We start from the raw sequence: 217,733 nt of genomic DNA, 5'->3' as shown, positions 1-217,733 counted from the left end.
GTACGCGTGTACACACATGTACGGATACGTATACACAAACACACGTATGCACACGGATACATGTATTCACACCTACAGATACATGTGTATTCACACACCTCTACACACATACGCGCACCCGTACGCACGCATCTGCCCAGACGCACGTACACGTGTAGATTGGCAGGTACACACGTACACACAGGTGCCCAGTTGCACACGCAGCCGTGGGGGCCGGCGGGCAGCCCAGGGACTGGTGGCACAGCAAGGAGCCATCGCTGCTGTGGGCAAGGAGAGTGGCCGCCACCACCTCTGAGTCCCTCGGCAGGTCCCCTCTGAGCCCCACCAGAGTCCAGCCTGTCCGGCAGGCCCCATGGCAGCCCGCCCAGGGTTTATCGGGTTTAATCTGGGCAGGGAGCCATGGCTGGCTGGCAGGAGGGAGCAGTGTTAGGGGAGCGGCCGGTGACCTCTGGAGGGGAGCCCATGCTGGAGCCATGTGTCGGCCAAGGCCTGAGAGGACGGGCAGTGCCAGGCCTGGCCAGCCCTGCCGTGTGTGCCCCCTCCCTGGCAAGGGAGGAGAGGACGGGGAGACCGAGAGCTGGGTGACCCATAGGTGGCAAAGCATGGCGACAGCCTTGCTGTCCCAGCCTGCAGCGGTGGGCAGAGAGCCACTACAGTGTAAATTTAGGTCATCAAATGCCTGGTGTTATTCAAAACTAGCACCCTGGGGGGCACAGAGGGCAGAGCTGGCTGGTGGGGCTGGAAGAGTCGGGGACTGGGACTCGGGGATGCAGCCCGAAGGGTGGGCGAGAAACCCTCTGGTCCTGTGCAGCCCTGCCTGACACCTGGCTCTCTCCTCTGCCTCACGCATAATTTTTCCATTGCCTCTTGGGTCATTCCTTTCCTTCCCCTACCTACACCCAGCCTATGCATTGCAAGTATGCTTTTTGTGTGATGTTAAAAGCACGAGTAAAAGTTGTGTTTTGGCAGGTGAATGTTAAAAGCAGTTTGATAAAATAAATTTAAAACTGGGCAATGCATGCAAAATTTTTCTTTCTTTGGATACTGGCTTCTTAAAGCTTTAAATATGTGGAGCTACAAGCACAGAGCAGGGGAAGGAATAAGTAGAGAAAAAAAAAAGGAAAATAGATCTAACTCTTTTCTACATTATCCCTTAATAAAGGCAATTAAATAGAGGTGCTTCTATCCTGGCAGATAGTATGCTTTTGTTTTGTTTTGTTTTGTTTTGTTTTTAAAAGTATAAACTAGAAATATGAGTAGTTCTCAAATGTTAGAATAAGCTGTTAAAACCATAAACACAAGTTCTCAAAAATATGATACTAAAGCCAGGCTCTGGGCTAGGAAATAGGTGCTTAAGAGGACATGTTTTTTGGCATAGTTTTGGAAGACCTATTGTGTTTGTTGCAGGGTAATAGCTGGTAAGACCAGGGGACTCAAATGGCATTATTACAAACCAGTGCAGAGTCCTGCTACTTACAGAGGACATGGTGGGCAGATGTATAATTGAAATATTAAGACTGAATGGAGTATTCTGGTACTTCAGTGTAGTCTGAAAGCAGGGTACATTGCTGTGCTCAGATGGACATTTGTAATCATCTAAAAATAATCACTGGCATGAACACAGCCTTCTGCATCTGGAAGCTCTCTCCCACACAGTAGCAAAACCTGCCAACTTTTGTGTATTAAAATTTCAAATTCAGGCCAAAGTGTAGTGTGCCATGAGCTTTCCTGTTACCTCAGAAGTAGTAATATTGAAAAAACTGCATCTGGAAGATGAACTGTCTTGCTACTTTTCCCTTGCTCTGTTGCAGAGCTCACATGTTGAGTCCTTATCTCCTTCTTGACTGTAAGGATGCTATGGGGAAGCGTGTCACAAGCTGAGTCCAAGTAAACAACATCTTATTCTCTCCTTTCCTGCAGAGCCTTCTTGTCTCAGGCTGGTCAGGCATTATTTGCTTTTGGTATATCCATGCTGGCTGTTCCCAGTCTGGAAGTTCTTGCTCTTACTGTGTCTGGAAATAATCTCCCAGACTTTCAGGTGAAGCTGCTCAGCCATATCCTCCTTGATCCCCATACCTCAGATCCTCCTTGCCTGCAGCACTTGGGGACCTCTCACAAACACTGTGGTCATTGAGAGATGGCAGAAGGTGGCCTCACAGTGACATTGGCTAGCTCTCAGTTTGTGTCATCACTTGCCATCTGATCCCATGAGCTTATGTATGTCCTGTTTACCTAAGTAGTCTCTAACTTCATGCTCCTCATCCGAGAGCAGCATCTTTCTCCCTCAAGCTTGGCTAATCTCCTTAAGGATCTGGGAGCTCCAAGACCACGCCATACCAGCAGTCACGGCACTGATGTGCTCTTTTCTGTACCCTGTGCCACTGGTGCTCTGTCCCATTTAGGAGCAGTGCCACAATTTCCCTAGTCTTCTTTTTGCTGCTGATGTATCTACTGATGCTCTTAGTGTCCTTCACATCCCTCACCTGTTTCCAGTTTAACTCTGGCCTTTACAGTTTTATCCCTGCATGCTCAGATGATGGTCCTAAAGACTTTCCTGGAATTTATGGCAGTCAATCATTGCATGGAATCTGTCTCCATAACTTTTATCAGGACATTGGGTCATCATCTTGTTTCCTTATAGCAGAAAAGACCAGTATCCAAGATGGGAACACAACTGATTTATACGATGATGGGGTTTTTAAACCCTCTGTGTTTCCAAATAGTAGCTGACACTTGTTTGGGTTTTTTTAGCCTTTAGAGAGCATCAACTGCATCTTTTCCCATGGATTGCAATCTTGAGATCTTGTCCCATGTTAGTAATGAGCAGTTCATAACCCAGCACTGCTCTGAGGTAATACAGCTTAGATGTGTCACTGGTTTTCCTCTGAAGAAACCAGTGCAATTATGAGGAAGGGGCAGATGACAACAGATGGTGGAAATGTGCAGGGCAGATCGAGCTGATGTGAATGCTGGGTGTTTTTTATTGCACTGGCTAGATGCAGAGGTAGGGGAAGGAGTCTTCTCTGAATAGGACACAGGTGTGAAAAGACTCACTTTTCCTTCTGTTTTGAGGAGATGTGGGACAAATCACACTGGCAGTGGACAGGTGAAGAATGACACATTAAGGAATATACCCAGAACAAATTGCAGAATAGCAGTGTTGCACGGATGACCAAGCTGCATGATGGATTTCATTTTGATTCTGCCAGGGACAAGTTGCCATTTTGGGGGAAATACTAAATCACTTTTAGGTTTTGTAGCATGTGCTTGCAGCTTTTTTTTGACTTTGAGATAGCTTGACTAGCAGTAGACTAACTGTGGCCCTTGATGTGCCTAAGTGGCTTGTGTTACAGTGGGGATGATTGTACTTTCCTGCCTCATTTAGGTATGTTACATATTCTGAAGTAATGAGATACTAGAGTACAGAAATGCTTTTGCTGCCATGAGTGCTTTCAGCTACTTTACACTGGTATAGCCAGCTGCTGGAAAGCAACTGGATCTGCCCAGCTGAGCAGGCTTCGAATTTGGAGAAATCTGACTGGAATTCCCAGTGGAAAAGCCACCACTCCCTCCCTGCTTCCTTGCTAATCCCTGCAGCTCTAGGGCCTGGGTACAGACTATAGCTGAGGAGAACAAATGGTTTGACTGTCTTTTGCAGTGATCCCTTCCCAGAGCAGGCTTTGGTGAGATGCTTCAATTACATTATTGAAGCAATGGTTGGTAAAAAATTAAAAATCAACTATTATGGCTAATAACTTGGTCATGAAGTGGAAGTCCTGCAGAAAATCTAGTTTTAACATCTGAATATTTGGAAACAAAGAGGTTTTTTTAACTGCTGAAGGGAACAAATACAACTTGTCTCATTGACAAGTTGTATGGAACAGGCAGTAGTTCCCAGCAGGAGGAAAAGGACTTTAAAAATAGAATCCCAAGCCTCGTTCACAATTTACTTATGATGCTGGAGAAATGCCATCATGAACCAAGTCTGCTGCATATTAATTTCAGTAATGTTGATATCTCACTTCAGAACTTTGTGGCAAATAGTTTCCTCTGTCTTTGTAAACACACAGAGAGTGCTATGTGTGTCCTGTTCTCATTTAATTTGAGAACCCCAGTACAAATGGTTTGATGATACCTTTTTTGGTGTTTGTTTCAAATAGTTATGTGAGTGAAAATTAGTGAAGCTCTGTAAGTGTAACCCCTTAGGTGATAGGAGTACACTGAAGTGTACCGAGACTTTGTGAGTCAAGCCAAATGCTTCAGCATCCCTTTGCAGATAAAAAAATAAGGGATGGGAAAAGATCATCAGTGATGGAATGAAATACTGAAGTTTTGAGTTAGAGCTTAGTCTGGGCAGCTGGGAGATTCAAGAAATCCCCTTTATGTGGGCATTTCTGAAGGGTTATGCATACTTCTGAGCACTGGTTCTCCAAGCATACTTGTTCACCCTTTTCTCCACACAAATAGATGAACTGGCCTCTTGGTTAAGCTGTGATAGGGAGGTTCATGTAATCTTGAAGTGGCTCTCATTTCTGAAGACTTATCTGAATTGAGTGAGGTTTCAGTTCCTCCCTGCGAGCTGAGGGAGGTTTCACGATTCATTTTGCTGAAATAAGCTTGTCAGGGAGAGTCTTGTTTCCTGAATGCTTTTCCCAGCCCAGTGGCCTCTGGGAGGAAATAGGGTGAAAGGAGAAGCAGTTCACATGCACCTCTTTGTCTCCAAGTCTAATGTATCATCTTTCTTCAAGCCTTGCACTTAGGTCCTCCAGTCTTCTTGAAGATGGAGCAGAATATACGCATTTCAGTTCTTTCTCAGGGGGTGAGAGTTTGTGGTCTGCTGCAGGTCTTCATCATATTTTCTTCGGTCATCTGCTCACGTGAACTGGAAATGCTCTTTTTTTGGCCAGTCTGCATTCTTTCCAGTTCTGGGCTGTGAGGGTGCCAGCACTGCAGTGATTTTCAACATCCTCCCCCCGCTTTTCTTTTTTTCCCCCTGCCTTTTTACTTGCTGCTGTGCTGTATTACACACTTTTCTACATTCACAGTCTGGCCCTGGTTCCTGAAGTCTCTGTTTTCAGAAAGAATTCTTGAGCTGCTGTAGCTGTGAAAGATGCTTAGGAGCAATGCTTTTGTTTACTCAGAGATTTCATGGGGACATCTTGGTATGTTTTGCAGCACTCAGCACCTAGCCATGCAGGTTTGGGCTAGCCATTGTTTTGGTTGTAGAAGAGGAGCCTGACTGACAGCTGTTTTTCTGACCACATGCCTACATTTTTTTTCCAGGATATATATAGAAGTCTGATTTGCTGAGCAGAGCAAAATGGCTTTGTGCAATTAATGTGACATACTTAATAATGCTTGGAAGAATGCAGGCAACTGCATTTATAAACCTGCCATGTCTAAAAAAAAAAAAAAAAAAAGAAAAAATCTGACAAGCAATCCTGGTGCAAACACGTGTTTTTCTGAAGAAGGGACTGCATAGTGCTTAGTTGAAATGTTGCTTTTGAGACAAAACACTCTATTTTTCCAAGAGAACTTGTGTCATACCAGAATCCCACTTTGTCTTTGGGTTATCCTACACAGTGACAAATTCAATTTATGACTTTTTTTTCTTCTTTGGCATTTTAATGTCATAATTACTTTCCTATTTAAACAGCTCATTCCTTGAATACAGAGTATGGTTTGATTATTAGCACTGCAGTGGCACCTTGGTGAAATCAGGTTCAACCAGCTCTCCATATTTTTTCCAGTCAATAAATGATTTTTAAAAGGTCATCATGACATAATTGAAACGTTGAAGGCTCAGGTAATTAGCATCAATATGCAGCTTTCTCCACCCAGTATTTTATAAGCTGCTTTAATACTACTGTTGACTGGGGAGGTTTTAATTTGAAAAGGGCACTCCCAAGGGGTGTCTGTATGAAGATGAAACCTTATTTAGCTTGAGAAGAAAAGGCATCAGCCACAGCTCCCATGTCTCTTGTGTTAGATGCAAGAGGATGTTAGAAGTCCATCTCCCCTCCTTTCCTCAGCAGCAGTACTCATTTTACTGTAGGTGTTGCTGCTGCAGGTACAGCTACACCAAGTTCAACCTTCTGTAGCTATAAGGACCTACCCTGCAGTATGGTCTTAGTCTAAAGGTAGAGTATACAACTCACAACATTTCTTCATCAGTGTATAAACACCAGATGCTTGGCTGGCTTTCCCTTTCAGGAAAGCAAGAGGGATGGGGAAGAAGATGGAGAGCTGAAACTGCTTCACATGCCTTGTCACAGTGAATTGCCTGGGTTTAGTACCAGGTGGAAGTTTAATTAATGTATTTTGTGTCTTGCTTTCTGTCTTACTTCCAAGGAACATCAGAGGAGGAGGAAGAAGGACAAGGATCTATGAGGCATTGATCATTGAAGAGTATAGCTGAGGAGAAAAGGATGAAAATATTAATTTATTACCAAAGTGGCGATGAATTGTGTTTGAACCCAGAGGTTAAAAGTACTACAGTTTGTTTGTGTCCTGAGACAACCACTATCCCCGGTGCTGAGCTCTCCACAGTAGCATAGGATTGAGAGACACCATACAGATAAAATTTTATCCTTGGAGTCCTGCTAGAGTGTGTTGGAGGCTGAATCTGATGCATGTGACCTTGGCATGTGACCCTGTCACACCTCTTGACCCCAGAACTGAAACTTACTCTAGACTGGTAATACCCATATTGCAGAAGAGATCACCCAGGCTATTTTGTACCCAGAAAAAGCATTCAATAAATGTTTGATCTGGCAGAGCATTTAACATCTGCCCAAACATAGATTTACGGTAAGGGACCTTGTTTGCATTTGTTCTTCTGCTTTCGGTTTTGCTTTCTTGATTTTGCATTTTGTAAGATCAGAAAATAAAACTTTCTGTCTGGCATGCTAAAGCTGTTTTCACTGAGAAAGTGAAATCCTACATGACAGAGGAAAATCCACTTGAAATATGTGCGAGTTTTTCTCTGAATAAGCACTGAAATGTTTGGCCCTCGGGATGGAAATAGACTTTGGAGTTTTACCAAGGTGCTTCAGAGATCCCTGCTCCCACTGCTTTTCTCTTTCAAATATGATGATTGTAGCTGTCTGGATGCAGGACTCATTTGAACTAAAAATAAGTATCTTTTAAAACAGGATCCTCATTCTCTGGTCTTTCAGAAAGTCTGCTAAGGTATGATACAGTTTTTGGTGCTGATTTTCTAGGCTGGTTTTTAATCTGTGTAAACTGTGAAATGCTGATTTTACTTACAAGGAAAAGGCCAAGCTTGTGAGTAAATTATTGTGTTGCTAAAGATCTGATAAGCTTTTTAGTACTAGTTATTTCCTAACCTTCAGCACTCATTTATTGCAGGTACTTAAAAATACAACCAGCTACATCACTTTGTTTGGGGACATTGAAGAAGAAATATAGAGCTTTTCATGCACATGAGAATCAGATTCAAACAGATACTATGAATGTTAATTGTGACTTCTTGTAATGTTTTCCTTTGTAAGCCTAAAAGTTCCTTGACAGCTTTGCAATTGTGGAAAGAAATATATTTAAAAAGCCTCAGAGCAGATGTGATTCTGTGCCCAGGGATTATTCTGTAACCCTGAAAGGCTGAACTGACACCCCTTTTTCAGAAGGAAGCAGAGGGTGAGTGCTTCTCTGCTTTTTCACAAGTGACATCTGATTTAAGAAGTATCCTCACCATTCTAGAGAGGATATTGAAAATGAGTATAATCTCATGCTTCTAAATTGATCAAAATTGATGTCATTGCAGACTTAAAGCTGGATGAGCACTCACAAGGAGAGGTAGGGTAAGACCCTTAAACAATGTAGGTTCTGTAACAATGGTCATCGCAGCATGGTCTGCTAGGTTGCAGTTTCTTGCATTTGCTATATGAACAAGACTGGATGCTTATCTATTATTTCAGGCTTCTTATCTGTACTGACCATAAAGGAGGTGAAAAGGAAAAGTTAATTTTTAGCTGGTGTGCTGTTGGACCCAAAGCTGTAAGAACTGCATCTTTGAAACTTGATCACAATCTCCTGTGTTGGAATGGAAAATTTTCCTTCAAGGCACAAATTACCCTCTCCAGCTTGGAGTGAGCAGCTGAAAATTGCTGAAGAATCGGTCCCTCAGAATGAATGCAAATGTGGCAAGATGCATTGTGTAGAGTGGGAAGGTTATCTTTTACTAAAATACCCACAGTGAACTGATGTTACTAAGGCTTGCATGTTACACTCCAGAACGAGTATCTTTTGGTTTCCAATTTTGGTTAATTCCCTGCTTACAAATACTGTTATGCTTTTCACTCTTAAACTAAATTAATGAGCTCCTAAATGTACTAAGTAGCACCCCAGTACTTTTTTTTCCTTATCCATAAAAACACTCCTACAGAATTCAAAAGCAAGATTTGCACAAGAAAATATTTTCATTGAGAGTGAATACTGTGGTTTGATTTCCCTGTCAAGGCTGCACGTTTTTCAAAAGCTGGTTTATAAGTGATTAGGGTCCTCAGCTAAGAGTTATATAGCTCAATAAGTGCTTGCAATGATTTATGAACTGGAATTATAGTTGTAGAGTTATTTCTAATACTATATGCTTGTAATGCTGGAAATAGTATTTTCATACGGTTTGTCATATGCTTCATTACTAATTAAGATATAACTCTAGCTATCATGTCTAAGTGATTTTTTTTTCCTTTTTTATTGTCTTTCAGAAAAATTATGCCAAATCTGTGAACTAAAAATAGATGAAAATAATATTAAAATTAGTGTCAAGACACTCAGGGCTAGATATGAGCTCTGAAGTTTAACACTAAGTGAAGTTCTGATCCTCAATCTTACTGTGACTATATGCAAACATGGGATACATAAGGAACAATGGCTTTCTACTTCATGTTGAACTTTCCTTATGTACTGATTTTGTCTGGGTTAGAGTTAATTTTCTTCACAGTGGCTGGTATGGGGCTGTGTTTTCGATTTGTGCAAAACATGGAGTTGATAATGTAGAGATGTTTTTGTTATTGGTGAGCCGGGCTTACACAGACCCAAGGCCTTTTCTGCTTTTCCTACTGCCAGGCTGGTGTGAAGACCGGGAGTCTATGGGAAATTTAGGGAAGACACAGTTGTGACAGGTGACCCAAACTGACCAAAGGCATGTTCCACATCATACAACATCCTTCCCTGTATATAAAGTGGAGGGAAGAAGGAGGAACGGAAGGACATTTGGATTGATGGCATGTGTCTTCCCGAGTCACTATTAAGCATAACGGACCCCTGCTGTCCTGGAAATGGCTGAACACCTGCCTGCCTGTGGGAAGAAGTGAACTAATTTCTCATTTTGCTTGCATGCATGGCTTTTGCTTTCCCTGCTAAACTGTCTTTATCTTTACCTGTGAGTTTTCTGGCTTTTACTCTTCCGATTCTCTCTGCAGTCCTGCTGGTGGGGGAGTGAGTGAGTGGCTGCATAGGGCTTGGCTGCTGGCTGGGGTTAAACTGTGACACCTTAGAAGAAGAAAAGACCTCTCGTGCTGTCCCACAGAGGACATCGTGAGGTGTCATCAGAGACACAGAGGGCATGTGTCCCTTATCTTCCCTGCATAGACACACATTTATGGTGAGTGAGAACTGGAGAGGCAACCTCACAGACTGACACCCATTAACAATTCCTTTGTGCTCATATTTCAGTTTCCACTCCCTTAAATTATAAATAAATAAATATATATCTAGCACAAGAGAAGACTGCTTTTCATGGTGTTTATGCTACAGACTACATGTAAGTCATGTGAATGATGAAATATTTGAACTGCAAGGTCTTTTATATTACATTTACATTAAACAACATCCTAGATAAAGTCTTTCCTGACCTACTTGAGCAACTAATTCTCTTGTGTACAGAGATCATGACTTGTCTCATTTTCAAGTGTCTTTTGCTAGCAGTGGTTGGTCTACAAAGTATTTTGATTTCCTTAGATTTTCTGTTTGTATTTATGTGTGTGTGTGGGGGACAATGATGCAGGGAAAAAGAAGGCAAATGTATGATAAAGGCTAACATTTGGAAAGGTTGCTTTGGAGTATTATAACATACCTGTGTTGGGATATCATACGTCTAGGAAAAATACAATTTTTATTTTCCTGATGAGGAATTGGTGAGGAAAACAACAGTGGCTTACTTTTAATTAAAAAAAAAAAAAAGGCGTTTGAATGAATCCATATACTGTTAAAGTAAAATTAGGATAACTGGAATAAATTGCTAATTGTTTATATAGAGGTATTGTAAATCTAAATGAGTATTCATAAGGAATGACCATACTGATAAGACCCTTATATCATGTAGATTATACATCAGTGGTTATCACTGTCTAGTCTGCTGTTTTACAATTTCTTTTTTTTTTTTACCATTTGAGGATGACTTGATGTTTGAAAAGATGTGTGATATAGTTAGCTTTGTGGCTGTGAAAATGTTTTCAGTCAAGGCAGCATAGATAAAAGGGCTGCAGGGAAAGCATCAGGGAGGGATGTCATTGCTCCGCAGGTGCTAACAGAAGCTGATTATTGAAAGAGAGTTGTTCCCTGGACGTTTGTGCCAGGTTCTGGTAGCTGAAAATAGTGGTAATTGCTGTAGAGCTGTCTGTGAAGAACTAAATTTTATCTGTAGATAAAGCAATTATAAAGGTACTGTATGTACTGCTACCACAATACTAATTTCTTACCCACTTGGGAAAATAATGTGAGAGGCTTTCGACAGCCTCTGTTGACCTGTAAGCATCAGGATCCTCAAGATGATGAATTACTAGGCTGAAAATGCCTTGTACTGGATTTGGACCAGAGAACTGGATTTGGAAGCCAATGGAGTTTATGCAGCATCAGAGTCGTGTGGCCCCAGGGGACAAACTTGGGTGTGCAGCTGCTTGAGATCTGAGTTAAGCACAGAGTAGCAGCACTTGGAGAATTGTAGCAAAGTCTACACCTCCAAGAGGGGCTTCTAATTCCTTAGCCAACTGGACAGGCAGAAACATCCCTGGCTACTGCTGCTAGCAATCGCAACAATGTGGGATCCAAGCAGGAGATTTTACATTTGGGGGTCAGATTCTTAAGGGAATGTAAAAGGGCCCCCTCACATTTTCTGCACTGGGAAACAGGTGAGTCATCCTCCCTGCAGAGTTATGCACTGACTAGGGATGGAATTTTTCAGTACTGACCTAATAACTTTCTTATTGATGTTATGCAGAAGAGAAGTGGGCCAAAGCTAACCTTTCAGTGCAGCTATTTAAGTAAATGGCGCAACTAACACCTCAGGTGTGAAACTTGCAGGAAGTCCCAGGGTGTCTAGGTGGATGTCTGAGACATACTGAGGGCGTGTCACAGAAAAGGAGTTTCCTTCTCAGCTCTCCTGGCTTTTGTTCTCAAAGATTTATAATAGGTTTTACCGGGATAAATCAAGTGGCTTTTCCAACTGCATCCTGTAGGTCTGTGGTGCCCAAACTGAATGGCCTTTAACATTAGTCTTTAAATCTTTTAATGTAGTGATTAAACATGACAGGGATTAAGTCCCTGCCCAATAGCAGCTCACCTGGGTGCGTTGTTGGTTAGATGCGAAGAACAAAGCCAAATGCTCTTAAGCACCCAAGCATACGGCTGTTTGAAAACATAGCAAACCCCATCACGTCTTGTGATTAGGAAGCATTTCTTCTTTATTGAAGATGGAGTGGAATAGAAAGGTGGCAAAAAGAAAGCCTTTCAGAGCAAAAGGAATAGATTGTGAACAGAAATTCAAAGGTTTTATCCTGTTTTTAAATATATGTATATGGTATGGTTTAGATATATTTATGAGGTACCTGGTCTACTGGAATAACAACTTAAAATTTCATAATTTCCTCAAGTATCCAGGCAAGTGTCTAAATTACTCATATAAAGCAAATCAAACAGAGTTTGTCACACAAACCATTAACTAATAAAAATATTCTTCTGGTTGCCAAGTCACCTAAAAATCTCTCAGGAAATGTCAGAAAGGAGGTATATGTGTGAGCCATAGAGCCTTTAATTACGCCAACGCATGTTATATTTACTCTTGCAGGCTTTTTGCCTCAGTATGTTTTCTTCCTGTTGTTTTATGTGAGTTTTATGATTAATACACAGTTCATGCATGATTTAAACCTCTTTCTGGAGACAAAGTCCTTTGTTTCCTCATTGGCCTTTTCCTATGATGCTAATTACTATAGCAACTGAGTGCTTCCCATAGCTTTATTTCCTAACATCTCAAAATGATGGGAGGGGGTAGCATTACTGTGCTTTACAGATTAAAACCAGAAAGTTTGAGGTAAAAAAATGAAGTATGTTTTTGCATTTATGGAGGTAAAATGCCATTTCAAGAAAATGAAATTGTCCATTGATGGGTTTTGTTTTTAGCTGGAAACCACTCTGGGAAGTGTGATTGTGTCTCTGGAAGTGTGATGATTTTTTTTTCCTTCAGAAGAATAAAATCAAAATATTTTCCTTCCACGTGCTTGAATTTAAGAGGAACACATTTGGGTTGCACTGGCTCCAAGTATTTCATTTGAAATCTCTTCTCCTAAAACGAAGTGAACTCGTAAAGTGGAGCAGAATCCTTGGCAGATCATGTCTCCTAATGCCTAGTCTTTGTGCAGGGGTTACGTGATGCTATGTGCTGCAGCAGATGGAATCATGATTGTGAGCCTGGGTTTCTGAAAAGCAAAGAAAACACGTGGATTTACCATACTACTGATTTGTGTGGACATGCTAACAGCCAGGACAAAAATGTCAATTTTCCTGCAGAACTGGTGCCAGGTATGCAATGAAGAAGGTGGCAGAGAGCAGCTGTCAGCTGCCCTTTGTGGGTTGCCTAGGGCTTTTGGGAGATCTGGGATGCTTTGTCAGAAACTTTCATAGGCATTTCTGGACAGAAAATTTAAAAAAGGAGACCCTCAATGCCTCTCAGCTCCCAAAGCTATTGCTTTAATCCTTCTACTTTTTCTTTGCATGCTGCTTTGCACCTCTTACTCTCTCCTGGTGCCACATACTTGCCTTTCTCTGCATCCCTGGTTCTCCCCAGCCTTCTGTGCTTCTTGTGCCATGTTTTATTTATGCATCACTCTTCCTACTGCCTTGCTGAACACCAGCCCCTACTTTGCCCTTTCCTGCTCTCACTACTCAGCCAGTCCTAGTTTTCCAGTTCTACTCCCCCAAATGTTGTTTTCCTCATTGTCTTGACAGTGTCCAAAGCCATGTCCCCCATTTTGCCCTCCTGATATTCTTTGCCTTTTCCTGGTCCAGTTGCTGGTCCTCATCTGCCCCCTGCCTCCCCTAAACCCTGCAGACTGATGATCCCCATCAATTCCATGTCTGAATTCAGGTGCCTTCTACATGGTGCTTGGATGGCATATTGCTATTCAGTTTCAGCCTCTGCTCAGACTGAAGTGTCTGAGAGTCATGGAAGTGCACCTCCAGGCACAAGGGAGCAGATCGAGCATGTGACAACATCATCAGTCACTTTGAGGAGACCTTTCTGAGGCCAGAGGGGCTGTGGACATTGGAAAGGCTGCTCATGGACAAGCAAGATGTGTAAAACAGGATCCTTTGGCAGGTCTGGGGAGGATGTGGGGGGCAGAGGGTAGTGGGGAGAGGGCATGGGTGGCAGGAAGGGGCCCGATGTGGAGACTGCCTCATTCCTCCAAGGTGGCCTTTTGGACAGCCTTGTTATTGCCAGCTCAACTCTGGGGTTTGCTTTTCCCATCCCCTCTGAGGCAGCAAGAGTTAACGTAAAGGGAGGCAGCTGGACATGGCCAAAGGGCTTGGCATGCTTGCCTGATCTGTCCAGTGGCACCTGCCTCCTTCACTCTCTCTGGCCAGCACCCTCCATGCACAGGGCTGCCTCCTCTCTCAGGCAGAAGGGCACCGTGAAGCAGGTGCTGTTTCGACCCTGTTCTCTTTTTTTGATGCACAGTGGCATGATTCAGCTAGGATTTTGTGAGGAAAGCAAAGGATACTCTGACCCTTCACAAAATCCCTTTGCATGAACTGCTGCTAGAGGGAAGCTGCCCCCCCAATGGGGAGAGATTTTTCAGCAGAGGAGATTATTTGCAACAAGGTGTGCAGGGGTGGTCAGAGCAGTCTTCCACTTCAGCCGCTGCCTGACCCTAATTTTGAGATTGTTCAAGGAAGGCTGGAGAAATGGGGAAATGGTGCATAAACTGAGGACGAAGAATACTGAAACTGAAAAACTACATGAGGCAAGACATCATCCACATGGCAAAGAATCCACAGATTCCACAGAATCCACAGTGGTCTGTACTTGCTGCTGGACTTATCTGTACCTTGTTTCTGAAAACTGTTCATCTGTATGGGTAGCACAGCTGAGTTAAGTTTAAGGAAACAAAGGCTTTGCTCAAAGTTGTTCTCCGCTCCAGCAAATGAACTGAAAATATAAAACATATGGGGCAATCTGATTTTTAACAATGCTTAAAAAAAAAAAAAAAAGGGAAAACACTTTTACTGTGCATTTTAGAGTTTCAAGGATAGCAAAAAACCGCTGTCATGATTTAGCTGTATCTGGAGAGCTGATGCAATCCTTATCAGTAGGGAGTTATTTAACACATCTGGGCAGAGTTCCTGCTGGTGGCCTCTGTTGGACATCTTTGCAGTGTAATAGGCAATATGTGAATATTTTAGGGCCCCTGCTCTAGATTCCTCTGTTAGAGCCTGTCAGTTCTGTTTGCTGACAGTCACCAGCTGGGTCCTGACTTTGGAGCTGGGCTGTCCCATCAAATGAATGCACACGTTTGATCCAGTGTGCCTTGAACCCCCAGAAAGTACAAGTAGAAATGGTAGAGGCCTTTCTGATAGCTTAAATTGGGGTATTTTGGTATTATTTGTATTTCTTTTGATCTGAGAGGCTCACAAAAGAGGATTTAAGTACCCTTGCATTGAGTTTCACAGGCAAAATAATCGTGAGCGTTGACAATAAAAGTGCCTGTATTATACCCTTTGTGGAGAGAAGCAGGAGGTGAAGACAGCAGGTGCCTTGAACATTGCCATGATGATGGTCACTGCAGTAAGCAGAGGTCCCAGGAAGCCTATTTCAGCCAAAACGAACCACTGCAGCTTCTCTCTCACAACAGACCAGAGATTTACACATTTTACACTCAGTTTAGGATCCTCCCAAAGCTCTTGCAGCCTCTTCTGGACTCCTGAACACATACAATCCCCCGCTCCTGCTAAGTGTCCAGGCACCCCAAAAATAATTTATATCTTTATGCTTTCAAATTTCATTGTTGCTAAAGGGAAATCCCCACTGTTTCCTCCTCAGCTTTCTCTTTGCTTCTCTCCCCCTTGCCAGCGAGGGTTAGGCTTGACTGCAGCTGACTTTGCTGTCTCACTTCCTGCAATGGGGTGCCAAGCGTTCCACAGTGATGCAGCTGTTTTTTTCCTGTTCCCTCCATTTTCCCTGGCTGCCCCCACTCACTCAAAGCCACAGGGCTGATGATTTTGCCTGGTTCAGGGATGTGATAAGACTTTGAACTTTTGCTGGGGGCTAGTTTGCTGCAGTGGGTCTGAAAGGTGCAGCGAGGGAAAGGAGCAAGTGAGGGGCCACAGGATTTTCATGGACTTTACTAGGAATGAACCAATTCAGAGTTTACTAATATTCTGCATTGGTAAAACAACACAATGTCTTTTTAAATTTTTTTTTTTTGTGGGAGCAAGGAAACCATTATGAAAAAAGTTGTAAGTTGTATATCCATGCAGGCGTGTGTGCACACATGCTTGTTTGGATTCGGAAGTGGAATTGATGGCAACTAACACTGTAAAAACACAAGCACATTTCTTATATTTCTGTCAGACTTTTTGTGAGCTTAAAGCATTGTCACAGGACTCGACTGGTTGCTGATTTTCAAAAATTCAATGAATTTGTGATGTCACTGATATTTCTAAGAGTTTCAATAAATACAAGTAATTATGATATTGAATAAAACCTAAAAGACCTAGCTTTTCTCTTGATTTTGAAAGATGGTGATTTTTTATTATTGTTGTCATTCTTGCTGCCAGTCTGAGGTGTAGAGGCTAAATTTCAATATTCTTGAATACACTCCTGGAAGACAAATGAGAAAGAATTCTGCATTAGCATGGATGGTTCACATTCTACTCTACCTGGTACATTATAATTTTCTCTCTTCTTATTTTCCTTCTGATTGGCAAAAGTAATTTTAATTTCTTCAAATCACTCTGTAAATTTACATTCTAGCTTAGCTGGTCTATTTGTCTACTTTAGAAAAGTCAAATTGAGTTGGCTTGGCAAAGTAAATTACCTTCCTTCAGATGAGAGGGGTTTCACTGAAGTGCTCATTCACAAGACACACAGCTCCCTGACTGCTGAGCTGCATTAATTGACACATGCAAAGTTGTCCAGCTGGAGTTGTTGCTACTTGTAAAGGCATGAGTAGGAATGAAAGTTGTTCCCTTTCCTTCCTGTTCCCTTCCCTGTGTTACCTGTATATCCAAGGCCAAGGCCAACTCCAAGTCTTTGGGTGTGGTGCCTGCAGGGCAAGCCTAGGATGAGCAGAAGTGGAAGGGATCTTTCCTCTGCTTTTTGTGTCAGGTTTCATACTCTGCCACAATCACTTTGGTCTTCACTGGATTAAGTTTTTAACTCAAGCTGCCTGTCTCAACTGGATTTCAGTAAACCTAGGAAAGCACATTATCAGTTTACAGGGAGAAGGATGCAGAACCAGGCGATATGAGAGCACCTGGTGCCAGTGAAGAGGCTGAAGATATCAGACTTATTTTATTTTTTGGTTTTCTATTTATACTTAATCCCACTGTTGTCTTCAGAGGAGTTTGAGCTGTAGATGAGCATGTAGACAAGGTTTTCTTTTGTGTTTCATTGATGTTCATCATCTGTTCAAAAAGTTTTATACACTTTAAGCTGAGTAAAATCTTTTGACTTTAGTTTTTGGTTTTTTTTAACTGAAATCCTTGTACCTATCTCTGACTTGAAAAGTCTTATGCAAACTGAGAACCAGACTGTGAAAGGTCTGTGAATAAATAACTCTGGCCTGGTGCTGGAGAGCAAAATATCTCCGTCTGTGTTAAAATGCTAACCATTCTAAGCACTGTTTCAAAGCTTATATTGATTATTGCAAAACCTCATCAACTTTCTGATCATTATCTGTGTACTGGAACAGCCCCTCTACACAAAAATTAAAAATCAAAGCAGATCAGATTGATGGTGTTCTCAGTCATATTTCTTTCTGTCAGTATGTGTTGAGGGACTGAAGGAAAGAGGTGTGTGAATTTCTTCCCAGGCTGTACTTGGCTGTTTTTCCTTGCTGCTCTGCCTGGCTCTCCCCTCCGGCTGTGAGCAGAGGATGAACTCTTGTGTGGAAATGGGGAAAATCTCAGAGCGAGTGCATGGCCCTCAAAAAAAGCAGCTTTTCCTTTATAGAAGAAACAACTTCTAGCAAGTAATGTTTTATGTATCTTTAAGGGAAAGGAAAACTACTTGCAAATGACTGATTTTATATGTCACTGAATTTCAAGTCACTAAGCAAAAAGAAATACATATAATGCATGGATAGAGGTGTCAAGGGAATCTTTTCATCTGGACTTTTGGAAAATGGTACCTGTTAGTTGTGTAAGAGCCTATGCTCACCTCTTCAAGCAGGGTGGCTGCATAATTAACCATGCTGCCTGGAGAGGATGCTGCATTAGATCAGGTGAGAGAAGTGAGGATAGCACAACCAGAAAAACCATGGAGCAGAACTGATGCTTGAAACAGCCATCCACACACACAAAGGAGTAGCAGTTGCATTTCAGATTCAAGTCATAGCAGACTTCAGAACCTCTGCTGACTGGGAAGAGACAGAACATCTCTGAAAACACGCTGAAACAAGGAAGAGGGTGGCACATTTCTGAAATACCGAGTACTTGTGTGTGTATGTGTTACACCATCTCTTTCTGTTCCCAAATCTTTGTTTGTAGGCTAGGTGTTTGGGCCACTCTGAGTCTCTGAACAGGCAGCAGAAAGAGAGGTGTTCCTGGCTTGAATCTCCAGAAGTGGTAAAACATCCCTACTTGTTCATGAAATCCCTGAGAGCAACACAGTGGGTCTTACTGAAAATTTTAACACAGACCTGAAAGAAGTGGAGTATGGTAGCTATGCCAAAATTGGTCCTATTTTTCTATTTCATATCTTCAAAAAAAGCCAAAAAAGATTCAGTTTTAGCCAAGTCACTAAGAAAAAAAATGAAATTAATGTATCTGTTCTTACAGTGTGTTTCAATGATAGCAGAAACACAGGAAAGCTGTCAGTGAAAGCAGTACATTGAGTATGAGATGGTGTGTGTGGGTGTTGGGTGAAAGTGAGACCAGACAGCAAAATACAGGGTATCTTTGTTCCTCTCTAGAGCAAAGACACCATCTCCAGTCTTCTCATGACACAGTGACTTGTGTCAGTTTATTAATCTCTCCTGAAGACCAATGTGCCCAGAGCTTCTCTCTGTTTTCCCCTGCTGGTTTCCAAGTGGGAGCATTATTCTCTCAAAGTTTGGATGTTTGGGAGCTGAGCAGAATTGTGGGTTTGGTTTTCATTTTTACAATCCTTCAAACTCTGTCTCTTTTGGTCTCTCTGTGGCCACATTTAGTGTGTTCCAGATTTTTCCTCTTTGCTGGTGCAGTAGAACAGGACCTGTTGCTCCATAAGCAGCCACTCCTGTATCTGCTCCAGCATCCTCTCTGTGACAGTGGAAAGTGCCAGGTTTGGCAGTAAAGGTCTGAGAAATGTTAGAGCATGACAGTTAAATAGAATTTCCTTGGAGGGGAAAAAGTTTACTCTTGCCCCCCCTCAAAGATCCCTTTATGTCCTGCAGCCTGCACTGGAAGATAGCCTCCATTAAAATCAAGTCACCTCATTATTTTTAGCACTTGACATATTCTTATTTTTTTTCCACGAAAATTCCCATTCCCTTTTAATTCGCAAAAGTCCTGGTCTCAGTTGTCTCTGGTGGAGAGGAATAGCACCAGACAGTTGCTGTGGGAAAGGATTGTTCTTCATCCTTTGTCTTTCATTTTCAGCAGATGCCCTTCTTCTCTCATATGATGGGAAATGATGGGCAGAACACGCTTTCTTTGGTGCCATTCATTAATTTGAGCACCTTTATCTTTTTCCTTCTCTGAAGTGAACAGGTTTAATTTTATTATTCATCTAGAAGCTTTTTGTGCCTCTAATTATTTTAATTGTCATTTCTAAACTCATTTCATGTCTGTTTTGTCCTTCTCAAAGTGTCCAGAACTGATCATGATGTGCTCAGTTTGGGTAATCAAAAGTATTTGCAGTATTGCTTCTCTGTTCCATTCTTTTCCCTTCCTAACTGTTCCTCTTTTTAGCACTAGGAGACATCTCTGACAAAATGCCAGTGACACCCAAGCGTTTTTCTTACTCTTCACAGTTAAATTTAGAAGCCAGGAGATGTAGTTTATATTCTTCCTCTCAGAAAGCACCATCGTCTGTTTGAAAATGCTGCATTCATCTGCAATGGCATCTTGCTTTACTGGTATCTCACCCAAGTTCCTCTCTTGATTTACTTAAATTTTTTGCCTTCCACCATTTTCACTCTCCCATTTCTTTGTTCATTTTCAAACTTTCTCAGCAAAAAATCTTTTGTGCTTGACTGTCCAAGACTCTTTTGTATCTGCATTTTATTCCTCTCCATTCCTAGAGCCTGAGTTTATAACAAGATAACTTGAATAATCTTCTACATTTAGTGTTGCACATATTTAAAATACTTTTAATCCAGGTCAGATGAAGGCATTGCCATGGTTTAATATCAGGTCTAAAAAAGTTTGGCTTGACTGTTCTGTACTTATGGCAAAATCACTTAATCAACTAGGATAAGTCACTGAAGTTCACTCAGAAATAGAGGTGCTGATCATCTCATCAGTCAAACAGGCTGGCCATGGGGCAGCAAACAGTAAAAACTAATGGAAAATTTGTGGGCTTTTTTTTTTTTTTTTTTTTTTTTTTTTTTTTTTTTTTTTTTTTAACATGAGCCATACTGACCTACAAACAAGAAGAACAGCGTAGCTGGGTATTTCATTATTACATCAGCCATCAGAGAGGCATATTTGTGGGTCAGGAAAGAAGATTACAAACTTTATTTTTAAGTAAAAAAGCTTACTCAGGAATTGATAAATCTTTTTGCATGACTAAAAAATAGTATTGGTTCAGAAAATGTAATTATGTATTAAAAAAAAAAATCTAAAAACCTCCCCACAACCCCCAGTTTCTTCTTTCTCAATTGCCATTTTCTGACTTGGGGACTGTTTCCAGGGCGACATAACAAACACTGAAGGAGGTACATGAGAGAATTCCCTCTTCTATTTTAGGAGAGAGTTATGTCCCTCTGTTATTGCTAAGGAAATGAGGACTATTTTGCGTTGAAAAGTACTTATCTGCCTGAAGTACGCAGAGCCCGTGCAGTCTGTTTTGTACCTGATGTTTGCCAAGAGATGGAGCTGCAGAGTAAGGCACCTACCAAGACTGACCCTGTAAATCAGGAGAGATATAATAAAACCCTTGGCAGCAAAAACCTGTAGCCTCTCATACTGATGCCTGTTACTCTTCCCCAAGTGACGACGAGGCTTGTGTTGGGCTCTTAGCCAGCTCTGTTCAATCTATTTCAATTTATTTCATTAAGCTGTGGCTCAGAAAAGCCAAGAAACAAGCTGTATTAATCTTGCTGGGTATCCTGGCCCCTGCTCAGATAATGTTGTAGAAAATGCTCAGCAGCCCCACAGCTGAGCAGTTACAGGATGAAAACAGCCGCTCTTTTGGACTTGCCTTAAAGCCTCTGTTCCCTGCAAACACTCCGGTGAAATGTTGGTTGTGCTGTATTGTTGTTACTCAGCCGGTAATTTCCTGGGGCTGCCTTCACCATTTAGGCATTATGCAAAACATCGTTTCAGTTTCTAGGCACCTGTAGTGTGAGACAGAAGATAGCAAAAGGATTCCCAAAGTGCCAGAGACCTGAGTTTGTCAATCTATTAAGTGTCCCTCCCCATATGGATTTACAGGCTTAGCTCTGGAAGCTGTAAACCTGTGTTAGTACCGAGCAAAGCCAAGTATTTTTGGAGCAGAGCTCGGGTTCAGCTCTGGGTTAATGCAGTGATCTGGCATGACTGAGCCAGCTGCCATCCACAGCATGCTCCTGTCCTCCTGTCCCAGCACTCTGGCAGGTAGAACAAGTCCATGTTTGTCTGCACCTGCCCACAATATCCCAGGATTGCTCGGAGCTACTTCGGGATTAGGTACAGCATGGGGAGCCTGCTGAACTAATTGGGCTCCCACTCCTCTCTAAGCCCCAGGGGATTCTCAGGGTAGACATTCCTGCAAACCAAGTCACTCCAGTTTTTGGATCTCCCCAACATCTGTCACATCAGTTCTCATGCAAAAAAAAAAGAGCTGTGAAAGGGCAAGGACTGACTTACCCGAGTACCCTCTTGCGCCTGTGAGCAGTCAGTGCATTTCTTTGTTTTCAAATCTGTGTTCTGCTTCATTTGCTTAATTCAAAATCCTTGTGCCTACTGATTCTTTTGGTGAGAACCAGCAGATTAATATGGGATAAATTCTGCTTCAGTTGTGCTCCCAGGTGAGAGAGGAAGGGAGAGAGGGATGTGAGAGAAGAGAGGTGAGTCTGCCTCTGCCTTTGGATTGCAGTGCAAACCTTGGGGCTGTGCTAACCAGTTTTGAGCCTTTCTTCTAAAGAAGATTTCAAAGATTTCATCCTTTGTGTTATGTCAGTAAGACAGAGACTCAAAACTAAATAGATTAGAAGAAAAGACACTTGTGTATTTGCTAAACAGGATTGAGAACAGTCTTTTTTCCTCCCTGTTTCTTTCATGGGAAAAGGCTGACCTGGGTTATAAGCATAACTCCAGCAGGAGAATCGTGGCTGGGAATACTGATCAGACTGAGGGGTTCAAATACTTTTGGGGATAAGGATTCGGAAGCCTGTGTCTAGTTGGTATTTCCCTTTGGGTGTTCAATACAGCTCTTTGCTTGCTAATTTCTGTTCTTTTCCCAAATTTTGGGCTAAGATTGGCCCCAGCTGTCAGATACACGGAAAATTTAGCATGGCAGCCCCAAGGTTTCTTTGGAGTTTTAAACTGCACAGACTTGGTAAAATATTTTGTAATCTGATTTCCCAGGGAAAAGTTTGTTAGCCAATCAGTCTGTTGTTTTATAGTAGGGCAGGGAAGAAAATCCAAAAACAGTACAGGAGAGAAGTGGACTTTATCCATACTTGTAGGTGATGGGTGTCTGGTCAAAATACATATATGTTTTGGCCATATGTAAATTCAAAATATAACACACGTTGTGCCTTGCTCTAGTGTCAAAATAGAGAAGATTTTGAGTTGTGGGAAAAAAAATATACCTGACTTCAGATGATAACTTTTTGAAATACCTGTGGGGTTTTAATATGGTAAATAAATTATGGGGGTTTTTTTAGAACCAAAATAACCCTCTTAGACTTAAAGTCTTCTGATACAATGAATTCCAGTTCCACACACTCCTCTGGAACAGTGACTCCCAGTTTTCATAGCCATATCTCTGAGCCCAGCAAGTCCCTGTGGAGCCCACAATGGACTGGTGGAATTGCTACCTTGGGCACTGGGCATGGTTCAGGTAAAATACGTTTCTTCCTCACCTCTGAACACTCACCACATCGCTAGTTAGGAATTGTAGCTGTAGGTAAGCTCTGGTAACTCACTGAACCTCTATGCCTCAGTCTCTGTATTGATAAGTAGAAACATCAGTAATGGATAAATGTAGTATGTTCCGTCATAGCTTAGAGATATTCTGCTTTACACAGGTAAGCAACGCTTTCCTACTGTCTCCCACTGTCTCTGGTTTAGAGATATGGTTACTGACAGAGCAGTGGGAAAGCAACTCCACATGGAGCTCAACAAATTCACCAGGAAGCTCTTAAGAGGTTTCACTTGTTGTTGGAGAGACGCCAATATATTTATGTATGTATACCAGCTGGTTACAATACAGCTTGTTGGGAGATTTTGCTCTGTGAAAGACCTGAGGCAATTTGGTCCTGTCTCCTCTGCATATTTATCGCAGTTTTCAGGGATTAGTTTCATGCACTGGAGAGCAGACAAACCACATGCATGTAGCCAAGCTGTATTTTAAAAAAGCAATTGAGAGTAACATTTTTGCACTGCACAGGTAGTTGATATTTTAAATGATGTAATTTCATGCACATGTTTTGTTTATTAAAGTTAAAGCATCTCTTTTAAAGTGCTATAATTAAATAACCACCTCTTGTTGGGGCCGCTCTATTTTCTACACTGTAGAACCACTTCCCCCCAGCACAAAATTTATACCAGCACTCAGTTGCCCCCTGAGGCCATGAGGACATTGCTCTGGTCCACCTTAGCCAGGAACTGGTTGTGTCTGGTGCTCAAAACATGCCAACTCTCAACAGAGGAAGTAGGCTTTGGTGGTTACTTCTGGAGTTAATTCTTGAGACCAGACAAAGCCTTTAAACACTATTTAAACAACAGCTTTTTTCAGTCTCTAGCTGAAGTTCTATGCTAAGAGGATATTAGATACTTGAAGAGTGTGTCAGGTAAAGCAGACATCTCTTGGACATTCCAATTTTGCTCCTCTGGTAAGCTGTGGTGTAGTGTGACTCAGACTTTAGGACTTCTAAAAATCATGTGATACTGGGACTATTTGAGCTCTGCTCCCTTTCTGTGCTTGCCTGTTTGTAGAACAATGATTCAGTGCCAGTTATAATGGGATCATAGTGGGATGACTATACACCACATTATTTAAAAACTAATTTATATATCTATTGTTGGCTGATGCCATACATAAGATTGAAGAGTGGGAAAAGAAAAACATCACATTTGGGCTTTTTAGATGAAAATACTAATGGAGGAGCCTGGAGTGACTGGACAACAGACGGCATTGGTCCATGTGCTTCCCTTTGCTAGATAGGGGTTTGGTTTGGCTTTTTGGGCATTCCTTTGGGACTACATGAATAACATTTTCTAGGGTGTTGTGTGTAAGAATAGTTTGGCCTTTGAGAGGCTTGGGATGAACGTAACAGATGAGCAACTTCAAAGACCAGCGAGGATTGCTTTTCTCTCAGACCTTTTTCTCTGACTTTTCTTAACCCACTGCTATCAGGTTCAAGATTTATCATACTATATGGGTCCCACAGAATTCTCTTTATTCATGAGGGTGGGTGGGCTGTGCAACATATCTCCCAGTGTTACCAATGCCAGGTAGTGGAAAAGAGAGGTAAAGCCCTTTCACTTTTGGAGCTGTCAGTCCTGGTGCTTTTCACAAGCAGCACATTCAACCTTTCTTCTTTGCTGGCGGCTCAAGCTGTTCCCTCTGAGCCTCCTGTCCTGTTGACAGATTTTACATCAAGACCAGTGCTGCAGCACTTCGTCCTAACAATTTATGGTGGTCGATTCAGGATATCTGGAGAACTTTCTGTGCTCCTTCTCTTACCTCTCTGGACCTTCAAATTCAAACCTACTTTTCTTCCCACAGAGATATCAGATTATTTCCTTTCCTGTTGCATTCCCTTCTGGAGCACTCTCTCCATTGGAACATACAGTTCTGTGGAGAGGTATAGGCGATGCCTGGCTATTTTTGAAGTATACTTTAGCAATGCCAAATGCTTGCAATTCCTGGACTGTTAGACTGCTTGAAAGCCTAGTTCCAGAGGAAATCTGCTTAGTTTCCCACCAGCTCACAGGCTCAGACTTCTGGCCAGTGGTCCAGAGGCAGCCCTACCTTTCTGACAGCTTTTGATTTGTATACTCTTATAAGGTCAAAAAATGAGTCTGAGGCTCCCTGGCAGGAACTGGACTAGAGGACACTGCAGGATGTGCCTGTTAACTGGGCATCTGAACTAACTCTGTGGTTCATAAGGGTCAAGGCCTGTGTTTGAGCACTGCTCTGTGGTTCCCCACACTGCTTGGCTGGGTTACCCTGGCTGCTGGCATGGGTTTTTTTAGTACTGATTACCAGCTGCAGATACTGGGCACCATGAGGAGAGCTGCATGTGCCAAGGACCCTTCCTGCCAAGCACTCTGAACATGGTGACCCTAATTTTGGGAGGAGAGGAGTTTGCTACACACAAGGGAGAGATGAGTTCTGCCTTTTGTCCTCAGTGTCAGGGCGCAGCCCATTTTACTAGTCCGGACAAAACAGTAGGTGAGTGCCGAGAGATTAATTGTGCCCTGGCTACTCCAGGGCAGGATGCTCCCACAGCAGTATGAAGGGCTGTATAAAGCAATCCTGTTCAGATGGCTTGAGGCTGGCTGCCTGTAGGACAGGCTGGAGCCAGCCCGTGGCACAGCCGGGCATCATGTGCTGCCCTCTGCCTCTGTGACTGTTGTTGCTGCTGCTATTACTGTCATTGATATTGTGATGAGGTGTGACTTTCTGGGCTTCCTACCTTCAAAACGATTTGAAGGCACTTCTCTAGCCTGCCACAGCAACACTTTAATGTCAGGAAGTTGCAGGTGCAAGATTCATGCCTTGAGATGGGGCATAAAAGCGTGCAGGAGCCCATGGAGGTAAAGAATGGGCTGGGATCATGCTGGATGGTGGTGATGGGTAGACAAATGCAAAGCTGGTGTCATCACTTCCACACTGCTCCTGGAGCCTGCTGTCACCCAAAGCTGAGAGCAGAAAACCACTTATCCAGTGTAGAAGATAATCAAAGGCCAGGGCTTAACAAGGAGCATTTTGTTATTTGAAAGCAGACATACCCTAATAGTTTGAATTAGTAATTATGAAGCCCCAGCTGTGCAACTTCTTGTGGGCTGCCACCCTGGGGTGCATCACTGTGCTGTCTGTCCCCATGACTTGTCCCAAGCATGCTGGAGACTTCCTCAAAGACTGACATGCCTTTCAGTGGCTCCTCGGGAATGATGGGGCTGTGACTATCAATAAACAGGGACACAAGCAAGCAGGTATTTCCTAGTTTCCCCACCTAGACTAATGGGTGTCATGTATCTGAGTGTTTTCTCTTCCTGCGGGATGTCAAAAATGGGAGGCTGCACCCCAGCAGCATTTGTGAAAGCTCACAGTGAGTCCTTCTAATTCACTGTTCAAGAAACATGAAAATTCCTTTTCCCCCAAAAGAAAATAATTGTTTTAAAATAATTTGACAATATAAAGAAAAAATTTCTTTTACTTTAAGGGATGAGGAAACAAAGTTTGGGACTATAACAGAGTCATCTGGGTTCAGTGAACCAAAACTTCAGAGATGTTATTTTAGGATGACTAGTTTTACAGTCCTGGTGGAATTTCTCCTTTTAATTAAAACCAAAGAATTTTCAGAACATGTTATGTGCATCTTGCATAAGAACTATTCTGGGAGCCTGCAAAACTAAATCTGAAGTAGCTCTTAAGCTTAAATAACTGACCCATTCAAAAGAGGGATAAACCTTTCCACTGTGAATCTTAAGTGCAATATCCTTGCTAATCTTATTTTAATTGATGGCAAAGACAGTTCTTGTGTTTTACACATCAGCACTTTCCAGTTGGTGCCATGCTGAATGACTAGGCCTTAAGGTGGAAAAGGAATTCAGGCCTGAAAATGCTGCACTGCTTCCTAGGATATTGTAATCACTTTGATATTATTATAATTTAGAATAACAAAACTTCTTCCTTGCCATTGTGATCCCACATATATCCCGTGTTTTGTACCTGGGCTAACACATCATCTGAACATAGAAGGAGATAGCAACATATACTTTTATGAGTCACACTCTTGATGTTTTTGCTTGAGCCAGACCCATGAACTCTTTCATGGTTAGCTTCATTTCCACATTTGAAGAACTGGAGCTCATGGGAGCCAATTATGAATAACACTGCTGAATGTCCTACTATTCTTTTTTTGCTTTAGTGATATGCTTGTAGTTCTGGATTGTCTAAGAAGGGATAAAAATATGTTCTTAAAACATGTTGAATAGGTTAGCTAAGATGTTTTAATATTTAGACCAGGCAGGAATACCTGAACCTAGCATAAGTAATTGGTTGGCTTGGAGTCTGGTGTTAAAAATACTTCTCCAAGGAAAGACCAGGCTCTAAGTATTGTAATACTGATATATTTTTTCAAAGATATTAAAAGATTTTTTTTTTGTTTTTAAAGAGAAAATAACTTATTTTGTGATTCATAAAAGTAATGTTTCTTGAAAGACACAGTAAAACCATCCACACTGTCATTAAGAGAGACATATTAATTGCACTAGTTGCAAAACTGATAAGAAGTCATGGAGCTTGCAGTGAGTTATATATCCAAACAGGAATAGACATATCAAGGTAACTCCTGTTATGGAACTCCAGGGTAAAAAATGGAATGACAGGTGACATATTTTTGTTGTATGTTACTCAAAGATGAACTTTATTTTTCTACTGTCAGTGCATGGTTAACAGTTTTTAAAAAGGGTTTATTGCAGAATCAGCTGTAGTCAAAGAAACAGGAATTGCTTTACTGAAGGTGAAGTACTTGACTCAACTACCAAGAAGCATGATATAATGAATAGACTGAATTTTCCATCTCTGTCGCATTAAAAGTACACGTGAAATGTAATCTTCCTGCACTTTTATTTTTTTGGGTTTTTTTTTTTAGAAGTAATCACTGACGACTAACAAGAGACAAGCTTTTATCATGTATATTTCTAGTTATTGTGAGTTTGTATTTTATTAATTGAGTGTGAAAACAATAACAATATTCTTAAAGAATATCCACCTGTTGTTTCTCACTCCTGTCCCAACTATGGTAAGGATATGTATTGATTACATCCGGGTATGACACCTCCAGAGCTGGAAAGCTATGAGAATACCCAGACACAGCTGTGCTTGGACACCTGAGTGGGAGAGGAGGAAGAGAGAGGATAACACCCCATGTTGTTTCATTACATACAGATAGCCACAACTCACACTTATGCATATGCTCTTGCCTTTAGCTTGGTAGTCTTTTCCCCTGTGCAGCTCCGTGCCACTCTGCATCACATATTATGAAACTGTTGAAAAGCGTATAGGCTGTTACAACAGGAATGTTTCGCCACCTAAGTACCATCTGCTCACGAGCGCTGGAAGTTGAACCCACCAGTTGAACTGCTTGGAGGCAGCTGAAGCACAATGCAGAAACATGATCAGAGAGGACTGCTTGATGCTTTTGCTTCTTTCTGGTCCTTTGGTGAAACCATGCCATCCCCCTGGCCTAAGGAAAGCAGGAGTCTGTCTGTTCTTGGTTGTTTTAAAACATTTAAAAAATGTTTGGTCTTCTTAGAAGTTGCTTTAGTTTAAGGGGAAAAAAGGCAGAAGAACTTCACTTTGAAGAAGAGAAGAAAGCTGGCCCAGTCAGACCATTCCCTTATGAAAGGAGGCTGCACAAGAGAGGAGAGAGAGAAAATGAACTTGTTAGTGCAAAAGCCAGGCTTGGCTCCATGCCTTACCTTTACTTACCTTCTTTCACTTTTCCCAGTCTCTCAGGCAGGGTTAACATTCCTAGAAGCAGTCGTTGCAGTAGGAGCAAGTCACTGTAAATCATCTCATTTTCTAACCTCTCCTTGTGGGAAGCCTGTATTTCAAAAGACTGCATTGCCAAGTGCAGTACACCGAGAGGCAATGCTGAGGTAGATCGCAGAAATGCCATGCCTATGCTCTGTCTGTGATAGGTGGGTTTGCTGGGAAGCTTTTCTTTTGCTACCTTCAAGGCTGTTTTGCATTATTTATTGTGGTGATCTGGGAGAATGCAATCCCTTGGGAACAATGAAGGTGTCACAGCAGGACTCACGTTTAAGCTACTATTAAGGACAATACTCTAGGGACAAGGTATTCTTAGTGCCTTGAGCTATGGATAAGGAGACTTTGGGTCAATACAGATATTGCTCATGAATTTAAAACAAGCTTTGAGCCTCACTTCAACCAGGCAACTCAGTCTCCTGAGTGCATGTTAACAGTAGGGTAGCTCTGAGATTTTGAGTAGAGAGCAAGCCTGTTACAACCCCAGCACATTTACTTCTAGTCCTAGTTTCTGGACTTCAAACATACTGAAGCAATACTGAAAGTTAGATGTAATTGGGATTCTGCAGATAGCACAGCTGCCTCATATAAATCCTTAGGGGTTTCTTCCTTCACAACGTAGCCTGGAAAGGCTGGCCAGGGTGTCCTCTGCAGGAGCTGCTAATTAAGACAAAAGAGTGCAGAGACATTTAGTCCCTGTTTCACACTGTGTTTCAGAGATACAGCATTTTACCCTTCAACTTCTGGGTTTTCTGCTTGTCCCTGAACAGAGAAGGCTGTTTATTGCTTTTGTGTCTCTCTGGTCCTTTGCTGAATTTACTTGTGCATTAAGAAGGAGTAAAGGCCTTCCATTTCTTACTGTCTGGTCATCAGCTTACAGTTCTCAGTCTTTTTAAAGCTGCTAGAGTCAAAGAACACAGCAGAACATCTCTTGTTTCAGTGTAAGAAAGAGAGTTGACCCTGTCTAGTTTGGTGGGAAAAGCTTGAAAACAAGAAGCAGGTATAAACTCTATTGGCACAAAGAGAAGAAAGACTCCTCAGCCTATTTTTTGAACCTCACTCTTTTGGTGTTAACTTCAAGATTTTGACTGCTTTGCAGAAGTGCTGTTGCCGATATGCTAAATTTGAATGCACACCCAAACACATGCATACATGTGCAGATCTTTGGGGCTCAGTTACTCAGCCTCCTTCTTGGTGCAAGTTTGTTTAGCAATCATTCTGCTTGCTTTAAACTCCAGCTTTTGCCTTGCAGATGCATGTTGATTGCTTCACAGCGAGACAAGTTAGTCCTGCCTGTGCAAAAACATGTATTTTCTGGTGCTTTCTTAAGTGCTTTGTTCAGTTGTCTTTTGTTGGTGGGTTCCCATCAGATCTCCCCCTGTATCAGTGCATGAGTCTGAAAGGGCTTCCTGACACCCGCTGTGTCACCTCCAGCTCTGTGGTCTAAAACAAGCGAGGCTGTGGTTTTGTCTGTCCCAGCTTTCCTTCTCAGTGCTGTGAGCTGAGTGTTGACTCTTCTGAGTAAACTGGTGATTCATATGAAAATGCTCAGCTATGTGGGAAGAGTCACAGAGCAGTAAAATGAAAATGAAGGTTTCTTTTTCCAAAGAATCTTTTGCAAGGTTTTACTTCTGAATATCTTTTATTTCCTTCATCAGACCACAAAAAGAAAGTCAGATGTGTTTATTATTTTTTTCTTAGTTTAAAAATTATAGTTTCATGTGTAATTTCAGGTGAAAATGCCCCTGTCTCATTAATAAAATAGAAAAAGAGCTTTAAGACTGGCCCCTATTTCAGTATATTTCTTTCCTTCACAGTCTCTCTTCCCCAGTGTCTCTCTCCTCCATCTCTCTGCATCTCCCAAAGTTGGGGGAGAGTCTCCTAAGTTCTCCACTTGCTTCTCATCTGTTTCTTCCTGGCTCTGAATATTTCACCCCACCTCGTGGCATTTGCCTCACTGCAGATGTTTTCAGTAGCTTCTCTGAGGATATTTCTCACCTTTCTTGAGACATCTCTGTGTCTTTCTGTAGGTCAGGTTTTGATAAACAAAGCAAGAATGTAGGTTATGTGTTGATATCTTCAAGTCAGAAGGCTTTTTGGGCAGTCATTCAGAGCTACCTTCCCCAGGAAACTCCTATTTAAAATCTGTGCTTTGCCTGTATCCTCCACAACACCAGAGCCGCCCGTCTTTGGCTGGGGGTGCCGAGTTAAGGCATGTTCAGGTGTGGGAGGGACCTGCTGGGTGGTAATTACCTGTATGGTACACACATACAGTTTGCTATCACTTCCTCTTCTGTTCTGGTGATTTATGGACCAATGAGTGGCTCCAGCCTCATGCCCTGAGTTTTGTAAGGCATTATTCAATTTTGCTGAGGGACGTATATAAATTACTGAGTTATGCATTTGGTAAGACCTTGTCTTATCATTGAAAAATGTGTTTATTTCAGACCATGTTTCCTTGGACAGCAGGCACACGCAGAAGAGGAAAAGAAACATGAATCCTGGAAATACTGTAATGGAGTGACATTAGCAGGGTTCTCAGGGAGGAGAGGCTGAGGTGTAGGACCTTCAGAGCAGAAATCCCTGATGGGGTTGTGATGTGGGGTACCTGAACCTTGAGGTGGAAGGACAGGAAATGTGGGGACCTTCATAGAGGAAGGATTGGATGATGAGGTCTTTTTGGTGGAAGAAAGACAGCTTGAACTGAAGGCAAATTTGGGCTTAGCTACTGGTACCAGGCATGTTCCTGTAGTGAAACAAGCTCAGGTGCACTGCATTTTCCTCTTCCTTCAGCTGAAGGCGAGCACTTCTTGCACCGCTGTATTTCTAGGCCAGAAGAGCAGCCCAGTTTGGTGAGCTGGCATTTCCCTGCAGCAGGATGTGCCTTAGAGTCAAGATGTAAATTATTTTCTTTTTTAATGTTACATAATGATCATCATGAGCTGATAGTCTTTAATTGCAATACCTCTTGTGTACAATAACATGGGAAAAATGTGTCAGAAGAGTTAAATGTTATGTACAGGATATATTTCTGGTGCCTACTGCTGGGCTTGTAGCCACACACCTCTCTCCTTGGGCACTTTGGAAATGAAAGGGGAAACTGGAAGACAGAGCTCTTGCAAAATCACCTAACCACCACCATACAGTCAGAGGGCTGCTGACCATAATAAAGACCCTATATGGTGTCTGGATCCTGCATTTTAATGTCATAATAATATTTTTGAGAGGTATATTTCTAATGCCTTGAAGCCAAGAAAGTGCACAGCTTGCTGCATGGCAGGCCCAGTGCTTCACTTGGAGTGGCAGATTGTATTTTTCCTAATGTAAAGATTTTTTTTATGGGAGGGGAAAATGTAATATTGTGTCATTTATACAGGACATCATGCTGCACTCTGGCTGAAAAGACACCCCAGTGCCTGGAGCAACACAGTCCTTTCTGTCCATTACTGCTGGAAATTCTGCCAGGGAATTTCACTTTTAGGTAAGTCCTCTAGTAAATATAATAGAATAAAGGGGGAGGAAGTGGGGGAATCAGAGTAGCACAGGTGGGAGAGAGATGAAGGACCGCAATGCTCAGAGAGACACATGGATAGAAGCTCCTATCACTCAGCCACTGTGTGTCATGACCCCATGCCCCCCACACACATACAACCTCCAGCACTTGAAAAAGCTAGCTAACAAAATAGATTGGATCCTAGTGAATTTTATCAACTGCTCCTTAGTACAGTCAGACAGGTGTAGTACTGTACAGGCCTAATTGTTCCTATTGGGAATGAATGGTGTGCAGCTAATGAGCCCTGTGGGCAGTGGAAGTGCCCTGTCTGCCCCTAATGGCAGAGGGGAGGAGGGGAGGGAAGGATGCAGGAGGTACAGGGGATGGAGGTGTGCAGGGATGCTGGACACCTGAGAATACAGGCCACCTCCCGGGGATTTATCCCAGCAGATGTCACTGTTCACCCACCAAATAAAAACACTCCCAGGCAGTAAAGGGCCTTTGGAAAAAGCCACCGCAGGCTATTGCTTAAAAATGAAATACGCTGCCTCAGAAGAACATTTCCACTTGGGGATATGAGTGAGAGCAGTTTATTTTTATAAAGATGGCATGGGATGGAAATTTGCTGTAAACCTGGAGGAGGGCGTTATTGCGGGAGCTGTGCCTGCAGCAGCCCCCTGGCCCCACACTGCCATACCTGGCCCGCAGCTTTAAGGTGAGCATTGGGGGGTGGAGGAGGAGGAAAGCTTTAGCTGGTCTCACTAATGTTCCTGCACTGCAGGGTTTAGTAGGATTTAATCATGACTAACAATTTAGTGATTTAATCATGACATAATTTTGTGGTATTAAATCATGACTAGCCCTGCTCACGCTTTATTTATTCAATATATAGGTCCTTATGATGTTATATAGATACAAAATTCATATTCAGTATTGGAGGAGCTGAACTACCTTTCCCTCAGTACATAAATTAGCCATGAGCAATTTGAAAATAGGCAATTTCAACTAGAAGCAACTTACATTCTTATTCTCTTTTAAAGATTTTCAGGGATGCTCTTCAGTATTCTTCAGGAGAAAAGTGATAGGAGGGCTTTGTTTTCCATGCAGTATGACAGAGCTGTTCCTGGCATACACGCAAAGTATCACTGCAGAGATATGCAGATACACCGATAAAGAAGCTCAGACACCCGAGTGACAGACGAGCAGAAATGCTGCACTGCACACAGGAGACAAGGGTAGCTGGGATCTTGCTGGCCTAATGACGGGGCTGTAAATGGGATAATGGGCACATTCAACGTGGGACATCAGAAATGTCCACAATGGTATAGTTGCAGATTTCATCTTTGGTGATTTTGCATTTTAACACAGGAGGGAAGGCATGCATCAAGAGAAAAGCAATCATATTGCTGGGATATCATTAGCCTGTAACGTGCTGACACTAATAGGGGCAGCACAGAGCAGCAAAGGGCAAGACTGTGTGCTACACACTGCTTATCTCAGGTCCCCTGAGTGCAGAGCACTCCTGACGCTGCAAAATGCCTTGAAGAAGGGCTTCTCCACCTGAAAACATGTTCATTTTTTCCCGTTTCAAAATCCTATCTTTTCCTGCCAGCCTAACCTCCCTTGTCTGCTCACCCCACTGACACACTTGTGCTTTCGTAAGCACAGCAGGCTCCAGCTGGGAAGAAGTTTAGACTCTTTTCCCCATTGTCCTACACAAAATCTGATGCTGAATCCCTCCTCTCATCTGAATTTCCAGAGTGAATTATTCATAGTCATTTAAACTTGTGCCAGCATTGTCTTTTGAGGTGAGGAGCTCCTCTGCCCTCCAGCAGGCATTTCTAGGAAAGCAATTGTATCCCACTCTGTCTCTCCTCCACAGGATCAACAACCCAGGCTCTCTGGGTCTCTGCTTGGATTGGCTCTGCAGCCCTGGTCCTCCTAGCAGGCCCACATAGGGTCTGGGCATTTAATGTTCCTCCTTGTGAGGAGGATGCGCATAAGCGGACTGTTGTGCTGTGTGAGGCTCACTTGCACCCTCTACATTTGTTTTACCAGACATTTTTTATTTCTCTAAAGAGCTCATGATGGAAAAGTTTGAGCTGTCAATGATGTCAGAAAGCAAGTGTCTGTATTCAGACTGAAAGCTATTGCTAAGACACTCCCCAAGATTGCTCCAAACATGATTTCTTTGAGGAACCTCACCAGTGATTTCCTGTTAGCTCAAGAGCACTCCATATGGGGCTGCTTCAGTCTCATCTCCAAATAGTGCTTCATCTACTTGGCATGTCCTGGCAGTAAACTTGATTTCCAGCATTATGAAACAGCAGTGAAGGTGACTCTGCGTGGAAGATGAGATATGCAAAACATACCATGGGTAGGCTCAACCACTGCTATTGTTTTCATTGTTCATGAAGCCTCAATAGAAAAATAATTGATTTAAGCAAAAGAGTCATTAAGTGCCCAAACCCTGTAATGACTGTTCACTCATGGGGCTGGGTTCCTGGCTTGGGCTCTGACCTCTCCTCTAACTCATGAGGGGTTTCCGTCAACTTTAGCAGGAATGGGAAGAGTTTGTTACAGAAAACATTGCATGCAGATCATTTTGGGGTCAGGGAGGAGACGCCTGTGAGATACTGATGAAAGGGAAGAAGCCAAAGCAGGGCAGGAGGCCAGAGCTGGATCCCTGCAAGGTGGCAGAAAGAGGAGCTGATTATGCCTCAGATGCTTTTGCGGTCCAGGGTGACTCCCCTCCTGCATGTGCCTGTCTAGATTGTGGGACCAGCCATGTCTGGGAGTGAAGAGTCCAAGTCAGCTGCCAGGGTGAACCACTTCAAAGCTCTTTTTCTCAGACAGTGGGTGAATATTTTCCTAAGGCTGTAGAGTGATAAGGCATCCGAGTCTTTCCCTGCTTGAAACCAGATTGCCACACTTGCCGGCTCTCGGCTCAGCCAAGAACCATTATAAATTGTCCCTCATGAAATGCAAAATGCTCGTCTGGCAGAGTTAGAGAAGACATATTCCATTCCTTGGGTTTTGCTGTGACTGAATTACACTGCAGTGAATGGATCAGCCCCTGGAGAGCACCTTGTTTGGGAGAGGAATTTATCAGTGTCGGAGGTGTAAATTAAATGCAGTGCAGACCTGGAGTCAGAGAAGAGGGGAAGCTCAGTATCTGCACATCATGCTGGTGCAGTGTGTGCTCCTCTGACAGCACCAGGAAGAGTTTGGCTCACCCAAAATAGAGCATTGCAAGCATGGGCATGAGCAGATTTGGTCTAAATAACATCAGACTAAAGACGTAGTTTGGACTTCAGTTCTAGAGCTCAACGATTTGTAGTTAGATGTGTGCATGTGGACTCCCAGCCATAAACCAGGTATCCAGGCCTTCTTCTGCTCAGTTCAAGAGCTTGATTCAGGCCTCTCAACACAGGTATCAGGACCAGTGGGAAACCCAGGTCCTTCTGGAGTGGCAGCTGAAGACATCTTAAGTGGCCCTGGCTGGCAGTGGCACTAACCCCTAACTCACATTTAGGCACCTGGGTAGGAAACTCTCACTCACACTGTAATCTAAATACAAGGAAAAAAGGCTAGTACTGCATCTTAAAAAACCACTTTGTGGATACCAACTCAGTTAAAGCAAGTGGTGGTGGGCTGACTTGCTGCAGGCTCTGTTGATGGGTTAAGCTGGAGACAGTCTGTCAGTACATGCCTGGGGCTCCTGTGTGTCCTGAGGATGACCCCAGGAAAAGGTTGTGGAACTAACAAACTGTAAAAATGTTATCTAAGCTGTTCTTGATGGAAAGTTTGTGCTTTGCTAAATTATACTATTTAGTGAAAAATACCACCTCCTCACAGTAAAATGCAGATTTTTGTTGTCAAAAGGCAGGTTATAGAAAATGAGCACAGAGCCAGGGTACAAGGATTTCTTCATGTGGGATGCTGGGTTGTCCTGTGGGATGGATCATCTTAGCTAGCTGCTCACACCATAGCAGCTGCAGGAAAATGAGTCTCCTGAATCAGTGCTGTTGTGAAACACAGCAATACTCATGGCCAAACTTTCAGAGAAAAGCTCATATTTAATCTGAAAGTTGATAATTTCCATGGAAATACCCATAAAATCTCTTCACTTATGCAACAACTTATTTACATTTTGGTTGAGAAAATAGTATGCTTTCTGGCCAGGCCTAGGGAGGACCATCCTGGGAGAGGCAGGGACTGCAGCTCAGCAGTGTTCAGCAAGGCAGAAGGCAGAAGCAGCAGTGCGTTTCAGATGGCAGCAGTCATCAGCATCCAGCCTGGAGTTACAGGAGGGGTTTATAAAATCCAGGCAGAAGGCGAAGCCCAGAGATTGGCCTCACAGGCAGGCAAGATAGCATTTTTTAATAGGTGGCTCCAAGCAGAGCTAAAACATACTAATGGTGAGAGAAATGACCTTTGTGAGAGAGGCTTGGAAAAGTGAATTACAGGGTTCACAAAGAAACCTTCTTCCAGAATACACACATTTTTTTAAAAGCTGGAGATGTGAAGAAGACTGAGAAAAATCAAGGCAAAGCTACCAGGTGAAACAAAAACCAGCTGTAGTCCTCCTGCCATTTCTCTGTAGGCTCATTAATAGGACTTCTCTCCTGTTTTTTACCACCCATCTTGATGAAATATCTATGAAGCATGGCAGAGACTGCTACTGCCTCAGTCAAGAGAAAATTCACCAATATGTTCAGAAGTTGCTAAGAAGAAATGGACATCCAGGAAAATGCTCTGATCACATTAGGCTTGTTTCCTTCAATGCACAGGCTAATAGCAAACCTGTAATGTACACATGAATTGATGGCCCTGCTGAGCCTCCCACTGGACTTAGATGGACCATACCTTGCGTGGTCGATGCTAAGAAGTCAAACAAGGCCACAGCTTCTCAAGGTAGTAGTTTAAAAGTGTCTTTTACAAAGAATGTGGGGAGGCACAGAAAGGTCAGGCATTGTTCAGTGGCAGATTGAGGGAGCTAATGTCTCTTGTTCTCCTGCTGTGACGATGGCATCACAGTACAAGAAGTATTTTCAGTGTGTGATACTCAGTTTCACAAACATGTGAATCCATAACTGGACCAAAATAATCAGAAACAGAAGCTTACCTAAAATACTTCAAAATGCACAGGGTTGTTACTAAAAATTTGCTTTTTAAAATTTTCAAAGTGACACAAAAGTCTTGCCCAGCACTTAACACCTGCAGATAGTAACAGCTGCATAATCTCAGTAATTATGCAAACAACGTTCTCTGAACTCAATTTAACTTCCCCCATCCTTTCCCTCAGCTAGAAACTTGGTGCTAATAAAAAGGCCTATGTGTGTTTATTTAAAGAAAAGGAAAATGTTGGCAACACCATTTCAACCAAATGAAGAAAATAGAACTGAAGACAGAGCTCTACTGCCTTATATTCTTCCTTGATGCTGTTAAATGACTGTGCAGTGAAAATCTGGGTTGATTTACTAAAAATGTGGGATTTGTTAGTTTTCCCATCCTGGGGAATCCACACTCATACAGTTCTCCACCACTCTGTGGGAATAATTTGATTTCGAAACACAAAAGCTCTTTAATTCAATGAATGGCAGTAGAAAAAGTGGGAGTATGACCCTTTCACAAGTGCAAGAAATTTGCCTGGAATCCACCTTCTTCCACAGAGTGGAGCAAACCTTCCTTTTCACTCTAGGCTCTAGGAATTAATATGTGTATCAAGATGCACATATGATTAAATAAGAACATTTATGGCAGAAAACCTAGCCTTAGTCTAATGCTTATGGGACTGTTGAATTAAAAGCTGTTCTAGGTGACTCCTCTTCCATAAGAGGCTCACTGATGGTCCTGCTAGTGAGAAGCCTCTTCCTTGATGTGAGAAGTACCAGACCTGAGAACAAACTTTGATAGAAAAACTTAATATTTCAAATTAGTTTCTTAACATCTCAAATAGTCCATATGGCAAAGATGTTCACGAAATTACTTCTGCAGCTTGGATAAGCCCCAGCAGAACTCCGTGCTGTATAAGAAACTGTAAATCCAACTGCACATGGTCCAAAAAAGCTGCCCTGCATCTCTTTAGAGCAAAAATTGCTGTCTTCCTTTCTAGGTTTTGACTGCACGCTGACTATAACCACTCCTCCTGCGGTCACATGGGCAGATGGAGAGATGGTAGGAACGTGTGGTTTGTGTCTTCCTCTCCCAACAGCCCCATGCCCTGGGAGGAGCTGTGTCAGAGAGGGCCTGCAGAGGGGAGTCTCTCAGCATTTAACACCAGCACCAGAAAGAGAAGGGAGGTTCGAGATGGTCACCTTTGGGCACCTTGTCCCTGGGCTGTTACATCACAGTTTGCAACACGTGCAAAAGAGGCACAGCTCATCCCGAGGGTTGTGTATGGGGAGTGCTATCTGTATTTTACTGGTAGGAGGGGAAATTCCACATTAGGTAATTCTCACCCTGCACACCCAAAAATCATGTAGGCACTACTCAGTGAGAGTGGCAAATTGCAGCTTCTTGTTATTTGTGTCCACAGCTTGAGCCCGGTGCTTTCCAGCCAGAATATCCCCAGCTTGGTTTTCATTTGCTTTGTTTTCTTTTGTTCACACAAGGGTAAGATTTCTCCTTTTGCTTAGACTCTAAGCTCTCTGAATGGGTCTGTCTTATCCCATCCCTCCAAACCACTTTGTGCTTTGTCCTCCAGACTCTTCCTCAATTGAGTAGAGCGGATGTTGATACACACTGTGGGCCAGATTCTTCCATTCTTCTCAGTTGGAGACGGTCATAATTCAAGTTTTGGTGACAGGGTGTTGCCTTAGAAATGCAGGGTCATAATGTGGACTTCCACTATTTCTTGTTTCCCATTTAGACCTCTTAAAAAAAAAAAAAAAAAAAAAAAAAAAAATCAATCAGAGGCCCTTGTTGTCAAGAACTCTCTAAATCTATGTGATGATATTTTCATTTACTTTTTATTTACTAGTTTAAAATGCCACCCTCTGTGATTTGTGTCTTGCAGTGTTCACCAGCAGCCTTTAAATATATCATAGCAATGATTTATCAACAATTTTCAACAATTCCCTATTGGAAGCGAGGTTTTGTGTGAAAAATTAGGAATTACAGCACTCTCTCTCACATCAGGCAATAGCTTTTGACTAATAAATTTTGCACCCAGACATTTACCACTTCTTTAGTTTGCAAATGGTGATCATGATTCTTAATGGTGCAGTGTTAATAATAATTAGAAAAAAAAAAAAAGAAGATGGCTTTCCAGAATATGACTAAATAGGACTGAATGCTTTGTTCCAGTATCCAGTATCAGCTATTACCAGGCAGTGAATGAACATTTATTCAGCTTTGAGAGGACCACAAAAGATACATGATTAAGACGAATTTTAATTATTAGCTTCCAGTGTGCAAGTGTTGTAGCAATGCAGTGTGCCCTCGGTGCAGTGCCCTCAATTTGAGCGACTGCTTCACCTCTGCCCATCCACATGTAATTTCCTTGCTCCATACAGAGCCCGATATTAGTCAAGTTCAAAGGAGAGTAGCGATAATTTAAGACTCTTATGCTTTCACTTGTTTGCCATCAAGATGAAATTAGGTCCGAGAAAAAAATGCTCAGAGGACTGGCTCCAGCTCTGCATGCCTTAAAATTAGATGCCGGAGTGAGACAGACTCCATGGCAGCTCTGCTGCCCTGCTGGGCCATTTCCATCATCAATGGAGAGTGACAGGCTAACCCAAAGGGAAATCAGCCAACGTGATGTTTGAATGGATTTCAGAAGTGCCTCTCTGGTGGCTGCAGTGGGACCTGGGCATGCTGTGTGCTCAGCATGATGGTGCTAAGTGAGGTGAAATCATGCCTTGCTCACCCTGCTCATCCTTTTTTTCCCCTTGTTGTTGGTACTCCACCTGGCTTCAGTTAGGCATTGCTATTTAGAAACTAGAGCCAGTCTTTGCTAAGTTTATACTAAGACCAAACTCCTCAGTGCTTACTATATCTAAGAGGGGATTTTCTCTCTTTTCAGGGAAAAGTGCTGGATTTTGTCCCACCTACAGCTTCCCAGTACAAAATTACATCTGAGCATGCAGAGCAGAGTTAGCGCTCCTGAGGTCGCATTGAGACTACAGCCAATGCCCAGCATCCAATTGCCTTTAGAGCTCATCCAGCTCTGCAGGGACTCATGGTTCCAGAGTGAAAAAGGCATCAGAGACAGTCTGTAGGGTTTAAGCCTTTTCATATCCTTTCTCCGACTGAACATCCTTTCCAAAATGAAAGAACTGTCATCTCATAATTCTTGTTGCATAAGGAAATGACACAAAAATGATCCACCTGTTTTTTGAGCGTATTATATGAACCTAGAAGAACCATCATCCTAAAGACAAATAAAAGATCTTTTTGAACTTCCATGCATGCATGACAGAGGATGTATAAATCCAAGTTATGGAGCTTGTCCCTCTTTACTACAAGTGAACTACTTGGTGCTGGAAGTGTAGCCACCTATGAAGTTGGATTAGTTGTAAAACTATATTTGTTTGTAGTAGACTTTTTTACAGAAGAAGCAGGATTTGGTTTGTTTGGTTGGGTTGTTTTTTTTTCCTTTTTATTTCATAATATAGACATTTAGATTCTTTCAGCTCTTACTTACTGGGTCTGGCTGGGATGCAGTTAAATTTTTTCACAACAGCCTCTAGGGTGCTGGGCTTTGCGTTTGTGGCTAAAACAGTACTGAGAAGACACCAGTGTTTTGGCCACTGCAGAGCCGTGACTGCACAGCATCAAGGCTATCTTGCCAATTGTCTCACCCTGAAAAAGGCCAGGCTGGGAGTGGGCAGGAGGCTGGGAGAGAGAAGTGACCACAGGGATATCATATATGATGTTGTACTCTGTGATAAAAGCAGAGATAAAGGGGAGAATGAGGAGACAGCATGGTTGTGAAGTTTGTATTCCCCAGCAATTTCTGTATGTACTGAGGCCCTGCTTCCTAGGAAGTGCCTGCTGATGGGAAGTAGGGAATAAATTTCTCTTTTTGTTTTGCTTCTGTGCACAGCTTTTGGTTTTCTTACTCAACCCATGAGCTTTTCCATCTTATTTTCTCCCCCTGTTCTGCTGAGGAGAGTGAGTGAGAGTGTCTGGGTGGGTGTCTGGCAGCCAGCCAAGGTGAACCCACCACATCCTGCCAGCACAGCGTTCTGCCAACAACTTCATAAGCCTCCAGCCTTTGTGTGACTTCGCAGTTGGATGTTTGAGATTTTAATTTTTGTATTTCAAGTGACAAATTGAAAGGTTAAGTTTTACTGTGAACTGTGCTGAGCCTCAGTGAGGACCATGATGACAGTAAGAGTAGGATAGGCCTTAAAATGGTATAAGGCAGGGAAAGAAAAAACAAAGGCAAATGCTGTTTGTGATTAAAAAGAAGAGGGAATCAATTCAGAATAACTTCTTCTCCTTTTAACCAATGTTAGTTACTCTGCGCACCTGTGCCAGACCCCCAGCTGAAGCTGTACAGCTTGAGGGCTCTTGGCTTGCCCAGCTGCCCATGCCAGCATTTGGACAGCTGGTGGGTGCCACTGTGTCAGCACTATCCTCAACCAAAATATATACTCCTTACACAAAAAAGCAGAAATCAGAGGAGATCCTCCAGGAGAGGGCTGAGGAACAGAGCCTCAAGCTGGGCTTTTTAATGACTGTCTATGAATAGCCTGAGAAACAAGATCATTAAACCTATTCTTGCAGGGTTTTGCTGTTATATTTTTTTTCCTTTCTTAGTTTTCACAGAATCTCAGTGACTCACCTGAAAATTTTCCTCCTCCAACATCACTTGTGTTCAACATCAGAAAGCTGATTTTCCTTGTCCCTTTCCAGGACAAGAACAGAGGTAGCTGGAATTGGGCAGGTGAACCTGTGTGTGTCAGGTTTTCTTGCTGGACATTTCAGATGTTAGGACAAGAAACAGTAATGCTTTGCATGCTAACAGACACCATTCTTTTATGTTACTTGTACAGACAGCAAGCCATCCTTACTCATTGATCTGACAAATAAGGTGGCTTAGGCATCTCAAGCTACCCCCAACTCCTGTTGGGATTTATCAGAGTTCCTGAGCAGGACGAGATCATAGGTGCCCTACATCCAGACCACTGCTTCAATGGGCTGCACTGCAGGAGCGGATCCTGCAGGGTCCAGGGGAGCCAGAGCAGCTCACAACCATCACTGCTCAGCTGAGAGCAGTGTTTTGCTGTGTCCTTATTTCAGTGCTGTAGGTTTGGGGGTCCTGCCTCCCCCAAACACCCACTCTAAACCTAGTCTGGCTCCACATCTTAGGGCAAGGGATTCAGTGTAATGCAAGGCAAGGCACTTCTGCTCCCTTTATTTTAATGAACTTTATGCATTTTAAGCTTTTCAGTAATGAGTGCCTAAAAACACACAAATAGCTCTGCAGCAGTGTCACATAAGTAAAAGGTGTGATTTACAGTAACTCACTTACTCCTGTAGTCATAATGATCATAGAACCACTGTAGAATGGTTTGTTTGAAAGGAACCTTAAAGATCATATTGTTGCAACCTCCTGCCATGGACAGGGACACCTTCCACTAGACCAGGTTGCTCAGCTCACCATTCAGCCTGTATTTGAACACTTACAAGGGCATCCACAAGTTCTCTGGGCAATCTCTTGCAGTGCCTCACCACCCTTGCAGTGAAGAATTTCTTTCTAATATCTAATCTAAATCTGCCCTCTTTCAGTTTGATTATGCGCTGTCAGACTTAGTGGTAAGCCAAGCTTCTATGGCCTCTAAAGCCTAAATGCTCAGGTGCTTATCTGGATTGCTTAAGCTGGGAAAATAAGAATTCCTATGTTAACTGCAGTATCTTATTTCAACTGAGATTTTCATAATTTCCTTTGGACTCTGCAGTTTTACCCCTCATTGTGTCTGATAAATCTGAGTCTGCTAAACTGCAGAGGTTATAAGCCTGTAAAACAGTGTGGCCTCAGCAAAAGCACAGTAGTGAAGTCTGGGAGAGCTGGATGTTTCAGAAACAAAATGGAATTTTACTGTGTATGCTAAAAATAATGTAAGTGCATTGGCTGGGACAAGGACTCTCAGATAAGCTGAAGCAGCAAAGCAGAGATCTTCATTTAGCGATCAGAGATGTGGAAGGGTTTGCAGGGAAACTTCTGTGAGGGTAGTTGCTGGTAGTGATTTCTCTGGCCCTAAAGCTCCCTGATCTTTTCCAAAGTTTCATAGCCTTTCACTGAACTTCCCATAGGCAGAGCATCCCACAGGATTGTCTAAAGCCTTCACCTTATGTGGACCCGCTCTCTGTTTCTCAGCATCCTTCTCATCATACACTCTTTCATTTTGTCCCCTTGGATTCCCCAGCTTTCAACTGAGAGACCTTGGGATCAATTTGCCAGTGGTGCAAAACCAGTGTGTGCCAAGCCAACTCAGTGCTGATCCCCTCTGTGAGAGCAGGCTGTTTCTGTTCTCATTATTTACTATTTGGCCTTGGGTTTTCCTTGAGTCACTTGGGGTACTCCTGTGGCTGTGCTTATGTGGGGGTGTGTGGGTGTCCATCTTCGGAGTTTCTTGGGAAGCAGAAGCTATGCTTTGAGTGTGAAATTGGTGTCTGTGTTGCAGGATCTGGGGAGCAGCACAAGAGCTTGCAGGCACAAACGCAGCTGGGGTAATACAAGAGGTCTGTGTGTGCTGGAGACAAACAGACCTGGGATTGCTTTGTCCTTTATAGCTTTTTTCAGCAAAATCTGGGGTGCAGTATCCCTGTGAAGTTACTGTGGCTTTGTTTCAGGAGAAAAATACATTAGGGTGAGAGTTACCATTGTAGGTTAGACCCAGTGCCCTGCGCACACTCTTGCCAGCAGCCAGTGATCGAAGCCGAGGGCAGGTAGAGAGGATGTATGTGGTATTACCTGGCAGGCTTTTACAGATTCACTCTCTGTGCCTCAGGGATTTTCCTCAGTAAGTACCTTCAGACAGACCATCGTGTTAATAGTCTTTGGTGGTGTTTCATGAACTGTTCTAATACCCTTTTGAAATGATTACCATTTCTTCACTTTGCATTATCTTGTGTCTTGAGTTCAGCGATGCAGTTATGTGCTGGGTGAAAAAGTTCTTCCCAATCTTTGTTTTAAACCTGCTACCAGACCATGCCACTCTTCCCAGAAAAACAGCAAGTAGGGAACAACTTTCCCAATTTGTTTCAGCGACAGTGTGTTGACTTTGGGGCCCTGTACTATGTGCCCCTTCAATCACAGTTTTCAAAGTGAACTCAGTCTCTTTAACCACTGTTTCATTTGGAAGTCATACCATCCTGCTGCCCACCAGCACTGCTTCCAACTGTATTGTATTCCTTTTGAGATGGCATGACCAGAGTAGTACTCAGTAGTCCATGTGTACGTACTCCGGGATTTTTACAATGGCATGATAGAATTTTCTGCTTTTTTCTCTATTCTTTTGCTAGTAATTCCTTAAATGCCTTTTAAACCACTGCTGAACATGGAGTTACTCCCATAGAAGTAATACATGGTTTCAGGATTTCTTTCCTGACTGATTAAACCTTCTTCAGACTCCATTAGATATAGTCTAAGGTTTTGTTTTTTTCCCCATGTGCATTACTCTGCAGTTTCAGACACCGAAATTTGCCTGCCATTATCTCCATGTTGTGTAATCCCTCTGCAGCTCTGCAGCATCAGCTTGCCTCCAGCTTTTCCCCACAGTCGGGCCCGGCTGCTCTGAATCACTGTGCACCCCCTGTGAACTTGTCGCTTCAGTTATCCCCCTTTTTCTTTCCAGGTCACACATGGATATGTTATTTAATACAGGTCGCTCAAATCCTCACTGGATCCTGCTGTGAAATTTGCTTCACTGTGAACTAGGACTGTATCTGTGTCCTTTGTGTTATGTCTTCTCACTAGTCACTGACTCAGAAGAGTGTATTCTCACATGTATCCTGACAACTCAGATGCTTAACAGTCTTTGGCAAGGAGCTTGTTCAAAGCCTTTTGCAAATCTAAACATGTACACCTCCAAGATACCATCCATTTGCTTGCATACTAATGTCTCATTTCTTTGGTTTGAAGTTGATATTTCTCATTTTATGTGAACTCTAGAAGGATTTTCCTGCATGTCTGTGTAGGGTTTGAGGGCTGTTACTCATGTATAAATGTCAGAGAAGACCATTGGCAAGGAGTAGCTGCAGCTACATGACTGTTTACTGAATAAGTTTAAGTTAACCCACATCACCTGGCTTTGAATTCAGTTAACTATATCACTGCAGTTTATTTGACTGAGAGGAGAGAACTGACTTCTTCTTCATTGTCTGATAATGTGTGTTTTGTCAGAGAGGTAGCTTTTTGATGAAGAGATCAGGCCAAGGATATTCCCAACCCCTCTTGATCATATTACCACTGAACAATTCACTTAGTGACAAAGACTGCACTCAGAGAAGTGGTACCTGGACCTTGAACACTCCATCTGTCAAAACAGAAAAATAATCACCTCCAGTCCATGCCAAAGGTGCCATTATCAGCAGACAAGACACAGTCCTTTCATTTTATAAAAGGGCATATTGCAGGCTTTGGCAAACCTTGTAACAAAAGGCAATTACAGAAATATTTCAATTTTGTCTTTGTTATGCATGCATTAAGAAATTTAGAGTCCATATTAAGGACTATATTTTCATCTCCATGTCTTAGAATGATGCTTGCTTTGTAAGTACCTCTGTGCCTTACCTATAAAACCCAAATAACCTTTGGTCTGCCAAAAGCCAGACATGAAGGCAGTTGTGGATGACTGGTATTATAAAGACTTTTCATTTGTCCATTGCTTCTCTGTTTTTCCTATTACTCAAAAATATCATTATCTTTAAGGAAGATATGCACTTATATTAGATGGATGTTCATCAAAGTAAATCTTGAATCAAAGCAGGTTTTAGGATGCAGATTCATCTGAAGCAGTAGAGTTGGCTCTTCTTTAAAAACACAAGCCCTTACTTCATTTGAAACATGGTCCCTCAGGAAAAGGCTGATTTTAGATCATATCTCCAGTTTTGTGTTTTATTGGTCACTTAACTGAACTGAACAGATAGGTGGGCAGAGCAGGACAATCTGTAACTGTGTGGCTGTTTTGCTTACTCGTATAAGGCAGGTGATAGTCAGACCTGACAAAAAGTGTGCACCTGGTACAGTCAGCCTCAGCTCCAGGCTGCTCTCTGCATGAAATCTGTGGGGTGGCAAGGAGAGAGGCAGAGGCACTACCACAGACAGCTTGGGTGAGGAGGTGGCATTTCCTTGTTATTCTGCATCCCATTTCCCATTGCAATATTGTACCAGGTGTTCAGGTTGTCAGTTTGCTTTCACAGTGTCCCCCGCAAGGACATTTGATAACTGACACTGTCTTAGAGGGCTGCAGGTGATAAAACAACCATTCCCACTTGTGATCTCTGAAGGAACACGTTTAAAATTACATTAGACTCACACAAGAAAGCTAGTTATGAATAGAGGAAGAAGAAAAAATGTTAATACTTATCACAATATCATGCATAAGTTTTATCAGTGTTTCCTCAAGATGTTGTAAAAGACAAACAGCTTGAAGCCAAAACCATGAGATTTAACTTCAGCTGTTGAAAAGTTTGTAAAGACACCTGTAGAAGAAAAGGGAAAGGAAAAAAAGTGACTTTTTCATCTCCTTACTGGACACGGAGCACTGAGTGGTGTCTAGTGCCACACAGAGGCAACAACGAAGGAGTTTCACAGGGGAGAAGCAAGCAAGCTTTGGACATCTTGGCTGGGGCTGGTGTGAAGGAATGATCTCTGTGCTTCTCAGAGAGAGGGCAGGTGGGATGATTGAGGAAAAGGTGCAAGAGAAATCGGAAACAATTTCACAAGAAAAAAGAACCTGATTATTTTGGAGGTATTACTGTGTAACCTAGAACAAAAAAAAAGGTAGACGCCAGCTGCTAGGGAGGAGGATCTTTATTGTTAAACATGCACTTGTTCAGGAAATTTACTTTATCTTTTTATAAGGTCATTCCATGATTGCTTATCAATTTAAAGTAAACATTTTATTCTCAGATCCTGATTTGTGCTAAATCTGGTTCTGAGTGACTTGGCTGGCAGCAGGTAACTCCTCTGGAAGTCTAGTGCAGGCAAACCCAGGGACCAGGAGCCCTAAATATGCGTCCAAATCTCTGTGCATTGCTCCAAAACAAGGGTTGTGCCTACTGCCATTGAAATAGCATGGGTCTGGGTTAAAAGATGAAATCAGTGGGCCGGAAAAGATGGAATGTGTCTTACAAGGGAAAACTAGGAAGTTCTGTGCCAAGGAGGAAGATGCTTCAACCCTGAAGGTCTACAGGGAGTTAATAATGTACCAGCAGACTCTCATGGACTTCAAGATTGTGATCTTGAAAGTCAAAAGCCCTTTGCATGCTGATTCCCAGAATATTTAAAAACAGAATACCCATGCAGACTTCTGAGTCTCAGGAACAAGAAAATGAAGCTTTCCATGTCTGCAGTAAGAACATCAGAAATAATGTAAACTACCAGCAAAGCCTCTCCTTCTCTTGAGAATTTTAAAAATAAATGGAGAAATTTGTCAGTTATATTACTTCACTATTACATGTATTTTGGGCCAACAGGAATTGCCTATATGAAGTAATTAATTGCCAGCTGAGTCTGGGGCAGTGTAGTGGATTGACCCTCAGCTGAATGCCAGGCACTCACCAAAGCTGCTCTCTCACTCCCCTCCACGACTGGACAGAGAAGAGAAAATATAACTAAAGAGTCATGACTTGAGATAAGGACCATGAGAGGTCACTCACAAAATACTGTCATGGGCACAATCATCTCAGCTTGGGGATATTTATTCAATTTATTACTAACAAAATCAGAGCAGGATCATGAGAAGTAAAATAAATCTTAAAAACATCTTCCTCCCACTCGTCCCTCCTTCCTGGGCTCTACCTCCTCCCCCGCAGGAGTGCAGGGAGATGGGAAATGGGGTTACAGACAGTTCATCACATGTTGTTTCTTCCACTGCTCAGGGAGAGGAGTCTTTCTCCTGCTCTAGTGTGGGTTCCCTCCCATGGGAGACAGCTCTTCATGAACTTCTCCAACGTGAACCCATCCCACGCACAACAGTTCTCCACAAACTGCTCCAGTGCAGTTCTTCAAGAACAGCCTGCTCCAGCGTGGGTCCCCCACAGGGTTGGTCACAAGTCCTACGAGGAAACCTTCTCCAGCGTGGGCTTCTCTCTTCATGGGTCTACAGGTCTCTGCCAGGACTCTGCTCCAGCATGGGTTTCCCATGGGTTTACAGCCTTCTTTCAGGCATCCACCTGCTCCAGCGTGGATCTCCTCCATGGGCTGCAGTGGATCTCTGCATACCCTGTGGCCTTCCAAAAGCCACAGGGGGACAGCCTGCTTCACCATGGTCTTCACCATGGTCTTCACCATGGCCTGCAGAGGAACCTCAGCTCCGGTGCCTGGAGCACCTCCTCTCCCTCCTCCTCCACTGACCTTTGTGTCTGTGGAGTTGCTCCTCTCACATGTTCTCACCCTGCTCTTTTCTGGTCCAAATTACACCTGCACAGTAATATTTTTTCCTTCTTAAATATGCTATCAAAGAGGCATTACTATCATTCCTGATGGGCTCAGCCTTGGCCAGTGGTGGGTCCATCCTGGAGCTGGCTGGCATTGGCTCTGCTGGACACAGGGGAAGCTTCCAGCAGCTTCTCACAGAAGCCATGCCTGTAGCCCCCCACTACCAAAACGCAGCCATGCAAACCCAATACAGTTCATGGTGGAATTTTGTACTTGCCAGCTGCAAAATGCGCCACCCTCATTGATAGATTCAACCTCCACCTGTACTTATTCCTGTGATTCTTACTGCTCTTCATGTTTAAAGATGATTTTTATCATTGAGACGTTTATTTCAAAGCATTTGAAGAGATTGGTTTCATGGAGATTAGCATTATTATTAGAATGGTGCTTATTTTACTAATCTCTATTATGCAACTGTTCATTCTTGATTATTAATAATAATTTCCTTTTGATAGAAACACTTCCACAGCAACCAATTATAGTGCTTTGTGCAAACACAGGATTATGAATTCCAGTGGGGAATAAACAACAAGTGCAGTGGAATTTTAAAAACAAAGAGCTTGTTTTCATGCAAATGCCTCTGTGCTAAAAAATGGGGAAAATTATATGCTGGAGAAGCAGAAGTTCTTTCCAATTAGAATGTTTTTCAACAATTTCCACAAAACGCCTAAATTAAGAACTTAGCACTTGCAGGAGCAGTACATCTCATCTGGTATTCTCTCTCCAGCAGCAGCCAATGTCAGAAACAGGTAATCACAACTCCTCTCCAGATCAATTTTCCCTGGAAAGACTCACTGGATGTCGTAGCTGGTCCAGTCTGCCTAATTAGGCAGGGCTGCAGCCGTTTCCAGGCAGAGCTTTTTACTGAGCAGATTCAGCCGAAAGAGGATGCCCTGACTTTGTGATTTGTTTCCTGGCTCTAGTGCTGCCTATCTTGGGCAGTGCAGCTGGAGTAAATGGTGTCTCTGTTCTGCAAATACTTTTTTGTATGATTAATGCTGTACACTTGATGAGTTTTTGTACCTAACAATAAGCTGGTGACAAGGAATTTGCAGAACCTGGTACACATTTGCTCTTTGCTCTACAAAGGGTGTCTATCTGTGAGAGGTGAGCTTTGCAGTTTCTTTTAAACTTAGGCTTAAACCAGAATACCATATATTACACGTCCAAGTCTTCAGATTAGAACAAGATACATACCAAAAATATTTTAAAACTGCTTATTTAATTTTGGTTTTATCAATCAAGAAATTTCCTCTGTGTTCATAGCTTCAATTTACTGTTTGTAGCTCCATAGTGTGATTTTTCCCCTAACAAATACAGCCTTATACACCTTATCTACAATAATGATGGCTTCAAATAAAATTTACTTTCTGCCCGTGAAAACAATTCCAAGGGTAAATAGGAATTTGCTAGTGTGTGCTTTAAATAAGCTTTATTTTGTTGATGTCGTGTGTGATTATTTGGAAAAGAGATTTTGTTCCCTAAGAATTGGCTTGTGCTGGGAGGGAACTTGATCACCTGACAAAAGCAGATACACGGTTACCTCATGGTAGAAAAAAAAAAAGAGTATAAATGTCTCAGGGGCCAATTTCAAAGACACAGACAGCAAAATCAAAGAGCCTCCATCCTACAAAGGTCAGCCATGCTCCTGATGCCTGGAGAGTAAACAGACACTTCTCTCCTGAGATGAATTTCCTCCAATTTCAAAAAACCAGTTAGGGTGGTGAGGCAAAGCAAGGATGGCACAGCATATAATGATTTCTTCTTTGAGCTGGGTCTGTGCATTTCTAGTGTGGTGTAAAGCAAATGACTTAAAAAAAAAAAGACCAAAACCCCTACTCAGGCAGGAGTTGTGTGTTATGGGCTGTATGGGGTGCAAGTACAAGGTACCAGGAGGGATAAGCCATGAATCTCTCTGCCAGCCCCACGAGGGCTGTGTTACAGGAAAAGATGGCCCTAAGGTGTGGTGGAGGTTGGCAGGGACGTGCCTGGGACCTGGTCAGTGTTGCTGGAGTGTGAGCCCTTTGCCAGGATATGACACAGCCCAGTGCACCTCTGGATGAGCCTGTAAAGACAACCCTGAGGCAGTGCGTGGGTGCTGCTGCGCCTCAAAGCACAGGTGTGGGACCAAAAGCAGTGCAGGAGTGTGTTCATATGGGGAAGGTACCAAGGCTAAGAGATCCTGAGCTTTTAACTATTGTGCAGTTGTGACTGGAGCAAAAATCTCATGGGTCCCATTTATCCCAAGTGCAACATGGCTGAAATCAGCGTGAGTGACCTCTTGCTTTGATTCCCCGCAAATGGCAGTGTCAAAGCTGCCTCTTAACCACTTGGATTTTATTAACCTCGTCAGTTTTTCTGAGCTATCCAAAGGGATTCAGGGAACTTAAAAACCAGAACAACCACTCTGGCTATAAAATAACTGGGTCTTAACCTGCCAGCCCTGTCCCTGCAGGGAAAGGGCTGGATTTTCACAGCTACCTATGTCTAATCGATGGATTCCCATAGCAATAACAGAAATACAGGGGTTTTCCCCAAAAAAATTCCCCCAGAAAAGTTCCTTTACAATTTCTGTAATTAACCTATTTGATAGGCTCTGATTTTCTCTGTTAGGATGCCTTTGGCTTTCCCACAAGAGAGCACCTGATCCTGCTCTAGCTGAAGTCAAGGGCATATTTGGCACTCGTTGCAATGGGAGCAGATGCAGAGTTGCAGAGGGTTCTGTTTGGGGACTCCACAGTTCAGCAGGGCTTGCCTTGGCTGCTGTGGTGATTTCGCCCCAGTGGAGTGCTTTAGAGATGCAAATGGTCCCTTTCTATTTCTTCTAGTGCAGCAGTGTCAGTAAGGTCAACTCTTGTTCTGGGACATCGGGTGAGAAAACGCTGACTTAGGAGCAGGACTGGTTCCCAGGCACAGATGCTGTAGTGTGATTTGCAAGCCTGGCACACATCTGCAGGTTGTGCCTTAGCAGCAAGCAGACAGTGTGGCCACAAGCATAAAGCCAAGGTTTATATTTTTAATTTTTTTTCTCTTTCTTTTGTTTCCTTCTTCTTCACATGAGTCTTTTAAAACTGGCTACTGCTTTTAACCCCAAATTGGTTTGTACTTCTTCACAGGAAGGCATTGCACTGTGAATGTCTGTAACTACTGGGCTGACCAATGATTTTTTCCACCTCTGCTTACTGTTTCGCAGTGGCCCTAGCAGTCCTGTGTCAGGTTCTTCATGAAACTCTTTTGCTTATCCTCCAAACTGCAGTTTTTAACTTTTGTCCTTTATTCATTCATTGGGAAAAACCTTGACTGCCCTAAAGCTCTGTCACCTCTTGCTATTTCTGGAAGTTCCTGGCAGCTTGGTTGTGGTTCTTGGTTCTGGCTTGAAGAGCATGCTCACAGGATTAAAAGCCACCACATTTTCTTCTTCACACTAGGTTTCTGTGGGAGCAGAGAAATATCTCATGTGCCACATGTGAACCGGGCTCTCAGAAAACCCATAATAGAATGAGAAGAAGATTCTATGAGTACAGTTTGACCATCTTCAGCTACACACATAGAGTCTAGTGGACACTGTTGTCTAGTGATAAGTAAATTAGCCACCATCAGCCATAAAGACACTAAATATGTGCCTTTACTCAGGGTTGTGGAATGGGGGAAATATTGTATGGCAAATTGTTTTTTATTAAGTAGCTCTTTGTCATTTTTTAACACTTTAAAAAAAATTTAATAATTATGCTACACTCTGAACAGTGATAATTTGAACTTGAAGTTTCAACAGCATGAAAGAGATCCCATACTGAAGCTGGTCAGGAAAGCTGAAAATACAAAGAGCTTGATCTGTTCCCACTGCTGTAGGCTTTTTTCCCTGATTTTGCATAGTTCCTGCCCTTCCGCCTCTCGCAAGGGATAAACCTACTGACCTCATCAGCAGATGTATTTTTAGATGTATTGTTTCTAGCTAGAAGGTTGTAACGGAGAGGGCTGTTAACATGTATTACTTTGAATTTGTGCTTTTTGTGTTTCAGAATACAAATAACTGCAGCCTTCAGTGCCTTTGAAGGGGATGGCCTTGCTGCTCTTCCCTTGCTCTTTTATGGACTCACTTGGCAGATGAAAGTTATCTCCATCAAGGAAATAGTCTTGGGTTTGGCCACTTTTGATTTGTAATGTATTTGATATTGTTTATAACACTGCTAAATAAACAGAATGATTACCATGGATTTGACTCCCTCTAAAACAGAAGGAAATACTGTGTTACATGGAAATACATGTAATTTACATTTAATAGTTAGTACTTATTATGCAGCATCACAGACACACTCATTGTCGGAGCACACACTGACACTGCTCACCTGCCTCATGGTTTACCTGTACATTTTCTTACTTGAGTGATAATGTTACAATACAAGGTGTGCCTGGAAAGCTGTGATGCCAGCTTGTTCCTGAACCTCATCTTTCAAATCAAAATTAATTTTGAGTTATAGTTGTACAGGAAAAAAAAGTGGAAAGAATTGAGAAGCTTTTATAGAGGGCCTGTTTCATTAATACTCTTCTGCAACCTGGTGGGACAGACCACTGATTGTCATCTGTACACCACACTCTCCCCTGTTCTGCTGGTTTTGTTGACCATAAAAGCATGCTCCCAATTTCCTAATTTCAATAGTAAAATAGAGCATTTTTGTTGACTAGGCGCCAATTCAAGATAATGAGAGACAGCCCTCAAATATTTAAATTGAATGACAAATGAAAAAATATGCTAGCTGATGGTTATGTGGACACGTGGCCAAACACCTCCCTCTCTTCAGGGCACAGTATCCCTGTGCTGGGTGACCCCATCATCCATGTTCCAGATGAGTAATGCAATGAAAACGCACGTGCTTTTGGGCTGTGCTCTTGGACAACCCTTTCCCAAGGTGTGCAAGGTTTAAAGGCAAGGGGATGGTGGATGTCTCAGTGGGTGCAGTGCTACCTCCTGCTGGCCCAGCCCCAAGCCCTGGGTGCATCCCAACACCATCTCTGTGGGAAAAAAACTGCTCCTGGGGCACAGTGTGGGGGAAATTGTGTCTGTGTCAAGCAGGGAGGCTTGTCCTACACATCTGGCCCAAGTACCAGAGCCCAGCAACCTTAAAAGGAAGGGAGGGAGGAAGCTCTCTGGGCCTTGGCAAAGATGACCTGTATTCTGGCCAGGGAGGACAATCATGGGGACACTGGGAAGAGCAGTATCATTTTCCATGCAACTTCCTTCTTCTCATTGTGGAGAGAACTCCACCTCCTTCTCATTGTGGAGAGAAATTCCCTTGGCTGCTTTGTAGATGGTGCTATATACAGCCCAAACACTTACTGCCTCTACCTATATGGATACCTATTGTGTAGCAAAGAAAAACAGTGGAAGATAATTAATCCTGGAGCCCCAGTCCTCTCAGGAAAAATCAATAGTTTTCCTTGCTATGTTTCCAGGTAAGAGAAGAGAGAACAATCTTCATTACAACTGACAGTTCCCTTCCCTGGAGCAGAAAGGTTTTCCCTTACATGAAGCAGAGAGAATAGTGTTTTGCACCTGCCAGATGCCGTTGCTATGGCAATTGAACTTCACACTTATATTGAAGCAGCAAAGCCCCAGGAGTAGGTAGAGAGCAAACACAGCAGAGAAGGTGCTCTGCTGGGGGCTGCCAGGTGGCCCAGGACTTTGCCTCCCTGTTTCCCCATTCAATAGATGGGTAATTTAACTTTTTTAACAATTTTGGAAGGAGCTTCAATCGAGCAAATGATGCTGGCTGGGAATATTCTTGCCAGCAGATTGTGTTTGTGCTGCTTGCCTGTGGTTCTGGATGCGCAGGTCTGTGGGATCTGAGCGTGCCTTTGGGGCTCTGCCAGCCCAGGCTGCCCTGATGCCTTGTGCCCTACTGGGTCTGCCCCTCTTTGCAGCCTGTCCCCTCCTGTGCCCAGACATATGGGTCAGGTTGTGGTAAGGCAGCTGTAGGCTTTTTAAAGCACTCCTTATTTCCCTGAATTCCTTCACCAGTGCCTAAATATTCACAAGGTACCCTTGTAGGTGGTCCAAATCCACCCCAAAGTGCCCAGGGGCCATTAGACCATCAGTAGGCAATTTACTCCCAACACCTCATTTCCCAAATGTCCCAATGCACATTTTGGCTGAGGACTTCCGCACCAAACTTAATTCCCAAACAACTTTTCACTGTTCAAACAATTAACAAGTTAGGGAGTGTGTGGTGTAATGAGCATCCAGAGCTCCCTCTTGGCTCAACTGCTGCTTTGTTATGAGGGCACTACACACGAGGATATGACAGATTGACCTTAATCATTGATTGGTGTCCCATACTGCCAGGGGTTGCATATGTCAAGAGAGACTTGGCCTCCTGTTTATCAGTGTACTTCTGGAAACAAGAGAGGGTTATAATGTGGTGAGAGGTGCAGCTGACGACTGCAAAGTGCTGTGCACTCACTGGTGGAAAGGAACTTCAGTTGCACAGTGCTATTCTTTTAAAAAGATCCTTTTCTATGGAAAATAAACCCCAAAGCTAAGAGAAATGTTATAGGTGAGACATTTCATTAGGAGAAATGACTGACTGAATTAAATACTAATCAAGCAAGCTCTGAAGCAGCATGCTACAATCTTTAGCCTCTAGGACCTTGAAGAATTGGCTTTCTTACAACTTCTACTTCAAAAAATAAAAAACGGATTACGGAATAAGACTTCTGCTTTAAACCACGTACTCCTAACTCTGTTATCCTCTAGTTACCTTGGCTGAGAGTCATGCCAGTGTCTACATCTCACTTAGCATGTTCATTTAAGTTACTGCATGTTCATATTCAGGTTCATAGCCAAGGTCCTCTTGTAGTTAGTGAAGAAACACAGTCATTGCTCTCAAGGCAGACATCCAACACCAATCTGATGAATCTGACAAGTGCCTGTTCCCCTCCCTGTTTCCCAGGTGGAGCTGGTGCCACAAGTGGGGATGGGCACCATGTGGCATTTCTAAGCTTAGGTATCAGGACTCACTGTCCAGGTCAGCAGAGAAGCAGCGTGGCAGACAGGCAGGCAAGGCTGAAGTCCAGCCATGATCACTGTGTTTCCTTGAAGGAAGGTTGTGTTTGAATCCTTGTTGCAGTATAGCATGAGATAAACAAAAGGAATAAGTGGGGACAGAGAGTGCTGAGCTCTGACTACCTCAGTGAGCTATCCCGGCTCCTCCTTGACACAGGAGAAAACGTTTCTTTGGTTCTTTCTCTGCTCGCTGGTCCTGTCTAATAACACAGTACTTCATGGAACACCATCTCTTTCTCTGGGTCTCCACAAAAAAAAATCCTCTAGTCTCTCATGGAGACTGTCACAGAGCAAATAATACACTGACCTGTCTGGGTAATTGTAACAAAATCAATCACTTGAATGGCACGAAAAAGGTGACGTGCTCAGTGACTGAAGGAAGGATCTTCCCTTCTCATCTTTAGCTCTGTATTTCAATCAGTCAGGCCACTCAGCTTCGAATCATCTCCCACAAAATGCCAGAGGAGCAGGGGTGAAGCAAAGTTTAGTCTTAATAAAGAATCAGTGAAGATTTTGGGTGGGGCTCAGTGTGGCTGCCACTTGTGAACATTCGGTACCACCTCACCACATGCAGCAGGTGAGGATGGACAGCTGGACTTTTTCACCAGGGCATATTGAAGGGGCCAGACAGGCCAGTGAGGGACGTGCAAGTTCACTGAGAGAGGGACGTGGCTTTTTAAAAAACGTTTGACCCCCCCTTGCCCCAAGGTAAGAGTGGCTTATGCTTCCTCTCCCATCCATATACCAGCTCCCCTTGAAAATGAACACATTGTACCCTGCAGAGGCGGACAATTTGCTGATTTTCATTTCACTCCTTCAATCTGCTTAATGAATAACAATAAGCTTGAAGGTTTCACTGGATTCCAGCACTGAGCTGAAATTTTCATTTCAGATGTCACTTGAATGTGGTTCTGCCTGCATCACCTACCTCTTGCCTGTCCTTGCATGGCTAAATTTTATGTTGCCAAACTAAACCAGTCACTCCATTTTCCCCTCAAAGGCAGAAAGACACAGTCTAATAGGAAATTCTTGAAAGAGATTTGTAATGCCAAAAGTTACTGCATGGACAGATTTCACTCTTCTGGTAGTTAATATGACTCATTTTGAAACTGGATAATTGCTATATGGTGGTGAGTTCATCACTTCAAAACAAAACGAGGTGTGGGTGTGTTTATGTGTGTGTGCAGGGCATTAGCACTTACTAGCCATCAAAAGAAAGTGTATCTTCAGTCTACTACTTCAACTATTTTCCAAATCGAAGTGGAAACCCTCGGTTCTATAAATAGTTAAAGCCCAGTTGAATGGTGGTGGTCTTTTGGATTCTGACCACCATTCATCCTGGGCAGGTGAGCTCTGTCAGCTCTGTCCAGGAAAGGGTCAAGGTCCTTGCAGGAAGGACCCAAACACACACGGCTGGATGCATGACTGAAGTGAAGACACAGACTCTGGCAAGACTTGTTGTGGTCATCTAGGCTGAACCTGCAGTGAAGAGACATGATCAGGGTAGAGGTGGAAAAGGATTCTAAAATAATCCTTTTGCCCTCATAAGCAATTCTTATGATTTCTGATTATCTTTTAGTTTACATATGCTTAAATTATACAATAAGTAGAAATACATGCATTCATAAACCTTTTTCTCCCAGAGATTCTAGTAAATATATCTTTAGAACTGAATTCTTGAGCAAGTCAGGACCAGGCTGCTTCAGAACTTTTCAATGACATGGACTGGCTACAAGAGAAAATTAACTGTTCCCAAGGTGGAGACAGAATGGAAGAATTCCATCCCATGTATTTTCCATTGGGTGAGGAAATGCAAATGTCTGAAGATAATGGGGATGTTGCTCTGCCTTCACTGAAGACCTAGCTTCCCCTAACATTTAATCTAAGCCCTACAAATCACAAATGAATGCCACTGAACTTGAGTCCTTCAGAGATCAAATTCCATTTCTTGAGTCTTTCTCATATTCCAGAGTGACAGAAGAGTTGGATATTTTCAAAACTGATCTGGGGAAGACCTTGAACAACGTTTTGAAATTAACCTTGTTTGGAGCGTAAACTTGGACTAGATTACCTTCACAAGGTCCCTTTGAGCTAAATTTCCCAGTTAATCTATCTATTCTCTCCAGACAGTTTCCATCTTTCCTGAAACACAGTGTACATACACAGACATTGAACTACATCTTGGCTCTGAACAAAAGTTATTTTGGATGCTTTATAATCCTGTTCATACACATCAGTATTATCTTCACATAACAGTTCTGCCTCATGTTCAGCCCACGATGGATGCATCACAACCCCTACATCCTTTCCCGCATAACTCTCATTGAGTTCTTCCCAACTCAGTAGGTCCCTAGTTGAATATTTTTGTATACCTGAACTAGCTTGCATTTATCTCACTGAGTTTTTTGGTTTTTTTCAGCCTACATCTCCTGTTGAGATAATTTTGAATTCCAACCCTATCTTTTGATGTACTTTCACATCAAAGTCCCCTTAAAGCTTGGTATTTACAGATTAAATAACCAGGAGGTTATTAAACACTTCCTGATCTCTCTCTCTGTTCCACCTACTTCTAACAAGTAAGCCACAGAGGAAACATGAAAGACCAAAGGAAGATATTATTTTGCTATTGGATACTACTTCTGAGCTACATTTTCACTGAGAAAAATAAAATCCTGTTATGGCTACCCCTAAATAAAGGCAGTGTCATGCCCCAGAGCATAAAACAGTTGAAATCCTACCAGGATAAAGGGTCATATCCTGAACCAAGCCAGCTAACACACTTGAGACACACATTCCCCTACAGAAGGACAAGGTACAGAAGGAGCAGCGGGGGAATAAGCCTGGCACTTCCAGCACAGCACTGAGAAGCGTGCATTAACATTTTTCGTCAAGCTGCTGCCTTCCTTCAGAGAGCTGTGCTGTCTACCTCCTCCCACTGCAGGGTGTCTCAGCAGTCTCTGTGTCCCAGGCCGGTTGCTTATTGGCCAAGTGCTTTTATTTCACCCATGAAGAAGAGCATCTGCACAGCTGTTTCAAATTAACTGACATGTGGTTCACAGTTGTAGGAGCCATCTGTGCTGAGTACCATTTTGACTGCTCTCCCGATGCTTCTAAGAGTAGCCTTGCTCTCCCTCTTTTTCAAATGTTATAGAGCCCCCAAGACCACACAGAACATTTATTAAGTGAACAGAATGTGTTCCACACTGATAACACTCTCTGGGAACATAGCTCTGAAGCTAAATGCTTTTGGCACGCACAGATGTCAAGACCCATAAGGCTACCATGAGCCAGACATGGAAATGTCAGCAGCCTGTTAAACGGGGAATAGAGGGAAGCTTACATGAGTATCTCCAATTAGCTGGAAATGTGAGAAGAAATTCTTGCTAAAGAACTTTCAGACTTTTAATAACCTCTTGTTGACGGTTACAGCTCTTCCCAAGTAAACATGATGAGGGCACAAAGTCCCAAAAGTAACCTTAGCTTTGCAAGGACCCAAAGCCTGGACTGTCTCTGCACAAAGCACTCCTTTGGAATATGCAAATAAATCTGCCATAGACTTGCATCACATTGGTGCTGTGGACAGCTTTCTGTCCATGCAGTCAGCTCATCACCACAAGGAATGATGGGCCAGGAAATAGCAGTTTACTTCCAGGATGATACTACTGGCCCTCAGCTTTTCCCTCAGTGCTGGTTGGGGGGGTTCTGCACCAAGCTCCCAGATTTGGGATATATCCTTGTTGTTGCTGGCCCATGTAAGCTCATGAAATTATCCTTGAACAGGTTCATCATAAATATGAGAATATATCACTGGACTTGGGAGTGACTGTTGAGGGCAGCAGAATGGTATTTCTGCCCCTTGGTGTTGTTACCCCGTAAGTGAGATAAGCTGCCTGGGATAAGGGAAATCTAGCTGTGCAAATAATGTTTTGTATTTAAACAATTAAATTAAAGGGAAAATTTTACAGTACTTCGATTCCATTGGCAGGGTGCCTATTCTCCTGCCATTTCTTCCTGCAGGTTATGGAAGCAGTTTCTCCCAATACACCCTATCTGCAGAGGTCAGAAAGGGCAGCTCACATCAGAGGAGGTCCTGCTATAGACACAGAGACAACTTTTTCTCTGCAGCGATGGCCCTACTGCTTGCCCCAGTGTCCCGTCTTCCCTCTGATCCTCTGCCAGGTTCTAACTTTTCCAGCTCCACTCTTCCACTAAGCACACTCCACTAGAGAATACCAATTGGATCATTCCTGTTCTCACAAACTCTGTTGTATTACTAGTAACAGGCCAAATTTCAAATATCCATGTAACAGAAAGAGATAGCGCTCCTACTTCGGCATTAGCTCAGTCCACTATAGAAATCCAGTTTGTGTATCCAAGTTCAGACTCGGATGTTCAAACAGGAGACCCCACAAAGCCTTAAGTAGAAACCGTGATCCATAAGCCTACATGACTAATGTTAGGTGCGTTTTTTACTCAAAAATCATGTTTCCTCTCAGAGATAAAAGCTCTTCCAATAACTGATAAGGTAGGTTTAAGAGTGTTTAAATGCTGTCTATCAAAGCCTGTGTCCATGCCTGCACCCTTACTGAGAACATTTTTGGGGAGATTCAGCTCATCTAACATATTCATTATTGTAGGTGTCTTCATCTGAACTAATCACTCTGGACTCCCTTTTATAATCAATAGAGGGAAATAGGCAATTTTACACTGTGACTCATCTGACATATCTTAATATCTGTGTTGTGATAAAGTGAATCATGCCCCGGAGCTGTTCCTTTTCTTTCTTATTTTTTTTTCTCTTGAGGCAGCTAGGTTTACTAAATTGGGCAGCAATATCTACACACCTCTCTCCCCTTCTGCCCTAGAACCTATCCAGATCACAACAGCTCCTCTTAGTCTCTGAACGCATAATTTTTGCTTCAGCTTTTTCACATATGCAGTTTGTGTTGTGGTCAGTGCTTCGCCATGGCTTATAATATGTTCGCTGGTGAAGTCCTTTGGGAGTTATCTCTCAATGCTTTTTTCCTACATCTCCCCATCATTCTGCAGCTGTTTTCTCACATACTTCCAGGGAATGAGCAGGACATCATAACATCTCTGTGCCTTGTGAATGTCTGCAACCTGTGTAAAACTTTTGTATTTTCCTACGTCTGGCTGACTTATACTCCTACTTTGCTTCTGTCTCCACGTTTTCATGGTGTCCAACTGAAAGCTAGTTAGGTGGTAGTTGAACACCCTTCCACCCTCAAGTTAAACAGGAAGAATACAACAAATGTAGTTTTGTGATAAGGAGCCATATTTCAAAGTCACATGCTGCATGAGACCAGTTTCAAGTGAGCCCTGCAGAATGCAAGAGGAGTATTCTTGTGGAGAGTTCATCTACTGGCACCTGCAAGAGTGAGAGAGAGGTCTGTGTGTGCCATTAGTGTTCTCAGCACAAGCTGAGAATCCCATTTTCTTGAACCTTGCTAGAATTTCAAATATACCTGCAATGCTGATTACCCACAGATGTATTAGTTCCATGGTACCATTGCCAAATTCTCCTAGCATGGACTCAAACTCTATCTTGCATCACTACACCAATTACCTGGGTCCCACTGGCAAGCTGTGTTCCCCACAGCAGTAATCCCAGAGGCAAGCTGTGTTCCAGACAGCAGTAATCTCTTGGTTTTGCATTGACATGGTATTGGGGTGAGAGCTGCCTGGGGTGAACTCATGATAAAGATCCATAGGAATTCATTCACTCCTGCAGAAATTCAGGAGCCAGACCACGACTCCATTGTGATGTGTGAATTTGCTTGCTCCTGAAGAGCTGCTGTACTCCTCAGGTGGGGTAAAAAGCCAATCACAAGATGCATCACGCTGTGAAAAGATGTGATAATCTCTGCTCCTGGAGATCCCTGAGGATCCCTGCAAGTCCTAAAATGTTTCTTTTCTGTTCAGCAGCAACTGGGGAGCTGGGTTGTTTCACCCTGCTATGAGACATCTGAGTGGTGCAGAAGGCTGTCAAACCATCATTCTAATGTGAGGTAACAATTTCCATCTTTCAGAGCTGCAGAGAGGAGAAGGCAGAATGCATTGCTGCTATGCCAACTGAGCAAAGAGATCATTGCTCATGCCTAGAAAGGCTCTGCTTAAATATCCAGTGCGGTACCTCGCTGCACTGCACAGTGATCCCACAAACTGAGCAATAAATTAACTCACTCGGGATGCAAAAGGGACAGTCATAAAGGCTGATCCTGAGAAATCCTGTGCTGACACCCTCTCTTCCCCAAATGTCAAAATTAGAAGACACAGGAAAGCATGGGGTGGGAGGCCCCTTCCAAGTCCACTGCTCGGGCCAGGCCGGGCCGGGCCATGGCCATCCTGGAGCCGATGGGCCCTGTTCCACCCGCGGAACCCCCACGGGGCGCGCAGCCGCCTGTCCCAGCACCAGAAACGAGACAGAGCGGCTCTGCCTCGGAGTTTCTATTCTTAAGTGTGCATCACAGAGGCGGTCACAACTTTAAGTGGCTTAAAGAATTGTCCATATTCAAACTGGCCACTGATAGGTCCTATCAGGTCACAGAGGAAGCTGTAAGCACCCCTTGGCAAGGACATCCCTTCAGGGACCATGCTTGCTAACCTATGACATCCACCAAGGGGACTTAAGATCACAAGGTTCATTTACCTTACAGGGCTTTTTTCACTGTAATATTATGCAGGAGCTTTTGACAGGTGACCTACTTTTCTAATCTTCTAGTCACTTCCTATATTTCTAAGTACTTGTTTGTTTTGTTTTAAGTTCTCTCTCCTTTTTTTTAAATTTTTTTTTAATGATAGAAGCAGCTATGGTCTAAAAAACTTTTGGAGAAAAGGGCAAAAATACAAGCAGAGGGATGGATTACAATCTATTTCTAGTTTCAGAAAAAACCCCAGCAATTCTATTACTGAAAAAGAATCTGTAGTGCAATATTAAAATATAAATTTCTTTAAGAATGAAATTAATCTAAGAAAGATGAATATTCTATTGCATATGTAAGGTTGGTGTTCATCCAGGAGAAAAAAGGACCTTTTATAAGGTCATATGAAACATTTGCAGCAGTAGAAAATGTTACTCATTTACATTCCACAGTTTTTCCTTCTTTTAAATATTTTCTAGCAAAGAAAATGTTTTCAGTCTAAGAGAACCCATTCACGAGATTTACTTTTCTCTTTGGTTAGCCCACTATGTACAGGCAAAAGTATAGTTTTGCTATCTGCTAAATCTGAGCCGTATTTAACAACAAGAGCAGCCCAGCTGAAACAAATAGTCTCCTCTGTGGAGGAAGAGATAATTCAGTGAAAAAGTGGCAGAGCTCCAACAAAAGGCTCTGTCCTGAGAGATACTTAGTAGTTTGGCACTGATCCATCATGGCCCCCAGTTTGAAAACTGCAGATCTAACTGTGTCTGTATTGTCAAGCATTTCCTTAGGCACAATGCAAGAGCAAAACACCCCAGACCCTGCAGGACACAGGCCCAAACAAGAAGAAGAAATAACCTGAGCACATCTTCTGGGTATAACAGAGGTCTATGAAATGCTAGGACAGCTGATGAGGTAAAAAAGCTGACTTCAAGAAGCATCCAATTTATGTACAACTGTTGTGTGAGACAGTTTTTTAAATAGATAATGACTGGTGAAGTAGCTCTATTACTAGCAGCTGATATCCTACTCTTCATCTTTAGATATAGGCTGGAAGTAATTAAAGTTAATCCTATTATACATGCTACATGGAAGATTTGAGAACCAAAGAGATTGCTTGGCACTTGCTCTAATTTTTTTTTGGGGGGGTGGGGTGGGGAGGGCATGTGGAGAGAGTTGGGATATTCCTTATCTTATTTTAAACATTAGCACCTCAAAGTTTTCATATTCTTGCAGATTCTGATTTTTTTTGTTGTTGTTCTAAATTGGTGTATTGGACACTATGTCCTGAATTCCGTGCCAGATTTGAAAATTATGATATTTGAAAACCAAGAGTTAATTTTTTTCAAGGATACTTTTAAATTCTATTTCTGAAACTTTAAAATTCTCTGATTTTTAAAAATGGTTTCTTATCTCGATAAAACTGGAATGATAAATGCAAAAAATTGTAAAGCCATTCCATATTCACAGAAATCTATCTGAATTTTTAAATTCTATTGTCCATTTAAGTAAGCTATTTTAGTGACCACTGGCCACTTACTGCTTTATGAACATTAAAAAATTGACCATTTTGTGTCAGACCTTCATGGACTGCAATTATTCCCCAACAGTGGCTAATCTTGGATGACCTGGGAGGAGGACCAGGATATATAGGACATTTTATCTGACCTTTAGGCCTTCACAACTGAGGGGTTTCCTATAGAGATGCTTCCTAGCATTGCTTGTTGGTCACCAGCTTTCTGAGGAGGACATGGCTCAGGACTGCCCTAAGATGAGCAATCCTCCAAAAAACTCGTGCCTGAAATTTCTGGAGGACTCTTCCATCTAATTTATCTTTGAAAGGTAGCATCCTTTCCAAAAAGAATCCAGGAATCATTGCACGATGTGGATCAGAACAGATGCATATTTCTTGATTTCTCTGGTGCAGTCACACTGGAGAAAAATGGAGAGGATTAAATTGGGGTTTTGTTTCTTGCTACACATCTGCCTGTCAGGCACTGAGTCATGAGCTGGTAAAAAGCTGATGGGATGTGGTGGCTGGCGCTGCTTTTGAGATACCCTTTTCCCATGCTCAGGACAGCCAAATGCAGCTAATGGCTGTCTCTGTGCTGAGCCATGTACATGGGTCTCCTGCACCCCTTTCCCTCAGGAGCCAGGGCAATAGCTCCTGTCTAGCTCCACTCCTGGTGCTGCATGTGCAAGGGGATGTGTTGGCTGCTGAAGCATTGCTTTCCTCCTGAACATTGTCAGGCTCTTGGGGGAAGCCTGGGGCCACATGGAAATATCCCATATCTGTGGGCTGCCAGCTGGACCACTATGAATAGAGGCTGATATTGCCCCATGAGCACAGACAGAAAGAGGCCATCCTTCCTTCTGTGGAAAACAACAGAACGATAATTCTCTTGTTTCTTAATAAGGAGATTTCACAGAGAATTTTAGTTTAGTGAATTTTTGTCACACATTGCTAGTTAATTGTTTTTGTCTCTTAATTAAGTTCATCTGCCAGGATTTACCCAGAGAACTGTATCTAAGAGCTCTTTTGCAAATGTCTATGGAGCATTTTTTTCCCAAATTCTTTGGTTTGCTGTGTTTGAATATGTTGATCAGAGTTGTCAAAAGTTTAGGACAGGAATTTTGGTTCATTTAAGGAAGGCTTCAAAATATGTAATTGGCAAAGTTTAAGTTTGGATAATGATATTAGAAGTTCCCACATATCCCTCCCCCTCCAAAATCTGAAGAGCACAACAACAACAGATCAGAGGTGGATATAGATTTGCTGAGCTTCATAATAGCTACCTTAGAGAACCTGAACCCAAATCCCATAACTTGAGATGATTCACCGTCTTGCAACAGAGTCATCCAAAACTTGGCGTTGTGTGGCTGCAAGGGAAAATTCCACAGCTTTGACATCTCTCTGATTTTGTTGTGCTTGCACAGTTAATTTTTAAAAGGCAAAACAGATGCCACTTTGAGAAAGTCTAGTAAAGAAATTAAAGGAAAAAAAAGGGATGATTGCTGACTGAACTAGAACAAAAGGAATAAAACCATTTTTTTTTAAACTTTGTACACTGCAAATATGTAACTGCTAATATTGTGCTTATCAGAGGCAATATAGAAATAAGAATGATCCCTTACACCAGTAAATCTTTTTTTTTCCCTTTTCAAAATAGTTTTGAGGTAACACATTGGTAACTTTAGTTTCAAGTGATTGTTCTTGCCTAGATTTTGGAGAGTCTTCTATGTAAAAAAACCTCCAAACTTGGCTCCAAACTGTAGTCAGAGTTTAAATATGTGCCGTTGTGAGATACAGCACATGTCCTCCTGCCCTTGTATTTTAGTATTCATACTGATCACCTCTCATTTTCTTTTTCCTGGGTCAAGAAGAATTATCTGAACCTGTCTGATTTCAGAAGAACTGATGTCATTATTTATAAAATGTCTGCATCTTCCTTATATTTACCTCTACAAATTATAGGTAATGGAAACCGAATGTGACGGACAACAAGGCAATTGCTACAATGCAATTTCTCAGCCTGTGTCTATTAGGACTGCCCTACTGCCAGAACATTGAGTCCGTATTTCCATTAAATGCTTCCAACAAACACATAAATGGTTCCAGACATTTGGGGTAGTGAAACATCTCTAATCCTGAACAACTAGGAGACAACTCCCCAGCAATCCTGAATAAATCTTCCCCCAAATCATATGAAACAGTCCATCTCCCACTGCAGTCAGGACTTGAAGAACCTAACCAGGAGACTGAAGCTCTCTAAAGTTCACTTTGGCTGTGGAGCAAGAGGACAAGGGAGCAAGGTCAGGAAGATGCATCACTGCATTCATTTTCAGGCCATGTTGTGCTGGAGAAGCTTGTTCACCTTCCTGTAAATCTGCTTAGCCTTATAAATCCCATGGGAATCATGGACATAGGGACTTTCTATGTATTTGTAAAGTGCTTGGTGAAATGGGCAGTCATTTTTGATGTTAAATGTAGTGGGCAACAAAGTTGAGAGAAAATAAAAAAAAAGGAAGCTGCCAGTAGGTGATGGCTACAGAGGAGTTTCATTCCCATATGGACATTCCCAGCTAACCCATATAAAACGAAATGGTTTTTTAATGTGTACATAAATTCCTAGTCAATCAGTCGAGAAGTGGTCTCATAAAGTGTGAAGCGTAATCCTGCATGTTGGCACCAGGAAAAAATAAGAAAAGAAAAAAGGAGATAAATACATTTATGCAGACTGAATTTGCTCTATAGAATAAAAGGGGTTTCTATTCTGTGGCAAATGACACTGTCCTTGTACCTTAAGCAGCCACAGTCACAATAAGTCTCTGAAGAGAACTGCAGAAAATGAAAAAAGCAAGTGTCAGACACGGTCTTTTAAGAAGATTATTTTTCCAATCGATCTTTTATGTAGAGGGAAACTGATTTTGTCTCATCTCAATCTTAGAGTTTGTTACAAGATTTGCCATTTTTCTAGTCTTCAGTGAACAGAATAATAGTTTGCTTTTTTTCTTCACCTTGGAGCGAAACACTGAAACCTAGAATTATTGCCACAAAACAGATGGGGATATTTCTCATGAAGATGAAAAAGCAAAGACCTAATAAATGAAGAACATTTGAGAAGAGAAGGTTAAAGCAGGCTCAGCTGCACTGTGTTTGGCATAACTATTTTAGCAATGTAGATGGTTTTACAAACCAATGCTTTTTTATGTTTTAACTGCTGCAATGCGTCTGAAGGGAAGGGTGGATGGTGTTCATTGTTCACTGCAAAGGTGGGTGCAGTCTGGTCACAAATCTGGCCATACTTCAGCATTTCAGATCTCTCATAGCTCTGTTCTGGCCAAAGGGGTGCAGTAGTGCCAGGTTTTCTCCATGGCTTCAGCATCCCCCTTCCTTGGGGTTTTTTTCCTGCTAGGACCAGCCATTTTGACAACCATCATGAGACAGCCAGGGCAGGGATCTGTTTTCTGGCTTGGCTTTTCCCCTTCTCTCTGTATGCTGAGATGCTGGTGGATAATATCACCAGTGACCGTGTGTTTTTGGTCAAGGGCTGCAACTGACCCTGATGTCTGAAAATCAGGATAAGAGTTAGAGCACTGGGGTCCCAAGACAGGCTGTGTAGTGTAGCTGCACCCGGATCCTTTGGATGTACCCCATGTGCCTGCCTAGCTCTCTCCACATAGCTTCCTTGTTTGAGGTATCTTCTCTTCCAGAGAGGAATAGTCTGACTCTCTGTGGCTGCACAGTCTCTGCTACACAAATTAGCCATTTTTTGTTCCGTATCTTTTTGACTGAGCAGTGGTCTCAAGAGAGGAAACTGAATTACTCTTTTGTGCGTGTGGTGTTAGGTTTTTTTTTAAGCTGAAAAAATTTTAAATTCCTTCGATTTCTAGTCAGCTGAAAGTTTTCTTTCAAAATTAATATACGGACAATGTTATCCCCTGAGACCCAACATGAAGAATTTGAGGCCCAACAGGGAGTTTATCATAAAGTAAGCAGCCTGTGAAAATCAATGATCCTAATAGAAATTTATAGATTTTAAATCCAGAAAGGACATTGTGAATGCATAATATGACCTCTTGTACAACGTAATTGATAGACTTTTACTTAAAAATTTTCACCCACCTTAGCTAAACCAAATAATTTTGAAAAGATAGATGTCCTCATTTCAATAATTCAAGATTTTAAGACACAGCCGAGGATTTTGTTTTTGTTTGTTTTGTTTTGTTTTGAGTGGGTAATTACTTTCTCTGTCACAATATTTTGCCCACTTCCATTGTGAGTTTATCATAACTGTAATACACATCTGTCTGCTCTGGAAAGAGTCTTCTCACAACTGATCAGCTCATATGCAGAAACAAATAATTTCCTCCCCTTATCCTGCAGACTAATCAGAAAGAGCTCCTTCATTTTTGGTGAAAGAGCTAAATTTTACATTCTTGTCATGTAGTGGGTTTTTGAGGTGGAGGGGGTTGGTGCGGTTTTTTTTTCTTTTTAGTGTTTATCTGGTGTGTCAGCATCTTCTTCACTTACAGAGAAAGTGTTCTTTCTTTTAGTTCAAATGGTGGAAAAGCATTTACAGCATGTTTTATGGGCCAATCAGTCCTTGAGAGTACTGATATCGGATAGCAGATCTGCTGCTTTACACCAAGGCCTTTTCTATTTTTGCCTGTATAGAAGTAAGTCCTTCAATCAGTGAAAATTTGGGGTTGATAAATAATAAAGCAAAGATGTGCAGGGCCACATGCAAGAAAGGGGGCCTTTCCTTTATGGTCATTAGTGCTATCAATAACCCCTATGAGTTACACAGATTTGCAGGACAGTACCAAAAGCTTTATGGAAATCCAGAAAGATGACATCAGCTGGCTTCTCTTGATCAACTGGATGGGTTACCTCATCATAAAAAGAAATTAAGTTTGACATGAACCCATGCTGGCTGTGACTGATGACTGAAGTGTCCTTCAGGTGTTTTTCAGTAACTCCCAGAATAGTCTTCTCCATAATTTTACCAGGCAATGAAATGAGACTGAGAGGCCTGTAGTTTCCAAGGTCATCTCTTTCACGCTTCTTGAAAACTGGGACAATGTTAGCCAGCTTCCAGTCAACTGGGACCTCTCCAGATTCCCAAGATCATTGAAAAATCATTGAGAGAGGCCATGGGATGATATCAGCCTTCTACTTGCTCCTGGCAAAACAGTATTTAGAATGAATGAGGACCCTTTGATCTCCAGCACCTCACACTTGGTAAAACAGCAATCTCACCAAAGATAGCGTGATGAGAGTTTGAACCTTTGTTGGAGTGTTAACCAGGCCATTGTTTCACATTTCCTACTTGGATCCTCAAAAAATTCCATTTGATCTAACTCCACTGCTAGTAGTCCAGAAATAAAGCAATTCCTTGGGGCATGAATGCTATTCAGACAAAATAATACCAAGTTTTGTCTGCTTTCCCTTGCTGATATCCAGCATCTTTGCCAGCTCATTTTTCCTTAAAGAGGAAATAACCCACTTCTGGAATTTAGATTTTCCTGACTTCTTGGAAACAGGGAGTATCAAGTGTTCTGAATAATGTTTCCCTTTGAAACCTTCTCAAAATAGCCTTGAAAATATCTGCCACTTTGAAAGTTTTAAGTTCCCTGGGGGTGTAATTCTGCTGACATTGATGGCATCTGCTAGCAGAAACTTTGTTTCTGCAGTTTCTTCTGTGAGTTGCATTGCCCCTTGCTTGATAAGGAAAGCTGCATGAAGTAGGTCCAAACCCAGCCATGAGTATCTTTTGCTGTGCTCTTCTCAGGCTGTGCTCAGCACTCAGACAGATCTGACACTGGTCTGACAGTGGCTGAACTACTCTGATTAGTGGGGTCACCACTCACAACTGAGGGAGAGGGCACTTTTCTCTCAAAAATATTTGGTATAGAAATGTGCAAGAATTTGATCATTTTTTTAGGGAACCAATCCTCCCAAGATAATGACTATAAATCAAAAAGCAAAGCTCTCTCACATTACCAGAACAGAAGTCTCATAATTCTTACTGAAAAAATCACATGCAAGTGAGTCATTCATAATTGCTTTATAAAAATAGTGAATAAACGCTATCTTATTCTATACTTGATTAGGCACGTGTACAACTTGAGTCAAAAGAACCTGTCTTGTGAGCATAAAGTTGCGGGAATAAGGCTCAGTAAGAACAGCACCGTGTGGAAAATATGAATCCCACAGCCAAAAATGTCTTTGGGAGATGCAGTTCACTTTTAAAGCATTTTCTACTTCAGGAAGATTTGCTTCTGTGCAGAGGAAGAGCTTGTGCTTGTCTCCTTTTTGGTAAATGAAACTGTCTCCCAAGTTAGCATGGTAGAGGCAAGAATTTCACCTATCTAAAAATTAGTTTCTTCATAAGTTTATTGTCTAGGGCAATTGCGTTTTCTCTTTGCTTAGCTACACCTTTGTTCACAGTACTTTTTTTTCTTCCTGGAGTGAAGATATAGGCTGAGCTCTGAATACAAAATAAAACCAAACCAAACCATTGGATACCATACATTGGAAGGAGAAAACCTGTGCCATGCTGAAGTTACACAATCTCATTCTTTTAATTTGAATGCTATCAGTTTTCTGCCAGGGCACTTCACCATCTCTAAAGCCAAATTCTGTCCATGTAAAAGTCAACATGAATGTTCGATTTTGGCTTGAAAAATAGATTGTTTGACAGGTATTGCCTCGAGCACCAAGCAGTCTTCTGTCCACCCACCTACAGCTCTCCTACTGACAGGTGAGCAAATTCAGCACTCCCCCAATCAATGTTTTGAGAGATTGCATGAGAAAAGAAAGTGTGAAAAAGCTCTTGCAAAGTGAAGCACATAAGGGTCTTAACATGGAGGTTTAAGAAGTCCACAGGCACTGTCCAGATGGAGGCTGCCTTTCAGACCTGCCTGGGAAAGGCTGAGCAGTTCTCTATTATTCATGTCTCATTCACTTGATGGGTTTGCCCCCTGGACCCCTGCAGTTGAAATGTCTGATGAATTTATGCATTCCATCTCCATCAGCTGTTGGGGAAAGGTGTTGAAGAGCATTGGCCCTAAAATGGAGGATTCTGTGAGAGATGCTACCGAAAGTTTTACTAAAATCCAAAAAGATTGTATCAGCTGGCTTCCCTTGATCAATTAGGCAACTTTGTTGCAAAAGAAAATCGAACTTGTTAATCAGGACTTTCACCTCCTGAACTCGTGCTGGCTGTTCATGAGGGGAAAGTCCTGATTAACAAACTTAATTTTTGGCAATAGAGTTCTCCTCAAGGTAGTCTAAGGACTGTCCAGCATACCCTAAAAGAGATGCCTACATCTGGTCAGTGCACCTGCTCTTCAAACATATATGAAAACCCCTAAATTTAGGTGTCTTAATCTGTGAGGTATGAGGCCGTGGTGGCAATGGTAGAGGCCAGGTTGCTGCCATCAGTCCTCCTGCTCACAGTTCAGGGACACCAGGACTGCCCCTTCAGACAAGAACTGGGGCAGGTCCCTGTTTCCCCTGAGGGGAGAAAAGTTTTGAACAGTCCATACTCCTGTGGTGCTGGTGTCTTCTACCTCAAAATGCCTCTGAGTACTTTTCCAGCATAATTATGGTGATACTCAAAGCTATTTGAAGCAGAATAATGCATCTCCCTTGTCATTGCTCTTAGGATGTGAAAAGAAAGATAAGCAAATATATTCAAAATACTAAATGTTCATACATTTAAAGGTATTAAATGCATTTTCCTGTCAATCTTTTGCTCAAATCTTTATACCCAGAGCTAGTTCACCAGGCCCTTGCTAATATCCCAAATAAGTGAGGCCAGCTCTGGTAAAATGAACTGCTTTTCCAGGCCTGGTAAGTGTTTTTAGGGCCATGACAGTTCTGGTCAGACAGAAAATCAAGTTCCTCCCTGCCCCCGGTGCTGTCATAACATGGTCTCCCTGGTCTTCTGTGTGTCCCTTGGCCATGTCCTAAAATGATTTGGGCAGTCCCCATCTGCTCCAAAGCTCAAAGACAATTCCAGCTGTTCTGACAGCTCCGCTTGGGGTGGAAGACTTGTGGGGACTAATTGGAGGAGTAATTAATGGTGTTTGCTGCCAAGGGAAGCATGCACAGCACCCGCTGGAAGGGCTGCGCTGTGCTAGTGGACTGGGATGGCACCCCTCTCCCGATTTGCTTCTGCTGACAAGATGAAGCTGAGATCTGGGCCTTCTCCTGACACTGGGTACAATGGCAGCTCTGATTAATGCTCTTGTCACCTCATGCATTGATCCTTCCAGCTCATCTCCTCCATTTAACCTGCTTGGCCTACTTCAGGAATCAGCTGCTCTGCAAGAAAGCCTCCATCTCTCTCATGAGAAAAATGAGACCTGCCCAGCCATGGTCTGCTCCACAGAGTGATCTGTGGTGGCTGAAGTCTCATGAAGTGCTTTGCCACATTTTTCACCCCCGGACTCATAGGGGCTGGTTTAGGGCTCTGCTGGGCACCACGGGGTGTCAGTGCTCACCTCCAGAAATGCTGCTGACTACTTTCTGTAGATGGCTATTTCCTTAATTACTGTAGTCTGAATAGTAGAGCCTCCACGACCTTTCAGCACAGGGTATAACAGGGTACACAGCCTTCCCAGTGCAGTGCTGCACTGCTCTGAGAAGCGGCACAAGAGAGGTGCAGGGTGTGAAAAGGCTGAGAGGAGGGGAGTCACCATACCTCCACTCCCTCCAGTGCCAGAAGCAGGGAAGGTCCAACTCTACCTTTTGTCATGGAGGTTGGGGATGCAGTGGTATTATAACTAAATGGGGATGCAGTGGTATTATAACTATCGGGAAACTGTGATATGCATTTGCAGGTTGTTAAATGGTCCAAGACTGGTTCCTGACATTGCCTGCTGTTGTCGCAAGGCTGTGAGTGTGGTCAGACAGCTAATGGCCTCAGGCAGAGGTGATCCAGGCCCAGCACATTGCCTCCTTCTCCCCTGTCTGGGGAGAAAACATTTCCATACCTGATCCCCTCTCTGTCCTGGGGCCTGTGGCACACATGGTGACAGGACTGTGACAGCCCAGGACTTGCCCTGCTCACACAAACGTTGTAAAAGCATGGCACACAAGTGTCCTAAGCTGTGCTGTGTAACAAGAGAGAATAAACCTAAGGTATCAACAAGGGTCTGCGTACGTCCCCACAAGTCTTACCAGTGTGTGTGTACTTCTCTGGAAAATTGTTATCTCAGTCCTTCCAGGAACAAAAGAAAAAGTTTTTACAGTTGCCTAAATATGTTCATTTTGTTAAAGGTAGAATATGTTTTTAGTATAAACGGTGACCTTAAAAGAGCAATTTTTCACCACTGGATGGCAGAATCTTCCTCTGGTCTAACAAGCTAATAGCAGAACAATTTGCTAAAATTAAAGAGAAATTGGACCTGTCATAATCAATCCAGCGTCTGATCAAAGTGGAAGGATCTACTGGAAATGTAATTGCAGAGGCAGAAGTTATATATTTTAGAAACTTCTTTCTGACTATAACACCTGACCTTTCAATATCTGTCCTGTTCACATGAATTACCGGGCACTTGCTCTTCTGAAGATTTGTCACTGTCCCACAACATTACTCACCTTGTCAACATGGTGTTTATGTTTACACTGAATATTTTTTCTCTTGAACTCCATATTGTGCCACAACTGTCTGAATTAGAGAAATCACTACATGCTTGGGAGATGTGTTTAGGAAGATGCTGCAGTTGTTAATATTATATCCCCTTAAAAAACAAACAATAGTAGGTAATAGTAGGTGCTAAAGTTCGAATAATATAGTGATTGGACCATCAATGGAAATATTATAAAAGAAAAAAAAAAAGTTAAATTTCTGTAGGGAGGATGTGGTATTTTTAAATCTTGGAACTTTTCAGGAGTTACTTTTAAATAGAGAAAAATAAATGTATTTATTCACTATTGCTTCTTTCAATTATAGTATACACTGAGCAGCTTCATTAGATCATGCCTGAACAAAAAGAGAACATGGAAATGAGTTAAGACTTCACCCTTGCCAAGTGGGAAGACAAACTTCTTCCTTAATCTCAGAGGGATTGGAACTAGTTTCTATCAAGCAGAGACTATTAGTTTCTATTAGCAGAGACCATTAAGCAATTCCGAGTATAGTTAAGAATATAAAACTTTGATTATTTTCTAAGTTCTACTTCCCTGGGCATACCCATGTGAAGGTTTTCACAGAGATTTCCATAGCCTTCAAAATAAATCTCATAACACTTGGTAATCCTTCTTTTAAGAGAACTTTTTAAAATGTTCAAATGAAAAAAATTCCCCAAATGGTTAGCCTTTATAAAGAAAACAAAAAGTATGTGGATAGGTAAGAAAGGAGAAAAATCAAGGTGTGTCATAAACTAAGTTGTTTCAGTGCATGAAACATCCACTTTGTGTCTTTGACTTCTGCAGCATTCTGTGGCAATGAGTTCAATAGCATCATTATACACTTTGTACAGAGTATGTCTTTAGAAGTCTTTGTTCATGGTATTTTTACCTTCTTCTTTATTGGTCATTTATGAATTCTAAGCTTTTTGTTGAAGGGATTTTAGCTTAAAAGAGACAAATTAGCATTTAGACAGATAGGAACTGAAATACGCATTTGAGTCATTTTCTCAGCAACAAAATACATATGATATCCTAGAAAAAGTAAAAGAGAAAGTAAGCAGGGCAGTATGAGTGCAAATAAAACAAAAGCCATGTTGACATCTCCGAAGGGGTTGGGGATGCCACTTGCGTTTCCATGAAGCACGAATCTCCCTGTGTATCAGCAGGTGCCGTGCTGGAGCAGCATTTCAGGAGGCAGCAGTAGCTCATATGGCAAACCCCAGTGAGGGGCTGAGAAGTTGCCTATTCTCCCCCTAGCTCTTGGCTCAGGATTACAGCTTGCCTTGATTAAAGCAACCCCCAGGATGACCTAAGGTCCACCCCACCCTCCCTCTGTTCAGAGCAGCTCTCCTGGTGTGTTCTCCAAAGAGCATCTTAACCCTGAAAACTGCAGAGCTGCATTTCCTCTGTGCAGCACTTGTTAAGTTGTGCCGGAGGGTAAGAGGGCCTTGAGAACATCTGGATTATAATTAAACAGGAGTTTCCAGTAACTAGACCTAAGTGGCTTGAACAACAAATTTACTGCTGATAAAGAGAGATGAATTTACCAGGGTAATCCTCTGTGTTTTCTTCCATCCTGAATAAAATGTAGCTTTTTAATTTGTAGTGAGGGAACACTGGGAAAGGTTCATTTTCACTTGAGGGCTAATTGCAGGTCCAATAAAAGACTTTATCAATGACAATACCCAGCAGCATTACTGTTTACCTGAGTGCCAGGCTCACTTCGGAGAAATGTAGAATTCAAGCTGCTGATTAAGAAGTGCAAAACCAGATTCAGGGCAAATAAACCATCACTCATGATGTTTTAAAACATCCTATTAAAGCTACAGTTAAAGTCTAGAAAGAGTTTGCAGCACGGCCTGTAGTTTGTTTTTCTAAAGACCTCCTCATTCAGCAGAGGCCTGTCAGGATAAGTTCCCCATACTCAGACTCAACACAGCAAGTCACTGATATGCATAACGTGATATTCATAACAGGGTAGGACATCGATGTTACACCTGAATTAAACACACCTGGGGCTGCTCTCTGGCATCAGGCCCGCAGGTTTAATCCAGCCTCAACATGTTTTTCCATCTCTTTTCCCTTTGGAAGAGGGGACAAGAGGTGCAGCCAGACTGTGCACTCAGAGTGGCTGCTGGAATTGGCTTTCCCTGACCATGACTGGATGGACATGTAAGGGTCTCTGCCACTCTCCCTGTAAGACCCTGCAAAGGGCAGGCCATGCCTCTTCAGTTCCCTGTTTTCTTACAAAAAACACTGTCTTCTTCATCCTTGGCCCTGTATTTTTCTCTCACCTACCACAGGGATGGTACAGAACATCATCTACACAGGTGGAAATTCCTTGAGGTCTCCTCCTACATCCACAATAATATTAATGCTGACACCTTACACTTGCCACATCTCTGCTGTGTTACATTTTTGATGAACAGTAGGCAAGTTTTTTTTCCCTTAATGCATGGGGAACTGCTAAAGAGGGGGTTCCCAATACACTGCTAACAGAATTTGAGGCTCCGAGTGGCTGATTTTTAGTACAGCTCTTGTCTGACATCACACAGCCTTCAGCTGCTGTGTCCTCATCCACTGCCTCACAGGTTCACATTGGAAGGAGCCAATGGACTAATTTGGCATGTCAAAGCTAATGTTGCGAAATCCTTGGGTATATCAACGTTTCCGAGCAGTCATAAATATCAGCAACTTCAGCGACGGAATGAATTACAGCAAAATTATGGTTTAACCTGTCATGAAGAGTAGGCTCTGACAAATTGGTAATCTTGCCCATGTTTTGCAATGTATGTCTTCGACTGAGGTCACATTGAGAAGTCACTGCTGAATGTTTAGCAGAATAAATGGTGCTCAGTCTGGTGCTTAAAAACCATTCCTTAAGTTTTGCTTGTGCTTTGAACATTTATTTATTTTTCCCGTTTCTTTTTGCAAGGCTATTCCTGCTGTATGAATGTCCCTATGAAATGCTGCTGTCTTTCAGCATTACTGTCACAGGTACAGGGCTTTGTCTCACTGTGACTGTTCCCGTATGTAAAATAACCCAGCTAACCTTGGAAAACCATGAAAAAAGCTGTTGGTCCTCCCTTTATCAGTGTCACCCAATCCATTAACGAGATGCTAATGGAAAGGTTTTTACTTATGGTCTAACTCTGCTTGCTAAGGTCAGGATTAAATGTAAGGGTTTCCTTAACTGAACTCCTCAGGGTTTGTTCCTTTCCTCTGGCAAAAGGACTTGTGAGATTAGATTCAAGCTTGATGTCTTGGATGTGAGGAAGAAGTCCCAGCACTTATTTCTGACAGCTTTTTCTTCCAACAGTTTGAGTCCCTCTTAAGGCCATTCCTAAGGCTTAAGGGGCCCCTTTGTTCTTGCGCCAACTCTGTGTGGATGCAAACCATCGCCTCAGGACACTAAATTGTCTGGTTTGCCAAGGTGGAGATCTGCTTCTGCTTCAGAAAATGGGTCTGATTTATATGAGGGCATTTGGGAAAGAATGGGAGGTGCTATCTTTGTGACTCACTCTCTCAGGCAAAATGCAAAGTAGGGTAAAGACTGTATAGCAGCAACAGGGAATAAATAGGTTTCTGTTTTGCATAGCTGTTATCCAGGGAGACAGGGCTAGAGCAAACATATTCAGTGATAAGTCTCCTTTTTTTGTCTCATCACTGGGTGTAAAAATCACTGCTCTAAGCTTGAGCAGGAAGAATTTGATGCACAGCAAGAAGTGGCCAGAATAAATGAAGAGACATGAACACAGACCAGGGTGTGTTTGTGCTGAGAGAAGCACCTGCAGTTCTTGTGAAGAGAACTACAGGGAAGTCTCTGCAAATCCAGATACTTTATTTTTTATTGTAAAGAAATAGAAAACCTGCATCGCAGGGAAATGAAACTCTCCATGTCTCCCTAGAAATGGTGGTTCACACTCTTTCAGAGGTTCTTATTCCCTTGATGGTCTTCGAAGGGTAATGAGGTGATCAGTGGAGGACTCCTTCAGCTATTAGTCTTCCCTGGACTGAGTGGTACTGCAGAGAATTAAAGCTCCCAGAAGACAACAGACCTTCCCACGGTCTCAATACATTTTATTTCTGTAAGTGGAAGAAAGGCTACAACAGATTTATTCACCCTTCCCCCACCCCCATAAGTTCCCTTATTGCTGCTGTATAAATTAAGGCTTGCAAGGGTTTTTCTCCTGAGCAGACTCTGAGGGCAAGTGAAAAACTCATTAAATGAAAACAAATGTTCAACCCTTCCCTGTTATTTCCCTCTCCAGCTGGCCTGTTGAAAAAAATAAAATCCTAAAACTGAAATAGAAAAAGGTAGGAGTTTCCTGTTTTGCTCACTAAAGGAAAAGGCCAAGCTGAGCCCTGCTGCAAACAGTGGGACCATCCATCCAGCCTTCAACTGGGACTGACCAAGAAAGGAGAAGCAGTCTCAGAAGTAGGTGTGGGGATGCTGAGCCCTGGGATAAGCTGGTGGACAATGGGAATGAGGCATATATCTCCTCTTCAAAGTACAGCCCCAGGCCACCGCTGGGTGTAGACCTGTGTGCAGGCAGCGTGTCCACAAGCAGCTTGAGTTGGCCATTTAGTGACAGGAGATGCACTCAGATTGACTCCAGCCACGGTGTGATGGAGAGAAATGCCACAGAGATACATTGGCTTCATGGAAACACGCAGTAAGTTTGCCTCTGCAGTGATTAAACGGAGTTGTAAACAATGGAACTGCAGAAGGGCTTTGAAGGGGTAAAATGGCCATGCAAAGCCAAACAGAGCCCTTCACCATCTCAAGTTGTGTAACCCCACTAGCAATGAAAAACACAATGAAACCCACAATTTCCTAGAAACTTCAGGTGTACTATACTGGGGTCTATGGGTGCTGAAAACAGCCATATTTCTGATTGGTAGGGGGTTGGTAATACCACCAGAGCCCACATGGCAGTTTTCCTTTGCCCTGGTGTGAGCTAATGTCTTCATAACTCTCTGTCAGTGAATTGTATTAGCTGCAGTTCAGAGCAATCAGTCTCTCTTGGGAAGTTACCATTTGACTTTCGCACTTGCCCTTACTAAGTAATACTATAAATCTTTGAATCATCTGGCTGCCTTTGATCTAGCTGCAAGAGTGTTGAATACTTGGTGACTGGAGTGGAGGAAGGAGGGAGAGAAATACCTCGTTGCTGTGCTAAAGTCATTCAGAGTGCTGAAAAAAGAGAGATGGATATGGCTTATCTCCCTAATGAAATTATTTTAGTTTGCAATGTAGCAATTTGTGTTATCACACTTCAGAGCTAGGGAGGAATAATTATTTTTGTAAGTGTATATTGTCTGGGGAGAAAAAAAAGTTTAGTTGTTTCTTGAAATGGCTTCAAAATAAGATCTTGTCAATAGCAGAACTTGCAGGTTGTTTGTAAATGGCATTTTGATACACTATTATACAAAATATTTAAACAAGACAGAATTGAGGAGGGATATGCTGCTTGCAGGTGAAGCACCCATGGCAGAACGTGGGGAACCAGATGATAGTGTGGAGTACACTGCACTTGCAGCATAAAACCCCCGAGTCATAAGCCCAAGTGATTGCAATACAGGAAAAGCACTGGATTTCCCAAGGGTAGGATTTATCTCATTAAGTTCAGATCTTGCACAGTCATCTAGAGTCCCTTTAGCAGCTAACAAACAGACTCAGCTCATTGCATGTCTGCTGGAATGTGGAGCTGACCCTGCTTTTCGTTCCTAGTTATCCAAGTGCTGCTGTTTGCATTGCCCCTTCACACAGGCAAAGGGGCAATTTCTCATCCCCTGAACATTTGTTACCTATGTTCTTGTGACATTGTGAAGTAAGAGAACAGACCCAAATCTTGCAATGGGTTTAGCATGGGCTGTATCAGCATTTGTAACAGATGTAATCTGGTGGGCAGCTCCCTTGGAGTGGATCAGTCACTACTAAGGAGTATTAGGGGCAGCCCAGCAAGATGTGCTGTGGGAGGCGCTTTACTGAGAGGCAACGTGGTTTGTTGAAGCTTCATTGGCCTTATTACACCACATCAATGACATAGAGACCACATTGCCTTGAAGTCTGTTCAGAAAAATGAGAGTGATAGCTGTGCCAAGCAATATATTAAAAAAAAAATTAAGAGAAGGGCATTGTACTCAATATTTGCAAGGCCATCAGCCACATCCATCAGCAATCACATCTATTAACACGATTACTATTGATAACGTACCCTTCAGTTCTGAGCTTCCTTAATTTGAGCATTCATGGAACTCAGGTACCAGCTGGAAGGCTTCTGATTTATTTTCCCCTGAAAATTACTAGATGAAATTATTATCAATGATGAGAAATCTTTGAAAAATGCCTTCCTCTGAGAATTTAATTTTGGCATCCTTTTTGGGTAATATTTAATACTCTCTGACTGTCTGCAAACAAGAGCAGAAGTGGGAGAGAAACACATCCTTGAGCACACATTCGGTGCTCAAATTCAGCTGCAGCACCAGATTTAAATGAGACAGCAAAGCGGGACAATCACCTTTTACTCCTGAATGCTCTTGAGGTCAAAAAGGAGAAAATGCACCATTCAACTATTGAGACTTCCAGTTTCTGAGGCAATCACTTATTTTTTGTAACTGTCATCAGCTACTTTTGTTACTGTCTGTTATAAAAAATGACTCCCACACCCTTTATATCCTTGTATTGTGCTTGTTTATCTGTTCTGCTGAGGCACTTATGAAACAGAGGAAGCTTGAAACTAATCTTCCTATAATATTACACATAGACAACATGTGTGAGTGTATGTGTGAATACATACTTATTTATCTGGAGGCTGGTATAGTCCGGCATCCCTGGATACATTTATATATCTCCTAAGGAGAAAAGTGTATCTTACTATAAAAAAAAGTTTATCTGTATCTATACCTGTACCTATACCTATAGCATGGAATCATAGAACGACCTTAAAGATCATCTTGTTCCAGCCCTTGTTCCATGGACAGGGACACCTTCCACTAGACCAGGTTGCTCAGAGCTCCATCCAACCTGGACTTGAACACTTCCGGGGATGGGGCATCCACAGCTTCTCTGGGCAACCTGTTCCAGTGCCTCACCCATCTCACAGTAAAGAATTGCTTCCTAATATCTTATGTAATTCTGCTCCCTTTCAGTTTGAAGCCATCTTCCCCTGCTACTTTCACTCTTTTAAAAAGTTCCTCTCTCTGTCTTCTTGTAGGTTCCCTTCGGGTACTGCAAGGCCCCAGCCTTCTCCTTCCAGTCTGAGCAATTCCAAATCTCTCAGCCTTTCCTTGTAAGAAGGGTGCTCCATCAACCTGAGAGGGATGTTCTAATCAACATAATGGGCCTGCTGTGGACTCACTCCAACAGGCTGATGTCCTTTTTGTGCTGGGTGATATCCCAGATATTCCCAGAGCTGGACGGTATCTATCTATTTCCACAAACACAGAAAAATTAGAAAGAAATAAATGTGTGAAATGGACAACCCTCCCAGATTTATTCCTGGATTTGAAATTAAATCATATATCAAGGGCTCTGAGTTATCCATATAAAGCAACAGTGGGATCCTTGCCTCAGATGGTCTTACATGGGCTCAAGCCTTCTGCAGCTCAGAAATGCTCAGAGGGAAATTAGGAGGCTGATCTATTTCTGTTGTCACAGACATGTCCACAAATGTGAGTTTAGCCCGCTCCTGCTATTGCCTGCTCCTAAAGTGTATGTTGTACACAGGTCTATGAATACCAGAGAAGAAAGAAGGGTTGTATGCCTTGTGAGTAGCTTTCCAGTCCTTATGGGAAATACTATTTTCTGCTTAAAATATACCAGGGTTTTATGGTCTTGAATTTCTTATGAAAGAGGAAGGCTTTTGATTTTCAGAAAGGAGGGTTGACTGGAAAAAAAGTTCTATTTGCATTTTTTTAAGAAAAATATTGACAGGCAAAATTTGCCAGGACAAAACTAACCCCTTCCCATTTTTTGTGAGCAGTAGGAAAAGCGTATTTTGTGAAACACGCTTACACTGTCTTTATGCGTTGAGGTAGGTGAGACCCAGCACACTGAAAAAATGTGTTTGGTGAAAACAACAGGCAAGAAATCCAGGTGCCAGACTAGTGAGAATTGGACAATGAAAGCACTTTTCTCTCCTGTAACAGAATCAGAGGTATAAGTTACAAAAAACACACTGCCTGCTTTCTTCCAATACGTGGGACTCACCTCTGGGACTGCTCACCTGGATGGGACATTTGGAGAGGGGAAGTGTTGCTTTTCTTTGGAAAGGCAAAGAGCAGGTGTTGTGGTGCACTTTCTATCTGCCTGCTTTGGTTAGTTCACTATGCCATTAGGAAGTGGTCCCCACTTCCCACTTCTGCAGCAGAGCACTCCCACAGTGTAAAACAAGCCAGGGGATGCAACCTTCTGGTCAGCTAGCAGGATCAGCTCACCAGCCCAGTGCTGATGTCTTAAGACAAAATGACAGGAGGAGGTTGCATGAGAAATACTAGTTCCCACTAATGGTTGAGAGCAGAGGCATGTGCAACAGTTTGATTTGATGGATTTTCTTTAGAAGTGAAGCAGGTAATCTTGGATCTGCTCCAGACAGCTTATTCTTGGTTTGTAATAGAGTGAATAAATATCACTCCTTGCTTGTAAGGCCAGCTCCAAGCAGGTGACTTTCCCCTGGGGAAGCTCCATCAAGCCCTCTTCAGCTCTACCAAGTTCCTTTGATTAGGCTGAGTGCATTCTATAGCAATAACCCTCCTCAGTACTTTGGAAAACCTGTATTAGAACTAGCAAACAGGGGTTGTGTGGCAGTCTGGATGGACGGATAGCCTAGGTCTGGTCACAGCAGCAACATCAGAAAGAGCAGCAGGATACCATGTCTTGGCAAATGCAGTGGCAGGACAGAAGTAAGAGTGAGTGAGTTCAAGGAAGCTTTAACATGTCCCTGGAGGTTGTTGCAGCTCAAGCCCTTACATCTGTAGGCACAGACCACGTAACTGAGCAGAGGGAAGGATCAAGCCCTAAGAGAGATGTCACCTAGCTGCTTGCCTGGGGCAGCTGCTCCCTTGTGTCTGCCCTGGGGCTGCCTCCGCCTCCAAACACCCCACCAGGATAAGGTATGGCAGGCATTACACTGGGGCACATGCATCTATCTCAAAAAAAGAGGCATTTCTGAGTGTCTTTTTTCCAAGTTTACGCAGAAGTTTGGATGCCCCAGGATAGACATGCTGACCCCAAGCAGCTCCTGAGCACAACCAGATTGCTCTGGGCTGTTGGCCCTCACATCACTAACTTTTTAAATGAAGGGAAAAAATCCTCAGAAAATACAGAATTTTCCTTTAAGCTTCACTTTATCATTCCACATGAACAGTGGAGATTTCCACTACAATGAACAGAGAAGTGTGTACCTCTTTCCAGTATCTATACTGCCTGACAACAGCAAAACACAGCTCTGCTGGAAATAGTTGCATGGAGCAATTTGCACATCCAAGAGTGGGTGGGAGCCAAACTGCTGCTGTGGTGGTCTCTTGGGGGTGCAGCATTTTCCTTGAAATCCCTTCAAGCACTCTTGATAGGCCTCTGGAGTAGACCCTGAAAGCACCTCACAACAAGCCCAAGGGATGTCCTCCAGCCTTGGCATGAAGCCTGTGACGATTTTGTTTCCCTAACAAGGAAACCCTCTCCAGTAAACCTCTGATCTCACAATGTGGAGTAATACTCATCATTTAGATCCTCCTATAAAGGATGAAGAGCTTTGGGACTGGGATGGATGCACTTGAAATAAGAAACTTTGGTCCTATTGAGTGCTTACCTTGGGTGTGTTCTTGGTTGCTCAGACAGGAGGTTCAGCCAGTAGTGCCTTGGAGGCTGGACATTCACAGCCCTTCAGAGAACCTAGGGTTGAGAACCACTGTGCTGACCAACAGCACTCATCCCCTTGACATAGGGCTGCCTTCTCCATCTTAATGTAGTGAATTAAAATCTAATTGAGATTGGTCTGCAAACAAGGCAGGTTGGGGAAGTCTGGATGGTCCCCAGAGCACCAGATGATATTCAGGTCCAGTTTTAATTATTTGTAATAGAGTAAGTATCTTCAGTTTAACCATGTTAAAAGTCTCTGAATTATGTCTACAAATGAAATAGGTACCAACAGGAACTCCTGCTAGGCTTTTACATGAAAGATTTCTGCTACTCATTGCTAAAGGCAATCATCTCTATGTCTTTGCAGGACTTGTAGCCTCAAAGATCAAGAACTGAATCTCTTAGTCATATTTTTGTCCCTGAAATCCAATATCCTGCTTTTTACGTTTTACCAGCAAAAGTCTGTAGTTTCAGAATGCAGCTTGTAGCTCCTGTACCTCTCTAGGCTCAGTTCCTTTTTTCTGCTTCCTTTTGTTCAAGTGTTTCTTCCAGTTTACCAGCTCTAACAAGTAAATAGATGGTTGCTCTGATTATTCTCCATGCTGAGTTAAATGCTGCTAAAAGTATTAAAGGATTGTTATAGAACAAAATGCCCCTCTGGGTGAAAAGAAAGTAGATAATGTGGAAATCTGGGTGTCTCCATGCAGTCAAAATACAATTTAAAGCAGACAGGTTTCAAAAGTGCTTTAGTTGGGCAAATATAGTGCATACTTTTGTTATCAAAATATATTTGGATCAATATTGCTCTTTGAAATCACACGGGGTCTCTGCTGGAAGACAACTGAAATGAAAATTGCTCTTCTATGATTTCACATCGGGCTTTGTTTGCTCTCTAACTGGGGGAGAGGTTAGAGAAATGCTGATGCTGAGGGTACTGGGCTACCTCTGAAAGTCCTTCAGCTGTTCTTCGGTGTTTTCTGGCCAAGGGATATAAGGCAATGGAAGTCAGGCATAGTATTTGCTTCAGGTCCTGCTAAGTTGCAAGACACAGGGTTATAAAGATGTTATTGACCCCTAAAAGCAGGTTGTTTTTTGAAAATAACATTCATTTATTATGATTTTCTTCTCTCCTTGGGATACTTGTACTTGGATTTCTGCTACCATCAACTTTTCAAAAATTAAAAAATTGAAGTGTTTAATGCTTTAACACTCTAAACTTTTAAGGCCCTTAATTTTCATTTTTTTATTTTTATTTTTTTTTTGGTGGGAAGGGTTCTTCTGAAAGACGTGCATGGTTTGCAAAAATCTAGTTGGAACATGTGGATATTTGAAAAACCCCATGTAATTTCCTAATGTTAATGACCCATCTGCCTCCCTAAGACTCCAGGCCCTCTGCAGTTTCTTATCTCATCTCCGTCTTGATGCAGCTTTTTATATTATTGCCCCTGCAGGGATGAAAACAAGCCCCACTGACAAATTACCTGCACCACAGACGTGCGGCTTCTGGGCCAACCTCCCCATCTGTACCGAGGGCCGGGCTCTAAGAGCTGGGACCAAAAAAAAAAGAATAAAACTCTGATTTATTTTTCTGTACACCTGCATGCAAGAGGGTGCAGAATATCCTTGACATGGTGATGCAAGTGCACAGGTTGTCAAATAATTTGAAGGAGAGACAATAACTGCCTAGCTGCATTTTTAAAGGAAAGTGCATATGTTTTGGAATGCCTGCTAACAAGCTGTAGAGGAGTAGCATGGAAATCGGCATCCCCCTGCCCCCGCTGAGCCTAGAAAATGCTATTTAGAGCAGTTTGTTTTAATTTTAGTGGAGAGATCTGCTTTAAAAGCTTGTACTCTCTATAGTATTATGCAACATATGCCCTGAAAGGCATGTTATTTAATCTGTTTTCTTGTTTGTGTTCTATTTAATGCTAAAGGGAAAAAAGCGAAAAAAGGGAATACAGAGGTTTTCTACTGTCCTCCCCTCAGCAGCTTTTTGAGGAGGGTTAAGAAGCAAAAGCAAGGGACATCGTATTTCTGCTCTGGGAAAAATGGCACAGGATGGATGCACTATGGACCAGCAGGAACGAAACCTGAAGGTGTGGAGCCAATCTCTGCCTAGCTCTGCATGCAGGAGGGGAGATTGTGCTGCCAGTTAATGTAAACAACACGGGTTGTGTAGTTTGGCATTTCACAGGCACTCCAGCCATTTCAGGGCATGGCAGCCACCTCACAGGCAACTGCTCTGTGGCACCACAGACAGCAGCAATACAGGTTCAGCTCTGCCTCCTCTCATCTGAGTGATGGGCTCAGTCCAAACCTTCAACCAGAAACTGGTGAAACTTGGAAATAATCTGCTTTTTTAGCACAAAAATAAAGTGCAGGATTGTTTCTGTTGCTAACCTCAAGAATAAATGGCTCTATAGGCCCTGTCTGTACCACTTCATGAAGAGAAACCCAGGACAACTCCTGCCAGGAAGAGAGGTTCATTTTGGGAGCAGTGACATGCTGCTCCACAGAAAGCAGAGTTTCATTTCTTGGTTAAGCTGCAGGATTTCTGCCTGGCGTTCAGCTTCTGGCCGCATCCTGCTCTTCTCTCATGGACTGAACTGAAATAGTTCAATGCTCAGAGGGCTCTGGGGAACACCCTCAGCCCTGTGTTCAGACATAGCTGCTGAAACATCCCCAGGGTGGTGTTTTGAGGTTTAAAAATCTCTCACTCTCAGGAAGGGCAGCTCCATTTTCCCACCTTTTTCCAGCAAGAAGAAAGTGATTCCCAGGAAAGAAAATACATTAAAGCCCTGTTAGAGATATTTTCCCAAGGAGAGATTGGGAGGGCATGGGGTTGAGGGAGGGTGAAAATGAAAAAGACTGTATGCAGTTTCTGGGCAAGTATTATACAGAAGAATTCCTCTGCCACTGTTGGTCTCCTCAGCAGCTGACTCTTTGCCAAGACGCAACCCAAACCTTCAGGGCAGGAGCAACCTGGATGAAGCCCAGAGATCCAGCAGGTTTCTCACCACTGGCCATAACTTCATCCAAGACCAGCAGTCCTTGCTAGTCACTGCAGGACTTCCCCTCGGGTGGGGAGCAGACACCCTCCCAGGTTTCCTAATGCAGGTCATGCTTTTGCACTTGACAGCCTGGTGCATCCCCTCCCCTTTCAGTGGCCCCATCTAAGGCTGCTACTTACACGGAAGAAAAGTAACACAATATGATACTCAGAGGGTGTAGATTTTTTTTTTTTTTTTTGAGGCACTTCATGTTCAGGAGAAGGGAAGGAAAGGCAAGAGACTTTTCAGTCTGGATGTGGGAGTCTTGGCACCCTTCATTCTGCATCTGCCCAGGGTGGGCTCAGACCCTGATCATTCCCAGGAAGGAGATCCTTTGGTGAGTTTTCTCCAAGGTTGTGAAGCTCCTCTGATGTTATGGCCCATGGTAGCTTTGCAAGGGACAAAGAGTCTCACTCCCACAGCCCTGGACCAAGCACATCTCACCCTCCTAGCAAGCAGAATTCCTAGCTGTACTGTCCCAGCCACACCTAAAAAAAGAAAAAAAAAAAAAAAGAAAGGAAGCAAAATGTAGTGTTTCCCACAGATTTCCCCAGCTGCATGATGTAGTTGTGATCTAAATACCTGAGGCAGCATTTTCAGAGCTTCAAGGAAGCACAGCAGTTAATTAAGGGATTTTTATTGGCACAAAGGATCCTTTTCAGTCAGTGGCTGAAGGAAATAGGACAAACCTGAACATCAGAGGGGCAATGCTTCAGCTCAAGCTTCCTAAATCCTTTGTCAGATGACCTGACTGCCACAAGTGACCATGCTTTGAAAAATGCTTCTTGTCAAAATTTCTGATAGTAGAATCCTTCTTTAATCTACACTGAATCATGCCATGCTGGCCTTTCTCATGCTGCCAGGGTATCCCTGAGAGTGACATTGCCCAGGAGGATGACAGGTTCGTAAGAGTAGCAGCTCTGGTGAGGGAATGCAAAAATGATCCTAGATTTCAGTATATGCAGAGTGCTACCCAGATGGATGGGAATTTTCTCATGGAGCAAGGCTTGGACTATAGCTTCCTACTGTGAGAGGAGGGAATAAAACAGGGCCCTCATTATTTAAGAGCATGAGGAAGGATCCACTCCTCAGGCAGACATTTTCCTTCAGTAACTGAGTATGAATACAGGCCCCCAAAAAACCAAAAAAGTGGAAAACCAAGGGAGTGGCCAGGCTTAAAAGCAGTATTCGGGGTGGGATGCTTTGTAGTCATGCACTGCCATGTGCTGGGTTCTTGAGCTACCTACCTGAGGGGTGTGTTGTGGCTAGTAACTCTAGAAGTACCTCAGTTAGAAAATAATTTTAAAAATGCACAGAAATCAGCTGGCACCTTCCTAAATCAATACAGCTTACAGCAATCAAAGTAAAGAAAAAGAACTTGATTTTATTTGCTTTTTGATATTTTTTAGGGAAAAAAGAACCTTAAAAACCTGATGGTATTTTACTGAGTAGATGAATACATATGTGGTGGGCTGATCCTGACTGGACACCAGGTACCCACCAAAGCCGCTCCATCACTCTCCTCCTCAGCTGGGCATGGGGGAGAAAGACATAAAAAAAAGCTCATGGGTCAGGATAAGGGCAGGGAGAAATCACTCTCCATCACAGTTACCATCACAAGCGAAACGGACTCAACTTGAGGAAATTAGTTTAATTTATTATAATTTATTATCAGTCAATTAAGAGTAGGGTAATGAGGAACAAACCCAAATTTTAAAACACCTTCCCCTCACCCCTTTCTTCTTCCCAGGCTCAACTTCAGTCTTCCATGAACTTCTCCAACACAAGTCCTTCCCACATAAACTGCTTCAGTGTGGGTCCCTTCCATGGCGTGCAGTCCTTCAGGAGCAGGTTACTCCAGAGTGGGTCCCACGCTGGAGCAGGTTTGCTGACAGGACCTCTGACTCAACAGGGGACCCACATCACAGGTCCTGCCAGGGGCCTGCTCAAGTGTGGGCTTCTCACAGGATCACAACCTCCCTTGGATATCCTGCTCAGGCATGAGGTCCTCCATGGGCTGCAGGGGCACAGCTGCCTCACCATGATCTTTGTCACAGGCTGCAGGGGAATCTCTGCTTCAGTGCCTGGAGCACCTCCTCCCCATCCTGCTTCACTGACCTCAGTTTCTGCAGGGTTGTTGCTCTCACATATTCTCACTCCTCTGTTTCAGCTGCTGTCGTGCAGGGTTTTTTGTCCATTTTTAAATCTGATATCCCAGAGGCTCTACCACTGTCACCAATGGGCTCGGCCTGGGACAGCAGCAGGTCTTTATTGGAGCTGGGGGCCACTGACTTCATTGGACACAGGGGAAGTGCCTGGCACCTTCTCACAGAGGCCACGCCTGTAGTCCCCCACTCACAAAACCTTACCATGCAAAAACCCAGTAGAAAATAGAAAAGAAACCTGGCTTGGTCCTAGACAAGCTCAAATTAATCAATTAACTTGAGGGAAAGCAAATTAAAGTGCTGGAAGTTTAATAGTAAATAATCATACAAAATTTTATGAGTTGTGGAAAAAAATTGTGAAGTGTCCCCAAGTTAAGGTAGTCTGTGGAGTAATAGGAAAAAAGGGTCAAGCTTTCCCCAGCTACCTATAGCTTCATTGTTTAATCAATGTACCTTCTCAGGTTGGTGGAAAGAGATGGACGATTGTGAACCGGGGTGCAAAAAGAGGGTGTGTGTGTGTGTCTCCACAGATGCAGAGGTTGGATGCTGAGCATAAAAACTTCACTTTTAGGGTAGCCTCGTCTGTGTGTCTAGCTCAGCCTTTGTTTCTTTTTTTAATTGTGCCACATCCCGAGTCAACAATCAACGGAAGGTCCTGCTTGATATTCAGCTTGTTACGTTCTTGGAGCAAGCACGTGTGGAATAAACAAGAAGGGATTGTTTCTGGGTGCTTCCTAAAGAAGAATTTCTGTCTGCAGAGGTGGTTGGGACTTTTTGGCTGAGGTGGGAGGTGGCATGAGAGTCAGGAGAGCAGCTCTGTACCTGCTGGGTTTCATTTAATGGTTTGAGTGGGAGTCATCTGTCAGTTTTCCTCCTGGCCCAGTGGCAGAAACAAACAGGGAAACTTCATCCTGGTGGTCTGATAGATGATCAGTTCAGCCTATAATTCTTACATAGGCCTTGAGGCAATTTGCTCTGGCCTGCAAATGCAAGACAAAGCCATGCTGGGTGCCAAAATGAGATGTCAAGTTGCACTGCCCTTTTCAGTGAGATGAGAAATATGCCTCAGACATGAACGCATTCCTCTCGGAGGCCTGCTGCAAAGCCCTCAGGTTTCTGTATAAGGGAGTAAATCTGACATCTGTACCCTGAGCAGGCTCAAACAGCTGTGCATGCCCAGCTCCTCTGCACCTGCACTGGGCTTTTATCTACACATCAGGAATTTACACAGGGATGATGACAGCTGTCTCTGCAGGGGTGACATCCTATCCCTGCCAGTAGCCTGAAGAGCCCACGGCAGCATCTGTGGCACTCCACAGCATCCTGTAACATCCTGCTGAATCCCATCACGTTTTCCTACAGCCCGCTGCCCTGTCACTGGAGCAGAATTCATTTACTCTTTCTGGCTGTGCTGGTGCCAGGGAAAGGGGCTGCATTCCCAACCAGCCCTCCCTGGCTCATACAGAGATGGCAGCCGAATGTGAGGGGGTGGTTTATTCAGTTGTGGCCTTTGACTGAATATATGCACTGGGGTGATTTAGGGCAGGGAGATGGCTCACTACTCGGCTGGTGTATAAATGTGTCTGCACTTTGGTTACAAAGGACTGGAGAGAGGAATGCTGAGTGCCAAGATTTATGGAGCCACATGTTTGTCAAGGAGATGAAAAGCAAGAAAACACCTTACTAAAGCTCAGCAGCATGGTGGCATCTTTTTTTCTTTTTTAATACAGGAAGAATAATTAATTCTCCCCACTATGACTCTTTCTCTGCTGGCTTGCATGTTATTTCTTCATTGGGTCTAAAGTCTGCTTGCCCTGCACTGCCAAGGAAAAGCTCTAGAACAGAGCAGCCCTGCATGGGAAACTCTTAGTGACTGTTGTGAGGCAACAGACAAGTCTGCCTTTGTGTGGTGGTTTGTTTTGGAGGTTTGTCACAGCCTGACACAGACGAGCACTCGCTGTGCCCAGGCACCACCCAGCCCCTGGGTGTGCCCCATGCAGAGCCCAGGGCCCCTCAGTGCCTTTGGGCTGGGGACAGCTCTCCCACAAATCCACACCCTTAAAAAATGGGGGAAGGGGGAACGGGACAAAAGTAGTAATTAGGTATAGGGTTAGCTAGCAGTGTGTGTGCTATTTTGGGAAGCTCAATTCTCAGTGTAGTGCGGCATTTTTCCAGATTAACAGCGGTGTAAAAATATCCCAATCTTTTAAATAGTCTTCACAAACTTGTCTCAAAGAGGTTTCTTAAGGATAAGCCTCACTTAAATCTGAAGCAAATATAATTGAAAATATTACAGATTTTAGTTAACACTTTCTTTTTTGACTTTGTAAGGAGCAAAATGTTGTTTTCCTGCTTGGAGATCCTTGAAGTTGAGATTTTGTCTCAAGGCACCTAGTTACAGGTTTAAAATCTCCACATTGCTTTCAAATAAGTATACAGGGTTTTTTATTTAATTTTTTTCTCCCTCTATGCAGAAGCACTTTCTGTTTGTAGATAACAAGGGCCTGGAAATGAAAGCCAGGGGTGGGAATAGAAGGATACAAGGCCTTTTCGGACTTCAAGCAGGTGATTAAAAAAAAAAAGCCCACAATGTGGTAATGCAGTCTCTTATATTTCTTGGGGTCTTTTTTCCTGCTCCAAACAAACACCAGAAAATGTAAATTGCTTCTCTCTTCAGACAACACTGAATTACGTCTAAACAGTGTTCAAAAGTCTATTATTTAAACATAAAGAAGTCTGCATGTTTCCTTCTGGCTTTCTTTGAAAAACAAAAGCGTTCTCCTCTTCAAAACACAGCGGTGGGCTCTGACAACTCCTGAGCACAGAGTTACCCCTGGCCTGGCCCAGCTAGAGACAGTGAGCTCCAGACTGTGCTACAGGTGCCAGCTCTGGACCCATCCTTGGGATGGACATGGATGATGAACTGAATAGCTGTCCCTGGCACAGGGCTGCCAAGCAGGAGAAATCCCACACTCAGAGCAGTGCTGGAGGAGAGAAGGAGATGGGATGAATCCTATTAATTTTTTAAGCAGGTTTTCTCTGCACATTCCACAGAATGGAAAATACTGGTGGTGCACCTATGCCTGTAAAGTTGTTTACATGGTAAAGCACCTCCTGGTGCACACAGACGTAGGACTTATGTCCCAGAACTGTCCCTTTTCAGCTGCCCTACCACTCACAAAAATGAGATCTTTTGTATTTTATTTTTCTGAAGGGCCCCTGGGACAAAGAACAAACTCTAGCTGCAGTACATGGGATGAAATTGTGGTAATGCTACTCAGAGAAGTAAAACTGGCTGAAGCAAGATCCCAGTCAATTTTTATATCAGACTAGGATGACAAGAGGGAGCTTGGGGGAGGAGAATTGTCCATGGGTGCTTGTTTGGAAATGTGTTTGGACATGACTTTCCTCTGCTTGTGTTGCTGCCTCTGGAGGGGTGTGTGTGGGGCTAGAAGGTGCAGAAGGTGCAGATTTGCTGGGAGAGGCTGGGAGAGGGCTGGGCCCACTCCCACTGTGACCCCTTCCTGGGGGCAGGTAGGGGCAAAGTGTTGAAATGTATTTGAACCCTGATAGTGTGCCCCAGCCAAACCATCTTTAGTTATTCTTATCAGAGCCCTCAGGAATTCATCAAGGTTACTGAAATGTAAACTGCACTAAATTGGGAAAGAAGAAGGTGAAAAACAGAATACCGAGACAGCAAGAAATAGATAAAGAAGGACTGTGCTGCACTGGACTAGAACCAATCACATTATCTGAAAAGTGCTTGCAGAACGCGTGGACAAGATAGAGAGGCCAATCAAGCAACGCGTGATCGCGTGTAGAGCAGTTGTAAAATATATAAGTAGAGTGTAGTGTAAACAATAAATGGCTTCTGAGAAATCATATTGATTCGTTGCTCAGAAGTCCTGAGCTCCCACAGCAGAGGTATGCACTGAAACCTCTCAGCATTTGATGTGTCCCCAAAACCTCATGACAGGAGTCACCGCTCGACTTCAGTCCTGGATGAGCAGGAGCCATCTGGCAAGGGGGCGGTTGCTGGTGGGCTACAACAGCAGCCAACTGAATGCAATAAAACCACATGGGGTATTTTTGGAAAAGCTGACATCTTTCTTTCTCTCTTTAGCACTGAATAATCCAAGAGCCTGGCTTCCTTGCACTGTGGACCTTGCTGAAAGCAACAGTCAATGGGCAGGAAATGCTGCCCCCTGGTTTTGATGGTTGCAGACACCACCAGTACAGTTGGATATAAATGAATTAATTCACTCATAATCTTCAAAACTCAGAAAACTTCAGATGAACTGCAGGTCTTGGTACCTACACTGACTGATAATTTCCATGGGCCCCCAGGGGAGAGGAGTTTTTGTCTGCAGTGCCTCCCATGATGCCATAATTTGCCCTCAGTTTCCAGATGATACCAACTCAAACTTTCTATTTTCTTTCATCTTACAAGGAGATTTTAGCTATAATGGTTTTATTGAGTTCTTGAGTGTTAAGCAAAACAATCCAGCTATGAAGTTAATTGTGTCTGTAAAATGACAGGGATCTTACAAACTGCAAACACCCAGCCCACTCGGGCTAAAAATGGTTCATGCAGCTCTAACAGTACACACGGTTGATTGAGAGTTTGTTGGTAATTTGGGTTTTTAGTAAATATAGCCCCCACATTTTCATCAGCAATTTGATTTAAAAAAAAAGAAAGAGATTTGCATTTTCAGGTTTTTAAAGTGAAAAGCTCAATATCCCCTTTCTTGGTCTCAAGTTTTGGAGCATTTGCACATAAAGAACAGGACAAGAAGCAGCGTCAGGCCCTTCAGTGGGCAGTTGTGTGGGGTGTGAAGGACGTGTCAGCCAAGATGCTACTTAAACAAGAGGCATCTCTGCTGTTTTCATTCCTGCTTTTTTCTAGGCATGCAAATGGTGAGCAGTATCTCTGTTGTGGTTTGAGTTTCTGAAAGTCCAAGTAGATTTTTGTGGGCGCTGTGTTTTGGGGAGGAAAGTGAGGAAGGGTGGAAAGGTGGGAACTGCATCCAAGCAAGTCTGGCTGCAGGGACAACTCAGTGCCTTCATGCACATAAAATGGGTGGTCCAGGAATAAACTGGAGACTTGAAAACCTGCAGCTTTTGGAAAATGTGATGAACAAGCACAAGCAATATATCACTGGGAATTTTGGGCCAGGAAATGCTAACTTTAGCTACAGCAGTGCTGTGTTTAAAGGTTGTGGGGCCAAAGTGAGAGGCTCCTTGGTCCAGCTCTGAGTCAACGCTGCCTCTGGAAACCTGCACCCTGTCCTGACTAGGGGAACTGCCCAGGTAATGAAGAGGAGTTAAAGTCCCAGCACGTCTCCCTGCAGAGGGAATGGGCATTCCACCCAGTTTGAGCAGCTTTAATTCACCTTGGCCAGCTCTTCACTGACACTTTTCCCAGTCTCTCAGAAGGCTCTTTCAAGCATTTTGTGTTCACTAACAGAATATTTCCCTGCATTGTGTATTTCCATGCTGCAGCAACAGCCATGAGCAAGCTAAATGCTGATGTCTTTAATCTGCTTCCAAGAAGGTTCTTGTTTAGTCATACCTTGCCCAGGGCTACATCACAGACAGGCACTATGCAAGATGAGCTGATGAAACAGGATTTTTAGAGCTGACCCAACTAAAGTCCTTCCAGCAGCAGAGCTGGCTGCAGGACCTGGCTGTCTTTGCCCGCCCTGGCGAGGATATGCTAAACCTCATCTTGGAAGGATTTATGTAGTGCTGCACTTCATGTATCAAGGGAGACATTACTGCACAGAGCAAACACCTGTACTTAAAGCCACATGGAAGCTGCTGCTCAAAATAGAGATAATTCCTCATGCAGCTATATGGAAAAACCTTCCCTAAAAGTTAGTCTTTTCTTTTAACTGCTCTTCTTCCATATAGATAAAGCATAGTCCTCATGGCACTGCTGGCATTTTCAACAGTGGCTTCTAATTCTAGATTTTGAGATTTAGGGGTGGCCAGCCCCCTGGGAAACCACAGGAAATTTTAAAGCACACAAAGCACCATGATCCCTCTGAGTGTGTGATATACTACAGGGTTTTACGGCCCAGGAGAGCTGGACAGCCCTTGTCTGGATATGGGTGTCCAGACCCAGAGACATATGTAAATCTTTCCCCATTGAACCTCTTAAGCCAGAGCAAAACATTTTGCTGTTGTGTTTTTCAGCTGAAGATACGTGGGCTGTGACCACACAGAGTCTCCTTCAGCAGAAAGGATGCTCAGTGAGAGGCACATGGGGTGGCCAATGGAGCTGTTGCTACTGGCAAAGGTGCCTGTCATCCCTGGGGCAGTGGCCTCAGTACAGGTGCTTCAGGGGCCCCTTCAGGAGGCAGCACAGGACTCCCTATGGCATCTTGCATTGCAGGAAGTGCAACCATCCCAGGGGCTTTCCGACGGCCGGGATTCATACTGGAGAGCACGGGGGAGAAACATGGAGGCATTTATGCAATGACACAGGGGATTCCTCATGGAGCAGGAAGTTTCTCTGCCATGTTAGCTGTTGCTTCCCTTCTTGGTCACTACCAGGACACTGCAGGCAAATTTGTGGTCTCAGCCTAGTGAGCAGTGGAGGGCTGCTTGCCCTGGGATGGCACCGAGGCCCCTTTGCTATGGCTCCTGCCCTGGTTTTCAACACAGGGAGGAACTGCGGGACCAGTAGTGGTACCTGCCCTGGTCCCTGGCTTGGGAGAGCTCCTGACTGGGGCACAGCCAGCACGTTCCTGTTTGCAAAGCAGGTGCCGACCTACCTCCATCTGAGTCAGCATGAGTTCAGTTCCAACCCCATTACCCATTCTCAGCTGCAAGTAACAAACCAAATTCACTTGTGGTGCAGCTCCAGTAAAATTTAAGCTTGATGGAGTCCACTAGCAGGCAGAGAGGGAGATGTGCAGAACCTTTGTGAAGGCAAAAAAGGCAGTTGGAAAGCTCTGAAGATCCCCTTATCTCCCCACCAGCTGTAGGACTTCTGAATAGCATCCGGCAGTGCCTTTCCTTCCTCACCCACTTTACCACACCTGCATGGCCCTGCCTCTCATGGTTTCTGCAGTGCCTTCGACACATAGCTGTTACTGCACCATCACAGTGCACGGCTTTATCAGCATTGTTTTTGGAACTGCCATGTGTGCTCCACTTCAAAAGCACACAGCTTCTTTTAATGCTGGACTGAAAAATGCCTGGGGCATACATCAGTCTGGATCAAGAACCAACTGCTGCAAAAACATGAGACTTTAAAAAATGTATTTATTTATTTCAAGTTTTGATGCAGATTTATGTTTATGTTCTATGAATTGTCACTCCCAGATGATTCAAGCACACGCAGTTCTGACAGTTTATTTTAAGCTGAACATCTCCATTTACTGAAACCAGTATTCATGCAAAACCCTTTTATATAGCAACTTTAACAAGTAAACCTCCTCAAATCCTCTGTATCTTGTGTGTGTGGATCAGGCAGTCAGTAATGTTTAGAGGAACTATAAGCCTGGAGTGCAGCAAAAGGTGAGCATGACACTAGAAAGGTGGCTCAAGGCACAGCAAAGCAGTACTTGATTAAGTGGGTAGAGCCTTCAGGAGATGTACTGGGAGCATGCACAGACTGCTGCCCTGAGCAGTGAACTGGATGTGAATAAATGATAAATCAAAGTTCAGTGCAAGGTAGTTCAGGAAGTCATGTAATAGAAGCAAGAACAGTCTCTGTTTGAATAATCTGAAAAGGTCTGAGGAAATTTTAATCAGGGCGTAAGGCTGTGGTTCCACAGCCAGTGCAGGAGGGCAGCAAGAAGATTCATGACTGGGCACACAGAGCAGTGATGTATAGCTGGAAAAGCCTGGAAAAAATAGTGGAAGGTTGTTTTGTTTCCATTTTGATATTTATATGCCCAGTTCTAGTGCCCTGGAATATGTGTGAGATAAAATTTCTGAGACTAGAGAGCCAACCTGATAGAAGACTTCTGGCTGTTTCTAAAAGATCTTTATACATCCAGAAGGAATTTTTGAAATGGATAAATCACTGAGAAGTTGGTTCCCATAAATAAGACTAAGAAGTATGGAACACTGTGATGCTTAATTCAAAACTCTCTTCTTCTCAGTGATTAATTTCATCCGGACTACTTCAGCCAGCAACGTCAAGCAGACACAGAAGTGCTTGCAGAATTCATTGCAAATATTTCAGTGTACAGGGGGCTGTTGCTGGTAAAAGACCAAACATGGGTATTGTTTTAATTGCCTTGTGGAATCTTTTAATAAACAGTTGCATGCTTTTTGTGGATTAGTCTCATGAATTTAAAGCTTTGTTTTGCCTGATATAACAACTGCTCAATTGCACCAAAAGGAATAACTTTACAAGTTTATTCTATTTTATTAAAATCAATGTATACAGCTTCAAAAAGAAATTAGTATTTATTTAGCTAAAAATTTTCAAATATTAATAGCAGCTTCAAAATGTTGACAAGCCCTAAAGCCCAGCAAGTAACATGCTTTGATGTGTTTGTCTTCTGGCAGCTGGAGAGAGAACTGATTTAAAATGTAAATAATTAGTTTGCTTAATATTTTCTTTCCAAATGTGAAACCTGTTTGGGCTTTTTTTCCCCTCCAAACTGTGGTTTAAATTACATTTTATTTATATGATTTTACAATATATCTCCCAAAAAAAAATGGAGACAACTTGCTTGCTGACATCCAGCTGACTTGGTTCTTGCCTTCAGGTAACTGGCTGTGCAGGTTTGGCACATGTTGGTCTCAATGTGGCACGTCCTCCTACCTATCTGTAGGCACACAAGCAACCCTGCTGAGGCCACTGCTACATTAAGGTCAGCAGGATTATTTGGTTTATTTAAGATTAAATTAATACATTTTTGAAGGATTGCTGCCATAATAAAGATATTTTATCTTTCAGTACAAAGGGGTTAATTACACCTTAGGTATTCCAAAATATATCTCTAAGGATTTTTTTTTTTTTATTTTACAAAAAATAGAGCAGTTATGGAGGCCTGATTCCCAGCTGGGGTTAGTCAGCTTGCAGGTATTGGAAAGGCTATGATGATTACAGCAGCTGAGGATTGAGATCTACAGTTTCCCTAAATATATGATGCAGATGTACAACTCACACTCACAGTGGCAACTTAACACATCTATCTGGCAGTGCATGAGCACCTCTCAGTCCCAAAGGAACCCTTCTATCCCTCTCCTACAGAAATAATCCTCGAAACACTGAAAGCACAACAACTAAACCAAATCTTGTACCGCAAAGGCATGGCCAGAGAGGAATTTAGGCTCTTTTTGAAAAAAGTAGTGTGAAGTACAGCTCTGAGCCAAAGCCCAGTGATGCTCCAGCCCTTTCTGCTGCCAGCAAATCCCACGAAAGCCTGTGGGACACCAACTCTGCTGTGAAAAGGTGCAGAGGAGTCAGTAAGTTCAGGAGATCCGCACCTGGCTCTTAGGGCTGCTGCAGTAACTGAGAGAGGGCACACGTGTGACATCGCTGGCAAGCTCCAGCTATGACCCCGTGACACTCTTAGACTGAATTTAACATCCTGCAAACCTATGAACTCTGCCCACCTGGTATCTGACACTGTGTCCTTCTGTGAGATCCTGTTTTACAAGCAGATGAAGGTTTCTAACCAGATGGCAACGTTTACACATTTTGAAGTGTCATTTGATTTCTCCTCTGACATTAAAAGACACTGCATCTCCACACAGATGAGTATTTAGAACAGCAATCTCTGCACAGGATGTGTTAAATACAGCCAGCTAACCTTGCAAAAAAATTACCTGCAAAGTCATCCCAACAGTTACTATCAAGACCAAGAAGGCTGGTAGAGCAATGAGAGATACCTGAACATGGAGGTATCTCCCCCAGCTAGAGACCTGTGCAAAGGAGGTTTCTACAGCTGAGCTGAGTTCTGCAGGCTCCCTTTCCAGTGAGTGGAGAGTGCTCTGAGGGCACGGGATCTGCCCTGCTTCAGAGGTGTGTATCAAGACCCACACTCCTGGCTTGTGTTGGCACCAACAGGGCAGAAGCCCACCTGCCTTTGTGGAAACCAAGTGGACACTTCAAATGCCCCATTTCCATCACAGTTATTATAGCAGAGAAATGCCAGCATGTTTTCAGCCAGTGACAAATGAGTCAATAACAGGCATGCTTTCCTCCACTAAAACCTATACATACAAACCAATGTTCCTCTTTAACTCAAGGGTAAAAGAAAGAAGTTCTGCTTCAGGTTCATTTTTTTCAAATCAATCATATGCTAAAAGCTGTTCACAGGAGACTACAATAGTGAGTCCCTTAGTGCCTTTTCCCTGTCCCTAGTCAATTCTAATCCCAAAATGCAGTTTAGTTACATGAGGATGTGTCATGTCTCATGAGGGTAACACATTTACAGGCTGACTGCTCTTATTTACATTGCTTTCATCTCTTCCTTTCATTGGCATTTTACAGTATCATATTATCAATTCAGCCTTTGGGAAAGAGGCCAGTGTATATAAATCTTTGAAAAAAAAAGATCCTGAGCGGATTAGCAAGTGACAGATGGTAGGCACTGTGTCTTACCATGCTGAGGCAATCCACATGGCAGGCAGGTTGCCAGGCACAGAGCATGGCACGAACAAGTTGTGGCCTTACACAACTGATGGCAAGAAATGCAAAGGCCATCTGAAAATCTGCAAAGAGGAAAAGAAGTGCAGCACATAGTGCATATGTGGTCATGGTGACCAGGTGTGAAAGAACCAAGCAGCGTTCCAAGGCTGGGATCCATCAGCCTGGCACAGGGCAGCCGCACACCCATGTACCAGTGGCAGTCTGGGATTTACAACCACGTGAGGTCAGCTCAGGCATAACCTCAGAAAGCAGTGCAGCTTCCTGCTTTTGGGACTGGATAGCCTGCTTTACATCAGGCTCAAATACCTCTGCTTAGCATGTACCCTCACAGCTGGTCATTTGGCTTCACCATCCCCAAGAACTCGATTTAACCTGGCTGAAACAACAGCAAAGGCGTCTCACAAAATTCCTCTCTGTCAGTCCTTCACCCCACTAGCAAGCCGAACAGACCCCTTCAGTAACAGTGCCTGTGATAGGGTTCCAGCACTGAAGATCACAGGCTTCCCCACCCAAACTCTACAGCAGACATGAGGCACCAGCTTTTTGCCACCAAATCCTTCCTTACAAACAAGCAGCAAGCTTTTTGTACAGCATGATGTAAGGCCATGCCCAGCCAAACGCCAGCTACTCCAAGGGAAGGGCTGAGTTACAGTTAATGCCAGACTGGGAAGTCACTTTGCAATACAGATGGTCATTTATTTATTGTTTTATCATGACACACCAAATGCTATGGCTGCAATATCAGAACAAGGTGTCATTTATAAAATATCAGTATTATTAATGTGGTGGTAAGATACTGTTAACATTTACAGAGAGGTGTATAATAATTCCATAGCTTTGCCTCAGTGACAAAACACCCTGGCAAGCAGATGATGGATGGAATACAGTGACTCTTTATTATCATGGTTTTTCCTCCTTGATTACTGAATTGCCTATAATGATATCAATAATTGTTGCTGAATCTAGTCCTTTCAAATATGGTAGATAGATCCTTTGCTTTTACAGTATGTGTCAGAATAAAAGAGAAGCATCTGAAAAATAAAGATAAGGCATTTTCTTACAAAATGAGATGAAAAAATAAAACAATATAAATGGAACTTTCAAGTGTTTCTTTTTATATTTAAAGCTCTTATTTCAATAAACTGTATTTAAACATTCTTAAATAATCATTTTGTACCTTTGATTTTCTGTTTCACCTTTGGAAACAAATAGAGTAATCTCACTATAAATGTGTGCAAATAGAAAATATATAAATATTTTTATGGCCCATGTCATAAAAAGGTGGTCTCGGAATTGTCACTTTTACAATGATCAGTTGGGGTTCCTTTCATTTTGCCCTGCAAGTTATTTGAGCTCTCTTCTTTTAAGCCTTTGAAGTCCACATGCAAAGAAGAGCCAAGCACACACATACTGTCCTGTGTTTCATTTTGTAAACTGCTGGATGACACCTGTAGAACAGTCCCAATGTGACTGAACAGTGGAGTTGATGTGATCCACTTCAACAAACTGAAGTCTGCTTGGTCAACTGCTGTGCTCCATGGGAATGTTGTTCCCACAGGCAACGACTCCACCTCTGAAGTGCCACATTGAACTTCATGAAATCCCACAGACCTTTCCAGACTACTGGCTGATGAGGGGAGCTTGTTTTCCTCATACAACACAGCACCCTGGGGAGAGGCAGCTGCAGTCTGATCTGTTTTATGTTCTGCCTTTGTGTGCTCTTGGAAAAGTGACTCCCTTGTTTGAGGAGATGCTTGCAAAGGAGTGCTTTGGTTATTAGCCTTAGAACAATCACTAGCATTTGAGCCAAGGCTCGGTGAGAAGCTGTCTGCAAAGAGCCGTGTCTGACATGTTGTCTCCTTTACATTCAACTTGGTGAGAAGCTGGGTGCGAGTCTCTGGGGACAGTTTACTCAACTGGCGTCCAAGCTGAAGCTGGGTTGGGAATAGTGTTCCCTGGAGGGTTCTGTACAGGAATCTGCAAGAGGAAAATGGGCACGTGAAAAGACAGGAAAGAAGGAAATACCAAATACGTTATTACGAGAAAATACCCAAGCCAAAAGTACAACACAGAAAAATAAGACAGTTCTATGTGCTGTTCTTATGCTCTACACAAGAAAGCTTGCAAATGGACAGCTCTGAATGCTGTGCTAATATTTTGATTAATAACTTAATTAAGCAGAGTAATAAATCTGACTCTTTAGCCAGTGATCCACCTTGTGATTATGCACAGTCTTTAATCTTTCCTGATGAGGAATCGAAGGCAAAGAGGGTAAGTCTGCAGAGCAAGCCTCCTACATCTAGAAATAGGCAAGTAGGTCCACAACGTACTATGAGAATTTCTGTACTGTGCTTTTTGTGTGAGGATGGACTGAATCTGGAAGCAATACAGAAAACCTCACAGGGCAGCAAACCTCTGCATGGCCAGGAGGTTTGACCAACAGTCTACAATTATCCCACTCCTGTGGCCTATGGTCAGGAGCTGTGGTCTGTTCCTGTGGTCAGAAGCACAGAATAGGTTTGACAACCTGACTTCATATAATCAGCTACTGAAAGAAAGTGAGTTGGCTGGTAGGTAAAACAAAAGAGGGGGGGTGGAAAATGTTCTTGCTCTCCCAATCATATGCATAAAGTGCCTTTACATACAAGAAAAGATAGGAGAGAAGATACAGTACCTGGGCAGCAACGCAACAACTGGTGATATAATGCAAGCAAAATAGAACATAGGGTCTCCCATCAGCCTTTCCATAGTCCAGTAGGGATTGGATGGAGGATGGCAGACTGGGCAGGAAGCATTGTAAACCAGAGCCACAAATAAAAATAAAATGATACTGAAGATGCAAGATGTCCAGTGAAGAAAAGTCTAGAACAGCAACCAAAAAAAGAACAAAAGTATAATTATTCTTTATATTCTGAGAAATTTGCTGTGACTTATTTAAATCAAAATTCCTTAATTTCTGGAGTCAAATCCATGCACAGCAAAAAGTTTAGAGCCTTGTATATTTATAAATTCTTATTATAAATACAACACTACAAAGCTGTTTGCAGATCATACTTTAAAACCTTCTCCATGTTTGTTTAAAATGCTTGCTAAAAGTAGAATGTGCTGAGGGAAAGAAGCAATCATCTTATATTTTTGAAAGGAAGCACTAAGAGAAGAACTATGTATGTGCCAGTGAGTTTCTATGTAGGCTGTGGGTACCTTACCCAAGTTTTGGTTTCAATAGCCAAATGCAGGATGATGGTGAAAAGAGCTATTGTGGTGATGGGAGTTCCCCAGGAGAAGATGTCCACCTCCGAATCATAGTAAGTCTGTAAAAAGGAAGACAGAATTTAGCCCAAGCTGAGTTGCCAGTTCTCCTCCAAATGCTTGAAATAGAATGGCTTAAACCAAACACTTACAAAATAGGGGATGAAGAAGCAAACCAGGCTTTGATACATAGCATCAATCATGTTCATCCAAAACATGTGTGGTTGGTACTCCTGCATCATTAAAAAAAAAAAAAAATTAAGAAAATCAGATCACAATGAAGATCCTGGATATCTGCCAGGATAGGTATTTTGAGGGGCATATTTCAAGGTTTAAGGGCTTGGGGAAATAGCTTTGTAACTTTGCCAATCATTTAGCTACCCTGGGGGACGAAGCACGAACAGTCTACCTGCAAGTCACTCTGTTCTGGGATGGAAGTCTTTTGCCTTATTTTTTTTTTTCCTGGCAGAGGGTGTAATTTGAGTCTGATGCTCAGGCCAGGAAACATTTATGGAGGTACCCTATTTTATGCAACTACAGTCAGACAACTAATGAACATGAATAAATGGGTTCTACACCACATATGCACAGGGTATTTATTGGCAGAGAAGAGAAAACAGAAAATGCACATAAACTTAGAGAACATCCACAACAATGGTCTTTAGTGGAAATTCATGCAGTGATGTATGCTATAAATATGTATATACAACATATAAATACACACACACATCTCTCTAAGTGTGTGCATAAAATTGCTTGCTAAAACCAGTATTAAACTAACATTTTGGTTTACAGAAATATACAATTGCAGGGGTATGTATGGTCATATAAGGGACCTAGAAACAAGGAAAAATAGTTTATAAATGGCAAAATATTTATACAATTTTGTTATATATTCTACATGTCCAACAACTGGGTTCATGAGGTCTTCTTCCCTTTGTGGAAAATATCATTGCAGACTAAAAATGGGAATTGCAAGATGCTTAGAAAGAATTATGGTGTTACTTGGCCTACTGAACTAACATCTGCATCAGGTTGCTCAGAGATGTTGTGGAATCTCCAGTGTTGGAGACATTCAGAATGGACTAGTTAAAGACTTGAGAAACCTCATCTAGGTTTGAAGCTGTTTGGACCAGAGGTCTGGATCAGATCGTCTCCAGAACCATCTAAACTATTCTATAATTCTATAGGCCCTGAATCTCTTTTTGAAAGAGATCCTACCTGAAACAGGATTTTTAAGTTTTTAAAATGCCTTTTTAGGTAACTATAAAGAGAATATCATCAATAGCTTTAAAAAAAACCTTAGAAGGATCTCTGGGCTTGTCTATGAGAAATAACTGTGCTGTGAACCTTGGAAACTTCTCAGTTTGAGAGCTGAAGACAGGCAGACATAACCTCCCAACAAGCCTTAAGGCACTGCAAGATTTCTATCACCCTAAAAATGTGCAAGAAAGGAAGGCATTAATATTACAGATCTTTCAAGTGTGATGCACTGAAACAGAAGAAATGTAGAAAACAGAAAACAACAGATGAAAAAGACAGAATTTGGACTAATAGACTAAAGTAAGTTACACTAAAATTCTCCTTTCATCTTTCCAGGAGAGTATCTAGCAATGCCACTACATGTGTGGGGTACCAAATACAGGTGTACACTTGGAGGTAAAAAACACTTACTGTGTCCTCTCAGAGGACAGCTTTGTAAGATACTTTAAAGAAGACTTTTGCCTTCAAAACAACATCTCCATATAGATAGTTCTGCTAAGCAGCAAGATTTTCCCACAGTACACAGTACCTGTAATTAACAGGAATGGTTTGGCTCCTGCAAGTCCCTCTGTTTTCATTGTACAGTTCAAGCAGATGGGGACAAGGTGTTTTCAACAGGTATTTCAGCTGAGTCTGTCATCTGTGACTACCTCTCTCAGAGACTAAGTTTATTGTGCTACTCCCAAGGCCATTTTCTCTTCTTTTTATAAAGGGCTGGGGACTGAAGTTTTGAGTAAGTACTGTGAGGTTATTCTGTGAAAGCCCACACTAGCTACAAGGTGCGATCTGTTTCATTTTTGTGGTTGGTTGTGAGCCTGGACCATGAAGGAGGTGTTCAGTTTAGGCTGAATTAAATCATCCAGTGCTCTCTCCTGTCACATATTAAAAATATGGCTGGTTGGGGTTTTGTTTGTTTGTTTGTCTTTTGCTTAGGTGTACTTTTGGCATTTTGACTCAGATAAGAAATATCACAAAATAATAACACTGACTTCTCAGACTGTATTTATCAGTCATCTACCCTTTGAGAGCAGGGCTGGTTTTCAGCTGAAACTAAAGATGTTCAGGAAAGAAATTACAGTAATCAAGAAGTTTTTACCTCCATATTCTGTCCGCTTTTATAAAGCTGAGGTACAGCAATTAACACTTCAGCTGGCACATCCTTATCCAGCACACCAGTAATCAGTTGTGGAAGAGAAGAGAAGAATAAATTAAAGAAGATCAGATACCACTGATCAATCATTGATGAGCCAGAGAACCCGCAGTAGAACTGGTACCAGAAGAGAAGGGCCACAAACATCTGAAACAGAACAAGCAATGCTGTAAATATAACAAGATAAGGAGGATCATCATCCCACTGCATTCCGAAACCTTTCTGATTCCAGTTCTGCAAGCACTTAATCTATGAAAGCTGAACACATGAGCAATCCTTCTGAGGATACCTACTCTTTAACTCACTTCCTGATGCATGGACCACTTGGCTAAGCTGCAAACATCTGGCACACCTGCAAGACTTTGTGCTGCTGGAACCTCAGATCTCAGGAATCACACAAAATTAACTTTCAGTTCAAGTGAAACACTGAGGTGCAATTTAGTTAACTGTAAAAAGCTCTCCCAACCACTACTGACCTCTAGGTAAGTAAGTACTGATGTCACAGCACTTACATGACAACTGGAAGAACAAGCATTTCCACAATAATACCCTCTGCTGGCTGGAAATGTTTCGGGACACTTTTCTGGTCTACAACAGATAAATGCAGAGGTTTTTTGCAAGACTAACGTAAGACCAGCAGCAGCAGGGAAGGTGAAACTGTAAGGTCTAGAAAAGTTGTCTTACTATTCAGTCTTTGTGCTTTGACATCCAGCAAACTAGCAGTGCTGTAAAGATTCCTCAATCTCCCTTACTCTTCCGCTCTATGTAGAGATCAGCTGCATACACAGCTGCAGAAGGGTTGTTCATCTACTTGGGTTGGAGTCCCCCAAAAAGAAATAAACCACACAACTTGTTTCTTCTACAAACCCAGAGGGCTCAGGAAAGGTGCTGATTTCAGACGTTGATGAAGGATTTGAGGCCTAGAAAAAGATGGCCAGCTTCCTAGAGAAGGAAATAAATTCCCAGGCTTGGTTCTCCTAAAACTACAATTTTTATTATGCTTTGTAAAGTGATTAAAACCAGAAAACTGTTGGACACTGCTGAGGGTTTCCCTCCTTTTAACCATGAAGATGGGAAATGACATGACCTCTTCTTTCATTTCCTCTTCTTTTTGTATTCTGTTCTCAAAAAGCTTTCAGCCAGATGGAGAATGTTAACCCTTCATGAATTTTAGATACACAGAGGAAAATACAGATCTGTTCTACCTGTGTGCCCAAATGTGGTTGAAAATTAAACATAGGAGGAAAAAAAGGTTATGGAGTGCTTAGTCAGTGAAAGCTGCTTTAAGGAGACTAAGCCTATCTCGTAAAGGGGAATTGCCACAGAGTAAGAGGTCAGTCCTGCAGTACACAAATGTACATATGTGTGTGTATATATATTTATACACATATATTTATACATATATATATACATAAAGTAGATATGTGCTCAGGCAATGTTTACACCCTACATTGAAGTGGCTTGTGTATGAGCAGCAAATACACCTCACTGTTAGTGAGCCCATATTATAAATTAACCTAGGAAAAGTTAAATGGTAGTATTTTTGTAAGCATGACCTCTAGATTTGTTTCTGTAAATATATTTATCTGGCCCAAACAAGACTGAGTTACTAAAGCCTACCCTCTTCAGTACAGTTGTCTGGGACACGGCAATTTCCCAAACTGTACGTATTTTGAAAATTATTTCTTTTCCACATCCAAAACCAAACAAAATTTCTTGAGTAATTTCTCAAAAAAGAAAATGAAACAAACATGTGAATTTAGATACTGTTTTCTTACTGTTTTAAAACAAAATGAAGCTAATCCTGGACCTATTAAATTTTCTCTCTAGAGCCTTGCTAACCTGTCTTGGAAACCATTTGGCTCTGGTGCAAATAGGCAGTTTGATGAAAATACAATCAGCTGAAAATCTTCCTACCACCTCTACTATGGGTCATAATAGTGCTGTTGAAGAAAGCTACACACATAAATGAAATTTCAGCAATCAAGCTTAAATCAGATTTTTTTCTCCTAAAAGTTTATTTTGTATTAAACAAGTTTTAAATTTTATTTCAAATGTTCTCTCTTGCCTCTGTGCATTACCCCTCTGAAAAAGACAAAACAAATTTACATAAACATTTTAAATAAAAAAGGTTTCCTTTCTTTCCCAGCTAGATTGATGCCATGAAGATTTTTGCCTTTTCTTTTATACCCCTGTTATACCTTTTACAACTTCTGTATTCCTAGTGCTTTTTGCCTACATTCTTGGACTTGTTTGTCAAGCTAAGAGACTAAACATTTTAGAAGCTTCGTAGCTAGGGATCAGTGTGCCCCAGACCCCAAGGTCCTCTCCAGAACATATTCTGTAAACCAAGATAGAACCATCCAGGGGAAGGCTCCTTGGGGAGGGGGGCTCACTCGAGCCTCTCATTGGGGAATCTTTGATAGATATGCTAATTAGTAAAACCTATAATGTTATACCCAATGTTGGGGGGGAGAAAGAGAGACACAGGGAAAGAGAGAGATAGGCTCGGCGGGGTGCATCTCGATGCATATGACCTGGTCGTGTACACCTAAGGATCCTTAAAAATAAATACCAAGGTAAAATCCCTTTTCCCCTTCTAACTGTGTATGCCTCTTGATTTTAAGACCAGGAAAAGGCATCAAGATGAGACTGTTTTATAAATGTGGTCCCAGACAGAATGTCTCAGTGAATGAAGCATATGTCAAAAAAATGTTCAGTGCTGTCTTGCAGAGACAAAGCATAAAGGGAAGAAGATGAGCATGCTTGTGCAGGTAAAATTTTGTTTACATGAAATGCCTTTTCATCAAGCTCAGATATTTCCAGTCATGCTATGTTTTAGTTTGTATTTTACTTGCATTTTTCTCATCTCCACGAAGCCAAACATCTTCTTGGATAAGTCATTTGAGTTTCCAAATGGCTTTTGCAGCAACATGGAGTTTAAATTTTAAATTAGATAGGTTCTAGTAGAGAATGGAAAATTTCATAGTATGAGCAAATGGGGAAAAAAACATTTGAGGAAACAGAAAACTTGCAGAACATTTGCAGTGTAGCTATCTTGACTGTGGAGAATCATCCAGAATAGTCTCCTTGCAAAAGGTTCAGGTGCTCCTATCTTTCCATTTTTAACAATCTTTCCTTAAGGGCAGGCACTGTGTCAGACATATTCATGTCTATATGCTGGATATCCAACTACAATTTTAGAGTCAGAAGCAACAAGTATTTCTCAGAAAGCTATGAAGGCTGCCAAAACACAGCCAACACAAAGAGATTTCTTCAGATTCTAGCCTTGAGGCGGTAGCTTGTGAAAATGTCTAAAAATGGCATGAGAAATAATACTTGTAATCAAGGGCAGTTGTACCAAAGAAAATGGAAGATTTTACCCAAGCTGAACAAAAGCATCGATGTATAAACAGCATCTCTGGCTGCTGATTGCTGGAGTGTCTTATGTGCATTACTTTAATTTAAAAGATTAAAATTGGAAAGCAACTTTTAAAAAACTGAAACCCACTTTTTTTCTGATACTGGGGAAAAAATCCAGTCTCCTGCACACAGTTCATACATTGCCCTCTGGAGAAAACAGAGGTATGAGTGTTCTAGCTGTCCTCTTCTACCTGCTTCTTCATACACCTTACTCCCAAAGTGATCTGTAGCTGTTGCCAAGTGAGCAAATATATGTGCCTGCCAGGGAGTCCCACCCAGCTGGTGGTATTCTTGGTTGCCTTGTTAGGCTGTTTTCAATCAATCATCTTTGTACTCCAAGATCAATGCAAAGAGCCTTTGTTGAGGCCAAGGAGTTGAGTTGCCTCTGGCTCGATGCCCAGTACTGGATTGAGTCCTGTTTCATACACCAGGGAGGAAACACAGACCCGTCATCTGTTCTTTACCACTGTGTGCTTCCTTTCTAATAAACTCTTTTGATTAGTTGGAAGTGAGATAAATCAAGAAAAAAGCCTTCCCAGTCTCTGCATCTGAGATACAGAAAGGACTCGAATTATCTCAAGTCACTAGGAAATATGTACAATGATTCATAAACAATGATGAGATACAGTCAGGAAGAGAAAACACACTCAACTGCTACTTGGGACCAGTTCTGGATGTCTTTGGCATTGAAGACTTCTGTATCCAGCCAGCTAAATTCTGCAAAACTGCTCCATAAAGAAACTTTTCTTCAGCAGGGCTTGTTATTTGTGTTACCTAATTTGCACATTCAGCAGCACACTGTAGCTGTTATGGAGTGGGTCCCGTATTTCTGCAAATGGCAGCCAGCTGTCTTTCAGCTCCACAAATTTCTTTGCAGCTTATTTATAAACCATTTGAAGGCTGACCTAATGCTCACTTAGCACAAAATAAACCCTGGAAACATGTGGTGCCATAAAGCTGCCAAGTCAAACACTTACGGCATTTTTGTAGAAGAAATACAGCACCATGTTGGCGAGTCGGGAATAACACCAGTGGCCATGAACAAGCAAAAGCTTCTCCAAATGCCTGAACCTCGGGATTGCAAAGTCGCTTGCCATCACCGCCTTTAATGAAACAAAGGTTGGAATCATTATTGTAAAGCACCACTTCTAACACTAACAATGCATCTAGTCATCTTGTCAACTCCTACAGTCAGTGGAAGTTATACTCATGAAGAATGAAATTCATGACAGTGCTTATGAAATGCAGCTATTGCTGCATGGATTTGAAATACCCATGAGCAAATGCAGCAGCTTGGCAGGACATGCAAGACAACCCAGTCCTCACCCAGACGAGATTACAGCCTACACTGCAGATGGTGACAAGCAACAACAAAAAGCAAGAGGTTGGAGAATGGCTGGAAATTGCACTTGGACGAGCATGAAGGCTCAGGGTCCATGTATGAAGATCTTGGTGGCTGTAACATCCTTCTCTGTAAAAACTACAGTGTTCTTACAGGGCAAAATGAATTTCCAGAGAATAAGATAAGAACAGCACAATTAAGTGGTTGCATCATAATTATTCGACTTCAAAAGACAAAACAATAAAAATATTAGTTTTAATTTTATTTGCAGACCTGGTTTATAAAGTTTACTTTGGCTGTCCTGAGATACCAATATTTTGATGGTTTTTTAAAATCGCACATTTTCTATAACTGTGTATGAGAAAAAAATCACACTAGATGAGAGTCCTCTGGGACTGTGCAGACTGTCAGATGACACTGACAAAATGAATCACACAGTTTCTCTCTAATTTTGACTAAATTTCAGGGTACTGTACATCTAGGTGAGACCTACTTGTGTTATCATGGTTGTTTCATGATTTTCCTTATGCCTAGGATCACACTAAGGTTTCAGTTAATATTATTTTACATTTAATTTTCTATTTTGGTATCACCTTTCTTCTCACAATTCAGTTCAGCAAAAACAGAAGGAAAAGTGGAAACCTCCAAAGGAGCAGTATCCTCCTTACACTCTGATGGCTATATTTTGTCTGTATTTTTAAATGAGAGACATATTTCCTTTTAAGTTTTCCTAATTCTCTTTCTTGGTAAAACATCAAAAGGGCTCAGTTTTTCCCATGTAAGTGCTTGTAGAAGCTATCAAAATAAACTCTAAAACAGTATGCAAGAGAAGGTGTAAGAATGCATTGCAATTTAAGCAGTAGATATATATATAAGGACTGAGACACTTTTTAGTATGTTGACACATCCTAGGATTTCTCAGGTACTGAGACACACTTGTTATAATCTCCCTGCACAGAAGTCTGATTTGTCTTGCAGACATACAGCTATCTTGCAGTTTGAGGAGAACAGAGCTATGCAATGTCTGCTTCCTTGTCCTCCACCCCATCTCAGCCTATCCAATGTCAAAACAAAAACGTTAGCTTCATTTGTGCTTCTAACATAGTACTTCTCAGCACACTCTGAGAAGTGTCATGATTTTTTTCTTTTTTCATTCCATTTTTATGATGGTGAGAAACACAGAGAGAAAGATATGTTATCCAGTTACATTTGCATGTTTACTTAGTCTCAAAATAGCCCCTTGATTTTTCACATTTTACTTCTTTTTTTTCTTCCAGCTCCACATGCTTCCACAGAATGTGGAAAGAAAATAAATCAGACAGTATTGCTGTCTTAGACATCTAAATGCTCAACGCCTTCTGAGTACCTGCATGTGTACAAATCTGACAGTTGTTTATAGTAAAGAGGTCTGTGTGGTTCCTTAGGACTTGCAGGAAGGGAAGGGATCTATAAACATTTTCCACTCTGTTGAACTTTCATTTAGAAAAAAACAGGTAGTTTAATGAGTTAATGAGAAAATAGCTTTCAGACCTGAATACACTGCAAAAGCCAGGGGAATTTGAGGACTGGTTATTGTAAGTGTATGAGCTCAACTGAAAGTGGCATAAAGGGGCAAGGAGTCAAAAAAAAATCCTATGAGCAATGTATGTCTGCATTAGGAAAAAAATTGATCTGAATTAATACATAGATGACAAGAGCTTATTGGTAAGTTCATAAGAGGTGGTAAGACTGAAGAAGTTTGCAGCAGACTTTTTTGAACTGACAGGTTTGGAGGGGAGCCCACAAAACCAGTCTTCTCTGAGCTCTCTGAAGCTTGGACTGCCTGCAGAGTGACAATGCAGAAGTAATTTGAAGATTCATACACATTGAAAAGTGTATGATAAAGAAGAAAAGTATCTACTGACTTTTCTCCAGTGACCTGTCCTAGCTTCTGCTGATCTGGAGTCAGAAAATGCATAAAGTTGATACCCAAGTTCATAGCTCACTTTAATTTTTGTTTCATAAGTTTGGGCGTTGACCCAAATAAATTACAGCATTCATGAAATCCCATGAAATAAAACTCTATAGCCAACTTGTGCACTGTGTGAAGGAGGCCTCTCTTCCCTTTTGAGCAAAACATCCAGCCACTGTTGCAAAAAATGCAATTTGGGTCAGAGAACCACCCACTGGTAAGCAAGTTAAGGAGCATGCTCATCTGCTCAGGTCCTCAGGATGGAAACACTTCCCACTTTCAAACAGAGCTATTTGACATATACTCAGCTACTCTCTTTTCTCATGCAATCAGCCCGCCCAAATACAAGGTAGGTTGTGGAAATGAGGTATCCTCCTCATTCTCTGTGTCTTACTGCCATGTCTGGTCCTAACACTGCAACTGATCTGCAGTAGCAGTAGAGGAGGCTGAGATAATACATACATCATTTCTGGGGATGAGAGAAGTGCCTCTTACACAGTGGAAAATGCAGTAATCATGGGTGGAACACATCCAGAAGACTACAAGGCAAGTACCCTCAATCTGCTATTCCCTGTGGCTGGAAATGTAGCCAAAACCAAAACTTACTATAAGGTGTAGGGAGCAGTGGTTCTGCAAAGGGCCACAATTTCTGTTTTGCTGTCTGAATAAGCTGAGTGAGTGAGCTGTGTGGGTGGCTGGGCTAAGGGTCACCACCACATCATGCAAATAAGCTATGTCAGTTGTATTGGCTTGTGCAGCCACTCCACAGAAGTATACCCAAGCAATACAGGAGAGAGGAGAATAAAAGCCAGAATAAGATGAACCTTTATTTCCTAAATAATGCATAACTGAGATTTTTTTTCCTCCTGTAAACAAGTATTTAGCTAATTATTTCTTTAATCATATTGCTTAAAGGGATATGGTAAGTTCAATTTTCTGAGAAGGCAGAGTGTGTGTACATGCATCAGAGATCTGAGAACAACTGTGAGCTCAAACTCAGGTTGAAAGAACCCTTATAACACACAACTGTGACTCCTCAGCACAACTTGCTGCTTTTTCTTTATTTGTGCTGACTATCCAGAGGCAGTCTGAACAATCTGACCTATAGGAAGTGTCTGTTTCACCCCCTCATGGGAGTGCATTCCACTGGATGAGCAACATTACCTGCATGCCTTCTTGACCAGAGATCCCCACACCAACATCTGCCACTTGGATCATGCTGACATCATTAGCACCATCACCTAAAGATAACAGAATACAGTTTTGCTGTCACTAGTAGATCACCTACTTTTAGCAGCAACAAAACAAAGGAAAAACAGTTGTTGTTGAGTATAGAGAGACATTTAGTAAGTGCTGGTTGGGTATAGTAAGGGAGATGTGCGGTAGAAAACGATACATCTATAGAACATAAGGTTCAAAGCTTGCAAAGTTTCCAAGACATTCAGATCTTTGTACACCTTTTAATTACAGGAAAGTAACAATAAAACAAATCCATCTCATTTTAGTTATACCTAAAATTCAGGTGTCAGGCCTGAACTGCACTAATAGTAAAACAGTGGAAGGCTGAGAATGAGCTTCCCAATACTTCTACTTCCTGATTAACAGTCTGCCTGCAATCAGGTATGACCAAGAATTAAATGTCCCAGAAGGCCTAAAGCCAGTGAAGATGTCTACACTTTAAAAATACTAAAAAAAGTTAAAAAGTAGATGAATGAAAGAAAAAGTCAAGAGAGTAGGGTTGACCAGTCCGAGATCTTTAATACACCGAAGACTGGTAGATTTAATTGGAATGGCTGCAGAGCCACCACCCCACTACTCTGCTTCCAATCACGATACCACAAGTGATAGGTGCCGTAGACAGGATATCAGAATGAGATATGTATCTACTTATTAACCTCAAATTTACAGCCAGTGTACTAGTGGAAAATGAAACTGTATTGGCTTATGACAAGACACGTAGTTTTAAACTTCAGTGGCTGAGGTGCACACCACATCTCACCAGTTTCCCTGCTGTTGGCACATGTAAAGAGTAGTATCCACTCACCAGACAAAGCTGATGTCTTTGTGAGTGTGTGACACAACCCTAAGTTAGCTCATGTTGGTTAAAAGGGAGGATGCATACAGCTAGGCTTTAAGCCAGAGCAGGAGCTTGAGCTCAACCCATAGGCTCAAGATACTCAGAAAGAGTGAAAATACAAGCTGCTCAGTCTCCACTAGTGTTTTTAAGCATTCTGGATAATTCAAGTTAACGAGCCAGATGTTTTTTACAACATATGCAAATGATTATGTCCACAGTCAATTAGCCAAAGATATAAATTCAGTGGGAGGGAGGCATATCTGGGCTAGATATATTGAGCATAAAGATTATGATAATCAGCATGTACTTGGTGATGTAGGTGTCACACAAATCTGGCAATTATTATATGTACTTAGGGTTTCCCATGGGCAGGTCCCACCCACATATGTTCCAGCTATAATTAACCAATACAGGTAGATGAAAGCAAGTGTATTTATGACAGTGTATGCTGAAATTGTATCTTCTAATGAAACACGAACCTAAACTTGAGGCAGGGAAAGAAGAGCTGGATGACTTGTGTAAAAATCATAGAAACATGGAAGATTGTGTCAAATTTAAGACAGATCAACTGCCAAAGTCTCCCCTTTGCTAATTGAGTGATTAGGTGGGAAGAAGTGTAAGCGTTGGCATGATAGCAGTTGTAAATCCACTCTCTATAATGACAAGGCCAAGTCATAGCCTGTGCTGTATGGCTGACTTGTGATGATAAATACAGAACCTTGAGTTTAAGTATGATCAGATGAAATAGCAATAAGCACAAATTTTTTTTGTGTAATACAGTGACTCCAAAATGGTGTTTTGCACAGCATCAGATAACCCAGTTCTTCACAGCTGTGTTCAGACATGTCAAAACCTCTTAGCATAACTGGTCCTGATCACCTAATTTCTGTAGGAAGAAATCCTAAATACTACTCCAGAGTTCTATCCTGGTTTTGAGTAAATATGTTAGAATAAATATATTAGAATTGTCCAACATGTTTTCAGACAAAACTGGAAGGCTGTTTCAGTTGTGAGGCAGCTGGGAGGGTCCTACTGCATGTCAAAAAAATCAGAATTTTCAAGACACAGTATACATCAGGGCAGGCTAGTTTAAACTGAGGTATTTACCTATTGCCAAGGTCATTGCTTTGAGTTTGTCTCTGACTAGTTTCACTACCATGCTCTTTTGGAGTGGGGTAGAGCGACAACACAGTACTGAACGGCATCGCTTGGCTAGTGCAAGAAATTTATCTTCTAGCATGGGTTCCAGGGCATAAGCTAGAGTCCTTCCATCAATCACTAGGCCCAAGCTGGAAAGCACAGAGGAAGAGGGTGGATAGAGAGGGGTGAACCCAACAGTCATGTTTCCAGTAGCTCCGTCTATTGTGTTGTTTGAAAACTTAGACTCTACGCATTGCAGACACTGCTCCAGCAAGACAGCACATGTCTCCTGAAAAAAAATTCAAAATACAAATGCTTGAGAGAAAAGAACATGTATTCAAAGGCTTCTGTTTGCTATATGTTTAGGCATAACTAATATGGGGAATGTATTATTTGTTGCACTGTTAAAAGTTTTAATTTCTAATTATCTTCTTTTCTACTTTTTCTGAACACAATTCTTGCACAAGGTATGACAACAATAAAGAGTAGAAAGGCTTAAAATCTAATTCTTCTTTAACATGCACTTTTGTACGCTAAATTAATTTCTTTTAGCTCCTTCTCAGAATAACAGTGCTGGGAAATGATATATAATTGGTACCAGTTAACTATGGTGATGAACACCATTATGGTGATGAACACCATGTATACGCCCACAACTCAGATCAAAGAGTTATGCATTGTTAAAGGCCAATTAAAGGTTATTTAAGCTGAAATCTCTCTCCTAGCCATACTCAGCTAGAAGATGTTACTGAGAATACATGAGCATTCAAAAAAAGTGCTATTGGTCTTACAGCAAAGTATGACTAAAAAGAAAACCCATGGAAAATTAATTTACCAATTCAGTTGATACACCCAACAATGGAAAATGCTGTTATCGTTTCTTCCTTTTTGAAAGAAATTGGAACTGAATACTGATGGCCTACCTCTCCTCTGCTGATCTGAAGTCCAATTTTATCACCCCATAAAAGGACTACAGCACTATCAGTCTGGTTCCTTGTATGTTAGACCGTATCAGTAAACTCTTTGCGACTGCTTGCAAAAAGTTGAGCACAGGAAAGATCAGTAATTCAGAAGGATTAGAAAAGCTCTGTTAGGAAGCAAGGCATTACTGTAGATGTAGTTTTCTGCCTCTCAGTGTTAGCATCGGAATTTAAATATTGCTTCTCTCTCCAGAGAAAAAGCCACCTGAGAAAACATGAATGACTGAGTTACCTAAATACTACATTTCAGTGGCTTAAATAAAGCACAAATTCTCAATAGGTTATCAATTGCTTTCTTTCTCAACATGTTTTAATAACAGGTTGCTTTTTAGACCCATTAGTGCCAATAAACAGAATTAGGGATGTTTTGAGAATGCATACCGAAGACAGTGATTTATGCTGCTATGGCATATTTTCATTCGTGGTGGAGTTCACTATACACAGTTACATGTTTTCAGTATGTTTATGATAGATGAGATTAAGGTTTAGAAGCATCACTCACTGAAAAGTATTCAAAGACATGTCCTACCTGAAAATTATAGATGAAGCAGGAAAAGAAGAAAAAAAAAAAAGAGGAAAAGGAAAAAAGCCATCAAACTTTAAATTGTGCAAGTTGAAAACAGAGCAAAACTAGTTCATTAGTAAACTTCTACAGTGGATCTGCTTACTGGTGATTCAGCATTCAAAGTGATAATTTCTTCATCATGATCTAGTAGCTTGCAGGCATATGCAATATTAACAGCTGTTTCTTGCTTGTCTCCAGTAAGAACCCAAATCTGCAACCCAGCTTTGCGCAAGCGTGCAATGGTTTCTGGAACACCATCCTGCAAACGGTCCTCTATGCCAGTTGCACCTAAGTACACAAAAAACCCGCAAAATATTCCGTATTAAATGAACACTTAGGGTTCCCCAGAAGTTTTAAGATTAGATTTAAAAAAAACCAAACCCCAAAACAACCAGCAGTCACTTTTACCGGGAAACAGCTAAACTACCAATGCTTGCAAGATTTGGGCAGCTTTTTAGGGGTACTGAGGAAGAAGAGAGGAAAGTAGCTGTGGTAAACATTTGCATCAACAATAAACAACAAATCCAGAATTCAATATTTTAAAAGCAACCAGATGCCACTCCTGGTCCCGGAGGTTCACAAGGCTTATTGTCTCTATGCTCTATATCTGCATCATTTCTGCTCAATGTTGCTAGAGAAGGTATTGGTTCTTGGAGATCTTTTCAGTTCCTAAGGGTCTTAACTGCCTTTTCTCCACGAGAAGAGAGTGGGTCACAAGAAATTCCTCTCTTGAAGGGGAATAACAGCAGGACTGCATCTTGGCAACAGCATATTAGGCTGCAGACATGAACCTTTTTATGCCTTGTTGCTGCTCCTTGCTCTTGCAGAAAGACACTGGTGGCCAAATGAGAAATAGCAGAGAATAAGTCATAAATCTGTTGACCATGAAGTGAGAGTAAAATGTGTATTTTCATGCTTTCAATGCATCTTTCTACCTGTTTTTAAGAGACTGGGTATCTGTTTTACGCTTACATAAATCAGTTGACTGAGATGAGATTTTCATATATATGAAAAGTGGCAAAAAGCCACTCAGGACCAAGCTCAGTGTCACCATTGCTACATCAGTGCTCTACTGAATGTCAGAGAGTCTTCAGTGTGAGGAAATGCAAGCCCTGCTACTAGCAAATGAGGAAGTGACAGACAAGCAAGTTACCTGGAACAAGAAGAAAAACAAAATCAACTTTTCTCAGCTAATTATTACTCCTATGGTTGCTCCTTGAAAAAAACCCAATTAACAATAGAAGTCCACTTAAGTCTGAGCACCAGTCATCTACATGAAAACACATTCTTAGGGCAGTGTTGGGAAAGCTACTGCTATCCAAACAAAGAAAAATATATTCCAGACTAAATTTTTATTCCCACAACCTAATGATGACTGATCATTGCAAACTACAAACCACAGTATGAGCTTCTTGGGGAATGACTGAACTGATAGTTTACTGCTGGCCAGAGCTCACTTATTTGTCTAGCAGCTCAATTTCACTTTTTTTTTTTTTTTCTTCACCTCAGACTGCAGGCAGAGCCAACAGGTACACCCATGGTGAGATCTTGATTACTCTGGGCTGAACTAGGCAACTCATGCACCCCTTTTAAGTCAGGGGAGAGAACCAGACACTTCAAGGGCATGATTCACCTAATCCTAAAGTGGATATTTAAGTCAGACAAAATGAACTATATTTTTTTTTGACTCTCCATTATATGTTATATATGTTATATGTTATATGGTTATATGTTGAGCCTTGGAGATCTGCAGTAAATTCATTAAAAATTGGGTGAGGTGGCTCTGTCTCCCAGAGACAAGCAGGCTGGCAATTAGTGAAGGTTGTTTTCTCCAACAGTGTTATGGCTGTCCCACTTTCTTTGCCAGAGAAAGTAGTTGGATGCATGGAGTACTAGTGTATATACGTACATTTTAGAATCTCAGCGCTTTCAACATCTCAACTCAAAAGACTATGACTTAGCTCTTGCAATGCTTTTTACATACACTGATTTTAACTGCAAACCCTTGCCACAGAATACACAGGCCCTGAGTGCATGTGCTGAACCTGATGTATATGAAAGTTGATGCCTCTCACAGATGCAGTTTATGAGCTTTGCTTTATGCATGTCTCTGGTGTCCCTGGAGTCACGGAAGTCTCTGACATGTTGAAGTGGCACTGAGCTAATGAAATTCTGTAGACAGCTTGGGCCAAATCCTCCTCTTGTTTAGAGCAGCAGTTCCCATTTATGATATTGTGTCAAATTCATCCCTGGTATTACTCCACTTATTTCACTAGTGATAAAATTATGGCAGGAGCAAGGAAAACAGGGTGTCTTTTATGTTAATTATATCCCATTCCTTCGTGGTGCTGCACGACAGCCATGATAAAGTCCCACAGAAGCCAATTTCTATACTGTCAGAAACAATTTAAGGGAAAGAACGGATTTCATAGCCAAGCTTTCAGAATTTTTATTACATTTTAATTTCATGTCCAGCTCTCATTTCATTACCTAGCAGATGCAGATTCTTCTCTATCCGCAGTGCTGATTGAAACAGAAGTTCTTCACGATTTTCAATAGAGGATTCTGCTTCCAAATGAGTTTTTAACCAACAGCCATACTCTTCCTTGCTGAGAACCTATTACAAAGAGTATGTTAGGGCACAGTCAACATGATGCAAAGGCATTCATCCTTTACTGAATAAAATGAAAAAGAAGTTATGAATCAAGAACAATAAAATAATAAATACCTTCAGTAATCTTTGTCAAGACTCTGCTTAAAAGCAAACTAAAAGCCTGCATTTACTTACTCTTTTTGCAATACAGAGGGTGCGCAGCCCATCTACAGCATAAAGATTAAGGTAATTCTGGGTTTTGCTTCGGATTTTTTTTTGATGTTTGCCCCGAGGGTCATCTAGATAAGAATAAAAACATAAATTACTCATTGAAAAATAACAGCAGCTGAATTGCCTCAGAGAATAAAAACTTATATACAGTACTTACTGTACCAGCACTTTATAACTGATACTTTTAAAGAGCTGTTGATATTTCCTGGGAAACTGAAATAAAACATTCCATTAAAAAAAATTATCTTTTTTTTCTCTTTTCTGTCTTCTCTCTTCAAAAAAGTCACTGCGAATATACGTGAGAAAGACCTTTTTTTTTTACTCCTTAAGTATTTCTTTTGCCTGAATATTTTGAGAAATCATGATAATCTTCACACCAAACAATGCTGTCAGAAATAGAAGTATGATTTTAAATACACTAGTAGCAAATGCTTTTCCGCTTCTCCACAGCTCATCATGTGCAGAAAAACTACACTTAAAAATAGCACTCAGTTTTCCACCAAGGCTAGTATCTTGAAAGAAGTGGAAACAGTGCTCTGTTGTGTGTATCTAAGTGCATGAAGGTCCTTTTGTCTGTTAGTGCTGTACTGATACTTCCTCTGAGCCTGAATCAACACACCAAGTTCTGGGTATGACTGTGATTTCATTTAGAGGAGAATTAGCACTTGCAGACCTCACAGCTAGCTTTTACCTCAGATGCATCAGCAAAATTTCCACTTAGCTTTACCCTTCACTTAAAGCCATGTGTAACCACTCAAAACGAGGAGTGAGCATCTGTTTCTTTTCTCTCTTGAGCTGGGACTGGTGCAACGTGCTCACTCTGTGATCAACATAGAGTAATAAATATGATGGCAGCACGTTTTGTTCTATCTTATTACATGAAATGGTGTCTCCAAAGATTAAAAACAAGCAATAATGCAGTTTTTTATTAGCTAGGATAAAGACAAGTTCATGAAAAAGGTACGGTAGTAGTAATATTAAGTAATATGAATTTCAAGGCTAGCACTAAAGTAAATGTACAAGCTGGTAAATTTTTAGATTGGAACCATTGAGTGAGAATGACTGGTACCTTCTGGCAGGTTTTCCTATTCCCTGATGTGATACACTTTTTTTTTACTAAAGTCTGAATATTTTCAGGGGATGTAGAATCGTTTCAGGATATAATTCTGTAATTGGAGCTGTTCTTAAGTGCAATATTTGAGTTACTGGTACTTACACAGTAACCAGTCACTGAGTCAGGTGACCACTCCTCACCAGAAGTCTGAGTACCTCAAGACTCAATTCAGCACTGAATGTGCTCACCTCTCATACTGAGAGCCTGTGGGCACTATACCATTATATTAAGCACTTAATACTGGTATATAAATTAGATGGCATAAGTATCTTACAGTTTATACTTTTCAGTGCCCATTTACCCGGTGTGCACTCATACTGAATTTGATCCTGCTATATGTTGACTGCATACATATATATATCTGTCTGGCTACACAGCATTCAGCACTTCCATATTTATACAGCAGCAGAGTATGTAACTGGGCATTCAGATGCTCCACCACAAACACATACATGGATTGATTTTGTCAAAATAAGGGAACTGTGAGTTTGGAATCCCAATATTCTGGTTTTTGTTCCATTTATCTCAACCATGTATCAGAACATTTTACTCACTGTAAAGCTATTTTTTCACCTTTAAAGACTTTTCTATCCTCTCTAGGTCTGCAAAGCTGGGAGTATACATATGCAGTTGTTCCCAAGGGACTCTGTGAAGACTGTGGTATTCCCAACATGTGTTCATTTCAGTTCCATCTCTGATTAAGTTCATGTGGTGAATACTGACTGGTAGGAATATTCTCACGGGCCTGTCTATCTACCTATTAATACTACCTATGCTATCACTCTTTGTTTCAAAGGGACAATATAGATATATTATTCCCGAAGGACATCCCTACAAGTATTATTTGCAATTGGAAAGCCCTTTCTGACATTATATATGGAAGTATGCATACAAGGAACCACCAGCCTAATACAGTTTCACTTAGCTACTTTTCTATTAGGGTGTTATAACCTTTATGTCACATGTGACTTTGCTGAGTAATGTAAGAATTTTTTCTTCTGGGAGAAGTACTGCAGCAAATCTTCTTCGAGGCTTCTTGTATTAGTGAGTCATCTTTTTAACTTAAACAATAAAGCAGGTAAGCCTTCTTCCTAATTTATTGTGATACATTAACATTCTAGAGAAAAATGCCATATTTTTTGCATACCCCACATGAAATTGTCTTACGAGAGTGGCTATTTTAGTGGCTCACTGACTTCAAATGATGCAAACTTCAATAGCTGCTTAAACACATCAAAAGCTGTTTCTATCCCTTTAAGGTTAAGTGGTGTTAATCACTTCAGAGCTGTCTGAATACCACAGGTGTTAATGCAGTAATCATAATGTCAAATGCTCATACCTCCTTCAATGAATAAAGACAGCAACTCTCTACAAGTAGAGATGTGCATTCTACAGAATTTCTGTGCAAATTCTCAGTTCCAGCATGTCGCTCTTCCACCAGCATACCAGTGACAGCTAAACCCCCTTATATCTGTTCATGTGCCTCATCAGTCCTACCCTGAGATTCATCTTGTGCTCAGAAGCTAGAAGGGGGGAAGGAATCTCTTGCAGACAAAACCCAGTTGTGGAGATTCTTTTTAGCTGGGATGCAGTGTCTGCTCTGAGCAGTGTGACCACACGCACCATGCCAGTGAAAAAACAGCAAGGAAGTCTTCTCCAGAAGAAAGACAGAGAGCTAGTGGCCTTCTGCTTCTTCATTTCTTTCCATAATCTTGAGCTGCAGAAAGCCAGCACAGTCATTGTTTTCTCAATGACTTACGTTCACAGATCCTGTGTGAGCTGGGTACTGACTCAAACAGTAACTTTCTTATTTATGAACACAGTGACTGTTGAGATAATGTAAAAACAATACACTCTTGGGAATAATTTCAAGGCTTTTGGAAATCTGTTTGCTATCAGAATACACCAGGCTCCACAGTCTTAACTAGATATCCAAGCAGAGCAAATGGAGTCAATTCATAATCTTTTTAAATTTCAAAGCTCATGACGATTTATACTTTTCTATGAGACACAAGGAAGCTAAAACATAATACTTCTGCTTCTGATTTTAAGCTGTTTCTCATGTCATATTCTAAAATACTCTTCCTCCAAAACAGGAATCTTTGGTTCATGTCATGTGATGTCTGAGCTGGGAGATTACAGACATGCCTTGATCCTTCAGTCTAAGGGCAAAAGTCTCAAGACACACACTTGACTAGCGTGCAGTTCACATGTCCCTGCAGCACTAAGAGAGCAAAAACCAAGCTGTGGGATTAGTTGTCATGTCCATTCACTTTTTAGTAATTTCCTTGAAATGATAAATGACTGAATTCTCGTAGCATTACATCTCCCCTCACACTCATGTTCCATCGTTACCAGTGAACTGGATGACAACAAAGACAGATCCCACAATATAGATAACAGCCACGGCATAAATCTTTTGAGGCTTCCTCTACATCCACTGACACTAGGATAACTGCAGGCAGACAGTGAATTCAGTTCCAGGAGTGAAAGACACTCAAGAGAAATGTCAAATGTTTTTTCAGACAGATCTGCTGAAACTCAGAATTACTGAAGCTGGGAGGGGCTTAAGAGGACTAGAAAACAAGGGGAACTGCTTACGGTGTTCTAGTGGCTGCACTTTATATTGCTTGCAAAACCAAAGCACACCAGAACTCATAGTTCAATCTGGGCTAAAAAAAACCCAAACAAACAAAAGCCCAAACCAAAACAAAAAACCTCCTGCACAATTTCATAACCACTTTCAATTTGTTTGCTTGTAATGATGGTGGCACCTGTACTTGTCCAGCTACAGACATTGCTCATTCCCACACTGACCTTCAGGAACTGTGCTTCTTCTTCTCTGACGTACATCACCACTGATAACGTTGTCATTTTTTTATTTTCTAACTGGCCTTACTGTTTTTACCTAGGTGGGTTCTAGACCAGCCTGAAATTTCCCTGAAAATTCCTTGATCCATTGAGTCTACTGTGAATGGACACTGCAGCTTCGAACATAGTCTGTTATATGGTGGCAAAAAAATTTAAGACTTGGCATAAAATATTTTTTTCTTTTCTAAATGCTCAGTTCTCATTCTGAGAACTAATTTGTAATCAATATTTCCTAGGTATTGGAAATTTTCAGTGCTATTAGTAGTTTGGAAGGAAAGAAGTTTCCATAGATGCTCTACATGCCTTCTGTCATATCAGATCTTTGCTAAAAAATTATTCATGAATACTTTGTTGTTAGTTAAGGACAAGTTCTTGATATTTTTGGCTCAGCTTTGATTTATATGGCTGTAACCAGAAAACTAATGCCAACATTTTCCTGTGTTTCGTTAAACTACACAGTGTAAGCCTTTCACAATTTTTTACTCCAATTCATGTCAAAGTAACCACAAAGTCAATGCATTAGTGAAACATGGGAAGTACCTCTAGCACTTTGGGGCTCTGTCCATTCATATTGGGGTAATCTTTAAACACTGGATGAAATTCAGTGTTGAAAATACAGTAAATTAGATGCAAACTGATTAATGCAAACTGGAACCCCTGTGTCTCCTCTAACTTCTGAAAGCTTACAGGATTCTTCTTGAAACCAACTGATTACATGTAGCTATTTAAGGTAGTCCCTGCTCCCTAGGACATTTGGGTGCTGGAGAATTCCCCATGCTTTAGGGAAATTCCATGTTCACAGCTACATGTCTATTGCTTGCTAGTCAACTATGTATTTGAAGCCAAGATTTCTTGTCTGAACAGCATCTTTCCATCTTTTGCCACAGCCTTTCTGTTTTGATGGCTGACTGAGTCACATTGCACTTTAGCATCGTAGTTAAACACCAATAAACGTGCTGATTAATGCGACATATTGCATCAAAAGGACGTAAGGACTTAAAAATGAAACTGAGGGAAGCAGCAATAAGAAGTATTTCAGTTTCATATAAAATACTCAACTGTCCAAGCACTGCCAGGCAGGTTTTTCTAAAGAAATGTAAATTGCTTTGGCAGAGTTGCAAAAAATTCCTTTAAAATAAAGTTTTCTAGTAGGAGATCTTCTACAGAAATTATCTTCACTCATTCTTGTGAGGTAAGGAACCAGCAATTAGTTACAGAAAATTTGCTATAATTACAGAGTATTATAAAAGAAGGGTAATGGTTGCCACTCTACCAAATGAAAGCAGGCAAGTTTACTTGCTAGACGAGGCAGTGAGATCTTCAGAAACTAATTGCCTCCCAACCCCCCCAAAGGTAAGTAAGAGGTGTACCTGAAGAGCAGGGCAGAAGAAGATCCATAACAACTGAATCTGCTCCTTTAGTGTAAACATTTATTTCATCTGTGAGAGGATGCCTGACCACTACTGACATCCTCTTCCTGACAGAATCAAAGCCCAGCGTATGTAATACTTCAAAGCTTAAGGTTCCCAGGTGAGGTAGCTCCACTGATACCTGGTCAGACAGCCTTCCAACCAGAGAACAGCTGTATGCCCTTGCTGCATAGACAAGGGCAGCTTCATCTGGACTCTCTGCTTCGTAACGGAGTTCTCCTTCCTCAGGTGCACCCCCCACAGCTGTCCTGCCTTGCTGCGAGCTGTAGCCATTGTTATTCATCTGTGCAGAGTATGCCAGCTTCTCTTCCAGTTTTAATAAAGTGCTATCCGTAGATGTAGATGAAAGCACGCTTAAACCAAATCTGTGCATTGATTTGCTTGTAGCTAGACTAGATGAACTGCTGCTGTTAGATCCAGAGGTCAAGCGACTTGGAGTGAATCTTCGTATGAAGTCTTCAATGGTTTTTACTGGAGATTTTAGTAAAAATCGGTCTCTAACCTTGAGAAGAAGAACAAAACGCACCAATGAACAAATGCCAAAGAAAAGCTGTACAAGAATTCTGACACTGATAGCCAGTCTAAGCATCTCCAAATAAAGAATAAAATTTCTTTGACAGCAAAAAGTAACGGTATTTGTATTTTGAGAAAGGAAAGTAAATGGACAACACTGACTCAACAACAACAAAAAAACTTACTAGAACTTCAAAATTGTATCTGTGTATGAAAGAGCATATGTTTGTATTAAAACTTTTTTTTCTTCTTTCAGCTCCTCAGATATGACTAATGGATAGTCTGTCAATATTGCACCACCACCATCAGCAGTGCATACTAAAAGCTACCATTAATATGAAACCTTGTCATCCCTTGTGCATATTCAGTGAAGGTAGTGAAAAAAAGTTAATGCAATATTTTTCTGTTGAGAAGGGTGGTATCTTGTAGAAGTAAAGTTTAATGAGAATATGCCAATGTTGAAAATATTAAGTAAAGTTTAATGAGAATATGCTAATGTTGAAAATATTCTCAAAAGACAATGTTGCGATAAGTAATTTTCCCTGTCTCTTTCAGCATTGAAGCATTTTGCTTCAGACGTATCATTCATTTCAGTTCAAACAGATCTGTTCCAAAGATACAGTATTATTAATAATAATAGCATATTCTTAGTAATATATATTATATTATTGTGTAACAGTGTAGCATTCCTGAAACAGCAGAACTGAGCATTCTCCAAATGTTTCCTTGGCACAAAACCACATAATTTTGCAGACTAGTTCACTTTTTATTCCAATCTGGAACAGAAGCAAAGTGCAGAATTTTCTCCAGAATGGAAATTCCAGCTGCTGGTGAGCTTTAATATTACATTCCATTATAGTTTTGTCTTACAGATCATCTTGGGATTGCGTTCTTGAAATTCTCATTCATCAATGACACTAGTTAAGGCCAATTTAAGCAGTAACGATCATTATTTTTCATAATGAGCTTAAGATGCATCTTTTACATAATTTGAAAGTTTTAAGTGATGTTTTTCAAGTACGTTTCTCTTTTTAGACTTTTAAAAAATGTCTCACCCTTTTCTTAATTTAATCCATACATATGAAATATTTATTCACTGACAGCTTATATCCCTTTCTGGTAAGTTTTGCACATTTACAAATTAGTTTCCTCACATACTTGTATATTTATGCTTATTAAATGAATAAGTTACAGTACAAGAAATCAGGAGAGTTTCAGAAGTATCTTGAAATTGTTGATGAAAGCATATCTTGCCATGGAGGCAAATGAAATAGCTGACAACATACTCCATTCAGCCAATGCATTATTAAACTCACTCAAGTCACACAGTGGTTCTACGAGTCATCTCACAACTCGTTCCAGCGGTTTCTCACTAGAACAGGAGGTTTTCATTTCCTTACCTTACAAGATAAATTAGTACAAAGGCAAAAGTAGCCTGAACTCTTTTCCTTTTTCTTTACCTTACCTTCTGTCGGGGCTGATTTGGTGCAGTCACCACAACTGTGTTACATATAGTCAAAGCTATGAAGAAGTCAAATATGTCACATAGTTCTGGACTCAGATGGGATAATGGCTGTTCGTGGTTCCTCATGACCTCCAGATGCTTTGCACATTCATTCACCTTTTCTAACAACCTTGGGTCAGGTGTGATGTCCTTCTCCTAGTAACAAATACCAGTGATTAGTATCTGTGTTTCTACATGTTTCCAAAGCAGCAACAAGCAATTAAAGCATCCAACGCAGTGTCAGTATCAAGAGTTTTGTGGCGGCCTTACACCACAGAGTAGAGGTGGAGAGAACTGTAACACACCCATTCTAGACAATAAACAGTTAACAGTGAGTCTATGGGTAGAAATTATGTGAAATATTTATAGTAGCAATATTTATCTACTTTGGAGGTAGTGGATAGGAGAAGAGTTACATACTAAATTTTCTCCCTCTTTCCTGTTTAATTCAAGACATTTATTATCTAATACTGAAGTATGGTACACTGCAGAGACCAAAAGTGTGGAAAAAATAGACAGCAATGACATTTAAAGTTTGGCTTTACATCAGCACAGGAAAATGAAACCATCTTCAATTGTTTGTTAGAGAACAACAACCATCCACACATTTGAAGTTAATTCATGAGGGTTTTTTACATTGAAACACTGAGCACTTTCAACTCTATTTCATCAGTATTTTCTACTTATTTAATATAATTCTTGTCAGAGCAAACTCTGGTATTTCGTAACACAGAGGGAGGCAAGGATACAAAAGATTAAAAGATAAACTGATCTAAGCCTCTTTTCTCAGTAGAATTTTATCTCTTGATGCACAGCAGCTGATGAATATGGGCAACCACAGAACCCCACGCATAAAAACTGCAGGTTGGAATTTTATCAAAAGAGCTTACTCCTGTCTGAAATCAAGAAGTGCCACCAGTGAAAACAGCATCTTTCTTGGTCTATATTTGTAATTTGCTCTAAGGGTGAATTTGTGTCAACAGTGCAACAATGCAAAACCCCTAAATGGACACGACTTGGCTCCTCTCCCCTCTTATTACCATTCATCTCATGTAAAACTTACACAGAATTACAGCAGTATAAAACAAACCAAATGAAGTTGTAAGGACATAAAGCCACCAACATTTTGAAATGTAAAGATATTTACTTTTTAAAATACAATACATGCAGTCGACAGATAACCACTGAAACACACTAAGAACTATGCTATGGTGTACGTCAACAGTGTCTAAGAATTGGAATACGTGGTGTCCACCCCAGCACTTGATAGTTTTAAAATCCCCTGACAAAAGAGAAAAGAAGAGGCATATGCAGAGCAATTTAAATCCTTCACCTCAATGCTATTCTCAGCTTCTGTAGATAAAAGACATACATTTTCTTTTCAAAATCAAAGTATAACTAAAACGTTTCAGATTGTCTTTACCTCCAGCTTGTTCCCACAGACAAGGCATTTAGATAAGATCTATGCCAACACTTGATTGTTTTTGTACAAACAGCTGTGACCACAGAAGTAAAAACACCAAGATGAAATCTATAAAGAAATCTGCGCTACAGATTTCTTTACCTTTTCAGGACATGGCTCTATTACAAGATACAGGACACTGGGCATTTAGTTCTCATGACTTACCATTGGGCTACTGAATGCAGTGTGCTTCGAGAGTATGCTTGCTCTTTTTGCTTCAGCTCTGCTACCTGTGCGCCGGTGGGTTTTGGTGCTCTGGCTCCTGTGTATCACTTTGATGCTCTGATGGCTACAGATACTGTCACGCTGGGACAGAGTTCCTCCTTTTGGGGCTGCCTCTTCTTCCTCAGAATCAGGTTCTTGGTACATTGCTAAGCGTTTGGCTATCAGTAAAAATAAAAAGGGACAAATGTTGCATATGTTAAAAGTGGCTTAGAAAGAGGGAGAGGTGACTTTTTTCCAAATGGTCTGATTTTAATATTATACTGTGCTTCCACAGTAATAATGAATGATTCCATTACCAGGAGATATAGTGTAGTCTTAATTGAATGGTAATATCTAATGGAGGATGCAGATAACATAATTAGAAATGTAACACGATGCACTGCCTCCCTTATCATCACATTCTCTCTGAAAGGCAGTTAGACTCTGCAGTAACTCAGTGCATCCCTGAACACTATTCTACAGCTCTGCCTGATGAAATCAACCAAATAATTTGGTCTTCACTTGAAATCTGAGTAGGAGATAATCCAGAAATTTTTCCTGTAATTTCCAACACGAATTTCAAATAAAGTATTTTCCAGAAAAAATGTCACATCTACTGAGTACCAGTTAATGACACCTGTAATGTACTCAGAACAACACACCTACAGAGCACTACTGCCTTTATTTTACACACAGGGATGAGGAACAGACAGCATTAAAGCCTTGCTTAAGGTCTGGGCCATTTGTTGCAGAGTGGAGACATGAACCCCTATTCTTGACTGCTAGCCTAGTGTTAAAACCACCCTGGAGTCTGTCCCTTCCTCTCTGCATGATAGGCAGGACAATGCAGCATGCAGTATGAAAACCAGGGTACCCTCACCTGCTGCAACACTTATTCCTATCACCATTTGCTGCAGTGACTAATTCCTGGTTTACACAGAACGAAAGAGTTTTTCCAAATGATAAATGAATGCTTCCTCAGTGAAGAATCCAACTGAAAAAATTAATGCTAGAAAACAATCTTGGCAGTTGAATATACAGAAATCAAACAGGAAACAGAAAGCAGAGGTGTGAAACAACTGTGGAATCCTGCCCCTCTAATGACTGGCTGTTTAGCTCTAACTGATATACAACATATTTTTTCATTCCGGAAGACCACGGGCATTTATTAATCTGGGTGATTCATTAGGCAGGCAAAACCACTCTAGGCAGGTATCTATTTATTCCTTCATTATGTATTCATTGAAAAGCTTTTCATTGTGCTTTCAAAATAATCCACACTTTACAGATATACAGTACAAGTTACATACTTGTGGCTCAGTTTGTTTCAGTGTAACAAATTAGATTTTCCTAATAGCAAAGGATAAATCACTAGCATGTAAATTAATTATTCAGGCATTTAACAAACAAACAAAAAATTATTTCAAAATACTTCCTGCGAAAAATTTTATATGGTGAGTTTGGCGTGCAATCACTTTCAATGTATCTAGCTTTACAAACAAAGAAAAACCCACTCACTATCCACTGTAATTTCCAAACATGTTTTAGCTGTCAGAAAGCAGCTGGAGGAGTTGAAACCAGACCACACACAGTACATGGCAATAGCTCTGTCACTACAGTATCACACATCAGAGGTTTTTCCAACTCATTTGAAACATGTTTAGGCTTTGTCTGAAATGTGGCAAATGGGAGAGTTTCTCAGCCCTGGCTGTGACTGCACACCTGGTCACTGCTCTAACTGTATGCCCATGTATGCAGTATCCTCCACCGCACTCTGGCTCCTCCTGGCAAAAAATTCAGACCGTGGATGTAGAAAGGGCCATAGTGCATTTGGAGACACAGAGATTGCAGGACACACTGCAGATCACTTCTGCCCCACAGCTTGAATAGAGCCCCTGCAGCCCAGGCCCTGAGGCTGATGTAGACTATCGGTGGATGACTGGGGAGTTTCCTTCATTAACATTGTTTGGTGGGATACATGCTCCTCTGTGTTATGAGGTGGGAAAGAGGTTGAGCAATGGCACATTCACTGCTATGAAGGCAGCTGCTCCTTGACCCACACAGCTTCCAAGAGAAAAGCACAGCACTGTTGCCTTATCCTTTCAGTGCCTGCCTAGTTCTCTGATTTGTATGACAGAACCTACAGGACAGCTCAATGAATTAGGCAGGTCATTGGTCTCCTTGGTCCTTCTATTGCATGGTAATGAGCTGCAGGTAAATGAAGTTTATTTCACCTCCACAGGCTGCTTCCTGCAACTTCATGCATGTGCTTTGGGCCAGTGCAGTTCTAAGCTCTCCCATCACTCTTGCCCACTAACTCCCACTTTCTTCTGCTCTGTAAGCCTCTATGCCTTTTGCCAGTGGAAATACAGATCCCTGTAGTGTGAATTTAATTCAACTGATTATAGATTTGTCTATATCAGAAGTAGTCTACACAGAGGGCCCAAAGTGAACTGCAGCACATACTAAGCAGAGATCCAGGCCCTGGATCAAGAGGAGAGCCAGACAGTGCCAGATGGCTCACTGTTCCCCCAGCAAAACAGATTCCTTTCAAAGAAAACCCAGGGAAGGAAGGAAGGAAGGAAGGAAGGAAGGAAGGAAGGAAGGCAGGAAGGCAGACAGGAAGGCAAGAAGGCAAGAAGGCAGGCAGGAAGGCAAGAAGGCAGGCAGGAAGGCAAGAAGGCAGGCAGGAAGGAAAGCAGGCAGGAAGGAAGGAGACGTTGACATCCCCGTGTGTTACTTTGATGCCTCAAGAACCAGAATGGAGCAGCACACTGAAAGGCTTTTGTCCTTCTGTTCTCTTCTCTTCTCTGCACTGGGGATGTATGATGGAGTGCACACCCTGGGATGGGGCCTGTGTGAGGGCAGTGCCCAGTCAGACAGTGCAAGCTCTGCCTTCATTATCTTCTGCAGGCTCCTAGTTACATGCTGCTAACCCCAGGCTGAAAAAGCATTGCTCAAGATGACACACCAGTAAGGTTTTCTGCACTTTATCAACATTTAAGATTTAAATCAATCATAAGAAAAACATTTTTGTGCCTCATTTTCATTACGGCCCTCAGCAGCAAAACCAGTCTCAAGCAGAGTTGGTGCGACATGTGGGCATGGCCATGCTCAGGAAAAGCATAAGAAAAGCTTGGATTTGCCATAGGGATAATATTTTCACCATAGATGCTGGACATTTGAATGGTAGGCTGGCAGAACTCTGTGCTGCTTCTTCTCATAACAGGTAATATTCCTTGACAGGGAAAGGACTGGCTACAGTTACTTACTTCAGCTTTGCAAAATGTACTACTCAGCTGGTCCAACTCCCTTCCAAGAAGAGGTTTTTTTAAAAGGATACATTTTCATACTTACTGTAAGCTTCTGCTCTGAAAATACATCTTGAAATATAGGACTTCAAAGATCCTGAACTGAATATAGTTTTATTCCCTGTATAAAAACCCCATGGTTAAGCAGACAATGCATTTCCTGTACAATAGTTATGCCTGCATACCATATTTTTGGATTCCTCATTGCTCTTCTTTCTTGCATTACATCTGAACGTATTTTTTTAATTCAACATAGCAAAAGCTGTTTCCTAATGCAGCACTCAGTTTATTTATTAGCATTACACTGATAGTGTGGTTCTTTTTAGTCTATGTAATAATAGCTACCTTTTGCTCCCTATACAGGTTTTATTGTAGCACATCCATTTAATTGTCCTTGCCACTGAGAAAAGGAGGAAAAGGGAAAGACGAACAAGACTAGAATCTCATTTAACCAAATCAAATGTAATTCTTTTGATAAAAATGGTTTTATTTCAGTTTATACCAAGGGAAACTTGACAACAACAACAACAAAAAACCTGAGCACCTTTCAACATTTTCTCAAGTGCAGTTTTATACATTATGCAGCAAGAATTAAGAAGTTTAAAGAAATACTGAAATCAATCGTTGTGCTATGGCTAAGGTTCACATTGCTTCAGCTGTGCAGTGCGTGCTTCTCTGGGAACATGCTGTTCTCTCCACCCACTCAGCTCTCTCCAATTGAGAACCTTTTCCTGTGAACGTGAACCTGAAAGGCATTGTTGTGGGATGCTTTTCAGTTTCAGCACTGAAAATTGATGGCCTTGATCTTTTTTTCAATCGAGTTTCTTATTAAGGGCAAAGACACAAACAACTTTGGTAACACAACAATGCAATTCATGAAAGTCGAATTTCACTATCCTGTAGTTCACTTTATATTTATAGCACAAAGAAGAAACAACAGTTAATACTTATTCCATTAACCCTCTTCTATCTTTCAGAAGACAGCAGGAAGCTACAGATAAAACTCCTGTAGTAGCTGCTAAATATTTGAAGATAAATTCTTTTATTTTAAAAATGTTTTTCTTTCATATCATTTTGATTTTGTTTTCTTTCTGTTTTACCTTCCATGCCATGTATGTTCTATGACAAGAAGTCCATTTTGCAGGCTGACAGAGACACTGTTTCCACACAGCCAGATGTTCCACTAACTAGAAATGTGGCATTAGGAACCTGTAAAGAATTTCCCTTCAAGCAGAATAAAACTGCAGACCCCCTAAACCAGAATACTTAAGCTGTCAGTGTGTGGGCACTATTTCACCATGGAAAAATTCCATTTTGCCTCAGACCATTCAATAAAGTTGCTACTGAACTGTCACAAAGTAAATCTAGATGTGTAGCCCTTACACCATTACACCACCTTATTTCCTTGTTATTTTGTAAGTGCAAGCTTATTTCACTTTGAAGTGCACTCTAGTGTCTACATAAAGATTCAGTCAAGCAGCTAGAATGCTATAAATTTGTACAAGTGTGCTAACACAATCTTAATTTACTTTGCAAGAACTTCCCCAGAAGAGCAAGTCTTGAGCTAAGAAAACACCAAGATTTCCCTTCCTCTAACCCCTTGGCATCCCCAGGGGCTTAATAACCTTAAGTCCTTTATTAAGAACTCTTTAGTCCACTTAGAAACGGAGGTAATTCCTTGAGATTTTTCAGAGGAATTGTCAGTAGAACAATTGAAATATGTCTAAGCATAGGTATATGCTTAGAGAAAAGTAGTACTTGTCTCTAGGTATGAGTTACTCTGTCTTTTATAGGATTTAAAATGGGGCACTCTCTATGTACTGAGTTCTACATCAGCTCATACTGGTTCTCTCCTTAGTTACCAACTAAAATTTTTCAAAAAGCAGTAAGAAAGGTAATGAGAAACTACAAAAAAGCTACACAGAGTGCCTGGAGTACCCAGTTCTGCTAAAGGTTTTCAGCTTTCTGGGAAAGGCTAAATGGACTATCCTGATTTCTGAAGATTGTCAGATTTTAAAGGTGGCAGATGAGAAATCCCTTTGGAAGCAACTGCTGCATTTATGGAAAAGGTTTTTCGATTTCTATGCCTTAAAAAAAATTCTCTAATATGGCTGAACTATGCAGGCTATGTTCCTGTGACTGCACACAAAAAGTGTAAGAAAATTCCACTACAAAAGAGCCCCCCAAACTAAGACAGACTTTTTTTAACATTATATACTTTCCTATGAAAATTAGTTGCTAGCCAACCTTCATCAAGAAAAACCGGACAGCAGAAAGAAACTCATTCTCTCTCAGATTTAGTGATTAAGAAACTTTGTTAGACAAGAGAAAATCACTGAGGTTTTTATCATCTGCCTTCACTTCCATAAACTTCTCTTATTCTTATGTTGTCTATAGTTTTTTTCACAATCATTGGAAGGAAGGGGGAGGAATTCAAAGAATGAAAAATTCAGATTTTTCAGATTTCTGTGGTTGTATTCATGGAGATTCAATTCATGTTTTGTCAACAGCTTCATACAATGGGTAGCTAAAACTAGAAAAACAGAGATCACATCCCATAGGCAAGAGTGTGATTAATTCAGCATTTGGAAAACAACTACAGCAAATGTCAGGCCAAGACCATCTGGTTGTAGCTAAATCGTGTTAAGACTTTCAGAAGCACAGTTGGCTTTTGGGCACTTACTGTCTTCGGGATTAGCAGACAGACTTGGGGCATGGCTAGTTCTAGGAATTGTTAGAAGCTGTCTCCTAGCCTGAATGGAAGAGCTCTGGTATGGCCATGAGATTTGACATACAGGGAAACAACACATTTTTTCTTTTTCTTTTTGTGCTAACATTCTTTTGGGCTAGAAGGTAGTACTGATTGGAAGAGTAATTCTGGGATATAACCAGAGTGTAGTGCCAATGGGTATTTTGTAAATATCCAGGACATTTACAAATGGGACAATCATTTTTCTGCTTGGAGTGGTCCATGACATACCCTGCTCCTGAATTAACACTCTGCCAGTCAAGAAGAACCTTTGGAGACACAACAGTCACACAGACATGAGATGAGAATTCTCTTTGTCTGTACCGAGAATTCCAAACCACAGAGAAATAGGCACGTATTAGAGAACCATGTCTAAAACAAATCTGATAAATTACATCCCACAAATGTTTAATTTTCTCCAGTAACTGTAAACTTACGAGATTACTATCCTCCATGCAAATATCAACAATTAGGTAACTAGAATCCCATCCTTGTCAACGTTCCACAGGACCCAAATGTGCAGTACAAATTCCCAAAATTTGATCCAAACCAGTGCATAATCCACCATCAAAATACTGTAAGTGACCTCAACAGTGATGAATATTCCACAGCGCTTCCATCATGGAACTATTATTAAGTATGCTCACCATTTCCCCTACAGTCTTCATGAGCACTCCTGGATTCCTCTTCAGTGCTAAGCTTTCACATAGCAGTACCCATGAGTAATACTTTGTACTGCCTCCAGCTGATTCTGTCCCACACTAGTGCAATTTACTGCCCTCTATTATTCATGTTTTTGTCACCTCTTGTCTAGACCAAAACAATTCAATACTCCTGGGCATAGCGCCATCCACGTCATAAGAAACTTAGAGCTAATAGAGAATTCTGGAGGAAAATGTCTTCTCCAGAAAATTCAAGAAAACTTGTTTCCCATACCTAAAAATGTATTAAGTCTCGCTCAGGGTTTCAGTTTTTATTTTAAAGCATGTAATAATTGCTTCAACCCCGCATAAGGTCTGCATAAATCTCTGTGATGAAAACCATGATTAACACATCCATGTCTGATGCAAAACAGAACTCTCCCTCATAATCACAAAGCTCACCTTTCACATGGGGAATTTATACAGCTTTGTGGTACGAATTTCCAAGGAAAATAAGGATACTCCTACCACTGAAGAAAAAGACATGCCGCCTCAAATATGCCAAACCTAACACAACATAGCATATGCCTTTAAAGTAGCTCCCAAACCCCCAAAATTGTGCATTGCACGTATAGGGAGAGGAAGAAGGGGAAAGACCAATCTACACGTCAGGGAACTCATGTGCATTGCTTAATGCACTCCCTTAGTGCAAGGAACTGAGATATGACAATGACAAATGCAGTATAATAACAATCCCTGTAGAACAGAAAAAAATGGGATAATTTCTCGTAACTCTGAATAAATTTTAGGGAGGAGAGCTTATAAAGCAGCATAGAGAAAATTTATGACGGCTATCCACAATCTGTTGGTTGAGTAATTAACAGATTTGCAGCAGTCCAAGATTATGCAGAAAAAAATGCTTTAAAAGAAAACAAAAGTTCAGAAGTTAGGAAATTTCAGACCTCAATTTGCCAGTGTAGACATAACTATCCTGCTCTCTGTGTGTGCATGGCTTAGCCCAAGAATATAGGACCTCCAACTGACTTCAGAGGAAAACTTGCCAGAACATCTTGCCATGGGAAAAAAAGTCTGCAACATCTTAGCCTTGTTCTTGGATATGGCTGAATGGTGCTGTTATAACTGAAATTTCTCTCATAAAATTTATGCCTGAGGCAAACATCTGGCATGGTAAATTTGAACCAAATCGTTAGAAGTTTTGTACAGCTATCCAAAACTGAAAACAGGATCTTATCATGAGCAGGGTCAAGCAACTGGAATGCCAGGCACTGCTACCCCACCACAGCAGAAAAACAAACTTAAGTCAAAGAGGTCAGAGCAAGGATATTTTCATCCTTAGGCATCTACTTTTACAGTGGAAAATGACCTGTTATCCGCAGCTTTTGCATCATGACCCATGTAAAATAATTTAAAATTAATTTCTTCATCTAAAGTGCTACTCAAAATTTGACTCCAAGTAACAAACCATTAGGCAGGAAAAAAATACTCGGATAGGTGAAGTCATAATGTCATCTTTGAAACAGATCCAAAAAGGCAAAGGCATTTTACTTGGTTTTCTTGCAAATACGGCAACCTCAGATCACCCCGTAACTGAAAGATTTTAGAATTTTCTATTTCATGACGTCTTCCACAAAACCTGAGGTGCAGAGCAGGATGGTATCAGTTAAAACATGTGGGAAATTCAGATACTCTGGTATAAGACACAGAAAACTGGCTGACAAATCATTTGCAAGTAAGCACACAGCAATGAAATGTTGTTGATGCACACCCTAAAACCAGAAAGAGCTGTGATAGACGTTTTATCATATCTAAACAAGAAGGTTTCAGCAGCAGGAAAGATAACAGATGGTTATAAAATCAAACTACAGAATGGAGCTAACAAAATACTTGAATGAAGAATAGTACTTATTGTGTTATTTATACTGATTATAGAGAACAAAATAAACAGAAATTATCACTATTTATATAAAGAATTATAGAGAAAGACCTATTTTCCCTAGAGGGAAAAAACCAAAAGAATAAAATGCTATGTACATATTCTGTGTCAATTTAAAAATTTGTCAGAAATTTTATACTGACTGGAGTTACAATGAAGCCCAAACACAGCCATAGGTGAAAAGAATGACTGAAAAAAATAATCAGTTTATGTTTTATCTGACACTTTTGTTTGTAGTGACATTCACTCTATTTTCATTAACTTTTATATTGTAATATGAGATCATAAGAGGAAAGCATGCACAAACTTAGATTTCTGTTAAATACACTACATTTGAAGAAAAAGGATCTGAAAATTCAACACTCAACGCAGGGGCCTGAGTTCAGCCTACATCTTATCTGATGATATCAAGCTCATAAAAATACCTTTTCTGCTCTGTTTTAATTGGCAATAACATCATTCTTGCAAGGAACAGAATACACTCTGAAATTAGTATAAACAAGCAAACAATCAATGGCAGAGAAGAAGCAAAAAAGAATGAATAATCAGAGTGTCACAAGCAGAATTAGGAGTCCAGCAATGTACTCTAAGTTCTAATTCTTTTCTCTTTCTTACCTACTGTACAGAGGCAGGAACTCACAGCTTCTCTCTAAGTCCTTTCTCTAACAATAATAACACTACCCAAAGATCTAGTTTCTTGAAAAAGAGTGCCTTAAATTTAAGGCCTCAGTACTACTTTAAAGCAGGAGAAAAAAAAGAACAACCCAATACTTCAAAATATCTTTTTCCAATTTAATATCTTATCATCTTTCTAAAGCATGTTTTAGAGTTCCCAGTCTATTTTGATTCTTTATCTTATTCTGTATCTTATTTGTAAGCTGAAATTCTGTAGTGTTCTTTGAGAAAACTTCCTAATCAGATAGGATTTTTTGTGTGTTGTGTAGAGTAAGAAACTTATTTTTTGCAAACAGGAATGAAATATTGTAGCTATCAATATTTTTCTGCATACAGAACATGATTTGAAGAGTTAAGATCTGTTCTTTCAAAAGTGATAACAATAGTATGTTAGAGAAAAATAACACTAATTACAAACATCACAAAATAGGAAATCACTTCCTAATTTTAAAAGGGTGAAGAAATAATAGAGGGATGACAACTCTCACATTGCCTCATGAAAAACAGTAAGTTATTAGTGTTTTAAGAGGCTGATACTTGTGGATATTCTCTCAACTGCAGTGTTCATAGAGCAAACATACCTGACGCAGACACTTTTCACACAGGAGCACTGAAAAGAATCTGACAAAGGTAACTTAAAATACTCTATTCTATCAGATTATGTTTCTTGTTAATATGAAAACCAGCAGCTTTGTTTGCATTTATTTCTCAGCACAAAAGGATAATCTCATTGCAGGTATTCAATCAGACACTAATCTGCCTGTATGCTTAAAAGTGTTATTTTACACTGTATAATTCAAACACACCAAAAAATTGTGATGCCAGCAGCACTATTCAATTTTCTTACATTACCCACGTGCTCAAGTGGTTTATTACATCAGGAGCTAAAGCCAAAAGCTTTAAAAGTCTTGACAACAAACTGCAGATATTACAGAACACTCTGGTAAGATAGTCATTGCTAGCTGAACACAGCCATCAAATTACACTGATCCGAAAACAGCTGTTACGGAGTTTGCTGAGTGCCTATGCGCAATTTCTTTTGTTTTTCTTTTTGATTTAAGATTACAGCAACTTTTATGACTACTTCAGTTTGCCCAAAGTACAACTGTTAGATAGAAAACGTGACCATGGGCTCACCGTTATCATCATGGGAATACTCTATTCCAGAAACAGTGCATCTTCGGAAAACCATCTTATTTTCAGTAAGTGTCCCAGTCTTGTCTGAAAAGATAAACTGCACCTGACCCAAGTCTTCTGTGATATTTAAAGCTCGGCACTGCAGCTGAGAGTCTGTTTCTTCATCATATAAATCTTTATCTTGATGAATAAAGTATACTTGGCAGATTTTAACTATTTCAATGGATACATACAAAGAAATTGGAATCAGAACCTAGAATACACAAAAGGAAAGAGAATTAGGAGAAAACAGAAGCAAGGACACAATGAATTATTAAAGCTAGTTAACTTGGTATTAGACTGGAACATAAAGAAGCTATGTACTTTAAACATCTACGCTAAAGTTATTATCATCTTTAAAGAGTTTATTTACTGTGTTAGATGAAGAAAACCTATGGTGAATTGCAGAGCTGGAATATGTTATTATGTCTAGAAAACTGATTATCAAAACGTGGACAGAAGCAAATCTTTCTTAGGCTAATAAGCTGAGCTTGAAACTAGCTGGGGAAGGAAAAGAAAAAAAAAATCCCAACCCAAACCAGACCATACCATCAGAATACTGCAGATGTGAAAGGATTGAATACATTTGTTCTCCAAAAATAATAGGACTGTTTACAAATTCACTTTGCAGGAATACAAGAAACAAAATGAGAAATGTTAATCTCTCCATAGGAGCAATATCTTTTAGCCTTGGCTTTTGTACTGCAAATTATTTGAATGAAGATCACATTTTGTAAGTGCTGAAGAAGGAGACATGAAAAGACTTTAAACTGTTTCTTGAGGATTGTCAAAACTACATAAAATACCTAATTTGTACATGAGTTTTTCTCTGCAGATATTTTTTTCAGGATAGAAATTCCTGACTGCATACATTGTTCAGTCTTCTGAATTAGATATGAGGGATAAATTATAGCAAGTCTGTAAGTGGCTAATGTGGTCATTTAAACAAAAACTTCAGTGAAAGGTAGGTGTTTAAAGAATTCTGTGGTGAATTTTCTTAACCAATATCATAACCTAATCCCTCAGGGTAAAAATGATTTTAACATTCTTTTTCATTCCCTTTTATAAACAAGTTGCTGCCTCCAGTAAAGCAACCTCCTCTAGTGTCCCACTAGGCAAAGTTCAGTAATTTCTCAGTGACATGAGGTTTTTTAACTTCTCTTAACTTACCACCTTCACCATTCAAGATATTTCTCCTCAGGACCAAAATCTTTTAACATAGTTTGTTACCTGGCTGACATGGATTTGCTAAGAGAAGTCTATCTGAAAAGCTGTTAAAAAAGTATAAAATTTATTTTCATACCAGAACACTGTACCTAAACTGGCATCCACAATTGTTCCACAGTGGGCAGATAGGAAGAGTGAAGCTTGTTTTCTGGTTCATGAGCTTGTTCCTCCCCAGGTGCAGGAGCCTGCACTTGCCTTTGTTGAATTTCAGGCAGATCTCCTCTGAGCATCTCTCCAACCCTCTGAGGTCCTTCTGAAGGGCTGCACAGCCCTCTGGGCTATTGACCACTCCGCCCAGCTTGGTGCCAGTGAACTTGCTGAGGAGGCATCTGCCCCTTCATACAAGTTACTGGTGAATAAGCTAGACAACACCGGACCCAGTATTGAACCTTGGGGGACACCACTAGTGACAGGCCTCCAAATATACCCTGTGCTATTTACTACAACCTTCTGGGATCTTTTTGGTGCTTGATTAGCTTCTTACATGCCTTACTGGTAAAACGAGTACTACACATATTGCAGATTTATAACTTTATCACAGCCAACTAGGAACAGAGGTAACAGCATGTACAACTTGATTACCTGGAACACTATGATCACCGTCAGAAATAAATATACTGAAGCTAAAACAGGTGACAAATATTTGCCATCAGGCCCTGGAACATCAAAAATTGGTTTCTTCTTCTCACCATACTGCCATACCCATAGACCATGACCTGGAGAAGAATTGGAAGAGAGAAAAAAGCAAATTAACTCCAAGGAAAAATGCTTATTGTATGAATTTGTTCTTAAGAGTTATGTAGAAAATTGGTATTTGTTTTCAAATATTCTGTATGACTTCTGAAAAATGCCCCAAATCCATGGTTTTTTTCTGCCTTGGGATTTGGGGTTTGAGAAAGGGCTTTTGGCTTTTAAAGACAGCATGCGAGATTCATTTCACATAACTTTATCTAAACAAAGTGAGCTGGCAAGTCTCAGTAGTTTAGACTGTTTCTGTAATCACTAAGGAAAACTACACCTCTTCAGAAAGTGATTAATTTCAGTGATACACTATGTGTTAAAACGGAAGTACTCCACTGTACTAAATATATCACCAGTCAACTATCAGTAAACTAGTTTCAGAAGAGACTTTAATTTTACTGTGTGAGTAATATCTACCACATGCACAGAACTAACGAAATAGCAGTACCAACAGAGTCAACAGCATGGAAGCTGAGGAATGAAGAACAGAAGCAATTCTAGGTCTTGATCGAAATTTTTTTTTTAATTGATTGTGCTGACAACTAAATAAAGATAAGATTGTTATTGCTGGGAAAATTACATTCTTGCTAAAGAGACAGAACATTGCCTTTTTAAGTACAGCACTAATATTTACAATACTAAAATCCCTAAAATGGTATGCCTGATGTTTTTAAGGCATAAAAAATAAGGAAGAATTCTTCTGCAACAAAAAGCAGTCAAACTATCACTATATGTCGAAAATCAGAAAAAAAGACAAAGGTCTACTTTAAAAGTAAGGTTCTGTAAACCACCTTTGACTAGATCCTTGATACACAGACCCAGCATTGAAAAATAAAAACACGTAAGTGAGCAGATTATTTTGTCCCTGTACTACCAATATGAGATCACATGCATGATGTCTTTATTGATGTGTGTATTTTTATTCTTGAGAGTAAAAATAGAAAGCTCCACACCGAGAATGACCTACATTAAGGTTTGTTTTATAAATAACCTTAGATTTTCAAAAGAATTAAGTGTCATATCTGCAGTTATACGTTATTGACAGAAGGTGCGAAAATGGCCTGACTTCTACAGAGCACCACGCAACTCAAAGGGCTCGAGCAAATTTCTTTACAGCTGTTTGTGGCTGTCAGCACCTCGAGCAGTTTGCTCTGGCCCTCTGCTGGCGGTTTCCAGCCTCGTAGCAGGCCGGACAGAAGGGAAGGCGCGCCTGTCACCTACTGTGTGCCTCCTCCTCCCGTTCACGTTCACTCCTCTGGGGAGCCCCAGCTACACTGAAGCCACTCACAGGGCATGCCCCGCTGCTGCTGCTGCTCTGGGGACAGCACCGCGGGGGCAGTGACAGAGGGGACAGCTGCCAGCAGTGCCTCCCTGCTATGAAGCCTCACCACGACACTTCAGCCCTGTGGACTAGGCTCCCAACACTGAAACACTACCAAAGCGTGTCATGAACTCAGTGGAAACAAGCTGGCTGATTCACAGCTGGAAATGCTCATCTTTAAGCAGCATTTAACAATACCTGGAAAAAGGCACAGAGAGATGTATTAAAATGGCATAAGATTGTTACGAAACTACACCACGGTTGTTAGGAAACATTCTGGTGTTTATGCCATATGACTCACATACAAACATTACAGAACACACAAATATTAAGGATGTGGAATTCATATGCCATACATAAAAATCACTTTGGGTGCCAAATGTAAAACTCAATTCTCACAAATGAACAGAAAAAAGGCCTGAAGAGACATAACCTGAACTGCAGCATTTCCTTAAACACTCCCAGAAGGCTAGAGAGTATTCTACTTGGATTTATGCAGACTTTTGCTTATTTCTTCTATGTTAAAGCTGCAGCCTCAGGGACAGCGAGTCCATGTTGTGTACTGTGCCCTCAATTTAATAAATAGTATTGGGGAATACCACTGTGCTGATTATGTTTATTCTCTGCTCATAAATTACTTTGCTGACTGATTAATGACATGTTACACTCTAACACTTGTAATTTTGAGGGGACTGCATATAAACTGGGGGGGGGGGTTTGACTTGACATTTTTGGATGCTGTCAAGGGTAGTATAAGACTTCAGATCTCTGGTGCTAATAGCATATATTTGATTGAGACTAAGAAGGCATTTAGATCAGTGTGTGTATTAAGACATTTTGATTTTTGACAAAAATTAGTACAGACACAGCTTTATGGATTTATGTTTTGGCAGACACGTATGTTTTCCATAAAGCTAAGTGTATGAACCCCAAGACAGTGTAATACTTAAGTTTCTACTAGTAAAGAGCACTTACCGATGGCAGAAAACAGACACATGATTAGAAGTATGAGGACACACCAAAGGACATCGGCATTCATCTGTCTTTCAAGCTTACTGCGCTTGTAACGTGGTCCATTATTATTTAACAAAGCTTTGGTCTCATGCCCTGCAGAGAGAATTGCATCAAATGTGTCCTCTGGAACTCTGCTATTATTTTAAGAAAACTATAAAAAGGTGGTATGCCCCATAAGACAGAAAACCAGCTCTTACCTGCATAGATTACTATTCCTGCAACTTCTTCTGTATTTCTAATGGTACATCCACGTAACAAAAGATTCTCTTTGAACAGTCCATCCTTTTTTCCACTTTTATGAATACTACAGAAAATTTAAAACCAGAACAAAACACAGCATGTCAAAACATTAAGCTTGTCAAATCATACTTGTAATATAACAAGCCCAGGAAGCATCTTCAAAGTTTAAGAATTCTTTTCAATTTGAGGGCAAAATATTTTCTTAGATCTTCCTGCGGGAAGGTTCTCTGTCAGACTTTGAAAACTGAAATTACTTACCCAAGGATCCCTGACATGCAGCAGCTCAGCTGGAGCAGTACCAGTTGCTGTTGGATATACAAATGTCCTGGACAAATGTTCACTAGAGATACGTGGGCCAAATTGACAGCATGTGTGCAGACTAGATAATACTTGGAAAATGCACTGGATTTCCTGTGCATGTGTACACTGACTGAGCAATCACAGTTAATCCAGTCCACCTAAAAGCAGCTGTGTAGTTGATATGATTAACCCACTATTCCACATGTGCTTACTAAAGAAATCCTAGAAAGAGATATGGTGAAGTTGGGAAAAGACTGTGCTTCAGAAGCAGTGATACTAAGGAAGATGTGCCAGGGATAAGACACATCAGTTCAGTGAAAAGGAAAAATATTGCATGTATTCATCAGTGAGAACAAGAGAAACTGTTTTTAGAACTTTCACACCAACTATCTAAGAATGGCCTGCACCCTGAAAATTCTTGTTGACTAACACCAAAATACATGAGAAAAATGGAATGAAGTCACATTTCTACTACAACTTATTATCTGCTGTGTATGGCCTGACTGAAATTTCAGCTGACAGAGAAATACAGAAAATAGCCTTATGAGAATTAACAGGGAAATGCTAAACAATAGTAACAATTAAAAAATGGTATTAGAATTTCTATTATGTAAAAAAGACAAACCAAATAACAATTTCAAACCATTTTCAAATGAATAAAACTTCATTTTATCAACTGAAGTACCCCAACGCCTCAGAGAAGACTAAAGCAAGTCTGGATTGTTTAAATGTTCTGTCCTCACTTTCAGACCATCAAAACCATCACACTTGCAAAGACTAAAAAACGGACTGCTATAAAAAACTAGCAAAAGCTGGAAGTCTGAGAGAAATCCTGAGAAACTACATATGCTGCACTAAAATTAACATTGTGCTGCTGCAACACCAAATTTTATGTCTACCTGGATTTGAGCACTTAAAATGCTATGTCCCCTGAAATCTGCAAACTGGCTTAAAATTGTGCTTTTTATAGGTGGATTCCTTTTATTTGCTTACTATTTTCTAAGCCTTCACGTCTGGGTTATGTATCCATGCTTTTCCCTGTTAGACTCTTCTCTTTTTCTAAATGAGGACCAAAATTCTAATTTAAGTACATACTTCTAGGATCTCAGGCCTAGGAACTATATCAAATATCCTGAGATCTGTAAGAAGAAAAGGTTCACATTGGTGAATTCTTTGTACTTGTCCCAGTCTATTAAGACTACTTGCGGATTATTCTGTAATCCTGGTTATGCTATGTAACCTCAATAGTCAATGCTTTTAGTGAGCAGAATATACCTGTGTATATATACACACACACAGAGAGCATTTTTTAGTTCAGCACAACATATTATACCCACCCTCTGCTCAAAATATATATATATAGCATTGGTGTTTCAACTAGTATGCTTAGCTTTTCTCTGCAGGGACGGAGAAAAAGCACTGGGTTTGACTGCTGAGGTAGCAGCAGCAGTGATAACATCTGACTAGAGACCAGAAACGGAGAAAGATAGAAGTAGATACCATCAAATTTGCAATTCTGACACGAAAATTAAAGGTGGTTTTTTAGTCAGGAGAGAACTTCTCCTTCTCAGCCCATCGTCCCTGCCAGCCTCAGATAGAAGAACAGAGCTTTTACTTCTGTTCTTTTGAGCAAACCTCCTTAACCCACTGCCTCACCTTTTGCCAAAGCAGCATCAGTTGGGAGGCTGCCCAACATCCCTCTTGCAGAATGCCAATAGGTGTTAATTTGTCTGTGCTTAAACTGTGGGAAATAATTTATGTTGAAATTACATTGCTACTAGGATTCTGTCATTGTTATGATTCCTGTTAATAAATGGGACATTTTAGAGATGAACCTACCTAAGCAGTACTTGCTCTGGCTTATAATTTTACAAACTTTGTTAATTTTTTACACTTCACAGTAACAGTGGACTGTGCCAGGTACATTGCACATGGCAAACTTCACATACAATTACTTGTGTATTTGTTCTATGCAATTATATCTTTGTTCTTACTACCCTAGCTTACAAAACAACTCCAAAGCAATTGTGCAACATCTGAAGCTAACCTGTAGGTGTTAAAACCCCAGTTTACTGCTCTCACCCACAGGCTGAGCCTTCTTACCACATCTCATCCTTACATGCATTATCCAAATGAAGTCAGACAACTCAACTGTTGCTCACCACACCTTTAGAAAACATGGATTAAATCGAAATCTGGGAGAAAGAAGCCGACAGAGGCTGGAGGAAACTCACTGTTTCCCTCTTGTCTACAGTCACTCCCAGTGACTCCGTAACAGAACATACACATAAGACCGCTGGGCACTGATGATAAAAGGAAGAAAAAATTACAGACAGAAAGGTCTGGATTAAAAAATAGTGAAAACTAGAGTTAGATAAAACTGCTCACTTTGATAACAAACCTGCCAATTGTAAACTTTGTGTCTGGGTTGAGAGACGGCCTAGTTCCCATTTCTAGCCCAGCAGAGTTATAAACCTTAAGCTTGTTACAAAGGCTTAAGAGTCTGTTTTTCCCCTTTCTGGATTCAGGCCAGTGTAAGTTACAGACAAAGAAGGAAAATTTTATCTGCCATGCTTTAAAACAGTGTCCGGCTGAAGCTGTTCAGACGCCTGGAATGCAAAGGCTAAGCTATGAGGAAACACACTGGCAAGTGCAGGTATAATGCTCTTTTTCTCTGCACTTTCTACATGGATTACATGCAAAAATGTGGTATCTTAGCATCTAAAATACAAATGCACCACGAATTAGGAGCAGTGGGCAGATCAGGTGCAGTTAACTACTACTACGCTACAGCACTCTGAAAGTGTTTGTACAGAAGTAAGCCTCTGGTTAATTACAGCAACGCCAAACTTACCCCGATGGTAGCTCACTTCAGCTATCATGTTTTGTTATGTGTTTACCAGCATTAATATCAAGGTAAACAATCAAAACTTTATTCAAAAGAGAGTATTTTCTTTCACTTTTTCATTTATCAAGTGTCTTACAAAGGAAATGGTAGAGCTGGCATTACTTTCCAAGGCTTGACACTCCCAAAGAAAATATTCAACAATCTTAAACATGGTCTCAGTGAACATTATCAGTCAGAAACTTCCTGACTCTCAATTGATGAAAATTAGTCCAGGTTGTTTTGGGGTTTTTTTCCAGTAGTGGAGGTGTTACTATAGCACACTGAAGAGACATCACTATAGATTTGTAATTGTTTTTTCTTTAAAAAATTGTAACATGATTTTATATTGATTTGGGTTTGTTTCCTTAGGATGACCTTTGAAATAGAAATACAAACATGTATTATTCTCCTTCTTCTTCTTCTTCCAATTCCAAGCTATACTTACTTTGGTATGATCAGATAAAATTTTATGTTCTCGTCTAAGAATAAAATTATTATTTTCAAAAAGCTGGAAAGTCAGAATCCCAATTACTACTTCTCTTTTCTCCTTGCCCACATACACACAAGAAGGTACAAACAAAATTTTAAAGCAAATATTGCTATTTTGGAACCTGGAATTGATTTTTGAATGTTTGCCATGCATACCGTACATAATCTGGCTAGACACATACAGGCAGTGGGCATGTTAGGTTTTGTTCTATTATTCCTACACAGAATACTTTTTATAGGGAAAATAAAAGTGAGGGAATGTTCTTCGGTTATCTGGAGGTGCAGAAACTGCAAAAGAGAACTAAAGCAAGTGCCTGAATAGAACTGGTAGTCTGCCTGTGGACCTGCACAGCCCGAGTGTGTTCAATGCAGATTGTGGCAACACAGCTGAAGAATTCATATGTAGTAATGTGCACATACTACACTTTCTCAGATATAGGGTAGGGCTAGGCCCATCTCAATTCATTTTGCAGTATTTTTTAAAAATTATTATCATGTCTCCTTTTACCCTGGCCTGCATGTGCTACATTGGCTACCTACAGTGATTTTGTTTCAGGAAAACTGTGGGGAACAGAATTTTTTAAATGTTTACAGCATACACACACAAATATTTCTATTCCCTGAAAGATTTGACAGCACAGACATTAAAAGCAAAGACCACTTTGTATTTCAAACAGGAAAAAAAAAATCTTAAATCAAAACTTGAAACCTACTAAGTGGTCAAAATGTGTAAGAAACTTTGGCAGTAATGTTTTAGCACAGCTTTTACATATGGATCTCTTGGAAAGTCTATTATTTCATGGCATTCCTATTTAAATATTTTGGTAAAATTTCTTTTCAGTTGAGATATTATGGGCTGGTAGCTATCCGAACCATTCTTTCAAGCAGCAACTACTGGTAAGATTTCAAACAAGAATTAAGATCTGAGTTTGACATGGCAGTGACGTGTTTCAATGCAGATGTGTTAATTGCTATTCATCTTGTTAATGTATGATTTGAAATAGACTCCTGATTCCATTATACTAATGAAGGAACTCTAAAAAGAGGGGGGGAAAAAGCCTTCTTCTGTGATAAATCAGGGGACTGAGAATTTATTTGTTGAGGGGCTGGTCCCCACTCTTTACTTCTAATGGCCCATGGTCCTTTAGCTGTAAATCTCTTGGGACACAGCTGATGAGAGCTGGAAATCACCTGATGCTTTCTGCCAGATTCAAAATTTGTGTCAAAATATATTCACATCATTCATGAAACTATAAAATATAAAGAAGATGAAATAGAATCAGTACTAAACAATAATCATCAAAAGGTTATTACCATGTTTTCTGCTATGTAATTTAAAATGGTTCTGTAACTTACATGCCACAGGCCTTTTCCACATGGAGTAAATAAGTAAATATATAATGGAAGACAAATTTATGAATATTTTCTACAGTATTCTGCTCAGTATTTTGGGGACTAAGATTCACACATAAAGTGTGCTAGAAAAGCTGCCAAACTTTCCATTTCCATATCTGGAAATGGCATGTCTGCAGTAGAGCAGGCTCTCTATTAATGGAGACAGTTACACACCCTCATGCAGTAATGTCTAATACTAAACTTTCTTCTTTGCATGAACTGTAGGGCTTTGTGCTGCTAAATAAAGGAACACATTTTCCCACACTACAACTTGATGTAGTTTCAAAGAAACTGTCCTGATTTACACCAGTTGACAGTACGTCCTACACAATCTGTGACATCTGAGAGTAGTAACTGTGGTGGTAAATGGCATCACTATAAAAAACTCCCTGAGTTCCAGCAATTTACCTTGTGACATTTACACAATTTAATACTGCTTATCACTCCTAATCAACATGGGTGATAAATCATTGTATTTGAAACAGAATTAGCGCCAGCTTAACTCTCTCCATTAAAATTTAGGCAAAAATTATGTATCCTGGGCTCTCACTCTCCACGTGGTAACAGACTGTAGAAAAATAAATCATGCAAGAGTGCATCTCCTAAGCCACCACAATCAACGTACCTGTACACTACAGTCCAGGCTACATTAGAAGCAAAGTGCTTTGCACATCCTCAAACATTTGTTTCTGAGCAGGACTGATTGGCCAGAGATGAGCACCCTGTTAATGTAGTTCTGTTTGTTTAGAATTAAGTCAAGTGGCCATAGGTGATGTGGTAATGCATGAGCATACCCATCGTGTGAGCCAATAACTTCATTTTATCTGAATGAGAAGAAAGAAACAGTGCCATAGCTGGAGAAATAACAGTTTTGACTTCTGATTTTCCTCAATGACACATACATTGAAAGAAATATCCAACAGACCCATCTTCATAAAAGTGTACAACAGATTGTGTTTGTTTGTTGCCTCTCTTGGACTTGTTTTCTATTTCTTCCCATTTCCAGATGGGTTTTTTTGATCCATGGAGGAAAAGGAGAAAAGTGTCTGTAACTTCAGTGCTTCTGAATACATTCATTTCTGTAGTGTAAGCTGATTGAAGGTAGCAAATAAATCCATCCAAAGGAATGGAAATATGAGGTTCCCATCTCACCTTGAAGTGAGGATCCTCTAAAACAGCCTTAAATATGCAGCCCTATTTAGACGTGAGGATGATGGAACTTACAGAAGACAGCCCAAACAAACAAGCATTTTATTCCATATTAGAGAACAGGAGTGTGTAATGAAGGATATTACATGAAATACTCACATGTAACCTCGAAACCTACTTAAGTCGTTGTTTGGCTTCTCACATTCAATTACACTGGTGAACTTCAAGGGGTCAAATTCTGAGTCCTGAAATAATAAGAGTGTTTATATTTAGAGCAAAGACTTGAAAATTGTATCCAAAATAACTTTATTTTCTAGTTTTTGTAATATAATAAAGTCCAGGTTTCTTCCAAAGGCAATCAAAGCAAAGATGCAGACCACTGGCACTGAAAATCAAAGGGACCTGGGAAACAAAACTCCAAAGATGCCTCCCAAAATCTCCCTTACAAAGATGACCTCTGTTCTGCAAGTGGAAGATGTCAAATGAATTTGGTCTGGAGTGGAAAAATGAAATTTACCTAGCAAATCTCAAAATATTAAATATGATCATTATACTTTATGTTCAGTGAAGCCACTGAAAATCTAGGACAATATAAGTTAATATACTGCCAATTATGAAAAAGCTAATATGAGCTTTTGAAACATTAGTAAGACTTCTTAATTGCTTTATGCCAACAGAGATAAATTAATCTACTACAGTAAATTACACACATATAGCAGAATAACTTTTTCTTAATTATCTCTTAAAAACCTTGATTGTCTAGCTCATTACTCTGAAGCTGGTATTGTTGCTGACTATTTAAGTTTACCTGTAGTTAGCACCTTGTTGTGTTTGAGGAAAAACATCATATCACAGCAGAATTACTTTATTTGGTTAAATAAAAATCAAGGTTCTCCTTTCTTTGCCAGATCAAACTACACATTAAAAGCACAGATATCTGATCCTAGTGCTGCAGAGAAGGCTGTTTATCTCCATCAATGAGGACTACTTTTATAAGGCTGCTTTGCATACCATTTGAATAAAAGAACTAATTGTGAATTATCATTTTATTAAGCTTTCAACAGTGATAGCACTGTTACAATGGTTTTGCTGAGCTGCTGGAGACCCCAACCACCACTTTTTAGAGTAAACTTGTGAGAATAGTTGACTGAGAATCAGTAACCAAAGGACAGACACAATCTTACTGCCAGTTTCTCTGAAACACACAGGTGTCTCTGGGATTTTTTGATGTTGACTCTACTCAGGTGAAAAAACAGATTTTAAGTAAGAGATAAAAGAAACTAGAGGATATGTCAGCATCAAAACCAATACCCCCCCATTTTCCTACCGGTTACACCTGGAAGAAAGACAGACTTACAATATATAGGTGACAATTCAAACCACCCACGCCTGACACTTCTGAAAACCTTTTCTGTACTTTCAAGAAACAAGAGATGATAAAGAGAACTGTGAAAATGGGCTGTCACTTAGAGACAGCTACAGCCCACTGGAAAAAGAAAGATTTTTACATGCAGAATTTAGCTTGTAAACAAGGAGAAAAAAAAACCCAAATGAGTAAAAACAAAGGACAGCTCTGAGTAGAGACTGCTTTGCTGAGAATCAAGGCTCCCCAAATTACATCAAGGTTGACAGTCAAGAACTTGAGCCTTTGTAAGAAATAACACCTGCTCTGCTGCCCGAGAAGATGATCTTTTCCTTCCTTGCCCCAGTATGTTCCTTGGCAGGAGAAAAAGAATAAAAGGTATAGGAAAAATAATCTATAAACACTCACCACTGTAGCTTAAACTGCATTTATCAATTGGATGGAATGGGAAACATTTATTTTCTCTTTATTATAAGGTACTGTATATAATACATTTAATTTAGCACAAATTTTCATTCAATGGTCTTAAAAAAAGAAAAGAAATAAATCCTAACATCTTTGAGGAATGTCAGTGAGGGAATCCTAGAGACAGCTAATAATAAAACCCAGTGTAATCAAATGCAGGTTCCGTATGGCTGCTGAACTCAGCAGAGAGAGCATGGTTGGACACATTATCTTCTAGAGCAGTTAGACAACTGAATCCCCATTCTGCTAAGAAAACCTGCCAGCAAGGTTTATATTTCACAAATAAAAAGAAAAAAAGGTACTTAAAATACAGAGGCTTCTAAAGTCTTCCCAAAAAAAGAAGATCTTGTCAAGATTAGAGAGGACTAAATGTACCCGACTTCCCTATCAGTACCATGCAATACTGTCTTTCTCCCTCCTTTGTTTGTTGAATTCTTTTCATTTATGACTCAGTTTTGGAACTAAACGTCCTTTATCATTAAATCTAACTGTCTGTATATTTGTGTTCTGTTAACTTGAAATATGTGATTACGGTCTTTACCCAGATAATATCTAGGAGTGAAAATCCAATTAGAATAGTAGTTTACATAAGGAAAAAAAAACCTGATAAATTCTGATTTATGGCAAAAGCTCTTTGGTTTAGTAATAAATCAAATTGCTCCATCTCTTCCCTGTGGAATGGGAGGGCAGATATACACTGTATATTACAGCTGATGACACTGTTTTGATGTGAAAATACCTTTCGGTAAATGAAAGAACAAGTATGTCAAACACAGCCTGTGTATGACTGCTTTCAGTTGTTACAAAGAAGCACAAATTTAATGTAAGATTTCACAATGATCAAAGTTTTGCTCCTTTTAATGCTGATACTCACACTTTGGCAGCAATTGAAACATAAACTGTGATAATGTTTATTAACAGCTAAGAGAAGCTGCAGTTAGGCAAAAGTTAAAACCAAAAGTGTTGCTTTTACACGGCACAGATTTCCTCTTTCTTCTTGGTAAAAGTCCATGAAAAGAAAATTCTCCACCACTACCTTTAATTTTTCTCTTACACTGAATTTCTGCATCACTGTTAAGACAAAAGAAACAAGACCAAAACATGGTCAAACATTGAACTTCCCCAGACCTTTGTGCAGTAGTTATCTGATGTGCCTATTTTTGTGTATCTTACTTCCCACTTAGAGAACTGCTGGGCATTAAAGCTCTCCTAGTACCAAGAGGGGTGAAAAGCTCCATGCCTAGACAGACTGCAATCCGAAATGAGGCTTTCCAGTGCCTAATTTCCCTCAAATCTTGACTTCTGTGGTGTTGTCATCATGCCTCTGTGCACATCAACAAGGCTGGGTCATACACAAAAAGTAGCTGGAGGCATTTTTTTAATTTTCTGGAGGCATGTAGCACTTTTTATGTGGTACCTTGGCAGGTGTCCCAAACTTGTGCCTTGTGCACCACTGATCTGAACAACTGACTCTGGTTGCAAAACCTGGGGAGAGATTCACTGATAGCACATAATTTCTCCAGAGCATTTTACAAAACTGTTGGATGGCAAAGGCCAGAGCTAAATTCTGTTCATGTCAGTCACATTATTTCTGTTGAACAACCAGTTCTACTTTTGCTACAGCGTACATTTTACTTGCCAAGACTAATTCTAAGGATAAGCCCCTGTAAAATAAAGTAAGGCAAAACTTACTGCTTTCACTCAAGGCAGATGTCTTGCTACTAGGTAGTGCTTAACCTGGAGCACAGGCCAATGCTCTAATAATTGATGATGCTTCAGGAGAGTATTAAATTATACTCAAGATACACTGGAGGAGTAAAATCCACTTCTTGCTCAACTCTTCTGCCATATTATGTCATATCAAAATGAAAAAAAATCAGGAAAAGGAGAAAAAAAAAAAAAGAAAAGAAGGGCTTTGATTCAATAAGAAACTGTCTTTCATCAAATCCCTGACTTCACTTCTTGATTTTGCCAAGATAGCTTTAGTCCACTGCTTTCCTCAGGAAAAAAACCCCTGCTGACTTCTTAGGAGGTCAGAATACCTTCATAGGTATTTCTGGAAGTTTGAAACTTGCCAAGAGGACACACAGTGATTCTTACACTGGGTATTTTATATACTCAGGGACTCCATGGAATGTGTTTCATTTCTTCAGTACTCCTCTTGCTAGGAAAATGTTTAACATCCTATACATAAATCCTATTTCTTCCACTTTCTTAAAACCTAGGGAAATTCATTCTTAGTCTAAATGCAGTGATGGAAAAGCTTATTTTCCTTACATAAGCAGACCTAGTCAAACTGCAAAAACCTGCTAAATATTGATTCCTTCAAAGCTGAAATTCAAATTAAAGTTAAATTGAAGAAGGGTTTTGTGACTAGCCTTTTAACAATGCACTAGCTATTAAATCTGACAAAATGTTCCATTTAAAACAATATCTTAGGTCTGCAATAATTAGGCTGTGTCTTATACTCTAAAAAGGTGAAGTGTTGAGGGGAAGAAGATGTTACAATGCCTTTACAGAGTGGGAAACCAACAGGTGGACAATGAAGACAGTATAGAGATTTGTCACAAAAAAAGCAGACTGAATTTAGCTGTCTCCAAAATGACTTTGTAATTTCAGCTGTAAGATCATTCTGAATCTCTACAGTGAAATGCCAGCCTTTTCAGTTCTGCTGGCAACCTCACGAAACTGTCATAGCTCAAGAAGCAAAGCATGCCAGATGAGTCAGTTTGACAATTACACAATGTTCAAACAACATATTTCCCTTCATTAAATGCCTGTTGTATGGGTGATTTAATAGCCTGGTAGTGATATTAATAATGCATAGTTATTAAAATGTTTTCCTTTATTCATCTGCCCTACTTTACTGCTGCAGAAACCTGACTTTGATGTTCAGTCCTTCCTTCCAATAGGATAGCAATGGGTAGCCAGGATGCCCTTGGGTGACAGTGACAGTTACCCGCTTACCACACTGTATTTACTGGCTATGCTGGGGATCTTACCCAGACTTCTCCCTGCAGTGCAGGGCTGATGAGGGCTCTGGGATTTGTTTTGGCATATATGTCTGGAGGAAACAAAAAAGGAGAAATGGAGTCATGGGGATAACTCAAAGAAAATATTTAATAGACAAAAATCTGCCTCAGCCAGAAAAATAGCTTTTCCAGTTTAAAAGCTTTTAACTGCACTAAGAACTCATCCTGTTAATGCATCAGTCCATCCTGTTACTGCTTTATATAGTAGTATCCTGCCTTTACCATATAAAATTAATCTGACCTTTTATTAATGTGCAACTGGAATTACATACTGATGTTATGTATCCAAAGCATATGAACTGTTTATATACTGAAAGAGTGAAATGTTTTCATGTCTTAACTGCATTATTCTCTCTGGCAAAATTTATCTGTGCCGCTAATTCACAAGAAAAGGAAGAAACAGTTGGATCTATGCTGTTTAGGAACTAAGAAGATCCAGCTGTACATCAGAATTTAACTGTTCTCTTTTTCACACTGAAAACTACTACTACAATTAGATTTTTTTTTTGAGTATTGTTTGTTTAAAATTAACACATGTTCAGTATTCAGAAACACTGGAACAACTGAGCAAGTCAAATACATTTTAGGGAGCTGATCTTCCTCTGGCTGACTTAAGTTTTCCTCTTTGTAGAAAATAATATGAGGGAACAGTGCAACATCCAGGTTGCTTGCAAGGCTTAGGAAGATCTCAATAATTCTATAACAGCCAGCTGAAGAAACTGCTGTTAGTCTCTCACAGAACAAAAGTACCAAAAAAATATGTCAACAATGCTGAAAATACACACATGCAAGTTCTAACGTCCCTTAGGATGATGGCCACCCTCAGCAATGCACTGAAAATTATGATGGTGTGAATAAATTCAATTATGGACTATAGTAGTGCTGGAGAGTGGTAAGGGAACAGTGTATGTCTGTATGTCAAGACTGAAATACAGACCTACATCTGGACAATTAAGAAAGTGGTATCTGCCTGTTCCAAAAGCCAGTCACTGAAATAAATGAATGGGTTCATAGTCTGTAAGAACCAACCTCAGTATCAGCTCAGCGCTTCAACTAAACCATAAACCAAGCCTCTCAACAACTCCCAAAACTCTGTGTACAACCCACACTGCTCCTGCAGTGGCTTTTCACTTCATGCTCACAGACAGATGTAATTCTCCCCACTCTCCAGTGCTTTCTCCTTTCTAGAAAGCTTTCTAGCAGTCTTTCTGCTCCATTTTGTAACTGCTGGAAGAAAACGTTAGTTGATTAGTGGCAGAAACATTGCACAGTAATTTTAAAGTAGCACAACAGCTCAGGTCAGCTTCTGAATATACCTTGTCCTGCTCCTGCTCTAGTCCAGACTCCTGGACAGTCTGACTTCTTGTGGGATGAAGTTCTGACAGAAGAAATGGCAATGGGAAGGACTAAGACCCTTCATTCAGAAGAGAGAAATGCCAAACACTGCTCTTGCATCATTCTACAAATAAAACCCAAAACATCCAAGTCCTGACAGGAGAGAGTGGTTGCTAATGCAGGGGTTTTCTTGTGAATGGTAAAACCTAACAGTAGCTGCTGTGGGGATACTAAAAACCTAGATGCAGAGGAATTTTCCAGGTTTCTGCAGCATTCTGTGAAGTTCTCCTTTCTCATGCAAGCTAGCTGAAAACAGTTTGAGGTTTTTGTAAACCAAGACTTTATCTAACACCTACTAACTTGTTTTCCAGTTTTTGTTATGGTACATTGGAAGGTTGTTTTAAAATGGATGTTGTGGAGTCTTAGCCAATCATTCTGGGAGTGGTTGATCAAGGGACCAATAATGTCATGCCACTCTTGCGACCTAAGGCATATAATAAGATTTATAATTAATTAAATTGCCCATTTTCTCCTGAACTTGAAACCTGTGTCGTTCTTCTAGCCGTCCTCGGTACAACAGCAACACTGCTGTAGTGTCAGGATGCAGTTAAACACATCAAAGCTTGATGACCCTACCTCAGCCTGAAGACAGGGAATCTGGATAAAAGCAGCTTTACCTTACAAAGTATCATGTTTAAGAAAGGTCTCTAGGATGTGAGGGAAACCTGTAACATTCAGCAGTTGCCTAAGGAACTGAGAGATTCCAGCCACTGGCAACTTCAGGGGAGCACAGAGGGAAAGAACCAGTCCTAATGAAAGGACACCTTTTATTCCAAATACTACAGGCCAGCATTTATATCAGCACTGTCACAGTTTTGTCAGTCCTTGAGCACGATGCATCATGATGCTCATGAGCATCTCCAGTGTGAGAAGGTGTTACAATCAAGTAAAATCTCCCCAAGGTGGACACTGGCATGCTGTCTTCACTTGGATTCATATTTTTTATCAACATTTACCATCACATACCTGCCCTACTGCAAACATGGCATTCAGAGTGAACCTTCTCTGCTTAATCTCTGCTGTTTCTGTTCTTCCCTCTTAGCCCCGTGGAGAGGGTGGAGGTGCAGCTGCAAAGATTAACAGTCAGTCTGAGGCCAGCAGGCTGTGGTTGGTATGCACAGTACAGGGGGGAAGTTGGGATGGCTGCAGAACACTTTGGTTAGGAGCTTCCCCTCTGGTCTATTTGCATCTGCTATCTATTCTACTGAACAAGCTCCTTTGCAATTAACATGTTAAAGCTACCAGTAGCAAAATGAAGAACACCTTCTCAAGGAATTCAAGGGTGTTTTATTTTTCAGACACCAGCCGATTGCATGAATCTTATGAAAGAAACTCACAATGGCCTTTGCCAGTTCTAAAACTAGGAAAAGAGCTGAGGGGAACGAAAATGCATCGTTGTGGCAGAGACCAAGGTTTGCTTCCCTTTTTACCTCTCTGGACAGCCTTATGCTTTGGGCCAGCAAAACGGTTACAAAGTCCCTGCATAGTCTTGTCTTCAGTAGTCTGTATGCTTTGTTCAGGTAAGTGTGGACATCCAACATACATGTCTATGAATATGACCAGTTGAATTAGATCACAGCAGCACAGCAGAGTCTATTACTCTTGTGCAGGCTTTCCTCACCACCTGTCTTACCCTCTGCATAAATGTCATCCACTTGGACTTCTGCTTTGATACAGTCTTCTGCTTTGATCTCGTCTGTTAGATGGCTAAGGAATTGGCTGGATGGCCATATCCAAAGAGTTATAGTCAATGGTTTGATGTCCAGGTGGACACCAGTAATGAATGGTGACCCCCAAGGGTTTGTACTTGGGACCAGCAGTATTAATCAGTGACACAGACAGTGGGATTGAATGCACTCTCAGAAGTTTGCAGATGACACCAAACTGTGTGGTGTGTTTGACATGCGGGAGGGAAGGGATGCCATCCAGAGAGACCTCAACAGGATTGTGAGGTGGGTCTGTACAAACCTCATGAAGTTCAACAAGGCCATGTGCAAGGTCCTGCATGTGGGTTGGGGCAATTACGAATAACAATAAAGACTGGATTGACAGCAGCTGTGGGGAGTAGCACTGGGGATACCAATGGATGAAAAATTAGACATGAGCTGGAACTGTGTTCTGGCAACCCAGAAAGCCAGCTGTATCCTGGGTTGCATCAAAAAAGTGTGGTCAGCAGGGTGAAGGAGGTGATTCTTCCCCTCTACCTCGCTCTCATGAGACCCCACCTGGAGTGCTGTGTCCAGCTCTGGTATAAGTAAGACATGTAAGACGGGTTTCAGAGGAGTGCCACAAAAAGGATCCAAGGGCTGGAACACTTCTCCTATGAAGAAAGGTCAAGAGGGTTGGGGGTTGAGCCTGGAGAAGGCTCCAGGGAGATCTCATTGAGACCTTTCAATATATAAAAGCAGCTTGTAAGAAAGACCAAGAGAGACTTTTTACCAAAGCTTGCAGCGACAGGACAAGCGGCAACATTTTTAAACTGAGAGTAGATTTAGATTAGACAAAAGTATACATTTTTTACTAAAAGGATGGTTAGACACTGCAACAGGTTGCCTAGAGAAGCTGTGGATACCCCAGAAGTGTTCAGACTCAAGTTGAACAGGGCTTTGAGAACACTGATCTAATGAAAGATGTCCCTGCCTTTGGCAGGAGTGTTGTATTAAATGGTCTTTAAAGGTTCCCTTATAACCCAAATTACTCCATGATTATATGATTCTTATGCATATATTCATTATTACAAGCATTCAAAAAATGTGAGATGTTGAAGTGCAACCAATGAGAACAAGTGTCAGACCAAAGACCAACTGGAAGAACATCAATTAAGGAGATAATTTGTTTCATTTTCCTTCCATGTCATTATCAGTTATCTAACTTAAAGATCACCGAAACAACTTCCTATGAAGCACCAGGAGATAGTCCACTGCTTTTTGTTTCTTAGTAGCTGACATGACCCATCTCCACGCAGCTAATAGCAGGACAAAGTCATTTTTACCCCCTCCTATTACACTGCAGCAGTCTGTAAGCTAGATCCCCATGATCTCAGCCATACAGGCCACAGCTGTATGAGGCCATTTCGGGTATAGTTTTCAATCTGGCATTAGATCAAGTCATACCGAAAATATAGTAAGTAAACAAGCTTGAAAAAGTTAATTAGAGGAAGGGAAAATGCTTAGGACAACTTATAAGCATTTTTGAACCATGGTGCACGTTAATCAAATTCTCTTGAAAGCCAAAAGGCTGTGTTCCCTGCTTTGATGTAAACCAGTCCATTTTCTGTAGCATTAAGAAAGCTGAATTAGGGTATTAGCACTGCTGCCTATAAATCTCCAGGCACTACTGATGTTTTTAATTCAACACCACATAGAAGTGTAAGCATTATAGTGCTGTGTGGAGAACAGTATCTTGTCCAGTCACATACCTATAGGACAGCCACAGCTCTGTCTCTCATGAGCCCACACATGTAATGGAAAGTATCTGACCATCAGAAAGTCATAGCAGAGCTTGAAAGTATGAACCCAAGTATAACCAATGAATAGAAATGTTCATGATTTCATTGAAATAGCAGTTTTGAGACATACAGCCAGCTACTTCCCATGTAAGTAACATTTTAATGCAAATTTCTAATGACTGCCATGGCTTACCACAACTAAACTGTGTGAAAGACTTGGAGAGTAGCAGCAGGTGGAGAGAAGAGAAGTGGGATGAGAGCTCACATCCTTGATGCTGAAATAAATACAGGAGTTCCCATGCTGTCCCTCTGCCTTTTCTGGCAGAAAAGCAGACCCCTTCTCAACCTCAGTACTTTCAGAGGAAAGTGAGACCATACCAATATAGTTGGGGTTACATGTGGCTTAATACTGTGAACCCTTCTGCTCTGGAAAAGAAGGTCTTTCCATCCTTTCCTAACCACTGATACTGCCATCTGGGGTTGTGGTTTCAGAGACCAGTGTAATATGACGTGTTTCCAGCTCAAAAATCCTGGCCCTAAAATCGTAAGTTCTCAGTGTTATATTACAAAATGTCATTTCCAAGAACATATATTCCAGGTATTTCCTGTTCTCAGGCCAATGAATGGCTAAGGAATAAACAGTTCTAGAAATAAACATTTGTTCAGTAAAATTGAATTAGGCTAGATCAGAAAAGTCAAGACCAAAAAAAAAAGGAAAATCTCTTCTTAACTTGCTTTAAATGTAAATGTTTACTTTTCTATAACAGGAAAGCAGTATAGCGTTTTATTTTCTCTATGGACCTGAAATGCTCTTTTCTTTTCTAAAACTTTTTCAGAGAAACAGCAAAATGGAGAAATCCTGGGTTATTGATACAGAGAATGAAATGTCCTGCCTCTCCAGAGGTCTGATGCAGCACAAGCACGGGAATAATACATTTCCTTAGATAGATTTACCACTGTTCCACCAGTGCTGGAAGGATTACCCTAGGGATGAGAGGCTCTTCACAGCCATGACACTCAGATTCATCAATTTAACCCTGTTAACCTATATTTAAACACAAAACCAAACAACCAATGCCAATGGCAAAAGTCAAGTATTCAGGACTCTTCTGAACTGGACTCTTCCTCTGCTCTCCCCCTCCCTGCTACTGCTTAGATTACTATACCCAAAATTTTCTCTTACAGTTATTCAAATTCTTTGTCTCTCTAATGAAGCTCTCTCAAAACTCAAACTTGTGGCCTGAACACCTGTGCAATGGAAACTAGAAGGAGATTATAACCGTGCCCAAAGCTGACCAAGGAGGAAGTGAACCATCATTCTTGAGCTTTTTATTTCCCCATGCCTCCCAGAGCGAGACTGCTGACTAAATGCCGTGGTTAGGTGTGGAGTGAAAAATTGGTTCTCAGCCTTCCTTTAGCACGCTCAGCTCAGACAGAGTTTGCCACAGCACTGACTTGGGTCATTCTCTGCACCAGGTCGCTCTGCACGCATCTCTTGTATGTTTGTTTCTCTGTTAGAGAGACTTTAGCTGCTTCCTCTTTAACTAGACATGTCCACAGTTTCCACACAAGTCATCTCTGAACAAGATACTATCCAAAAAAAGACACAACAATATAGGTGTAGAGATTTTTGTAATGATTCACCCCTATCAAAGAAACCTACTGAATGTTCAAGGCATTACCTCAGACAAAAGTCCTTCTCAGAGTGTGACGTGCTTGCATTTTGCACTGACAAACACAAGTCTTTTTTACAAGACTTTTTTCTCTACAATCTTCAGCTAAACTGTAAAACTAAAAAACAATAGGTTTTAATTTAATATTCTGGTAGTGCATAGCGAAAACCATTCTTTACTTTTGCTTGCTTGGTTCCTTTTTAAAAACTTTCTTTTCCCTTAGGGAAATTAATTTTTGCAACACCTGTGGGATGGAGCACTAATCTGATGTTTTAACATGTGCATATCTGGAATTTTCAAGCTGATTTGTATCACCTTCTGAACCTTCTCAAAATACTGAAAAAGAGAAAGGCACAAGGGATAACCTCAAAAGATGCTAGAGAGGCATTTGCTGTTATTCTGGCCTGATTCTATCCTATTAAAGTACTCACAGTCAAAACAAGACTGAGTCAAACAACTCTGAGTATACTGATTAATTCCCATCTACTTGATTATAACAGTGTACTATTCCTACTAATTGCAGGTGGATGATCTCCTGAGTGTCCCAGCAAGACAAGAAGCAACAGGGAGAACATAGCTATACCTCTCTTGTCTTGCTTTAGAAGACCCATTCAGACTCTTTGAGATAAGAAGCTCATATCAGCAGGTAAGTTGAAAACTAGTCTGCCTAGAAGTTGAGCTGGTTTAACTTCAGCTGTTCTCTCAAACTGGGCTAGTTTATACAATGCAGATTGCTGCACAAGAAATCTTAGCTCAAGTTTAGGCTAAACCAACGTGAAAACTGCTTTATTTTCCCTGTGAGTTTTTTTGTTTTCGTTTTTTTTTTGAGTAAAAACTGAATGCAAAAGCAACATCTACACTGAGATACCAAGGCTGCCCTGTGAGTTGTTTACATGCAATTAGCATGAGCTGCCCTTGCCAAAGTACCTCATACACAGAGGAGCCTGGAGCCACCAAGTCAGGCTTACAGTGTAGCCCTTCTAGAAAACAACCTTCCCTTCTGGGCCAGCTTCTGCCTGGGACTCACAGAAGAAAAAGAAATGGTATAAATGGCTTAATGCTTGGAACAGGGAGCTGTGGGACTGTTTCTCTAAGTCCAGCTGTACTCAATATATTTCCTGGACCAGGAAGGGCTGGAATGAAAGCTGGATCTGTCAGTTTAGCCCAACTTCCAGGCTGGGACTGATAAAAAAAATATGCCTGCAGTAAGCATACGTTCTGCATTTATACATATTCCAGAAGGGTTCACAAACTGACTTGTGAGGAAATCAGATTCATCAGTTATTTTGGTGCTAGTCTGCATGCAAATGAACCTCCCAAACAGGCAGACGCCAAATTCAGATGTGCTTTTCAGACGAAGTAAATAAGCAGTCACAAAGTAATTTGCAAGGCTTATCTAAACCTGTTTAATCATGCTAGTAATAAGTTTGTTTTGAACAAAGTTCTACCCTTAGGAGAAAATGAGAAGGAAAAAAATGCAACTCCTACCCCCACCAGCCCCCACAGGAATACACACACCTTCTCACAGGGGATGGCAGCTGCTACATTTAGCTTAGCTTTCAGCTGAACTGAAGCTTTCCACATAAACATCCAGGACAGGGGCAGTGGTTAATACACCATAAGCTGCTCCAGAATCCACAGTGAGTCTTTGTGGATTTTGTTAAAAGGCATACTGAGTAAAAACAGTGGAGCAAGGAAATGTAAATGTTTTTCATGAGTCTAGATTCATACTATCAAAATATCCTAAATCAAGTTTATGAAATCTGAAAGGGAGTTTTGAGCTCTTGCAGCCCAAGCTGTATCTGGTTATCCACTCTTTAGAGAGTGGCTGACATGACGTCTCAGATGGATGGAAAACATTCCATAAGCAACTGCGGAGGGTGTGGTGGCACGGCAGCTTGCAGAGTAGCACAGAAAACACACTGATTCCTCCTGCCTACTGTGTCTCCTATTAGATCCAGTGCACCAGAAATGGCTGCTGTGACTCGGCAACAGCGAGGGTGGGTTTGAAATTAAAAGGAAATGGGTAGAATACCTACAAAGAGTTGGTTTGTTTTTTTTATTTTTCCAAGAGATGTTTACTGGTCACAGCTAACACTGTTAGACCACTAACAGAGGGGTTTAGCACAGTGCTTTCTCCTAGCTGCACTTGCCAGTGAGTCATGCTGCACACATGGACCTGATCTTTATTTCAGGGTGAAGACAGTCCACTGTTCTGTTCGTTTTAAAGACATAGCATGCAGAAATATGCTTCTGACTATTTTAAACATTTCTAACACATCCTGTTGCTGTAGTAGCAGAATAACAAGAACACAGCATTTAAAGTCTTGGAGGAAAAAATGTCAAGGCCTTTGTAAAATCTCCTGGTTTCTTTTTTTCTTTCTTTCTTTTTTTCATCTACTCAGAGAGCGATTTTCTTTTTTCTTGACTATTTTGAGTCTACAACAACAAGGTATAATTCAAACTGGTGTCTTCAGATATGGAAGCCAGAAGAATATATCAGTGACTCAGCTTGTGCATCGATAAGGTGTAGAATCACGTACTCAAAGTACAGGTTTATGTCAGACAGATGGCATTCATTAACAAACACGTAAAGCTAACAAGCAGTATGTTCCAGTCTACTATAAACTACTCAGACAATTCAAAGCAGCACTAAAATAAGCAGTATTTATGGCCACTTTGTTTCTTAGTAGCTGACATGACCCATCTCCACGCAGCTAATAGCAGGACAAAGTCATTTTTACCCCCTCCTATTACACACAAAGGAAAACAGTTTCCTGGAATTCACAAGTGGGGAGATACAATCCAAGCCCACAAATGCTGATCCTGGGCCTTCTGAGCATATATTCAGAGTAAAATAATGCCTGCAAAGCACTGGAGACAAGGATACAGAAAGCTTCTATGATTTCTTATTGCTTCTTCAAGAGTCAGGCTAAAAAGGTATCAGAATGCTACTTTTCTGAACAAAGGTTTGGAAGGGGGAGCCTTTTCCTCTCTGAGACTATGGACCTTATATACTGTTACTGCTGAAAAGAAAACCACAAAGATCCTTCAGGGGATGCAGGAGGAACAGCGACCTTTGCAGAGGACAGTTGTACCCAACGTAAGAGCGTTGGCCTTGCTGGTCTTCGGAAAAAATGCAGTGGCTGCAAGAGGACTGCCCAGTGCACACGCCACTTCAGTGACCCCACAGTGGCAACCAGGCTCTCTCTGAGAGCTCAGCACAGACCTGTGGGGCTGTAAATTGTGTGGGCGCGCACACGGCAGGAACAGAATCAAGAAAGCATAACAGTAGCTTAAAACAACAGTGCGTACTGCCACCCCCACTACATTCCCATGCCCAGCTGAGTGACAGGTATAGAAATAGCTGTCCTTCATCGACCTGCTTCACAGGCATGTGCTCCAAAGTTATCAGCTCACATATGAAGCACAGGCAAGCCAACCTTTGTAAAAGTTTCTTTTAAATACTTGAGATACTGATACAGAGACATTATTCAAAGACAGCTATTAACAGCTGATACTTTGAAAAGAAGCTTCCAAAAAATCTGTTTCTTGTCCTGTGATAAGCCACATGACAAGGCACGTCATTCTGTAAAGGAGGTAGGGAAAGTGTTTAGCAGTGTGGGAAAGAGAGGGTCAGGACTACATAATTATTTGTTTGTTTTCCTGCTTGAACAACAGGGCTGCAGAATGACACAGAACCAAACAGCTATAAGCATAACTGAGATTTGTTCTGCTGAGCACAGTGTTAATACAAAAATGTAAAAGCATTCTCGGCCAATGCATGAACAGATTGGGATGCAGGTCTTGTAAGAGATTTGGGAATACGCTTCTCTGAGGTTCAACAAAAGGAGGGTCAGCGCTAGGTGCAAGAAAGTTTTGGTCATCCAAAAGATTTTATGAGATCTGACAGTAAGTTCTCTCCAGTTCTGACAACTTAAGACATACCCAGTCCAACAGACAGGCAACACCTTCTTATTCCATGCTACTTGGCTGTGGTCTTACTATTCATCCAGCATTTCCCAAGCACCTCCCTCTATCCCACTGCTGAGTGTCTCTCAGCAAGGCAATACCTTCAAAAATCAGTAAGAGCCTATTCCTACTAGTATGGAGTGTGAAAGCTAATGCTGCTGCATGAACTAACAGTATGCTTAGAGAGTTTTTGGCCAGGATTTTAATGAGGATGGCAAGTATTCTTCTGGATAACTTATGGGGTGCTATTACAGAGAGGTTCTGTGATGCTGCAGCTGCTGAAGACTTCATACTTGCAAGTGTGCACTTCGTCTACAACTCAGATGATGTAGGAACCCAGGCTTGGATATTTCCTGCTTTCTCAGCTATTTTAAGAGAGGGGAGGTAATCACATGTGGTTTTCTTACAAGTTCTCTTTCAATACTTGAGTCCTTGAGAACCAGCCCTGTTTTCATTGGAATGAATGAGCTTTTTGTCACTGACCTCAGTTTGACCCCTGAAAATTTACTAGGGACCTCACTGCTATTGTAGCTTGGCACCTTGTGATCTGAAATTTATTTTTAAAAAATATTTATCCACATTTTTCTGAGCACGCTTCTGAGATAGAAAAGTTTCATATTCATCTTATAATACAAAGAACTAAGACAGAGAAGGAGGATGGGCTGGAAGTCCAAAGTGTGCTAGGTGTCTACAAAGCTGACTGCAAGTATCTACATGATAACTAATTTCCTCAGTAAAGCAGGGTATGCTGAGCTAGCCATGCCATATATACTGAAATGTGCTTGGCACTATGCTTCCCTAGGCAGGAACTGTTTCCTCAGCCTTCTTCCTCAGTGGGGCCCAACTCAGTCTTTGATAACCTTTAACCTGTTTGAGGAGGAAATGCCAGTCACTTCCACACAACAGTCTAAACGTTACAGGTCTTGCCAAACTGTACAAACCCCAGAGCTGGTTTTCAGCTGCCTAGTTTGGATCAGCAATTTAAACCTCACTGAGTATGCCAAACAATGTTGCTGGGGTACTCCTGCTGGTTTTCCTGCTGTGTTAATGCATGCATGTGATTGCTGGTTGAAGACACAGAAGTGACTCCACAAGTGATGGCTCAGGCACACATCTAGGTGCCACAGCTCACAGAAGCAGGGCAGTCTGTAGGCTTGGCAGGTGTCCTCTCAGCCTGACAGCTTCCAGGAATGCAGAATCACTACTCTGCTGCCAGGGAGCTGGGGATCCCAAGACAGTATAAGGGACTCCTTTGGGTAACAAGGGTCTTGAAAACTAGTCTTTTGACAATTTGTAGTTGGACACAACAATTCCTTTCACCATGTTTACCAACACCTACTGATGTGTGTCCAGTGGTCCTGGATTGCAGAAATCTGACCATCTGCTGTGGATGAGTGGAGGACCTGGTGCCTTCCCTTTGAGACAGAGATGGAATGTGCCCTTAGCTTATAACTGCACCCACAAAGGCAAAACCATGCCTGTATTCAGTTACCTAAATGAAATCTACAGTTTTTGTCCTACATAATGTACCTGAAGTCATGCGAGGAGTCTGTGTTGGCAGAAAACTGTGATACATCATCTGAGCACCTCCCCGAAGCTCTAACCACTGGGAGAGATTTCCTCTCAGCAGGAACAGGATGGGAGGTTTGAGCAGAAATTCAATTAACTTTGAAACAGTAAGAGTTTTTGAAACATTTGGCCTGTAGCTGATCAAGCTTCTTAACAAGGTGGTAGCTGCCATGTCATGTCTAAATTCTGTGTGAAGATCATTGATCATTAAACTAGTCCTAATCTCATGTTTTTACAGGCTATTTAGAGAGAGAGTCTACCTACCATGAAGAATTATTTGGAAGGCACATTGACTTTTATCCTGTTGGTTGGATAATAACTTCATTAATGCTGATCTATCTCAGTATAACCACAGGCTTCTGTAGTTAGTTACCTTTGATGACAGTGGTAATAGCAACAGCTCCCATTGTTTGCAAAATCCCTCAAATTAGAAGTGCTACTAGGAGAACTGATGTAGCTCAGTTCTAAAAAATAATTTTTTTTCCCTGACAAATACAGGAAACTGGAGTTAGCTGGCAAGAGGGATGGGAGAGGAGGGCATACAAATAAATACTATTTCAATAAGATCATTAAAGCAAGTAAAACTTCAGGTAATTTCCTCTAATTCTGCTGACAGTAACTGATCTGGATTATGTTTTGTTTCAAAATAGTGCTGTTGGGGAGAGATAAGCACAGTGTGAGAGCAGTAAAAGAGTTTTTGAGCACAGATACCTCCAGAACGAATGTGTGCTGTCCCTTTAAATCTTACAAGCTTTAATGCTCCAGCTGCTGGAGGGGATATTCTGCAACATTTGAGGCAGATTCTTAATTGAAACTGATCTGGTTTGTAGGCAGGAAAAGTACATGTTTATATTTAAGTATCTTCTCCTTGGGCAGTTAAAATGTGTTTTCAAGACTCAAGCTACAATAGAAGCTATTAAATTCTCCAGCATTTTCCAACCACACACAATTGCCCCAAGTAATTCCTACTCAGATTCAAGGAAAAATGATGGTAAAACTTCTGATACTATGATGAGATCAGTTGTCGGCAAGTGCTAGCATTTTAATGACAACCATAACAGTAGTTCATTAGCGCTATTAGATCAAGCAGATTTAGCTGGTGTGGACTGTATTGGTAACCAGCTACTTACTCAAAAGAAATTCTTATCCTAAATGAGAGCTAGGAATGGAGACTTACCAGCTCTAAGAACTTCCTCACCACCTGTCTTTGTTTTAAGTTAGTTTCACCATCCAGGTTAGCTGTTTCTATATGGCACAGCCCATCAGGATCACTTGAGGAGAGCAGCAATATGTCAGCAGGTATAATTTCATTACAGCGAAGCTGCACAAAGTCTCCGACTTTCACTTCTTTCCAGTATCTGCTTATGTATTTCTTCTCATTTCTGAAAAAAAAAAGACATTTACAAGACTTTTAAATTTAAAAATTGCACAGACTGAGACCCTTCTGATAAATCTGGTTTGATTTGTAACAGGAATACCTGTTATAGGAGTGCCTTTCAAAAGTCCTCAGGAACTCTCAATTTACTCTAGGAAAAGTCAATGCAGAATGCCAAGAGGCCATTTCCCAGTGACTCAGAACCAGGTCTGAGTTACCAAGACCCTCTTTTAAGATCCAGAGAAAAATCATGTTGATGTCAGACTTGACTAAGCAGGGTAAACAGAAGCTTCACACATTCTCCTTTCTCTCCCTCCATGCTCTGTCACCCATATGACCCTATGAAGGGGAGAGGGCCAATGCCCATACTGTGTGAAAAGGAGTCACTTTTAGGGCAAGAGAGGAAATGAGAACAGGTCTGGGCACAGGACACCTGCTTGGAATGGCTCCTGAATGTTCTCCCTCATGTGCCACCCTCTGATGCACCCTCAGATAGGCTCCCCTTGTTCTCTTTTTCCAACAGGGACAAACTCTGTATACTGCTGCACGTCATATCTGAACAAGGATCCCTAACTGAGAGGAATTTCCACTATCTATCACTAAACCTAGAACTACAAGGACATGTTGTGTGGTAAAATGCAGTCCTAGCTGCTCTACTGGGAAAGCACACTCTAATTTCTTTTAAGTATTCCTACTCTATTTCCATTCTAGCCAGAGTGCTGTGTGTTACATAGCTAATTCCTGCTTAGTTACCCTGAACCTTTCATTTTGGAGTACAAGCACTAAACCTCTCTAGTTTTAAAGGTCATGCTAGTTTGCTACTTTTCTATTTTTTAAATTTTTCTTGAGAGTAAGAGGGAAAACGAACATGACTGCTTAATTAATTTTAGCTAAAATTTCAGATTTTAGTTTTACAGCAGGCACAGACTCACGTGCTTTCTTGGCATTTGTGGAAAGTGATTTATTTTGTTGTGATTTTGAAAGAAATAAATTTCAAAACAGCCCCAATATTGACTTGGTAAAATACCTCCTGAAAATGGGAAGCTAATATTCTGACACTTTTCTAAGCCATTAGAAGGCCTTTTGCTGTGTGAGGACCAAGATGATTGTCAATGCTGGCACTGTCACCAGAGACTGTCTCCTGGGACAGCACTTTAACTGGCAGAATGGGATTCTGATGAGGGGTGGGGAGAGGTGGTGACAGCTGTTTTATGTTTTTTAAAGTACATTATTTTAAAGTACATCACTTTCAGCAGTAACGTGAATAGATTTGTAACCACGTGGAAACAGGGAAGTCCTGACAACATTGTTACTTCGGAGTTACTGACAGTCATGCCTTCACTGGTGTTAGAGGAATTACTAACTTAATTGGCATTTATTCATGTATTTAGCCAAAATCCTGAACGATAAAGGGTCAGGTAGCTTAACAAGGATGTATCAGATCAGGTTTTATACCCCAGAATTTCTTCATTGTCTTTTCATAACATCCAGTTTATAAGGGAAAGAATGAAAATTATGGCTGTGATTTCTATTTTGATAAAACCTGAAAAGGATTAGTACAAACCAAGTGTAAAACATGATAATCTAACAAAGGCAGGTAATACACTTACTAGGTGCTGAAATTACTCCTTTTCTTCATAATCACGCTGAAACAAACATTTAATTTTCTCTGCTAATGAGTATGAATTGCTTTGAAACCCAGTGTGCCATAATACAGTAAAAATTACTGCACTGCAGATCTGAAGTGTTTGTTAGCTCTGCAATCTGTAACTCTGAATCCCTTTACATGTGTCTGTTGTTCTTCATCCTTTTTAATTTAACTGTGAAACTGGGTGATGTATAAATGTACAAGGAGCAGCAGTACAAAAGCATGATCATGATAAAAATAGAAAGTAGTCCCATACTATGCTATAAGCACTACTATTTTTTATTTAATTTCTATTGTTTGAAAAGCATTGCTATTTTAGCATTTCCTCATCTCTCACATGCTTAGCAACTGCCACAGCTATGTACACTGTGGCAGGAAGGGTGGATATCAAGCAACACAAGGAACACAAGTGAACACAAGGCCAAATGGCTTGAATAAATGAAGTTGTTCAGCCTGGAAAAGAGAAGGTTTCAGGGAGACCTTTTTGTGGTATTTCAACATATAAAAGGGACTTGTAAAAAAGACAGTTATTACCAGTGCCTACAGCCACAGGACAAGGGGTAATGGTTTTAAACTGAAAAAGGATAGATGTAGATGAAACGTAAGGGAGAAATTTCATATGGTGAGGCTAGTGCCCAGTGAAGCAGTCTATGACCCATCCCTGGAAGTGTTCAAAATGGGGCTTTGAGCAACCTGATACAGTGAAGGGTGTCCCTGCCCCTGGCAGGAGTATTGGACTAAGTGATCTTTAAAGGTCCCTACCAAGCCAAACCATTCTATGATTCAATAAATCTATGAATGTAAGACCTCTTGGACATGCACCAGGGCCCCAGGGCACAGCCCCCTTCATTAGGCACACGGGAACAATTTGGCCCCGTATTCCACTTGATCAGCTCTTTGCTAACAAGGGTCAATAGTGGATGGAAAATTACTGTCTTCATGGAAAATTACTTCCTAATCCTCTTCAGACCGGGTTGCTCTGTGTCCTCTAGCAGAGCTCTGAACTGAGACTTGTCTCACTGCAGCCAGTGAGTGGTCACTGCAAGCATTCTCTGCAGAGTATGGCATGATACCGTCTTCACTGGGTGGTTTGGAGACTATCTGGACCATGAATACATCAGGCCCTATGAAGCTTTCCTTTAACATGTTCAGCCTAGTCCTCTGAACATGCAGGTTAGCTCACCTTGGACAGCCATCATAACCTGCAGCCACTACACACACACCAAGTGACCCCATTGATAAGGTTAAGATTTTTCCTTTGATTCTGCAGAGACTGAACTTTGTTGTCCAAGTTTTATATTACCTAGTAAATGTTTATTCTTGCTGTTATATTGTGCCAGTAAAATTATATAATATAGAGAGTTAGAAATGCCAGACTTTCTGTAAGAGAAGGAGCCCAAAACAATGGCAATACTGCAGTCACAGTACAGGGCTCTGTGGTGGTGCATTCCCTACCCCTCCTGGGCTCTGCTCTACTTCCTCAAGCCTGCTCTACAATTTCAATAATCCTTGTTAGGCCTTTGTGTAATGAGTTGGGTGCTGAAATGTTCCTTGACCACACCAGGAACTCTTGCATGGCTAAGGTGGAGCGGCACTGTTCATATCAGGGACACCTGCTGCCTGACCAAAGGAGGGGAACAAGAAATAACTGGTCATCCCCATATAGCCTTGGAACATTACCCACCTGAATCATAACCCCAGTGAAACTGGGCTTTGGGATAATTTCAGTAATTATCAACTTGGGTTATAGTCAGGATGGAAATAGACTAATGAAAAAAAAGCCAATCATCTTGTGACCCTATAAACAGTGGTCCTAAGTGAGGCCCTTTGAGTTCTACCAGACCACAGCAGGCTGTACCAGTGTGTCCCTCAGAGTGGGATGCTGCTCAGAGCTTGCAGACTGTCATGCTACAGTACTGGGAAGACTGTCACCAAAAGCTGGTGAGTCAGCCTGGGCCAACATCCCCCAGCCCGTGACACTCAAGCCTCTCCCACTGAGAAATGCTAAGACATTCAGTGTGAGTAATTCACTGACACTCCAGTGAAACAAAGTGGAACTTTAACAAGTACCTTTGTGCATATATATAAATATACACACACACGCACACACACCCTACAGATAACTGAGTTACTATTTTGATTAAGGTTAATCCTATTGAATCACTTTGTAAATATTAAATTAGTCAATTATTGAGTGCTGCTAAATCCTTCAGACATAAACCGCTGCCCAGGTCTGAGGCTAAGACTGGACTCAGCCACACCTAGGCTGCCTCAGGAGTTTAGAAAGCAAGAATCTTGTGACTCAACATCAGGATTTCCCTATTAAATCTTTTAGATATCCCGTGGACAAAGTCTGAGATGAAGTTTTGGATTGAGCTGCACTTAGGTTCCATTAGAAGTTTAGAAAGCAGGGGGTCCACTCCATAACTCATGACTCAATGGGGAAATCTCTCTTACCCCTTGCACCCTTACCCTTACCCTGGCTCTTGTGTAAATCATGCAAAATTGATTATAATTCTACTTTCCCTCTATGCTTCATCTCTGTAGTAATAGAGTGAACCTTGCCATCAAACTCTGTTACGTCATGCTTTCACAAATTTATATTAAAACCTGCTTTTGGTAATACCTTTGATTGTGACTCCTGAAGTGGCCTAAACCACTCACTTGTGGCAGCTGCAGGCACTGTTTGCAAGGGACTTTTAACAAAAGCTTTTGGCAAGTTTAAGTAAACATCAGCAAACCTCTCGGAATATTTTGTTGAAAGGCTCAAAGAATTCTGTCAGGAACAAAGGAATGGGAGGCAGCATCTCAGTGAGTCCAGTCCCCTGAAATGGTCACTGGAAACTCTGACATGGATATTAAGCCCAGAAGCTGACACCCCACAACTCTAGTTCTACCTGCCCTCATTTATCATGAGCCTGAAGATACATTTTATTACCTACAATACACCTAAGGCTAATACTACAAGAAACAAATGCTGCAAACCATGATGAACCATAGGAAGAAGTCAGAGATACTAAATCTTTCAATCTTGGGAGAGTTAGATCTAAGTCCTACAAATCAATATGCTACCAGGAACTAATGCCATTCAGCAGAAGGAATAGATATTGTTGCTATTCTCCATTTAAATCACAATGATGAACTATTAATTTCAGACAGCTATGCTCAGGTATTATAATGTGTTATGTTGAGCTCAAATATTTAAAAAGTGCATCCTCCTGCACACAACCTAATCTTTATCAATACGCTTGCATGCAAAGAATGTATCTGTCAGCTGTGATTTAAACAGTCACGTGGGTTAAATCTTCATGCTCGTCTCTGCCACAATTGGAAGTAGAACTTTCCAGTGCTTTCACTTTTCTGAGCATATTGTTACAGGTAAACACTACAGAAATCTAAAGATGAATAGCTGAAAAGTCAGCTGGTACAGCTGCATTGACATCAACACTTTTGTTAGCCAACAGCAGATGTGGCCCTGGCAGGAGTCAAACTGCAAGGATAAAGTGCCATTATCCTGGCATATCTGCTCTTGAATATACACAGAAGAATCTGAAACATCCTCTCAAGTGTATGAACACAGAGAAAAATACTTTCTTTCCTATTAAAAATTTGCATTAGTCTACCTATTGCATATATTTGGCCAATGCTTTGTTTTGAGGCAGAACAGCCTGCAGGTGAGTGCCAAATTTGAGACTGACTTTGATTAGCAGCAAAACTGCTACTTGGTTCAGCAAAAACTGAACAAACAAAAACTATTGATGATTTTTTTTTTTAATGTCAGTTTCTAATTTAGAAACACAGAAACTCATAAATGACATTTCCTTTTCATATTAATTATGCTTTTTCTTCTTCTGGTCTCCTTTGCAACATGAGATGATAACGATCATGCCCATAATTTTGCTTTCTGGACATGTAGACACCACTTGATATCTGCAAAAGGCTGAAGATTTTCAAACTGTCTCCATTTAGAAATTACAAAATAAATTGTTTACTTCTTTTGAGTGTATTTTAACTATTTGGGCATAATAAGGAATTAGTAAAAATTACTTAAGATAACTTCTATATATATGTATATAATAATAACTTAAGATAAAACATATCTTGCCTTTTCTCTATAATTTCTTTTTTTTTAAGTTTGGGGAAATTATCATAAGCAATACTTGGCAAAGAAGTATGAAGGCCATAGAGCTGTAATCTGTTCCACTTGTGTAAGGTCTGCATACTAGAAATTTTATACATTAGATTGAGAGGATGGGGACTACCAGGTAATAAGTTCTTACTTCCTGTACTTCTCCACTGAAAAATATTACAGTTAATGAGTGGGAATGGCTGATGCAGATTTGCTTCATCAGATCCAGTGGCTGGGGCACCCGTGCTTCTATGTAGCGCTGCCCTAGCTTAGTCCCAGCATAGGCTCCTACATTCATCTCAGCAGGGCTTGTAAAATACGTGTGCCAGAAGACTGGAAGATGTTCTCTTGTACTTTTTGGGGTGTTCAGCCTGTTTGACCTGGCTTACAGAGCATACCCCTTCTTACATACATTGCAGCTGCAACCCAGAGGTTTTCAAGCCTCTCAAAACATCCAGATAAAATGTCTTTTCCCAGTCCAAGCCCATCCGCGGACCTGCTTTTGAAGTAACAATCTTCTTTACTTCAAAAGAAATCTGACTCCTTTGCCTTCCCTGCCAGCTGAGGTTGGCCATTGAACCAGTAGGATTTTAAAGAAACAGCAAGAAGTTAAGTCTGTGGAAGAGGAAAAGCTCTCTACAAAAGACAGTCAAAGAGCTGTTGTACATGTACAAAGCATACTTTGTATCTGTTCTTGATGTCAGCCAGGTCCTTCCTTTTCATATCAGGAGGTAGAAATAGATTGGAGTAGCACAAAAGAATGATTCAGGTACATCTCTGCTCCCAGTGACTTAAAATACGTTCCAATCAATTGCCTACAAGTGCTGTGACAAGTCTTCTGGTTAGGAACTAAATAAAAAAACTTGGAGCTAATTAGCAGGGCCCAAGCAGAGCAGCAACTTCTGATGGAGAACCTCAAACTAATGCAAACACAGAAGTGTCACATCAGGCCAGACTATCTTTATCTTTTTAACATCATAGCTGTTTCTCCATAGGTCCTTCATGCTCATACTGTTTTCCCAAATCATCTGTTCTTTCTCTTGCCTGCTCTGGAGCCTCCACCTTCAGTCCCCCACCTCTCCCAACACCTGCAGGTGTGGAGAGGGTTCCCACTAAGGGAGCCCATAGCACTCTATGCAAACTTCAGTGGAAAGCAGAGATGTTGCAAAATTTATCACAGGCTACAAAAGAAGAGCTGGGGGACAGCACTGAAATATGTGAACAAAACTCTTATAACCAGTATTGATTATGATTTGAAAACTATGGGTGTAGCAGAACTCAGAGTTTAAAAACAAGAGCTATCTGTGAGACCATGGCATACATTCCACAAAGTCTGAACATGTCAAGTATCTATGGAAACATGTTGAGAACCATTTGGGTACAATTACAATGTTGTGGCAAAATGAAGGAAAAACATGAAGCATAAGTTAATGCCAAAGGAGGTTACATAATGCCCAGAATATGTCTCCATTCACCACAAATGATAACATCTGTTTTTATGAAAATAAATCATGAAGAGACTCTGAATCTGATGTTAATCAGACGAAACAGATTAGCAGAGTGTGTTTTTGAGAAACACTGAAGAGGAAGAAATTTCTCCATCACTCAAGTTTCTAAATAGACTCCATAATCTTCACATTATTTTAAGGGCATTATTTTAATGGACTTCAAATATCCTTTTTTCTTTTTTAGAGGATTAGCATGTGCAAATGTCTGTTACATTTCCTAGAAGCAAATCTGTGTATATAGCAATGATGAGGCATAAAGGTGTCTTTTATCAAATTCATACTTTCTGAAAACTGCTAATTTTTCTGCTATTAGTGAAACTTGCTATGAAAAGGTACCCAGGAAACCTCAGCAATTCAGGCTTATAATGTGGAAGCAGTAATTTAACTTTTCTTGGCAGTGTTATCTCCATTATACCTCACGTTGAAAGAAACATCACTATTGTTAACTGTAATGAAACATTTACTACTCGGAATAAATGATTTTTCAGCCAAGAAACTTGTTGTTGCGATAACAACATGAAACATAAAAACAGAACATGTAATGGAACTTCATACAAACTGAAGGAAGAAAAATCTGTCTTCTAGAACTTGATTTCAATACAAGACTGTTCCAAGAGGCGTCTAGTATTAGGGTTCCTGAAAGTGGTATGATTCTCAACCTCTTATGTTTGCTGCCAAATATGCTAAAAAAGCCCTATCACTCTTCCAGTAAACAGATATATTGGGAGAGAAGAATATCAGCTGCTTTATATATAGCAGGACAGATCGTGAATGGTTAGTGCTGAGACTTTCTAAATGGTATCATACAAGGAGGTGGAAGTGGAAGAACAGCCTAGATAGGACCTGTCTCACAGCCAGGTAAGGTTCTCATCTGATTTTCAGAACCATCCCAGATATTAACATTGAATATTTCCATTAAAGTGCTGCTCCAAGCCACTGCAAAAAGATTCAGCGGAGCTCGGTGCTTTGAAAACATAGAAGAAGAAATCATGCCCTGCTGAAGGGAACCCACTGAAACAGTAGATACCTAATGACACAAACCTCATGAATCTGTGCCTGCTGCCTAAACAGTTAAAGAAAAAGCAGGAACTCTTCCTAGGGAGAATTTAGGTTACAAATTTTGGTAAGACATGAGCTCCACGTAGGAGCTTTCCAGGGTCCTTGTTCTCTAAATCAATAATTAATGGTGTGAGGAGACTTAGGAATAGTGTCTGAGTGCCTAAAATTCAGGTGTGAGCTAGATAAACAAATCTGGTGGACTCAATCCTCCTTTTGGTGCTCTCCCACTACATTTAAGGTAGTGCAATCAGCTGACCATTCCAAGGCAGCTCTTCATATTTTAAAGGTATATTAAAAGATAAATTAAGCACGGCTCTGCACAGTTACTGAGGAAAATCCCATTCTTTAACAGATTCAGACATTTCAATGGAAATTTTATGCGTTCTCATTCCTCTTGTTCTGCACATCTGCCTCATTTGATCTGAGGACAACTTGACCCAGGACATGAAAAAGCTTTAATATACTCACTATGTAAACACAAAAAGCCATTTGTAAAGAGTTTCTAAAGACAGGCACTCCTTAAGAAGTGCAATTGTTTTTATTTGAAAAAATTATTCCAGTTCTTAAAACATATAAAAATGGAAAGAACTTCTATCAGGAAAGGTATTCACTGCTAATTACATTCACAATCCTGATGGAGTTGTCCACTGATACTCAGATGGGGAGACTATTTTTCTGTATCTAACTGTACCATACATCTCCTTTAAAACTCTAAAGGCCACATTTTACCTAATCACTGCAATAAAGCACTCTAGAAGTTAATACAGCTTTGCTATTTAATGTTAACAAGAACATTAAGAATTCATCATTTTCACATTTAATAGGCAAAACCAACATCTCAGACCGAATATAAGTGTTCAACCTTCTTCAGGTCCTCCTAAAACTATTAAGTTCTAAATTTTCCTTCCAGTTCTGTTCTTGTCTGGGCAACATCCATCCATGACATCCATCTCATTTGGATGTTCTCATGTTTTCCTCTGGACAATCTAAAGTACAGGTTGAGGGCAGGAAAGATACTGAGTACCAGCTGAGATCTCAGAGGGTTCCAGGGTGCAATGCATACATTCAGAACAACTGAGGTTATGTTTTGCATATTGTTGCCTTTAAGTTTCTTCTGGCTGCAATTCCAGAAATTAGCTTTAGCCCATACACTAGACTTTGCTATTACAGTGCCACACAAAATTAAACCGCTTAAAGAACTCGTATTGATTTTAAAAAAAAAAAGTGAGAGAGAAAGAGAGAAAAACTCTGGGCTGTAATGTTATTGGAAGAATCTTGCAGAAGAAAAATCTGGATGCTACTATATATTTGCAGAACAGTTCTTTCTGCTATGCGGTGAGACTCAGCAGAAAGGTGCGAGACTGTAATATGTAGGTTACCGATTTTGAAGGCTATTAGAAGCATGTATTGGTGCACTTGTTTCTCAATTTGTATGAATTATATTTAACTGCAAAGTTACTAAGGAATTCCTTTTGTCTGTCTGATGAGGATGTACATTCAATGGAGACTGAATGAACAGGAAAACCTCGAACTCAGGCACACTCAGGCAAACTTATGTTGACACCACGGTGTAAAAAGGGAGATTTAAGGTACTATCCTGCATAAAATCGTGGTCTTTCTCTACATCCGTTCAGTTAGATGCCTGCACCAAACACTCCCAGGCAGGTACAACAAAGGTGGGAATTTAACCTGGCAGTTGTGGATGCCTACTGGCTAGCAGGCAAAGCAAACGGGGACACTTCTGCATGCTTCTAATGGTGATGGAGGAAAGGTTTGGCAGGATTTGTAGGCAAACGTTGACCTTACCTTGAATGCCAACTTGCAAATGGAAGAGGCCCCAGAACAGTCAGAAGTCAGCCAAAATGTGTATCACAATAGCATCTGGCAAACTTTTGTTGATCAGATGCTGCACACTGCTTTAGAGCTCTGCCATTAGTATGACTGGTGTCCTAAGCCTCGAGACGAATTCCCAAAGGGGGGTGAGGTAAGACTTCACTTGTGAGCCACTGCTCTTGCCCCATCATACTTATGTCCCCCTAACCAGTTTTGGCTCAGCAGAAAGGAAGGCAGCAATTCTGTGGCAACTGAGTTCTCAGAAGTCTGTTCCTAATCTGGAGGAACAGGATAGATGGCTAAGGACCTGAAATATGAACATAAAGATCTTTCTTTTAAAGCTTTTTAAAAATATTATTTACTATTATTATCTCTTCTTTGTTGCTATTTTTCCATATAGTTTCTTACACACAAGAGCCATGAGACTTCTCAGAAGAGACATCTCTATCACGCTAACTGAACCAAACACGGAAGAGCAGCAGGTTCCTGCAGTGCTCTCACCAGTGCTTGCACTGGTAGCCCAAGAGCTGCCTGACATTTTAAATCTAGCTCTATGAAGTCACTGTGAGGAGAAGAAAGACACTGAGGTGCTGGAGTGTGTCCACAGAAGAGCAGTGGAGCTGGTGAAGGGTCTAGAGCACAAGCAGGATGAGGGGAGACTGAGAGAGCTGGGGGTGTTTAATCTCAAGAAAAAAACGCTCGGGGGACCTAATTGCTATCTACAACCACCTGAAAGGAGGTTGTAGCCAGGTGGGGGTTGTCCTCCCAGGCAGCCAGAGACAGGACAAGAGGAAATGGCCTCAAGCTGTGCCAGGCTTAGGTTGGCTGTTCAATAAAATTGCTTCACTGAAAGGGTGGTTAAGTGATGGAACAGGCTGCTCAGGGAAGTGTAGAATCACCATCCCTGGAGGTATTTAAGACATGCAGATGTGGCACTTGGGAACATGGTTTAGTGGTGGACTTGGCAGTGTTACAGTTGGACTCAACTATCTTAAAGGTCTTTTCCAACATAAATGATTCTATGATGCATCCCTTGTCTGACGCATGAACACTGTGACCCCCTGATCTGAAGCAGAAACATCTATCTCCAGCATCAGTACATTCACAAGAGGGAAGGAGTAGTAGGAGGCACTACAACTCAGAAGAATCCTAATTTGTCCATGGAGATGGCAGAGAATAGGACTTGTACTGAAGGCTGATCCGAGAAGCACAGTTGGAGTTTTAAACATACTGACTTATCTTAGGCTGTATCTGGCCAATTTTTCTGTGTTCAGCTGCTCTCATAGGTTATACAGCCTGTCTTTACATTTCTGCATCACTGCTTGCCCCAACAAGAAAAGAATACAAATGCAAGGAAAAGCAAACAGCCTCAGGCTGTATCTTAGACTAAGACATGTTTAAATTAGCATATTGTTCTCAAAACAAAATTTTAAAATCTGAAAATCTCTAAAATTCTGGTATAAAATAGTAAGAAGGTATTTCCCAAAAATACTTTCTTAATGAAGACCAATAAAGTCACATCTAAACTGGGTCCCGGGAGCACTTCCCAATAGTCCTGCTTGAGTACACAGACTGGGTTGGATCCTGCATTAGATTGAAATCTGGGTGTGTGTAAGCCTCAACTGGCTATGCTCTAGGTCCTAACGCAATTTGAATTCAGCCTTACATAAGGCCATCTTACAGAAATTCACAGAATATAAAAATGTTCCTCACTTCCATCAAAGAAGAATTAGAAGACCAAACTCCATGCAAATCATATGCAGTGACATGAATCTTTGAAGGTTTGAGTCAAAACAAGTATGCCTAGAGATGCAAATTTTATATTCAAAATTCTTGGTGAAAGTAAATAATAGAGATATTGAAGAAGTGAGAACCAGGAAATGTAAAATCCTACTATTTAAAGGAAATGCCTTTAGTAACATTTGAGTAGTTCAGATTCAAACCCAGACTGATACTGCAGGTATCTACATATAAAAAAATCAGGATAAAAATTCATTTAAAGCTTTTAATGTCAGCTTGACTATATTTTCACACTACCTGCTGCTTCCTCTGAATTAAAGATGATGGCCTTCATCTTATTAATATTCCAAACTTACTTTAGCCAGTCAATATATATATAGTCAGACTATAGTAGAATATGAAATACTAAGCTAGAATAATACTTTTCACAATAATGTTTTCACAGAGAGAAATGTAGTCTTTTCCTGTCCCACTGATTTACAATCAAAATGACTATGAATTATGTATCTCATAATTCCAATAGCATTATGAGATACAGTCAGCTCACGCAGACAGTACATCTCAACCTGTTAACGTAGTTCTTCAGAGACCTTGTAATTACAGAGCTCTGCAGGGAAGCATGTCATCTTTGCCACTTGTCCACAACTACTGAACTACCATCAATAAAAAACCAAATTTATAAAGAACAACACACCATCAGTACAAATTCTGATAGCCTGTTTCCACCACTTTACCAGACAATAAATTTTCAAAATGAAGTGTATTTTACCATAGTAATTCCCACAGTAGTTATCCACACTTCTGTAAAATCATTGTCAGTTATAACCAAGATATTTTCAAGAGCTTCTTAGTTGACAGATGTGTACATATTTGTACATATTTAAACAAAAAGCCTATAAATATAAACTCTTCTTCACTACTGCCCTATTACAAAGAAATAGTGTCATTTGTGAACACTGTTTCACAGAAACACTTTTTTAATTAATTCTGAAGAATTTAAAATCTAAGCAGGCCAACTAATAGGAATGGATATTGTCCTTTGTTTCTTTTTACACAAAAGGTTTCCTCATCAAGCTGTCTTTCTTGGAAATTACTAAATAATTTGTTGGCAAATATTGTTCCCACATTTAGAAAAACATTCTAAAAACCAATTTTCGTGCACGATTTTCACTTATTGTTCACTGAACTCCAAAACCAGGCTACAAATCTTGGCCCAAATTCAGAAACACATCTGAACAGATGTCTAAACTCAGGCAGAAAAGTACTCTTTCTGGCCAAATTCCAGAAAGACAACTTCTCTGTAGTTCGCATTCATACCTTCCTTGGGGGGAAAATGATAAAATATTGAAATCCAATATCCTAGAAAAAAAAAAAAATCAAGGTCTTTATTGCAGCCAGAAGAAGAAAGTGACTGGCTTTTGAAACACCCAGAAACTGAGCTTAGAACAAGCAATTTCAAAGAGACTGTTTATTGAAAGGATTTGAATCATGGAAGGGGAACAAGCCGACTAAAAGATGTCCTAAAAGAGCTCCTGAGATGTGAAGCACCTCAGCAAGTGCCAGCCACCTTGTTCATAGGCAGAAAAAACCAGTATTCAGCAGCCTGGCATACATAGACCAAAATGTTTGTGTCACAACCTATAAGCAGAAGCTAGCTTAAAAAGTGAGAGTATTAGCTTTAAAACTGAACTTCAAGCTGATCTCACAATATGCTATTCCAAATTAAACCAGTCTAGTCCTGCAGGTAGAAGTTGTGGACCTAATGAAAAATTTTTACCTAGAACCCTTCCCCACAAGTCTGAAAGAAATTAAAAAGAAATTAAAATATTTCCCAGCTTTTTAGAGCTGGCACATGACCATTTTCATCTCTATTATGCAAAGCTGTAACTGAGGGTTATTTTTCACTCCTATCTCCATGCTAAAAAAACACACCTTAAATGTATGCCTTTCTTTCTCTCCCTAAAGCAAACTCTTATCAAGACACTTGCTTCCAGGTTTTTTCCATCCTTTTTCCATAACTGTTTTGCTACACTTTCCTTCTTTATCCTTAGCAATTAATAGCTTTGAACACAATGGCTTCTCATTGCTACATCCAGTTGAATGCTAAACCCTCTCCAAAACACCTTCCTTATCTAGTCTTTGCTATATCTCTGTAGACAGTGATTTTTCTTGTTAGCACCCCATGATTGATTATGCAACTTTTTTAGGACTCATCTACTGGATAAAACTTTTCCAGACATTGAGTGGATTGCATTTAGTTCCATATCTGTAAGGTTAACTAAGGATAAGCCTTTGTAAGGAAGACACCCCAGCTTGTAAAATTCCTAAAACTGAAAGTCATGGTTGCAATCCCCTTGTGATGTGGGTCTTACTCATCAGAGGAAAATAATTTTTTATCTGCAGGCACTTATTCAGACCCAGCTGCTTTTTAAATGCACAGCAGAAATTCTGAAAATGCTTTCCCACCTACCCTTGACAAAATCCATTTCTTGTGTAAACATATGTCAAGAGTTACTTCTGCCACCAGGACAGAAATTCGGTCTAGACACGTTCCAGCATACATCAGGTCCCTCTGTCAGCATGCTACTGGCTTGTGTGCTGCTCACAGCTCAGTCTGTCTACAGAGACAAAAGCCATACACCACTGGCACTTTCAGAAACCCCTGACCTACATAAAAGCTGTGACATTTGAGCAAGAGTGTGGTATGAGAGAGATGCATAAATTCTTCAGGGTTAAGCTAGCTAAATTTTTTTCTAATGTAATCCAAACAAAATATGTTTCCTTGACATTTTTAGACTTATATTCATTTATTCTGCATAAAAATAAGCAGAATGTTTTATGAAGCACTGGAAAGAATCTTTAGTCATTTTTTGTTTAAGATGAGAAAAAAAATTTGCTGTTGGCCTAAAAACTTGTTTGAGAACTCTACATACAGCACATCATTTTCCTTCATCTTTTCAAACACGACACAACAGAAACAGTGACATGATCTTAATCTGGGTGGAAAATGCTGCAGGCAGCTCCAAATTCCTCCCATCACTACAGACCATGCCTTCAAAAAATCCAACCTGATAAATTCTAAAAACAAAAGAAAACCACTGAGCTCTGAAAGGGTTAAAGGGCTTGTTGCATACATATTAATTTCTAACATACAGTTTATTAGAACATACTAATGACAGGCATATTTAGACACTAGAGACTATCAAATGGACCACTAGAAAGAGTGGCATTCTCTAGGAAACAGGTTTTACAGCCTGTGGTACTGCCCATATGCTGCTCCACTGCAGCTGGCAACCCAAGGACAAGACCAGACCATGGTTTGTAATGCAGGGTCACTCTGAGGCAGCACCAAATGGGAGCCCTGCAAGAAACTCCATTTGATACTTTGTGAAATGAAGCACATTTGGGAAAGGGACCTGTGGAATCAAAGCAGCAGTTGCAACGCAACTACTTTTCAATTCAGACTACAAGAGGGCTTCTAACCCTACATTTGCTAGTCTATAAATGATTTTTTGACTAGGAAGAATGAAGAATTTCTCTCCTTTCTTACCATCTTCGCGTCAATAAGCAGATCCCTTCCAGGATGGATCGATATCCTTTTAGGAGAACTCTGATTTTACACATATGTCTCAGACACTGATGAAGAGACAGACTGCAGAAGAGTCTGCTAGATGGGAACAGAGAATTGAGAAGTGTGTGAGAATTGAGAAGAGGTACATGAGATACACACAAAAGAGGAAAGTGCACATGTATACAGGTATACATGGAGGAAAGTGTAACGAAGGTTAAAATCAGAGAAAGGGAACTACTGGCCACTTGAAAACATAGAGGAAGGGTTATTAAGGAAATCTTTTAACTTAAGCAAGATCACAGAAGTTCTGGTTTAGGGAAAATTCAGTCCAGTTTGAAAGTGGGGAGAAACTAATGCTGGGTAGTAATAAAAGATTGTTATTTCTGTGACTCTACTTCTGCTGGGGACTTCTAAGCTTTATTGCTAAGCCTGCAAAACAGGGCAGTATTGTGCAGCTCTGTCTTCTTGATCTGCCGTGTTAGTTTTTGAGACCAGTTTGTGGGCCACAGTGGAGATGTAGACTGTGAAATAAATTCACACGCTGAATATACGTTGAGGGCTGCACTTTTGAAGTGACTTTCAGCCAAGCCAACAGAAGACATTAAAGATAATCTCAATGGACTATTCACATTCAGTTTCACACACAGGACATACTGGTTTTCAGAGAGAGGCTAAAGCAAAATGTACTTTGCAAATGCTACATTGCAAAGATCCACCTCTGAGCAGAGAGACTTGCTCACTTACTCCCAAGGAACACAGGAAGGTAAAGGAGATTTCTCGATTTGTGTCTTTCACAGCCAGCCTTAGTTCACATGGTAAAGCATCTTTAGTTCTGTACATTTCATATAAAATTAAAGGAATCAGGAATAATTGTTTATGCCCAATATGTACAATAAAACCTATTATACTTTGTTATCAATCACTCTTCACTTCCACATGAGTTCAATTGGAAAACATTACAGAAACTTTATAGATCCATTTTTCCTGCTTTGATTTAGAATGAATTTGAATTTATTTTAAATCAATCTGGAAACTGAGGATGGTGAGACTAAAAAGTCTTACCAAAGGACAGAGGTAAAAAGATATAATCCATAGATTGGGATTTTATAATTAGTATGGCTCATCAGTAGACTATTTCTTAATAGAGTGAATTTTATGTAAAGAAATCTAGCAATCAAAAACAAGATGAGGCTGTATCATTTTAGCTGGTCAACTCAGACACAGTAGTCTCTGTGTCTCCTTCAATCCTGAACAGAGAGATAAGCAAATCATGACAGCATATGGGAGAGCAGGAATCCAGCAGGATCCCAACTTTCTGTGAAAATATTTCATCTTTTCCCATGCCTATACTGACAACTATCTTTGAGTCAGAAAGCCTCAAATGATTTAACCTTGCAGTGGAGTAAGTGTTCTGTACCCAGCCTGACCACCCCAAAATTCAGTGCTGAGTTCAGCAGAGCTCCATCAGCTGACAGCTACCCAGAAAGTTACCCAGCATTTAGCTGGACTAAGGTACTTGGCACTCAGGCTGGACTCAGTAATTCCCCAGCAAAGCATTATAAGACTTTTAAAGCCACAAAAGCCCAGACTGGACTGCAAAACCTGTTTGTATCAAGTGATAATTTATTTGAGCTAGCATGCACAGTAACTGCTTAAAAATGGAAGTGTGGGACTCTGGCAGTCCTGTTTATCACAGACTGAACCTGTCCAGCAAAGCGCTAAAACTGAGAGAGCCTTAGCCAAATTCCAGCATCTACCAGCTACAGAAGCGTCAAAGTAGTGACAGACTGTGGCTGGAACTGACTGGTTAGCCTAAACCAAAACAAGTTGTGCTTGGCATGAGGCTAAAACCATCGTCATCTGAAATCCAGAGAAAATGAACAAAGATGACACCTTGTTTTCTAAAGCCAAGAAAAGTATGAAATAGTAGAAAATAATCAAAGTTGCCAGATCATAAAACACTGGAACAATTAAATCATGTTATCTCACTTTAAACAAACCTGCAGAAGCAGGAAGCTGGTTTGCATATTCTCCTCAAGTGGCAGATCTCCCTGTCCAAAAAAACCTAGGATATTTTAATGACCTTGCTGTCATTTTGCTTTTAATGGAAACTTGTCTTAAGGCCTCCTGGTAGACAGAATGTCTGTATTTCAATAGAGGATGGAGTACCATCTCTAAGTATCACTAAATCTATTATTCCTAGACTAACAAAACTTATTGCACGTAGATCAGAAAATTCAAAAAGGTGTTCTTCTGAGGTTAATTAATTACTTTGACCGAATCTAAGAAATTAGCCAAAGTTCAATAATAATGTCTACAATCTATGGAGGTGAATTCTCGGATTTCTTTACACTAAAAACCTATGTCACCTTCTTATACAAAGATATTCAATCCTTTCTTCAAGCAGAATCATATGCTATTTTTTTTAATAGCTTAGTGGAAAAATGAGAAAAAATATAACTGTCTGCAGACTGTGACTATTTTAACTGTTAACATGTCTCATTCAACTCTGTGCCTAAAATAGATAACTTAGCAAGGTTACCATGTATGTCTTTGGATAGACTAATAAATCCCTGTGAATAAAACTACTGATTGTATTGTACTGATTATTATTTGACAGTGTCTGGCCAATTTTTAACTAAAAACACCATTTTGTTGCACTCTCTGAGAAACTGGAGTTTACGTAAAGGTGTGAACTATTATGGTGGTCAAAGTGACATGTAGTAATTGAATTGACATGATGAGAGATTGAGGCTAGATTTTGTTACTAGTGTAATAGAGTACACAGATACACTCAAAATCTTCACTTCTTTCCTTTTGGGTTCAGTTGGGGTTTTTTTAGTTTAAAAAAGATTTGTGTACTATGAGTTGGAATCATACTTTTAGGGTGATAGTATAATACATGAAGAAATATATTAAATGTCAGAATGAATAACAACGTCAAAAGAATCACAGACTTCTCAAATAGTTTCATGACGAAATTCTCACTGATGATAATTGCAGATTTTTGGCTGACCTCTCTGGCAACAAACAGCTGCAGAAAAACACCTACAAGGACATAATTCTAAATGTGATTGCATTTCCAAAAGCTTAAAAGTACAAGAAGAAAAGAGAGCACATAAAAGTCTGACTAAGTGCTGTCATCAATACAGTATTTTACAAAAGCTTTCTGAAAATGTTACTTTTAATAGCATCAGGTGTAAAGAGCAGTGTAATACGGCTTATAAATTACTGGAAGGGCTGTTGACACAGGTTAATAATAAATGACAGTATATGCAGTAGAAAGAGAGAGAGTCACAGAGGAGTGCTTGCTAACTCCAGTTTTAGTCACCATTAAAGCTAATGATCTGTAGGCAGTGCATGCATCATGGTAAACTAGACCAGTCAAATACAGAGTACAGGACCTACTGAGGTAAGTTATCTTCTACTGCTCTATTGCACAGGCATAGCCATGTTAAATTAAACTGATGGTTTTATTAGCACTAGGCTGTATTGAGTCAGGTTTTAAGACGGCTCTCTCATTTCAGAAAGGGATTCTTAATTCAGTGCTTGCAGAAAGATGCAAGATGCTCAGGTTAAGTACAAGACTTCTTACTACTTTAATCAGCTCTGAAGAACCCCTCTCTTGAAAAGCCTCTGAAAATTATGCATATGAAGAAGAAATGAAATAATCTCCTAAATGGACTTGCATGGGGGGAAGAGGGCTGTGGTATCCGCCAGTCATGTCACAGGTGTAGATGACACAGAGATTAGGATGTGAGAACACACCAAAGCACAAGTGTCACTCACACCAGATGAGGGTGTGGATGGCAATGCTACCTTACAAACACAACAGTTGAAGGTCAGCACAGTTTTAGCTAAACACAGAGATTATTCCATCATAGCAGGGATTTCTACTCCTCTGGCTGCTCTGCAGTTTGAAATATTGCCAGGGACCTCAGCAGTCCCTGGAATGAAAGGGATGAGAATCTGGGCAGAGTTCAGAGAACACAAACATGGAAAGATCTTTATTAGGAAATATAAAAATAACTAAGTATGTTGCACAGTGCATTCAAATCATTTGCAGAGGTGTGATAACCTTACAAATACTGGGAGCTGTTAAGTGGAAGAGGGAAGGCATTTTAAGTGTGGTACAAAGAGACACAGACAGAACAAAACAATGAAAATCCATTCAGATGCCCATCTGCTGTACCTGGGCAGCAAATACACAACAATGGGCCTCCTAGACCAGGACTGCCATTGTGCTCAAGCAGCACAACACCCACGCATTTTGATAGAAACTTATTTTATTCACACCTGAGAAAGGGAAAGGCTGGATAGCCCCACGGCTCATCCCAAGTACTAGCACAACAGAGGCAGTGGAACTTCATGCTTTCCTTGTGCTGCTTTAGGAAGATAGGGCTCTGCCTGCTCTGAGTACAGCTGGGCCAAGTTGAATGGTTACCCTCTGCAGCTCACCGCAGACAGCTCACCACTGCCTTCCTGTAAGATGTGACTGATCATCACTCCAATTGCTGGAACAACTGCTGCTTCTTAGGTCAGGTCAGTTAGAAAAAAAAAATCCCGCTTTTAGAAGTGCTGGAGTTCATCTGGATCATTTTGACTGAACTATGCTAGGAAGAGACCTTAAAAGCAGCTAAATGGAGCAGCTGATGGAGTGGAAGGGGGTCCTGGGGGCAACAAGATCTGCAGCGCTCAGCTGCAACTAGAACAGGATGTGTAACCACACTGCTGTCCCCTGCTTTATGTCACAGAGGATGTTTCTGCTGGAGGAAAGCAATTCTTTCTTCGAGCCTCTGCAAGCCCTTCTGGCTGAGAAAGCATCACAGTTTCCAGTAATTGTGGTGGCCTGTCCACTGCCCATTAAGCTAGGACCACAAACTATCCAACACCTCAATTACTACCCACAAATACAGAATGCTCCTTTTTGTTACTAGTCTGCCCAGGATTAAAAAAAAAAACCCTAAAAACAAAACCAAACAATTAGCCTCAAATAAGAAACTCTACCTTTTATGATACCCTGCCTCATCCAGTGTTTTACCTTAAACAAGTATGACATGAGGAAAACAAAAACAACCTCTCTGACCCCTCCATGTTCTCCAAGACTTATTTTTCTGGAGGTTTACTTGGCATGTAGCTTAAAAATGAGGTGTTGAACAGAAATGCTGAGTGAAGATGTCTGTCATGGACAAGCATCTCTGAAACTGTTAGTACAAACCCAACCCTGACCAGAGTGACTTCCACTACAGCTACTGGCTTTGAGAGCTGTGACCTTTCAGTGATCCAGCTTTGCCCCTAATGCACTGCAACACACTCAAGAGTGCTCTGTTAGGAGGATAAATGAGTTTAATGAGTAGTTCCATTCTGGGAGACTGCCCCTGCCAGTATATTCTGGGTTGTGTGGTTCATTTCTTAAACTAAAATATTCCTTAGGAAAAAAAACCAAAACAGGACAATTCTTGGCTGCAGGGTGGATACAGAAAGGTGGTTTTCCTAAGTAATAAATTAGGTCAGTCTTTAAATAAGTCATCTCCTTCTGCCTGGATAAATATTTACTCCTTCCAAACTAATATTAGGTTTATGTGTCTCCCAAAAACTTTGTTCTGTTCTGGTTTTCATTAGGAGTTCTGGAGTCGGCCACAACAGAAATGAACTAGATAGCTTCAGGGGATTAAAAAAAAAGGAACACCAAAATAACAAAAAAACCCACTTGGGCTTCTAGTTTTCAATAAAACCAGCCACTGTTCATTCAGCACACAGATAAGCTATTTCCACAACAAAAATGACAACTGGATCAAATTAAACCTGAAATTCTCCAAATGGAACTTAAACTGGAAGGCAGGAGTTTACATTTTCAAAAACAGCTGATAATTTACTACAAACTGAATATTAGAGAGGCCTTATCCTTCCAAAGCCCAGCACTCCAGAAAGCTGTTGTGTCAAAGACAGGGAGAGAAGCAATATTTTGAGGGTACAAGGCCCTGCCATATATATACAGGGCCCAGGGAGTAGGGGGAGAAAGGAGGTCAGCAAAAAATTAGGGTTAGAGAGTCCAGAGGACAGGCATGAAACTTCTAGAGAAGATCAACAGTGATTACCTAAGAACAAAAAATTCAAGAGAAGGCTATTTCACAGTACACTGTGAATCTTAAAGATGCCATATGGCAGACGAATTGTCATTTTCACAGGTTGCATGCTTTTCTGTGTTTTTTGTTTCAAATTTCTGTTCCCTAATGATTTTAGTTCCTCATGGAATCATAGAATGATTTGGGTTGGAAGGGACCTTAAAGATCATCTAGTTCCAAACCCCCTGCCATATGCAGGGATGCCATTCACTAAATCAGGTTGCTCAGGGCCCCATCCAACCTGGCCTTGAATGAACCTGGCCTTCATCCTCAATGAAGAACAACTTCAAGTTTTTAGTGATCATTTTGTGTTAATCAGAAAGCTTCTGGTTTCATTTTGAGCTTTTAAAATGATCTAAAAGCAAATCAAAGAAACACTTCTTTTCCACTAGCTATGTTTGGTTTTCTCGAGGAACAAAACAAAGCCAAGTGAGGTGCTCGATTACTCCCATCAGAGCAAATTTGAGAGGAAGAGAATGGGTGTTTAACCGCAAGGGGGTAAATCCTTGGACAAGACCAAGTTAAGTACAAAAGTGTCCATGAAAAAACTAAGGCTGGAAAGAATGGGATTTCTGAGCACTGGAGGAAGGTACAGGAGGCCGCCCTTCTCATAGCAGTGGTCAGCACAAGCAGCACAGGCACTTCAAGGCAGAGTGTGGTGCACTCACGAAGGAGGTTATTTCACAGGTAGGAGGGACAGGGTGTCATGAGCCAGTTCCACCTCAGCCACAAGGTAACACAGTTTCTGAAAATGAAGACTCTGACACTATAGTGAACCCTAGGCAGACATGGCTTCTACTGGCAGGCAAGTTTCTGTCCCCAGCTTACTGAGCTCAGTGAGGCACTGACACCTACGTCTTCCCAGTACCTCATTTTCCAGTATGCTGAGCACTGGCGATTTTAAAATGCTCAGCTAAAAGAGCACCTAGGAGCTTATCATCAGGCATTGCTGCAATTCACAGCTACTCCCTCTAAAGAAGAAAGCCTAACAAAAACCTGAGGAATGTAAACTTGATCACCTAACCTTGAATTTTAGGACAAACAAAATAATTTACGAATCTCTACATATTCTTCCCTAAAATTGGGAGCTATTAAGAGCAAATAGGCCTGGTATCAGTAAGCCTTACATGCAAGAAAAGCCAAGCAGGGGCAACCTAAGACAGGTTAAGTTCTTAGTGGCTTTTATGAAAACAGTTTTTAATGTAGGTTTTCTTGTTCTGGACCAAGTACAAAGCTGTACTTGTTTATCCTTTCTGCTATGGAGTGTGTGCATAGCTGAAGCAGAACAATCAGCTCAAGGAAACATTCCAAAAAAAGAAAAGGTCTAATTTTTTTATTATTCAAAAGAGGGGAGAAAAACAAACATGTAATTTCAGTATACGCCCAAGAGCTTTTTTCCAAAAACACTTGTATTTGTTATTAGATCAGTAAGTATGCTTTGCTGGCCACATCAAAGCTCTTTAATTTATCTGTGATCAATCAGGGGTAAGCTTGTAAGAGAGTATATTTTTTTTCCATCAACTAAGAAGAATAAGCAGAAAAAAAAATATCCTAGACATCAAACTAACCAAATTATACATGTTCTTGGTCTCTAGCAGCTCCTTAAAAGTGATTTTGGAGAACAAAGTGGTCTGCTTTAAAATTACTTACAATTAGAAATATTTGCCATTTATTTTCCTTTCAGGAAATTCCAGTGTTTTATCCCAAACTCACTGAAGTCACTGAGGTTTTACACAGTGATTTCTGTGTTCTTTGGTGCAGATCTCTGCTGCATTCAGATTTCCGTCAAGCAAAAGTCTTTGAACTACCCCTATGCTCCTATGCTAGGATGGGTGGCAATGTGCTCAGAATATCTTGCACAATGTCTGACACTGCAAATCTCCCCCTACATTAATAGATGATTGGCTATTAGGCAAAATACTGTAGTGAAAAACAGAATACTGTGCAAAATAATGTATAATTTATGGTCTTAAAATATGACAAATAGAGTAATTTACTTTAACTGTTTGCACTACTTCTCATGCTTAAAATTTTACCATGTAAAAAGAGGAAACTAATCCTGCATCCATTAGAAATACAGGGACTACTGCTATTTAGTCCAAGCAGGACAAGCCTCTAGATTCTTTTGATACTATTCATAATTTGGGTTGTCAAGAATACATTAAGAGTTAAATGAAGAACTTTGCTTTGTAATCTGAATAGATAATATGTGCCTGTGTAGGAGGAAAATCTAACTACACCTTGACTTTGTGAATAATGGGGTAATACTGAGTTGCTATACTACGGGTCAAATTAATTAATTAAGGAAGGACAAGAAATGACCTAATGAAATTTATTAAAAGCTACTCAGCACAAGGCTTCCTAAGGGAGGTGATGAGGTAAGGAAAGGACAAGGTTCACTGGTTAAGAGCCAAATCTAAACAAAGTTCAGATAGAAAACAATGTGCAAGTTTTTCATTGTATCATCAGGATGATTTCAAAAGGATTTGCATTCAGATGAAATCTTTAAGACAAAATTTTCCACATCAAACAGCAAATGATACAGAAAACTTTTTAAAAAGTTGCATCCCGTGTCTTGAAGACAACATAATTATCAGACAACAATTATCTTGTCATCACTAACTGTAATCTGTTTTCCATGATGCACTGCCTTTGTATTTTTTTGCCTTTGATCAAAACATAGGTTTTTGTACCTGACGTGCCCATCAATGCTAGCAACATGCTATGATCCAGCATGGAGGTCTTGAAACTACATGTAAATGACTTTATTTCTAGTGATAGATTAGAAATAGGAAACTGCTAATTTGTAGGAGAATGTCTTTCAAAATTCAGCTTCCTTACACCATTTTCCCCTCTTAATTAGGAAAGCAGTAGTGAAATTAGGCATTTGTTGATTGTGATTCTTAGAATTACTGGGATGCCTCTGCAATCTGAAAGGTTAAAGCAGCTTTCTTTCAAAACACCTGCTGTGTTATTACTGGAAATAGTGCTTTTCTACAGCAATTTGCACCCTAATCACTTCCCATCCAAGGAATGTCTGACTACCACCATTACTCCTCAAAAATTGTAATGAGATTGAAGCACAGTATGAAAACAAAACTTTTACAGATATTTGGAACACTTCCATTTTCTGTTTACTTGTTTGTTTGGCTTTTTTTTTCCCTCCCAAGAGAAAGCAATTAAGTACTCTCTGGAGGAAAGAGGTTTAACTCGTCATCCTTACCTGTTGAGTAAAGATCTCTCTATTTGAGGCATGACACACAGCCCTCCTTACAGAAAATGTGTGAGTCAGCTTAGGTTGTATTTCTAGAATAAACTTATACCTTCTCACCCTGAAGAAACACCAAAAACCTCCTTTGTTCAACATTGCTCTATCTGGAAATAAACAATGGCATAACAGCAGTAAGTGTGATAACTGAATGATTGAGTACATGGGGTTTTTTTTTGAGTAGAATGCACTAAATTAGATTCTATCCACTTGTTATATTTGCAAGGTTTCAAAATTGCGCAGAAGGGTGCTGGGGCAGCAACTTAGCTGAGATAAATCAAAATAGCTGAACTGGATAGGATCAAATGAGGCTGTCTCATAGTCTTTGCACTGTTCAGTCCCAAAACCGGAAGCAGTTGCAGTCCCAAACACAAGACAGCAGGAAATTTACCATTTTACTTTGCATAAGTGACAGCAGAGATTTTTGTGATTTCTCTTATTTTTTATGTGCAAGCATTTTTCTCGCGAAGCACTTTAAGGCTACTGACAATAAGCTTGTTTTTATCTTCCACGGAACCGATGCGTAATGCCTCCCGCATCTCCTGGGATTTGTAGATGCAGGTGGAAAATTACTGCTGGGTGCATTTCAGGAGATGTCCAAGAGCACACCAGCTGACTGTCAGAGCTGGGAAAAGGAGCAGACTAACACTGCTGAGTCCCAGCATTCGAGTACTTGTATACCTGAACTGTTATAGTCCAAAGCCCTTCTACAGGCCTGCTAGGACTCAGGTACGCTCACAGCTTTTGAAAGCCTGTGTTTCTTCAGTGCGAATGGTGGCAGAGGTACATGGGCAGAAAGGCTCCATCCACTAGTAACACGAGGTTGACATAGGAGGGCTCCCTTGGCACCATGCTCATGCAGGCTGGGGATGGCCTGGGTCTGGACTTGCTGCTCAGTTTGCTAGCTTCAATCGCACTTGACAGAAAAAGTAAAGTCTCTCCAGTGAAAAATGAAGCATGACAATTGCTAGAAAAACAGCAGGTGCTCTAACAAAATTACAAGAGTTTAGACAAAATTGGGTCTATAATGGAGCATGGGATTTGGTACTAAAAAGCATCTTAGTGATACTTGCAGCTACTTGAGCTGCTTCAGAGAGCACATCCCAGCTTGTATAAAGCAACAGAACAGCACTAATTAGGCCTAAAACTTGCTAACATTTAGGTTAAAACTGGTAACAAAGTTTGATATTTACAACAAACAGGGCATGGGTCTGTCAGTATGATTCAATTTTCTAATCATCAGTATAAAGGTAAAATACTGTCCAGTTAAGACCACCTTTATGCATATCCACATCTACTCCCCTGGTGACACAAGGTTTTCATTCCACCTTATTCAAGCTCTCCAGATGTGAGGGAGCTCATCCGCCCTACTTGCTTAGATGTCTCTGTAGCAGATGGCAAGATGGGGGAGGACATCTTTGGTGGGCGATTCTTCTTAGCAGAAGATGGATACGACCAGCAGCTCTCTGGAAATGCCCATCTTTTTGCCCAGGATTGTGTGCAGGACTACGAGTTTAGTGGGACAGGATGCCTAATACCCACATGGCTTAAGACTTTCAAGAGAAATCTCATGTTGATCTAAATGGTTTCAGAGAACACCAAACAACTTCAAAGCTATAAACAGAGTTTGGCTGGCGGATACAGAGGCTAATTTATGCCTTAATCTCACCCTTTCCGAGAATCCCAGTTTTCCCTCTGAGCAGATATTCATGTGCATGTCCTTTATTCTGCTGCATATAATTAGAGAATGGTTTAGACTGGAAGGGATCTTCAAAGACTATCTAGTCCAACCTCTCAGCCATGGGCAGGGATGCCTTCAACTGAACCAGGTTGCTCAAAGCCCCATCCAACCTGACCTTGACCACTTCCAGGGATGGGGCATCTACAGATTCTCTGGGCAAGTTGTTCCAGTGCCTCACCACCCTAAAAGAATCTCTTCTTAATGTCCAATCTAAATCTTTTGAGTTTAAAACTGTTGCATAGTCCAATCCTAGGGAAGGTAAGTGAACACTGAATTTGGCTTAATGTTTCCCGCACTTATCAGCACTTTCTTTGAACAACTTTTCCAAAACCACCCCCCTCATTTTCAGCCTGATGACATAAGCGATCCTCATGCCCAGATGTTTGCAGAACTTCTCATTACCTACAGTTAAAACCTGTAAGACTATTGCATGAAAAAGGTTTCTCACCTCCTGAAATAAATCTTCTAGAGACAGTTTCAGTATGACCCTTTTTGCTTTGAAGTCTTTTTTTTTATTTGACCTTTGGAACAAATATTTCACAGGATTATTTGTAGCTAAGGAACATGATGGAGAATCTCTCTTTCTGCCTCTAATTTGTTACTGTACATACGATTTTATTTTGAATTGCACCTCTACTTCCAAAGTGTTCCATCTCTACCAGCTGGCAACTGTTATTGTGCTGTAACATTTCTTCAGTAAAGAGGCATTTCTGGAGTGGTTATTTCTGCACATGGCACCTCCAAATGTTTTGCTTTGTCTTAACTAAATGCCCACCTTTTTTTTCTGGGGTGCCTGACAATGCCCTTTTAAAATCTTTTTTATTTCAGAGTTTCCCTGAGGATTGTGGGAGAAGTATAATAATGATAACCCATTTACCACAGTAGTGTTGGGACTCATCCGTCCCTTACAGATGGTAGATATAGATTTCTTTATAACTGAAACTGTAGTTTTCCCATAACCTATTTGCTACCCCATTTGAAAAGATGGTGAAATCAGATCACTGATAATCCAAAAACCCAAGAAAAAAAATTAAAATTAAACTTTTCCACAATAGATAGCTGATTTGAATATTGCTGAAATGAGAAAATCAAAACACTGAACTCCCACTCAGTTTTAAGCAGAATCAAATCACAACAAAGACTTCTTCTAAAAGTCCTGGCTCAAACTGCAAAAACTCTATTAAATAAATCATGGTTTTCCCATTTTGAGGACTATGACTTTGAAACACAGAAAGGGTTATGCAACTTGCTCAAGACCCTTTTGAAGACCCAAGTGGAGATCTGCTGACTCCCTGTAAGTGTCTTTTAAGATTCAACACTGTCCTCTTTCCCAAAACGATTGCCAAATCCTTTCAGCAATTCAGCAAGAGACTCTAACAAACAAGAAAAGGAAAAAAGGGGCAGGAGAGAACACATCTCTTGCACAAATGGGTTACTTAAAAGTGTTCAGGATAAATAGGAAGGAAACAGCAAGCACATCTTCATTCACTGGTACCCTTGAAGCCCCAACTTGGGGGGAGGATATAGCTTGCCTTGACACTGCTGATTTTCTCATACAGGTGATGTTCCCATCTTGCTGCAAAGAGAGTTCATGTGCTTAGAAGTGAAATTAGTCTGTCATGATACAGAAAAATGTCCATCAAAAAAGAAATCAAGGGTTAGATGTAAATAAAAACCACAGAGCCCTAGTTTACTCCCACAGCTCATTTCAAGACCCAGTTATAAAGCACTAAGAATTAATTTTACTGATATTAAAGACTGGAACCACATTTGTCTTTTCCTTATTTTTTAACTTATCTTAACATTGGTCTTAAGTGGCCTTCTAATAATTAAATTTTGCATATTTTTCTTCAACTTCCAGAGCTGACCTCTATAGTACTAACTAAAAAGCCACTGGTTTTTCGACCTTGCAGACCCAATTTTTTGTCCACAGCAGCTGGGAAGAAGCATTCCGTGAAAACATGCAAGCAGAAAATAAACTCAGGAATGCTGATGCAAAAAATAACTTGTTTTGGCACGTTCAAGTATTTTGTGTATGTGTATCTGCAAGGTGTTGGTAGCAAAGCTAATTTCTACTCCATCCTAAATATTGTAGAAGAATAACCAAAACAAAATACAAAACCCCCCAAATACCAGTGCTTGCCAAGTGGTGGAAAAACAAAACAAAAAAACCTACTGGTAGTATAAAAATATTTACTTCCCAGCATCTAAAATTGTTATGGGCATTAGAGAGCATTTAGGAAAATGCCTCTTAAAAAACAGTGAAGTGTTATTTTAATAACATGAAACAGGAGACAGAGTCAGTGCTACTGATGCATGAAGTTTGGCTCTGTTCTTCCTTCTCCTAGCAGGCTGAATTAAGGACTGCCTGTACCACCCTTGCAGACTGATTTCTTTGTTAACCATCAGCCCTCCCTTTGCCAAGAGAGTTCAAAACACAACTTCAGAAGTAAAACACCTCTCCTGGAAATGTAAAACCAAGAGCAAAAGCTCGAGCTGGCCAAAGCATAATCCCAGGACATGACAAAAATATTGGATTTCCAGTTTCTTGGCTGTTGTGTGTTGCCTGTTTTCAGTACCATGAAAACACTGGTTATGTTGGCCATGAGCTTCTGGACTCTGAACACCTGCAGAAAAAGACCTATCTCTGCTATTTTATCATGGCTCCCCAAAACCAGCTGTTTGCTGTCTACTGCTCACAGGATTCTTGATACAGCACAGCTATGCAATAAGACAGCTGTCCCAGCATACAAACTGCTAACTTGCTATGTGTGAAGCCACACTTTCTCTTGACAAGACAGCAAAACTGTCACCCTGGCCATTTTCTCTTGTACCTCTCCTGTTGTAAAGCACTCAACTGATATTTACAAAATGCCCTCTGCTTCCTTACAGAAAAACAACTATGACTCCATTCATATCCATTTAAAGACTTATTAAACTCCCAATCATATTTTTAATACTTTCTCAATTCAAGGACTGTTGATTTGATGGTGCCATATACAGCTGTAAACATGGTAACTTCAATATTTCTTCTTGATTAGTGTATGTAAACCAGGCTCAGAGACTCTTCTGAGGTGCAAAATAATCTTGAAACTTGAGTTGGAGACTTTTGTACTGAGAGCTGTACGGTGAGCTTTCCTCTCCAAGCAGTGTGACTGTGACAAGGCGTTATGTGCCTCACGCTGGCTGTCAATCCTTACTGAGCAGCTCAGAGATGCTCATCAGAGTCATTCTGTGCAGGGCTGAGCCCATGCCAACACAGCAGCATGCTGCAGCGTCCATACAGACCCTGCAGGGTGGAATGAATGTACCTTTGAGTTCCTCACACAAATCACCAGGGACTGCCCTAACACCAGAGACAGATGCACGCAGACGTCAAGTATGAAAGCCAGTGATGTTTAAGGCCATGGGAGGTGATCCTGTAAATCATAATGAAGGTCTGACTTGCAAAAAGTGTCTTATTTCTGAAAGCCAGGTGCAAAACTCATGGCTCAAATAGAGCTCTCCTGCAGACTTCTTGCAGGGTAAACATTACTCTGGAACATGAACTGCTGATGCTGCTGCAAAACAAAGACGTTACTTTTTTTAAGCTTCGTAAAACTCCTAAGAATGTTGTGCTCCCTTCCTAAGAATTTAACAGCAGCTTTTTCACATAAGTTCTCAGTAAAAATGAATTCAGATGGTAGAAATATGATAGAAGGATAACAACTTGCAGTAGCACTTGCTTACATCTGCTTCACCTGAATATCTTAAGCCTATATCCAGCTTGTTCCATTTGCTTTTCAACCCTGAATCATGAGTCTCCTGATAATTTGATCTGTGCTGATGTAGCAAATCGCACTTATTATCTATATGTCTTAAAAAAGAAAAAAAAAAGGAGTGTTTTGACAGGATTTTATTTCATACAATTTACTTTCTGATCCAAAGATATTAAGGAAACAGTGCTGCATTAACTGCCAGTAATGGGAATCATGGTTTACTATCAATTTGGTCACAGTTAAGCTGAAATAACACCCTCAAATTAAGCACAATAATGTAATTTGTATATGCATTTACTGAACATTTTTTTCTTACTGGGTTTTATCAGTCTAAGGACAATAAATTAGAGCAGGGCGCAGGGCTGCCCCCACCAGCTGTGCCCCATCCACACACAGAAAAATGTTAAGTCATGTGAACTTGGCCACGTTTGAGCTGACAAAATCTGCTAAGAGACAGGACAGCACTAATGGCCCAAATTGCTTCCAGAGCAGCAAGCACCTCTGCATGGGGCTCTGAAGGTGTTGAGAAACACCAGCTGGGACAGCCATGATTCGTGCAGAATGTGTGCTGCATAAACACACCTTTTACAGCTGAGAGTTTTAAGAACTAGCATTCATGTAACCAACTGCACAGGAAGTCAGACTTAAAAAGAACCAAACAAACCTCTTTTTCTGGGTTTTGCCTCTTATTTGAGTTTGCATACCACCTTAGAGCTCCCATTAACTATATACAGGTGTGTAGCACAGCAATAAAAGTTACAGAAAACACTGACTGGGAACCTCTCCTTCACAGACTATATTTTCATATTGTCCATGCTCCCAGTGGAATGAACTGCTGAGGAATCTAACTGGAACTCATGAGTTTCAAGAACAGGTCAGAAAGGAGTTAGACATCAATGAGGACACATCCTGAAGAAGACCTGGGCATCTGGGATGTATGTTCAGTAACTGGAAAAGTAAGAACTGTGCTCCCAAATGTTCAGCAATCAGGTTTGCATCTAATTTGAATACTGCTCAACTAGCCGGGACGATACATCACAGGTCTTAACCACTTCAGTCTCTACATTTGGTTGTCTTTCTGTACTTCCTACCAGTGGTAAAGAGTATGCCTGGTAGTTTTCTTGGTTAAAACTTTTTGGTAGGGTGCAGCACTGTCAACTCAGGCATGCTTTCTATAAATGCAAATAGTGGTTAAAAAAACAAAACCAAAAAAAACCCCCAAACTTGAAAACCTTTCTAGAAGTTGCCAGATAGGACAGCCGAAGGGAATGTTTTTACGACTAAGAGGCTGGATTCCATGCACAAACCAGCTATTTCTAGTGATAAAGCATAAAGGTTAAACAACTGAGGACAAGACTGCCAGATGTAAAATGGAAAGTTTCCAATTTAGGAGCAGCAGAGGAAGAACATGAATTAATATGGAACGACCAAATTAGCATTATAAAAATCCTCCAAGCCAAACCAAATGCCATTGAAAATAAACTCAGGAACCCTCCCCCTCTTCTGCTCCCTGCATTCCAAGGAGGACTGAATTTAGAACAACCATAGGGAATTTTAGAGAAATCTTACACTTAAATGCAGAGCAAAGGCTTTAAAAGTTAGAGACTGTATGTGCTTCAAAACCACTATTCTATGCTAGATTCTTCTTCAGTACTTCTGTTTAAAAGGAAATAAATATTCTGGACATAAGTTTTCGCATTAGTTTTATCTTTAGTGAAATTGGTAAAGATCAGGCTGATTCTTCCAACAGTTTTGAAACTGGGGTATTAAATGATAATTTCTACCTTTTTATTAACTGGATATAAAAACAAATAAACACACAAACAAAACCAACAAAATAAAAACCACATTAACAACCAAACACTTTGCAAATACACAAAATCCACTGGCTGTTGGGTTTCCAACCTAGACTATATTTCAGTGCTAGCTTTGTTAGCTCTACATACTGAGATGCACTGTCAGTCTGGGGGTCCCATACTGCAATATTCTTTGCAGATTGCTCTCACTGGTCTCACACACATTTTTGTGGCATGAGCTGGCAGATGTCAGTCCACAGCGGTATTCCTCAAATTTAAGATATATCGTGGATTGTTCAGTCCATAAAATACTATTACAGACTTTTAAATTGGACTCATGGAACATGGGTGTAGCAGATTAAACATCAGCACTACTAGGCTGATGGTTGGCTCAGCTGTGGTACGTCTTTTCTGTTGAGCCTGAATTTTAGAAAGCACAGGATCTGACAGCAAGAGGAACTTACACACACAGCCAGGATCCACAAAAAGCAGACATGCACTGAAAATAAATGGGACATACATGTAGGAAAAACCTGATAGGATTCAGTACATTTAAGCCTAAAAGGATCAGGAAGAGCAGAAGGTCAAATGCTGCAATTGGACAGATTTTAGGACTCTGAAGATAGCAAACAGTGGCATGACATCTTATGAAGCTTGCACCTCATATTGGCTACATGGTATATCTGCAAGAGCTTATGCTCCCATAGGGACGGACACTAAAATTCCAGCAGAGAAATTGGTAACCGCGGGTAAATCAGCAAAATTAGCAGAATAACTTCACCATTGATTCCTCTGATTCGATCCCTGATAACCTAGCAATATCACCTGCAGGTTTGAATATCTGAACCTACTGGGCAAAATCCAGAAGCCCAATAGCCCTATCTGATATTTATGAGACACCTGACAGTGAAGCCCCACTTTCATTCTTGCAACATCCATGATTATGTCAAACACACAACTGCCCTCTGCATTTCAGAGACACAGCTTGCAAAGTAATTTTATTAGTTGACCTAATATTTAGGTACATCCAGGCAAACAAAAGACAGAACTAGGAACCTCCTACCTTATGTTTCAACACTCATCCCCAAAAGCTGAATCTGAAGTTAAAGAACAAATAAGACCCCCAAAATACCAAGATTCCCTACGTTATGAGGACAGTCTGGAAAACTCCACAGAAATGCAAATATAATCAGTCATTCAAAGAAGAAAACTATTTATTGACAACAACTAACCTCTTATATTGTTTCTCAACACTGCGATAGATGATATAAATACATTTCACAAGTATGAACAGTAAGTTAATGGCTATTGCTGAGGGCAGAACATGGCAAGAGATGAAACACTGGATGCTAGGTTATCCCCTTCACCTGACAGGTGAGTGTACTCATATCTGTGCTTCTCAAATAATAGTTCTTAAATAAATCATTAAGTATATTGAGCAGAACAGGCTACTTACTCTTCTACAGTCAAAAACCGTATGGCGTGTTAATTGACAGGAAGTAATATCTATCCCCTCTAAGTTTACTAATGGGATTTACCTCACCTGAACTTAGCTGTATAAGCAAGCCATCTAGTTGAGCTTCACCTGTATCATCACTGGAGAGAGGTAAGGAGCTCTTGATCCAAACTTACCCAAGGTAAGTGTCTCAAATAAGCTGGAAAGATTTCCTCCCCCAAACCATTCGATGCTCTCCACCAATTTTGGCACAAGTGTAGATGATTTGGTCAGACTGGACATGTACCTTTTAGCTAAAAGACACATGAAATAAATCTCACCTCATGTTCCAGAAAGAATATTACAAATTCCTATAGGAAATACCTTTGTCAGATCAGAGAGGACCTAATTAGCACTTAAGAGGGCTTCCTGCAAGAGAGCTACAGTCACTGGCTCACTACTGTTTACAGGGAAAGCAACTATTGGCATTTGCAGAAGAGTCAAGATATAAATCAGCGGCTCTGCTGGGAGATGGGTACCCCAGTCCATGCTTCTCTGACAAAACTGGAACCTAGGAGAGTGAAGGAAGGAAGACCTACATGCTCTCAAACATGCAGATAAAGTCAACATATGTCTTTATTCTGGTAAATGGTGTAAGATCAAGCTTTAGCTTCACAGCTCTGCACTTATACAGCAGAGGGAAGTATGGCAAGGAGAAGTTGACAATGAGAACATGGAAATCCTAAAAAGGGAGAAAAAGAAAATACAGGAACCATACAAATCTCCAAATGTAAGTGTAGGCCCACGCAAAAACAATGCACTACAACTGCAGAATCAGACTTAGGTTGATTATATTTGATTTCTTATCATCTACTTCTGCCCAAATAGGTTACATCTTTCTAATGTAGTTAATGAACTTTCTGCATCTCTAAGGGTTTGGCTGCTAAATCTGTCTGCTAAAATTGGTTCACTGACAAATTTTCTGAGGCATCTTATTCCATGTCTAGATATTGAGAATATACTCACTGATGTATTCAGGTGACTGCTGTTCTGCACTTCCTTTGTTGGCGTCAGTATTTTGGGAGATTTCACAACAACTTTGCCAATGACTTGCTAGTCACACACACAAAATCAGCTAACATGGCCAAAACAGGCATATTCAGGTTGCTACTGCAAGGTGAAAAGACAGGGTCTGAGGCTACATGTACATGGCTGTGAGACCCAGAAAAAGCCCAGGAAGCGTAAGAAAATATAGAAAGATAAAAGACCTCTGCTTACAAAAGCTGACACTTCATCGTGGACTTTCTCTTTTTATTCAGAAAGTCGAAACTAAAACCTACATCAAAAATACAGAAATACCAAATATTCTGCAATAGTGTTCACACCCTCAGTGTTAATGTAACAGCACAGATATATAAGAACTGAAGTCAGTTGTCAGTCAAGGAGTTAAACTCTTCCTTGAAGTATGTCAGTATTTCCAGACAACCAGAACATAAAAACAAAACAAGTGACCTCCCTGCCTGTTAAAACAAATCTCCAGCAGAGTCTGGGTTTATGAAATGACTGGGCATGATGCAAATGTTGGCCACTGAACTGAAAAGACTGGCCTACTTGTCACTCTAGAGAAATTGTGGTCAGACAAGAATAAAATTGTAACAAAATAGCACTGGAGATGGAAGATGTTTCCCACCCTTCAAAATGCAGCCTTGCCAGTTCAGGACTGTCCTTTAACCAACATAGCCTGAAGGATGTGGGCTGACCACGGCAGGGTTGTTCACCTGCAACCGCTCTGAAACAGAGTTAAAACACTGCTCCTGCTGGAGCAAAGAACAAGATGGTGGTTTCCCAGCTCAGAAGGACTAGCTATCCCCAGCAGCCCACAGGACAGAACACCCTACTAGCTGGATGGCTAGCCTGATTTGGACAGGCTGTGTATGTGTATCCTTGAAAGAGTAAAAAAGAGAAAGATGTTCCTCTCAGCTCACATCTTACAGGCACTGTAAGCTCTTACTTTGAAGCCCCCTCATTCCCACTTCCTGTACACACAGCAAGGATTAAACCAATTCACTCAGGAACATGCAGCTCATCTCCAACTAAATCTGAGGTTTGCTTTTTTTTCAGAATCAAAGATACATTTGGAAACGTACATTTTCTCAGTGGATCTCAATATTAGGGCTATTAAATCTCCTCCTTTGCACTTCTCTCCTGCACACCAGCACTAGCACCTGCTTAGGAGAAGCTGTAAGCTAGCATCTTTCACAAATATGCATTGTGGCTGAATTTTGGGTGTGAGTCAACTTTTGTGCTTGATGTGCAACCGAGGAAGCTGCTGCCCATAACTACACAAATTTACCCATGAGAGGCAAGTGTCCTGGCTTTTAGCAGGCTCCTCGCTTTATGCCATTCATTGAAATGCACTCTCCCTGGCCCAGTGCATGGAGAATCTGTCTTGCTTCCACGTTCTGGTGAGGCACTGCTGGCGGGTACAAATCACATTTCTGCTGTGGATCACTTCTGGGTACAAACATGACTGGCTGCTACCACAGCTGCGTTAGTAACAACTCCCAAAGTGAGAACACTAAGGCTGAAGGTAAGCCATGCAAACTGGTTCACCTCCACAACTATGTGAAGTGAAACAAATTGTTCTGCTTTTCATGAACTTAATTGCTTTCAATACATGCAATTGCTAAAACCAAGCCTGCACAGCATAAATCCTGCAGACTGGGTGTAATCCTGAAGCTGTGCACTTGGCTTCCCAGCTGCATTGACCTTACTGTGTCCATACACAAAAAGCACAACATTCCCAAAAGGCCTGGTGTTGCAGGGAAGAGGAGAGGCACCCCTTAGACTGCTCTCACACAGAGTAACTATTCTGCAAATTGGAAGCATGCTGGATTACACAGCAGGGAGATGTGGCAATCTGACTTCTCCCTGTGCTATGTCAAGGTAAGCAACCTGCCCATCCATAAGGGTTGTGTAAGCCTGGAGGAGGTACCTGTAAAAGTCCTGCCCAGTGGCAGGGGCCCTTCTTCTTTCTCCAATTATTACTTCTGGAGGATTGATCTGCTTGTGAGAGGAACGTCCTGACTAAGTTATGCCATGCTAGCTAGTGAGCAGTTCCATAAACATTGATTTTTGCATGGCTGTCATGGGTTTCAACTCTGGTTTTCAGTTCTGCTGACTACGTGACACATGGTGGAAGGTGGAATCACAATATCAGGCAGAGCTGAACAGTACACACAATTCTCTTGTGTATTTTCTTTGGAAATGCACTCTGACAGAAACAAATAGAGCTGTTACTCTTTTGGCTACCTCCAACAATAATCATGGTCTCAAGTTAATAAAGACACAAAACAACAAGTAGATCTTCACACAAGGTGGCCACCTATAATTCTGGGCTATGGTCTGCTTAGCACAAGAGATTATGGTGTCTCTCTGGAGTGTGGTGTATAACAGAAAAAATTGATTTGGGGACATCACCAGGTCTTTCAGTGGAGATTAACAGCATCTTCTTTGGCAGTCAGCCAGAGGCATGTGAAATAGCCTACAACAGTTCTCATGACATCCAATACAAATGAAAGAGCTTAGTAACAAGAGGCAAGCATTTTTCTTTTCCAATAAAGAAGCTCAGGCACTTAGAAAATTTACCCTACACGGAATAGCAAATAAACTGCATACATACAGTTGGACAGAGAGACGGGTTGTCCTGCGCATTCCAGCTGGCTACATCTCAGAAGATTAGCACAGACGTCCCTTGCTACTTGGATAAACTCTACTGGAGAATAAAACTGCTCACTATCAGTCTAACAGAGGAGCCTCTACTACATTGCTCACTGAGTTTACTCACTGCCATCCTGGCTCAAACTGAAGTGAAGGGCAAAGACAGTAAGATGAACAGAGAGGCATCTTTCTGAAACTCAGGGAAGGAATACTGACTTCACCAACAGATTCAGACCACTACTTCCTGCTTTCAGCTTTTTATGCACCAAATTCACTCACAGAGGAAACTGAGTAATCCCAGGTAGTTTCCTTTTGAATCACTTCTAGTGACATTTGTGTTCTGGAAGGGAGACAAGCTTGTTTCTTCTAGTGAGAAATGTCTTACCTGCCAGCACATTTTGGGACAAGAAGCTGCTCTTGACTATGGTAGCAGTGGGAGATATTCACAACCTAATTCCTCAGAGACTGGTGTTGCCAGCAAAATAAGGCACCTAAGAAGTGAAGTGGTTGCAAGCAAGTCATCATCTGGCTGTTTCTGAAGCCATGAGTGGGATCTACCATGGCTTTGTGAGGATTTGGTAATACTGCTGCATCTTTTTCCTCCAAGGCTGGAATTGCTTTCACAGGTGAGTTGACAAAGAGAAGAAAGAAGAGTATTTTTGAAATTATAGTAAATGTCGCCCACATCACACTCTCTTCTCTCCTCCCCAGTCAGTTTTGCAGAAAGAAATTAACATTTAATGCAAAACCGCCTGCTTTGATAGCTGTCTGAATGCCCCATTAAACATTTTCCACACCTCAGGGGTGACAAGTATCCAGTCATAAATTGCAATTTGTCATGGATTTTCTAAGTCACAGGTTGACACGAGAAGCAGTTATCACTCTTTCATCAGTATGCAGAGGCATTACAGTTTTTAGCAATACTCTTTGATAGACATGGTAAGGGTTAGAGAGTAGATTTAAAAGACAAAGCCCTTTGGTTTTGAACATACGGCTCCTAGAAAAATGTTAGCAGAGATTATTTCACCAGCACAGCCCCGAGACAGTAATAAAATGTAATTCCCTGATGGACAAGTGTTATTATTTGTTGTGATTGTAGTTATCCCTATTCATCTTCTATTTACATGTCATGTAAACATATACCATATTTTGTATCAGCACACTGAAATCAAAGCTTCTGCCCCAGCCACAAATTTAGTTCTATCAAATATTTAACAGCAGACATTTACATGTGCAATCCACGACTCCAATGAGAGCCAGTGAGCACTGGAGAACAGTAACTGCAAAGAAAAATGTCACCCTTCCATCCTCCCAAGTCCAACACTAACACAGATTTTGCTGTGAAGATTGCAAATTTGTAATCTCCAGTCTTCAACCTCAATCCCTGGGCAATAGAAATGAGGAAGAGGAACAAAGAGAGGAGTCTAAGGTGATCACAGGTTTGCAAAAACTATTTTCTGCAGGCTAGGCTCTAATGCCTTTGTAACTTCCCTCCATTTAAATCAACTAAGAGTTTTGGCTGTCATCCAGCATTCCTAGCTTAAGCACCTGTACAGAACTGAAATTCTAGGTGACCTGTGAAACCGTCCTCCTAAAGTAAGTGCCTCATTTCCTCTGTATTGCCAAATGAGAGAGGTGCCCTAAAGGCCTGTGGAGAGAGGTCCTATTAGCTCCTCTTGGCTAAGAGATCTTCCTCAAGACCCTGTCTGCTCTTACAGTCAGACCTGCTAAGTCCATCACAGAGCAACGCAAGTCTGCAATTCTCCTGTGTGTTTCACTCCTTGACATAAGCTGCCAATTTAAACTCAACAGCTTCTTTCAATTTATTCAAAGAATCAGGTCTTTTCCCTTTTCATCTGACTCTAGAAAGCAATAATTTTCTGAGGTATTTTCCACTCTCCACCACATCCAGGATTTCTAAATGAAAACTGTCTTCTTTCTGTCAAAACAAGCTGCATCTCTCTTAAACTTCTTACTTTAGGTTGCATCATCCTTTGCTGTTTTGTTGTCTCATAAGTGTTGCCAACTCTGAGTCACAGAGTCATTGATTCCACAGTGGCTGTATGAGAATGGGTCATCTGAGTCCACTGGACAGGCAGGAGGAAGAAGGCCAGCTGTCAAGCAGTCAGCATACCAGGAGAATAGCATTTTCACCCAGATCAGTTCTTGACACGATCTGCCTGTGTAGGCTGTGCCAGAGCACCAGCCAGGAGACACTGCAGGGGTCGTGTAGAACCTCCTCCTGATGCGCTGCCCTAGGCTCTGCCTACTCCTGCATTCTGTCCTGTAGGTTTTGCATCACTAAATGCTGCTTGTACCTAGCAGAGGACAGGTACTTCAGCAGCCAGGAAAGCACGTATGGATTACACATAAAAAGGATACATGACAGAACACATAGTATCCTACTTGAATCTTTACTTGGTCACTAAATAACATGGAACATAAGACAGAGGGCTTTTCTCTACTACTGAAGCAAACGTCCCTGTCTCCATTTGCTGACTGTTACAATTCAACGTTATTTTGCTGTAGTGTGTTTGAACGCTGTAGTCTGTGTTTGAGGTGGCTCTAGCAGCTGTGTTGAAGGCTGGCAGGAAAGGGAGCCCATCACAGCACAGAGTCCTGGAAGTCAGATACATCCTGTCCTGCAGAAGGCCTCTTTCCAAGCTATGAAATACTGACCAGCAAGAGAAGAGTTACTGCTCCCTGACAGTCCTAGGGGAACACAGGACTGCAGGTATGTTCATTAACCTACAGCAGCATTTCTATCAAGGACAGCATTTGCATCAAAGTCTGCCCCTACCAAAAGGAAGTGGCAAGTAGGGGGAGGGAGAGACAGAGAGAGTCTGGTCTGCTCAAAAGGTAGTAAAACTGATAAGGGATCAGCATTAAATCGATGTGAGGAGAAAGCTGTCATTTATTACTTCCTTATGTGACATGCTTCAACATTTTTCCAGAAACAAAGAGACTAAGGAAACAAAGAAGTCAGGATCAATCCCTTGTGTTTCTCCTGGCATGACACCTTTCTAAGAAAACAGCTTTTCTGAACTCACGCCCAGCAACTTCAATGACCTTGATATAAATCTCTCAACCTTGGTACCCCGTCACTCAAGTAAGCAGGAATCTTAGCTCTTATCTGCAGAAGTAGCAAGTTTCTAGTCCCATCTTGCTCACTGGAGCTGGAGGGTGTTTAAAAAGGTGAAGTTTAAAAAAAGCTACAAAAGAAGAAAAAGTGGGCAGATTAAAAACATGTGAGCAAATTACTTTAACCACATGTTTTGATTGTATTTTTCAATTGTGGGAGGGAAGCTTTCCCTAGGGACTGCTGGAAGGTGAAAATAGGTGAGCTGCTGCTGGGAACCACGCTTGTGTGGTGGGCTGTTAAGCACACACCGTTCAGCTCTGCATCCAGCCAGAAAGCTGTGCCTGAATAGGTGATAGAGCTCACACACTTCCATGTTTGCCACCCCACAAGGATTTGGCCGACATGTGCCTTTGATGCCAATGCAAAGGAAAACCACTCCCAAATTATCTGTGTAAGTGTCACTCAGCAGCAATCTAAACTCTGCAGTAAAAGGAACAATTCTGACTTACTCTGCAATAGTACAAGCATTACAAAGGGCAGTGCACTTAGCTGGGACTCACAAAAGACCACAAGAGATATTAACATCAAAGCCTTTTCCCATAGTCATGTCTACTTTTTTGGCAGCAGAGAGGGATATGGAAAATTGCTGGGGGAAAAACATTCCAGAATTAATATCCCAGTACTGGTATTTGTTAATATTTTGAACATCTTCTGCAACAGGCACTTACTGCTTTTCAACCTAGGAGACAAAAGAGCTTATTTCTAAACTGATTTTTTTTGGAAAAGGTTAGATTAACCATCCTTATTAGCATTATTTTACTTTCTGCATGAATAGCCCCTTACAAGACCTCCTGCGATCCATCTTCCTCAACACCAGAAGTGTTCAGAGTTAAGGACAACTACAGACAAGCAAGGCAGTAGGCACAGGTATAGGTTAGCAGTAACTACGAGTGTGATTTGACTGGATTGGTTTTGGTTTAGTTTACAGAAATAAGGCCATTTTACTTGTGTTTTCATGCATGCATATCTACTGGTGGAGGAATATCCCTGGGTGAGATTTCTTACATGATACCAGTTTGTGAAATAACAAGCTGAGTCTGCTGATGTTGGAAATGCAGCCTTTTCCGAGTTCTTTTTCAGTGTATTTTTTTTTCACATGCCTTTCTTGCAATAGGAGAGTTGCTCTGTCTTGTGCTTACGTCAGCCCAGAAGACCCTCCCAGACAGTCTGTGGAATCAGAATGTAAGCTTCTTGGCACGTGTTTCATTTCTGTTAGAAACATCAGAAATGAAACTAAAATCTGATTTCTCAGAAAATATATCCTTCTTTCATTCCCCAGGAAACCTTAGCCTTAGACTACTAAGAGACGACTCACACTATGAGGAAAGCAAAACAAAAATTTTGTAAAGCTGGCTTCTAAGAACATAAATGTTGATGCAAAAGTCATTTCAGTGTGATTTACAAATACCACAGCAGTGCTCTATATGTATTGTCCAGATCATTAGAAAAACTAATTCTGAGAGACATAAATGACCTAATGCTCCATCACAAGCACTGGGAAACAGCAAAGTCACAGGGAATGATGACATTTGAGATGATCAATAAAAAACATTCGCTTAAAAGTAAATGTCCAATGGAAAGACCGGCTCATTCTTTAGAAAGACAAAGTTTGGGCTCGCTAATTTCACGTGTCATGAAATCTCACAGACCTAAATGAAATTCAGAAGCCTCTGGCCTCTATCCTTCCTTCACTCATTGAAGATTTAATAGGAGATTGCATGAGTTCTCATGTTACTATAAGGAAATTAATACCATAAACTATACATGAATGTAATTTACAGCTCACACTGTAAATTGTGAGCTGTCAAACTGTGTGTTTGCATAAAGTGATTTACTGTGGGACCCCACCGGTCAGAATGGATTCACTTTCACCTGTAGGTACAGGACTGTATGAACTCCCGCAGTTCTGAGTTAAGAGTTGGGAGACACGGGCAACTGGAAGTTTCTTCGCCCTTGAAGTGGAAATGAAAGCCCTCCACAATGGACCTGCTCACTGCCCTGTGTCCTCACTTCTGCTGGCCTGAGTCCTGGTGCCCGGCGGGACCCCAGCGCGGGCTGCCACCACGGCGCTGCCGTCCCCTGCACTCACCCGCCCTGCCTCACCTGCTGTACACCAGGCACTCCATGTGGTTGATCTCCTTGTCGGAGCGGTAGCGGCTGTAATCCTCCCAGAGGTCCTTGATGGCGGTGACCGCCAAGATGAAGAGCACGGGGGCCAAGGCCAGCTCCGGCTGGAAGGCATTGACGGCTGGCACGAAGTTGAGGAGGGCGATGAACACAAAGTAGACGTTGGCCAGGCGGTGGAACTGCTCAAAGAGGTTCTTGGGCAGGAAGGACAATGCCGTGTACTTGGTGGTCTTGAGGCGGTTGCAGGCCAGGACCGTCCTCCTGGACTTCTCTGTCTCGGCCTCAGGTAACAGCAGGCTGGAGCGCACCAGCCGCGTCTTACTCTCCTTCTTCTTCCTCCGCCTCCTCTTCCTCTGTCTCTCCTTCCCCTCCGGCAGCACCTGGGGCGCTCCCTCTCCTCCTGCCGTGCCCTGGGACATCGCTGCCGCCCCGTGTCCTCGCCCGGACAGCGCGGGCAGCTCCCACGGCCAGGCACGGCCCTAAGTTATCATCCTCCGCCGCCCGCCACGGCTCTCCTTTCCTCTTCCCCTCCGGGGGCGGGCGGGGGGAGGAGGGCTGTCTCGAACCCGCTCCTAGCCGCTCTGCCGGGACCTCTCTCGCTTTCTCCTCCTCCTGCTGGCTCGGGGAGGGGACGTGGGCAGGCGGGGAGCCGAGCCCTCCGCCCGCGGGCCTCTCTCCGTCCCGGGCGCAGGGGATGCGGGCAGGGCCGGGGAAGAGGGAAACGGGAGCGGCCCTTCCGCGCACAGGCTGCCCCTAGCGCCGTCCCGTGCCGTGCCGTGCCGTGCCGTGCCGGCGTACGGACCCGGGAGGACACTTTATCGGCGGCTTATGACTTGTAGTTACGTGTGGGAAGAGGAAAGAGGTTCGAGTGAGGAAAGAGAAAATTCCCACTGAAGCGTCGGCGCTGCGCTTTATCCACGGTGCCCCAGCAGCAGCTGGTGGGAGTTTTTACCAGCTGACTCACGGCGAAACACTCCACTTTCTGCCTGAATCCGTGTGCCACGTTTATACCCATCCCTGTGCTTAGCATGGGAGATAGAGGACATAATCTCCCAGCTCCTCACGTCTGTCTGGTACGCCAGACAGTCTGTTGGTGGCGGCCATGGTGCTTTGGGACAACCGCAAACGGGGCAACCAAAAAAAATGAGGTTTCCGATGGAAAGCATTAGGCACTGCCCCCCCCCCCCACACGCCCTGGCAGTGGTGTGGTGTAATGCACGTTTGCCTCTGAGGGTTTTTCTATTCCCTTGCGGTAGGGTAGGTCTTTCCAGCAAGGATTGGAAAATGCCAGTCTCTTGCTCTGAGGTTTTACGCCCTGCACTTTCTGGAGAAAGATACGGTTACAGGTCATGATGGACAGGCAAGAAATACAGAAGAGAAGATAATCTAGATCGAAATATTTAGTCTAAAGTCTCAAGTAAAGAAATGTAGTAAATAAATGCAGAGATTTAAAGAACAAATAATAAGAGAGTAAATAATTGCTACTGAGTGTGACGTGAGTCTTTACAGCATCACTTTAGGTTGGGATTTAAGAGCAGACCCTTTGGATATGGGATTCCTTAGGCAGCATGAAAGGCTGCCACAGGTCACTCCAGGCTGTGTCTAAACTAAAATGCACAGATGCATTGTATGGTGGGACCCTTTGTCCTGATCCTATGATATCCCAAGGTGGGATCATATTGAGTACAAAAGCAAGCCCTTTATACCTGTCAGCATGTTTCTTGTTGTCACAGAAAACAGGCATAAAGTATAAACATCTAGTCTTGGTATGAGGTCAGGACAGGACTGGGGCATCTTCTGGGGAAAGTACCTAGTCCCACAACTCAGATGCTGCCATGACAAATTCTGCGAAGACCAGGAAGTGAAAGCCATTACCTGAGCCTCACAGCCTGTATGTAGTGCTATGTTTCCATCCTTCCTTCTCCCATTTTCGGTATGTTTGTAATTGCTCTTCAAAGCGTCCAGTTAGTTATGAACCTTTTTCAGGCCATGAGGCACTAGGTGAATACTAGTTCAGCACATGACCTGATACTGCTACTGTGTGAAGCCACAAACCCTTTACCAATCCTGCTGTCAGCTCTTCTGATGCTACTTCAAACTTAGCAGGAATTTCCTGGTTTTCTCGGCTCTTGGAATATTGAAACAACAAGGTTTTACTTAGTGCAAGGGAAAAGGGAAAATTTGCCTTTTTTTTTTTTTTTGAAAAGTGTACTTCTTTGTTGATAAGGGAAAAAAGTATAAAATGTTAAGAGGGAAAAAAAGAGAAAAATTTAAAAAGCCCTCCCAATTTAAATTTTCTGTGTTAGTTTTGTTTTGTTTTGTTTTGTTTGTTTGTTTGCTTACACTTGGGGTTAACAAAGGGTAAACTGGAATGAACAAATATCCTTTTCCTGTGCTTTGGAAATGCTGGAATGGGATGAGGAGGACATTTTATCATTGTGCAATATTCCCATAAACTGAGCTTCACTCGTCCAAGGGCTCCTTGCAGGCAGTGGTGGATACTCCAAAAGTGAATTGCTGGACTTTCTGCCACTGGCCTGCCAACCTCTGCAGCCCAGTGTTTTGTGGGTCTCTGGTTCACCCCTGGCCTCCAGGAGCCAAAGCACTGTTCAGGCTTCATCTTTCCTCCAGACAGCCCTCCAACTTGTTTACACAGTGGTTGGTGATTAGAGGAGAACCAGTCATATTTTTTCCTTTCTCTTGTCAAAGCGCATCACCTAGTAGAATAAACTGTTCATATCTTTATCGATGCCAGGTGGCTCACAAATGTCTTGAGTATAGCACATCTGAGTGGAAAGATGGTGCGCACACCAGTGTTGTGGAGTAGTGAGAGCCTGTGCTGGGAGGCGAAGTAAGCCAGTGCTCAGTCACTGAGTCCACCACATAAAAATAGTGTGTAAATCATCAAGAAATGGTGTGTAAATCTGGCTTAGCACTGCATATTCAGCAAACAGTAGCCGAAAGTAAATTAAGGATTAGATATGTAGTATCATTAAACTTTCAAACACAGTGCTCAAGGCAAGGTAAGAAAAGACAATTCTCACATTACCCTTAAACCATTTCTTTAAGGAAAACACCTGTGCAAGTTTGGAGAGCCTAACCTGGGATGAGTTGTGCTTACACCTAGTGGTATTGGCCAAACCTGTGACACCAGGTATCCCAAAATTGTCAGTTACAATCCCACAATTTTAAGAAATGGTCTATAAATCAGTGCACTACACTTTAAAACCTGTTTTACTTGCATAGTTTTGGAGTGCTCAGGATTCACATTAACAAGGTTTCTTCTGCAACAGAGTAAGAGGAGAGAAACTTAAAGATACTGAATAGAAGCTGAAAGTTTTTGTGTAATTCCCGTGAGCTGGGTTTTACCAACAGATATAGCAGCAGAAAGATAACAAACAGTTGGGTGGGAGCCTCTGAAGAATTCTGCATTTGTTTGCTATATTGTTTATTTAAAAGCAGTTTAAAGCCTTTGTATTTGAGTATGTATTGGCAGAGTTAAGTGCCACCCTTGGAAAAGTTCATTATAAAAAAAGTAGAAAATATGCCACACCCCACTGGTCAAGAGCTGAAAAGCTCATCTCATATCATTGACTGGGGCTTTCTCTGTTACTAGTAAACTGCTTTTTAACTAATACAGACAAGCTAAAATATTGCAAGGCAGTGCCATGAGGAAAGGATGTGGCACCCTCTGCTTTCTGTGCAGTCACCCAAGGAATGCAATATTCTGGATATTAATACTAAAACCTGATGAAATGTAATCCATGATAAATAAAAACAAGAGTTAACCTTCTTTTAAAAATCCTGTAAAATCTAGTGTTTGTTAGGCTTTTCTAGCCAAAAATTTTGTCAACGTAGACACTTAAAAGAATTTAGTCCTTCCTTTCCATTTGTAAATAAAACTGTGCACAAAGGGTTTGAGAAAGCACAAATATTTGTACCTAAACTCATATCTGACCTCTCCCTGCCCACACAGTCTAAGTATGCAAGGTTGGAAATAAGAGGCAGGCAGGCAGCAAATTCAGCTTTCAACTGGTACAGAATACACGTGCACAAGTCTGGCTCTAGCTTTTGAATACAAAAGGACAAGTATGTTGCTCTTGTTGTCAACTGCAGTACATCTGCATCTCTTTCTTATGGAGTCTTCTGGAGGAAAGGAGGCGAAAGGAAATTGGCTTCAAATCACTTTGGATGATGCATGGATCCTACAAAGTATCACCGTCAAGAAACAGAAGCAAACTGTTTTGAAAAGCCTGAGGAGCCAAGAGCCAAAGACTAGATTTACTCGATAACCTGAACTAAAATGTGGACTCTTTACTATTTTTCAGGGTCATTGGAGCAAATCACTAAATCCAGGTGATGTCTGAGGATTGCTGTGTGTTCCAGCTGCTCCGTGCCACCCACTGATGTCTCCTTCCTGTCTGGAGCTCTTCCTTTGTTGTCACATGGCTGTTTCTGACCATCCTTCATCTAACTGCATTTTGCTGGGTATCTGCTCTGATTTCTCCTGCAATTAACCTGAATCCAGCCTCTGATGCCCAATATCTCTTGAATTTCAAGCTCTCTCCAGAGCCTTTCCCAGTGCCTGACTCTTTCCTTCAACTGTGCACATTTTCTTTGGATCAAAGACTAAAACTGAAAAAGGAGAGATGTTCTAAGCATCACTTACACTGATAGTATACCTAGTGAGCTCTTTGATAGCCTGGACCACTAAAAGCTGAGCCTTAAGGTATGACACTGCCTTTAAGGCTAGAAGGATTTTCTGGCCCAAGATACTGTATTAGCTTGGCCATTTAAATGTCACACATGCTACTGCTTGAAATGATTATTGAATTGTTGTGTGAACAGGGTGGTTGCTTAGAAATCAGATAACCAGTTTTATTCCTTTTCTCAGAGTCGTCAGCCCTGATTATGTTTGAAGCATTTTCTATGGCTTGGGGTTTTGTCAGTATGCGAGAATCCTAACATCAACCAAAAAATACCTTTAGCCTGATGGTTGCGTGGAGCAGTTTGAAACTGGCATCCACCTGAATGCTAAGGAGGAAAACACTATAGAGAAAAGATCCCAAATACATTACTGATTTGAGTTGTCATGGTTTTTGAAAGCTTGGAGTTATCATTATTCCATTTTAACAATTAGCTTCTTCCTATCATAAGAAAGTGAAGCAAATCTAATTTTAACATAGTCTAGGCCATTTTTATAGTATTTATATGATCCTAAAATAAAGATTTCCCATGTTGGATATTGCCAGAAACATCTGTCAAATTACTTGTGATTCTCCTTTGTTCCAGAGTACTTATTTTAATATTAACATGCTTAATATTACGGAACTACCCAGAGGCCTTAGTTGAAAACTAGGACTTTAAGAACTATAAAAATTACTGTAAAGACATGGTACCACACATCAGACAAAATCTGTTCTGCCCTTTGCAGATGAGACGTATCCCATCTGGCTTCCTGTAAAGGGGACGGGCATACATGTTTTGAACTAGCAGAAAGAAGGCAAGAGGCTTTCAGTGTGAACAGCCTGCTGAAAATGCCAGAATTCGATGAGGCAAGACAGCAGCCAAAATGGCATTATTCCTCATTTCCTTCCAGTCTGCAGGAGATACGTAGATGCACACAGACATGCACATGCACATGCAGAAGCGTATATATATGTATATATGTGTATATATGTGTATACACCGCAAACAGTCTCATAGAATCATTGGATGGCTTGGGTTGGAAGAGACCTTAAAGATCCTCTAGTTCTAATTTCACCATCATGGGCTAGAACAGGTTGCTCAGGGCCCCATCCAAATTGGTCTTGAGCATCCTGCCAGGGATGGGGCATCCACAGCTTCTCTGGGAAACCTGTCCCAGCACCTTTGAGTAAAGAATTTCTTCCTAACACCTAATCTCTTGTCTTTTAGTTTAAAACCATTAGCCCATGTTCTTTCAATATCTGCCCATGTAAAACATTACTGTGCCTCTTTTGTATAAGCCCCCTTTAAGTACTGGAAGAATCCAGTGAGGTCTCCCCAGAGCGTTCACTTCTCCAGAATGAACAACCCCAACTGTCTCATCCTGACTTTTTAGAAGAGGTGCTCCAGCCCTCTGATCATCTTCATGCCCCTCCTCTGGTCCTCTTTGAACAGGTCCATGTCTTTCTTGTGCTGAGGACTCACTCCAAAGCTGGACACAGTCCTCCAGGTGGGGTCTCACGAGAGTGGAGTAGAGGAGCAGAATCACCTCCCTCGACCTGCTGGCTCCTTTGGTTCAGCCCAGAATGTGGTTGACTTTCTGGGCTGCAGGTGCACACTGACAGGTTGTGTCCAGTTTTTCCTCCTCCAGAACCCCCAAGCTGTTCTCTACAGTCTGCTTTCAATAAGTTCTCCCAGTCTGTACTCATCTCTGGGATTGCTCTCACCCTGATGCAGCACCTTTCACTTGCCCTTGTTGAACCTCATGTGGTTCTTGTGGGCCCACTTCTCAAGGTTTTCTAGGTCCCTCAGGATGGCATCCCTTCCTTCAGTCATGTAAACTGCGCTGCTCAGCTTTGTGTCACCTTGGTGATTCAATCTCACTATCCATGTAATTGATGAAGATATTGAAGAACACTGGTCCCAAGGCAGAGCCCTGGGGGACACCACTCATCACTGACCTCCACCTGGACATAGAGCCATGTATGACAACTCTGTCTACATCCAGAGAAATCCCACTTCTTTGTTTCTCAACAGGCAGAGGGGGGACATTTGTGTCCCAAGGTGAGCAGGAGTCATGTGAGAAAGAGGCATATTCAGTGTTGCAGCATTAAGGGAAATCGATCTTGTGTGGGGCCTGAGCAGCCCTGCTGGACCTTTTCAGTGCAATGGGAAGACATTATTGAGGAACAGCTTCTACCTTTTGGAAGCAAGGGCAGTGCTACCTAACAAGCCTCTCACATTCTGCATGCGTTTCACTGAAATGTTTTTCCCATCCACCTTGCCCCACGGGCACCTGCATCTCGCATCCTGCCAGGTACATGTTGCAGGATCTGCTCCCCCACAGCCAGCTGTTCAGCCTGAAGAGGGATTCATAGAGACTGTGTCTGGTGTGTAAGGGACTGGAGTGGGAAGGAGGCTACAACACTGTGGAATACACACCTTTGATTGGTATCTTGTGTGGAAAGAAGCCAGTTCAGAGAGTAGAGGGCTGCCATGTCCTTTCCTCCACCACCTGAACATCCATGTCCATTCTATGACCATTTG

At 41.2% G+C, this 217,733-nt stretch overlaps 1 protein-coding gene across 2 annotated transcripts; it reads right to left on the bottom strand.

The window, feature by feature from the left end:
- Window positions 1-97,015: 97,015 nt before the first annotated feature.
- On the bottom strand, window positions 97,016-211,342 carry ATP10A (ATPase phospholipid transporting 10A (putative)). Of its 2 annotated transcripts, XM_048325031.1 has the most exons (21): window positions 210,477-211,342; window positions 167,703-167,907; window positions 149,768-149,853; window positions 143,346-143,452; window positions 143,110-143,241; window positions 140,655-140,788; window positions 138,807-139,059; window positions 128,301-128,518; window positions 126,635-126,829; window positions 124,597-125,158; window positions 119,206-119,309; window positions 118,908-119,034; window positions 116,521-116,705; window positions 114,840-115,161; window positions 112,820-112,896; window positions 109,340-109,465; window positions 104,886-105,086; window positions 102,679-102,759; window positions 102,484-102,588; window positions 101,952-102,139; window positions 97,016-101,254 (listed from the first exon to the last, which is right to left on the bottom strand). In XM_048325031.1, exons 1-21 carry the CDS (start codon window positions 210,917-210,919, stop codon window positions 100,549-100,551), a joined length of 4,557 nt encoding a protein of 1,518 aa, XP_048180988.1. In that variant the 5' UTR covers window positions 210,920-211,342; the 3' UTR covers window positions 97,016-100,548. The 2 variants fall into 2 exon arrangements, with proteins under 2 accessions (XP_048180988.1, XP_048180996.1); XM_048325039.1 differs by lacking the exons at window positions 149,768-149,853; window positions 167,703-167,907; window positions 210,477-211,342 and adding an exon at window positions 143,647-143,725.
- Between the last annotated feature and the right edge of the window lie 6,391 nt (window positions 211,343-217,733).

Source organism: Corvus hawaiiensis, chromosome 2 (assembly GCF_020740725.1).
Source record: "Corvus hawaiiensis isolate bCorHaw1 chromosome 2, bCorHaw1.pri.cur, whole genome shotgun sequence".
Classification (NCBI taxonomy): Eukaryota; Metazoa; Chordata; class Aves; order Passeriformes; family Corvidae; genus Corvus; species Corvus hawaiiensis.
Note: the sequence above shows the minus strand (reverse complement) of the source record. Positions and strands in the feature narration are given on the sequence as shown.

What these genes read in the sequence shown, in the direction of transcription:
- ATP10A (XM_048325031.1), bottom strand. Translation starts at nt 210,919, where the DNA reads ATGTCCCAGGGCACGGCAGGAGGAGAGGGAGCGCCCCAGGTGCTGCCG. An exon ending in ATTTCTTCTACAAAAATGCC is followed by an intron (nt 105,087 to 109,339) that starts GTAAGTGTTTGA and finishes GTTCTGTTTCAG; the next exon opens with ATGTTTGTGGCCCTTCTCTT. An exon ending in GCTTCTTCATCCCCTATTTT is followed by an intron (nt 102,589 to 102,678) that starts GTAAGTGTTTGG and finishes TCCTTTTTACAG; the next exon opens with ACTTACTATGATTCGGAGGT.